The 243,759-nt window shown below is 46.8% G+C and overlaps 2 protein-coding genes and 1 long non-coding RNA gene across 7 annotated transcripts; 1 reads left to right on the top strand and 2 right to left on the bottom strand.

Annotated features, from left to right (window-relative positions):
- The first annotated feature begins 26,611 nt into the window (after positions 1-26,611).
- Positions 26,612-154,911, top strand: PDE1B (phosphodiesterase 1B). Of its 5 annotated transcripts, none has more exons than XM_077923738.1 (16): positions 26,612-26,842; positions 27,529-27,643; positions 130,929-131,042; positions 131,852-132,034; positions 132,993-133,059; positions 133,781-133,897; positions 135,146-135,286; positions 138,298-138,398; positions 139,273-139,398; positions 143,131-143,232; positions 144,321-144,441; positions 145,144-145,225; positions 145,447-145,564; positions 148,665-148,801; positions 150,092-150,210; positions 151,579-154,911. In XM_077923738.1, the coding sequence occupies exons 1-15, from the start codon at positions 26,695-26,697 to the stop codon at positions 150,187-150,189; spliced, it is 1,770 nt and encodes a 589-aa protein (XP_077779864.1). In that variant the 5' UTR covers positions 26,612-26,694; the 3' UTR covers positions 150,190-150,210; positions 151,579-154,911. The 5 variants fall into 5 exon arrangements, with proteins under 5 accessions (XP_077779864.1, XP_077779863.1, XP_077779865.1 ...); XM_077923737.1 differs by having other exon boundaries at positions 27,526-27,643; XM_077923739.1 differs by lacking the exon at positions 26,612-26,842 and adding an exon at positions 26,977-27,325 and having other exon boundaries at positions 27,526-27,643.
- LOC114592690 (uncharacterized) lies at positions 93,641-96,823 on the bottom strand. Its single transcript, XR_013391730.1, has 3 exons — positions 96,186-96,823; positions 95,231-95,492; positions 93,641-94,186 (listed from the first exon to the last, which is right to left on the bottom strand). It is a non-coding gene; the product is annotated as an uncharacterized LOC114592690 (long non-coding RNA).
- Positions 154,912-157,292: 2,381 nt separating the features above from the next.
- PPP1R1A (protein phosphatase 1 regulatory inhibitor subunit 1A) lies at positions 157,293-230,150 on the bottom strand. Its single transcript, XM_077923742.1, has 7 exons — positions 229,962-230,150; positions 182,141-182,201; positions 170,248-170,285; positions 168,768-168,831; positions 166,579-166,782; positions 162,082-162,208; positions 157,293-159,096 (listed from the first exon to the last, which is right to left on the bottom strand). The coding sequence occupies exons 1-7, from the start codon at positions 230,040-230,042 to the stop codon at positions 159,093-159,095; spliced, it is 579 nt and encodes a 192-aa protein (XP_077779868.1). The 5' UTR covers positions 230,043-230,150; the 3' UTR covers positions 157,293-159,092.
- Positions 230,151-243,759: the final 13,609 nt, after the last annotated feature.

The following is a 243,759-nucleotide window of genomic DNA, read 5'->3' as shown; positions in this document are numbered from 1 at the left end:
CTGCTGCCCTTTGCCCTCGCCTTGCTTGCTTTCCGTTGGACGCTGCTGAAGTGAGCGTCAATGCCAGTGGGTGAGGGGAGCGCTTTTCTTTGAGGCCTTCCTGATTTCATTTTCCTCACGTTGCACACTCCAAGATTCCAGGAGGTTGACAGGGCGATGTATATAAATATGCGCACCTCCTCCTCAAAACTCAGCAAATGACTCATTGCCAGAGACCAACCAGGGGCACATGGCAAAATGTTAACTTGCCACTTCAAAGTCAAACTTGCAGCCTCCCTCCCTTATATTTCTCATGGAGCAGAACGAGTTTGATGCCTTCTGCCACACCACAGAACTGCTGTACCACTGTCTTGACAGCACCATCCGACAGTGACCTTTCCACCTGACAACGAGGAGATAAATAAGCATTTTCCTGAATACAGGAGCCTTTATGCAACCCACATCACGCCATTCTTCAGTAGGTTTGCCAGGGCTGGTTCCAGGCTTGAGGGGCTCCTCTTGTGGGCCTCCTCCTCCTCCACCACCACCACCACCGCCACCAGCACCACCAGCAGCAGCAGCAGCAGGAGGGAACAGGGGCAGCAGCAATGCCTGGACCAGGCAGCTCAGTCCAGGTGCCATGTTAATTTCCCACATGCAGCCATGGGGGATGTTAGACTTTTATGTGGTGGTGTTGGAAATACAATGGGACACCTAAGTATGGACCTCCTGTGTAACATGTAGTTTGGCCATCAGTCACTACAACTTGTTTTTGTGGAAGACTAAATTGTTGGTGGCTACAAGTCTTGGCAGCCAGAAGAGGAATATTTTTTTGTGGTGAAATTTACTTAGGAGTACCAAATGCTAGGAACTGGAAACAGGGGTGAACTTTACACCCTTCTGAAGAAAGTGGCTCTGGCCACCATTGGAAGACAGAATACAGAGCTGGATCAACTTTTCATGAAGTCTGATGTCCCAGTTCTTAAAAAGTAATGGATGTGAATGGGAGGTTTTTTGTACTGCAGCAAGAGGAAGATTCCTGAGCAAGTTGCACTGTGGATTTCATAGTTTGGAACCTGTGAACCAGTCACAATGTGTTCAGAAGCCTCCAGGTGACGGTAATAGCACTTGATAAATGATTACAGGCATCTGTGCAGGACCATCTTCAGAAGTAACAGCCCCAAGCACTATATAAGGCAATTTTCTGAGCACCACCATTGCTTGTTCCTTCACCCTCCAATACTACTTACTTTCTTTTCATGGAGAAAAGTTGGCTCAGGTTAATTTTGGGTGTACAAATAAAACAAGCTAAGGCAGGGCTGGAAGTGAGGTTGCTGGATCAGAACACAGACCTATCATTCTCAAACTGTTAAGGTTTAGTCATCACAAACGTATTACCCTCCGACATTACTCTCCAGATTGCAATTTGTTCTTAGATTCTGCACACACACAGAGTCAACATGCCGGGCTGGATCATGGGTGGTCTGAGGTGAAAATCCAGACAAAAAAGTTGTTGAGCTTTCCTGCCCCCCCCCCCAGCTGTTGAACTTTTTTTGCAAAATCATATTTTTTTAATGTTTTTGAGCAAAAATGACACTGACAAAGTGGGTTGCCACATGTCTGGATTTTCAGGGATGTTTTGCTGATTTTCGCCCGGACACTGCTGCCAACTGCAGTATTCCAGATGTGTCTGGGAAATTCTGGATCAGGCTAGATCAGGAAGCTCTTTATGCTTCTTCCAGCCCAGGTGGGTGGAGTCAGTCCAGGGTCAGAGGCTTCTGGAGCCTTGAGGAGGCTGTCGCCCGCAGCTCTGTGGCTCACCACATGGGGCAGCGGCACACAGGGCCCCCCACTCCCTCTCCTGACACCAGATATCCAAAGCCACCTGCTTTGGCAAGGAAAGCATGGCGGTTCTTTCATACCCACACCTTTGCTGAAACGTTCTTTGATGGCCGTGAAAGTATGTCAGCTACAAAGCCAGCCACTTTGTACAATGGCAGAGTTCTGTAAATTCATCGCTCTTGCCGATTGTAGTGAACAGCGTGGGCCAGACAGCCTGATTAAGAGACCTTTTGTTTGGTGACTGTATCTTCTCTATTTGGGTCAATTCTCTCAATGGTTTCTTGCAAATGCTCTTAAGTGGTTACTGTCTCCAACCTCATTCTACAACCCTCTCTTGTTCCCAGGAAGGTTTGTATGGGAATGTGCAAAGGTGAATTTCCAAGTGGCTCTCTTGCATGGTTGGTGCTGGGAATGGCAAGACCAAGGGGGGACATCACAGGAGAAGGCAACACACTCATCTTGCTACAAGCCAGAGCTTTCAAAGATCAGGCACTCTTTTTCGGAGAAAGCTTACAAATGCTGAGCTAAGGTAAGCCAAGAAGAGGAGTTCACTCAGTGCTCATTGTAAATGCCCTGTCTTTAAATAAAATTCTGGGGAGCCCTTATCAGCCCCATGGGATGCATTTCTTTCTGGGCAACTTCCAGGGGCCCCTCCCCAATGATGGGTGGGGGCAGAGGCAAAAGTGGGTGGAGCAACCTTTTAACTAGGCCAAATTTCTACACACCCCTCTCTCTATCCTGCATCCAGACAAGGGAGAGGCAACACCAGAGCTCAAGGATGCATTCTAGCCCAACAAAATATTAAGGGCTAGTGAGGGAGAGTTCTGAGGGCCAGACAGAGAAGCCAGGAGGGCCACATTTGCTCCAGGGTCTGAGGTTTCTCTCCCAGGAACGTCACCCAGTTAATACCTGCAGCATAAAACCTCATCCTTTCAGGCATGTGTTCACTGTACCCTCATGGATAGTTTGGCATTACCTATCCATGTTGTGAGCTGCATGGCATTTCCAGATCCTTCCAGTCCCTCCTCTCCCCGGGTCTATGTTTCCCTCCAAGTTTGCCCATGGACTTATCTCCCAAGAGCTCTCCCTCCCGTGGGGCGCCCTCTTCCTTTCCCATCTCCACCCATCATCCATCCACGCTCATGAACTCTTCCCCCTGCTCTCCTGTCACCCACGCACACCCAGGAATTAGCACCAAGCAGCTCTTTATTATTCCAGATTCGTGCAACGCTCTGTTTTCGAGCTCATCAATCATGGCATTAAGCAATAATAAGCTTCCAGTGCACCCTGCTGCTGGTGCAGCGGCACACGCGTTATCTAGATTAGCTTTGCATGTTTCCTCCTCCCTGGATTTGCTCAACAACAGCGGTAAAAAAGCCACTCAGAACAGACAGTAAACAAAACTGGTGAAGACAGCAGCCGTCTTCCTGCTCACCACTTGGGGAGGATGGGATTGTGTCCAGAATGCAGCTCCTGCCTCTTTACCTGCACACCTGAATGGTCTCTGTGCGTTAGTTAGCCAGTGCTTTTTTCCAGCCGGAGCGTGCCAGAGCGCAGTTCTGGCATCTCTCAGGAGGACACTATTGCAGGCTGGCACTCCCCCCTCCCGCTTCTTGCCTTTACGTGCTTCTGAAAGGCCCTCAAGTGAACATTTCAAGTCAAAAGGGAAGCTGGCCAGTGTGTGTCAGTCTGCACTTGACTGCCCCCAGCTCCTAGCTGTGATTAGTATTTCAATTAGTATTTCCTTTTCTTCAGTCCATCTTCCGTATAGCGGCAGTGGGTTTTAAGCTTTGCAGCCAGGCCTCTACCATTGCACACATGTGCATTTGAGCAAGTTGCTCTGGCCAGCCGCCTGAATATAAGAGGATGGGGGAGGCAGAGGTGCATTTATTTGACCTGCACCAGAACCAGGGGCAACCCCCAAACCAGCTAGGGAGGGGAGACAGCTTGCCATAGTTTTCAGCACCTCCGCAGGTGGTGAACGTGACTTGTCAAACCAGCATCCGTTTTCAGGGCTGCCCCAAGTCGCCCGGCGACTTACTGTAACAACTTAATGATGAGTTCCCACAAGTATTTTACTTGAAAAAAAGCTCTGGTTTTAGCAATCAATGTGCATTTCTCCTCTGGAAGGGAAGCAGCGTTGGAGTGCTCAAGGGCCATCGCTTCAGGACCATAGGAAGTTGAATGAGGCCCTTGTTGACAGTTCCTAAGCTAGGAGGACCAGAAACTGGCAGTGGCTCTTATTACAGTAGATTGTATTTTTCATTATGTAATCTGGTTTGGTGACTAGAAAGTCATTGTCAATATGGTTATTCTTCATTCGAATCAATTTGTTCTGCTATGTGTAGTTATTTATATGCGAGCATTGATTGCAGGACTCAAAAAACAAAGTGTCTGTAGGCAGTTCCACATCTGATCACAGCCGCAGCTCTGGGCAAAGCTTCCCCCTCTCCCCTTTGCCCTGTGCTGAGGGTTGCTGGGTTTGTTTGTTTTTGAAGCCTCCAGTCGCATACTGTACCCTCCAACATCCCCCTGATCAAAATCAGGGTGCTCATTTTTTGATCCTGAGCCCTCACGGGAGCCAGTTGATTCACACCAGAATGCGAGACCAAAAACTGGGCATTTATTAAAGAGTTTTCATTGGCTTTACAACATCCGCATTTCTTAGTTCCTGAGTCAGAGTGCAGATTGGTGAGAAGGCCTGATACCTGAGTGCTGCTTATATTCAGGGGCAATTTATATTTGGGTCAGTACAGCACCTAAAGGACTCTGGCATGACATACATTTGCACAAAATTTACATGGAGTGATATGTATAAATGTATGTATAAATGCCTTTAGGCAAATTAAGGTAGCTGGTTGAATGAGGCCTCATCAATATGACTCCTTGCAGAGCACTCAGTTCTTGTATAAGCCAAGTTTAAAGAATTTTTTCAAAAAGGGCAGATCGAGGCCCCAATCAGCCTCTAACACACCCCTATTTGAGATGAAGCAATTGTTGCTAATTTGAGCTGCTAGACTTGTCCCTTTTTTGAGTTTCAGCTGCCTCCTTGGGGTATCTAGAGGCTAAACTTCGGGGGGGCAAATGCATTTTCACTCCAGCACCCGGGCGTGTAAAAGGCAGGGCACGTGGGCCCAAAGGTGTCGTGCTTCCCTTGCCGCCCACCCTGCCAATAGCAGCTGCTTTAGCTAAGGCTGCCGAACGTGTTTTGATTTGCAGCTGTCCTGCAAACAAGGAGAACCTGATCCGTTGGAAGATGAAACGTTCTTTTGTGGCTCACTTGGCTATGCGCTGTGCTTCAGAAGTCAGGGCAGGAGGCATTGTGGGAGAGCAAATTAATACAGTTTGTATAGCACGCAGGAGAAAGAATTCATTTATAACATACTTTTTTGAGGGGGGGAGTTAATTAATGATCCTTGATGTGAGAATAGGTGTTACTTTTGCCTGAAGTACCTACTGTAATCTGCGGAATGTTGGAAATTAAGGCCTTGCTTATTGTGCCGTGTTTTTAAGCTACCCAAACCTTCTTAAACAATTTTAAAAAGAGAGAGCGCAGCGCACACAAACCAACTGCATGGCAGCCCGGCTCAGGCTATTTCCTTCTGCGTTATCCAGCTTCCTGGATCCTCATGAACAATGAGAGCTATGGACCTGCACTGCCTCTCACTCAGCATCTTCCTCTGGTGTGATCTAAGCAGATCTCTATAGACAACAATGGAACAACCAGGACCAGTGGTTAAGTTTCGCCTGTAAACCTCACGCATTCAGCTATAATTAGTTTCTTCTCTGTCTTCTTTGCTCCTTGCTGCGTTGTGGAAGGCACAGTGCTGACCTCCTGACCCAAACGGCTCAGATCAAAAACGTGCGGGGAAAATGATGGAAAAGTGGCTGTGTGAAGCTGTGGTGTTCTAGCAATCTGTTGTCTTCTGAAAGAGATGTGTTGGTTTTGTTCTGTAGGGATGTAATATTTTCCAATAAGAGACAATTGGCTTAAGTAAGACGCAGCTGGCAGCTGTATGCGGAACAGATTGCTAAATCTCTTAGGGCTACATTCTTTTATAGCCCGATGCTTTAGATTGGCTTTTGTTGCTGTGGTAGCAACTTCCATTCTCCTCCATGGGATTCATTTCAGTAGAGCTTCCACAGGAGAACCTTCTGGTTGATGTTGCTCTCAATCAGCCTCCTTTGTAATATGTGTGTGTGTGTATGTGTGTCTATCTATCATCTATCTATCGTAAAGGTAAAGGGACCCCTGACCATTAGCGAGCCGGTTTACAGCTCATGTGGCCAGCATGACTAAGCCACTTCTGGCGAACCAGAGCAGCGCACAGAAATGCCGTTTACCTTCCCGCTGGAGCGGCTCCTATCTATCTACTTGCACTTTGACGTGCTTTCAGACTGCTAGGTTGGCAGGAGCAGGGACTGAGCAACGGGAGCTCACTCTGTGGCGGGGATTCAAACTGCCAACCTTCTGATTGGCAAGTCCTAGGCTCAGTGGTTTAACCCACAGCGCCACCTGCGTCCCATATCTATCTATCTATCTATCTATCTATCTATCTATCTATCTATCTATCTATCTATCTATCATCTATCTATCTATCTATCATCTATCTATCTATCTATCATCTATCTATCTATCTATCTATATCATCTATCTATCATCTATCATCTATCTATCTATATCTTATGTCACCTTCTAGAGGTCTCTGGAGTCCAGCTCCCATCAGCACTGGCCAGCTTGACTAATGATCAGGATTTTTTTACTTAACAAACTGTTAATACCGCTGACTCTTAGCAGCTTATAAAGGACCATTTATGATATATATTAAAAATACTGGTAAAAGGCAAGCATTAAAAACAAGGTAATGCCACATTTTAAAATAGATCAACAATTATAAATTGTACATAAAACCCATGTGCTGAAAAAGCTGCATTGGTTGTCACTTGCCAGTTTGTTTCTGGGCCCAGTTTAAGGTGCCCACTTAAATGACTCAGGCCCCCCAAATATCTGAAAAGCGGCTTCCTTTCCTATAGACCTCTTGGGTGTTTCGATCAGCAGAGAGGGACCCTCTTGGTAGATCTGCTGCCCTCTGGACTTTAGGGCATTCTTTGCAGCAGCTCTCAGGCTCTGGAACTCCCTCACCCACAGAGGTGCACCTGCTACCTTCATTACACGGTTTCCATCGTCTGCTGAAGAAGCAGCTCTTTACCTGGGCCTTGCACAGCTGAGATCTATGTTTTCAGGAATCTCCTTACTCCTTTGACTGCAATTTGTTTGAGACTGTTTATTATATTAAATTTTAAATTGTTGTAACCTACCCTTATGGTAAAGGGGGGTAAGAAACTGAACTATTATACAACAACAACAACAACAACAACAACAACAACATTGCATGGTAAAATCACAGGCCTGGATAGGCTTGCTGGAACCAAAAAAGGTGAATGCAGCAAAGGTGGCTGTCTGCTGAATGCACTGCCACACTGAAGGATCAATTCCTGGCAAGTGTGGAACAAACAGTGCATGGCATTTTAAAAGTACCAGTTCCATAGACTGAAGCTGTTGAGAGGGCATGTGCGGAGTTCAAGTAAATTGGTCCCAAATTGTTCTTGCACGGATCATGTGACCGCATGGGAGCACAGGCAGAAAGAAGCGCGGCCCAGTTTTGGGACTCAACACCTTGGAGGGTATGCCTTTCACACTAGAGCGAAACAAACGACAATCCATGGAAAACCCAGTTGCTGTTTGTTCCGATTCAATGTCAAAGGACAGATTTTCCAGGGGGGAAGTGGCTGGGCAAGTGGGAGTGTGAATGAGTCCAGGGCAAACCTTGCTGGGGCCCATGCTTTTTGTGTTCAGCTTCTGTCCCCGGGGTTCCAACTGGCAGGTCTGTGTGGGTTCTGCCACGGAGCCTTGGACTCTCCCCCCTCCCCCGGTTGTGGTCAGAGTTTCCTTTTGCATTAGCAATTCCTGTACAGGAGCGAGCACAATTAATCTCTCTGTCACAAGCCCTCATGAGCAACAGATGTAGCCCGTGGTCCTGTTTGTTTTTCCTCTCCTGTTATTTCTGAAGCGGGTGGCATTCAAGCTCACACAATGAGGTTTGTTCTCCCTCCCCCCGCAAACTCTTAGATTTTGCTTATCCCCATGATTTTTTAGTGACAGCTGTCAATCCTGGCTTTGTGGCTGTCCCCACTCTGCCACTCCCTGCTATTATTGCTGTTCCTTTTCTTCCCGCTCACTCCATCTGGCAGTATCAAAATTGGAGCGGAGACAAGTCCCCCCCCCCCCCCAATTCTCCTTTGTGAGCTTTGATGTCGCCGACCTTCGCAGCCTCTCGAGGTTCTGGATGATGAAAGATTTGCAGGATATTCTCCAGAATACCTGACACCTGAATGTATTTTGATTTCAATATTTAATACATGGTACTTGATCTTTGACAGTATCGGATCATATTTTTTATTTATTCAAACATTTGATGCCCTGCTCTTTGAGACAAAGGTTTTAATGTTTTAAAATGACATTGTCTGTTCCCACATCCCCTAAGGCAAAATAAGGGTTGATCTATCAAGAGGAAAGCACCAGTAAACTGGAGAGGCCATCTCTGGCAAATAACTGGAGTGCATGCAAGGACTCCCTGCTGCCCTTTAGGACCTGGTGTTTGATCCAAGATCAGACTCTTCAGAAACATCATTTAAGTTTTATGCCCAGGTTGTGAGTAGCCTGGTGATACTCAGCAGACTGTTTAGCTGCTGCTCACACCTGTTGCCGGTGTTTCATTTGGTGCTTAAAGCCTCGGGCTATTTCTAACTTGGGCTACAAAACCTGCTTTTACCTTCTCTCTTAGATTTTTGTTTAAGCGGCCTTCCCTTTTCCTCTGCTGAGCTGTTATTCTGGCTCTCTCAGTGGAACAGTTTGGGAATTTGCTGTTAATAAATAACAATGGGTACAATAGCTACAGTTTACATAAGGCTGCGATGGTTTGTGTTGTGTGTCTACAAAAGGGGGAGAAAGGGAGAAGAAGAGAGGGATTGCTTTAATTGAGATGGTTATTCCCCCAGAGTGCTGTTATAATAACTAATAATATCCGGGCGAGAGGACCTGCTAATTTCAAGCTCTGTTAGTGAAGGAGTGAGGACCAGGGGTCCACCTGGGTCCACTTTGGAGAGCCAGGCTGGAGCCATTTCATAAGCTGAAAACCATCTTAGAGAGCAAACTAAAGCTAAAAAAGACATTTCTCTCTCCCCTGCTTGCCCCTGCTTGCAAAAACAATATTTTTGCAACACAGCGAGTTTGCAAGAGGATGCGGTCAGGGGATTTTGGAGTTGTTCTGAGAAACTGTTCGTTTGCCCAGGATGTCTAGCCCACCACAAGGTTCTAAGCCGAGCAACCTGTTAAAACCACAAAAGAGGAGGGGGTCAAGGAGCATTTACTGGAACCAGTAAATGGGTCAGAAAGATTTTAAACTCGCAGCGCCACCTAGTGTATAATGCAGTTTGGAACCGACAGCCCAACATCAATTATTTAATTGGTTGCGCTTCAATGAATATGCATAAAGGGGAATGTTTGAGGGCTGGGTCAAGGGTTGAACCATTGTTTTGCCTAAGGGGATAAAAACTGTTTGCCCCTGGTGTTCGGGGGCATTCATTTTCTCTCATATTGGCTGAATGCACTCCTTTTTGCTTTTTGTCTGACGAAAACCAAATTGAATAAAACTTTTGTTTTAAAGAAATATTGCTGCCTGGATTTTTCCATTCTGGTCTGTATTCTGAAGTCTCTAACATTTCTGGTGCCTGCGTGACTCGGATAGGGACCTTAAGTCCTCAAAAAGACCAGAAGGCAGCTCCCTTGTCCTTTTCTAGGCAGGACACAGGGGAAGGGCCAATAGGCCGCTTATCCTGGCGCCACCGAGGCTTTTCTTCGGAGGAGGGCGAAGCCAATTTGACCCTTCTGCTGGATCCTGGAAGAGAAGGCAACGGATTGAAGGACCGAGGTTGACAGGACAGGGCAGAGTCCAGCCGGCTGGTGAGTACATGGAAAAGGGCCCTGGGGACAGAGGAAGACAGAGACCCCCTTGTAATTAAAAAAAGGGGAAGGGGCATCCTGATCACATGCCCAAGCGTGTTTGGTGGCAGTAAGGGAAGGATTGGCCCCTGATACCCACCCACGCTTAAGGATTTAAAGGAAGGCAGAAAGGAAAAAAAGGGGGGAACCGGGAGGCTAGTGTGTGTGGTACAGCGTCCAGTGAAAGAGGCACTTGGTGCGTGTGTGTGTGTAACCCCAGGGTATTCCCCTGGGGTAGAACCAATAAGTACTTCGTTTCCCAGTCGGGTGACCGCACCTGGGCAAGGAAAATTGGGAAGTGGATGTGTGAGTGCTTGGTGTTTGGGGACACTGCACAAGGGCCATACTGAATATGGGGGGGGGGAGGCTCGAAAGGTCCAGTAACTCCCCTACAGTGCATGCTGAACAATTTCAAGAAAGGATTCAGCGGAGACTATGGCGTTGTGATGACGCCAGAACGGTTACACACTCTGTGTGAACTGGACTGGACACAGCATTGAACTGGGAAGAAACATAGGGGCCCTAGTTGGGACAGGGCAACAAGGAGTATCTTTTGAGGCTGAGTAGTTACTTAGAGAAGAGTTTCAGACTCAGATTCAGATTTGGGAGCGATGAAGGGGATCGCTCCAGAGATCCCTTAGGTTATCCAAGTTAGTATACAGAACTAGAGTGTATACAAAGCTTTCAGATCTCTGGACCTCAATGAAGGCAAGAGTTCAGCCAGGCAGAGCTGGAGGGTTCTCTGCTGAGCTGTAAGTTTGATACTAAGACAAGCCTCCTAGTTTCTCCAAAGCCCATCACTGAACTGGGAAACACATGAGCCTTGCAGACCTCCAACAGTTTTGATCCCTATAGTAAGTACAGCTTGACCAGGGAGGACAAGCTAAATCCCAGAACTTAGCTAGGGAAGAGCTGGGTATCTATGTGACCAGCGGCAGTTTGGAACACATCAGGGAAACCACCAGTAGTGCCCTAGCTTCTCTGATGACCAGTGAGAAGTGGTCTATGGCTAGGAAATACGAAATGGTTTTAGACCTATAGCAGTTATAGCTGAGACAGGGAGGGCAATTTAATTGGTGTCCTTAACCAGGCACCAGCTGGATGGGTCAGTGCTCAGGTGTGTCTCAGAGAACACTGCAGCAGACCCCTGGTTTGAGACTCAGGCAGAGAAACCTCAAGAGAAGACCTGCATCTTTGTGGCCACCACAGTTGACAAGTTAGTTGCCACAGAAAAAGGATGAGGGAACAGATGAAAAAAAAACAAAACAAAACAAGCCGGACACCTGAAACTGACCACAGGGTGTGACCAGCCAAGGTCAGGTGTCTGCTGGAAGAACTACTAGAAGTTTAAAAAAACAAAAACAAAAAACAAAAAAAAACTGCATAAAACTAAAAGAGGAAGAAGAACTTTCTCCATTTAACTTGCATGAGTTTGTGAACATGGATGAAGTTCTAGAGGTTCACGTGATAATAGACAACCCCCCACCCCCCTGGCTGAAGAAATATAAGACTGATCAATTCAAAATTAAGGAGCACAGGCAGGAAAACGCCTCAAGAAGCCCATTTACCAGGGATCCGAGGCAAAAGTCCTGGCCCCACCCCCATATGATCCAAGTGCCGTGGTGGCCCCCTTGGGAGGACAGGGACAGCCCCATATCACCAAAGCTCCACCGCCGCCCCGATATGTGGACCCCAGGAGCCGAAGCAGGAAAGGGGGGGCTGCCAGACACCCCAGAAGTAGACGAGGCAGAGCCCAGTGACCAGATCCTGGACAAAATATTCCCCAACCTTAAAGAATTGAGGGAAAGGATGAACAAATACAGAAGTTTGACCACTATGTATCGAGAAGCTGCAGAAGCTTATTGCAATGTTCGAGGCGAAGCATTGGGGGAGCACATAAAGCGATCCAGGTCCACCGCAGAGGCAGGAGAAGCAGAAGTCCTGACCACCCCCCCTTCGTGTAGTTTGGGACAAGCCACTCCCTGCGCCTCCGTTCACCCTTCAATCTGTCCCCTTCACCACACTCGATTTGATGAATTGGAAGACCCACACCCCTGCGTTTGCTGAGAAGCCCCAGGCAGTTGTGGACTTGCTGTCCTCTATATTTGCAGCGCATGAGGCTACCTGGGCAGATTGTCAGCGATTGCTGAGTATTCTCTTTACCTCAGAGGAAAGGAGGAGAATTAATACACAGGCTTTAGAATTTCTTGGAACGCCTGATGGAGGCATACAGAATTTGGACCCCCTTTGACTCTGAACTCCCTGCACATGAGTTAATGGTAAATGCCTCCTTCATAGGACAATGTGCAAAGGACATTAGAACCAAAATCCAAAAACAGCCTGGGTTCCAGGGCATGTCCAGATCTCAGATCATGGCCATCGCCCAGAAGGTGTTTGAACAAAGAGGAGAGGCTGAGAAGAGGGAGAAAAAGCAGTGGAGGAAAGAAAAGGCAGCAGTGTTAGGCACAGCAATGGCTCACAGGCCAGGGACCCGAGGGGTCCGCCGTAGCCATTCAGAGACCCGCGGCCAAGGGGGAGGAAGATGCCTGTTCAGCAACAACAAGGCCATAAGAATTACCCCTGTGAAAGGCTGCATGGAGCCAATTGGGAAGCCTGGTCAAAACGCATGTATTACTGGCTGGCAGAAAAGCAACTATGGGAAAGTACACAGGCTGAAACAGGCTTTGCCCAGCCCATTAAGAAGTTTACAGGCGCAGTGGAGCCTTGTGAAGGAGACGTGTCTGATGCTCTAGAGAAGCCCTGGGTTGCGTGGCAGGGATTGAAGACGGCATGTCAGGCTGCAGTGGAAGCCAGACCAGAGGGGCCTAGAGGATGCCCAGAAAGAGTACCAAGCCCAGAGGGGGCTGAGTACCAAGCCCAGAGGGGGCTGAGGCTGCTTTGGGAAGTTGTTTCTACGGTTCAATGCATCTGTGTGATGGACTGTGTGTTGGAGAAAGGCTGAAAAGGCAGTTGCAAGCTGTTCCTCAGGCAATGGAGCACCCAAAAGTGGGGGTGCAGGCCAGGCAAGCCATTCCAAGAGTTCTGAGGAGGCCAAAGTCTCCAAGAGTTATTTGTCCTCTGAGGTGAAGTCCAACAGCGAAAGGCATTGCCATGCAATTGGCAGCTGGATGCAAGGCTAACATCTATATTGATTCTAAATATGCCTTCTTAACCCTGCATGCGCATGGCGCCCTATGGAAAGAGCGGGGCTTGAGTGGAGCCCACGGGAAAGCTCTGAAATGCGTTCCAGAAGTTGAGACGTTACTAGAAGCTGTATGGGCCCCCAAAGAGATTGCTGTAATGCACTGCAAAGGCCATGATAGAGGTTGGGACATGGTCACTAGAGGCAACCGGAAAGCAGATAATGCAGCTTGTGAGGCAGCTCTGAAACCTCCACCAGTGGTCACCACCGCCCTCAACCCACCTACCCTGTTGCCGGTAGGAGAAGGTGAGGAGCAGACGCATGATTGCATTGAGGTTATGGACACAAGACTGGACCAGGAGAAGTGGCCAGAGGAAATCGATTGGCAGACAGAGTGGCCAAGGAAGCAGCCCGGGAACCGGCCCCGCCTCAGTTATTGGAACAGTGGTCCCAGAAGGGATCTTAAGCACTGCTGACAAACCAGATACTATGTGTCCACCCACATGAGGCCAGATGCCACAACCAAGCAGCTGGAGAAGTATGTCTGTATAGCCAACCTTTATCAACTGGCAGCCCAGATTTCCAGGAAATGCCTGCTATGCCAAAAGAATAATCCCAGAACTCACTCCAGACGATGTGGAACCACGTTACACCCTTGATGAACAGCAGTGGACCAGCCAAGAAGGAGCAACGCTCCAGGAAGGACCAGACAGCCGTGTTTTTGTGCCCCAACATCTGGCCAGCACAATTGTAAAGAATTACCACGAGTCCACCCATTTGGGAGGCCCAGCTGCTAAAGCACACCTTGGGAGAATATTCTATCTCAACTAACTGCTGCTATAACTAACTGCTGCTATATCCCAAAAACTGTGCCCTGTGCGCCAACCAAGAGACTGAAACTATCACCCTTTGAACTTCTATATGGCAGGCCAACCCCTTTCGTCCGAGACATCCCCGCCAGTTTGGGGCAGATGGGAGATCACATCACCCAAGAACAAGTGCAATCCCTGTGTTTGTTGTGTGTGTTTGCTTCCTTTCCAGGTATTCCCTCGAGCGTACACCTGCAGTCCCGCGGCAGTCTCGCTGAGCCGGTTCACCAGTTCCTCTGGGTGACAGCGTCTGGCGACCCCCTCATCTCCAACTGCAGTGAAAGTAGCCGAGGTGATCCCCTGGGTACATCACACGCATCTGAAGAAGGGTGTCTGGACTTGCAAGAGAAATCCTGCTGACCCTCTGAAGTTGATCATCACCTTGTGTCTGACGCTACCAGGGAAAAAGCGTTAGGCCACGGGCAACGAGATCCTGCGACTAATCATCACAAGGACAGTTACAAAGACTTTCTCTTTTCTCTCTTATTTTCTTTATTGACTTGCTCTATGTCTTATTGCCCTGACCCTACCGAGCCATACCGACCCTATTGGCCTGCTGACCTCTGCTATGACTGGTTTGTCTTGCCGGTGGTAAGAGACGGCATACTCGTAGGCTCTTGGGAACGAGGGTTCAATAGGGCAGCCGCAGTACAGCATCCCACTCTCCCACTGTGGCTCTTTATTCACTGCATTGCCCAGCGCACTTGGATGTGGCTCCTCCGGGGAGCTGCAGGATCGGTCAAAATCTATCGAGTTCTAGACCGCTCTTGTGGTTGTGGGAGAATAGCCTGCTGGTTGTAGGGTAGAGCGCTGTACCAACCCCATTTGATAAACCAGGCCCAAATCTTACTCCAGGTGTTGCATGGGAGGGTGTCTGAATCAGGTGCACATTAAAATTACTGAACAGGTGCCTGTAAGTTCTGCAGCCCCACCTATGGTTGTCGTGGTGGCTCAAGCCTCCCAAAATCCCAGAATACTACCTGAACTACTGGGCCTGGTAACTCCACACCTAATACCCTTGAATGTGGCAGGGTATTCTTGTGGCTGCATAAGAGTTGCCACCCAGTAGACAGACAGGGCACCTAGTTCCGGAAGAATTGGATGGGAGGGGTGCCCGCGGGCAGGGTCCCCAACGTAGAAACTTGCTCTCCAGCAAATTTAGAGGCACCACTAGGACTTTTGGTATTGGGACCAGAACCCCTTGATATAGTCACCCCGTGTGTCAGGCCGTTGCAGGGGTGGATATATTCTTGTGGGTGCATGGTGATATATGAAGAGGGGGAAGCCCCTTTTGGGTATAATCTCTTGAGGAGACAACACGAGGGCCCAGTCCACCCACAAGGGATTATAGGGAAATTGCTCCATATAGTGGGTGCCTCAGCAAAAAGGTGGAGAGTCACCCCTGAGGCCCAGCGAATAATTGAATACGAATATCAGTGGGCCCTTCAGCAGTAAAAGAACATTAGGAATGGCCCCCGAGTATTGGTGGGAGGAACTATGGAAATATTGGGGTTGGTGGGTAGGCGTGGTATGTACTGCCCTACTTCTTTGGATGCTCCTGTATTTTTGCTGGCATTGACCAAAGCGGGAAAGAGTTCCCTGGTCTCCCCTGCCAACTTTTCCCGTCTAATGACTGAGGTCCATAACCCCTACACTAGGTGTTTACAAGTGGCTGAAGTGGTAGCCCATTCTGCCAATAAGTCACCCCAACAGATGCCACGAGTGGACTACCACTCCTCCCACTGCCACTTAACCGTTCCGCCATTCACAAACGAGCATTGGTCAATGCAGCTACATGTACGCATGTCCTGGCTCTCTATGATGTGGTACCTATGGGTCCATCAAAATGAAAATGCAGAACCATAATCGGTCGGCATTTTCATGATGGAAAGGGGGGAATGAAGGAGTGAGGACCAGGGGTCCACCTGGGTCCACTTTGGAGAGCCAGGCTGGAGCCATTTCATAAGCTGAAAACCATCTTAGAGAGCAAACTAAAGCTAAAAAAGACATTTCTCTCTCCCCTGCTTGCCCCTGCTTGCAAAAACAATATTTTTGCAACACAGCGAGTTTGCAAGAGGATGCGGTCAGGGGATTTTGGAGTTGTTCTGAGAAACTGTTCGTTTGCCCAGGATGTCTAGCCCACCACAAGGTTCTAAGCCGAGCAACCTGTTAAAACCACAAAAGAGGAGGGGGTCAAGGAGCATTTACTGGAACCAGTAAATGGGTCAGAAAGATTTTAAACTCGCAGCGCCACCTAGTGTATAATGCAGTTTGGAACCGACAGCCCAACATCAATTATTTAATTGGTTGCGCTTCAATGAATATGCATAAAGGGGAATGTTTGAGGGCTGGGTCAAGGGTTGAACCATTGTTTTGCCTAAGGGGATAAAAACTGTTTGCCCCTGGTGTTCGGGGGCATTCATTTTCTCTCATATTGGCTGAATGCACTCCTTTTTGCTTTTTGTCTGACGAAAACCAAATTGAATAAAACTTTTGTTTTAAAGAAATATTGCTGCCTGGATTTTTCCATTCTGGTCTGTATTCTGAAGTCTCTAACATTTCGAAGTAGCACAAATAGCTTTGGGAGGTAATGTGACTGACAAATGGCAAGGCTTCTCTCTCCCTCCCACCTGGGAATATCAGGAAAGCCTGAATTTCAGGCTCCTGAAATTTCCCATAGCCTCATGCCATGGGACTAATTACCCTCATTTAAAAAAAAAATATTATTATTATTATTATTAGCCAGTATATAGAAGCGAATGGAGAGCCGATGAGGTTGTCAACTGACTAAGGAAAGCAGCTTGACCTGCTTGAGTGCCTTTAACAGCAGCTTGATCTGCAGGAATGAGCAGGAAATGCTTTTCACAGCATAGAGATGAACATCATCTCCCTGTCCAATAGAGGCTAATGCTGCTCCCATAACACGAGAGCTCAGGGCTCTCCAATGAAACTGTGGGCTCCTCTACACTTCCACTTGTTCCGTGCCTAGAAAGCAAGGGGCCGGGAGGTTTGTAACACTTGTTGGAGCCAGGAATTAGAAGGGTCTCAGCATTCAACCTACCACAACTCATAATGATATTTTGCATTCATGTGTGTGTGGTGCTTTTAGAATTTTCCTTTGAGAAATAGTCAAAATAATGACCCTTTCAGAATACTGATGATTTTTTTTTTATTACTCCCCCACTTCTTCTCTGTTGCTTAATTCCTCTAACAGCTCTGCAATGGAAACTGCCACTTTGAGGCCACTCTTGCTGCAGCACAATTGTGACATGACGAAGAAACAAGTCACCCACCCACTTGTGTTACATAAACAAGTTACATAAAGCCCAGGTCCAGATACAACCAAAGGCAGAGCTGTGAATCCACCAAAGGGAAATAACTAGTGAGCCTGTTAACAGTTGGTACCCGAAAGCTGGATCGCTGAAAAGCAGCCCCCAAAAGTCTATCAGCAAAAGTCCTCCATGCTGAGAGGCAAGGTGAACATTTATAGAGAACAAAGCACTTGACATTGGAGAGGGGGCTGTTTCAATCAGGGGGTGAGGTTCACACAGCTTGGAAGCTTGCAGTGAAAATGTTTGGTTTGGGACCTAATCCTATTCTCTCTGTCAGCTGGAGAGAGCTGGCGCAGTTATTCTTATTTATTTCAGATCCCTGTATACTGCTTTCCATCATAAATGGTCCCAAAGTGGTATCTGTACAGCAAATGAAACTGTCTCAATATAATAAAATTTGGGGAGACATCAAGGAAAACAACAACAGTCCTGTTCAACAACTGTGCAAAGAAACTGTATGGTGGGAGTGATCAAGCATGGCATCCAGTGTGTCTTTGCCATGCAACAACATCCAATCCGAGTTGTGACCATCTGTGCCTCTACACTCTGGTAATTGACAGGTGGGTGGGACGCTGTCTACCTTTTTAAAGTGACTCATCAGGGGTTGGGTAACCCAGGACCTGGTCCACCAGCTGAATCTAGTTCACTGCCCCATAGAGCCTAAGGGGAGGATGCTCCATAACTGGGGTGCTACCAGAGAGAAGGCCCTGCTGCAGATCTCTGCCCAAGAAGCTCTCCCTGTTGATGGGACCGCAAGCAGTGCCCCTCCCTCGCTGACATTAGGGGGCAGGCTGGCTGGTATGGGGAGAGGCATGCCAACAAACACCAAAGTTTTATCCTGCATCTTCGTATCCACAGTTCTTTTTTTATTATTGTACCCAAAAAAGGAAGAAAAAAACAAGACAAAAATACAAACAAAACAGTGATAGAGATAATATTAATTACAAATCAATAAAGTAAAAAGCAGTCCTTGGAATATAGACCTGATCTCCCGTCCATTCCTTGTTTCATTTATCTATTATTTGTTTCCAATACACATTTTTATCTTAAATTAACTAATTATTGATTTATCTTAGATTTCATATCTTTTTTAAATCTACTACTAAAGTTATTCAAATGCTGCGGCAGTTCAAACTACTGTAATTGTTTATCAAATAAACTTTGAAGACTTCCCATTTTGAGATATATTCCTGTTTTGGTTTGTTCTTTATTTTTTCTGATAAACTATCTAGCTCCACATAATTTGTTAGCTTTTGGATCCATTCATGGGTAGAGGGGATTTCATCACTCTTCCATTTTGTAGCGATAAGAACTCTTGCTGCCACTGTGGCTTATAAAAATATACTCTTCATTTTTTGGCGGGATATCCAAATCTGTGATCCCCAGGAGATAAGCTTCTGGATTTCTCTTAAAGGAAATTTTTATTATTTTTTGTATTTCTAAGTGCAACCCATAACCATAGCTGTCAACCTTTCCCTTTTCTTGCGAGGAATCCTATTCGGAATAAGGGAATTTCCCTGTTAAAAAGGGAAACGTTGACAGCTATGCCCATAACTGCCATCCCCATACCAGTCTCATGAGCAGCAGTTGGAAACTCACCAGCTAGGGTGGTCCGGAGGCAGTTTTAGGTAACATGACCAGTTTGGCCAGACTAGAAGCTGTACTGTGGGGGGGGGGGGGCAAAATATTGCAGAACAGACTGAGAGAGGAGGAGTGGGGAACCAAATTTTAGCGCCACTGAAATATGAAAGTCTGCCACTGGATGGTCATCTATTACAGTAAATGAATCCTTATATCTGTGCCTTCACACATATAAAATACATAATGTTCTATTAAAAAAATAAATTAATACCAACTCTTTTTGCTAACATTGTTGGGTCTGTGGCCATCTCTATAACCATTACACTATCTGTATGCATGTATATTTAAGAATATGCATACATCCATATAGCCAATAATCAATACCACATGGATAAGCTGCTATTCATCATTAACCGTATTATAGCTATTTAATGGGAACTAATGAATGGGTATTAACTTCCTTCTTCTGTCTTCCATTGCATATGTTATCACAAAAGATGTATTTCAATCCATTTGTTATTTTAATGTCTGCATTTCTAAAGGGCACCACAAAATTCAGAGAAGTGCAAGGATAATTACATCCTGATCCATGCACTTTGAAAGGGGCCTTGACAGATTCACGGAGAAGGCACTCAGTGGCTATCAGCCATGATGGCTAAGTCCTACTGTTGGAGGCCATATGATTCTGAATACCTGTTGTTGGGTATCACAAGAGGGGAGAGAGCTGCTCTTGACCACAGCTGGACCAGGTGGGTCTGTGGTCGGATCAGGCAGGGCTCTTTTTATTATTATTTTAATCTGGGAGGTGCAGATCAAGTTAGTTTGTGCTGGAATGAACAGAAATTGAATTCCACAAGCATTGCAGCAAACCTCGAATTGAGGAATCTTACCATGTGAACAGCTGACATGGTGTTTTCCAATTACTGTTGCCACTTTATTTTCCAGCTTTGCTCTTATGCCTCTTAACAAGCAGCCTGACAAACAGGCGTTAAGCAGGTAAAGATTTTTCCACTCCTATCTTCCTGATTGGCTTCATCTGCTTCATTTCTTTGCATGAGGTTCCGTTTAGAGTGGCTAACCTGCTGGCAGAGAGTTGAGCACAACCTTCGGAGTGTGGCTGCTTCTTGGCTAGAAAAAGTAAGAGGCAAAGCCAATTCCGGAACCTCAGGCTTGGGAGGCTCACTGTGGCCCCTTCACCCTTTCTCCCCTACCCCTTTTCTCAACCCTCCATTGCACTGGGGACCCCCCCCCATTTCTATGCCTCGCCCTCTCCCCCTTTCTGCAGCTCACTTTGTGCCCACCCCACACAATTATATACTTTTTTGTATCTAAGATGAAGAAGAACAAGCCCATCAGTTAGCTTGTTCCATTAGACAGCTCATTTGATGGCTATTGTACATATATGTGTATTTGCTTGATAATAAAGTATCTCTTAAATTTCAGGCAACCCCTGATTCGCATGGGGGTTGCATTCCAGGGAATGACCCTGGGACGTCTTTTTTACACACAAAGCATCTGCTCTACCATTGAGCCACAGATAGTAGGCTATTTAAAATTGCTTTGTGGATGAAGAATTGTGAAAGAGTCTCCTAATAGGGGCCAGAATTACCATTTTCTTCTATGGAAAAGAGATTTCCCCACCTTATTATTTATGGAAGTTATATACCACCCTATACCTGGAGGTCTCAGGGTCTCACAGAACAAATTTATGGTGTGTTTTTTTGGTCTGCCCTGTGCTCTAGGAATGCAATACAATGCAAAACACAAATAAATATGTTAGGGAATTGTAAAATTTCCAGTAATATAAGATCCTACTGCCCAGGTTGTACTCTGGTCAGGTACCTCTGTTTACCTCCAGCTCTGCTCATAGGCTTTGAACAAGAGGCTGAGACGCAGTAATGAAGCAGGTGATGGATTTCCCCTCATCTTTTATCTCCCAGCCACACTTGCGAATGTAAGAAGAGCCCTGATGGATCAGACCAATGGCCTGTCCAGTCCAGCCTTCTGCTTCCCACAAGGAGGCCTAAAGGCAAGGAGTGTGGGCACAGCAGCCCTTGCAATGCCTGCATGCCAAGCCCCTGTTAATGGCACAGGGGCAAGAAAGAGCCTGAAGCAGGCTGCTGTCTCAGTTTCATTCCCAGCACAGTTATTTGGGGGGATGGAGGTGGGATGAGGCTACCTTAATTTCTTTTGCTGGCCTCTGGGAGTGAAAACAGATTATAAATCTGTCTCCTATTTTAATCAGAACCACCGACTGATCAAAACCAGCCCCTGGCCTGACCCTATGTCTTTAATGGCCACTTAATCTGCATCAAACGGTGTGTGGAGGATTTCAGAGCAGGGAGAGAAACAGGATCAGTGGCAGATCTACTATGAAACTAATGAAGTGTCAGTTTCAGGCCCCTAATCCTGGAGGGGCCAAAGAAGCAATTTTAGTCCACTTGCTTAAAAACTTTGTGTCTAGTAGACCCAATTTGTATTGCACAACTCAAATTGATTAATTTTTGTTGTTGTATATTTTTCAACAATCCTCAAGCTTTGAGAATCATTAGCACAGATGATGGAGAGGTGGAGTGTCACGGTATAGCGGTTTTAAGCAAAATCTGAAATTTAGTAATTTTTTTAAAAAACCAATTGCAGTGAACTGTTATGGAACAACCGCACTGAAGAAGATAACTGTGGTTACTCATTGTGAAGGGGCCCCAATTCAAGCTTCAGGGCTTCAAACCTGTATGTCCGCCACTGCTGCCAATACTTGTATATCAGGAGTGGAGAAGGCTCAGAAGATGAATGTGGCCCTCCAAACATTTCTCTGGCCCTCCAAATTCTGTCCAGGCCACACTGCTCCCAGGCCCTGCTTTGCACCCCAAGTGTTTTTGCCTGGCTGCAGTGTGTCCTACAACTCTGATTGGAATGGAACTCTGCCTGAATGGAAGATAGAGAAGGGGATGTGTGTGAGTGAATATAGAAACTAGCAGATTACACCAAGATAAAATTTACATTTGTTGCTCCACCCACTTTTTCCACTGGCCTGCAGCCTTCAGAAGGATACCCTCCCCTATAGCAGGCCACTGTGGATCATCCTTCTATTTGAGGACTAAAGAGCTGGTTGCAGAATTAGCGGCTTTTCCCGGCATATAGATTCAACTTTGCAATTTCTAAGCCTCATGGCATCTCCAATAGCAGAGGGGTAACTTCCATCCCCACTTCCTTCTGTGCCATTCAGAGAAAGCGTCACTTGCTTAATGTCTGTGCCTCAGGTAGAGCCAGTTAAAAGGTGGCAATCCTGGTCACCACCAGTGCCCAGTAATGTTTCCTGAATTAGCAATATAACCAGCTTCCAAGTAATGTAAAGGTAAAGGTACCCCTGACTGTTAGGTCCAGTCGCGGATGACTCTGGGGTTGCATGCTCATCCTGCTCTATAGGCCGAGGGAGCTGGCATTTGTCCGCAAACAGCTTCCGGGTCATGTGGCCAGCATGACTAAACCGCTTCTGGTGAACCAGAGCAGCGCCTGGAAACACTGTTTACCTTTCCGCCGGAGAGGTACCTATTTATCTACTTGCACTCTGACATGCTTTCGAACTGCTAGGTTGGCAGGAGCTGGGACAGAGCAACGGCAGCTCACCCCGTCGGGGGGATTTGAACCACTGACCTTCTGATTGGCAAGTCCTAGGCTCTGTGGTTTAGACCACAGCACCACCTGCGTACTGCACCCTTAAGTTCAATATTTTCCTGATTCCATTGGTTAATTTCTAAAGAAGAGGTGAGGCAACCAAAGGTTTCCTGAAATCCCTGGTCCCCAGTTCCAAAGTTTCTCACTAGCAAGATAGAGGCAATCTGCACATGCCCATTAGGTAAAGGTAAAGGGACCCCTGACCATTAGGTCAAGTCGTGGCTGACTCTGGGGTTGCGGCGCTCATCTCACTTTACTGGCCAAGGGAGCAGGTGTACAACTTCTGGGTCATGTGGCCAGCATGACTAAGCCGCTTCTGGCAAATCAGAGCAGTGCACGGAAACGCCGTTTACCTTCCCGCCGCAGCAGTACCTATTAATCTACTTGCACTTTGACGTGCTTTCAAACTGCTAGATGGGCAGGAGCAGGGACCCAGCAACGGGAGCTCACCCCGTTATGGGGATTCGAACCGCTGACCTTCTGATTGGCAAGTCCTAGGCTCTGTGGTTTAACCCACAGCACCACCCACGTCCCACCCGGACATGCCCATTACTTTTACACAAAACATTCCACAGCTGAACCTCTGGCAGTGGCAAGGTTGCAGGGTTCAGCTTTGACTCATCTTGAGCTGTGTTTGCCTGCAAGAGGACTAGAGTCCCCATCCCAACCCCTTTTAGCAGCTTGCATTTATCTGATTTTGCCCAAGTTCCCCACAATTCAGCTCTCACCTTTGGTTCCTTGAAGCTGTCAGCATGGGACAGCAGTCACACTCTGGGAAATGGCTTTGACAGGCTGGCTAAACCAGGTGAGGGGAGCTGATGGGTCTCAAACCCGTGGTGAGTTAGGCACTTCCCCTGCATGGGAAAACAGGCTCTGGAGGATTAAGCGAATAGTGGGTCACATGGTCAAGAAGGCGGCTTCCGCATGTGCTGTAGAGGGAAGTGAGGGGCAGATGGGGCTTGTCAACCTGGAAGGTGGCCCATTTAGGAGAAGGAAAACTGATCTTAAACCTCCACTGTGTTTTAGCTAAACTCATTGTGAGAAAGGCTTTGGCAGTAAACCCCAAGGAAAAATCCATGTCCACTGCCTTGCAGGACATCTTCAGGAGAAGAAAAGGCTAAGGAGTAAATCACACACAAATCACGCTTACTCCTTGTATGCATAGGAGCCAACTCCTAGGGGCCAAGGTTCCTTCCACCCCCCAAAATAAAATATTTAAGGGGGATAGTTCCCCCTCAAAAGTGGATGGACATTGTCATTCAAATGGTGTGTGCGCGCCATGTCTTCTGATTGATTATGCAGGGTGGGGCTGACCTCCTCCCCATGATTTGTTCAAGTTGGCAACCCTGGTTGTACACCTCCTTCCAGCAACACTTGCAGCCCTGCTGGAGCCAAACATCTTGCTCTGCTTTCCTTTGGACCACCTCAGCTTTGGCCGAGAGGGGATCTTGTCATCTGAACAGCCCAAGACCTCCATACACACTGCCCAGGTTTGTGCCCCGGGGAGGTCACTTCTGTGCTGCTAACACAGCAAAAACAATGTGGGAGGCAGCAGCTTTGAGTTACCAGTCTCTGCAGCAGATGCTGTGATGCTCCAGCAGTTTGACTTTACCTCTGGAGGCACACTCCATTGTCTCTTGAGACAGATGGGTGCCAACAACAAAAGTTCTGGGTAAACAGGAATAAGATCTTGCTGGACGAGCACATTGAATTGTAGGCCATAGCTATTGTGAAGGTTTAGGTTATTTACAAGTGGGATCTGAAACAAAAGATTGCAGTGCAGAGTGCTCCCTATTAGGACTGCAACCCACCCCCTGCTTTCCTGTCCCCCACTACAACAGTGATCATTCAGCTCTTGGCTTCTCTCTTAGCCCCACCCCTCCCAAAATGTTCTTATCTTTCTGCAGAAATTGAGCTTACCCAAGGCTGTGTGTGGGATGGTACTATTTTGGCTACACAAGTAACAGCACTCACAGCCTGAGCATCAGAAATAGAGGGAATTATGCACAGCCTTGAAGATGATGAGTGTCTGACAGCAACATATCAGTGAGGGCTCTCCAAACTCTCTTGAAGTCACAGCTATGGACCAGGGTCCTACTCTCAGATGTACAGGTGCAGGCTGTGTAACGACTACCCACCCAGGAGGGCAATGGATTCTTGAAAGGGATATCCTGATGCAGCCATTTTGATGCAGCTATTGTTCTTTTTTTTTAATAAATAATTTTTATTGAGATTTAAGATCACCCACCAACACCAGTAAAACATCAAATCTTATTACATATATCCTACTTTATGCTCCGTAGAGCTGTTGACTTCCGTCTTTCCCTTCCATCAGTTTTCCTATTCTATTCTATAGTTCGCAGTTTCTTTGATGCAGCTATTGTTCAACAATTGAGAGACAGAAATCCATGCCAATCTATTTCAGCTCATCTAGAGATCTACCAGCAGAGGTGTAGTGGTTCAGAATAGCAGGGAGCATAGATGCGGAGCTTTGAACCATGGAAAATATGTCTTCTCACCCTTTGTGCTGATTGGAGCCAACCAGAGGGAAAGAGGAGGTGAGAGAGCCACTGGCTCCCAGGGTCACCCTGGAAAAGAAAACTGAAGAGGAGTTGTTCCATTTGCTCCAAGGCTCAGCATTTAGGAACACTGGAAAGACAAGGTGCTTTGGTTTCAAGAAAAGGATGTGCTGAGAAAGACAGGGTTACTTAAAAGGAAAATGCTGCTCTGAAAGCAAATATTGGAGCAAATCATTTGCCCAACCTTAAAAAGGTAAAGGGACCCCTGACCATTAGGTCCAGTCGTGGCTGACTCTGGGATTGCGGCGCTCGTCTCGCTTTATTGGCCGATGGAGCCATGTGGCCAGCATGGAGCCATGTGGTCAGCATGACTAAGCCACTTCTGGCGAACCAGAGCAGCGCACGGAAACGCCGTTTACCTTCCCACCGGAGCGGTCCCTATTTATCTACTTGCACTTTGACGTGCTTTCAAACTGCTAGGTTGGCAGGAGCTGGGGCCGTGCAACGGGAGCTCACCCGGTCGCAGGGATTCGAACCGCTGACCTTCTGATTGGCAAGTCCTAGGCTCTGTGGTTTAACCCACAGCGCCACCCGCGTCCCTCATTTAGTCCCTCATTGCCCGACCTTAGAAGGTTGTATAATCTTAAAAAGCAGTGTGGCTGTGAGTTGTGTGGCTGTGACCAGGCCTGTGCAGAGCTCGTCTGTGGCCTGGGGTGAGAGTTTTGTTAAAATAAAGTTATAAACTCAAGCAAAAAAAGTAGCTGGTCCCTGGTGGGCCCCCTGGCAAGCTTTGGCCTCTGAGGCCTGGGGCCAGGGTCCCCAGCTGCTCCTCCCCACGGCCCCTCTGCATGGGCCTGGCTACGGCTATCATGAAGAGATCCTGCAGTTTGGAATTTCATAGAATCATAAAATTGTAGGACACAACTCAGTCAGGCCAATACACCCAAGGAGGACTTGAAGCCTGAGCAGGGGGAGAGTTCTGAGAGCTGGACAGAGAGGGGCACTTGGCCCCTGGACCTGAGGTTCCCCATCATGGGCCTAGCCAAAGGGGGGGGGGGAGCTGCCCCCCAATCAATCAAAAGCAGCACAAATCTGAGGTTTAGCGCCCCCCCCACAAAAATCCTGGCTATGGCCATTATCCCCATCCCCGATGTTGAGAATATGGAGCGTGATGGACCAGTGGAGCTGACTTAGTAAAAGGCTGTGCAGCATGCCAGACATTGATAGCACATCTCTTCCCAAAGAATCCTGGGAACCGCAGTTTGTTAAGAGTGCCAATAATTGCAGGTCTGTAAGGGGTAAACTACAGTTTCCAGGAGTCTTGGGGGGCGTGGGATGTATAGTGCGTGTCCTAGTGGCTACAAGTTTCTATGTTCCTAAGCCTACGTTGACACAGGCCGAATGCTGCCTGGTGGCTTCTGCACGTCCTCAGAGGTTCTCTCGTCAGAGCGGAGCGCTGGAGTAGGAAACAGGTGCGCGACTCGGTCCCGCGGATTCTCCGCGCAACGGTGCCCCAGGGTAATTGCTGGCTGGCTGCCTTGCGCCCGGCCCGGCCCGGCCCGCCTTCTTCGCCCAGCCTCTCCCCGCTGCCGCACTGCCGGCGCCGCCGCGCTAGCAACAGGGGCGAGCCGCGCTGCTGCTGGCCGCTTGCAGAAAGTTGCGCGGTGCCAGCGACGCTTCCACCGGAATCCGGATGCGCTCCGAGGAGGCAGCCGCCGCCGCCGCCGCCCCATTATCACCATCCCCAGCAGCTGCGCCCGGGCTGCTCCTCCCCGGGACGTCGCCGCCGCCGCCGCCGCCGTCCAGGGGTCTCCCCGGGCAGAGAGGGCGACTGGAGCCGGGTAATGGTCGCGAAGGCGGCCTTCGCCGAGGATGGAGGCTGCGGGGGTCGCGGGCTTTTGTGGCCCAGCGCGGGGGCCATTTTGGCTTCGCCTCGCCTCCCCTGCAGGCACCTGCCAGGGCGCGCGGGACTCGGCGGCCTTTCCCGGAGAAGCGAGGGAAGGAGGCGCGCGCGGTTCATCTTCCCCGCTGTGGAGCTGCGCGTGGGAGCCGAGAGGGGGAAGGAGAGTGGATCGCGGGAGCCGGGCCGAGGAGGAGGAGGAGGAGGAGGGATCGCACGGGAAGCCACCCTCCCTCCCTCGCTCGCTCGGTTAAGGGAGGCCATTAAGACCGGCGCGGGGGGGATTGGCTGCAGCTCCCCCAACAACGGATGATTCAGGCGGCTCGCTTCGCCCGGGCCCGCCCCCCGCTCCTTGCGCACCAGCCCCGGCCGGCGAGTCCCCCAGGCAGCGCCGAGCGCCCAGCAAGCCACCCGGTTACGTGGGGTAACCAGCTAGCGCGCAAAGGCAGGGAGAGGGTGCGCGCTTGCTTGCTTGCTTGCTTGCTTGCTTGTGGGGGAAGAGCATTGCCTGCCCCCCCCCACGCGCGGGAGTGGGGCTAGAAGATCGGTGGGGAGGGGAATCGAGGCGCTTGCTCTCTCGGGGCTCACCATTTCTTTTCTCTCTTTCTCCCGGTCTGGTGTCAGAAGCAGCGGCGATGGAGGTCCCGCAGCTCGACCTGCTGGAATCCCCCGAGGGCTGCCCCTCTCCTCTGGAGCTCAAGTCCGCCCCCAGTAAGAAGATGTGGGTCAAGCTCCGGGCGCTGTGAGTAACCCGATGCACTTGCTCCCCCCCCCCCGCACCCCTTGGGCCTTTCTGTCTGCCTGTGGCTCCGCCGCCAAACTCTTTCGGATCTTCCCCATCTGGCGTCCCTTGGCACCGCGGAGGCTTCTCCGATCTCCCGGACACCAGTCGCGCGTTGCGCCCGGGCTGGGTGGGGGCGAGGACTATGCCAGGCTTGGAGGGCAGGGTTGCTGCTGCTGCGGTGCCTGGTCGGCGGAGGGGGAGAGGACGCCTGGCCGGGCTTGTAGTAGCGCTGGTCCCGCTCGCCCCTCGCCCCGTGTTTTCTAGACCCTGGACCGGGACGTGTGCATCCTCCTCAGCTCAGGGTTCGCTCAAGCTTTTGTCTGCCCCAACAAGTTTAGGCAGTTGAATTCTCGCTGTGCTCCTGCCGCTGTCATGGGGGAACTGCCAGGCTTTACCGCTGGGGGGCTATTTTTTTTTGCCGCAGCAATTAATAGCATTTGACGAACTGTCTCCAGCTGCTTTGGTGTGGGGAAACCCATGAATCCCCCCACAACCGCCAGCAGCGCTTGTTGATCTTTCCATGTTGTGAGAAGAAGTCATCTTCATGCAATGTGCAACAGTCTTAGTGAGCTTGCGTTGCCTAGGTTGGGGGTTGTTGTTGTTTTAGCTGCATCCATGGGGACTAGAAACTTGCCGTGCGTTCCAGACAGAACTTGTTTGCACCACTTTTTCTGTGACTTAGTGCTTGAATAATGCAAAGTGGGTGATCTAGAGCAGGAAGTAGCACCGAAAAGACCAACAAGAAAACCAGTAGTGCATGGGATGGGACAGAGGAAGCCACCGTGCAGCAAAACAGAGTATATATCCATTTTATCCAGTGTTGTCTACTAGTGACTGGCAGTGCTTATCTGGAAGAAGGTCATTGCATTGCTTGCTTTCTGGTTCCTTGAGAAACAAAAAAACCTGGAGATGACAGGGATTGAACCTGTGACCTTCTACCCATGGGTGTAGCCAAGGGGTGGCAGAAATTCCCCCTAAATCCCCCCATCCATCAAAATCAATATAAAAAAATACAAATCTGCCCCCCTAACAAAAATCCTGGCTGTGCCCCTGCTTCCACCCTAGCAGCTGTTTGGGTATTGCTCAACTGTCCCTGGAGGGTTCCTTGGACTATACCCTACATCCATATCCTCTGGGGAAGGTCCTTAGCTCAGGGATAAGTGCTTTGAATGCTGAAGGTCCTTGGTTCAATTTCCCATCTCCAGTTAGGGCTGTGAATATCTGCAGCTACTAGGCGTAGAAGTCTGAGCCAGAGACCAATGGAGCAATGGCCGAGCCAGTACAAGGTGGCTTCCTATGTTCCTAGGCTGGCCACGTTGGTGTGGCTTGGTAGTTATGAGACCGAGCGACAAATAGGGCAGCCCTGGGTTCAAAGCTTGCCTTTGTGGCGAACTTACCAGGGGGCCTTAGCAAAGCCCAGATTTGCTGAGCCTCACCACCAGCAGCAATGTAGGGATGGTAGCGCTGACCTTGCCTTGCAGAGTTTGTCATAAGAATTGCACTGTGACAACGGTGCATGTGAAGCTCTTCAAGCATTTTTATTGCTAACCATTTCCAGGGATCGGGGCAAGTCCTGCATGGCTTGTAGGTGGCAAGAATAAAATGCTGCATTCTAAGTGCAACTCGCCAGGGAGAAAACCCCGTTGAGGAGTTGTTGGAATTTCTATACTGCCCTTCCTCTGAGGAGCACAGAGCATTTTCACAATATAAAAACACAAAAAATACACAGCATGGTAACAAACAAAAACCATAACCCCTCACCCATTATTATTATTGTTGTGGAATTTACTTCAGAGTAAACATGCTGAGGATTGCACTGCAAATTAGCTGCCTGCCACCAAAGAGATCTGTGGCCCCCAAAGCATCTTTTTATTGTTGCAAACCTGACGTCGAATTCATTGGGCCAAGTGCAGAGGTTCGTGTTGGTTGGAAGAGGCAGGCTGGGATCTGACGCTTCCGTAAATACAAAGTCCCAGTTTCTGGCTACAGAACCCCTTGCATCTTATTCCCTTGCTACCTGAAGGCACAGAGGTCTCCTTCTGAAGCTGCCCTTGCAGGCAGGCTCTGTTCCAAAAGAGTCCTTTCTTTCCTGAGGGAGTGAAGGGATAATCATGAAGTAGCTTAAGATTGTGTTCTTTGTGCAATCTTGCCCCACATTAGATCTCTTTAAGTGCTTGCATATGCTGAATTTTGTTGTTGTTGGAATTATGAAACTGGATGTGACCTGGTCACCTGAAGGAGATGCCGGGCGCAGTTCAGTGGCAGAACACTTGCTTTGCAAGCAGAAGGTCCCAGGTACTGTCCTGGCCATCGCCAGGCAGGGCTGGGAGAGGCTCTTGGGTGAAATCCTGTTGCCAGTCAGTCTAGACAGTACTGAGCTAGATGGACCCCATGGTCTGACTTGCGAATGGCAGCTTCCAAGAAAGTCATCCTTCGCTCCATAGTTCCACCCTCCCAAGCGAACACTCAACAGCCAGCTTGTTGCATTGCAGGGGGCTGGGCTGGATGACCCTCAGAGTCCCTTCCAACTCTACAATCCTATGATTCTGTTTGGAGGCCAGGGTTCAAATCCCCATTCAGCCATGAAACTCACTGGGTGACCTTTGGTCAGCTGTCATCTCTCAGGCTAGCCAACCTTACAGGGTTGTTGTGGCCCCTTATGAACCTTGGAAGAAGAGTAGGATGAAAACAGGAATGAAATAAGGTGCGCTGTGTGGCTGCTGCCCTGTGGCCAGGTAGCTGGCTCACCCACATGCTTTAAGTTTTCTGGGTCTCCTTTTCATTCAGGCTCTCTAGGAATCTGGCTTAAACTCCAGGGGACAATTTGTGAATCAGGCTCCAGGGATTATTCTGGGAGCCATCCCATGGCTGCAACATGTTATGTTTAAAGCTTGCTTTTAGCAGAGCAGAGTGCCAATTCACACCTCTCCTGACACTTGCAAAGGGTAGAAAGGAGGTGAGCATGTTCACCTGTCAGCAGCTCAGCAAGGGTGCGTTTTAATTCATCCATAATGCTTCAAAGAAGGAGGGGAGGAAACCCGCTCTGCGGTCTGGTTAAACTGTGTCTAGCTTGAAGGTGCTGGAAATTGCAAATGTCTTTTTTCCTGCTTGGGCAGTTTTCTTATAATGAAACTGGATGGTGGTGCAATGTAGTAGAGAGATGCAAATGGCAAATGGGTGAGCGTGGGGACAGGGACCATAGCGCAGTGCTAGAAGACCTTCTCAGCAAGTACAGCAGGGATTGTGGCCCCCTAGCTGCGGTTCAGCCCCAGGGATAGTGGAAGTTGGAGTCCAGCAACATCTGGGAAGGCATAGCTTCCCCAAAACTGATATAGAAAGACTCAGGATCAGTCTCTGGCATCTGCATCTAAATGGTCAGGTAGCAGGTAATGGGAGAGACCTTTTCCTGTGTGAGCTTGGAGAGCCACTGCCAGTCAGAGTAGACAGTACTAGATGGTCAAATAGGCTGGCCTGATGTAAGGCACCTTCCTCTGTGTACCTGTAGTGGTTGGTTCAGGTAGTAGGTTTTGGGGAGTACTTCTGCCTGAAACTGCCTGCTAGGCAGCATTGGTTGGGAAACTGACCTTGCTGGACTCCAACTCCCATTAACTCCCAACTCCCATTAACACGCTCAGTGGTTAGGGATGATGGGAGCTGTGGTTCAATATCATTTGGAAGACACCAGGGCTAGATGGACCAACTTGACTCAATTTAAGGTAGCTTCATATGTTAGCCTGACTCACCTTCAATCCGAGTTTCCTGTTAGCCTGACCTACCTCCCTTGCAGTGAAATCAGCTGAGGATACATTTATAGTCTACTCTTGGTCCCTCCCTTGAAACAGGACAGGGAAAAGCCTGATTGAAACACAGGGTCCCTGATCCACACAAAAAGTTGCACAGGTTGCCCTTGTCCCTACTTCATAGCAGCGGAAATGAAATTGGGATTTAGAGATTTGGCTAAAGTCTGCCCAGTTCTTCTCTATGCACTGAGAACCTGAGGTGTGAAGGCGACACTTGTACAGGAGGTGGGATTTGCTGCCGATCCCTGAGCAGTGAACGCTTGGTGGCAAACTCTGATTTCCTGCTGTGCAGTGTGTGAATGGGCTCCGTGTTTCATATGGCAGGCAGGGACCTTATTCCCACTGAGCTGGAAAATGTGTCTGGCCAGTACTGCTGCAGGTGGAAACTCACAGGATTGACTGCTTCCTTACCCACAGGGGGGGCGGGGGGAAGATTCCTGCACATAGAAAATCAGCATGTCAGGGAGAAAGCCAGGCTGGACATGCTAGTTTTCTGTGTGCAAGGAGCTTTTCTTGGCACATAGATGTGCCCACCCACCTGTGGTCTGGGGGCCAAATTAGACAGGATGCAGTAAACATGTGGAGTGATGGTCAGTGGTGTTTGTTTTTCTTTCACAGTGGGCTCTGAATTTTGACTGCCACATTGGTGCCCACAGACCATTTAATTTCCCCCCTTTAGCATCCTCCTTACACCCATCAAGTTGCTTCCCCCCCTCATTCTACAAGCCATTCATTTCACTGAGCATTTGTGGGATCACATCGCATACAAAAGAGAGAAATTGTTTCTCTGCTTCCCTTGCACCAAGCCATGTACATGCAATTATAAACCTTTATCTTGTCTTCTAAACTAAATATCCTCATTTCTATTAGCCTTTTCTCACGAGGAATCTTCTGCTGTCTGTTGATGCCCCTCCTGCCCCCTTTCCAGCCCTGCAATGTCCCATGGATAGACAAGCTTATCCGCAAAGTAAACATCCTTTGATTTTGCGGCCTGATTTCAGTTGTGACGCAAGGCATGGCAAAACACTGATCTGCGCACGTCTCCATCTGTGCATGCGTGCGTTCCCATACAGTGTGTGCTAGCTTGTACACATGAAGAATTCACTTGTGGCCTGCCTGAGTCACAGATTGCTGCCATGCTCAGCATGTCGCCTTGGGGGCCAATACCTGAATGCATGTCATTTAAGATAAGGCAGTGGTTACGCTTGCTGAGGTGAATGTTGTATCGGTGACCTGCATTGCATTCATATTGGAGCTCAGTCTGTCCTAGGTTTTCTCCAAATTCCAGCTCCCTTAAGCCTGCATGTGCCTCTTGGCTGTTTCCTATTGGATGAAAGGTGGGTGCCAGTGTGGTGTAGTGGTTAAGAGCGGTAGTCTCGTAATCTGGGGAACTGGGTTCGCGTCTCCGCTCCTCCACATGCAGCTGCTGGGTGACCTTGGGCTAGTCACATTTCTCTGAAGTCTCTCAGCTCCACTCACCTCACAGAGTTTGTTGTGGGGGAGGAAGGGAAAGGAGAATGTGAGCCGCTTTGAGACTCCTGAAGGGGAGTGAAAGGCGGGTTATCAAATCCAAACTCTTCTTCTGCCAACATTGCCAAGGCTGTGGGAAGTGATGTGTGCCTGTGCCTCAATCCCCTCCCCGACTTTATGGCCTGCTGGCAACAGAAGTTGCCATTGATGTTACTTTTTTGGTGCTTCTCCTTAAGCCTGACATTGCTCAATGACCAGACATGTCTTGGGGGCTTCTAGTTGGTGGTTTAAATGTGTTGCTTGCTAAGTATAGCTCTCAGAGTAAGTCGGGGGGGGGGGGCTTCTGGTAAGTCAGGCTCTAAGATCCCTGGGTGATGAGAAGACGATTCATGAGGATTTCTAACTCCCAATTGTTTCTAACAATGGTAACAACAAATGACTCCCTCTCCTCCCCCAATTTTACTGCTGAAATGAAAGGGTGAGGGAAACAGGAGTTGGTTTTTGTGTGAAAGGGCTATGAGCTCAGTTCAATTCTGTAACTGTGGACAAATTCTTGGGCTAAGTGTGTCTGTGGATAAGTTGCTTTTCATAATCAAGTGAACTGTGCTGGAATGCCAGCATCTCTCAGGCCATAAAACTCAATTATTTTTCATTAGGGTTGAACACCTTATTGTGGTTTGTGAGTGAGTAAAGAAGGGCTGGGGAACCTGTGGCCTTCCATATACTGTTGGACTCCAGCACCCATCAGCCCCAGCCATCACAGCCAACGCTCAGGGGCAATGGGAGTTGTAGTCCAACAACACCTGAAGTGGCACAGGTTCCCCATCCCGGGTCTAAAAGCACCATCCTTTTTTGGCATTTGCTGTGAACACATCTGCATGCTTTTGATGCTCTACGTCATGGCATCATGCCCCATCTTTTCCCCCTTTGAATGACCTCAGCTTCATTTCATTTTCCTACCATTTATTTCTGATGATAAAACCGTTGACTTCACATGATTCTGTTGATGATGTCACAAGGTGATGTCTGGCTGTGTTGTCATGGAGATATTTACTAATATCACTTGGAGTTTTCACACACACACACACACACACACACACACACACACACACACAGATAATCTTTTGGGTTGTGTGAGATGTGCAACTTTCAAAAAGAATATTTAAACCAGATGATACTTAGTGCAGACCCTCTTCCCTTCCTTCCTTCTTCCCTTCCCCTCTTCCCCACTCATACCCTCTCACACAGTGACTTTTTCTTCTGTCATTCATTCAGTCTTTTTGAAAGGCCTCAGCTTGGGAACCTGTAGAATTGCTGATTTATTAATTTCAGTGTATAGCTCACCGTTCCTCCAAGGAGTTCAAGGTGGTGTGTCCACTTCCCCCCTTCCCCAGGGGTTAGTTAGACTGTGACTGGTTCAGAGTTACCCAGAGAGCTTCAAGGCTGAGTTGGGGTCTGATCCCTGGATCTCCCAGATGTTAGTCAAGCACTCTGGACACTGCACCACACTGACTCTTGTGCGCATGTGCCCACCCTCTCTGAGCCTTCCCTGTTTGGCCTCCATGCTTGTGTGTGTGTCATGTAAAGCACATGCAAGGGGCAATATAGGATATACAACCCAAAAGCACAAGGTTGCTGGAAACATTGGTGAGATATGCATTGGTGGGGGAATGTCGGGGGTTCACTGAGGTTGGATCTACACAAGAGGAAGGGAAATGTGCCACTTCCAAGCCTGCATTTCCCTCCTGATGTAAATGTGAGTGTAGGGCCCCCCCCCCTTTTTCAGGGAAGGGGCACTAGAGGAGTTCTTAACCTTTCTCTGGCTTGCTGATTTCTTCCTTGCAAAAGCCCCCCCCCCAATGTAAAACAAAACCCCCAATCTCTTCTGTCCAAAGTGGTCTCCTAAGGTCAGAAGAAACCCAGCTTCAGGGTGAAATGACCAGAGAAGAATGGGTGGGTGGGGCAGGGAGGGTTAAGCAGCCCCTTCCAATGTCTGGCTCTCATTTTCAGAAGCCTTCCAATACTCTCCTTTAGGCATTGTCGGCTTGCGGGTGCATCACTGGAGTTTGTTTATTTGCTTTTGTATCTCACTTTAGTTTCAGCAGGTGATGACTTCATGTGTCTCTACACCACCTGGGACTGCCCCCCCCCCCAATGTGTTAGGGGACACTCAGACAATTGTGAAGGGACAGGTGAGGCTAGGGGCCGTTTAGGAAGGATGGGACTTGTTTGTGTGCTGTGGGAAGCAGACCCTCTCTCAAAGCACATTGAACCCTCTTAAAAAAACTTACCTGTCTGTCCCCTTCCTAGATTTTTTTGAAGTGACATAAGCTGCAAAAGACATAAGCAGGGTTGTGGGAGCTGCATTCTCATCCCATGGGATGATCCAGTGCTTGAGGGAATGCCCAGTCTGTGTGCTTTTCTCCTTCTACTGTTTAGGATGCAGATGTAGTCACTCTTGTTTTGCTTCACCTATGGCGATGCTTTACAATAATTGAGCTTCCGCTGCTTTCTGCTAACTCTACTTGTTTGTGCTTTTGTTTTTATGCTTTGTGATGGGAATAGTTTGCTAATCCTTTCTTTCTTTCTTTCTTTCTTTCTTTCTTTCTTTCTTTCTTTCTTTCTTTCTTTCTTTCTTTCCTTCTTTCCTTCCTTCCTTCTTTCTTTCTTTCTTTCCTTCTTTCTTTCTTTCTTTCTTTCTTTCCTTCCTTCCTTCTTTCTTTCTTTCTTTCTTTCTTTCTTTCTTTCTTTCTTTCTTTCTTTCTTTCTTTCTTTCTTGGTGTGTGTTAACTTTCCAATCTGCCTGGAGCAGCCTTTTTGCAATCTGGTGCTCTCCAGATATAGGAATGATAGTCACCACTGGAATCCAAAGAGTCTGGAGGGCATCAGGTTGGGGAAGCATGGCTCAGAGTAAAATATTTTGTTAGTGTCTTTACTTGCCTGGAGTCTTTTCTGCCTTCTCTCTCTCTGTGTCTCTCTCTCTGTCTCTCTCCTTCCCATTGCCATTGTTTCCTTCTCTCCTAAGCTGAATGGGAAAGACCTGCGCAACTGGTCCTGCCCAGTAATGGGACTCATGACAGTTTCATGCCACTGTCGGCGTATGTTTACAGGGCCTTGGAGGAACTGGGAGCCCTGAAAGGGGAGAGAAGGAAGTGGTATAGGGAGCCAAGGAATGCAGGAAGCTGCTTTATACTGAATCAGACCATTGGTCCATTTAGCTCTGCAGTGTTTATATTGATTGGTGACAGCTCTCCAGGGTTTCAGAGAAGGGCCTCTCCTTACCAGGAAATGCCAGGGATTGAAATCAGGGCCTTCTGCCTGCATGGCTGATGCTCTGCAACCCTTCCTTCCCCATCTTTTCTCAAACATCATCTGGAAATGATGCTGAAATCTCTCCTTCCCTGATTTGACTGCTGATGCTCACATAGGGTCTTTCATGACCCTGCCCTCTTCCATGTTTCCCTTCCTGCATTCTTATGTTTTCTGGAGCAGCATGCAGCATGAGTGGTGCCGCATGTCTCCCACAGCAGAATGATCTGTTTTATTTATTTTTATTTGCAACATTTGTATGGCACCCAAAAGCAGCATTCTCTGGGTGGCTCACAAGGATAAAACTTTAGAAAAAGAAAAAGAAAGAAAAGGAAAAACATAGCAGTCATTCAGCTGTCAATATAAAAAAGCAACAGCATAAATTTCTCTGCAACGGCAAGTCAAAGAGTATAATCAGCTACACTCCATCACCAAAAACAGAATTTGACATCCAGTGGAGGAAAAGTGCACAGATCTAAAAAGCCTGGAGGGGCAGAATAGAATCAGAACAATAAGGTCCAGGAAGGGTGTACAGTGGTACCTCTGGTAACAAACTTAATTCGTTCCGGAGGTCCGTTCTCAACTCAAAACTGTTCTTATCCTGAGGCACGCTTTTGCTAATGGGGCCTCCCACTGTGCGCACAATTTCCACTCGCATCTACTTCCGGGTTAGCAGAGTTCATAACCTGAAGCATTCGCAAGGAGGACGGTTCGTAACCAGAGGTATTACTGTATATATTGAATGGCATTTATATTCAGCTGTTTCTCTAAGGAGCTCAGATTGATGTATGCTGTTTCCCTGCTTATCCTCTCAAGAGCCCTGAGGCTGAGCAGAGAGACAGGGAGAGTGATTGCCCCAAGAACATGGTTCAGTTTTATTTCGTATGCCCTTAGAAAGGAAAACAGATACAAACTGCCTACTTCTCATTGGCATGTATGAAAAAATATTTTTACATACATTCATATACATATGAGTTTATTGTTCTAGCCAAAGGCCATAACAAATTTGTAGCAAAAGTTTTAATAAAATAATGCACAACACACATCTATAATAGCATCCATGATGTAAGTTACCAGTGACACCAACCAACTCAAATCCAGCTGGATTTCAGAAAAGGTGTGTGTGCATTTGTGTGTGTATAAAACGGGGAAAACAATCTGTATCACAAGAAGTATTTGTTTGGCAAGATGTAGCATGTCTGTTCATCCTGAAAACAATAAAATAAGTGTTTTAATGCGTCTCTTTTTTTAAAAAAAGGAAGGGTGAGAGGCATATGTTTCATTCCTAGCTGCAGCATCAGAAGCTTCTAGGTAGGATGATTGGGAAAGGCTTGGCTGAAGCACTGGAGAGGTGTCTTTAAGATTTAGGTCCAGTAAATGTTTGACATCTCTTATGATTTTGACTCAAGGTTGATTCCTACAGTCCCCTCACCACACAGCCAGGTGTGCTTTGACATGATGCTTATTCTAGCAGGCTGGATGGCAGAGCTGTGCATGGCTCATCTGTCGTTTGCTCAGCTTTCCCTTAAGGTGGATGATGAATCTGTGAATTTTCTTCCAGTTGCTTGAATAACGAATCCATCACTGTGCATCTTGGCTACATTCAGAGTCCCATTTAAATCGGCTGTCAGTAGGTCCCTGTGTTCAAATGCACAACTGTGTTTGGCTTTTGAAACTCTTAATGGCGCTTGAGCCTTTCTTTCCCCTGGCTCAGAGGAGGTTGGAGGCAGACAGAATTTGTCTTAATATGACATGAGGTTTGCAGTTGCCATTGACCTCTGCAGTCACTCCTGAGAAATCAGGTTAGTTCACCTAGGTATAATTAACTAGCTAAATTAAGGTTACCAGATTTCTTTCAGTGAATCCAGGGACACTTTTCAACTTCAGTCAGAATGGATGGATTTTGTCAGGGGACTGATTTGTAAATCTGGGGACATCTGGTAACCTTAAGCTAAATGTCTGCTTTTTGCTAAACAGGTGTGTGTGTGGGGGGGGGGGTGCTTGGAGTGCTGGGCCTCTCAGGATGTGATGTGCATTTTGCACCCCAAGAATAATCCACAGAAAATGTATTGACTTCATTTTGGTTGTTTGCCCTGCTGGTGGTCAGATCAGCCAGCATTAAGCATAGTGGGCAGCTTTCAGCATCGTCATAACATTCCCTCCAAGTGCAGTATTTTACTTTTCCCCAAAGGAATGAATGTCGATTGCCACTTATATTTATTTCATTTCATTTATGAATCGGTTCCCATGAAATATCCCAAAGTGATGATAAACAACAAAAGGATAATAAAAACATCAACAATAAAAAACAGATTTAAAATGATTCCAAATTCAATACAGATACAGATGGGATAAAAAAAACCCCTCCTCTTAAATGACTTGTTGAAAACGGTCTTCAGTAGGTGCTGAAAAGACTTTAGACATGCTTCTTGCCTGCTGTGTAGTGGCAGGGAGTTCCAAAGGGCAGGTGCCGCCACACTAAGGCTTGATTCGTACATCGTATGGAATGGACCTCCTGATGCGATGGCGTTTCTTTTGTTTAAACAAGCCTATTCAGGCTTGCAAATTTGACATGTATTTTAATGTGTAAATTTCTTTCTTTCTTTCTTTTTCACCATATCTTTGTCTAGTGATGAGAGTGGTGCTGGTCCTGCTTTTGTGACCCACTTTAGATCAGGCTGTGGTCCAGCTGTGGGGCCTGACCCACCAGCTGAAGACAGGGAGCCCAGTTGGCAGTGTAGCCAATACTAAGGTGGCTGAACCAATGGTCTGATTCGGTATAAGGCGGCTTCCGATGTACTGTGCTGTCTTTGAGCCTCTGATTTATCTTTTGAGTGTTGCTGCTGTCTGGTTAAGATGGTTTTAAAGTCTTTGGAATATGGGTGCAGCTCCATTGTCCAAGCCAGGTCAGCTCTGAAGAATCATGCCACTGCCGGTGAGCTCAGGTCTCTGAAGATACGTAGGGAAAGGGGGGGGGGAGATGCTTCCACAGAACCTGGTTAAATGCCTGCGCTCCTGTGAGTGGGTTTATGCCTCTGCAAATGCCGTATTTATGGGGGGGGGGACTTGGTGTCATCAAGGGGTGGAGTTTGGGTGGGCCTGAGTATTCTACCAAACCCCTGCAGTTAGGATGTGCTAAGCTGGTAGGGCATCATCCAGAGATTTGACCAAACTGTGAGCTTCTCCAACCCAGGATGACAGGCGCTCTCTGCCATCTTTGGATTTTTACCTCAGGTGTGCACTTAGAATCATAGAAACAACTTTTAGTCTTCTTTTAAATGGTTTTTGATGTTTTTAAGTGTCTTATGGGTAAATTGCTTTGAGACGGTGGTTTAGAAGGCAATCAATAAATTAATTGCAGTAATAATAATTTTTGAAGTTTTTCTTCTTCTGGACCAACACTTACTTTATTTATAAGAATATTCATAAACTACCAACTTAATAATAATAATAATAATAATAATAATAATAATAATAATAATAAAGGTAAAGGTACCCCTGCCCGTACGGGCCAGTCGTGTCCGACTCTAGGGTTGTGCGCCCATCTCACTTAAGAGGCTGGGGGCCAGCGCTGTCCGGAGACACTTCCGGGTCACGTGGCCAGCGTGACGAAGCTGCTCTGGCGAGCCAGCACCAGCGCAGCACACGGAAACGCCGTTTACCTTCCCGCTATAAAGCGGTACCTATTTATCTACTTGCACTTAGGGGTGCTTTCGAACTGCTAGGTGGGCAGGCGCTGGGACCGAACAACGGGAGCTCACCCCGCTGCGGGGATTCGAACCGCCGACCATGCAATCGGCAAGTCCTAGGCGCTGAGGTTTTACCCACAGCGCCACCCGTGTCCCCAATAATATATATCACCCTTTATGAAAAAAGATCCTAGGGTAGTGTACAACATTTTTAAAAATACAGGACATCAGTGGTAAAAACATAATAGAAAGCATACTGACAGGCATGCCAGGCAAAAACATTCCTCTTTCACATGTAATGATGGCACCAGGTGAGCCTCTCTGGGGCGAGCATCCCACCCTTGAGGAGCCACCACAGAAAATGCCTGCTCTCTTGTTGCCACCCTCCAAACCTCTCTGGGAGGGGCAACATAGAGAAGGGCCTCAGATGACAAGCACAGGGTCCAGCTCGGTTTGTATGGGGAGAAGCGACCCTTAAGATATCGATTGAGGTCCTGGGCCTGGAATAGTAGTAGTAAAAATAAATAAATAAATAAATAAATAAATAAATAAATAAATAAATAAATGGCAGTTTGCAATAAAAAACATTAAAATATCATAAAAATACAGCACCATAAAACACAGGATGAACAACCAACACGGAATTAAATTAGTTCTTGACAAATGCTTGGTGAAACAAATGCTTGGTGATCTAGTATTGGAATTCTATGTGCTTGTCTGATTTCAACAGTAGCAATGTTCCAGATGACTGATTCTGCTGGTCTTAAGAGCCTTAGTTTGCATGGAAACTGAATGGATGTGGCTACTTTTTTCTCTTTTTTAATAGAGAGCACTGAAGAATCCAGAGAGGTAGTTGGGTTAGTCTGATGCAGCAAGAACAACAAGGAGTGTTGTGGTCCCCTTAAAGCAGACTTCCCCAACCTGGTGCCCGCTGGATGTGGGACCACAATTCCCACCATCCCAGACTATGAATTGTGCTGGCTGGGGCTAATGGGAGTTGCAGTCCACCAACAGCACCAGGAGGACCACAGGCTGGGGGAGGCTGCCATCAAAGACCAGCAGACTTATTTTTGTGACAGAAGCTTTTGTGGAGCAGGGGTCGCTTCCTCAAATGTGAGAAGTGTTCTCCACAGCCAACAAGAGATATGTCTGCATGGGCAGGTGGGAGAGAAGACAATGATGAAACGCTAGGACCAAAAGGCCATGAAATGCAATGGGTTCAGCCTGTGACATTTCTACACTGAGCTCAAATGCCTACAAGATAAGCACAGTTGCCCTTCTGCAGCAGCGGTAATAGGTGATAACAGGATCTTCCAAGGTTATTAAGGAATCTAGTGGTACCTTAAGGAGTAAAAGATATAGTGTGGCAGGAGCTTTCACAGTCCTGTGTGTTTTGGCCTCTTGTCAGCATTCAGCAGAACCAGATTCCGCTAACCTGAATGAATCTGAGCCTTGGCTGTGTGCTTTACGTATGTTGGTCGGCTTAGCTAAGCGGACTCTTGGCAAGACTCCCAGGAGGACTTGGCAGACCTGTGAGATTTATCCTTGAAAAACCAGACAATCGGAACAACTCTGTGCCTTGATATCGATCCTTACTGACTTTGTTTTGCAGACAAAGGTACCATAACTCTTGAATATTCACACTGAAGTCAGGGGGGCTTACGCCAAAGTGAAGTGCCCTCGTGGTGATGGGCTGCAGCCTTCCAAGGGGGGGGGGGGAGAAGACTGCCCCAAGCAGCTTTTAGGCATAGATGAATGCAGGGGTGATGAAACCTGTGGAGCCTTCAGCTCTTTGTTGGACTCCAATTCCCACCAGCTGTAGCAAGCATGGTCAGTGGTCAGGGATGGTGGGAGCAGGAGTGGATTTAGAGTTGTGGCAGTGGTGTGCACTGACTGTGCGCTGAGCTGAGGGAGCGCCATCTCCCACCCTGTGGAATGCCCTCCCATCAGGCGTTAAGGAGATAAGCAAGTATATAACATTTAGGAAACATCTGAAGGCAGCCCGTGTATCGTGAAGCTTTCTAAGGTTTAATGTTTAGTTGTGTTTTTATGTATGCTGGAAGCTGCCCAGAGTGGCTGGGGCAACCTAGTCAGATGGGCAGGGTACAAATAAAGAATGATGATGATGATGATGTTGATGATTATCAAAGCCCGGTAAGGAAGGCACTGGGCTTTGGGAAGGAAATGTGAGGCTCTGACAGGGTCATAGAGTCCTGCTGCCTCCTTCCTAGGGCTTTTTCAGCTTTGGGAAGGAGATGGGAGGGCTCTAGGATCCTGCCACAACCTCACCCCTCCTTCCCAAAGTCAGGGCCTCCTTACCTACCTTTGGGAAGGCAGCGTGAGGACTGGTGGGGGGGGGTGCCAAATTTTGGTCTCGCGGAAGGTGCCATGGTACCCATGTCTGCTGCTGGTGGGAGTCTGGAAGGTCACAGGTTCCTCACCCCAGAATTAAAGAATACAGAACTCCCTTATTGTTAGTGGAGCTTTCTAGGTCTGCCAAAATAATGCCTTGGGGTGGGGCGGAGTGGGTATACACTTAGCATTCATGAAGGGACAGTGTGCTGCAGAAGAACCCAGAAATTGTACCAGAACTCAGCTCATGGCCTCTTCCCCCCAAAACACGCTTTCCCCCCTCCCAATGCATTTCATTTTATCCGTCTAAGTTGGAAAGGGAGGGGAGGGAGGGAAAATAAGCCTTTTTGTTGCTGCTGTTGTTAAACAATTGGGTGACAGAAAATCTTGCTGATCTCCTGCAAAGCAGCCATCTATCCTACCAGTGGGCAATCTCATTCTGCAGCCCACCTGCCCCTGCCTCCAGCGAACAGATAACGTTTAGGCTGGCTCCCATCCCACACTGCTCCAAGTCCACTGGGCTCTGCATCCAGGTACCAGCATGTTGGTGATGACAACTCTAGATTCAAGGCATGGAGGCTTAACCGCTTTTGTACATTTTCGCAATTGCAGCATTCCTAAAGGAACAGGGAATTGTTCCACAAATTAGGAACGTATGGTCAGAGAGAGAGAAACTTGCTCTAGGCAACCTAAAGGCCACGGCTGTTTTATGTCAGGAGAAAATCCCTGCACAGTAGCTGGTTGCTGACTAGAATATTATTGCATGTGACAATTGCCCATGTGGTTGTTAATTGTGGGTTCTGGTGTACGTCTGTTGCTCTTTTTTTTTAATTGAGGGCCTATAGTGATCCAGTCCTTTCTTTTTAAAGATAATAGCATAGCTCTGGCACAGGCTTTACGCTTCATGCACCCGAAAAGTGGGCTTGAGTGTTTGAACAACTATGCCCCGATAGCATTTAGCATTAAACACAACACAGGATTCTCGGTGGTTTCTCCTGTAACAGACTGAGCAGCTAGTCTTTGGGAATGTTGATGGTCACAATACAAGGCTTTGATGTTTGACTGCTCCGACACAGCCATCTACATCAGGGGTGGCAACTCTTTTATGGCCCAAGGGCTGCATTCACTCTTGGCCAATCTTCTGGCAGCCACATAACAGCAATGGATGTGCCCACCCCTCCCCCACTTCTTCATGCAGACTCACACCTAAGCACATAGCCTCCCTTCCTCTTCTGACATGTGCAGATATACAGAGGAGAGCAGTTACCATCCCTCCTGTGCTCATTAAATGACCAATCTCATGACTGAGGAGGGGCACAACTGGCATCCCCATCAGGGCATTGGGCAATAGCTGTCAACTTTCCCCTTTTCTTGCGAGGAATCCTATTCGGAATAAGGGAATCTCCCTTAGAAAAAGGGAAACGTTGACAGCTATTCATTGGGCTCTATTCATTCCACCACCCACTTACATTTCTTCTCCTTTCTGCAGCTGCTACTAAAATTGGTGAGGTCATGGGTGAGGGGACTTGCTTGTGGCGGGGGCAGATCAGGCCTCCAAGCTCAGGATCAACCACCCCTGATTTATGCCTATGCACATGGTTAGTTGCACAGAGCAGCTTTCAGTGTAGGAATTTGTCTAGTCTGAAGTGGCCCTGTGCACCAGAGGGTTTGAACCCCGATCTGCCACCATTCAAGGTGCCAGCTTTGATCTTTATAAAGCCTGAGATACCTGGGAGCCAATAACTTAAGGGACTATCTTCTCTCACATGAACCGCTGCCTGCAGCATAAAGATAAACCATAGTAGACTTCCTTCCTTTGTGCAATAGCCTGTTGTTGTTTCTGGGTGGCTGTTTTTACAATTTTAACATGCTGAGTAAAAAGCAAGATGGTCTCTGCCTGCAGGCTCACAATTAAACGACATGGCCTGAAAGGAAAAAGGGGAGAGTGGGGAGAGCAGAGGAAAGAAAGCAAATCCAGGCACTCATTCTTGAAGATATACAATCCTAGTGGTATCGGCTGCCCTGGCCAGATGAGCCTCCCTGCCTTTAAGTATGCGCTCCCAGTAGCCCTTCATGAGCACAAGGGACAGAGGGTTTGGGTGATGGTGCTATGGCTATGGGATGCCCTTCCTGCAGAGATCTTTTGAGCCCCATCTCTGAATTCTTTTCATCACCTTAAACACTTGGGGTTTATTTGGCCGGCCCTTAAATTTCATTTCTGCCTGGATTCTCGTTGTTTTAGATTTCAATAAAATTAAAGTAAAAGCAGTTTAATTTATTTCTGTTTGTGTGTGTGTGCATTTTTTCATTTGCATTTTCAAAAACAGGAACAGAGAGCATACTTAACCCTCCCCCCTCCCCCCACCCTGCCCCACTTACAACTTTGTACAAAATACAGCATGTATACATATAGCAAATGACTTCCCTTCCACCCTTTTCCTGGTTCCTTTTGCTTTTCTACTACTCCGTGTAATCTACATCTTTTTAATCATCCAATTTGTTAGCTATCAAATACTCTATTTCAATTCTGCTGGATTTACTCAAGACCTGCTGAGCTATGTATTTGTTTATACTGGTCCTTAAAATATTCAATAAACATTGTCAGTTCTTCCTTATATTCCTTATCTTTGTTTTCTCTTATCCTGTTCATCAGACCAGCCAGTTCAGCGTATGCAAACATTTTACACTGCCACTCTTCCTGAGTGGGTGCTATATTTGTTCTCCATCTTTGTGCCAATGAGTTTCTAGCTGCGGCTGTGGCGTATAGTAACTCTCTTATTTTGGGGGGACCTCCGTGGTTACCATCCCCAAGAGGAAAATCTCAGGTGTTTGGGGGGAAGTTTTATAAAATACATTTTAAAATTCATTATATATAGCTTCCCAATATTCCTTATTTACTTTATGGGACCACCACATGTGGAAAAACGTGTGTGCATTTTTAATGTTGTGAAGCTGCTCTGCGCCACCTTTCATCCCAAACTTCTGTGAAGGGTTGATGTGAAGATCAGTGTGAAAGGGAAGGAACAATGTACTCTTCCATCAGCTCCTAGCAAGAAAGGGAGAATATCAAGAATGTAAGGAATGTAAGAAATGTAAGAGAATGTAAGAAAAAATGAAATAATAATTCTGTATCTTCAGCTGTGAAGATTATTTTTGTGTGTTCTTCCAGGCAGGAGAAATTTTTCTTTGTTCTCCACCTGTCAATAGGATGCATAGCCTGTAGGTGGCAGCGTTGGTGAGCCCAGCTGAACCATCCATCCTGGGTTGGAGTCCACTTAGACTCTTAGAGGATTATAGAGAAACTTGCCTTGTAATTGAATGAGGGCCTTTATACTTGTTATGCAGAGGAAAACTATGAAGAGATCATGATTTTTTTCTCCAGTGTACTAGCAGGAAGGAGTAAAGCAGCCCAGTTCATGGTATATAACTACGGTATGTCTACCATGACTGTTGAAGAAGGACACCCTCCAAGGTGTTGTAGCAAGGTGTGGCTGGTATACCTGTAAGGTAATTCCCCTGGTTTGTATAAAATAGTGCTGTGTGTAAACTCTGCTCAGTAGCTTAACTATTGTATGTTTGCTCTCAACAGACCATGATCTGATGTTGTGCTTTGCTGTTGGCTTATGAGCTGTGGTTCATTTTACTATGTGTGAACCCAGCACCCTTCCTTAACCATAATTTGTTTGACTACCCCACCCCAGAAGCTCACCAAAGTAGAAGGGCATGAGGTGAGCAGAAAACAAACCAACTTTGGAGAAACAAGCCAGGGTTTGTCTGTTGTGGAACAGACATTAGTGTGAACCAGAGGAGTTGATGCAAGTTGAACTTTGGGAACATTTTGATGTAGCGAGGCAGTGTGACATGTGTTTTTTATGAATGTCAAGAATGGGGCTTGTGTGCATGATTTTTAAAAAGATTTCAGATGTAACTCTCCCACACCTGCAGCCTGATATGGTCCAGTCACCATAGGACTGTGGCATAAGACTATTTTGAACATGCAGAGTGACTCTGAAAAACAGAATTTTTCCAGTGGTGTTTGTGCACATGGAGCTGGCTGGCTAGTCCATCTAGTAGCACAGATGTAACACTGGCTCTCTGCAGATTCATGGGCGCTAACGTCACAAATAAGCACTTTAGCTCTGCTTCTTCTTTTATCTTTAAAGCAATGCCCTCCCCTCCCTCCCCCTCCAAGCAAACAAGGTTTCCTCCTAACCCTGGTGTGTAAACTCACTCCCAGCCCTAGTTTCAAATCTTGGCTCACCTGAGAACCCTGGTTAGTGTTAGTGATAGTCAGTGCTATTTTTCTAGAAAAAGAGGTGCCAGAACTTATTGTGAACATATCCCTCATTCTCTTAGAATGGCAGTGGCACCCACCAGAAAGGTGCTGGAACCTACCTGAGAGGTGCTGGAAGTGAGTTCTTGCGAGCTCCCCCTGAAAAAACCCCTGGCGACAGGTAGCGTTGGTGCACCTCCATCACAGAACCAAAGTTAACACTGGGGAGGGAAGTGAAGTGAGAAATTGCTCCGGAGAGGGGAGGTTCATTCATTAGGATGGCTCTTTATTTTAAATCACGGGTGGGAAACCTGTGGCCTCTAGATTTTATTGGAATCTAGTTTCCATCGCTCCTCTATGCTTACACATTCATTTGATGGCTGAAATACGCTGTTATGGCAACCTTGAAATTAGTTAGCTGTGATGTACTGAGTTATCTTAAAATAAATTGCCATTATTTGGGGCTTCTTTGGAAGTTTAGTTTTTGCTGCTGCTGCTGCTGTTGTTGTGAATCATCATCATCACCATTTTGATCATTGGCTGGGGGCTGATGGGAATTGGAATCCATAGGTAGGGCTGCTGGTTCCCCATCCCTGTCTTAAACCATGGTCTGTAAGTGTTTTTAATGTCTGCACTAGACCATTGACCAGTCAATTGTTCTGCAAGCTAAATGCGGCCTAAATCACCATTTCATTTTAATTGAGTGCGTCTTTAGACTGGGGCGACCTGGAGCAAATGCAGCCCCTGCTGTCTCTCCATGACCCCCCCATCCTGACCCTTTCTCTCTGCCCTGCCTGCCCCACCTCCCAGCCAACTGTGCTGATGTCCTAGCAGCTCTTGGATCTGTCTGGGAGAGAAGCTCTCATTTATGCTGCCACAGGACGCCTGCTTTTAGGCATAAAATAACATTTGGCATCGGATGGTATACAGGGTTTTTTGTGTTTGTTTTTTAAAAAAAGGAAAAAGGGAGGCATTAAAAGTTAACAGAATCTGTGCACCAGAGGTTGAGAAGCAAATGATTTCCCCTCCTTTAATCTTTGCCTGAATGTATGAGGCTCGTGATGTGCGCCCGTGATGTGCTGTTGCCTTTGAAACGAGAGGAGAATGCCTGATTGTGTTTCAGCATCTTCCGCCTACTAATTCTCTGCTAACGACAAAGGGAAGGGGGTGTGGGGACAAGGCCCTGGCAGCAGCTCCCCCAGCCCCCCCATCACTCCCCACACCACTCCTGGTGCATGATGTATAGATCTATCTGCTGGCTGTCTCAGATGCAGAAGAAATAATTGCTTTGTATTAAAACCGCTTCTGGTGTTTAGGAAAGACGTGATGGCTGTGTTTGCCAGAAGAATGTCTCAGGGCCCAATCCTCATTGGAAGGCGTGCCCTCTTTCCTGACTACCTTGCTTTTTATTGCATGTGTATCCCACTTTTTTCTCCCAAGGAGCTCAAGGTGGTGTATGTGGTTCTCCCCTCTCTGCATGCAATCCCCACAACAGCCCTGTGAGGCGGGTTAGGCTGAGAGGCAGTAACTGGCCCAAGGCCACCCAGTGAGCTTCATGGCTGGGTGTGGATTTGAACTCTGACCTCCAGCACTCTAAGCACACCACCACACTGGCTATCATGGGTTGGGGGTGCAGAATGCACTTGGTACATGCACGGAAAAGTTCTGTTACAACTTTACATGTTCCAGGGTCAAATAACGGGATTCTTTTTCTTGTCTTTTTTATTATTTAAAAAAGCTTCTAAGACTGAACTGGTATCCAATGCACTTGTTCTGTTAGCATAAGGATTTGCACTGGTGCAACAGAACCTATTCCCTCTCTTCCCCAAATCTGCTCCAGAAGGTTGAAGGAACCCCCAAAACAGTTTTATGGGGTGCACAGAGGAAGGAGAGGAGGCAGAAATTTCTTTTCCTTCTCCTGATGGACTGCATTGCTTAGTCCTGTGATGGATAAAACCCTTAACTGGCTCATTTTGAGTCCCATGTTAAAGCAGGCAAGAGAGGTTGTTTTCATAAGCATAAAGGTAAAGGTAAAGGGACCCGTGACCATTAGGTCCGGTCGCGGACGACTCTGGGGTTGCAGCGCTCATCTCGCTTTATTGGCCAAGGGAGCCGGTGTACAGCTTCCGGGTCATGTGGCCAGCAGGACTAAGCTGCTTCTGGTGAACCAGAGCAACGCACAGAAACACCTTTTACCTTCCTGCTGGAGCGGTACCTATTTACCTACTTGCACTTTGACGTGCTTTCGAACTGCTAGGTGGGCAGGAGCAGGGACTGAGCAACAGGAGATCACCCCGTCGTGGGGATTCGTATTGCTGACCTTCCGATTGCCAAGCCCTAGAGGCTCTGTGGTTTAGACCACAGCGCCACCCGCGTCCTGCATAAGCATAACGGTGAGATAAATGCACTCCATGTATCCTTGCGTGCACCACATAGGGAGGACTTTTTAGTGCTCCTTGCACTGTAAATAGCCCTTCGGACTGAGACAGACTTAAGCAGTCTGATTGGGGGTGGGAATGAAGTGTCTGAGGGTTGAGGAAGTCCAGTGGCCAGCTTGTGCCTTGGCCTGCCAGTGCCAGGCTCTTATCCTGGAGTTCCCAGCTTTGAAGAAACTGAACATGCCTTTCCTGAACTGGGTGCATGGGATGGTGGTGGTGGTGGTTTGCTTCCCTTCTCAAGGGGAATGCCTTGCTTGGCACACCAGAGGGAAAGCGCTTCTCATTCCTGCCTTCCCTGCTGTGCTTTCCTGCCCACAGAGTCCATCTGGTGAAGGACTGGAAAGGGGGCAGGCTAGGTGGGCTGGCTGGATCTCAGCAGTCTGCAGCGCCCGGGAAGCCACATCAAAAGCCCATTTTGTGTCTGCAGCATTGCAGTGTTTATCCTTTTCTCTCTCCCTCCAAGCAGATTTCCATAAATCAAAACTGGCTGTGTGAGCTCAGCGTAGCCATGCAGGACCCCGACTTTTCCTTGGCAGTCCTTGCTTAAATGTGCTTCTTCCCACTCCCCAAAGCCCTCAGCTTCTCCCTGTCATTCTCTGATGTTCCCACTGCTCCTGGGCTGCTGGTCTTGACAGCTCCTTGATACCTTTTCTGTGCTTTGCCATTTTCATTTTCCTTTTGTGCTTGAAAGCTTGGTTGTTTTTTAAATCTCCATGGAAGTTTTGGAAAGCAGAGCAGCTGCAGTGCTTTCTCTTGGGTTGTTGTGCCAGGCAGTGGAGGTGGTACCTGGGGCAAGGGTGAGAAAGTGGCACCTTTTGCCACCCCCCTTGGAAGAGGATGGGCCCTCAGCAGCCGCTGCTCAGAGGCCACACCCACAATGTTTCCCCCCACCCCTGTGAAAGATTGATTACCTCAATCTGCTCTGGTTGCACTTTGAAAAAGGTATTTGCAGCTACTTCCTGTTACCAGAATCTCCTTTGTCTTCTGAGATTTCAGGGGGTGCGGCTTATAACTTCCAATCATTCTAGCAGTTCTCTAAATTTAGTTAAAGTTTTTATTGACTCCCTGTTTCTTTATTTTTGTGATGTTCATTGTAAATCACCTTGATAAACTTGAATAAAAGGCAGTATATATGTATGTTAATTCATTAGTATCTTTGAAATGAGTAAAACTAGAAACTTGATTTTTAATTTTTTTAAAAAAATGAAAGCTGAGATTTACAGGAAGCTGAATTCTGCACTCGCTGCCATATTTTACTCTTTCTTTCTCTGTTTCCACCCATCGCTGGCCACAGAATCACAGCTTCAACATACAGTTACAGATAGGTAGCCGTGTTGGTCTGCCATAGTCAAAACAAAAAAAATTCCTTCCAGTAGCACCTTAAAGACCAACTAAGTTAGTTCTTGGTATGAGCTTTCGTGTGCATGCACACTTCTTCAGATACGTGTGTGCATGCACACGAAAGCTCATACCAAGAACTAACTTAGTTGGTCTTTAAGGTGCTACTGGAAGGATTTTTTTTTTTGTTTGGTATCTGAAGAAGTGTGCATGCACACGAAAGCTCATACCAAGAACTAACTTAGTTGGTCTTTAAGGTGCTACTGGAAGGAATTTTTTTAGCTTCAACATAGTCTTTGGTACAATAGCCCTGGATTGGCCAAGTCTGCAATTCAAGCCTGTCCTTTTAGCCCTTGCCTGGTCTGCTGCACTTCATGCTCCACCAGGAATCCTGTCTCCATCTGCACTCCCAGCAGGCACAGGAGACCCTCGCTTGAGGAGGTCCCCACACTGCAGGTCTGAATTCAGGCCTAACTGCCCCTGACCTTATCTTGGACTGCTTATTACAATTCAGGGATGTTAGTCATTAGTCATTTTAGGCACTTTTTATTTATTTTTGCTTTCCTTTCACACTACCCTGTGGAAATCCTCATCTACTCTGGCACACTTTCCAGTTACCTGAAACACCCCAATAAGTACTTGCACTGCTATTTTTCAGCATGAATGCCTCCCTTGCTCTCTTATAATGGCAATGGCGCCCATCTGAGAGGGGCCAGAACTGAGTTCTGATGTGTTCTGGCTGATAAAAAGCCCAGTTTGCCCATCACATTTCTTGACCAGCCCCTGCAAAGGCCATTGCTGCAACCTTTTTTCTTTTTTGCAGTGCAACGGAACGTGTGGTTTTTATCTTTCCTAAGCAGATCATCAAAGCACATTGCAAACCTCTCTTCTCTCATTGCCCATCGGGTATCACATTACTTACTTCATTTGCTTGCTGCTTTGCTTTCCAGGAATATATCTTGCAACAGCGTGACACCCACTCTTGGAATCAAGAAGGATACTGAGAGTGGCTTCTATATTTGTTCCACTCCCCCTGCACCATTTCCCATTCAGCCACGCTTTGTGTGTGTCTGTGGGGGAAGGGATTCCCAAATTTATTTTCCCTTCTGCAACTTAGGAACCTTTATAGGAAGGGGTCTGGCAGACGGATGCAAATAGCCAGCAATGGAAGTGGTGCTGTTGGGAAAACTGGTTCGCACGTGCGTCCTCTTCAGGTGTTGATTTGGACCATTGTGCAAGATAGATATGCCAGACTGGAACATCACCAACACGGCACAGGTTTGTGCCAATGAACTAACCTACTGTACAAAAGTGCAACTGAGATGTGGCAACCAGGAACTTGACCAGAAAGGACAAGTAACCCTCAGGCTTTAATAAAGGGTCAAAATAAGAAAACATCCTCTGTGCATATTCAGAGTTTCCTTCACACTTGGCTGGGCCACCAAAACCTCTGTCACTTATATATAAAGATGGGCTCAACTGCAGTGTTCCTAATTTTGAAACCATGGAATGCGCTGTAGTCTTGAATGACCCCTACTTTACATACAAATTTAATCATCCAAGGTTTCCTGCAAATTTATTTGGGTTTTGTCAACCATGGTTTTGGACAATCCTGGTTAGCACTAACCACAGTTGGCCCAGCGATGTGGACATAATGCTGAAAAATGGCAAGCAGTGGAAAGGTGCAGAGGATGCAAGTGATGAGGGGATGCAGCCCATGGCACATTGGTACTATCCAAACCATGGTTTTGAGATCTGGAATATTATGCCTGAACCAGATGTTTGAAGTTAGGACCATAGTTCCCTGACAGAGCACATGCTTTGCATGCAGAATGTCCTAGGTTCAGTTCCTGGCATCTCCAGTTAAAAGGATCCTAGATTGCCAGTGTTCATAAAGGCCCCTGCCTGAAACTGTGGGGGGCTGCTGGGCTAGATGGACCAATGGTCTGACCTGGTATAAGGCAACATCCTGTGTCATGCTGGCTTATGGTGGTCATCCTATACCTCTCCCTTATGATGGTGCTCCCCTCTCACTCACACCACTGGTCTTCCTGGACCCTTCAGCACTGGCCAGCCTAGACGGGCTGAGCATCATCCAGAAAACACATCTTGCCCAGGGTGGCTTTGCAATGCAGGGAGTGTGCAGAACACATTGTTATCATTTGTGGCTGAAGTGGGTTTTTAATTTGGATGCCGAGGGATCAGAGAGAGACTTGGCAAGGTCATCCTTGCAACCTCTGAGCAGAGTTTAAAAGTGATGGCAGCTGCTTTACCCCCCCCCCCCCGCCCCGCCTCCGCCTCTCTGTTCTTGTTGACTCTCAGGAGCAAAATCCTTTTCATACAAAGAGTTCCAAGTGCTGTGTGAGTGCTTGCAGCATTTCCCAGAAACAGAGCCTCAGAGGATCAGCCGTCACTGAATGCCCTTGTGCCAGCCAGCTGATGCTCCCCCTGCCCATCAAGGCCATCAGAAACTGCAAGGGTATGTGTGTGTCTTCTGGACACTGTTCCCTTTCCCCAGATGGTCAACCCTCCCCTTAGAAATGGAATGACTTTCAAAGCAGTAGTGCACAGGTGCCAGGTGGTCCCCTTCCCGTATTGTGGTTGGGCCAGGAGGAGAGTTCTCTCCATTCTTATCCATGCTGGTGCAATTCTAGAGCCAGCTGAAGTGGAAGGGACAAACATGTTGGTGGCCAACCAGAATGTGTGACTGGAGATGCCCATTGATGACCATCTTCGTTGCACATCCAGGAACTGCTTCATTGTGGGCCCAGCAGTGGTGTGTACTGATAAGAATCTCCTTGCTTATTCAGACTAAAGGCTTCCATTTCTGTCCCTGGAAGCTCACATCCAGTTTTGAAAATCAGATATATGAGCTAGGCACCAAATGACTCCTTAATCTCAATCTCAAACCTTTATTGCATTAGCAAACTGCCATAGCAAAATAAGACAATACAAAAAAGAAAAAAGACAAACTAGAGACAAGCAACCAAGCAAAATTCAGGTGTTTTGGCTGGCGTAGTGACATTTAAGTTACCCGAAGACAATAATGCAAAGATATAGTAGCCAGCGCCCAAAAACTAGTATGCGGGTATATATAAAGCACAAAATGGCCCCAGAACAGACTCAGCATATTGAGTTAAAAGTAATAAAAGAATTAAAACAGGTCCAGGTCTAGGGCACGCTACCCTGTCAGAGTAGCCCTGAGTTTCAGAGCCTGCACTATGAAGATTGCCACCCCATGTGAGATTTGGGGATTTGCGTCCACAAGAAGCGATTTCAAACAGTCTTCCTTAGATGTAATGGTGGACGGGATCAAAAGGAGGAGCTTAGATCTTATTGGCTCATAAATAGGGCAGTAGAAAAAGAAATGTATGAAGTCCTCTACTTCATTCATTGTGCATGGACATAGACGCTGGGTAATAGGGGTCTTAGAGTAAATCCCCTGCAGGAAGGCCGTGGGTATAGAATGGAAGCGGGCCATTGTAAACGCTCTTCTCAAATTGGGCTCCGTCAGGTCTATCAAGTAGTTGGCAAGTGATCTTACCACTTTCACTTTAGGGAGCCACATGGAAAGGCGAGCTGAGGTGGACTGTGCCCGGTCCATGGCCTCGTCTCTTGTAAGAATCCAGGCCCGGATTTTATGTTTGTCCCAAGAGGACAGCGAGTCAAGATTTGGGAGAGAGTAGCGTGCAGTAATAGTCACCATGGCCTTGGACCATTTATTGCTTTGAGAACACGTTAAAAAGGCTTGCCTGGCTAGTAGGGAACCTGGGGCATTGATTAATTTACAATAAAAGCTAATAATTCTAATGTGGGCTCTCGCAACAATAGAGGGGAGGCCCAGTTCTGTTCTTAACTGTGCTGCAACCGAGCCCTTGGGGAGACCCAGTATCTTCCGTGCAAAAGAGTTTTGTAGAATCTCCAGCCGTTGTAGTGTTTTTAAATTCCACCCCCAGATTTCAACCCCATACAGTAACATCGGGAGGACTTTGCTGATAAATGCTTTTCTGATTGGTGGAACCAGCTGGCCGCCTTTTGCATAGTAGAATTTCTCCAAGGCTTTGATGGTTCTGCGGGCAGCCAGGATGGTTGTATTTAGGTGAGCTGACCAGCTAAGCCCATGCTGAAAAATGATACCCAAATACTTGAATGCTGAACAATGTTCAATAGAATGGCCCTCAAAATTCCAGAGTGACTTCCGAGTTTTCGTGCCAAAAGTAAGAATTTTGGTTTTGGCGAAATTAATTTTAAGGGAGTTGGTATCACAATATGTCATGAGCCCTCTGAGCGTGTTGTTTAAGCCCAGCTTGGTTAATGACAGTATCACCATGTCGTCCGCATAGAGTAATATGGGGATCTTGAGCTGTTGTAAGGAGGGGGCAGATTGATTTAGGGCCTTCATAGTTGTGACGATGTCATTGATATAGAAATTGAATAGAAAAGGGGCCAAGAGGCAACCCTGTTTGACCCCTTTATTCAGAGGGAAAGAATCAGAAAGAGCTCCCAGAGGGCCGAATTTTACTCTGGCCGATATGTCATTATGAATTTCCATAAGAAGGAGGAGGAGTCTCTTATCTATGCTGGTATGACTAAGCTTCTGCCATAGCCTATCTCTGGGAATGGAGTCAAAGGCGGAGGTCAGGTCCACAAAAGCCGCGTGTAGTTTGCAGTTGAACCTGTTTAGGTATTTATCAATCAGGGTAAGTAGAACAAGACATTGGCCAGATGTGCTGTGACCTTTGCGGAAGCCAGCCTGTTCCGGATGGAATAGCTTTGTTTCTTCTGCCCACTCAATTAATTTCTCTAGCAAGAATCTAGAGTAAACCTTGTATGATATGTCCAACAGGCTGATAGGTCGGTAGTTACGCGGATCTTGTGGGTCCCCCTTTTTATGTATTGGGATAACTATGCTCTGTTTCCAGTTAGGTGGAATCTTAAGAGTAGCATTAATGGTGGTAAAGAGAGATGCTAAGATAGGGGCCCACCACGACTGGTTCGATAAGAATACCTCAGGTGGTATCATATCCTCCCCCGGGGATTTATCCCCTGATAGCATGCTAATTAGTTGAGTACATCTCTCTGGGGAGACTGGCTCCCAGGTGGGCAAGGCAGATGCTGGAAGGGTGGTGACTACATTTACGTCAGAATCTGAGGTGGAATACAGCTGAGCAAAGTGAGAGTGCCAGCTGGCTGCTGTGATGTTATTAACAATGAATGAGGGGGGTCTTAGACCTGCATTAATTAAATTCCAAAATTTCTTGTCGTCACGGGTTTTAATGGCCACTGACAGAGCCGACCAGCGTTCTTTCGCAAAGAGCAATTTCTTATGTTGGAGCAGCTTCTTATAGTATGAACGAAATTGGGCTAACTCCCTGATTTTGCTCTGAGTGCTGTCTGATTTCATGTCAGACTGAAGAAATCTAAGCCTACTTCTGCACTGTTTGCATTCTTGGTCGAACCAGGTTTGATTCTTCCAGGTTAGAATCGCACGGGAAGGTTTCGTAAGCGAAGGGAGCAAGTAGGCTAGAATTTGCTGGAAAATTGAGAAATGATTCACATTCGTTGTTAACAGCTGAGCTTTCAGGGCTAGGATCTCAGGGGAATTTAGGAGGACTTTTATGTCTTGCTCCAGGTAGATGTCCCACTTCTTGCGTCCGGGGGCCAAGGTCAGTGAATCCTGGGGGTGTGGTGAGCTGGGAGGCCCCAGCTGTGTGTGGTGAAAGGAGATGGCAATTGGAAGGTGGTCACTTTCGGTTCTGTTGAACACATTGAAACAGTATGCCTCATCATTAAATGCTGAGGAGGACCAGATGTAATCTATAACACTTGCCCCTCTAGATCCTAGAAAAGTATAGTATCCCCCGGACCAGTCTTTGGGTGTGCCGTGCAAGCTGTGCAGCCCGCAGTTTATAGTGAACTCCAGCAGTATGATGCCAGCCCTATTAATGGTCTTGTCCTGTGAATTCCACGTAGGAAACCACTCCTCTTCTATGAATAATTGCGACTTATCGGTGAATAAGCTTATATCTGCTCCGATTCTGGCATTGAAGTCCCCCATTATAAGGATCTCTGACTTTGGAAATTCAGCCCCAGATTTATCTAGAATAAATCTTAAATCCTCCCAAAGCTGATTTGAATGAGAAGAGGAGTAGGTAGATGGATTGTACAAGTTTACACATATGAATTCCCCAAGCGAGCTGTTAGTGATGTGCAAAGTTTGAATGTAATTACTCTCTAACCAAAAGATAGGAGAGATATTAAGCTGAAGCTCCTGCGAAACAAATGTTACCAGGCCTCCACTAGGGCGCCCATACAAATGTGTTTTGGTCGCAGGAATCACAAAGGCGTCATAGCCCGGTAGGGATGGGGGGGGGGTGAAGATTCTAAGCACCAGGTCTCTTGTATACCCATAATCTGGAATTTCGCTAAAAACTCTTTCATATCCCCGTCATCCTGTTTGGACGTCCATCCTGCCACATTCCAGGATAGCACATTAAAGCAATTTGAGGAGGGACTATGTGCTAGTCAATTGCTCTGGTTGCTGGTGGGAAGGACATTGCCAGGGGTCTGAGACAGCGCCAGGCGAGGTACTACCGAAGGTATCGAAGGGGTGGTGAGTTGATTGATGTGACCAGCAGGGTCTTCAGTAAAACCTGAGTTGTCTCTTTGCACAGTGGGTTCCTTAACGTTTATATATTGGCTTGAAGAGGTTGCGGATAAATGAGGTTCTACCAAAAGAGGTTGACTGGCAAAGGACGAGGATATAGAGTCATTTGACTGGACCGCACTGATTGAAGACTCCAGGTCAGGCATCGAAGAATAGGACATTGACAGATTACCAGGATGAGGTGTGTTTGGCGCGTTACTCTTTAAGGCGGAGGACGAGGTAGTTGATTGCAGATCTATTAGTAGAGGTGAAGGGGGTCTGCGTTGCGACGGTGTATGAGGAGCTTCCGCCAGGCAGACTGCCAAATCATCCGTTATTGGAGTCCCAGTATTTGGCAGGGGTTTCTGGGGTGTTAGCCCCTTCATAACTGGTTTCCTTTGATTTAATAGGTTGCTATGTCCAGGATTTGAGGAGATTTTCTCTTGAAGTACATGTGTAAGTTGCTGCTTGAGTGTATCAAGCCTGTTTATAACTTCCTGCTGTTCTACTAATGGCAACTCGCCATAGGATGAAATGAGGTCCCTCTCCTCTGAGGCATCCAGATGGCTGGGCCCGCTTTGGTCATGCTTCTTTGTTGCTGGAGTAGATAAACCAGGAAGCTTGGGCTGAGAGGGAGGGTGAGGTTCCCGGGTGGACAACTTGAGTTTCAAGACTGAGTCGCGCCTGTCTGGCGGGCAGCTACCTTTTTGTACGGTGCTGCGGAAGAGAGGTTTAATCCTGGTGTCATTAAAGACTCTTGTTGGGAAGATGCCCCAGGTGGCCAGAAACGCTTTACGCCTAACCAGTATGGAGGGAATTTTTGGAGACTGGAAGGAGAGCAATACTTTTTGGAGCCGATGGTGGTAGTTTAAAAGTTTCACTGTACTGAGGTCTATTAGCGGAGGCCAAATCTGAAGGAGTTGCCTCAGATGATCTTTGACATCTCTCGAATTATTCCACCTTGGGGACCTGGGGTCCCTACTGTGTATAGTTAGACATATTTTGTTTGGTTGTAAAATCAGAGATTGAGAGTCCAATTGAGTTTTTAGGAGGTGACCACCAGTACCACTTTCATGTCTAATAAGGGAGGTATACCTCTGTCCCTTTAAATCCCTCGGAGGCAGAGTGTGGTTGTGCTGGAGCTCTAGCAAATGGGCCTCAAGCTTTTGGTGGAGATTATCCACCTGCATGGAGATCCCATTTATGCTCTTAAAGATGCAGCGCAGGGTCCTGGTTATTAATTGGAAATGATCGAGTCCCATGCCATCGCCGAGGGCCAACTCGGGCTCCCCCTTCGAGGTGACTCTCACCTCTTTGTCATTATCGTTAGCATTATTCGTTGTCTTCGAGTTCACCCCCTCCACTTCTATATCGGCTGCGAGGTCAATTAAAGGATTAAAACGATTGTGAGTTTCAACCATGTAGCTAACTTCCTCGTTATTTCTGTTACAGTTAAGAAAAAAAGTATCAATCTTGGACTGTTTGGGCCTCGGGGGAGGCATTGCCTCATCCAGGTCCCTTGGCCGCTTGCCATGGCCCATAGTGGAGATTAGAAGCAATATCCACAATAATTGGAAGTATCCTAATACACCTTAGAGAGTATTGTAGGAAGCAGGGGAGTGGAGAGCGAAGAAGAAAGAAAAGTAAAGTTCGTTGCTTACTTACAATTCTCAGTCATTTCGGTTCAATGTCTTAAAAGTCAGACTTAGCAAGAGTCAGATCTTTACTTTAATCTTCACCCTGACAGAAGAAGCTTGGGTTTTAAGCACCTCTTCCTACCATTTAGCAGGTCATAAAGCTGTCCACAGTAAATCTCGTCTTGGTTCATTAACTCCGTAGGATGTTGTTTCTCGGCGTTTTTCCTCCCCCTCTTCCTTTTTCTGGGACTTTTAACTTGAGCTTTTAACTCAATCCTTGTGAGTATATTAGTTAAAAAGCAGCTGCCAAATGTTGTAGATGAAATACTGAGGCTGATAAGAGCAGAATAAAAAAAACTGATAAAACTAATAAAACTAATAAAAACCGCACAACTGCTGCGGAGCTCAAATCAGTGCTTCCACCGACGACGCCATCTTGTCTCCTCCTTAAATCAAGGTTGCAGTCGCTAAAATGAAATGTCTAGTTGCCATTTTTGGGCAAGACAGCTCTAAAGTCTTATTTTCCAAATGATGGACTGACTGTGACTGATTATCAGTTAAGCATCTGGCTAGTTCAGAGAATAACCTTGAGCTTGGTTAAGAGCTTTGAGAACTTAAAGAAGAAAAGTTACTTGATCCGGGGACAGTTCACATATATATCAGCCTAGTCCGATCTCTTTTTCCTAATAGTGGCTGCTCCTGCTTCTGCTGCAGAGGAAAAGCAATTCATTCTGATTGTGCAGATAAAATATAACTGATAGAATTCTACAGGATGAGGTATTAGTGTGTGAAAACAGTCCAGACCCAGGGATCTCCAGATGGTGATGTCAGGCGCCACCTTTGCACCTGGCATCTTGACTTGTTTCCAAGTGGTCGAAAGCAGGTGCAAAATGTTCCCCGTGCCTGGCTAATTTTGAAGACTACTCAGAATGAGAGGGGCGAATGTGTTCCCACCCCCTTCATTGTTTGTTGTTTGGCATTCAGATTACTGTCTATCTTATCCCCCCTGCTTTTTAGCATCTATATCTATTTTTTCTAATGTACGTTGCTTTGGGTCACTCTGTGAGATAAGTGACTAACAAAAATTAAACCTAATGGGCATGGGGACAAAATTCTTAAAGGCCAGTTATTTCTGTCTGACCCTTAAGAATCTTCCCAATCCACACCCCTTTCCTATACCATATACCCTTAACTCATCCTGCTCCCTGCCCTCCTCAGATACTTTTGCCTGGCTTGAATATGCCATTGAAGTGTGACGATACCTCTTGCTTGCCTGATGCAAGATGGAGAGGTGTGTGTATGTAGAAAGTTCTTACTTCTGTATGGCTTGAAAGGCAATCCATTGCTCCACTCACTTTTGCCTCTGGCCATGCTCACTACTGGGACATGCCCCCCCCCCCCCCGTCCTAGTTTTTCATGAAAGAATGTGCCCCCTGATTTGTATTAAGCCTCTAGGTGAGGTTGTTTGGGATTTAGGAGTGAGGTGCTGCAGGGGTTTGCTGATGACACTTCTATTTTCTGCATGTCATCTGAGGTCAAGTAAGGTGCTGCTGGATGAGGGCCAATGAAGTGAAATGGAATTCCGACAAGACAGGTATGCCATGGATGGTTCAGGTCTGCAGAACTGGTAACACCTTGTGCAGGGCATGCAGTCCCCTCGAGGGAGCAGTTTAGCAGCTTGGAGAGACACGTAAATCCAGGGTTGTCACTAGAGGACCAGGTGGCCTTGGTGGCACCAAGTGCCTTTCACGAGTTTTAGCTTTTGTTGTTGTGCTTTGTTGTTGGCATCTGTCTGTTTTGAGTTACAATGGAGTGCACCTCTGGGGGTGAAGTAAAAGTGCTGTGTTAGCAACACTGAATTGACCTTCCCAGGGGGCAGTGTGCATGGAAGTCCTGGGCTGACCTGATGACAAGACGGCCTCACTGTTGTGGTCCAAAGGAAAAGCACTCTGGCTGTGTTACTGCATTATACCTGACGGCTGCCTTTGACTATGGTTTCGAAGCTTCCATTAGTACAGAATGCATCTTTCAGAATTCTGACAGGTGCTGCCAGATGAACTGCATTAGCTGCCTCTTCACTTTAAGCTGCTTGTACCTGCCTTTTAAAGCCCTGAAATGCTTGGGACTAAAATACCTGAATCTGCTATACTGAGTCTAGCACAGTGCTGCCTAGGCTGACTGGTAGTGGCCGTCCAGGGCTTTAGGCAGGAGTGATTCCTAGCTGGGGATGCCAAGGCTTGAGCCTGAGACTTTCTGCAGGCAAGGCAGCTTTGTCTCCCATCATAGCAACCTGCCTGAATCTTCCACCGAGGCCTTTTTCTATGTTTCTCATAGAGAGATGTCATTCCCCTACAAAGGAGATGGCTCTATTGGCAGGGGCACCCCAGCTGTGGAACTTATGCCACAAAGAAGTCCACTTGACACCAGTGCTGCAATCCTTTAGCTGCAAAGGGAATTTCAAAAAATAATTACCCAGGCTTCTGAATTTGTGCAAATCTCAGTCAATTCTTATGGATTTCGGTACACTGCGTTTATCACTCTACTGTTTTTCTGCTGGTCTGCTATCTAGAAATCTAAACAGGATGATGGAGCTCAAAGCCATCTCTGGCTGCTGCTTTCTAGGCTTGCTGTTTTTGTTCCTAGATGGATGTCCTGGAGGTGCAGCTTGAAAAATGTGTGTGGTTGGAACAGAGCCAGCTGGCCACGAAATCATAGACAACTACCTCTCTAAACTCCGAGTTTAGCTCATTGCTATCTAATCTTAGGCCATGGAGCACCTCAGCTGTTTAGAACAACTGAGGGTCATCTCTTATCTGAGTCTTAAGTCTTATTGTAACAGAAAGCATGGACTTGTAGTTGAATACTTGTTGGTGATGCCCAGGATTGAACCTGTTTGCATGCAAAGCAGGTGCTCTGCCGCTGAACTATGGCTCCTCCCTAGGAAGAACACAGAACCTTTAATGGCATTTTTTTTTTAATTGCTTGACTTCACCTCTTCTTTCCCCTGCCCCATCTCTGCTAGAGCTGCGTTGGACTACAAGAGGAGAAAATGCACTTTCAGAGAGATTGGGGCAGCTGTTTGGGAAGAGTTTGAATCTAGCCTCTTGAAGGCAACATCCCCGTCACATGATGAATTGGTAGTGAAACTTTTCTTGGGGGTGTGGCTTTGGTGGCAATAGATGGGTGTCAATCTTGCATTTCAAAGTTGACTGGGTTGGAACTGTGGAGCAAAGGAAGAGCAGGCTGAAATTGTCTGTTGAGCCTGAGATTTCCATAATGGGCTGTGCTGGGGGTGGTCAGGCGCAGCAGGGCCGTGAGAGGAGAAATTGAAATTATCTATTCAGCTGTGGCTTGGCTTCATCCAGAAGCTACTTCCAGTTCTCTCACTGGGAAAGAGGTGTGTGTGTGTGTGTGTGTGTGTGTGTGTGTGAGAGAGAGAGAGAGAGAGAGAGAGAGAACATGTATGTATGTATGTATGTATGTATGTATGTATGTATGTATGTGAATGGTGAATGTTATGCTGCTGTTCTGTGATTCTCCAGCACCTAGTGGCAGTCTCCCCACCCACTTCTTGGTCCTCAGCCAACATTTGCACTTGTTCATTTCTTTCTTGGCCCGTGACTGGAATGGTTCAGGGTTCCTACTTATCTCCCCACGCCACCCACACCTTTGCCTCCTTCACAATGCTCTCCCTGGCTAGATGGCAAGCTGCTGGGGGTGGGGGTAGGATGGAGGAGGCTGCTTCAAGAAGAGCTTGAGAGGGAAGCGGCGGAAAACAGCCTTCCAAGGGTTTATTTAAGCTGAAGAAATCCCATGCGAAAGAACAATTATGCACCACAAAAGCACGCCTTGCCACAGTGTGCGAAGGAGAGATAACAACTTCCGCCAGGCATTACAATTGGCACTGGGCAATGCTACCCAAGATAAAACACTGAATCCCCTTCAGTCTACACAGCCCCTTCTCCCCAGCACAGACTGTCTAGATATATCCTCAAAAGGCCAGTGTTCTTTCTGGCTGTAGAGCCAGGCTTTCAGCTTGCCCATTAGGGATTTTCTTTTTAATTAAGCCGATTAACTGTCTGGCTTATAAATGATGGATCTGTTTTATTAACTGGGTGCAACTAAACATCTTGGTATCTTGGAACAGCTGTTCTGCCGAGGTTACTTAATGACGGGAATGCCGCTTTGGCGCAGGATTGCATGGGCTGCTCGCTTGATGCTCGTTCTCTGCTCAGTGGCACATTGTGGCTGGGCTGCCCAACATGGCATCCTTGGGCACCATATCATCCTTAATGCCCACCAAGGCTTCTGGACCCTTCTAATTTTATTTTTATTTATAAAAAAACAGTGGGCTTTTTAAAGAGGGAAATCTTTTAAGGATTGTCTGGTGGTGGGAAGTTTCTCTGCTTTTTTCTTTGTGTCATTTGTTTATTTGGTGTGGGGTGGGTGTAGGTGTTTTGTCTGGATTCTGAGCATCACCAGTTTTCCGCATGTGAAGTGAGTCTTTTGTGGTGCCCACAGCAGATTTCCAAGTATGCTCCTGGGCTCAAAAAGGTTGGAGCCCCCTGCACTGTGGCCTGGAATGTACACTTAATCGGGATGTGGCGTGTAGAAAAGTGACATGGAGGCAACCCTAGAAAATGAAATGAAAGCTTTGGTTGCTGTTCTGTTGCTAAAAGAGGAGGATGAATGGTTGTGAGTCGTGCCTGGATGGGAAGCGGTTTGCAAAGGGAACATCATGCCAAAGCCAATTCAGTGTGCACACATCCAAACTAATGCATGCTCTCGTCTCTACAACATGAGTTTCCCTAAAGCAAGTTGCATCCACAAAGCTCTCTGCAAAGAGAGCAGCCCATATGACACATGCACTGCTTTATTTTCAATCACAATAAAGAGTTTTGCATTCCCTGTGTTAAGTCCAACCCATAGATGCAGCAAGCCTTGAGCACTGTGTGTCATGGAGCATGTAGAACAAACCTGTGCCTCACATGGGCTTCAGAGCTGCCAGAGTATTGCACTTTGTGGATGCTGGCAGGACTTGCCCCATGACAACAGGCTCACAAGTAACTTCCCACTCACCCCAAGCCCCACTCTGTCTGATTCAGCCTATGTGCCCTTGACCAGAGATGTTGAGAATCTGCCTGGCACACAAAACACCAAATTAAGCTTCCAGCCATAGCTTTTTAAAAGCCATTTCCTTGCTTCTGACCCTTTTGCTGTGAATTGGGTAAGACCTGCCCTGTGCCTGGCTCCTTTCCACCTGTCCTGGGAGGGTGGGGCCCCTGGCTGGCTGCAACACTGAAGGCTGTTCCAGCTATTGAAGATAACTATAATGTTTCCTATCCACCCAGGGAAATGTTAACGTTTCCGTTAGCTTGCTAATGTGGATATAAATGTATTTACGAAATGAGTTTATTGCATTTATGGTTATGTTTTAGTTGTGCCTTGATGGTGATGTAGTCTTGATTATTTGTCTGCTGTTCTCATTTTCTGGGCAGAATTTGAAAAAGCAGCACATCATAAACTTGAAAAGGAACATAGCCTGCATTGTTCAGATAAGGACTGGTGTTCGGTGGTTCTTGGTAGTTGCCAGTCATGGCCACTGTGTTCTGCCTGCCTTGCTGGAGGTGCTCTCCTTCTGATGGGGATCACAAGCAGGAAGGGTGTTGCTGTAGTCATGTCCTGCTTGTAGGCTCCTTCTAGGCATCTGGTTGGCCATGGTGGGAGCAGGATGCTGGTCTGGATGGGCCTTGGGTCAGATCCAGCGGGGCTCCTCTACTCTCATGTGTTTGATGGGACAAAGTAAAATGGGTGCAGTCAGGGAAAGTGCTTTTGTCACAATGTGTACCCAGAACCTATAGTGATGATTTCCTTTCCAGGGGTCCCTGATATGTATATACACCCTGATATTTATCCTTCTGTATTGATCACTCTGTGTGTATTTTCTCTCACTACTTAGTGGTTCTTTATGGGCATTTCACTATTAAATCAATATTTATGTAGGGGCCAGGTGCTCAGTGATAGATGAGAGATTTATTAGTGTTTCTGTTCCCTGAGCCAAATGAGGCTCCAAGGGTGGCAGTAGTAGGAGAAGAACATAAGGAAACCCTTGCTGGACCAGGACAAAGGCTCATCTAGTGATCTGTTCTCACATTGGCCTATGGGAAGCCCCAAAGCAGGGCTTGAGTGCAACACCCTCTCCCCTCTTGTGATTCTCAGCAATAATAATAATAATAATAATAATAATAATAATAATAATAATAATTATACCCTGCCCATCTGGTTGGGTTTCCCCAGCCACTCTGGGTGGCTTCCAACAAAATATTAAAAATACAATAAAAGATCAAACATGAAAAACTTCCCTAAGTCGTACTCAGATGCATGCTGCCTCTGTCACAGGAAGTAATGTCCAGCCGTTATGGCCAGTAGCTGTTGATGGCTTTATCCTCCATGGATTTATCTAACCCCCTTTTAAAACCATCCATATTGGTGGCCATCGCTCCATCTTGTGGGAGTGAATTCCGGATAACTGCTCCATGTGAGGAAGTGCTTTTCTTTTGTCTGTCCTGAATCATTGAATATTCAGCTTCATTGACCAGCCCCAAGTATTATGAGAGAGGGAGAAAATATAATCTTCTGCACACCATGCATAATCTTATACACCTCTATTATGTCCTGCTGCCACTTACTTGATAGTGGCAGAGATGGGCATGTTGATTTGTGCATCCACCTGCTTTACATTTGGAGAATTTTCACACTGCAGCGCCTTGGCCAGCACCTGCTTCCCACTGTGTCTCGGGGACAACCCCCACGTTTGCCTGCAGGCACAGGGCATGGGACCCAAAGTGGCAGGGCAACTAGGTGGACATGGAGGAAGCAGTTCACCAAGCAGAAGCAGTGCACAAAGGGTGTGTGTGTGCTTAAGGTGCACCCATTGCTGCTTTCTCTCTGCAGTGCCCCCAGCTGCTTCCTGCTACTTGATGGAGGGAGAATTATTCCACCTGCCTCAAGAACAGCTAGCACAGAAGTTGGGAGCCTGTTGCCCTTCAAGATGTGTTGAACCCCAACCCCCATCAGTTCCAGTCAGCATGGCTAGTGGTCAGGGATGATGGGTGTTGTAGTCTGGACAGCCAGGGCCATAGTGTGGGGAGTTAGGGGGCCCCTGTGGCTCCAGGCTCACAAACCAGGTGGCGCCTGCAGAGATCCCCATTGTGCACTGCCTGGCTCTGGCAGCAAGGGCTAGTTGAGTGTGGAAGGTGAAGAGCACACTCGCCCCTTGGCTGTGAGGGTTGGGTGAGTGTGGAGGATGCTGTTCACCCTCTGCGCCCCCTGCCTGATGAGTATGTGCATGCACCCACCCCAGGCGCCAGCAAACAGCACTACACCCTTGTTGAGAGCTGCAGCTCCCCCCTTTCAGCTAAGTGGGATCTTCTTTTCTGCTTTAGGCAATTTCAGAAGGCTTGACCCTGCCTGTTGAAGGCTCCCATAGAGCGACATGAAATGATGCGAGTTGCTACCTGTGGCTCCAACCTTTCTTTGCTCTTAACTCCTCTATCTCCGCTGTGCTGGATCCCAGCCAGCTTTTAAGCTAATGTTATCCAGCTGATTATAAAAGGGAAAACAGACCTAATGGGACTCGGAGAATGAGTGCAGTGCCTCCCACATACCTGCCAGCTGAGGATATTTTGAGGGAAGAGACAGAATATTATAAGTGAGGCTTCTAAACTCATTTAGCTCATTTTGGAATTGGGGGGGGGGGGCAGAAAGAGAGAGAACCATTTCGTTTCCCTCACCATCTTTCCAAAGCAGAAGGCAAAGCTGGAAGAGAAGGAGCAGAGGGAATGACAACTGGAACACATTTTGTAACAACATTGTTCCTTTTGCATTTTTTAAAAAAGAAGACGCCACTCTGGCATTTGTAAATATTGATGCTGATAATTTGAGACAATATTTAATTATCCAATTAACTTTAAATATGTACCCTGCCTATCCAGAGTAACAAGAAGAAGAGAGAGAGGGGAAGGTAACATTTTAAAAATTAAGTTTATTCCGGCTTCTGTTGTGTTCTTCCCCAGGGATGAGAGCTGGTTATACAGAAACTCGCCAATTTTGCAATTAAAAGCTGCGACAGGGGAGGGGGGGGTGAATCTGTCTTGACAGACTTCATTATTTATGTCACAGCTGGGTACCTTGTGGGGAAAAGTGGGAAAGAGAGTAGCAGAAAGAGCAAGAGAGAAGAAAGAGGGTGTCCTTGCCTCAGCCTTGGCTCCAACTCTGCCCACTGCTGGGTGCCCAGCTCCTCACCGGGCAAATAAAAAAAGGTTGTCTATCCCTGATAATCTGTAATAAGGGAAGGCGAGAGACTTTGGTTGTTGCAGTCCTGATGCCAGCCACCATCTCACCTTGACCTTCCCTCAGAAAAATAAAAAAACATTAAAAGCAATAATAAAAATACAATACAACGTATTTACAAGCACCAGTTAAAATATGATTTGCCCTGACAGCAGCCCAGTGATCAGTATTGTCTGCACATTAATTTCCAAAGACCTGTCATCAGATGCATGATGTGTTAGCCTCAGTTGGCAGGTTTTCTGTATATCTACATATCTGTGTAATGCATATTCTTTATTTTATTATATTCATATCCAACCTTTCTTCTATCATGGAACTCAATACTGTACATACATGTGAGTTTGACTGAGAATGAATATATATGTAGACAGATATACCCACAAGCAATTTACAGTTATTTTTTCTGTATTTTGCTATCTATATATCATCTATCAACTGTGGATAACATTTCATGCATATGATGTCGTGGGCTCCAGTCCATAAGAGCTTCTGCTACAATAAATCTGTTCATCTTTTAGGTGCTGCAATAATTTTTGTGGGTGTGCATTCAGTGCAAAAACTAATGCAGCCACCCCCTGAAATTTTCTGGCACAGAACATGGGAGCAATGTGCTCCCTGTGGCTAGCCCCACATGCCAAAGACTCCCTGCAAACATGTGCAAAGTGCATTTTTTAAAAATGATATTTATTAGAGATTTAATAATTACCCAAAAAAAGAAAAAAGGGACAATAAAAAGTTAAATAAAACAAAACAATACCTTATAGTACATCAGAAGTAAAAACAAACAACAACAAAAAAACACAATACAACAGAACAACAAGAAAAACAAAAACATTTAAAAACACATCCAATATTTCCGTATCTTTACCTTTCATTTACTTGTTCCATCGACCTCCTCACACCTCCCTTTTTTGTATTCTAATTCAATTAGCTATTTCAGCAAATCCTTTCCATCTTTCTCAATTTTTGTTCTATAATTTATTTTAACACAATCTAACCTTAAATTTTCCACTTTGGCCCATTAACAATCTATTTTTACTTTGGTGGACATGCCCAAGGATTAAGACATTCTGGGAGATGATCTATAATGAAATGAAAAAGCCAGAGGCCTTTCTCCTGGGCATGGTCAGCCAATTGTTGTCAAAGAAGGATAGAACTTTTTTTATGTATGCTACAACAGCAGCAAGAATACTCATTGCAAAGCACTGGAAGACACAAGATTTACCCACCCGGGAAAAATGGCAGATGAAGTTGATGGACTATATGGAGTTGGCAGAAATGACTGGCAGAATCCGAGACCAGGGAGAAGAGTCGGTGGAAGAAGATTGGAAAAAATTTAAAGTATATCTACAGAAACATTGTAAAATTTATGAATGTTAGAAGGATGCTGGAATGGAGTTATATGGTTTTAGCAGATATGTTATAAAGAATTAAGTGCAAAGTGCATTTTACACACCAATGAATAACTGCAGCCTGCCCAAGCATTGGACCAGGATTAAGAGCAGGATGGAAGTCTGAACTCTTAAGCATTCCTGCCACATTTCTTCCTGGACATTAACCACTTCACCCAGGGCAAAGAAAGAAACATTAACTCAATGCTCTGAAAACAGGCCAGTGGCTTAAAGGGGGTCATACACACAAACTGAGTAATACCTGAGTAATACAATGGATTTGTATCCAGTACTGTCAATCCAGGTCCACAATGGACTTGTGCAATGGAACTTCCCCTCCTCCAGCCCCCGACAGACATTCAAAATCTGGGAGAGCGGAGAGGAAGGGGAAGGAGGAGCCCCATTTGCACAGCACTGGATACAACATGGCATCTTCTATATACAGTGGTACCTCGGGTTAAGTACTTAATTCGTTCTGGAGGTCCATTCTTAACCTGAAACTGTTCTTAACCTGAAGCACCACTTTAGCTAATGGGGCCTCCCGCTGCTGCCACCGCGCCGCCGGAGCACGATTTCTATTCTCATCCTGAAGCAAAGTTCTTAACCCAAGGTACTATTTCTTGGATAGCGGAGTCTGTAACCTGAAGCGTCTGTAACCCGAGGTACCACTGTATTTTGTAATTGAAATTTTTGAATGTTGCAAGCTGCTTTGAATCCCAGTTTGGGAGAAAGGGGGGGTACAAGTATAATAAAGAAATAAGGAAATAAATAAATAAGTAGACTTTATTCCATGAACACTTATGCCACAATAAATCTCCTAGCCTTCAAATGCTGCCCCCTCCACCCCATATCTCTTCCTGCTCTCACATAGCTGCAAATTGAGGCCGGGCTCCTTGTGAAGTCAAGGTGGAGATGCAGGTGCTACTTGATGGTGGCACCTTGAGTGGGGTTTGTTAGGGTGAATTTATATTCTGTTTTTGATATGATTGCTTTGTTTTGCCATTGGAAAGTGTTCTCTCTCTCTCTCTCTCTCTCTGATAGTGTTTCATTAGTCCTACAGCTACATTGGCATTTTTAGTTAAGAAATATATGTTAGAAACGGTGTGAATTAAAACATCAGTCTTGCAGATAAGTTCAGTGTTATGGAACACTGATGGCCCCAAAGGAAGGAAAACCCAGCTCCTTTTCCTGTTTACAAAAGTGTCTTTTTTCATCACCTGGAGAAGGCTTTTTACTCAGAACAAGTGATCAAGTGCGTAGCTATTTATAAGCCTAGAATAAATGTCATATAACCTTCATGCAGCACTATGTGTTTTTGATATGATTGCTTTGTTTTGCCATTGGAAAGCATTCTCTCTCTCTCTCTTGAACTATGATAGTGTTTCATTGGTCCTACAGCTACATTGGCATTTTTAGTTAAGAAATGTAGGTTAGAAATGGAGTGAATGAAAACATCAGGCAGAGCTATGGACACAGATTGCAGAAATCTGTAGCATTATGATCACTAACAGTTAATGTTAATTAACAGTTAATGCTTGGTACGGAAGAACATCAGAAGAGCCCGGCTGGATCAGGCCAATGTCCCCCCCTTGTCCTGTATCCTGTCCTCCCAGATGCCCATGGGGAGCCTGCAAGAAGCATCTAAGTGCAATGGCATTCTCTCCTCTTGTGATTTCCCAGCAACTGGTATTTGGAGCCATACTGCCTCCAGCAGTGGAGTTACAGCATAGCCATTGTGGCTGGTACCCATGGATAACTTGATCTGCCATGAATTTGTCTGGTTCTCTTTTGAAGCCATCCAAGTGGGTGGCCACCACTACATCTTGTGGGGTTGTGCTTCAGAGTTTAACTATGCGCTGTGTATATTGGATGTTCCCAGGTTCACGTACTGTATCTTGAGAGAGGGAGAAAAATGTTTCCCAAGCCACTTTTTCACACAGTGCATAATCTTGTACCCTTCTGCCATGTTTCCAGTTACAGTGGTACCTTGGGTTACAGACGCTTCAGGTTACAGACTCTGCTAACCCAGAAATGGTACCTCGGGTTAAGAACTTTGCTTCAGGATGAGAACAGAAATCGCACGGCGGCAGCGGGAGGCCCCATTAGCTAAAGTGGTGTTTCAGGTTAAGAACAGTTTCAGGTTAAGAACAGACCTCCGGAATGAATTAAGTACTTAACCCGAGGTACCACTGTACTCGCTTTCATCATTATGACTTTTATTAGAATGAACTGGAAAATTCTCATTCTCCTCCCGCTTCTCAGTCCACACTGTTGGAGAGCAGCCATGAGCCAGAAACTCCATACTGAGTAACATTTGTGTAATTTTGATCAGCTCACAATGCGTAGGAATGCTGGCATCTCGGAGAGACGCAAAAGTCCCTTCAGTGAGCTCTCAGTGCTGACCCATCCTAGAGATAACAGCGGCGATGTGGGAAGTTGGCGCTTCTCTCACTAGGCTGCCTCTTTCGTTCTGTTTTATGGGTGTTCTGTTCTCTCTTCCACCACTCTGGAAGAATAGAAACCATGGCAGCATGACCCGAAGGGGATTGGGGCCAGCTGGTTTGTGGAAGGCAGAAAACCGCCTGCTGGCACCATCACAAATACTCTGTGAGCAAAGCTGTGTGCAGACGCTCAGGGAAATATTTTGGGGCCCATTTTATATGTAGGCTGTCCCTTTTATATGTGCTGCAGATGGAGGAACATGTCCAAGTACGGGGACGGTGCCTTAAGTAGTCGCTGGAGGATCTGGGCCGGATAGAGCCAGCTAGGGGAAGTTCAGATTAACTGCTGCAGGCGGTGTGTAGCCTGGGTCAGCAGTGAGCAGTGGAGAATCAGCAGCAACGGCTGAGTGCAATTTTAGCTGAGAAACAGCACGACAGGAGAGGGATCCTGGGCCCTTCACCTTCTTGCTGCCTTTCCTCTGCCAATACTTCTGCAGATTGCTTTTCACTCACAATGCTGGGGAAACCGATCAGAGGAAAAGATTGCCGTGTTGAGTTTCTCTTTCTTGATTCTATTGCTTTGAACAATGTTCCTGCTAATTTAGTTTTTAGAAGTCCCACCCCTCAAAAAAGGAGTGTTCTTTTTAAAATTATTTTTCATGTTTTTGCTACCTTGGAGAATTTTAGTCATAAGGTGAATTACAAATATTGTAATGAAAATAAATTAGAAAGTGAGGAGTGGGGGTTTAAGCTTTAAATCATGTGCTGTAAATCACGGCTTCCCCACTTCTGCTTCCTAATGGTTTGGGAGATGTCCTGGGTGTCCAGACTTGGTCTCCTCCTAAATGCGTCTCTTGCCCCCTTGCCAATTACAATTTGGGCTGTGTTTATACATGACACTTAAGAAAGGAGAATGTGGCACTCAGGAAACACAAACGGCTAGAAAAGCTGTATTCTGTGACTTGTAAGAGGCAAAATTTCTCTCTCCTCCCCCCCATGGGGCATGTAAAATATGTGCAAGTGTGCGTGCCTTTGCATACTATCTATCCCAGAAGCACAAAAAGCAGAAGCACAACTTATTTGCTTTTCTTTGTAATGTGAAAAGCAGCCTTTGGGATTTCCACAGACATTTCCCACCTGGTTCTTCCAAACTTAATGGGAGAGCGAGAGCAAGAGAGAGCGAACTAGCTAATGTCATCTGAATACTGAATTCAATGCCAAGGATGAATTTCTGTGCTTGTGTGCTGTGAGCATGAAAACACAGAATAAACACATTCCTGCCTATGTGCAGTCTAGTCTTAACAAGGCTCCATGTTTTCCTCCAAGTAGGTCCTGAAGCCTATAGTTCTGCCTCAGATCCTTGCTGGTTCCTCGGCTTCTGTGCAGGCCCAGTGCCTTGGATTTGTACACCTGGAGGCTCTGGGGCTCTGTGTGAATGCAGAATAGGGTAGCAACTAGAGCTAGGAGAGAACATGTGGCTTAATGATAAGCAGCAGGTTTCAGTAAGACTGAGAAAGTAGCGTTCCATCACTCTGTGTGCACATGCCGTGCGGGAGTGCATGTGCCCTGTGGTCCTCAAGGAATGAGAGCCTAGATTGGCAGGGAAAGCAGGTTCTTAGGCTCTCTCCCTGCTTCCCTCAGCCAGGCAAAAGCTGTTATGAGACATGACGCTGGATTAGCAGAGATCTGCCCATTGAGGCTTTTACAAGGGGCCAAGTGAAAAATAAGCTACTGCATATTCCCTGTTAGAAACAAAAGAGGCTGCTGTCTACTGAGTACTGAGTTGGTCCATCTAGCTCAGTACTGTCTGCACGGACTCGCAGCAGCTTTGCCGGATTTCGGGCAGGGTTCTTTCCCAGCTGTGGTTTGAACCTGGGCTCTTCTGCATGCAGCGGAGATTTATTGGGAGTTCTAACCCCACATTCCATTCGGGGGAGCATAGCTGAACTCGAAATGGTTAAAAAAATAGGGGAAATTCCTTCATGTTGCCTTTAATAAAGTAGCTGGTTTTGTTCTGTGCTTTTAATCACCCTTCATAGTATTTTTTGTTTAATTTCGGTAGTAACACAGTTATTGACGTCAGTTAATGTGAATTGGGGGAAATTACATATTGGACAAGGAAGGAGTTGGAGATCTAAATGACTCCAATACGGTGAAAACACTAATTCAACAACATACTCTAATGGCTCTTTTATGTTCACACAGCAGCTAACTAATGAGGGGCTGACCATTCAGTATCTTTATCAGAACTGGGGTTGTGATCCCCCTGTACAAACACCCTTGGCAGATGCAAACACACAATGCTGCTGCCTTGTCCTCCCACATTCTGATTTCCCTGCATCTGGCTTCCAGCGCAGAACAACCATCAGACTGTGCTTTCTGGCTGATTTTCCGGGCTTTTCATGTAGTGGAGCACTGGGAGCTGTCCAAGGTCCTGGAGGGAGCTGGTCTGTTCCCTTCACTGTCTTGTTCCGCAGCAGATAGAAAGCCTATGACAGTTCCGGCTTCCTTCTTTGCTGTCTTCAACCAACCAAATTATTCTTTCTCCATTTATTTTACCTGTTTTAGATCTTTGTGTTTATCTGTTATTTCGAATGTGCAAAGCAGATTAGAATTTGAAAACAAAATCTCAAGTGGATTGAGCAGAAACTCACTGCTTCCACCATGGTTTCGCTGTTTGTTTAGTAGATAACTTTGGGGGGGGGGGTCACCTTGCAAACTATCTAATATTAATCTTTCTTCCCATGCCACACTTCCTCTTTATATTCCCTTGCTTCTGTGAGAGATAACTTTATCCAAAGCCCCAGCTTCCACTGTCTCCTGATAACCCACCTGGTCTCTCCCTATTTATTTATTTATTTATTTATTTATTTATTTATTTATTTATTTATTTTGTTTCATAAAAATTATATACCACTTGATTGTAGAAAAGTTTAAAGTGCTTTACAAAAGGATTCTATCTCCTTTGGCCACTTATCTGCTTGCTTAAGGAGTGTTTTCTATATGCAACTGCCTTATGTTGTGTCCTACGGTTGGCCTGTGATGCTCAGGGAAGAGGATCTGTGGCCTTCCAGGTGTTGTTGGACCACAACTTCCATCATGCTTCAACACAGGTCAAGCTGGCAGGGGTGGTGAGAGCTGGAGGGCCGCAACTTCCCTACCCCTGATCTAGCTTGTTATGGTCTAGCAGCAGCTCTGCCTTATCTTTTCTAGATAAGATGCCAAGGACTGAGCCTTGGATCTTCTGCAGGCAAAGTGTATTCTCTACCACTTGACTCAGGGGACATACCTTGATCCCTGCCCCCCAGCCACTCTACTTTATCTCCAACTAGGTAAAGCCACCTACACCAAGCCTGTAGCAACCACTCTTGCAGTGAAACATAATTATACAGCATCACAGCACTCCTGCTTGTTTTGTAACCTATTGAAGAAAAAGCACCCCATTATCCTCTTGGTTCCAAAGCAGTATTATTTGTTCACATACCCAGAAATCCCTAAATAATGCACAACTAGCCAGTGCTCTGTGCAGCAACCCCCTTTTTTGAATTAGGAATTGAAGCAGTGATGCTGTTCCGTTTCAAGTGTATAGGCCCTTGGCACACTGTGTGCAGCCCTTAGAAGATGACACCCTTGCCCACGTGAACTGTTTTCTGTGAGACTGGATGTTTCAGTTGCATTGTATTGGTTAATGATCGAATGGCTTTCCTTTTAAGTCCTCTCATGTCTTGTGCAGCTTGACATGTACACATTCAAGAGCCAATGTGGTAGTCTTCAAAAAGGGGTTGGCAATGTGTCCATGGGCGCACATGTGCCTACAGAGGACTTTCTGGACACCCACAGGGTCCCTGTCTCCCTACTTCTCCCCCTCCCCAAACTAGGCTTGAAAGAAACACACTATTGTAGCCAACAGACCAGCCTGTAGGGTGTGCTTGGTTGTGGTGAGTCACAACATCTTCTCCCAGGATGCAGATGTGCCCGTGGGCCCCAAAAGGTTGGTGACCCTTGTGCTAGGATTTCATACTTGGATCTGGGAGTTATGAATCCCATTTGCTCATAGTCCGTGACTCTGGGATGATCACCATCTCTTTGATTTAGCCTACTTTGCTGGCTTGTTGTGAGAATAAGTGTCTACTGCTTTGAGGGTCTTGGAAGAAAGGCAGGATAAAAAGTAATAACATAATAATCCCAGGAGGTGGAAGCAGAAAATTGTGATGGAGCTGGGCTCTTACTTCAGTAATCTTGGTAAACACTCATACTTGTGCAGGAAAAATGAAGGTGGAACCATCCGCAAGGTAATTACTATGGTTTTTCTTTTAAAGATGCAAAATGCATTTTGCAAGCCAGTGCTGTTTGCCCGAGGACAAAGTGGAGAGGGTGTCTCCTCCCCTCCCCCTCCCCGCCACAGTAAAAGGAGCTCAGTATCCCTTGCCCAGATTCCTCTTTTAAAAAGAGGAAGTCAATCCTGCTTTTGACATTAAATGATTATCTTTCCAAGCTTGCTAATTGCCTAATAAATCTTTTTAAAAGGGCTAATTTCTACCGAATGCATTAAAGCCTCGAAAGAAATATTTTGCCCAATAAAGGATGGTGCAGAGAATTAAAAAAGCAAAGATGAATGGTCCTGGCTTGTCAATGAGTAACAAGCCATTTCAGGCTGTGCTGAGCACATTTTTTTACAGTAAAAGGTCACATCTGCTGGGGGGTGGTAATTGGGGCCATGGGGTTAAATGCATTGAGTGGCCATTAGTAGCAATCTATCATGATGAGTTACTGCTCAAAAGTAAATTGGAGAATTTGGATTGGATCCAGCTGGGATCGGAAGTGCCTGGTCCTTTCTAGGGGAGTCTGTGGTGTCTTATTTTGGACTCCTTAAGCCTACAGCCCAGTACTGCCATGAGACATGTTGATTCTCCAAATGAAATTCTTAAATAGAAACCCCAAAGACAGGTTTTGAAACTTGTTGGTTTGGTGGCCCCTTTCTTTTCCACTTCACCTGACCTTGCTGCTCACTTGGTCAGAACTGCAGGGCTGTTTTTGAGCCAGGGGCCACCATATCACAGATGCAGAGCTCATTTTCTTTAAACAGGGCTTTGCCCATAAATATGTGATGCAACACTGCAGAACAGAGTGGATTTGAGCCTGTGCAGAGTGATTTTTCACCATTGGTGCCTAAATATTTGCTGTTTCATCTCTGCAGTTATAAGGGCTTAAACCTGGGTGTTTAAACCTGAGTGGGGAAGCCTGGTTTTTGTTTTTTTTTACTCCTGATTATATTATTTCATACTTTTAAAAGGAATCTGAAGAGACCAAGAAATTCCTCCCTCAGTGGCAAAGTGAGTCACAACTGGTTACACTCTGTGGGAAGGTCAGGCTATTTGTCATTTGGTCCTATGAGACAATCAGGCATAAAGGGATATTTGTTTCTCTTGTTTTGAGTTGGGGCATGTGAGAGAAAGAATCAGGTGCTACGCAGAGGTGATCAGAGTGGTTCAGTCACCAGTCTCATTCTCTTCTGCTGTTTCCCCTGTGTGGTGTTCTTGGCATTCTTAGGGGCCTTCTTCTTCTTCTTTATGGGGGGGGGGGGCTTGTGGCTTGCTGAGCTCTGTAGGAGTGCCTTCAGTTCTGCATCTTGCACTTCAAATTCTGATTTGTAGAGTTCAGGCTCAAAGGGTCTGCTAGTTATCCTCATGGGACCATTGGGCATTAGAATCATAGAATCATAGAGTTGGAATAGACCACAAGGGCCATCGAGTCCAACCGCCTGCCAAGCAGGAAACACCATCAGAGCACTCCTGACATATGGTTGTCAAGCCTCTGCTTAAAGACCTCCAAAGAAGGAGACTCCACCACACTCCTTGGCAGCAAATTCCACTGTCGAACAGCTCTTACTGTCAGGAAGTTCTTCCTAATGTTTAGGTGGAATCTTCTTTCTTGTAGTTTGGCTCCATTAAAAGCACCATGAACTTAAACTGGGCAACAAACTTTGCTTCTTTCTCATAGAGGACATGAAAAGGCTGTAGCAGCTCATGTTTAGCATATTCTGCTATCCCCATCCTTGCCTTTTCATCCTCAGATGCCCTGAGAGTGAATGGCATAGTATCAAAGCCTCTTTCCACCTCACTGAAAAAGGCACGGGAAGTTTTCATTTTCAAACCACAATGCTTGGAAGGGTCCCTTTTGTAAATTGTAGTTCTCTACCCAGCAGCCTTTGCCTTTCCTTCTCCATTGCTGATGAGAACATCAATAATGTAAACTTCATGGACCTCAAATTCTGCTTTTTCATGGTCCTTTCTTTGCTAGTCTGAGGGGTTCAGAATGATAATCTTCTCCCCATCTATCAAATGCTGCTTCAGCTGGTGTGATAGCATCCCTAGTAGGCTAGTTTCTGCACACACTTGCACATGCCTCTGTGTCCTCCAACCAGAGATCAAGGATGGGGCAAAGCAGAGCCAGTGTGTGGGGCTGGGGAGCGTCCTGAGAGCTAGACAGAGAGGCCTAGGGGCTGCATCTGGTCCCTGGGCTTGAGGTTCCCTACCCCTGAAGGTCTAACTGAAGATGTTGCAGAGCTGATGCCTGTCGGCTGAGCATTCTCTCTTTCACTGCCTGGGGGAAAGTGGTCCATCCACTTGCAGCTCTTTTTTATTTCCCTAGTAGGTCTTTTGCACATCTGATTGGCTTTCTTTGCCCCCCTGCCGACCTGCCCACCCCCCTCTGGCAGCTGAACTGTTGAGTTCTCCCCTCCTCCCCCTGCCACTCTCTCAAGCCTAATTTCCTCTCATGAAAGCAGCTCTTCATGCCTCTAATTTAATACATGCTGAGCATGCACCTGCTGGGTGCCTGAGAAAAGTGCTGGGGAAATAAGCTGGACCCTATTAAAGACATCCATTCTGTGCTCAGACTTGCCAAACTGCTACCTGGAAGAATGCTGGAAGAATAGCAATGGCTGCAGCGAAGGACAGGCCGCATGTTGCATGTTGCATTTTCACATTAGCAAATTGATTGGACATTCCAGAAAGCAGCATGGGAAGTACTTATGTGGGGCAGGTGGAGATTCTTCTCCATGGGTGATGGGAATCCTCCTGGGGAGATCCTCTGTCACTTGTTCCACTGAGCTGTCTGGATGGCAGTAGCCCTGTGATATGGAACCTTAGGCTCCAGTAAGTTGAATTCAGCCTACAGGGTTTCCAAAAGGATCACTGTGAACTGTTCTCTGCACATTGATTCTGCTGTCCATTCCCTCCTCCACAGTCTCTGTTTCAAGGATTACATTTTTTGTTCAGTGGAACAAGAATGCCACCCTTCATTTCACTAACTTCCACTCTTCTCTTTCAGTTGACTCATATGCCAGATGTCCCCAACCTGCAGCCCCCCAGGTGTTGCCGGACCCCAGATCCCATCATCCCTGACCATTGACTGTGTTGTCTGGGATTGATGGGAGTCCAACAACATTTGGATGGAGCCAGGTTGCTGATGGCTGCCGTATGCTTTCAGATCTTGAGCTCTGACCTGGATGAGCTTTATAGACAAGCTGACTAAGGGGAAGCATCATGGATGATAAACACTTCTTCTTCATCTGCTACTACTGGGGATGATGATGAGTAATATTAATAATAAATAATTTCAACTATAGGGCTGAGACCAGAACTAGATGTTAATGGCTGACATGAGGCTGTTGGCAGAAACAGATACCATGCATTGCCACTTACTTCTCCTCCTTTCTGCCACCAATGGAAGACACAGGATGTCATAATCATCTTGCATCTTTCTGCACCCCTCAAGGGACAACCAGGGAACATCACAGCAGAGAGTGAGAGAAGCGAGTGGACTCAGGGCTGCTGCTGCTGCTGCTGCTTGTAGTTCTAGCCTGAGGGTGGGACTCAGCCTTGCGACAAGTTGGGTGTTCCCATGGAGAACGAGGTGCACCTGTACAACAGGAAATTCCCCTCTCTCCTCACCTTCCCACCACAAAAAGAACCTGTTCTGGGTTTCTCTTTCCTGTTTCCAGGTTAAGGGGATTGTGAGAGGAAAAGTTCCATATATCTGTGTGAGTGCTGGGTGGGAGCATGATTTTGCATTTGGTTCCTTTTGCGACCTTGTCCTTGAGTGAAGAGGTTTGAGTTATTTCAGCCTTTGCCAACTTGGTGTCCTCCAGTTGTTGAAGGACAACTCTGATCAGTTCCAGCTAGCATGGTCAGGAATGTGGGGTGTTGTAGTCCAAACACATCTGGAGGGCACCAGGTTGGGGAAGACTGGTCTTTATCAAAACGGGGGGGGGGGGATTGTTGGGTTGTTTTTATTATGTATTTTGTGTTTTTCTATTGTGAACCACCCTGAGACCAGTGGGTATACAAAATGAATTAATCATCCTCATCCTCAGCTTTCCTTCTCAGTTTTGTGGGAGCCAAGACATGCAGACTCAAACTCTGGCTTTCTTTTAATACTTTCAGTGGAAAAGGCCAAGGTTTCTGTCTGTCTATAATTATGATTATATTTATATCCCAGTTCTCCTCCAATGAACACAAGGTGGTGTACATTGTCTTCCCATTCCCATTTCATCCTAACAACAACCCTGTGAGGTAGATTAGGTTGAGAGACAGTGACTGGCCCAAGGTCACTCGGTGAGTTTCATGGCTGAGCGAGGATTTGACCTCTGGCCTCCCAGCTGCCAGTCCAACACTCTAAGCACTACACCATTCTGACTCTCCTTCTGTTAGTCTAACTCTTGAACCAATTTTCCTGATGAGATCAGCAAAACACATTGGGAATTATATGTTAATTGACTTGCCTGAGTTTTGTTGGCTACAGTCTTTTCTTTTGCCATAGCTATGGCCATAAAAAAGTATGAAAGGGAGATGCATGTCTCTGTGTAGTCACAGTCCTGTGCCAAGGAGCTGGAATTGCTCTTAGCTTCTTGGCACATATCTAGGGCACGTTTAAAGATTTTACTCTTGCTTTTACACTTTCTTGTTTACTGCAGCAAATAAACACTGTTGTGACACTGATGTACCAGCCAGTCCCATTTTTCTAGAAAAAGAGGTGGTGGAACTCACCATGAACACCTCCCTTATTCTCTTAGAATGGCAATGGCACCCATCTGAAAAAAAGCCCAGGTACAAGTGTCCAACACAGTCACAGTTGCTGCGTGAACAGTGAGGCCCTCTGCATGGTGGCTTTCAGCAAGCAAGAGAGCCCATGGTTTGCATTCAGAGCATCCCAGGTTCCAGCCCTGAGCTGAAACTCTGAAGAGCTACTGCCAGCCAGTGTAGAGAATGTTTAGCTGAATGAGTCATTGCTTCCTGACTCTTACATACCTGTGTGCACCTAATCTGCTTTCCTCTGTCTGACCCTACCTCACAAAGCTGTATTGCAAATAAATGGGATGAACATTTAAAAAGTGCATACTGGTTTATGAGCCAGTAACTGCAAGATCCTGGAACAACCTGAGTCTACCCCGAAAGTACTGTAACTACTGGATCTGGCTTTTTGTGATATGTGTTGGAAGGCACCAGGATGGTGAAGGCTGGGTGAGATCCTGTGTTGCATCTGTGTGTGTGTCTTCCCATTCACATTATCACTGGTGGGTGCAGCTTTAAAAGCATGTCTATTCACTTGGGTGTTGCTGGATTCTTAATGCCAGTTTTTAGCACTCTCATTACTGTAACTGATACTAATATTTTACAGCCACATGTTATTATTTATTGTCTTTTGTTGTTTGGCTGCAAACTGCCTTGGTACTCTGAAGGGAAAGGCGGTATAGAAATATTTTTTATAACTAAGTAAAAAAATTAAATCATGCAACTTCTTGCAATCAAAGGGATGGGGTAGGGAGGAGATTGGAAGCTTGATTTAAATCTACAACTCGTTGCTTTCCTTTTTAATACTGTTTTGACCACTGACCATTCAAGATTAAATGGAGGCCAAGTAATCAATCAGCAACTAGGAAAAGTTGGGGCTTTAAAAAGTGTGTGTGTGTGTGTGTGTGTGCAAGAGGCAGACTATATAAAAAAGAAGCAGAACGGCTCAGATGCCTTTCAAGCAGGACCTTCATCAGGGATGGGAAACCTGTGACTCTGCATATGTTAGACTCCGCCTCCCATCGTTCCTGACCATTTGCCATACTGGTTGGGTCTGACAGGAATTGTAGTCTAGCAACATGTGGAGGGCCCAGAGTTTCCTTATCCTTGTAGTAGACATTAAATCCTGAGCTCTGTGTCCCTTGGGTGGAATGGAAAATAAAAGTAAATTGCACCTGATATAATCCCAGAAACTCATCTTTCACAAATGGGTCCTGCCTGGTTCTTTCTCAGCATGCTGTAGGCACCTGGGACCTCCCCTTGGGAAGTGAGTAGGATGCGCCAAAGGATTTCGTCCCAAGACCTCTTTCCCAGCAAGGAGCAGAGGCGACCCTTCTCTTCCACGCACGTGGAGCTGCGCTGTAGCCCTCACTCCTTAGTAGGCAGGAGCCCTGCCTTTCGTCAAGGAGGTGATGAAATGGCTTTGCTGTTGAGCTCCTTATCGTGCATCAACTTAACAGGCAGCCCCTGGCTGCTTCAGCCACAGCAGCGGAAACAAAACTTTAATCGCTCGGCTCAGCCAAGTAATTAAAAGGGAGCGTGCCCAGTGGAAGGGCTCCCTTGGGTGCTGGGAGGCTCTCAGCTCTCAGCACTTCCTTGCCTTGGCTCATGTCCTGGCAGCTGCTTTGCCAGCTAGTGTTGCTGTCAAGTCTGGCAGAGGTGGAAGATAAAGGACCCAGCAAGATCTGGGCTGGTTAATGGAGGCAAGGCCAAATGGAACTTCTGGCAGAATTAATGACCTGTGAATTCTGAAAAGGTCTGGTTCAGATGAGGGCATCTTCTCTCCCCCCCAGCCCAGCAGCACAAACATCTTGTTTCACACCTTCTTCCTCCCACCACTACAATGTGCACATTTGGGATTGTTAATTGTCCAGCACACACTTATCCAAATTGGCAGCACCCATTTTTTTTAAATTAATGTTTAATCAATCAATGCACATAGCTCTCTCTCTCTCTCTCTCTCTCTCTCTCTCTCTCTCTCTCTGTGTGTGTGTGTGTGTCTCTGTGTGTATTGTGATTCCAAATGAATGCAGATGGAAACTGCAGGTTATCACAATAATCCTGTCCTTATCTGTTTACAATTTATGTGTAAATAGGCAATAAACCATTTCCATTCTTTTATAAAAAGTTTGTTATCTTGATTTCTTATTCTTCTGGTAAGTTTCGCCATTTCTGCATATTCAATAAGTTTTGGTATCCATTCTTCCTTTGCTGGGACTTCTACTTCTTTCCATTTTGGGACAAGTAACATTCTTCCCACTGTAGTAGCATACATTAATAAGTTTCTATACAGTTTAGGTAGTTCTGTCCTTATAATTCCCCAAAGGAAAGCTTCTGGGTTTTTGTTTTTATTACAAACGTTACCGGTATTTTAAACATCCTTTTCATTTCATTATATATCAGTTCCCAGTAAGCTTTAATGTTACTACAAGACCACCACATATGATAAAAAGAACCTTCTTTTTCTTTACATTTCCAACACTTACCGTATTTGATTTGGATTTATACATTTTTGCCAATTTACTCAGTGTTAGATACCATTGATATATCATTTTCATATATTTTTCTCTTAGACCATAACATGTTGTAAATTTTATATCCATATTCCACAATCATTCCCATGCTTCCATGTCTATATTATGATCAATATTTTTTTTAAAAAAGATTTTTATTAAGGTTTTCAAAAAGTTACAAAAAGAAAAAAGAAAAAGAAAAAATACAAAGTAAAAAACAGTTAAAAACAATTCAATCTTTCCATATCTTATCTTTCATTTGCTTGTTCCCCAGACCTCCTCGCGCCTCCCTTTTTTGTATCCAGTTCAACTAGTTGGTTCAGCAAATCCTTTCCCTCTTTATTTTTATCCTAATCTTTAATTAGGATAATTTAAGTTATATATTATAACTTTAGATTATCACCTGTTAACAAACCATTTTTGCACATCTTTATAACATTACTGCTGAAAACCACTTAACTTAAATCCAACATCATTCTAACATTCATTAATTTTACAATATTTCTGTAAATAGTCTTTAAATTTCTTCCAATCTTCTTCCACCAACTCTTCTCCCTGGTCTCGGATATATTATGATCAATATCTGTTGCCCAATGTATCACTGAGGATTTTACTTGCTCATCCTTTGTCTCCCATTCCAATAATATTTTATATATTTTAGACACCACTTTTATATTACATTCTAGCAGGTCTCTCTCCAGTTGTGATATTTGTTCCCAAAACCCTTGTATCCTATCTTTCTTAAATGCTTCATTCAAATGATGATATTGTATCCGTGCTGTTAATTTTCCTGATAATTCCTTAATTTTTTTAAAATTTATACACTCCTCCCTCTTGTTTTAATAAATCTGTATAAGTTGTCCACCCTTCTATCATATTCGTTTCCTTTACCATTATAACTTCCAATGGTGAGAGCCAAAGTGTTGTTTTTACCTCTAATAAATCCTTCTATTTATCCCATACTCTATACAATTTTTTCCTAATTATATGATTTGTAAATCCTTTATGCACATTTATCTTTTCATACCATAAATAAGCATGCCAACCAAAAATAGTGTCATGACCTTCTAAGTCTAGAACATGTGAATGGGCACCACAGTTCAAGAAGGACAGTGACAAACTCGAACGTGTCCAGAGGAGGGCAACCAAAATGGTCAAAGGCCTGGAAACGATGCCTTATGAGGAACGGCTAAGGGAGCTGGGCATGTTTAGCCTGGAGAAGAGGAGGTTAAGGGGGGATATGATAGCCATGTACAAATATATAAAAGGATGTCACATAGAGGAGGGAGAAAGGCTGTTTTCTGCTGCTCCAGAGAAGCGGACACGGAGCAATGGATCCAAACTACAAGAAAGAAGATTCCACCTAAACATTAGGAAGAACTTCCTGACAGTAAGAGCTGTTCGACAGTGGAATTTGCTGCCAAGGAGTGTGGTGGAGTCTCCTTCTTTGGAGGTCTTTAAGCAGAGGCTTGACAACCATATGTCAGGAGTGCTCTGATGGTGTTTCCTGCTTGGCAGGGGGTTGGACTCGATGGCCCTTGTGGTCTCTTCCAACTCTATGATTCTATGATTCTATGATTCTATGAATTCTCTAATATCATCCATTCCTTCAACCAACAAAGACAGGATGCCTCATAGTATAGTCTCATATCCGGCAGGGGAAAATCTCCTCTTTCTTTTGCATCTATCAATATTTTATATTTTATTTTCGGTTTTCCCCCTTGCCAAATATATTTAGAAATATATTTTTGCCATGTGTTGAAACAATCTGCTTGCTTGTTTCTAAGCAGCAAGTTTCTAGTTCTCATGGCTGCAAAATTAAGTTTTAAAATGGGTGCCTGTGGTGGTTGTGGAAGCCATAGGAACAAGTGATTAAGGTTTTCAGTGGAAGTGATGAGGAGGACGTGCTCTTCCCATGACTTGTAATGTTGTATACCACCCTGAACTCTTGGGAGGAAGAGTAGAATGCAGTGCAGTACATGTGTTTGCAAAACCCAGAAACAGGCATCAGCTTTGTGTTTCCATGTTCTAGGTGTGGAGGTGCTAAGCAGGTAGAGAACCAGATTCATTTAACCTGCTCATAATCTAGAGCAGCCTTTGCCAGCTTGGTGCCCTCCAGATGTTGTTGGACTACAACTGCAATCAAACCCAGTGATGGGATCAGTAGTCCACTAGCATCTGGAGGGTACCAGGTTGGGGAAGGGTTATCTGGACTGAGTTACGTGCTACAGATGCTTTTGGGAGAAAAGTTTTTGTGGCCAAAGAGAGGGAGCCCAAACTTGGGATATTGCACGGGTCTCAAATCAGGCTAGTTTGGTGGCTCAGGGGCAAAAAGAGAGGACATGTTGTTCAGCAGCAGAGTGCATGGGTTTCTGGCAGAAAATCCAAGATGTAATCCTTGGTATGAAGGGTGGGAGAGGAGCATAGCCAGGAGAAGGCATCAGGAAACTATTGCCTCCAAATAGTCCTCTTGTCTTCTCCAAGCTGCCTGCAGTGTAGCAGCCCATGTTCTGCTGTGGTTCCCTTTGTGGCCCACACATTAGACATGCAGCACTCATCCTCCTTGCAAGCTCATGGTTGATTGCAGCCCTAATCACTTTATAATATCACAGACATCAGGGAAAGTGATCCAATTAACAGAGAAAATAAGCATGGTTTTTTGTTTTGTTTTTAACACACACAAACGTGCACACACATACACAAGCTTTTGGGACCCTTTGATTTCCTCCTCTCCTTGCTTTTCTGCCTCCCCTGTTTCCTATCTCTATTGCCCTCATTTCCAAACAGACAAGGCTTTTGGGGAAGAGAGAAACAACACCGTCAATAAATTGTTAGCTGCGTGTGTGTGACGTAGCCCTTTGAGCACCCGAAGTCCAAGAGAAGCCTCGGCCTGATCCCTGCAGCAGCACAAATGAGCTTCCACTTGCGCTCTTCTTTGGCTGTGGCCGGGCCCTTTCGCTCAGCTAGCGCCGGTGTCAGCTGGCTGCTGGGCTCAGTCACCTGGCAACAATATTCTGGCGATGACGGGCGTCGATTAAAGAGCGGCTGAATTCAGCTGGCGGATGTTCAGAAGCAGCAATTGATCAAACAAGTGCAGAGCCACTTGGCACAGGGGCAGCAGCAGTTGGGAGGGGAATGAGAAGGGTTTAGCATTGTTGCTCTCACGACAAGGAGCAACTGGCCTGCACACTCCAAGCTCACCCTCTCCCCCCACTTGTGCACTGGCATTGGCGCTGTGATCCCGGTTTAGTTTAAACCAGACCTTATTAATTAGGATCTTGAACAAGGGTGAAGCCATGGTTTGAAATCCTGGTTGTTAAGTCAACATTAAACCAGTGTTCCCCATCATGTCCACAGTTTCTGTGCATAACAGCCCAGGATTGAGGTGCTGAAGCCAAGATGTGAAGAGTAGAGGGAAGGGAGGAAGAGGGATCTTTAGCTGTGATTGCCGCACGGCAGGGGGGTTGGATTAGATGACCCACTGGGACCCTTCCAACTCTGATTCTATGATCTCATGGACCCAATGAATTTTCCCAGGGTGGTTCCAGGGGAGAGTGCTGCCATTGCATCTGTGTCCTGATTGTGGCCTTCACATAGGTACCTTTCTGGCCATTGCGAGAACAGGGTGCTGGACCAAATGGACCTTTGGTCAGATCCCACAGCCCTCCTTACATTCTTATGATCTCTATATTTGTATTCATTGTTGTTGTTATTTCAAAAACAATTTCCTGCCTATTGCCTCAGGAATGAGACCTCCAGCTGGGGTAGCTAGCAATAATCTTTAAAGCCAATCATGACAAAACACTGCACAACCAATTAAGCAAACAAACATAAGCAGCACTGCAGAAAATTTAGCAGCAACAGACTCATTTTGGGAAGACCAAACTCTTAAGCAGCATTTCAGGCAGATGCCAATTCAAGAATCAGCACTATCACTTTCCTGCAGGAGGCACAGAGACCTTTTCCTGACTTGGAGCTGGTAGGCAGTGGTGGTGATGATGGCACCACGAAGAACCCTCACCTCTGGGGGGTGTGGGGTGTGGGACACAGAGCCTCTCCGGAATAATCACAGCACGTGGGGAGGCCCAGATGGAAGGAGATGTGCTTTCATCACTTTAAACCATACTTGCTTTGCATAAAATTAGAGTACCGTATTTAGTGTAACCTTAATTTATATCAGTCAGTTAATGGCCTGCTGCTTTTTCTCCCAGGAGCTCAGGATGCTGTACACAAAGTTCCCGGGTGTCCTCTCGTTCAAGCACAGATCAGCCCCTGATTCGCTTAGCTCTAGCATTAGAACCGCATTATATATCTAGCCAGTTATTGTTTTTGTTGTTGTTCTTGAGGCAAACTGGCAGCTTTTGAGTGCAAAGGAACTGAAATTGACAGAGTCTTCCACATCCTAGGTGTGGACCTAGGATGTGGAAGAATCTGCTAATTTCAGTTTCTGCTTTTTCCACTTTACTTTCCCACATTGCCATGTCAGTTCACATATTTCTAAAAATTCATCAGCATTGTAGTGTGACTTTCTCCTAATATTCACATTTGCGTATGTAATTTTGCCTAATGTACACAATTTTGCAAAGCCATTTCCCCATATGTTATGCATTTTTGTATGCTATTTTCACCAATATATGCATCTCCGTGCACACTTTCCCCTAGTGTGTGCATCTTGGGAGACATGGCTGGGCCTTGTGGATTGTTTTGGAAAGCATGAATTAGGTAGAATGAGCTGAACCAAGTTTCCTCCCACCCCCAGCCTCTCCATGCCACCTTTTGCTTCCCAAGCTGGGTTTGGACCAAGAGGCCCATCATCCTCTCTTCATCACCCTCTCCCTCTGTTAATCAGCCGCTCCTGCAAACAGAGAAACTTTTACCCATGCCAGAAGTGGAATAAATGGTTATTATTGATTCTAAGTGCCTATACACCCCCTGCCTCCATCCCCCGATTTGATGTTTGTTGCTCAGTTGAGCTGTTTAAGTGACTCAATCAGCCGTCTCTCTCATTATTTATTTATTTTCCGAGTGATTGGGTTTCATTGCAAATTGCTGTTTGCAGATGATGCTGGTCTCGGCGGTAGGCTTGGTGTGGCACAGACTGTGGAAGCGGGACGGATGGTGCTGAGCTTGGGAAACGCGAGGAGAAAACGCCACGTAGCTCAAGCTTCAAGCTTCCACTTGAAACTTCTGCTGTTGGGATGCAATCCAAACCCCAGCTGTTGGATTGAGGGGGCTCCTACTCACCCCTCACCCCAGGGCTAACAAAAATCTGGGCAGGATCCGGATCCAGATGGTGTTAGGAGGATGAGGGAGGGTTGGGAGGGAGGGATAAGAGCATAAGGGAGAGCCCTACAGGATTAGTTTGAAGATCCATCATCATTAGGGATCTGCTTTCCATGCAGGGTGTCCTAGGTTCAGTCTCTGGCAACTCCAGGTAGGACTAGGAATGTCTGAAACCTTGGAGAGTTGCTGCCAGTCAGTGTAGACAATATTGAGCTAGATGGACCAATGGCTTGACTCTGTATAAAGTAGCTTCTTATGCTCCTATTATCAATTTTCTGACTCAGTTGGCTTCCTATGATTCAAGGCTTGGCACTGATGACAGCAGTGGGCCACTGGAGGCATCTTGCCTCCGGGCTCCTGAAACACGATACTGCACAGTCTGCAGCGTGATTGCGACTGTGCAATGGCTAATGAATTTTAGCCTGACTTGAGCCTAGGGATAGGGAAGGCCGTGCATCTGAATGGTTTTTCTCTTTAAAAGGTAGGACACCTACTCACTCCCTTTGCTGCTGTTGGGTTTTTATTTTTACCAAGAAAGGAAATCTGTATTAAGTGGCTTTACAATGAGTGTGCCGGGCACAGAACATCAGATAATTACATGTCCAGTTTCATCAGCTTTCTCAGCAGCCCAAACTGCTGTTGCAAAATCTATTGCAATTACCCATCGTAGGGAGCTTTTGATGGCATGTTGGAGAGAGAGATCAACAAAGAGCTCGATGGCAGAAATCTCGGGTGGCTGCTTTTCAAGGTCACATTTTCTCTCTCTGCACAGTGTACAGATCCTGTCCTAGCTGGCAGGATGTGGGTGCAGAGGGCACTGTTGTAAACACATCAACCCCTTTCCAAGTGCTCTTATTGAGAACCTGGTTGTGCCTTTAATGCTGCCCCCTCCCTTCCTGACATGTCTAAGCAGTGTGAAGCTACACTGCCACCCCTTGCCCTGCCCTGGTCTTGCAGAAGATCCCACTGAGCAAGGAGAGATCCCTGCTCAGACAGAGGTTGGATGTGAACTGGCTTCTTTTGAGCCTCTGCTCCCAGCCCACCTCTCTTAGGCTCCATCTCCTTGTGGGGAACTAGAGTCTCTTAAATGGTCTGTACTCAGATTTGACAGTACATTGTGTGGTGGTCTGGGTTGGTAAGAAACAAGGCTTTTAAAATCTGGTGGTTGAAAAGCCCCACTTAGGGTAAGTTTTAATCCATTTTGGTGCATGAGGGGTAAAATCCAAAATGACACCATTCTCCTAGGTAACAGAGGGGATCATCTTCTACAGGGTCGGGGAAGCTGTGGACCTCCAGATGCTGTTGGACTACTTTTACCATCTTTGACAGTTGATCATTGTGGCTGGAGCTTGATGGGAGATGGAGTCCAACAACATCTGGAAGGCTACAGGCTTCTCCCTGTTAAGCTGATCTATTGGGGTGCAGAACCTTTTTGGCCTGGTGGGCCAGATCTTTTATCTCCTCCCACACCACAGGGCAGTTTTGATAGATAGGTAGGGGCACCCACATGTCACTTATTTGATGACATAATGATGTCAGGTGATCAACAGGTGGGTGGTTGTGCCTAGCTATCAAAGTTGGCCCACAGGGTTGTGGGGGTAGTGACTGAGCAGGATTGATATCATGTCATGTTCCGATGCTGGAACTCTCAGGGAAAGTGGCAAGGCTGGAGGACCATGGACAGCTCCCAGTAAACAACTTGTTCCAACAAAGGTTGGGAGAAGACTTTGCCCTTTCATGCCTGTCTCCAGACTGCCTCTTCCAGGCTCCACTCTCTTGAGAAAACATCAAAACATTAATGGCCAGCCCTCTGGTCTGAAGACAGGCCCCACTCCTCTGTTCCATAGCCCCCTCCTGGTGCACTCCCAGTGCTTCTAGATTGGTGTGTACAGTGGGTGGTTCCTGGTTTTTCAGGCTCAGGGAAAGGTGTCTGTGAGGTACGAAGTCCTGGCCCTATAGGCCCTGGTGGAATGGGAAGTTCCTCTGGGACTCCCTGCCCAACCAGCTCAGCCACAACGCTCTCCCTATTCTCTGTAGCTGGCTGTGAGCCCAGACCCATCTCCCCACTTGGTGCTCCTGTGGCATCCGACCCTGTGTCCAGATCACTGCTGGATACAGGGGTCATGGCAACTGAACTCCCTGTGCCTCAGCCAATGCGCGGGTGTGTGTGTGTCAATTCTGCTTTCTGCAGGGTTGGGGTAGGCCAGTGAGTTCCCCTTAATAGTCCTTAAGCTAAGGCAATGGTTTGGAAGTGTGTGGCCGATGTCTGGTCAAAAACTCCACAAACGGAATGGGTAAAGATGCTGGAGAGGGTGTTCCAGGGGCTGGCTGGGTTTTTGGCAGAAGCAAAAAAATTTTTGCAAAGCAATCGAGCACATGCAAATGCATGTGCTTTAAATATACGTATATGATGTGGAATGCAGCTTTCCTAAGCAAAGAATTAGAATTTGGATGGCAGAATAAAAATCATGTCTGTACTGAGTTTTGCAATTAAATGTCCTGGCACCCTGAAAAAAATAACCAACACCCACGGAAAGTGAATGTGCCCAAGTGAATCACACATCTGGCTCTGGCGCTGCTCAGGGGCTCTGCTGCGTGATGCTATTAGCTCCCAGTTGGGTCTGAGATGCAGTTAACTAAATAGCATTGCAAGTTTATTGCATGCGACTGACAGTTCTGATTAGTGCTAATAGGGAGGGAGCGGTGGCAGGGAGCTGCAGACCGGAGAAGCTGGCAGGAAGCTGCTTCTGGAAAAAATGCTCTTTATTTTCTAATAATCTCTTCATTAGGTTTGAAATCTCCCTATGTAATGACCCTGTTGATGAGCAACAGGATCTGCCTGCTGGAGGGTCTGGAATGAAAAGACAAAAAGCACTTCTGAATGACTTCCTTCCCAATGAAATTGTTGTGGCAACTGCCCCCAAAGCAGGAAGGTTTGATCTCCTTGTCCACCTCTCCTGTGACCCACTAGGGACAAGTTTAAGAGCTAGGCTCTGTATCTTCAAAAACACCACATGGTACAGCAATCTGAAGAATGCTCCCTCTTTAAGGGTGGACTAAGCAGCTGAAACACATCCCATTTCAGATTTTCTGGTGCTCAATCAGAGGTCCGTTCCATCCTGTTTTATCTAGATTCTTTTTTGAAAGAATACTGTAAAAGTTCCCTTTTAAATAGTACACATTTTGCATAGTTTTGGTTTTTGTAAAATACACATTTTCCAATTCTTTCCAGTACATTTCCTCATATAATGTGCATTTGAAAAAAAGAAACCTATTTTTATGTGCACCCCCCTTCTCTCCTGCAACCTCCATTTACTATTGAAAGTGACTCCCTACCTCCTACACTTAATAGGAAGAGTGAGGAACCTAAGACCTGGATCCAACTGTGTCCCTCTCTATCAGGACTCTCCACAGGTTACATCACCTCCTCAGCCACACCCACTTCCTGCTCTACTTTGCATCCTCCTTAAGTATATCTTACTTGTCCTTGAACTCTGATAACACCACTTGCTTGCATGGAGGGAAGATAGCTAGAAGTGTCTGAGTGTTTGCAGAACTAGCCCAGGGTTGGCTGTTGTTGGCATCCGTCTGTCTTGAGAGACAATGGAGTGCACCTTGGCGGGCGGGGGGGGGTGTGTGTGTTAGTAGCACTGGAGTGACCTCCTCGGGGCGAAAGCCTGGGCAGCATATATGGAGGACCTGGGCTTCTCAGAAGACAAGACCTCCCTATCAGCCTTGCTGGTGTGGTCCAAAGGAAAGCAGAACAAGCCGTTTGTCACCAGCTGGGCTGCAGGAGTTGCTGGAAGGAGACGTATAAGGTACCACCCAACCATCATAGGGACTCCACTCTGGATTTGTGTAGGGTTTACTCCTTAGCCTTTTCTTCTCCCAAATATATCATACAAGACAATGGAGGTTTAGGATCAGAGTTTCTTTCTCCTAGATGGGCTACCTTCCTAGGTGGATGAGCTCCATCTGCCCCCCCTTCCCTCTACAGCACATGCAGAAGCTACCTTCTTGACTGTTAGACCCTCTGTTGGTCTCGTCCGCTCAATCTGTCAGAGCCTGTCTTTGCATGCAGGGGAAGTCTCTAACTCACCAAGGGTTTGAGACCCATTGGCTCCCCTCACCTGGTTTAGCCAGTCTGTCAAAGCTGTTTCCCAGAATGTGACTGCTGTTGCATGTTGTCAGTGTCTAGGAGTCGCAGGTGAGAGCTGAGTGCAGGGTGTGGACAAAAGGTGGAGAAACTGCCCCAGAAGGAGCACAATGTGTTCCCTAACACCCCATACACTGCAGTGTACAATTCCTGCAATGCAGGAATCTCAGCTAAAGCTTTATAGGCAATCCGGCATGCACATGTTGGATCAACTTGCTTGTGCTGCCTCTGGTTTGGCCTGTTGCATCGAGGGAAAGCTTTGTGTTTAACCACCAAAGTACCGATTCTGCCCAGATTGAAAGGGAACTGGAGGAGCAAGTTCATGAAATGGTCATGTGAATCAACCGTTAGTGATTGTGGCAACCCTGGCACATTTGTGAGAGGAGATGCTTTTCCTGCTGCTGCTATGAATCAGCCATCAGTGAGAGTCTCCCTCCTCCCATTTCCTTTTCCACACCCTTGTCCAACAATCTGGCTCCTTTCCTTGGATGTTGAGGTCAGCAGAGTCCGTGAGAACTCCCTGAGTAGGAAGTGGCTGCCCCTCAGTCTCCTCTGCACAGCTGCTATGATGCAGAGTCATCAGCAGCTGGTGGTCAAGTCTGAGCAATGAAATGTCCTAAGGGAGGATTGGGGGGGAACCTTGAGCCTATTTCTGGCAGCTGGAATCTGTCCCCAGCGGGAGAAAAAGGCTTGATCTCATTTGGCTGGCCTGCGTCCCTGGAAAGGAACAGCAAAAGAAGCTATTGACTTCACTAGCCCTTGCTCTCTCTTCTCCTGGAGGAAAACAAATCAAGCACTGGTTGCTTGCCTGTTGGCCTGCAACTCTGAGTAAAGTATCACCTGCCTTAAACCAGCAGCATTTTTGCTTAACATCCTGCCTGAGGAAGAGCTCTGTGAAACTCCCAGACTAGCTTCCAATTTAGTGAGTTTTCAGTGCTGAAGTAGACATGGCCATGGTATATGTTAAACACCGTCCACATATAAAGCAGGGTTTGGGTTCAGGTCTCCACATGCCTCACGAAAAAGGAAAAGGAGACAACTGATTCACATGAGCTAGTTTAAATGTATAGGATGCAAATTTGTAAATAATTATTAATGCAATACAGCTCACCATAGAGAGAGATGGTGACCTCTGTGCCTGCTCAGTCTGCTGTCCAGATGTTCCCTGCTGACTGGCAACTTTAACCTCCTACCCCATATCAGGCTTTCTCTTTTTATGAGTCAAACTGGACTTGGACAAATAGAGGACTCCTACAAATCTCTGCCAAAGGACAACCCCCTAAGAGACTGCTATTCATGATGGCTATATTTAACTCCAGCAGCAGGGCATCATGCCTCTGAACACCATTAATTCGGAACAACCATGGAGGAGGGCTCTTGCCTCGCTGGCCTGCTTGTGGGCTTCCCTGGGGTAGCCTTTGTGGTCCCATGTTCCCATGACAGCCCTGCCAGCAGAGGACTGTCCTCTGCAAAGTAAGGAACATGGACCGCTCTAGCCTTTTAATTTTTTGTGCATGAGAGAGGGGAGCAAAACCTCTTGTTCTCCACCCCCCACATTTTTCCTTTCTGTGCTGCTATTAAGTAGGTTTTCCAAAGTGAGCCAGGCGAGGAGAAAATATCTCGGGTGGGCGAGGGGGGGGGGGGAGACACTCTCTCTCTTTAAAGCAACAGTGTAACTCAATTAAGAAGAATATATTTATCACTCCAAGCCATCATACAGGTGGTTGCATCATATGTCAAGTCAATCCTCTCAGATGGCTGTGCGAAACCTATTAGTCCTTTTTTTTGGGGGGGGGGTGTGTGTGAGATGCCTCCCCTCCCTTTGGCAATGGATGCAAATGGTCGCCCTATCTGCTTCTTCTTCAAGGATGTAGTACTTGCTTTCTGCGCCTTGTACTGGACACCAGGTGGGGGAGATCCCCTCTAGTCCGTGAGCTCCTCTCTTCCTTGTGAGTAAGACTCCCAGGACTTGCTTTTATTCCCTGTTGAAGATTTACAGAGAGCTGTGAATGAGGGTGAAAAGATGAGTTGAAAGGTTTTCCTGAGCTGGTGTAATGAAAGGCTGGAAGCAGGCAATCCTTTCGCTTCTGTTTTTAATGGAGCTGAGAGTGGTGCAATAGAGGCATCATTTGTCCTGTGGACACAGCTGGTCAAACAGTTTTTACTTCTTGGATTGGATGCAGGGAGGGTACTTCCAGAATGGCACTGCTGCGTTGAAAACCTCTAAGCCTGTGGTATAGATACTCTCAGATAGTTTCCACAGCGAAGGATGGTCCTCCCTCTTCCTCTTCTTCACGTGTGCATCCCCCATTCACATTCCCAGAGGGGAAAAAGATACACTGGATACCAATGGAGGCAAAATAATTGTGGTTTCCTCAACCCCACCCACCCCATTTTCATTCACAGAAGGGCTGCAGCACTGCATCAGCTCAAAACCTTTTGATTGATTGACTGAAATGTTACTAGCCTGGCAGCGTATGCAGAGAACGGCTCTTGTCTCTCTGAGATGATTCCATGCTGGGCCTTCCTGCCCCCCCCCCTCCTCTCCTCCTCTCCAGATCCAACGTCCCTACTCCCAGCTCACCCACTTCCTTTCCATACCAGCTGCAGTGGGGATTGAGTGACTGACAAACCACAATTAAGTCACCCTTTAGTGTGTGCCACTCCCCCCCCCCTGGAGGCATTAGGAAACTGATGTGTTTAAATTTCAGCAGTACAGTTCATGTACAAAATGTGCCCTTGTTTTGCTGGTCATGGCCATGAAATGTTTTGGCAGCAGAACACCTAGAAACCCAACTTCCCGAGAGAGTTGTGGTGGCAATATTCTGACGGCTGGGGAAGGGTAACTCTAGATGCCCCTCTTGCTCTTTTTAAAACTCAAGTGTTACACAGCACTTTGCATAGCAACATGAGCAAGAGTCTGGGTTGACGAAGGAGCAAGAGCCAATAGTTATTAAGAGGAAGTGCAGTCCTATGATTGAAGGCATGTGTGTGAAGGACTGTCTGGTCCAGGTCTGGTTTTAAATAAAGAACCTTAACAAAGTTGGCCTTCAAGAGCTAACAGCATCCACACAGCCAGGCTGAACAGGTACCCTGCTTGCAGACTTCCATTGTGAGATATACTGTATTTCAATTTAAATTGCAGTGATTCTTTGCAAATTTGCAGCCGTAAACATGCATTAGCCCAGTGTTTCCCAAAGTGAGTGATACCATCACCTGGGGGGCACTGGAATGATCCAGGGGGTGGTAGTAGCCTCAGGTGCAGTTGGGGGGCATTGAATAAAAATAAGAGGGTGGTGGATGCATAAAGAAAGAAGAGAAGAGAATAAAATTTTGATAAAAACAGTTTGTACATATTTCATCTGCTGTGTAATGACACTTACCGTTAGGTTGGGCACCGTTGTGGGATGGTGACAATGCCTCCCCTGTATCTGGCGGTCGTGCTGGAGGTGAGAGGTTTTCCTGGGGTCGGGTGATCCCTTTTTGGCTTTACCCAGGCCTGGGAAGTGGATCACAGCTTGCTTGCCAGTGGCAGGCGGGCTGCGGCACTGGCACTGCCCCCGGGGCGGATCAGACTGAAGTGGCAGTTTTCACTCCTCTCTGCTTCATGGGTTTTTATTCCCGGGGCCTAGTCCACCTCCTCATCTAGTTTTGGAAAAGTGTTCATACATATTTCATCTGTTGTGTAACGATGCTTACCAATATAACATGGTGTTTTAGTGATTACTTTATTTTCCAAATAAACACAAAATGTAGCAACATAAATACATAAAGGTAAAGGAACCCCTGACCATTAGGTCCAGTCGTGACTGACTCTGGGGTTGCGGCGCTCATCTTGCTTTATTGGCCGAGGGAGCTGGTGTACAGCTTCCAGGTCATGTGGCCAGCATGACTAAGCCGTTTTTGGTGAATCAGAACAGTGCACAGAAAACTGTTTACCTTCCCGCCAGAGCGGTACCTATTTATCTACTTGCACTTTGACGTGCTTTCGAACTGCTAGGTTGGCAGGAGCAGGGACCGAGCAACAGGAGCTCACCCCGTCATGGGGATTCGAACCGCCGACCTTCTGATTGGCAAGTCCTAGACTCTGTGGTTTAACCCACAGCACCACCCCCGTCCCTAACATAGATACATAAAAGAACACAAATTTATCACGGCATCTTTCTATTTGTTTGCTTAAAGAAGACAGATTTCCAGAGAGGCGCTGAGTTGTTTTTTCTGAAAAGGGGGTGGTAGGCCAAATACGGCAAGTTTGGGAACCTCTGCCTTAGCCTGTGCAATTTCATGCTGCCTGTGCTCTCCTTGGATGATGCACCTCCTTTTTTAATGCATACTTACCCACCCTAAAGGGCACTGAACCTTTCATCTGCCTCCTGGCCTCCCCTGCAACTCTTCTGTTGGCTGTTCACATAGATACCTTGCCCAGATTCTAGAGCTGTGTTTGTGATGCAATGAGAGCCTAGAACCTGGGTAGAAAGAAAAGCAGCTGATTGTGGGGTGCAGAGTTGTGATGGAGAAACGAGCAGGCTGGGAAGGGGTCAAGTGCCCTCCCTTACCCCCCTCCACCCAGCACTTCTCTGCTGGAAATCGCACCCTCGTGGCCAACAAATTCATGTTGGATCAGGATATCAATGGCTGCTAACCATACTGGCTATCTTCTTCCTCCGCTGCCATCTTCTGGCTATCTTCTTCCTCCGTGTGCTTCGGAACAGCAGCTGCTGGGAATGCCATGTGGGTGGGAGTGCTGTTGCACTGTGGTCCTCCTTGTAAGTGTCTCACAGGCATCTGGTTGGCCACTATGGGAACAGGGCGCTGGACAAGATGGGCCTTTGGCCTGATCCAGCATGGTTCTTCTTCTGTTCTTGTTTCCACAAGAGAAGCTTGTAGTTGTACTTTAAATAGATCAGGCTGCACGTGGATCTCTCTGCTTGAGAATCTACATTTGGAGATGATGGGTTGAGGAATAGATGTGGAGTTAACCAAAGGCTAAGCACTGAGGTTTACTTTGGGGGTTATGCCTTAGCTCAGATGAAATCCTGGTGTGATAGATTCCTGCTGGATAAGTATACAAATTGGTTTCTTCAAAAGCCTGGAACCCTAAGAAATGCCTGTTCTCTCTTTTAAAACTGAGTGTTGGAGAATGTGGTCTAAAGGGGGGAAGCAGGTATTTTTCATTAAAGGTTTTGCGGAAGTGGAATGGCTCTCAAGGTATCCACCTGCTCTTTGCTCTCTAGCTTAGCAGCTTTTACAGATAGTCTGGTCTGGGACGGGGGCGGCGGGGCAGAAGGAGTTGCTTGCATCAAAATGCAGCCTATGTTAAGATGCTCCTTAAGGTATGGAATTTAAACAGTCTTCTGCTGCAGTCTCAGTATTCATAGCATATACACAGCACATTTTAAAGACAAGCTTAAAACATCCAACACAAATGCAGAGTGACAGAGATTGATTTCAGCCGGATTGCAGTGGTGGAATTTAAACCTGGACCACGATGCAGAGCAACAATTGATTAAAAGAAGAATTTTTTGAGCATGTGCAGAGTGCAGTTCCCTCACTCAATATGGCATATTGCTACACCAATAAGGATTGTTTCATATCTGATGTTGCAACTGCCAAACACATGTGAGACTTGGCACTGCTCTTTCTAGTAATTTAACGACCATTGTAGCCAGGGAGGCTGATTAACTGCGGCTCAAAAACTAGTGCTTCTCAACCAATGAAGTCAAACATTGATGGAAGAATACTTATGCAACAATTTCTGAGATCACATGTAACAACTAACCCAGTGCAATAGCAAAGCCTATTCAGTTATGTAACTTTAAGTAAGTTCACATTTTTCCCATGTATTGCTCCACTCCCATATTGGCCAGAGTCTCAACAGGCACCACCAGAGCTTTTTCACACAGTACGTGTTTCACTTATGGAATTCAGTGCCACTTACTGTGGTGACAGCTAGTAGCTTAGATGGGTTTAAAGTGGATTAGACAAATTCAGTGAAGATGTCTGTCAGTGACTACTAGACATGATGGCAGTTTATTACCACCAGTATTGGACGCAGCATATACAGTTGACTCTCAATTTAAGTAAAGGTAAAGGTACCCCTGCCCATACGGGCCAGTCTTGACAGACTCTAGGGTTGTGCGCCCATCTCACTCAAGAGGCCGAGAGCCAGCGCTGTCCGCAGACACTTCCGGGTCACGTGGCCAGCGTGACAAAGCTGCTTTGGCGAACCGGCACCAGAGCAGCGCACGGAAATGCCAATTTAATGGCGTTTAATGCCAATTTAATGGCATTTAATGAAACGTCAATTTATGTGGAGGTTAATTCCTGGGATAGTGCATAAAGCCAAAATCACATATAGTCAAAATGTACATTCTCTGCATCTCCAAATGCTTTCCCAAGCTATGTGCAATGGCAGGTGGGATTACAAAAGTTTCCCTGCCAGATGCTTTCCCCCCCTTTTAATTTATTTTCCTCCAAGAGTATAAAACTGAATTCACACAAGTTAATTCAGAACCTCCAGGCTGGATTATTGCAATGTGCTCTGTGTGGGGCTGCCCTTGAAGATGACTCAGAAGCCTCAACTAATCCAACTTGTAGAAGTCAGATTACGGGCTGAGGTTTCATTGTAACTCATGTAACTCCTGTTTTAACGCCTTCCCTACAGACCCTCTCAGGTGTTAAAATGGGCAGAGGGCATTTTAGAGTTGGAAGGACCCTGAAGGTCATCTGCTTCAACCCCCTGCAATGCAGGAATCTCAACTAAATAGAATCATAGAATTTTAGAGTTGGGACCCTGAGAGTCATTGTGGGGCTTGCATGACATCACTACCCCTATCCTGGTGTGATTTTGCCCCTCTCCTTGACCTTTCACAAGTTGAGCATGAAGATCTGAAGGGACATTCTAGCCACATTGACTTGAATGTGGCGAGAATTCTCCCCATGACTGAGAACTGTACACGTATCACAGACTTCCGGGTTAGCGCCATCGACCAATGGCGGATTCCCTCCGAGCTCCGGGGGGAATGGGCTCTATAGGAGACGGGTCCAGCCGCGGCGGTGACGCGGGGACCCTCAGAAACCACAGGCGCTGAAGCCTGTGGACCTGGTGACTCAGCGGGCACCATTTGCGCCCCCCCGACCCGCGAAGGAGACTTTTTAAAGGCTTAGGAACGGGGGACGGGGAGCGGCGCGGTGCTGAGAGTCGACTGCTTCTCCTACGGAGTGAATCCGCATGTCATGGTCGGAGAGCGCTGACTTCTTCCTTTGAACATTTGGACTAAAAGTAACAACCCGTGAGTAATATGGAAATCGGATTTATAAAAGGAAAATTTTTTGTTTGGATTAGGCACGATCGGGGAAGGCGCAAAGAGGAAGTCCGTCTCCCCGCCTTGTAAACAACTTAAAGCAAGGACTAGATAACTAAGGTCGAGAGAACATCTTCTTCTTTAGTGGATAAAAGTTATTAATTTCACGTTTTGGCAGTACAAGCAATCTTGCTGGAGGATAAGAGTTAATTTTGAGAGCTGAAGTGCTACCCCCCCGAGACCCGGGAGTGATCCGTGAGAGAGCCTGTTGAGGAGATATAGAAGATTTTGACAGCTGTCAAACTAGCTGTCAAAGCTGGGGGGAAAAGAGAACTTTGTTTCTGTTGTCTTTGCTGGTTATATTTGTTACAATTTGGTTATAAACTGTTGAAAACAAAGAAGAACTGAAACAAGTTAACTTGACTTTTGGGTTGGAAGTGGAAGGAATACTAAGTAACCAGAATCCCTCTAGAGGGGGTTCAGGGACATTACAAGAATGGCTGCAGGTGGAAAAATACAGGCTGAACTGGACAGGGTCTTTTTTCTCTTGGGAAAGTTACAAGGTCAAAGTGATGTTTTGGCTACAAGTGTTACAACCCTGAAGGCAACAGTAAATAAACTCAATGAAGCTGGAAAGGATTTGATTCAAAAAGCCCATGCAGCTGAACAAGAAAAGAAATCTGAGAAATTTGAGAAAGTCGAGAAAGAGATACATGCTGATCTGGAGGGAAAGGAAGGAGGAGCTGCAATGCTGCAGATGACAAAGGAGAGCCAGAGGCCTGTCAAGAGGGATATAAAGGAAAATAAGAACTGGATGATGAAAATCTGGTTTGAATTGGAGAATGAAGAATGGAGAGATCTCCTTATGTGGAGATCTGAAGACCTATGGATTACAAATTTGATCAAGGTGGAAGTTGGAGCTTTTGGGACATTTGGACTTAAAAGGATTAAGAAACAAGATTTGAGCTCCACTTTTAAATATGGAGGTCTGGCTGGAAGAAAAATGGACATTATTGGGACAGAGGTTCTCCGAGATTTCGTGTTTGATATAAAGGACTATAAAAAAAAAACCGGCAGAGAGGAAGTGAGAGAGAATTAAGAGCCTCGGACGTGAGGTCTCCAGGCTGATAGCAGATAGACTGATGGGCATTCGTTGGGGATCGAAACCGGGAAAGGGGGGTAGGGTTTGGGAATCCAAAGGGTGTATAACTATATTCTGATTCTTTTTCTTTTGTTTTGTTAGGAGTATAAAAATGGGGAATTCGTGGAAGGGAATTGGGGTCGATTTTAAGAATGGGTACTGATGTATAAAAACTGATGTTTTTAAGTTAAAATTGGTTATATAAAATGAACTAAATATAATAATGAACTAAATATAATAAGGTCAAAAATTGGGGACAAGAACTTGTTGAACTAATAATGGGAATTGGAATACAAGAAGGGGAGGTGTGGGGAAGTCATGGAAATATGTTATTGAAAATAAGGATTGTAAACTGTGAATGTTTTTAATTTTTTTGTTTTTTGTTTTTTTGTTTTTTCTGGATTTTTTTTGAAAATTTCAATAAATTTTTTTTTAAAAAAAGAGAGAACTGTACACGTATCAGTTCCAAATTGAAATGGGGATTTTTACTGCATCCAGCTGAATCCGGTTAAAATCTCCCTGTAGACCTTCATGCTCATAGTGCAAAAGGTTGAGAGGGGATTCTTGGAGGAGGGACCAGCATGCATGAGACCCCTGCCAAGGTTGATCCATCTCTTGAATGCAGGAAGAGGGCTGCTTTGAGGAGACTGGGTGGAGGAGAGGGGTGCTTTGAGCAGGTGGAGGCAGAGAGGATAGATGATTCTGGTGATATCAAAGGACTTCTTCACTCATGTAACCTCAGAAGAGCACAGAGGCAACGTGGGGTGAAAGGAGTATGTTTCTGGTGAAATCTCTCAAACTAGACCGCAGTGGTATGGGTTTTACGCAAAACTTCAAATCGGAAAATGTTTCTGTGCACACATTTGCATTGATTCCCCCCCCCCCCTCCAGTTTGCACCAGAAAATTTCCTGAATGCATATAAATTGATTTAATTTGGCTATCATTTATTTTAATTGTATTTGGTAAACAAAGCTAAGGGAAGTATTCAGCTAACATTCTGCAGAAGCACAAGAGGGTTCCCCCGTCTCTGCCCTGCCCTGTTCCCAAATCCGTTCCAGAATGTTGGGAGAAACCCCAGAACAGATTTAGGGAGGGCACAGTAGGAGGAGACATTCTGTCACACAAGGAGAAATTCTTGCCCTGGCAGAACATCCAGCTTTCCACTACACTGAATATAACCCCATAAACTTGAAACTGCCAAACTTAATACGGTTGCATTTGCAATTAGCACCCATTCATTGCTGCTAATGAACTCATGTTCCAAACTGTGGTTTGACTCGGAGGTCATCTGCTCTAGGGGAAATGCGGTGACAGCTCGAAGAAGGACCCATCCACCTCAGGGACCATTTTGACTCATCATGAGAAAGAGGAAGTGAAAAATGGTTAGGTATTTCCTCTTTAAAATGCAGCTGGGGATGGGGAAGGATATCTCCCTCTGCTTTTCAGAATTCATGTGCAACTTTCCCCTTAAACACCCACCCACAGCCCAACCTTGTAGCACATGGTAGTGGTGATTGGGTAACAGGCAAGCTGGAACATGTGCAGAGGAGGGCAACCAAGATGATCAAGGAAACCAAGACTCATGAAGGCTGGGTATGGCTAGCTGGAAAAGAGGAGAGGAGATATGAGAGCCATCTTCAAATACCTCAAGGGCTGTCACATGGAAGATGAAGTAAACTTGTTTTCTCCTGCTCTAGAAGCAATGGCTTCAAGTTACAAGAAAGGAGACTCCTACAAAACATCAGGAAGAACTTCCTACAGTAAGAGCTGTTCAACAGTGGAATTATCTCCCTCAGGAGGTGGTGGACTCTCCTTCCTTGAAGGTTTTAAAGCAGAGGTTGGATGGCCACCTGTCACGGATGCTTTAGCTGAGATCCCTGCATTGCAGAGGGTTGGACTAGATGATGCTTGGGGTCATCTTCCAATTCTACAATTCTATGAGTCTATCATTAGACAGAGGAGGCAATCACTTCAACCACCAGATGCTGGGGGGCAGGGAGCGGTGAAGAGGAGCTATTTGTGCCATTTGAATTGTGGTGCACCAACTAAGAAGTTGCCTCAAGTGTCTGGGCCAGTGCCTGGGTGGGTGAGGGATAGTGAGATTTAAAATGCACTTTAGATTCGTGTCTCCTGAGGCAAAATGGGAAGCTGCCTCCCCCCCCCCCCCCACTGAAGCCTTGTCTACTAGGGTTGCACAGCAGCAGCGACTTTCAGAAAGATCTCATGAGATCTCGTGGAACTCTTACAAGAGTTTTGAAAGCTGTTGTGAGACGTCGCGGGAAGCCGCTGTCATGACCTTGCTTCACTCCACCTCATTGGTGGGGCTGGACCTGCTTCTGGGGCTCTGCTTGTTGTCATCCCCCCCCCCCCTCCAGTGGAATGCTGCAAGGGAAGTTCCCTTGAGAGTGGATGGAAAGAAAAGGAAGTTTCTAGAATTGACACTCAGGGATTTCACAGTACAACCAGTACCTCTGATTTAGACTGCAGCCTTGCAAGGCCTATTGCTGCTCAACACTGGAGGCCAATGTGCCACCACACATGTGCCCCTAGAGGTGTTTTCTGGTGTCCGCAGGGTCATGTCCCCTCCTTGCCCCTCCTTTCACTGAAATCAGGCTTGAAAGAAACCTTCTGTTGTAGCCAGTAGACGCCTCATTGCACCCTGGAGGGCATTTTTGGCAGTGTGTATGAGGGGTCACAGCTGGGTAAGAGAGGGTTACCCAGACAGGGCGTTGGAAGGCTGGGGTTCAAATCCCTGCTCTGCCACAAAGCTTAGGGGATGAATGTGGGCCAGTCAGTGTCCCTCAGTCTAACCTACCTCACAGGCTTGTTGTGAGAGTAAAATGTGGGAGGAGAAGCGTGTTTGTCACTCTGAGCAACTTGGAGGGGGGGGGCATAGGTAAGCAAACAGCTGGATTGGCAAAGTGTTTTCAGAAGGAGTTGGATGCTGAATGTGCGAGATAAGTTGATATGTGAACATGTGGAAAAGCAAATTCTGTGAGCTCTTGTTTTCCACATTCTTGTTTTCAAAAATTATTTCACTGTCTCTGGTCCTTTGGGAGAAATAGGGTATTGTCCGCCCCCAAGCACACAAAAAATGAGCTTAGTGCAAAGTGCTTCTGACCATGTGCAGACTGTTCTGTTCCCTTTTAAAAAAAGTAACAATGGAATCACTGAACACACCTGTTTCATATTTTGTGTTCCAGCAACTGAATGCAAAGATGAAATTCTGACTAGTTTTGCAACCTGCAAACCTGCTGCATTTCAGTGTCCTAAAAGAGCGGAGGTTGCTTCTTGGGCTGCTAGTCATTTTAGGCAAGGCTTCATTTACTTATTTGAACCTCCTCCCCCCACTTCCAAAACAAACAGGCCGTTTCCACGCATTCCCTGCTCGCCCCCATCACCCCTGGGGAGCAGCCTACCCAACCCCCTTGGCCTCTGCTGGCTGCCAATAGATGTTCCTGTGATATAAATGATAAATGGCTTTTCACAGGCAAAAATAGTCAGTGGTGGTGTCCGATAGTCTGCCAAGCCAGCAGCTGAAGCCAGCCTGCATCTATCGAAGCGCATATTCCCCCCTCTCTCTGGTTGCCTTAAATGGCTTTTGTGCGTTTCCTTTTTTGCCTTTGCTAGCGGTTGCGAACCTTTTCTACCTTGTGCCCCCTCCCAACCGCAACTCACAAGCTCCTGCGGACAGAAGGCCTGACAACCCTACCGCAGGTTGTATCCTGTGCAGCAACCCAGCATTTAAGCAAGGGGGGGGACAACCCCTTTGCTGTGGTGAAGAAAGAAGAAATATTGGGATGTTTTTAGAAAATAAACAGTGGACTAGGCCCTGGCTGGTGGTGCTGAAGCCCTCCTGGACTGACAGGGTGGAGCCTGAAGGCTCTTGTGGACAGTGAAGGTCCTTAGTGCCTCTCTGCTCATGGCAGAGGTTCTTCAAGTCCAGCGGGCCCATATGCACAGCCCCATCCTCAGGTAAGGACAGGGAGTGGTCATTTTCCTGGGCTGAGGCTGCAATCCTGCACAGACTTGCCGTGCAGTCCTAAGTGTGGTGGCGTTCAACTCGGTTTTTAAGTTGAGCAGATCCATTGCAATGAATGGAGCTAACTTAGCCATGTCCATTAATTTCAGGGGGTTTGATCAGAGTAAAGACTTAGCTGAATACCAGTACCTCTGTCTACTCAGAAGCAAGTTCTAATTAATTCATTGGAGTTTGCACACAGGTAAGTGGGGTTAGGATTACCTAGGAGTTTGTCCACTGAGCTCAGTGGGGTTTACTTCTGAGCAGACAGGCTTGTGCTATAGAAGTTCTGAGTTGTTGTGAAGCTGGACTAGAAAGAGCTCCTGTCCATGGGGGTTTGTTGGGCTGCTTCTAGCTTTCAGCCAGGCTGCCTTTTCAAGATGGAAAACCCACTAATGGTGTGCTCAAAGTTATGTTATACGGTTTATGTTTCTCCTCCTCCTTCCTCTTCTTTTGAAAAGTGCCTTAGTGATGGTTAATAAATTCTATAGTACTTGAGGGGAAAATAAAGAAGACTGTGATACCTTAAAGACCAGCAGTTTCATTGTTTGTAAGCCAAGCAGACCCATTGTCTGTGCCAGATTTTAGGGGCTCTTGGGGGAGATGTATTCAGTGGGGGGCTCTTCCTGAATGAGTCCACCTCCATGGCACTGTTGCCACTGCCTAGCCACTTACTTAATTAACAATTGTAGAGTTAGTCCAACACTCTGGAATGCATGAATCTCAGTCCCCAGACCCCCACTCAGACCAGACCCTGCTCACCTTTGCAAATGTGCTAGCAATTTTATTGCTGCACCACTGTTTTATATTCCACCTTTCCTCCAAGGAGCTCAGTGCTCCCCCCCCCCAGCTCTATTTATCCTAACAACAACCCTGTGGGTTAGGTTAGATTAGGCTAATCCACAGTGACTGGTCCAAAGTCACCCAGTGTGCATCACATCTGGTGTGATGGCTGAGACCCTACCTGCCTGTACACTGTCTCACCAGTGGTGCATGCTCTGGTTTTCTCCTGCTTGGACTACTGCAATGTGCTCTACTTGGGGCTACCTTTGAAGGCAACTGCACATAATCCAGAATGCAGCAGCTAGACTGGTGACCAGGACCATATAACACCAGTCCTAAGTACACTGGCTCCCAGTATGTTTCTGAGCACAATTCAAAGTGTTGGTGCTGACCTTGAAAGCCCTAAATGGCCTCGGTCCAGTATACCTGAAGGAGCATCTCCACCCCCATTGTCCAGCCTGGACACTGAGATCCAGCTCCGAGGGCCTTCTGGCAGTTCCCTCACAGCAAGAAGTGAGGTTACAAGAAGAGGGCCTTCTTGGCAGCGGCACCCTCCTTGTGGAATGCCCTCCCATCAGATGTCAAATAAAGAAACAACTACAGTGGTACCTCGGGTTACATACGCTTCAGGTTACAGACTCTGCTAACTCAGAAATATTACCTCGGGTTAAGAACTTTGCTTCAGGATGAGAACAGAAATTGTGCAGCGGCGGCACGGCGGCAGCGGGAGGCCCCATTAGCTAAAGTGGTGCTTCATGTTAAGAACAGTTTCAGGTTAAGAACAGACCTCCAGAACGAATTAAGTTCTTAACCAGAGGTACCACTCTTTCTGACTTTTAGAAGATATCTGAAGGCAGTCCTGTGCAAGGAAGTTTTTAATGTTTGAAGTTTTATTGTCTTTTTAATATTTTGTTGGGAGCTGCCCAGAGTGTCTGGGGAAACCCTGTCAGATGGGCAGCATATAAAGAATAATAACATTATTTATTATTACTATTATTGGGGATTCAAGCCCTGTTCTGCCACAGCTTAGTCAAATACAGATGGTAGCTCACCTCGGGGTGGTGGGTTCAAGCCCCACGTTGGGCAAAAGGTTCCTGCAAGGGGTGGGCTAGAATGCCCTCCTGGTCCCTTTCCAGCTAGGATTGTAAGATTCCAGCCACTGCACTACTCTGGGATACTGGAACAGAATACAAGGAAAGCAAATTGGGAGCATTTCTATTTTATATTCTGTTAAGGTTGATACTCCACATTTCCTCCAAGTTGCCTCAGTGAGATGCATGGCTGAGCACCCTCTGTGCTCTCCCTCCGCACCACTGCGGAGGCTGCTGTCCCTTCTCCGCCTTGCTCTTGTCCCTGCTTGTGTGCTTCCAGAGCGCAGTAATCAGGCAAAGATGGGGAGGAAGAACAATAGAATCGTAGGGAGATCACAACCAGGGGACTTGGGGCAGGGCAGGCAGTAAGCAAAGGTTCCCTGCTAGGGAGTAGGCCTTGGCGGATGCCCAACAATGCTGACCCCTTCTCTTGGCCCAGCTTGGCATCCAGCTGGCCATTCTGGCTGGGACTGGTGTGAGCTGGAGTCCAACATCATCTGGAGGGCCACAGGTTCTCCTCTGGGATAGATGGAGTGGGGAATCAATGGAATAAGGTTGCCCTGGAATACCAGATATTTGTGGGGGCACTTTCAGTGCAAAAGTGGTGTTTTGGGGCCCACTGCTTGCTTTGTTTATTCCTTCTTTGTGCCCTGATTGAGTTCTGCTTCAGCAGCATTAATCCGCCCCCCCCCCCAACTATTTCTTCTTCTTCCTGGAAATATTGACATCACTATTCCCATCAGTGACAATGTCACTGAGGGCAGATGCATCTAATTTAGAATGAGGCCCTTCTTTCCAGAACTACATCGCCTTCACTTTGCCTGAATGGGTGACCAAGAGGGGAACAGGTCCCTCCCCTTGAATCTTTTTCTTTCCTGAATATTTAACTCTTTAAAGTAGATTTAATTTAAAAAACAACAACAACTTTGAACAATGTGCCTCTTAAATCAGGGACAGCAAGGCAACCTTCTGTTTTCCTTAAGTGTGATCAAGTTTGCAGAGTTTTTTTCTTGACTGGGCCAGATCAGTTCTGGCCACGTTTGAAAAAAAGCTTTTGCTTGTACCAAATAAATCAAGACAGTAACTATGCCATAGTGTGGTAAGGTCATTGTAGCCACTGGACTTAGTGTGTCATTTGATGGGTGTGTGCCTTTATACTTCAGAATATGGGGAGTAGGGATGTGAAAAACTGTCAGTTTTGGTTTCTCGGAGTTTTGCATTTTTCAAATGTTGCTTTCACTCTCCACATTGCCGCAAAAGTTTGCAGTTTATTTTAACAAAATCCAACATAAAATCATCAGCATTATGGTGTGAATTTCTCCTTATATATACATGTTTTTGCATCAACAGAAGTCTAGCGTCCCAATCAAGTGACTTGTTAGTCTTGCTCTATACTGCTTTGGTCAGACCCCACCAGCAGTGGCGTAGCGTGGGTTGTCAGCACCTGGGGCAAGGCAAGTAATTTGCGCCCCCTAACCCGTGGATTTGCGCCCCCTAACCCGTGGATTTGCGCCCCCTAACCTGTGGATTTGCCCTAACCCCAGATGTTGCGCCCGGTGCGGCCGGCCCCCCCTGCACCCCCCACGCTACGCCACTGCCCACCAGGACTACTGTGTCCAGTTCTGGGCACCACAGTTTAAGAATATTGACAAGCTGGAACATGTACAGAGGAGGGTGGCCAAGATGATCTGGAAACCAAGCCTTATGAGGAATGATTGAGGGAACTGGGTATGTTAAACCTGGAAAAGAGGCGACTGGGAGGAGATATGATAGCCATCTTCCAATATCTCAAGAGCTGTCACATGGAGGAGGGATGGTGCTTGTTTTCTCCTGCTCTGGATAGGAGGACCCAAACCAATGGCTTCAAGTTACAAGAAAGGAGATTCTGACTAAAGATTAGGAAAAACTTTCTGACAGTAAGAGCTGTTCAGCAGTGGAAGGGCCTCCCTTGGGAGGTTTTTAAACTGAGGCTGGATGGCCATCTGTGATGTATGATCTAGCTGAGATTCCTGCATTGCAGGGGTTGGACTAGATGACCCTCGGGGTCCTTTCCAACCCTATGAGTCTATGATTTTATGCCATTTCCCCCATTATAGACATTTTTGCAATTTCCCCTAATGCACCTTCATGTAATATGCCTTTGATGTCTATTTTACCCTAGTGTGTGTATTTTTATACACATTCTGCTAAGAAGTGAAAAAATTTGCGGAAGCGCTTGCTTCTACATGTGAAAGTTGAAGGATAGCTGTGTTCTGGTTCGCACATTGTTTCGGAAACTGCAGCTTAGGTGAGTGTGCCTTTGAACGCGAACTGAGCTCCTCCCCCATCACTAGTGGTGACCCAACCCTGCGCTGCCCCCCTGCCCTTTCACCCACCCAGCCCGGCTCAGTCTGCTGAGCATTGCTACACACTTCTTCCCCAAAGTCCTGCCCTTGTGGCTGCATCTTCCAGGCCTTGGCGCTCTTGCAGGGAGTTTCTTCAAGCAGAACTCCTGGTGTGGAAGGATATGGGTGCGAATTCTTGTCTGGAAACTTCCTTCCCTTCCTAAGGAAAGCTGAATGGCATATCAGTGCTGAGCAGAGTTAAAGCAGCTTGCAAGACGGTTGCGAGGCAGCAGCTTGTGAAGTCCCGTCCCCCCAGCTAACATGCTGTTTAGCGTTCTACTCGCACAATGTGGCTGATCACGATCAGGACTGGTGCCCACACAAGGTGCCTGCCACCAGAGTGTGACAAGTGTAGGGACCCTGGTGGGTGTGGGGCGGAACGAACAGCTCATTACAAACACAAAGGAGACTCTCTGCCATCGCTCACATGCTTGTTGCGCTAAAATGCTGCAAGTCAACTTTCTGCAGTTACCTAGTAACGCTACTGGGAGGGAAAGTAAGTTGCACGGCGATGTTTCCAACTTGAGACCTTGCAGTGGGTTTGAGGGTCACCTTTGCCTCTCTTCTCCATAACTGGGGTCCCTAGAAATGAGAGGCTCCTTGGAGAGGTGGGGGACAAATCTGGGTCCAAAGGGGAGGTACACTGGGGAGAATGTGGCTTCGCTTTCAACTGCAGCTTGCACAATTTCTCCAGCCTTCATGGCTTGTGCCTGTGTGCTGCCATCTGCTACTGATATTCCTCAGCAGCAGGAGGGAAGTGTGCAATCACACACACACACACACACACACACACACACACACACACACACACTGATCCAGTTACAGATAGGTAGCCGTGTTGGTCTGCCATAGTCAAAACAAAAAAAAATTCCTTCCAGTAGTACCTTAAAGACCAACTAAGTTAGTTCTTGGTATGAGCTTTCGTGTGCATGCACACTTCTTCAGATACACACTGATCCAGTTTTTATGGTTTGGGGGAGAAGCAGGATGTTTCTTAGAGCCTCACATTTTTTTCTACTCTGTCCTCTGCTGCATTTAGGGACCCAGGGTGATAATATAGGAAGTGGAGAATTCCCCACCCCTGCGAGTGCATTTGGCACCTTTATCTTTTAGAGCAGGCATAGGCAAACTCGGCCCTTCAACTCCCATGATCCCTAGCTAACAGGACCAGTGGTCAGGGATGATAGGAATTGTAGTCCCAAAACATCTGGAGGGCCGAGTTTGCCTATGCCTGTTTTAGAGGATGCACCTCTTAATGCTGGTCATCAACACCTGAGATATATATGTTAGGACCCATTCTATCCTTGTAACTGTAATCTGTTTTAATTTGTTTTAGACATTGCATTTTCAAATAGCTGTAACGTACCCTTGCCCCTTATGGTGAAGGGTGGGCAAGAAATCACCATCATCAACATCAAGTAATAATAAAACAATTATTGCAACTTGCCTTATAGGGATCTTGAAGAATATCCTCACAGCAGCCTTAGAAAGCCAGGCTTATCCATCAGATACGCTGCCAGCCTGTTTGCTGCGCTCACCACACTTCCCTTCCCTCCCTCTCAGACCCTTCAACCCTTACCCGCTCAATCTCCTTTAGCCCCCTCCCCTCCAATCCCCAAAGCTACCCCTCCCCCAACAGTTCACAGAGGAGAGAGGATTTCTTTCCTTCTCCCTCCGGTGCTGCCCAAATGAAGTGCACATTTTGAAATGCAGACTCCCTTCTGCCAGCAGCACACTAAGGGGAGATAGACTTCAACCTGTGGTGAGCTGACAGTGGTGGGGAGCGCATGAAGGCTTGCCTGTGCTGCCCTCCCAGCTGCCCACTTGCTCATGCCATTGGGCCACCCTCTCTCACTCAGCCAGGCCGCCTGTTTGCTTGGAGCCCAGGCTTACCTCGCCTTGTTATGCACACATGTGAGCAAATAAGCCAGTGGGCTGGTGTGTGGCAGTGTTACCGGAAAAATCTGAGGGCTCCCTTGGACAAAAAGTAAAGACACCAACCAGAGTAAATTGAAGCAAATCAGGAGCCTGTAGGCTTGGTCTTTATTGAAGAAAGACTGTCGCGACAGAGTGCTCCCCTCACTTGCAGGTGAGAGGAAAGACCCAGAAAAATAGTGTGCCAGGTCTTATAAAAACTTTTGAAATTCCCCTCCTCTAGGTCAAGCCCACCCCCAGAAACATCATGCATACATTACAGAAAGGAGGGGTTGAGGGAGGAGTTGGTGGTAACCTGAGTGTCTTGTCACCTGGCTGGTTCCTCCTTTCCCCCCTCCCCATGAGTCACTTCCAGGAGACAAAGGGGAGTTTGCAGTTTCCTGCCCCCAGAGGGGAGATCTGATCATTGTCCTTTGTTTCAGTCCATGCTGAATCCACTCCCATATGCAAGTTCTTTGTGATCTTGATTGTCTTCTGTCTGGGATCATCTGGGCAGGGCTCCTGCAGATGTGCTGAGATGGTGAAGGGATTATGGCTGACCAGGACTAAGCCACCCCCCTTTGTTAGTTCTTGTCATATGGAGTAAAATAAAAATGGAACAGTGCAAATCCGATGTATGGTTGATTTTCTATGAATTTATAACAGAAATGTGGCGTATGTAGTGTGTGTGTGTGTGTGTGTGTGTGTGTGTGTGTGTGTGCGTGTGTGTGAAGTTTGTACAAACAGAATGATTGGGGTGGGGGGGTTCCTGCTACAGTTGCCACAACGACTATGGGGAACATGGGAAGGCCTGGTGGCCATTTCAAACCTGCTCGCTCTGCTCGCCTGCTTGCTTCTACTGCTGCCCTTCCTGCTCCACTCAGTTGTTGTGTCCAATGTTGTCATGCTGCAGTTTGTGTGGCCACCTAGTGGTGGCCACGCAAACAGCAGCATGACAATTCTTTTTTTGTAAAAATATTATATAGTAAGATATGGCTATGTATGTATATAATAGCAATGGCCGAGTTGACCACCTTATTGTTTGCTTGCTAATGATTAGTGATGATCACTTGATGTTTCACTAGGGTTGTTCATCTGCTTACTAGAATGTACGGTCTCTGGAAGTTGAGTCTCCATGTGGGGCAGGCATGCGCTCATCACTTGCTGCTTCACATGCTGCAGCTGCCCATGTTAATTTGAAAAGTGGTGGACTCATAATCTGGTGAACTGGGTTTGATTCCCTGCTCCTCCACCTGCAGCTGCTGGGTGACCTTGGGCCAGTCACACTTCTCTGAAGTCTCTCAGCCCCACTCACCTCACAGAGTGTTAGTTGTGGGGGAGGAAGGGAAAGGAGATTGTTAGCTGCTTTGAGACTCCTTAAGGGGAGTGAAAGGAGGGAAATGAAGTCCAAATTCTTCTTCTTCTTCTTCTTCTTCTTCTTCTTCTTCTTCTTCTTCTTCTTCTTCTTCAATGCATGATACAGCACGCACTTTCCTCCCTAGGGGTATATGATTTATCAAAATAACAAATGTGTGTGCTCTTTGCTGCTTCTGATATGTGGCTGAGTTTTTCTTAATTGGTTGTCTCCCCACCCTCTACTAATCCGTATCTGGACAGTAAATGTCATCTGATCTGGGCAGATGGGCCTCCTTGTCTTTAGTAACTTAGCACTAGAACTGGTGGACATCCAGTGAAGCTGAACGTTGGAAGATTCAGGGCAGATAAAAGGAAACCCTTCTTCAAATAGCACATAGTTAAACGATTGAATTTGTTCATGCAAGAGGCAGTGATGGCCAGCTGGCTTTGAAAGAAGATTAGACAAACTCATGGAGGGTAAGGCTATGAATGGCTACTAGTCAGGATGGCTTTGTTCTGCCTCCCCTGTCAGAGGCAGTTGCTGGAACTTGCAGGAGGGGAGAGGCTTCGTGCATCCCGGTCTTGCTTGTGGTCTTCCCATGGGTGTCTGGTTGGTCTGAGAGAACAGGATGCTGGACTAGATGGGCTACTGGCCTGATCCAGCAAAGCTCCCACTGTGTGGAAGGGGCTTGAGAATAGCCTTTATTTTTTTATGTTTGCTGCCTTTCAAAAAAAAAAAATGCTCAAAGCAGTGCACAGCAATATTTAAAGCCATTGTAATAAACCAAGTAATAAATTCACTGAGCAATATATAAACAATATGGAGACAGCCATAAAAACAGCCTTGGCTCAGCTGATAGAAAGCCATGCTTTGCTATAAATTCTCATAGACAAACAGTAGAACTATGTTTTTTGTACTCTGGAATACAGTGATAAGAACACGAGGAGAATTGCCATATTGGATCATTCAAAGATCTGCCACGTAACCCTAAAATGATTTCCAGAAGATAAAAAGGATGATAACTGTTATGTACTAAGCTTGGATCCTAGAACAATAGGCAGGTAGGATCCTAGAATGCAACAACTGATTGGCCTGCAGGAGCAGCCCAGTCAGACCCCAGGAGGGAAGCAGAATCAGCCAATCAGACGGGACTCATTGTGTAAATAATGTATATAAAGCCTGAGGTTTGGGGGGAAACTTAACTTCTGTTCTACGAGCTGCAATAAAGAGCATGAAATTACTGTGCGACTCCAAGTATATTTCAATAACCCACCTTTACTTGTTCCACAACTGCCTTGAAATACAGAGATTCCAAACAAGCATGGATTGGCAGTGACTATTTCAGGGTTTTTGACAGCCCCACCTGGAGATTCTGGGGATTGAACCTGGGATCTTCAGCAAGCAGAGCTGGCACTCTGCCACTGAGCTACAGTCCTTTCCTAATTGCTTGGAGCAACTTATGCTAGCCTTTAGGTCTCTCCCAACTCAGTGCTTATGTCCTTTATGACATCAAAGTATGACACTTAAGAATCATAGAGGCTGCAATCCTATACACTTGAACTGTGAGCCAGCCCCATTGAGCCCCTTTGTGGGGTTTACCTAGGGCTGGCCCCACCGATGAGGCAAGGTGAGGCGACAGCCTCGAGTGGCAGGATCCATAGGGGCAGCAGATCCGGCCTCCAATGAATGCTGCCATGATGGCAGTGACAGCTGCAGCGCTCTCCTTAGAGGCCAGATCTGCCATTTCCTTGGCAGCCAACCCAATACTACCTCTATAGTGACTTCTTGGCAAATAGGATGTGCTGCTGGTCTCCTCTCACCACTAGGGAGGAAATGACAGAGGTGCCCACTGTGGTCCTCTGGGCTCTGCACTCACCTGGTATGATTTTCCTCCCATGATGGCCTTTGATTCCCACTTCAATGTTCATGTAAGGTTGATTGATTCTCCGCCCCCTGTTTCCAGTGTAGACCTTCACTCACTCCTTCTTTCCTGGAGAAGGGTGCCATTTTGTGGTTAGCCTCGTGGGCTGGCCCTGAACTTACCTCTGAGTAAACATGCATTGGGATGCATTGTGTATTTGCTTTATTCTTTTTAATTGGTTTTGGACAGTGGGTGTTCCAGGTGTTGTTACCAACCCAAAGCCTTTGGGGAGGAAGCATATTAGAAATTGGGCTGACTAAATGTTTCTTGCACCTTGTGGAAGTTGCTGATCTTTTGCTATGTGAAAGAATTGTGCAGTCAAGGGAAATAGCACTTTAATTTGTGCAATTAACTCTATTCTCTTTTGGGAGGTGTGGAAAAGCTGCAAGACAACGGTGTTATGCTGGGGCTTCCAATTCCTTTAGGGTGGCCAGATTCAAAAAGAGGGTGGGGGTGCACCTCCTGCACAGAAGAGCAGATTTCAGAAAGCGGAGGCTGTCTTGCCAGCTGCACCTTCTGAAGATCCCCTGTGTGCCCCTCCTCTCTAGTCCTGGTGTGCGTGGAGTCATTGGTTCTGGAAATGCACTCTGTGCATTCTCTGTTGCTGCCTCTTACTCACACACCCTCACACCCTCAAGAGAGGAGTGATGGCGAAGAGTCAGAGTAACCCCCCAGCTCTAATTAAGCTCCCTCTGATGCCCGCAGCTCTCCTACAGAATGCCTATTCTCTTGCCCTTGAAATCCCTCCTGAAAATCCTTTTTATCCTTCAAAGCTATTAATCCTCACCTGTTACAGAAATCAACCCTTAGTACAGGTAACTGTGTTTACACTGCTCTTTGCCCATTATACTTGACTCCGTCGACTACCCTCCCTCACTTGAAATTTTAGATGGTAAGCTTTGGGGGGCAAGGATATGCCTTTTCTTTTTTAAATGATACCTATAAAGCATAGTTGCTTTATATGATAATTTAGTATGATTATAGGGCCATTAAGGTGATGGCTTTAAGTACCACTTTAAGGTCACTAGAATCCTGTTTGTATAAGATTGTGTTTCTAAGCAGAATGAAGGACTGATACTTCATATACAAAATTTATATATAATTAATTAATGCTCAGAAGCTTGCAGCGAAGGGTCGGACTCAAGCCCAGGAAAGGATTTTATTCTGTTTATTCCCAATAAACAAAATAAGGTGAATGATTGAATTCTTCTGTGGCTCCAAAACACTCACCATGGAAGAGGCTGCCCCACTGTTAAGAGGAGCTGGATTCTGTAAGACGTGTTTTGTTTGTGCAAGCCCATCACATTTGCGTACTTTTGCATAACACTTTTGCATAACTGATTCTACATGGACACATGGAAGGAGTCTGGCCCTGACCACAAAAAAGCTAATGCCAGCAATCTCAGTAAGAGATATGGAGCAGTGCCTTCGAGTAAGCTACAAAAGTTGGAGTCCCTGATTTGCATCTCAGCTCTGCCATGAGCTTATGAGGGGGCCAAGGGGGCCAAAGGCAAGTTATGCTCTCTCTCGATTTCAACTTCCAGAGTTCGATGGGACTTACTCCTGAGTAAGCAGGTGTAGGATTGCAGCCTACCTCACTCTCTGCCTTCTGAGAGTTTGCTGACAGTGCAATCCTATGCATATCTGCCCACATGTAACCCCCATTGAGTCAGATGGGGTCACATTTACTCCAGGGAAATGTGTGCAGAATTGCAGCCCACAACAGACTTCTTTGTTGCTTTCTGAAATGCCAGAATGAGGAACCTATGGACCTCCAGAGATACTCTGGGACTCCAGCTCCCATCAGCCCCAGCCAACATGACCAGTAGTCAGGGATGATGGGAGCTGAAGTTTTGCCAACATCTGAAGTGCCACAGGTTCCCTACCTCTGGCCTAATTTCATAGTGGTAGAAAGAAGGAAAAAATGGGAGACAGAGAGGAGAGGGGGTGGGGGGTGATGTACCCCCTTTGGGCTCTGCCTTCACCCACTGTCAACATGTGCTCCCTGCCACAGATCATGCTCAAACAGAATCCCCTGCCCACTCCTGATCCCATGGGATGAAATGGGAGGGAACCGGGTGGCTGTGCTTTGGGAGAGCAGCACATCTCAGACTAATGTCTCCTTGACTTTGCCCTTGCTGTTGGCTCCGAAGCACTTTAAACACCCATTCTGTTTCTTGTCCCCCCACCCCATCCTTCAGTGGCATCGCAGCTTGCCTTCCACCTTTCCTGGCTAATTGAAAAGATAGTGGGCCCAGATTACAGCCTTGCTGTGCAAATTGCTCAGGATGGGAGGCTGGCTTGACAGCCGGCGAGGGAGATGCTCTGGCCAATGAATCAATCATGAGGCAGTGGAACCGGAAAGTCTGCTCTGGGCGACGTCGCCCGATCCCCCTCACCGGCCCAGCCAAGGTGATGATTATTCACATAAAATGCAGGCTGATAGAATGTGTGATGCCATAATCCAAGTTGTCATGAGCTTTGCTGTGCCTGGGATATAGAACTGGTGCTGGACCACACATTATAATGAGTATTATTACTTATTGTTCTTACTGTGAAGCACCGGCTGCTGTGTTAGATGAAGTGCAAGTTGAAACCAGGGGCTCCTCCGAGCGACCTGTTTTTGAGCATTCCTCCTGATTTGCTTGCATGTAGCTTACATGGAGGTAGACTGTGTCTGGTCTTCATTGAGCATTTGTTCTGATTTGCTTAAGGGGCAACTATACCACGATGAGGGATGCGGGTGGCACTATGGGTTAAACCACAGAGCCTAGGATTTGCCGATCAGAAGGTCGGCGGTTCGAATCCCCGCGACGGGGTGAGCTTCCGTTGCTCGGTCCCTGCTCCTGCCCACCTAGCAGTTCGAAAGCACATGAAGTGCAAGTAGATAAATAGGTACCGCTCCGGTGGGAAGGTAAACGGCGTTTCCGTGTGCTGCTCTGGTTCGCCAGTCATGCTGGCCACATGACCCAGAAGCTGTACGCCATCTCCTTTGGCCAATAAAGCAAGATGAACACCGCAACCCCAGAGTCGTCCATGACTGGACCTAATGGTCAGGGGTCACTTTACCTTTATACCATGATGAGCATTTATCCTGATTTGCTTGTGGGGTGTTATTCAGTTGTTCCTCCTACACTTTTCAGTGCACTTCCCTGTTGCTTTTTGTTGCACAAGAGCCCTTTAAACATAAGGGTATATGAATAACCTCTTGGATCCGACCAGTGGCCCATCTAGTCCAGCATTCTGTTCTCACAGTGGCCAGCCAGATACCTGTGGGAAACCTGCAAGCAGGACATCTAGTTGAATACATCTAGTTTAGATGTATTCAAGTCTCCAGGGCCAGACGAACTGCATCCAAGAGTATTAAAAGAACTGGCAGATGTGATCTCAGAACCACTGGCAGTCATCTTTGAGAATTCCTGGAGAACAGGCGAAGTCCCGGCAGACTGGAGGAGGGCAAATGTTGTCCCTATTTTCAAAAAGGGGAAAAGAGAGGACCCAAATAATTACCGCCCAGTCAGTCTGACATCAATACCAGGGAAGATTCTGGAGCAGATCATTAAGCAAACAGTCTGTGAGCACCTAGAAAGGAATGCTGTGATCACCAATAGTCAGCATGGATTTCTGAAAAATAAGTCATGTCAGACTAACCTGATCTCGTTTTTTGACAGAATTACAAGCCTGGTAGATGAAGGGAACGCAGTGGATGTAGCCTACCTTGATTTCAGCAAGGCATTTGACAAGGTGCCCCATGATATTCTTGTAAAGAAGCTGGTAAAATGCGGTCTTGACTATGCTACCACTCAGTGGATTTGTAACTGGCTGACTGACCGAACCCAAAGGGTGCTCATCAATGGTTCCTCTTCATCCTGGAGAAGAGTGACTAGTGGGGTGCCACAGGGTTCTGTCTTGGGCCCGGTCTTACTCAACATCTTTATCAACGACTTGGATGATGGACTCAAGGGCATCCTGATCAAATTTGCAGATGACACAAAACTGGGAGGGGTGGCTAACACCCCAGAGGACAGGATCACACTTCAAAATGACCTTGACAGATTAGAGAACTGGGCCAAACAAACAAGATGAACTTTAACAGGGAGAAATGTAAAGTATTGCACTTGGGCAAAAAAAATGAGAGGCACAAATACAAGATGGGTGACACCTGGCTTAAGAGCAGTACATGTGAAAAGAATCTAGGAGTCTTGGTTGACCACAAACTTGACATGAGCCAACAGTGTGATGCGGCAGCTAAAAAAGCCAATGCAATTCTGGGCTGCATCAATAGGAGTATAGCATCTAGATCAAGGGAAGTAATAGTGTCACTGTATTCTGCTCTGGTCAGACCTCACCTGGAGTACTGTGTCCAGTTCTGGGCACCACAGTTCAAGAAGGACACTGACAAACTGGAACGTGTCCAGAGGAGGGCAACCAAAATGGTCAAAGGCCTGGAAACGATGCCTTATGAGGAACGGCTAAGGGAGCTGGGCATGTTTAGCCTGGAGAAGAGGAGGTTAAGGGGTGATATGATAGTCATGTTCAAATATATAAAAGGATGTCATATAGAGGAGGGAGAAAGGTTGTTTTCTGCTGCTCCAGAGAAGCGGACACGGAGCAATGGATCCAAACTACAAGAAAGAAGATTCCACCTGAACATTAGGAAGAACTTCCTGACAGTAAGAGCTGTTCGACAGTGGAATTTGCTGTCAAGGAGTGTGGTGGAGTCTCCGTCTTTGGAGGTCTTTAAGCAGAGGCTTGACAACCATATGTCAGGAGTGCTCTGATGGTGTTTCCTGCTTGGCAGGGGGTTGGACTCGATGGCCCTTGTGGTCTCTTCCAACTCTATGATTCTATTCTATTCTATTCTATTCTATTCTATTCTATTCTATTCTATTCTATTCTATTCTATGACATGAGTGCAAGAGCAGCCTTCTCCCCTCCTGTAGTTTCCAGCAGCTGGGATTTGGAAGCATTGCTGCTTCTGACTTGGGGGGCAGAGCCATTGAGGCCAGTAGCCGCGGGGGGCTCATCCACACTTACCTTTTGCCCCACACTTTATAGGCACAGATGCATGCTTTCCCCTGTCTGTGTCCAAGCCTTGTTTTGCTTTTTGCCTTTTGCCCCACCACTTTCCCAAGGAAAACCTACTCTTTACAGTAATGCTGAATTGGGGTTTTCTGTAAATTGCCATTGGCTCTGGTTCAGCAGTAAAGGGAGGGTTTTCTTGAGGTAAGCGCTGGTTGGGGCGGGTGGTGGAGGAAGCACTCGGACACAGAGCTTTAAAGTGTAGACTTGGTCTTAGAAACATGACACGGAAGGAGGTCTGGATGAGCCCTGATAGCCTTATCAATTGACAGCCTTATTTAATCCACTTTAAATACGCAAACCTCAAGCTTGGATATATACTTCAATCCCTTCCACAAAATACTGAACGTCTGGAGGCCCCTTAAAACATGTACAGCAGCTAGCACCATGGCTTACAAGAGGGATGGGAAACTTTTGGCCCTCCTGATGTTGCCAGATGCCAGCTCCCATATGCAGCCCTCCCCCTACATATAGCAGAAAGTGGTAACTCCAGGAACCCCCACCTCTACCCCTGGTTTGTTATATAAAATTGGCAATTACCTGTTGTTGGATGGTTGCTGTTAATCCTGCGTGGCAGCCTCCCTCTTTTGCCTGCTTTTGTGTTAGGAAAGACTCTCCAGCAAATACATGGGCCATCTCCCCCTTTCTCCAGTGCAGTCTTTATTTTCTAATGTTTTATCAGCTTGCTTAATTAAAACCCTGTTCATTATACAGAGCTCAGGGCTGCCCTTTGTTCTCACAGAGCAAAACATTTGCTGCTGTATTATTCCCCACGTGGCTGGAGACTTGTCAAAACAGATCTCTTTGAGATCCCATACTATTTGGGCATGGCTTCAGCCCAGAGGCACTTATGTATGCCTATATTATCACCATCTCCATCCTGCTCTTTTAGCTAGAGAACTCAGGCCAGCATACGTTGTTCTCCCTTCCACCTGACTTATCTTTACAACAACCCTGTGAGGGAGATTGGGCTGAAAGAGGCCCTTGGCCCAAGGCTACTCATTAGGCTGGAGCAGCCAATGTTCTGCTGTCCAGGCGGTGTTTGACCTCAACCCTCATCATCGCTGACCATTGGCCATGCTCCCTCGTCATTATAATTCTTGCACTGCTTCACTCCCAGTGGGTGATGCTACATGCGCAGTGGTATCACTGGTTTCCCAGCCCTTCGCGTTCTTCCGCATGACTTGCTTCCAGGATTCGTGTGACTCGACCGGAGGCAGCAGTAATTGCTCAAATGCATGAGCCTGGGCTCTGTAATTGAATTTGCAGTCCCTAATCCGATTGCCAGGTGCTGGTTAACACGCTCAAGGCCCTGCAATGGCATTAGGGGGCTCCTCAGTCATTTCTCAGCCTTGTAGCTGGCCAGGAAAATGCATCCCCCCCCACTTCAACGCTGCCCTGACACAGAGCCATCTGGATCTGCAAAGTGGAAAGAAAGTCTTTGAAATGCTGCAGTGTGACACTGATGTATGCATGAACGTCTTCGAAGCTCCTACACAAAGGAGCATATGGAACTGTTTTATAATGACTTGGATTGTTAGTCTATCCAGTTCAGAATTGCCTTTTTCTGATCAGCAGGGCCTCTCCAGGGCTTCAGGCAGGAGTCTTTCCCAGCACTACTTTAGTGATGATGAGGACTGAACCCTGGGACCTTTTGCACATACAGCATTTTCTCAACACAATTCAGAAATCCTAACCAGCTCTTCCAAATCCACCAGAATCCCAGGTAACTGAGTGATTCCTAAACCAGACAGGGTTAACATCTTCAGCCTCAGTCTCTTCCAGGCGTGTGTGTGAGACTTGGAAGTCGTATTCCAGGCAATGTGACCAATAAGAATGTGCATTCTAAGAATGTAAAAAGAGCCCTGCTAGATCAGGCCAAAGGAGTCCCATCTACTCTGTTGTTACAATGACCAACCAGATGCCTGTGAGAAGCTGGCAAGTAAGAAGGAACCTGAGCTCAACAGCACTTGCCATTCCCAGCAACTGGTACTCAGAGGCATACTGCCTCCAACAGTGGAGGTGAAATATAGCCACCTTACAAACATTAAGTGCTGACATTCATACTATCTCATTTCCTATTAAAATATGGATTTTTAGATTCTTTTTTAATATAAAAACCCTCCCCTTCCTCCCACTGTACCCCCTCTGCCTACTTTATCTTGACAACAACCCTGTGAGGTAGGATAGGCTGTGAGGTTACTCAGGGTCACCTGGTGAGAATCACAGCTGAGTGAGGATCCCAGTCCCAGTCTGACATTCTGACTACTGTGCTACACTGGCTTTCCTTGCCACAAAGAGCCAAGGCTGTGAACTGCACTGGACCAAAAGTGGATTGTAATGGTAGTGAAGCCTGTGCAGAAGACCTATCCATTGGGCATTCATCCTTGCAGCTGTTGTCAGGTGATGGCAGTTGCTTATTGAACAGTCATTCTGATTTCTTCGTTGGGAAGGTAAATGCTGCTGCTGCTGCGCCCAAGAAGTGCAATCCCACACTTCTCAGTGCATTCCCCTTAATGTATAAAGTCTGATCTTTAGGGGAAGTGGGCTTCTTGTGCAAGACCCCCCCCACCCGACCAACTATAACTGTGCAAGCTGAATTTGCCACAAGGCAGCTGAATCCAACCCCAAAGCAGTGACAGTCTGGAAGCGCCCTTGCTCAGACACCCTTCCCTCACCCCTTCTGTAGCGGCACGGGGCTGTAGGGAGGCTTGATGTAGAGAACAAGCACTTCCAGGATTGACTGTGCAGAAAGATCACCTGCTAGGTAATGGGTAATCTCCTGGCCCGGTGGCTTTTAGGAGCCTTGGGCATTTTCGAAAGACTGCATCACACACAGAGATACCTCCTCCCTACATGTGTCCATCTCTGCTCAGTAACTTGAGTCTCTCAGGCCGTTGCCATGGTAATAGAACACCGCAGCAAAGCCCATAAGAGCAAACAGATTCCTAGTGTAGGAACTCAGCCGGCTGGAGTGAAAACCCACTGAAACCATTCCCCTTTGTTTGTGCTTGAAGAGACTGCTGGGGAGGCTCAGATAGTTGAGAGGACCTAGGCAAACTCCCCTCCACATGCCCAGGAGCACCTGAATCCTACTCCCCACCTCCCATGCACAGTGCATTGCGCTGGTGGTGCTGAGCAGCGCCACTGAACATATCTGAGCATCTTTGCCATTGGAAACCCTTCCCTAGGCATCTGTGGGTCATGTAAATCCTTTCCTGTGGGAGAACAGCCAGCAATGGCATTTTTATTTTAAGGAGGCAAGGCCTGTGCAAAGCAAAATAATCCCTCCTCTGGGATGCATTTTGTTAAGGAGGAGAGCGCTGACTCCTTAGCCTCCGCAAGGAATGACGAGACCACTGAGAAGCAAGAAGAAAGCAGATGGCTTTGTCTTCTCCTTCTCTTTTGACTCTTACTTGTTGTCCCAGCCTAGCCTGCAGCACAGATCTCTCTGCTTTGGAGTGCCAGCCTGGGAATTGGCTAAGTGGCTCTTTATGCGCAATTGCTATTCCCTTGGCCAGCCGGGGCACCAACCTGCCCTTTCAAGAAAGCAATAAAAGGCCAGCTGGTCCCCTGTTTGTGAAATGCAAGCCAGGTCTTTGCTGCAGAGGAAGTGGGAGAGAGTTGGCATACAAGACACGCAAAGAAAGACTTCAGCTTGAAGGAGCCTGAAGCAATTCTGCATCTGCGTGGGAGATGATTTAAACAGGTGTGCAGGTGTTGTGTGATGCTTTAAGAGGGGGAAGAGCATACATCCACTGCAGAAGGCAAAAGGCAGCTTGGATACAAATGGCAAGTCTAGCTCAATACTGGAGAGGCAGAAATTAGACTACCTTTTTCTTTGCCATGCTATGCTAACCTGTGGTTTGCAGTCATGGCATTGAAGGAGAAGAGTGGCTCAAGAGAGTCAGTATGGTGCAATGGTTAGTGTTGAACTGTGACCTGGGAGATCAAGGTTCAAATCCCCACTCAGCCATGAGGCTCACTGGGTATGACCTTGAACTGGTCACCATTTCTCAGCCTAACCCACCTCACAGGGTTGTTGGGAGGAGGAAGTGGGGAGGAGGACCATGTACACCACCTTCAGCTCCTTAGATTCTTTAATAAACAACAGTAACAAACAAACATAGTACCACACAGACCAAGATCTGTTTCTTACCTGCATTGCAGGGGGTTGGACCAGATGACCCCTGGGGTCTCTTCCAACTTCCAACTAATTCTATGATTCTACCTAGGCTGCAATCCTAACCATGCCTACTCAGAAGCAAGTCCTGTTGAATTCAGTAGGACTTGCTCTCAGTGAAATGGGGTTAGGATTACCATCTTAGAATCAGGAAGACCAAGTATTTTAAAAAGACTGGAATAACTTTCTAACATATTTGAGAGATCACTGTAAACAGCTGAAATCATTGGCAGGAATGCATTCACACTTGTAATGTAACATGGATTTGGGATACTATTTTTATATAACAGATAGATTACAGAAAATATGCAGGAATAAAATTTAGAATTGGAACCCATGGAGGGAAGGAAGGAGGTCTCAAGGTTCGAAAGAACCTTTTTAAAAAAAGTGTTATACTGTTATGTTTATGGTGTATAACTTTTACGTAATAGATAGATAGATAGATAGATAGATAGATAGCCATCTTAGGTGGTAAACCTGTTTCTCAGCCATGTGAGCACTCACCTTTGATTCAACACAATTCAGCACAGATCCTAATTCACCAACTCAGTGAAAACTAAGCCGATAAAACAAGGCTGTTTTATATTAAAATGATAAAATACACACATAAAGCCCAAAGCATATGAAGACTAGCAAATGATGCATGTATAACCTTAACCTGCAAATCAAACTGATCCATTATGCTTTCCTATACCTTTAATTGTTCACTAACTTGGCCCAATTGATTATTCTTGTTTTGAGTCCACCTATTCCAGTTACTGAAAATAAAATAAAAAAGTAGGTCACCACCAACAGTGAAAGAATGTTTAGCAAAAACAATTGGAAGGAAGAAATGATGTATAAATTTACAGAATTCATTAGACTGAGACAAGATTCACAAGAGAAATTTTTAAAAACAAGTGGAATCCTCTAATTGAATTTATGAAGAATAAATATAACATAAATGACAATGACTAGAATAGCTTCTCTATGTGGTGTGTGTATATGTATGTATATATATATATATAATCACAGTGTGTATGCATTTAATTATTTGTTGTAATGACTGCATATTCTTGAGATTTAATAAAGTATAATGATTTTTTTTAGTGGTCAGTACAGTTCCCCATTCTTATACATTGCCTTTTACCTTCTCTGAGTGACATAACTTAGAACCTCTGACCGTACTGTTTTGTTTTTAAACTGTTTTAATATCCATGCTATTTCTTGTTCTTCTTTTTTTCCAAGAGGAAATTATAAAGCAAGATGCTTATACAAATTCCAAATATATTGGTGAGAATGTTGGCAATTTGCAAAGTGACCATGTATAGTTTACCCAATCTGTCCTGCAGAAAAACAGCAAAACCAAGCCATGGCTTAGTGCAGGGATGCTAATTTGCGGCTTCTTTCCTTGTATATTTTAATTAAGGGTGTCTTGATGCTCTGATGCTCTAGTGCTGTGATGGAATTGTTTTTGTGTATTGTAACGATGTATGGATTTTATAGTTGATGTCATAGTTGTACTTGTAATCAGCTCAAAAAGCACTCTGACTTAACAGATAAATGAAGTAACACAACATAAAATGTTTAAGACATTTTTGCATCAAGGAATGCTTAATTTCCCATAGGGGTGGATCTACCATGAAACTAATGAAGCTTCAGGGACCCTCATCCCGGAGGGGCCCCAGAAGTGACTTTAGTCCACGTTGCTTAAAATTTTGGCTCTCATAGACTCAATTTGTGGAGGAAGTGGTGTGTGAGCTGACTCAGCTCCCTTGTGGCAACTTTTGTGGGCCTTTTGAGCCACCACACCTCAGCAACAGGAAGTGGTGGATTTATCTGTGAGATCACAAAGCAGCTGCTTTTGTGCCATCAGCTGTGGAGGTTGCCTCCTTCTGCCCTTTCAAGCCACTGCACTTGTGCATATCAGTAGGAGGAAGGTTTGCGTTGATCTTCGGGACTGCAAAGAAACCTCTGGCATTTCCCATGCCTTCTGGTAGGCAGGTGGCTGGGTCACCCCACCCCACTTTTAAAGCAAAGCATAGCATCATAATGTTCAGCTGGACTGTGTGAGCCATGCACAGGAACTGGAGAACCAGGGTGTTGGGCTCAGGCCCAGTGGACTCCTTCTCCTGCTTCTGGGTGTGAAGCTGGAGGGAGCTTTGGTTTACTTGGCCAGAGCTGCTGTCCCTTCTTGGGCTTTGTTGAGCCAAGTGATGCAAAGTGTGGGGTGGTGGATAAACATGACAACTTGGCATTGGTAGCTGTAAGGTTGCTTTTCACAGAACCTTCAGCCTTCACCCAGCTGACACAGGGCTCAGCAGATGGATTGCTGAGCAGAGCAAGATGGTCTGAGCATAAAAAAAGGTAAAGGTAAAGAACCCCTGACAGTTAAGTCCAGTCGTGAATGACTCTGGGGTTGCAGCACTCATCTTGCTTTACTGACTGAGGAAGCCGATGTTTGTCTGCAGACAGTTTTTCCGGGTCATGTGACCAGCATGACTAAGCCGCTTCTGGCGAAACCAGAGCAGCACACGGAAATGCCATTTACCTTCCCGCGGGAGTGGTACCTACAGTGGTGCCTCGTAAGACGAAATTAATTCATTCCGCGAGTTTTGTCGTCTTGCGATTTTTTTCGTCTTGCGAAGCACGGTGTCGGAAAAGTTTTGGAAAAGCTTCAAAAATCACCAAAGTCTTCAAAAACCTCAAAAAAGGCTACCACACCGCGTGCTATGAGTTGCTCCTCGAAGTCAAGTCGCAACTGTATTAACGGTGTTAAGAAAAAGGAAACAAACTTGCAAGACGTTTCCGTCTTGCGAAGCAAGCCCATAGCGAAAATCGTCTTGCGAAGCAGCTCAAAAAACAAAAAACCCTTTCGTCTTGCGAGTTTTCCGTCTTGCGAGGCATTCGTCTTGCGAGGTACCACTGTATTTATCTACTTGCACTTTGACGTGCTTTCAGACTGCTAGGTTGGCAGGAGTTGGGACCGAGCAATGGGAGCTCACATTGTCACAGGGATTCAAACCGCTGACCTTCCGATTGGCAAGCCCAAGGCTCTGTGGTTTAGACCACAGCACCACCGCGTCCCTTTTGGTCTGAGCGTATAACCACCCAATAGAGTATGAGACTCTTAATCTCAGGGTCATGGGTTTGAGCTGCACATTAGGCAAAAGTGTCCTTGTGGTCCCTTCCAATTCTATATATATGTGGCATTTCTGCCCAGGCTACCAGTTTGTTTCTGGGCTCAATTCAAAGGGCTGACTTTGAGCTATAAAGTCTTACGTGGCTCAGGACCCCAGTACCTTAGGGACTGGTTTTCTCTGCATGAACTAGCCCAGACCATATGTTCATCATCTGAGGCCCTGTTCTGTATGTCCTCCTCCAAGGGAGGTGTAGAATGTGGACCGTCCTTTTCAGTGATGGTCCCTGCTTGTAGAATGTTCTCCCCAGGAGGTATGCCTGGTGCCATCATTGCCTGTTTTAAGCACCAGGCAAATGCCTTTTTTTTTTTTTTACCCAGGCCTTTGACTCTTAATTTGGAGTATGATTAATTAGGTCTGTGGCCTCCTTTTAAAATGTTCATTCCTTTTGTAAGGTAAAAGGTAATGGTAAAGGACCCCTGGAAGGCTAAGTCAGGTCAAAGGCGACTATGGGGTTGCGGCGCTCATCTCGCTTTCAGGCCGAGGGAGCCGGCGTTTGTCCACAGACAGCTTTCCGGGTCATGTGGCCAGCAGGACTAACCGCTACTGGTGCACAGAGGACTGTGACGAGTGCCAGAATGCACAGAAACACCGTTTACTTTCCTGCCACAGCGGTACCTGTTTATCTACTTGAACTAGTGTGCTTTCGAACTGCTAAGTTGGCAGGAGCTGGGACTGAGCAACAGGAGCTCCCCCCATCATGGGGATTCGAACTGCCGACCTTCTGATTGGAAACCCAAGAGGCTCAGTGGTTTAGACCACAGCACCTTTAGTGTGGTGGATACATCTGTATATAAGGATGAGCATTTTAAGTTCTGGCTTTATTCTTTTTAAATTTGGTTTCATTGTTTCTTGTTATTCCTGTTCTTACATTAAAAGTCACTTTGAGACACCTCTTCATAAAAGGTGGCAAATATGTCAGTAATGAATGATGATAATTCCCGCAATTGTATCTGTTGGCACTAGCCGCTCGAAACCTAGCCCTCTCTACCAAATTTCTCTCAGTATGGTAAGAAGGAATTCAAGAATGACAGTAAATGAGCACAGATCTTCACAACCGAATTGGTGCCTGAATAGTTAGAAGTGAAGTCAATATGGAATCAACACATATAGTCTCCAGTGTTATGCATTCTTACATGGGTGAAAATCGCCAGCGACTTCAGTAGGGCTTCCTCCTGAGTAGATGTGCATAGGATTGTACTATTTTCAAAGAGAGGCTCAATAACAGCTGTTAAAAGAGACTTATCTACAAACAAAACAGAAAAGCAGCTGTACGAGGTCACTTGTGAAGTCCAAGGCCATGTGGTGGGGGGAGCCCCTGCTGCAGCTCCTCCCCATGGTCCCTTCACCACGTCTTTCCAATATTGGCTTTATTTTTTTATTGATGCACTGATGATGGTGATGTACAAGCAGAACATGTTAAGTGGAGGCAAACAGGCATTCTACATCAAGCTGCAGACCCCTAGAGAGTAACTTGTGAATCCTGGTCTCCAGGGGTTGTTGCCAACTAAGTTCCACTCAGAGTAGACCCATTGAAATTAACAGGTCTATGTTTAGTCATTTCCATCAATTCCAGTGGACAGGGCCAGCCCAATGCATTTTGGCATCTGAGGTTGACTACAGAATGGCGCCTACCTCCCCACCAGGGAAGATCTATACTAAGAACAAGGGGGGAAGAAAGAGCTACATCGGGATCTGCTGCCCCTGTGGATCCTGCCACCTGAGACAGTCACCTCACATTGCCTCATGGGTGGGCCGGCCCTGGCAGGGGGTCAACGCTGAGCAGGACTAACATTTGATATAACCCCATATTCATTTATGACTGCTATATGCCGCCCTATAGCATAGTTTTCTGGGTGGCTTGTAAGAAATAGGTTAAAAAACAATTTAAATACAAAATAAAACATAAAACCATAAAAGAAAAGGGGATAGAATCCCTACATCAATAGAACTAAACTGAAACCCACTGTGTTCCTAAAGTTAAAGCACAGATTATTATTTTTTTAAATGGAGACCTGGAGTACCTATTTTTAAAGCCACCCCCATTTGCTCCCACAATTTCAGTCGGAAACACTCCACTCTCTTCTTTGTGCTTGTTTGTTTTCCTGCCCCACTTACGGTACTTCCATGCTCCAAGCTCCTGATAGGTGACTCCCCAAACACTCCAGAGAGATTCTTAGCTATCAGAAGACCTATCTCCTCTCATTATCTCCCATTGTTGGAACATTAACCTCCAGCAATCAGTCAAACAAAGAAGAGGTTAGCCAGTTGCCTTATATCACCTCTGAAAACATAGCAATAAAAGAAACACAGAAAAAGGGAAACAATTTCTCATTCGGCATTTGTGGCAAAGAGTTGTTCTTTGAGGGCAGAAAGGCATGTTTGGAGAAACCTAGGACTGGCATCAAATATGGCAGGCCTTGTTGAGATCCCTTTCTTGTTCTAACTCATCACGCTACAAGTTGCTTCAATTTTCCCCACATCACATCCTTGGCTTCCATGGGTAGAGAAGTGCAGGGTGGCAGAGGCAGCCAATGTGGGAGTCTTCTAGGTGTTGGGGGACCACAGAACTGTGTCTTATGGAAGGAGAGAATTCAATTCTAGGTTGCATCAACAGAAGTCTAGGGTCCAGATCAAGGGAAGTAATAAAGGTAAAGGTACCCCTGCCCGTACGGGCCAGTCTTGACAGACTCTGGGGTTGTGCGCCCATCTCACTCTATAGGCCGGGGGCCAGCGCTGTCCGCAGACACTTCCGGGTCACGTGGCCAGCGTGACAAAGCTGCATCTGGCGAGCCAGCGCAGCACACGGAAACGCCGTTTACCTTCCCGCTAGTAAGCGGTCCCTATTTATCTACTTGCACCCGGGGGTGCTTTCGAACTGCTAGGTTGGCAGGCGCTGGGACCGAGCAGCAGGAGCGCACCCCGCCGCGGGGATTCGAACCGCCGACCTTTCGATCGGCAAGCCCTAGGCGCTGAGGCTTTTACCCACAGCGCCACCCAAGTAATAGTACCATCCTATTCTGCCTTGGTCAGTCCACACCTGACCACCCACAACTGTGTCCAGGGTGCCACAATTTAAGAAGGATATTGACAAGCTGGAATGTGTGCAGAGGAGGGAAACCAAGATAATCAAGTGTATGGAAACCAAGACTTATGAGGAGTGGTTGCAGGAGGTGGGTATGTTTATCCTGGAAAAGAGGAGATTGGGAGAAGATAAAATAGCCACCTTAAAATATCTCAAGGGTTGTCACATGGAAGATGGAGTAAACTTGAATAGGATGCGAACCAATGGCTTCAAGTTACAAGAAGGGAGATTCCGACTAAACACCAGGAAGAACTTTCTGGCACTAAGAGCTGTTTGACAGTGGAACCATCTCCCTCAGGAAGTTGTAGGCTCTCCTTCCTTGGAGGTTTTTAAGCAGAGGTTGTATGGCCACCTGTCATGGATGCTTTAGCTGAGATTCCTGCATGTCAGGGACATCCGGCTCCCAAGAGGCTGTGGAAAAAAAACTAGCAGTGATCTACCCATTTGGGGGGGGCGGGGAACCCAAAGTTGAGCTTTTTTAGGGGGGGGCCAGAAGCTGTTGAGCTAACCAGGGACTAAATACGCTAACCGGGTACTAAACACAGCAGCGGTTACTTCCTCTTCTGTCTTTGTGCTCGTGCGCGAATGAAGGGCAGAGCAAGGGGACAGGGCCAGATGCTCTTTTTCCCCTACAGAGGAAAATGAGCTCGCGACTGATCACTAGCATAAGGGGGTCGATCTGTTGATCACGGCCAGCGAGTTTGACATCCCTGCATTAGTTGATCCTTGGGGATCCTTCCAACTCTATAATTCTATGATTCAGCATGGAACTTCGAGTTTTGGTGGCAGGCCTGTGTTTTTCTTAACAGGTAGCTTTGCTCCACAGGAAACAACATGGTGTGTGTGTGTGTGTGTGTGTGTGTGTGTGTGTGGTTTTTACCATTTCATTAAAAGGATAATCATGCTGTAATGATCTCTACTCATTTGGTTCTCCTGAAGTGTTCAATGTTTTTACATTAATGTCCTTCAAGCGGAACAATAGGGCTGATTAACCGGAAATGAAACATTATGGACCACACACCCAGCTGAGCTTGATGGCTTGTTATTAACTAGTGATGTGCCCCATCAAGGGAGCAGATGGCCCAAGGTGCATTGCTCAACATGCCATTTTCAGCTGCATAGTCAGGCTCTCAACATTGGAGAGCCATCTTGCATCAGGGTGAAGCACAACCAACAGAGAGAAGCCAGGAAACTGGCTTTTGCGTATATGAGTGAGGCACTGCAACAGAGTGGTCCAGTGTGGCGTTATTCTGTCCAGGGTTCCAGTCACTCCATTCCATCCCTTCTCCTGCTAGAGTTCTTCTCCCCACCCGCTTAATAGCCATTCAGCATTCCATGCCTACTGAGCATGCTCAGTCCTCATTGGGCTGTTTTTGATCCATAATTCATTTTTCAGTTTCTTTTTTGTGGAATGGGGTTTGGACACATATCTGCCCAATTCAGCTACCACATTATCACAGCAACTGAGTGATTTCACTGGTGTGAATTTCATTGGCTCCATTTCTCCCTAGCAGTCCCTCACAAGGTAATGATGGGAGTGGGCTGCCCTTTGATGGATGACCCAGAGAGCCCTGCAAGGTTCTGCTTCCCCCTTACTCATTTCCCCCTTCCCTGTGTTTCCATTTCCCCCTCCAGGCTGCGGTACATGGTGAAACAGTTGGAGACGGGAGAAGTGAATCTGGTGGAGCTGAAGAAGAACTTGGAATATACTGCTTCATTGCTGGAAGCTGTCTACATTGATGAGACCAGGTGAGGCTGTGGGGCTCGTGTGTCTTGCCTGACCCCTTTTCCAGAGAGGACCCAGAAATAAGCACTGAGCTAGCCACTGGTTAAAGTGCAGAGCCTGCAAGTCTAGGGAGACTGTTTCAGAAGCTCAGGTGGGTGTTTTCAAGATGGTGTCAGGGCTAGTGTTTTGCATACTGAAACAGTTCAGTAGTGTTGGGACCTGATCCTGAGTCAGATGAGATCTCATGAGGAGAGGCAGTTCCCTTTAGACCCCAGTACAGACTTCCCTCTAGTACTGACTCTGGGATTGCCACTGTAAAGAGCACACTATCCTTGGGCCCCACTCCTTTATAAACCCTTTCCCTGTGCCTATGCGCCTATGTACCTCACCTATGCCACAGGACTCACCGTCTCCCCCAAGCTAATCTCCTGGGCTGCACGAAGCATCTCTAATTTGCAGGGTGCCTCTGGAGGCTCAGGAGAATTTGATCTTACCCTCTTCCCTACCTCAGTTTGTTTCTGCATAAGGAATAGCAGACCTTTACAGCTTTTGGAAGCTGTTCAGTTTAGAGAACTTAGGAGGAAATAAGTGCAGCCTGTTGAACTGGCCAGCGAAGCATCCCTGAAACTGAATCTTGTAATCACAGCTTTTTACAAAAGTCAGAATTTTATATGCCAGAATTTGGCCAATTTCCAGATTATTTCTCTTCCTCTTCCCTTTCTCCTTCTTCCTCATCCTCCCTCTCAGTTTTAACTGCAGTTCTGCTTCTCTTTGCAGTGCCTTTCTCACTAAAACGCTCACTGCTCCTCACCGCTCATTTTCCCTGTTCCAGGCAGATCTTGGACACGGAAGATGAACTCCAGGAGATCAAGTCTGATGCAGTTCCCTCTGAGGTGCGGGACTGGCTGGCCTCCACCTTCACGCAGCAGACCCGCGCCAAGGGACGTCGATCCGAGGAGAAGCCCAAGTTCCGCAGCATTGTGCATGCTGTTCAAGCTGGCATCTTTGTTGAGAGGTCTGGACGGAGTGCCGTGTGTGTGTGTGTGTGTGTGTGTGTGTGTGTTGGAACAGGGCTGCTCCAGATGGGGATGGTCCTCCATCTGCTTCATGCATTGGCCTAGTACATTGGCCCAATGAGTGGGCCCTGCCCCACAACTGCGCCTTGTTGGTGACTATATCAGGGTGCCCTGGCTATCATTTGGAAAGGGAAGAAGTACCAGGGACTCAGCTATACAGCTGTAAATAAAATAAAGTGTGTTGTATCATGCAATATACAAATGTGACACTAGATGGCAATGGTGAGTTATGACAAATTAAGTATAGTTTTCAAAACGTTTTTTAAAAAGGCATTTTCACAGTGTTTTTTATATGTGTGTAGATTCCACCTGGGTTGAGCAAGCAGCAGGAGGAGGTGGAAGGCAGCAGAGCCAGATAGATATAGTAAGGGCAAAGATAACATATAACCAGGGTGGGGAACATGAGGCCTCGTGGACCAAATGCATCCCTCCAGTCTTCTCTGTGCGGCTATTGGAACTCTCCACAGGCAACGCCAGTTCTCCTTTGACCACACTCTTCACCAGCCCTGCTTCACACCCCCTTCAATTGTTTTGCCTGGCTGGAGCCTGTCCTTGAGCTGTGAGAACGCCTCTTCTTTCCCTGCAAAGAGGACAGAGAAAGGCAACACGTACAGCCATTGACCCACCCACTTTTAGCCCTGGCCCCCAGGCTGAAAAAAGGGCTCCCCAATCTGATCTATAAGGTGCAAAGACTGAAAGTCAAGTCCCATTTGAATTTCCTGGGTTTGGAAGGATTGAGGTCTGCTGGCCTGGTATGTAAGGAGAGAGGGTCTTGGATGCAGCATTTTATCCAGCACTCAGACATCTGGATACTCAGTGGGGTTTGGGAGGTGTCTCTATGGGGATGCAGTCCAGATGTTCCATGGAGAGCCTGACCTGCTGTTATCTGCTCTGCAGGATGTTCCGTCGGACTTACACGGCGGTGGGGCCGAACTATTCTCCCTCTGTCATCAACTGCCTGAAGGTAATGCAGCTCTATTAGGGGGATGCTGGACTTACTGCCCCATCCTGCCCATGTCTACTCAGAAGTAAGCCCACTGAGTTTAAGAGGGCTCACTCCCAGGTAGGTGTGTGTAGGATTGCAGCCTTAACTTCGTTTGCTTCCTTCCTTGACGTGATGCTTCTGCACCTGCCCCAACCTCTCAAGCTGGGAGTTATTCACTGTGCTTTCTGGGGGGCAAAAAATTAGAAGGCTGGTGTTCACGCTGTGGGTCCCAGCACAAAATGGCTGCCATGAACAGCAAAAAGAAGGAGTCCTGATGGTACTCTGTTCCAATGGATACTGTCCCAAAAAAGGCACTGGTTGTTTATACCCTGACCCATTTTCTGTGATCAAGTTGCATGAGTCAAGGAAACTTTCCTCCTTTGTTTTGCCATAACTTTTTAAAAGAGAGACACTGGAGCTGAAAGAGGTGGTTTTTTATCAGGAATTAATGGCCTATAATTTTGTTGGATGTGTAGGGGACCAGCTACAGCTCATCACTGCAAAAGCAGAATGCTCTTTGCACAGGCTTAAAGGAACTCTTTGTGGCAATACTTTTTGTTCAACATGCTCCAAAGTTGAGAGATGGAAGGTTTCCTTTCTTCTGATGCTCATTCTTTCTCCATCCTGTACCAGTTAAGTGCACTGTGCTCAGGACATAGTCCTCCTTTTTTACGTTTCTTTTTTGGCTTTTCTTGTGTAGACTCTTGACCTTTGGTTTTTTGACGTCTTTGCGCTGAATAAGGTGAGCGAGGACCACGCCTTGCGCACGATTGTCTTTGAACTGCTCACCCGCCACAACCTCAACAGCCGCTTCAAGGTAAGAAATGGCATGTGTATAATCACAGTGTTGTTATGATGATGATTTATTAAAGGGCTATTCCATACCCCTCCTACAAAATAAAGACTCCAGGGCACCAAACAAGCAGCTACCCTGAGCTCCAGAGCCCGAAAAGGAAAGCTTCTTCCAAGCCTGGGATGTTCTGTATTTGAAGGAAGTGGTCTTTTTGTTAAGGGGGCACCTTTTTAAGAACAGGTCATTCCGCATTCTGGAACGCCCCAGCCCCTTAGGACAGAGCAGATGCCCTTGAAGTTCATGCTGCCATAGGGCATAAGGGTCATTGCTTATTTCAGACACATTCTGTTTTTCAAGAGGTTAGTGATGGGATAGTGCAGGTGGAGGACTCACATGCATTCTGGACAAGGAATATGACCGCCCTGCGATCTTCCACTTTTAAACTGTCTCTTTGCCAGTGTGTGCGTGTGTGTGTGTGCGCGCGCTGGAATCTTAAGTGAAGACTGGAGGGTTCTGCATCAGAGCATAGATGTCAGCCTGTGACTTTTTTTGTAAGGGTGGGTCCCACACTGCATACAAAAGATCCCAGGTTCAATCCCTGGCACATCTAGGTACTGGGAAAGAGCCGTGCCAGAGACCCTGTGGGAGCTAGGCAGTCAGTGGGAGTGGGTGGTGCTGTCATCTAAACCACTGAGCCTCTTTGGCTTGCCAGTCGGTGAGCTCCTGTTGCTCGGTCCCAGCTCCTGCCAGCCTAGCAGTTCGAAAGCACACTAGTGCAAGTAGATAAATAGCTACCACTATTAGCGGGAAGGTAAACAGTGTTTCCGTGCGCTCTGGCACTCGTCACGGCGTCTTGTCGCACCAGAAGTGGTTTAGTCCTGCTGGCCACATGACCCGGAAAGCTGTCTGTGGACAAACGCCAGCTCCCTTGGCCTGAAAGCGAGATGAGCATCGTAACCCCATAGTCGCCTTTGACTGGACTTAACCATCCAGGGGTCCTTTACCTTTTACCATACGGAGTTAGATGGACTACCTAGGTATGAGACAGCATCCTATATCCTTGACTACTTCCAGTGCTCCCCCCCCCCAGGGGGTATGCATATCCCTAAACATTTTGTGAATCTATGTTTGGCCTCATTGAGGGGCAGTATTTCAATATGAGTAGGAAAATGAGAGTACTCCTAAACAATTTTTCTAGAAAAAAAGCACTGACTACTCCTATCCCCAAAGCTTTCCTGGAGCTACATTGTTAACCTTTTCCTTTATCTCTAGATCCCCACAGTGTACCTCATGACCTTCCTTGATGCGCTGGAGGCTGGTTACGGGAAGTACAAGAACCCGTATCACAACCAGATACACGCTGCTGACGTCACCCAGACTGTGCACTGCTTCCTGCTTCGCACGGGCATGGTGGTGAGGGCACCATGGGGATATTCTGCCTGCTGGTTCTCTAGCTGAGAAGTGTCTATGGTGCCATCTTGGAAAGCTCTTCTAGGTGTAGGCAAACTGGGAGTCATGGGTTATTAATGCTCTTAGAAAGTGTGTTTCTCTTTTTAAAAGATATTTATTCAGGTTTTACAAAAAGAAAACATAGGTTTACAGAATAGAGAAAATTATAACAAAGATTAACAAACTAAAAAACACACATAGAAAAAAAGAATAAAAAAGATACAAAATACAAAAAGCAAATAGCTGAAAAGAAGAAATTTAAAAAGAAAATATATCCATTTTTCAATATCTTTGGGCTCATTTACTTGTTTCCTTGACCTCCTCACACCTCCCCTTTTTGTATTCCCATTTACAAAAACATTTCAGCAAATCCTTACCCTCTTTCATTTATCTTTACTCTATATCTTAGCTTATTATAACTGTATATTTTCATCCAGTATCCATCCATATTTGCATGTTCTTATTAAACTTGTAGCCAATACCACTTATTTTCAATCCAACATCATTTTAACATTCATTAATTTTACAGTATTTCTGCAAGTAGTCTTTAAATTTCTTCCAATCTTCTTCCACCGACTCTTCTCCCTGGTCTCGGATTCTGCCAGTCATTTCTGCCAAATCCATATAGTCTATCACCTTCGTCTGCCATTCTTCCAGTGTGGGTAAATCTTGTGTCTTCCAATACTTTGCAATCAGTATTCTTGCTGCTGCTGTTGCATACATAAAGAAAGTTCTATCCTTCTTTGGCACCAATTGGCCGACTATGCCCAAGAGGAAGGCCTCTGGTTTCTTCAGGAAGGTATATTTAAATACCTTTTTCATCTCATTATAGATCGTCTCCCAGAAAGCCTTAATCCTTGGGCACGTCCACCAAAGGTGAAAGAATGTACCTTCAGTTTCTTTACATTTCCAACATTTATTATCGGGCAAATGATAGATTTTTGCAAGCTTGACTGGTGTCATGTACCACCTGTAAATCATTTTCATAATATTCTCTCTTAAGGCATTACATGCCGTAAATTTCATACCTGTGGTCCACAACTGTTCCCAGTCAGCAAACATAATATTATGCCCAACATCTTGTGCCCATTTAATCATAGCAGATTTCACCGTTTCATCCTGAGTGTTCCATTTTAACAGCAAGTTATACATTCTTGAAAGTATCTTAGTTTTGGGATCTAACAGTTCTGTTTCCAATTTTGATTTTTCCACCTGGAAGCCAATTTTTTTATCCAGATTATAAGCCTCTCTTATTTGATAATAATGAAGCCAGTCTCGCACTTTGTCTTTTAATTTCTCAAAACTCTGCAGTTTCAATTTGTCTCCTTCTTGCTCCAAAATTTCCCAATATTTCGGCCACTTGGCCTCCATCTAGAAAGTGTGTTTCTCATCTTGGCCAAGTCCACCCCAGTAATGCAGTCGCAGAAATGAAGGGTTCACCACATGATTAATGGCCCTAAGTCCTCTTTTACAGTCCATCTCTAGAAAATCTATATATGAAGCATTGACAGGGCTTTTATTTCAGTGGGAACTCACCAGAACTCAGTTCCAGCACCTCTCAGGTGGGTGCCATGATAAGAGAACAAGGGAGACATTCCTGCACCCCTTTTTCTAGGAAAATAGCAATGAGCATTGACATCAATAACATAGCGCCTCCTAGTGGCCTCTTTTGGTTTAACATAATGGCAGGAGCTGGAAAAGAGGTTTCTTTCTGAAGGCAACGGTTCACTAAGCCAGACCCTTCTCTCCTCACCATCTCTTTCCTTGTTTGTTGCTGTGTTTTATTTCTAATAGAGACTCTATCCCTTTAATAGCCATGCAACAGGCAGAAATCCAACCCGTAAAACTTGCAGTTATTGCAATGGTGATTTTTCTGCTTTATCTTCAGGTGCTGAAAGCACCTCTGTCAGTCGAAAAGAAGCCATAGTTCCTACTCTTCTTCCCTTTTCTCCACCTTGTGCTGTGTGTTCAGACTGCTTCTGCCTCTTATTGCATCAGCACTGCAATAGATTCCAGAGGGGTAGCTGGTTGGTTTCTTGGCAATGAAACAACAATAGAGTCTAGTGGCATCATAATAAGGAACAAATGTATTGTGATCTCATGGATCAGAGCCCACGTCATCAGGTGAATGAAGAACCTGTGACACCCCAGATCCAATTGGACTCCAAGTCCCATCAGCCCCAATCAGCGTGGTCCGTGGTTCGTCCAAGTATGATCGGGGTTGTAGTGCAGCAGTGCCTGGCCATAGCTGGGTGGTACAGCAGGTGGCAGTCCCAGGTTCCGTCCCCAGCACCTCCAGGTAAGGTTGGAAGAGATTCCCCATCGGAAATCCTAGAGAGCCGCTGCCAGTCAGGATAGACAGTACTGAGCTAGAGGGACCAATGGGATGCCTGGATGTGAAGCAATTTACTATTTCTCTATGGAGGTCACATGCTCCCCATCAGATGGCTTCATGCATCTGATGAAATGGGCTCTGGTCCACAGAAGTTTGTAATACAGCAAATCAGTAATTTAGCAAGGGTGGGAAACCGGAGACCTAGGAAACCTGAGGAAACTATATGCAACCTGAAGGATGCCCAAAGGGGTGTGTGCAGAAATTAACTACTGTACAACAATGAAAGTTATGTTTGTTGCTGCTCCTACTTTTGCCTCTGGCTCTGCCCATCACTGACATAAGGCTACAGGAAGGCTGCCCATAAGGAAACATGGCCATTGGGATGGAAAGGGGTCCCTGACCCTGGCCATTAGGAAGCCACCAAAGCACTATACTATTCTGAGGGTGATCCATGACTATGGACTTGTTCACCCACACAGGAGACTATCCAACCAGGCAAAGAGATACGAGGCTAGAGGGGATCCATCCTGGTGAATACTCTGGTGCAAATAGTATTTTTCCTCCTTTGTCTCTGCTGCTGGGCAAGGGAGGGCTCCTCACAGGTTCCGATGGCATCTCCTGTTTCTGTCCCCCTTTGCAGCACTGCCTGACAGAGATTGAGGTCCTGGCCATTGTCTTTGCGGCAGCAATCCATGACTATGAGCACACAGGGACCACTAACAGCTTCCACATCCAAACCAAGTGAGCAATATGGATCTGTTTCGTGTGTGTGTGTGTGTGTGTGTGTGTGAGAGAGAGAGAGAGAGAGAGAGAGAGAGAGAGAGAGAGAGAGCGCTTATTGGTACAATGGGCAGCTATTATAAAAAAGTGAAAGAGAGTCTTTTGATGGCAGAGTGGTAGAGCATGTTCCAGTCCCTGACCTGGCATGGTAACAAGCAAAAACAACCCCCCTCTGCAGTTTAAAAGGCCACGATGGTTTAATTAGCCAAAGGCCTGAGAGAGGAGGAATGTTTTTGACTGGCACCTGAAGATATGTAGCAAAGGCACCAGGTGAGCCTCCCTGGGGAGAGCATTCCACAAATGGAGGGTCACTGCAGAAAAGGCCCATTCTTGTGTTGCCACCCTCTGGACCTGTCTTGGAGGAGGCACATGAAGAAGGGCCTCGGTGTATGATCATATGGGGAGAGGCAGTCCTTGAGATATTTTGGTCCTGAGGCATTTAGGGCTTTGTAGATTGAAACCAGCAATTGGACTGGGCCCAGAAGCTAATTGGCAGCCAGTTGCCATTATTGAACTCAGTAGGGTTCAAACGAGATGGGGGCAAACTTGAATATGGTGGCTCTGCCTGTCATTGGTTCTGGCTTCACTTACCATTGGGCGTCCACCTTACCAGCTTCAATGGGCTCCAACCACCACTGCAGCCAAGTCTGTGCAGGTCAAACTATACCCCCTGTTCAATGCTTATAGTGTTGGACTATGGCACCTGATATGCACGTGGGTGCATGGGTGAAAATCAGAAGAGTTCGAATGTCTACCCCAATCCCTGTGAAACAAGATTGGAATTGGCATTGCTAAAGCTGCCTCTGAACTGTACTGTTGTTCTTCCCTTCCCCAGGTCAGACACGGCCATTTTGTACAATGACCGCTCGGTGCTTGAGAACCACCACATCAGTGCTGTCTTCCGCATGATGCAGGAGGATGAGATGAACATCCTTGTCAACCTGACCAAGGACGAATTCGTGTGAGACCTCGTCCTCCTCCTGCCTGCTGGATAGGACTCACTCTTGCTGAGGAAGATGTTGTCTTTGAATGGGGGGAATGGGGGGGGGACTCTCCTGGAGGGGGCAGACATTGTGGGAGAGTCAAGCCAATGGTTTGCAACCACTGCTGTCAGCTAAAGTGGATAGGATTGTGGACACAGTGCCCTCTCATTGTGCAATGTTTACTTACTCAAAAAATGTCCCACTAAGTTGGGTGGGTTTAGGATTCCAGTTTTAAATACTTTGTTTTATTTAAGCTCATACGTGTTTCTGTTGAGCTCCTGATGGTCTCATTTCGGGTCCACACATCCAGTAGGCTTTGAATACACCACAGCAGGTATGGATAACCTTTGGCCTTCCAAATGTTGCTGAACTACATCTCTGTCATCTCTGGCCATTGGCCATGTTTGCTGAGGCTGATGGGAGTTGTGGTTGAACAACACCAGGAGGGCCAAGGTTCCCCACACCTGTGCTCTATATCACCAGATGCTCCCAGTTCATTCACTGGACCCACTTTTGGTCTCCATGTCTCTTTTACCTATTGATCATGGACAGAAAACTTGTGACCCTTTAGATGTTGGAGTCAAACTCTGATTGGCTGCAGCCAGCATTGATTGCCAGTGGACAGGGATGATGGGAGTTGTAGCTTGGCAGCATCTGGAGGGGCATAGGTTCCTCACCCCGGCGGTTGAGGGTGATGACAGCAATACTGTAAGGACCAGGAAAACAGGAACTCATGACTTGTGCATCAATACATGAAGCAAGGGTCAGAATATTAGGCTTAATTCACAGAAGCAGCAAGTGAAGTGGTGAATTTGTTTCTGGACTTTACCACTGGATTGAAAACAATGGCATTTCCAGGAAATCCATATGCTATAAATAGTATGTAAATGGATTTGTTGCATGGGTTGATGAAGGCTGTGGCTCTCCCCTGCCTTCACCTGGAAATATACCCAGACTGCCAACTCACCACATAAAAAGAAAGCACTTGCAATGTAGGAAAAACCAGCTACTCTGGAGTCAAAGTGCAGAGAACCTCATTTGTTCATTTCATGCACACACAGGCTCAGAGGCTTGGAATTTATGATGAGACTTTTAGCTGGAGTCAGCTGGTGCAGGTGAGAAGGGCCTGAGCTTCTCCAGATCCCTTCTTCCAAATGTCTTTTCTTGCTTGCCCTCCTTGTCTCCTTGATTTCAACCCACATCACCTTCCTTCTTGTTGTTTAGTCATTTAGTCGTGTCTAACTCTTGGTGACCCCGTGGACCATAGCAGGCCAGAGCATCACCTTGCTAGGCAGCACCCTGGGTTTGGAACCCTTTCCTGGCCCCTTTCATTACCCATATCCAGACCTGCTCCCTGACCAGACTCAAAAGCAACCCATGGGTTATTTCTGTAGGTCAACTTGACAGGGTCTATAGGCAGCTCACGTTTCATGATACATCACTTGGTTTTCCTGCAGGCCAGTCCTCACCCCTTTCACTTTCTGTGAGAATTCCCTATTTGCAGATTGTGCAGTTGCTTTATACTTGCATGGATCACAAAAAAGAGGGATATAGGAAAGACCCAGGTACACAGCTGCCCCCCTTCCATACACTTCTGATGGGGACCCATCATGATTGGCTTCCTCCTGGAACTTACACGACACCCTTATGCATGCTGGGTAGCCAGATGCTTTGTAACGATGGTCTGGGTGTGCCTATACATGGAAGAAGTGTGATTATATCTTTTGTTCAGTCCTAAGAAATAGTGGGAGTAAGCTTTTGAGTTTTACAGAATTCTCCTTCAAACGCAGCTGCACAGGACTAAACAATTGCGATGATGATTACCTATTGAATCTGTTCATCTTCAGAAAAAGAATGAAATTGGATAGAGTTTGACAGACTCTGACAAATGTGTTATAGTTACTAAGGCCTTGCTGGGAGGCTGGGAAGCTTAACATTGCAAAGGCTTCCAGGAGGCAAGAGTAAATGAGAAGATGTGTTATATTTGGGAACATATCCGCCAGAAGACAGGCATTTATGTGACTCAATGCCATTTGAGCTTCTCATGACTCCTGGGATGCAGGGCAAAAGACATAACCACCAATATTAGAGGTCATTTAGAAAGCACATCGCAGCAGTGTTATTACCTGACACACATCTTGGAACAGAATCAAAGATCATCTGCTCAAATCTGGCCATTCAAGATGACCAAATGGATAGGTCCTTCCTTTTCTCACCAAATGTCAGGGCTCCACTGGGTGTAAGGACCTGTGATGAGCATGCTGGATCAGACCAGGAGCCCATCCAGTCCAGCATCCTGTTCTCACTGTGGCCGCCCATGTGCCCGTGGGAAGCCTGCAAGCTGAGCATGAGCACAACAGCACTCGGCACACCTTTCACAGCAACTGGTATTCAGAGATATACTGTCTCTGGCAGTGGAGGTAGAATATAGCCCCGTTGATAGTCTCCTGGTATGCCCCACAGAGGAACTTACGGTCTTCAAATAAAAACATCTTGAAGGTCCCAGGCCACAGAGAGGTTAGGCTGGCCTCAACTAGAGCCAGAGCTTTTTCGACTGCGGCTCCAACCTGGTGGAATGCCCTGTCGCAAGAGACAAGGGCCCTGCAGGACTTGACATCTTTTTGCAGGGCCTGTAAGACAGAGCTGTTCCACCAGGCCTTTGGTCAGGGCGCAGCCTGACTCCCTCCTTTGGCAATCTCTACAAAGCTTTAGTCTATGGTTGCCATCAATTTGTATTTTAATTAATTTTTAGAATGTATTTATAATGTTGTACTGTTTTAGTGTTGTTAGCCGCCCTGAGCCCGGCTTCGGCTGGGGAGGGCGGGATATAAATAAAATTTATTATTATTATTATTATTGTACCTCAGGAATGTGTCTAATCCTCTTTTAAAGCCATCCAGGTTGGTGGCCATCGTGGCCTCCTGTGAGGGCAAGTTCCATAGTTAAACTAAAGAAGAAGAGGAGATAATGGTACAGGTGGTAGAGCTGTCACACAGAAAATACATGTGCCCTTCTGCCCCAAGGGCAGAGCTAGATCCAATGGGTTCAAGTTACAGGAGGGTAGATTTTTGCTCGTGCACCATGAGAAACCTCTTGATGGTAAGAGCAGTTCAATAATGGAACCAGTGTGGTGTAGTGGTTAAGAGCGGTAGTCACGTAATCTGGGTAACCGGGTTCGCGTCTCCGCTCCTCCACATGCAGCTGCTGGGTGACCTTGGGCCAGTCACACTTCTTTGAAGTCTCTCAGCCCCACTCACCTCACAGAGTGTTTGTTGTGGGGGAGGAAGGGAAAAGAGATTGTTAGCCGCGTTGAGACTCCTGAAGGGGAGTGAAAGGCGGGATATCAAATCCAAACTCTTCTTCTTCTTCTTCAATTACCCAGAGAGTGGTGGGCTTGAAGCAGAGGATTTGGACAGCCTTCTGTTGGGGATGCTCTTGCTCTGGATTTCCTGCATTGTGCAGGGCATTGGACTAGACCAGTGTTCTTGCATTCTTCAACCTTGAGTCCCAATATGTTTTTACGACTACAACTCCCATCATCCACAGCTGATTTAGCTGTCTGTGGATGAGAGGAGTTGTAGTCCAACATCTGGGGAGACAAGAATAATGAACTATACGGCCTACAAGGCCCCTTCCAACTCTATGATTTTATGAAACACACAGGAAACGTCTGTGTGAATATCTCTTTCCTTCTGTTTTGTGTGGTGCAGGGAACTCCGGTCACTTGTGATTGAAATGGTTCTGGCTACGGACATGTCCTGTCACTTCCAGCAAGTAAAGTCCATGAAAACCTCCCTGCAGCAGCTTGAGCGGTAAGTGGCAGAAGAAGGGGACTGCGGGGGAGGCAGGGGCACTGACCATATGGCATGGATGGAGGTGCCCAAGGGAGGGGTGATAGGGGCAGTGGGACCTGAGTCCTAATTTTTTCCAGCCTTGCAGAGTAACAGTGACTTGGTAAGGCCGGGGATGTCCAGCTAGCAGTGTTCCAGTGAATGTGATGACATCACAAATCTGGCTAGACAACCAGAGCTGGCCATGTGCTGATGTAACAATTCAGAGCAAGGGCAATGCTTTGAAGCAAGGTCTGAAGCCCAAAGGGAGAGGGGCTTATTTTAGCCTAGCTCTAGTTATGCTGGGGAACCTGTCCTCTATGAATGACATTTCACTAAAGGAGTTATGGAAAGAAAAAGGAGTCTTGGGGCTTTTCAAAAGGAGCAGGTTTTGTGGGAATGGTACCAGCAGAAGGACTCTGTTTTTCTAAGAATAGACCAAAGAAAGACAGAAGAGCAGCAGCACAGAACCAGTGTGAGAGAGGTGGAGGAGAAGCAATTTATTTAGCCCATTATGTTTTGAGTCATGGACTCGTAGAATTGAGGTTCCAACCTCCAGTACTGCAGGAATATTTTGCCCAATATGGGGCTCGAACCCATGACTGAGATTAAGAGTCTCATTCTCTACTAATTGAGCCACCAACTTATCTATAATGTCATGACTTATTTTCAGGAGTTCTGGTTGCACTGAAGCACAGAGGCCCATAAATATAGACTTGGCTTACCAGTCAGCCATTATGTTTGGTTGCCATTTCTGACATGCACAGAGGGCTTGAGAAAAGGGCAGGAGAAAAATGAGAAACAGCAGAACTTTCCCCCAAGTTCCCCAGTGGCTTGGAAGGGACTCTCCCTTTTTCTTGCCTGCTTGAAAACTGCAGTGGAAATGAGATTTTCACAATAGGGATCTGTGTGGTGCTATGTGACCTGCTTGGCCAGAGGGCTAAGATCACTAGTCTGTGGTGAGTTGGCAAGTGGGTTTGTGGCTGCCTTACCCTGTAGGGTGAAGGTGGGGTATGCCAGAGGTGAGATCCTACTCTGTCCTCATTATTTCCATGATAATACTTTTCCAGAATTGACAAGTCAAAGGCACTCTCCTTGTTGCTGCATGCAGCCGACATCAGCCACCCCACCAAACAGTGGACGGTGCACTCCCGATGGACCAAGGCCCTCATGGAAGAATTCTTCCGACAGGTATATCCTGTGGCCTCTGTGACCCAGAGGCCTGTTTCTTCTGGGATTATTATGTTTGCGTACAGGTGACTCCACTACAAAACAGACACACAAGACATAGCGTAGTAAGGGGTGCATGCATGTAATTTTACATTCTTGCCTTCAAATTATTTGCAAGCAAGAAAGTAATCTCCCCCACCTTCCTTCCACGGTGAGTATGCTGAAAGGCAAATCCATGAAAATATGCTTGTGCGTTCCTTTCAGTATTGAGTGCAGTTCTGAAACTGGGATCTAGTTTTGAATTGGAAATGTGAAATATTTTGTAGGAGGCATCCCTTAGAGAAAGTTGCTGAAATATACAGAGGTAGAAGGGCTAGGATTCCTGAGCAGAGACTAAGAGCTGTGTTGAAGGAAGAACCATAACCCCCCTGACTGTTGCAAGATCACCAGGCAATGTATCTTATCAGGTGGCCTGTTTGTTTTCATTTCTTCTCCCTATGCTGCCAGTCTGTAGCCATGGGAACATGTGTGTTTGGTTTTAAACGCACCAAACCAAACCAAAGATTCTCAGGATTTCACAGCAATTGCAGCATTTTCCCTGAAGAGTGATAGTCTGTGCTTCACAGCACAATAGTAGCCATTCTTGCTACCCCAGGATCAGTCTGCTTGGCTCAGATGTCTTGCTCTTAGGGTTGGTTCTGATGCTGCTTTTGCTTTCTCTAGGGTGACAAAGAGGCTGAGCTTGGTTTGCCTTTCTCCCCTTTGTGTGACCGTACATCCACGCTGGTGGCTCAGTCCCAGATTGGTGAGTTGCACAATGCCAGGCTGTATTCTTTGGTGAGGCCCTCATGACCAGCATCTCCTTCCCTAGTGGGGCTCACCACCAGTCCTGCTCCATCTGCCACCTTATTTCATCCTGCTGTCATTCTTGCCCACTAGATATCATCCCTCTCTGTGGTGCACCACGGTGCCTGGGGAAGCGGAGGAGTCCACAGCCCTGTTGTTAAGGCCTCTTCCTTTCCACAGGCTTCATTGATTTCATCGTGGAGCCCACTTTCCAAGTTCTGACGGACGTGGCTGAGAAGATGGTCATCCCCCTGGTGGAGGAGGGCTCCAAGAACAAATCCTCCAGCCAGCAGAGCAGGTTTGTACACAGGGAGGGCTGGGGTGGAGAGGAGCACGGGCATGGAGAAGCAGCCAGAACCAGTTCCAAAGGGAGAGAGACCGGCTTCTTCAGTGTCATGCGCTGTGCCACAAGTTCCCAACATTCTGTCACATGCTAATGTGACCAATAAAAAATAACCCAGGGTGATGATAGGGCAATGGTAGGTGGCTTGATTCTCAATGGCTGAGCTCACCAGGGACAAGAGAGCTGGGTTGGTCCTTACTCCATTGGTGTACTTGAGTGAAGCCCATTCATGTTACCTAATGGTACTCTCCATACCATGGACTACATCACCCCTACTTGGGATAGTACCCCGAGCAGCATACCTGCAGTCCTTCAATCATAATGACAAGCCAGTTTCCTGATGCAGTGGAACCTCGGTTTTCAAACGTAATCCACTCCGGAAGATTGTTCAACTTCCGAAATGTTAGAAAACTGAAGATCAAAGGGCGGTCAGCAAAATCCATTGACAAAGTGGAGAAACGCGCCTCGGAAGCCATTCGACTTCCAAGGTGCATTTGAAAATGGAAGCAATTACTTCCAGATTTTTGACATTCAGGTTCCGAATTGTTCGTCAACAGAGACATTCGAGAACCGAGGTTCCACTGTACAGTGGTACCTTGGGTTAAATACTTAATTTGTTCCGGAGGTCCGTTCTTAACCTGAAACTGTTCTTAACCTGAAGCACCACTTTAGCTAATGGGGCCTCCTGCTGCTGCTGCGCCGCCGGAGCACAATTTCTGTTCTCATCCTGAAGCAAAGTTCTTAACCTGAAGCACTATTTCTGGGTTAGTGGAATCTGTAACCTGAAGCGTATGTAACCTGAAGTGTATGTAACCCGAGGTACCACTGTATTCTGTTATGCTGTTAGTTCAGCCTTCTGCAAGCTGATGCCCTCCAGATATTTTAGAATTAAGTCCCATCAGGCTCAGCCATTATGGGCAATGGTCAGGGACGATGATCTAATAACATCAGGAGCAGGAGCGGTCAATGTGGTGCCCAATAACACTGTTGGACTACAACTCCCATCAGCCCCTGCCAACACAGCCAGTGTTCAGGGATGATCAGCACTGCAGTTCAACCAGCCCTGGTCTGGAGGGTACCCATGTGGGGGGAGTCTGCACAGAGTTTAGGGGCAATGCAGATATGAGCAGGCCTGTTTCTCATTGAGGAAAGGAGGGCGTGGAGTTTAATACCCCGCTCCACCAATAGTGCTCCTGGATGTACCCTTTTATTTTTCCAGTAAATGCATGGTTTTCATTCACCCCTGTGCAGGAAAAGAATACAATAGGAACAGAACAAGATGCTTTATGCTAGGTTACATCAAGCCCACAATTTTTCCTCTTGGCTGCTGTGGCCAAGTGCTGTGGGCACTTCCTATCTTTGACAGACTAATTCTCCTTTAACTGGAGCTGCCAGCCATTGAACTTGGTACCTGAGCTCTAGACCCTCCCAGGATGCTGGTTGGCCCAGCCATTGTGGATGTGGATGGGGAGGCAGGGACAATGCATCTTGCCAGGGACCAGTTTCCCACATTGAGCCTGCATGTCCCAGTGCTGGGGATTTGGGGGAAACAGGGCTGGTCCAAGTCCGAGGTGAAGGCCAAGATGGTGCTCCCCTGCCCCCTTCCATGTATAAGGAATAGCAGCTGAGTCTTACTTCAACACTGTCAATAGGACAGTGACCTCCCCAGCACCTGGGGGCTATAGCCGGAGAGGGCATGTGGCACACACAGCATGCCTAACCCCTCAGCAACTGCCACCTGAGGCGGCTGCCTCATTGCCTTATGGGAGGGCCGGCCCTGGAGGGGAAGTTCACCTCTTGAAGAAAAAGAAGAGTTTGGATTTGATATCCCACTTTATCACTACCGGAAGGAGTCTCAAAGCGGCTAACATTCTCCTTTCCCTTCCTCCCCGACAACAATCACTCTGTGAGGTGAGTGGGGCTGAGAGACTTCAGAGAAGTGTGACTGGCCCAAGGTCACCCAGCAGCTGCATGTGGAGGAGCGGGGAATCGAACCCAGTTCACCAGATTACGAGTCTACCACTCTTAACCACTATACCACACTGGCTCTCTGAAGCATGTTTGCTGTGGGAGAGTCAGCCAACCTTCTTTCTTTTGAAGAATAATAGGGGCTTTTTTCATTTCCCATTCCTCCTTGTGAGTTTTGGGGGGCTGTGGAGTGCTTCCCCTCTTGACTGCCTCTCGCCTGCTTGTCAGGGGAAGGCAGCGAGGACCAAAGGGAGCCTGTGTCAGCCTGTGAGATCAATTGGAACCTTTCAAGGTGCCAGCTCTGACAGAGCTTGTGCGTCCCCAAACTCCCGTGAGGCAAGCACCAAGCAGCACAGCCAGCGGCAATGTCGGGCTTCACATAAACGGGCCCCTTTGTAGCTGGAAATTGCCTTGGCCTGGCTCACCATGCAGGCTGTTCTTTGTGCACCTGGCTTGGGGGTGCCCAAGGGAGAAACATGGATCCTTCCACCCATCCCCCCCACCCCCACCCCCGCTCCTGTTCCTGTCTTGGTTGTCACTCCCAAAGCTGGGCAAGTTCACAGGAGAGTCTTTAATTTGATTTGATTTTTATTTGTGGGGATTACTATTTTTTATTTTATTTTTTAAAAAAGAATACCGTACCTCCTCCACTCCAGTTTGAAAATGGAACAGGGGTGGGGAACGTGTGGTCCTCCAGCTCCCATCCATCCCAGCCAGCCTGGCAAGTAGCCAGAGGTGATGGGTGGTCTGGTCCAGCAACATCTGAAGCACCCCAGGTTTCCCCATCCCTGACTTAAAATGTACAATACAAAATAGGAGTTGGGGGCAGGGAGACTAAGAGAAGTTGATTTGCTACGCAGAGAAACGCAGTGATCAAGGCTAAGTGAGGGAGTATAAAGTGGAAGCATGGCCAAAACCAAGCAAGTGCTTCTAGGGCCCCCGAGTTTGTCCCTAGAGGGACACCAGGCAGCAGTCCAGCCAGCGTGACTGTCTCTGGCTGGGCGCTGCATGGCAGGAACAGCCCTTTATGGCCCTTGACTCTGGGGATTTGCAAGGTTCCTCTGATGGTGTCTCTCACTTCTTGCAGTTCCCACTGGCGCCAGCCCTCTGTCGATGAGCATGCTGAACTGGGAGAAATCAATGCTGACATCAACAGCTTCCGTTCCACCTGGACGAAGTACATCCAAGAGAACAAACAGAAGTGGAAGGAGCGAGCTGCCAGTGGTACGGGCTGACGGTGGGGCAGAGGGATGTCTTTCTTTGTGAGTAGGGGACAGATTTAGTTGTGTTGGGTCAATTTTCCTGGTCAAGTTTGTAAGGGAGCTGTGGTCAATACTGCCCCTTCACCAAACTGTTAAGAAAAAAGAAAAATTTGTGGGCTCCATGACATGCATGCACGTGTAATATGTAAATTCACTCCAAACATCCACTTCCTGACCTTGTAACAAAAAACCCGTTAAGAACCAGCCCTTGAACACAATCTGATTGCCATTGATGTAATCATTCTTTCTCTTAATTTCCATTTGCATCTTCCCTAATGCCTCTCTAGCTGCTTTACCCTTCTTTAGATTTCTCCTTTTCTTGTATTTTCTCCCTTCTGACTTTGCTCTTTTTTAGATCAAGTAGTTGTTTTATCTCAGTATATTATAAAAAGATATTTTCTACTGGGTATGTTTTTCTGTATATCTTTGAATAAGTATTAATAAATAAAATTTAAATAAAATAAAAAGAGGGAGCCACCACATAAAAGGCCCTGCTCTTGCCATGCCCCTCCTAATGCTATTGCCGTGTTGTATTCATGTCCCGCTCTTCTACGGTAAGGACACTAAGAGCAGCTTATAAGCAAGAATAAGTAGAAAAGTTAATATGTAAATCCATCAACATGACCGATAGATTATTTTGTTTAAAAAAAGTAAACAAACCTAACACTAGCATTTCCTAATCTCAGTTTATCCAGTTCTTGAGCAATGTATGCTTGTTCTGGTATTCACACATCAATTGGTACTGGACTCATCTCTCTGCATGGTACATTTAAAGCACTTTTCTACCACTTTAATAGTCATAGCTCTGTGAATTATAGCTCTGTGTGGGGTCTGTGTAACAACTCTCAACATTCTTAACACGCTACATTTCCCAGGATTCTTTGGGGAAAGCCAAGACTGTTAAAGTGGTAGAATAGTGCTTTAAATGCACGGAGCGGATGCGACCCAAGTTCTTTATGGCATTTCCCTCCCTTCTTTTGGACAGGGAACCTTTGGCTCTCTGGATATACAGTAGGTACTCATCCCTGAGTACTGGCAATGCCGGCTGGGGCTGGAGGGATTTGGAGTCCAAAGTCTGTAGGGGGTTCACAGGTTTCCTGTTCCCTCTCCTTTTTCAGGGCCTACATCTTCCTAAGCCCCCCTCGTCTCACCTTGCCTGCCCCCTCACTCCTCCTGACCTTCTGCTGGGTCTCTTGATCTTGGCACCTGTACCCACAACCCCCCTGATGCTGATGCCTTTCCCCCTCCTTAGGAATTACAAACCAGACATCCATTGACGAGCTCTCACCCTGCGAGGAGGAGGCGCGCACGCCTGGAAACCAGCACAACCAGAACGGCAACGTGGAATAGCACAGCCCGTGAGGGAGCAAGGTGGGTGCTTGCTTGACTGCTGATCAGGGGTGCTGCTAGGAATTCTAAGAGAGCTGGGAGACCAAGCTTGTGACGCAAATCCCCATCATATTTGTATTTCCTGATTTATATGCACAGATGCAAATGTAGGTCTCTAAACAATTTAAGATTGAGGGGGTTGGAATCTCACTGGTGCTTTGCATCACACTCAGCAGGCCTGTAAGCCAAGTTTGTATTTTTTAAATAATAAAAAGGCTAAGATTAAAAAGTGGGGAGGGGAGTCTAGGGCCCAGCACAAAAGAACTGGGGTCTGGGGCCCCTGGGCTACCTCCTAACAACACCCCTGCATTGGTGACTTGCTTGTCCCAGAACAGGGGTGGAGTTAATGAACCTTAAGCATCAGGGCCCCTAATCCCAGAGGGACCCCAAAAGTGATTAGTCCACATTGCCTAATTTTTTTGGTTGGGGGGGGGGTCTAGCAGAACCAACTGGAGTTGCACAGCTTAAATTGATTAATTTTTTGTTGCATGCATTTCAGCCATCCCAAAGTTTGAGAGTCAGTAGCACAGGTGTTGTAAAGGTGTGGTGATCTGCCATGGAACAACCCCAGTGAAGAAGAGAACAGTAGTTAGGGGGCCCCATGACAGTCCCCAAAATGCAGGTTTGCCACTGTCCCAGAATTTCAATAATCCAAGCCAGAGGGGCAGGGAAGAAGAAACAGACCTACATCAAGGAAGCTGTTGCCTTCTTCTTGACATAGTAGTTTTCTGTGCAGAGGGTGTTTGTTTGTTCTTAGTAGCAAAACATTCAGGTGTGTGAAATAACACCCCACCTAGCTAGTTTTTAATAAGCAATAATTGTGCTCCAGATTTTTGCAGTTTAGTGGCGTAGTCCAGATGCAGGCTTATTACCTGAGAGCAAGGCTGGAGAATGTGTGGCCCTTCATACATTTGTTGGACTCCAACTCCCATCAGCCCTGGCCAGCATGGCCAATAGTCCTAGATGATGCAAATTGTAATCCTGCAACATGGGGGGGGGGGGCAGTTTCCTCAGCCCCACTCTAATGCAGGGTTCTTCAACTTTGGGCCCCCCAGATACTATGGGACTACAACTCCCATCATCTCCAGCCACCTTTAACCAATGATCTGGAATGATGGGAGTTGTAGTCCAACAAAATATGAGGATCTGCCCTGCTCTATTCAAACTCCAAGTATTGCTGTTGCTTTCTTGCTCTTATTTTCAAAGGTTATTGTTAATTTTGTTATTTCCCAATCAGAATTGTTTTCATGATTTAACTCTGGTGGAAGGTATGAATGGCTTCCTTCCTATCCAGTCCATGGACACGCTCCTGACTCTGACTCTTGAGGCTGTTTCTGTTTTTCCTGGCAGGTCTCCAACGCAATTTACTCCAAAGTCTTCAATACCATCGACAAAGCACCATTCGCACAGGGAGGGAGCCTCCCCAGGCTCGAGAAGGGTGTGACATGAATGTGACCATCAATACTACTAGTAATAATATTAATAATGATAAATGCAACTGTTAATGAGTCAACAATGTCGACATCACACAGCACCCACTGCCTGCCCCATCCCTGAGTTGCAGAGAATGAGAGAGACACATACCCCCCCATGTAACTGTTAGAATTCCTGCTCCATGATTGCAGTCATGGGATTTTTGTCTATCCCATCCCCCAAGCACCAATGAATGAGCAAATGGCCTCGGCAACACCGAGGGCTTACACTCACAGCCACCCTCCCCCTCCCTGCTGTGCCAAACGGGCCGGGTAAGACTTCTCACTGCCAATCCAGCGAAGTGACTGCCGAGACCGCTGCCACATTTTTTTACTGTATTGGCTGAAATTGCACTTTGGAGGAGAGTGTCAAGGCAATGGAGAGAGAATTGCACCCCTGCATGATCAGTATGGCTCCTAGCTGGCCTCGGGGGTGGACTAAATTAATGGCATCCCAAGAGTCCTCCCCTCCCCACGTATGAGGTTCCACCTGCAGTTCTCCTCCTGGGGCAGTTTGCTGACGTCTCTCACAAGCCTCGTCCCTTGTATCAAAATGTGTATGCCCTATACTCAGCCTCCCATTTTTATGAAGCCAGATCAGCCAGCCTCTCTCAACTCATTAAAGCATTAGATTGGCTCAGATCTGCTGTGTATCAAATCTCACATCTCTGGAGCAATAGTTATATTGCACAGTGGAATAGCCCCACCCAACCCAACCCCTAAGTGGATGCCACCTTTATCCATGGCCCACTGCCGGCAACTGCGGTTCCACTTGTGAGATGACATTTAGGCATCTGTTGGAGTTGCAGGCACCCATTTTTCTGGCAGCCATTTGGTCATATGGGTTGGGGGGGGGGTAAGAGGAAGAGTTGAATTGCAGTTCCTCATCCTATCCATAGACTGAATCCATTCTGTCTGCCTATAGGGGATATGCAGTATGGAAGTTGGATGGACCTTATGGCTGCTGGTTATTCTGCAGCTACTGGGTTCTGGGCATAGATAGCTCACAGGATGTCCTAGTGGTGCATCTTCTATGGACTGATGCATTGATCTGTGCATTCATGGGATCTCAAAAGCCAGTTCGTGGGCTTGGATGGTCTTTAGTTAAGGACCCTGTTTCCCTTTTTGATTGATGTAATCATATCGCTGTGTGCGATGGAGATCTGAGGCAGGTTCATCTCGTATGAATGTGAAGAGAGGAGAGCAAAGGGTTTTGCAGATCAGGACCAGGGTTTAACATGAGCCAGAATCCAATTTTAATGCTAGGGCTTTGCTGAGTTCTGGCTACAGACACTCCCACATATCTGAAGTCTTGAAGGTATGTCTTCCAGGTAAGCTTTCTAGGTGAGCTTGAACCTCAGCATTCATCCTCTCTCTCTCTTTCAAGAGGTGAGCCATAAGAGAACCAGGGCTTTGGATCCTCATTGGATTGTAGCTTGAGGCTGAGACGCATCGCAGAACATGTACATGGCGCATCTCTTGTGAGTTCTCATGAGATTTGGGGTCATCTGTTGAGTTAAAGGGTTGAACTGGCCAGTTCCCAGCCTGGAGAAGTCTTCCTTCATGGAATGTCAACCCAAATGCTGCCCCTAGAAGCTGATATAACACAATAGTACCCTTATGTACCCTTCCTGCCAACCTAGCAGTCTGAAAGCACGTCAGAGTGCAAGTAGATAAATAGGTACCGCTCCAGCGGGAAGGTAAACGGCGTTTCTGTGTGCTGCTCTGGTTCGCCAGAAGCAGCTCAGTCATGCTGGCCACATGACCTGGAAGCTGTACACTGGCTCCCTCGGCCAGTAAAGTGAGATGAGCGCCGCAACCCCAGAGTCATCCGTGACTGGACCTAATGGTCAGGGGTCCCTTTACCTTTATCCTTATGTTACTGTGCATATGCTTATGTACAGCAGATATAGGGGACCTGTGGCCCTCCAGATGTTGCTGAACCACACCTCCCATCAACCTTGGCAAGCGTAGCCAAGGGCCAGGGAAATGGGAGCTGATGTTCAGCAAGACTGGCAGGCCAGAGGTTCCTCACACTCTGATCTATAGCATAAGGAAGTATAGTATTGGAAATAGAGGTTGCCAGCAAGAAGTTGAATGACATGGTGAAAATGGGTTGAGAGACAAATTGAGTGCATGGTGAAGCTTCAGCACTTGCCAAACTATGCATGGATCTTGACAATCCATGTTCTCAACATGACCATGCGACTTGACACTAAATTATGGCAGCAAGTGACTTTGAGAAATTCTGCCTTAGGCCAATCTTTACATTCATATAGTAAAGCATATGGTTCAGTCTCATGAGGGCTGTAGAATGCCCGCTGAAGGAATTGGTACAGGGGCTCCAAGAACAAAGGAAAAGGCGGACTGTTCTGATTTATTTTAAGAATACCCCAGTGCATTCTGGGGCAATGTGGCTAGGCATATTGACATGGACAAGCTTTCAGGCAGAAGGAGAGAGAGGGTTGCATTCAGTGCCAGCCCCCCTCAGAGTAGACTAACTTGGGTTCATCAATTTCAGTGGCTCTGTTCTGAATAGGGCTAGCACTGGATACAATCTCCAGAGACTGCAGTCAGGTGAGTTGGGGGTCTCTGGCCAAGAAGCCATTTTGAAGCTGCTGAAGGTGTGCAAGAAGTGAAAAATCTCCCATTTTTGTGGCAGGACAGGATGCCCCCTCCATTCCTTCGCAACCAATGTCTGTCCTAGCCTGAAATCTCTCATCATATGACTTGGGTGATTTGGGACTCACTTCCTCCCTAGCTGTAAGCACTTGGAATGGGGACCTGGTTGAGAATTTGCTCTTTGGAGCTTCTTCAGCTATGACTTCCTGTCCAGTGCTTTGAATGCTTCCCCTGAGACTTAATGAGGCTGAATAAGGAATGTCAAGGGCTGGAGCTACCTTCACCCCAACTCTGAAGTTTCTTCCAGAGTGTCCAAACTGGAAGAAACTTGCAGCTCCCGTCTCCAGCCTCTTTGTCCTCCAACTCCCAGCCCCAGAACTTTGTAAATATCTTCTTTGTCAACACATTTGGTCCGTGGAACTCTGTATGTGTCTGTACCTCGGACATAATTTTTCTACCATGCAGTAACTCTTCTTTCTTTTTGGTTTTGTTTCTTGAACTCAGATTCTTATATTATAACAGCTCCATACAATGCAGAATTCCAAATTATGCGCATGTAAAAGAAACTTAATAAAAGAATAAAAGGAAAGTGATGATCAAAAACAGCAAATAAAAGGGAAGGGGAAGAGACACAAATGGCTGGTTCTCCTGGTTTCTGTCCATCAGAAATACCACAATAAGCACCTTGCAAGCAGGGATGGATGCCACAGCTTCTTTCTGACTTCCTTTTCTCATGTGATCACCGATCGTCCATTGAACCCCATTTCCCCATAAATCTGCTTTCTTTATTTAAAAATGCCCCCAGATTTGCATTTCAGTAAGCAGTTTTAGGAGCCTTGGAAGCTGCCTTGTCTATACTGAATGACCGTTTCTCTCCAGGGCTTGAGGCTCTCTCTCCCCCAGGGGATTGCTCTACCACTAAGTGCCATTCCCTAAAGTATTTCTCAAAATACGCGTTTCCAAATGCATTTAATCTCAAGACGGGTTTTAAAGCCAATCTCGATGCTTTTTCTGAGCCAAGAAGAGCAGCACCACAATTGCATTCCAATCTGAATTTTTGTCCAGGAGCTGTAGATCAAGTGAGCCTGTATCAGAATGTGAAAAGATCAAATTCCTCAAGCATCCCAGCTGGCAAAAGGCAGTGCTTGTCAAGGGTTGATAAAGAGGGGATGATGATTGGCGGTGGGGAGATCCTTGCAAAACAGCCCCTGTAGAATGAAACGGTTATGTGGGGGGGGGGGTGTGTGGGGTGTGGCAGTGATGGGAAACAGCTGCTGAAACAAGCGCCCCCCCCCCCCCGGTAGCCAGTGACAATTGTCAGGGTCACTGTGTTCTATGTATGCAGCGAGAGTCAGCAGGAGGTGTGATGGTGGTTATGGGGAATGACCCAGAGACTTGATAAGCTTATTAATGGGGCCCCAGAGCCATTGCATGCAAACTGAGTCAGTTGGTGGAAATTCCCAGTCCTGAAAGGAGGTTCAGCCTCCTTCTGGATCCTTCCTGCTCAGCTCCTTGGCCAATACAGACTCTCAACCCACCTTCGCTGCTTTCCATTTGGAGTGGGGATGTGGCTGCCACTTTTATTGATCCGCAGGGTCAGTGAGGTCAGCCCATTAGCAATTTCTCTCATGGACTATCCCTACCATGTTTTAAGCAAATCTGTGTATGCAATTACCTGTCACACAGGTAAGAAAATGAGTTGCATTCTGGTGTAAATGGAAAGCTATGGTTGGCCGTGAGTCTCTGAGCTAGTTTACATGTAGTGCTAAACCAAACCACAGTTTAGCACAAATGCATGCACACATTAGTGTTTCTGGAAATTTCAATAGTTGCCCTCCAGTTCCGGTCCCCCTGCTGCCGTCATGAGCAGCATGGCTTGGTTTAGCATTGCATCCAAACATGGGCTCATGGTGTGTCTGGAGCAGAGGCAGAGTCAGGGGGTGCAGTGGGGGTGGGTCGCCCCGGGTATCACCACTGAAGGGGGTGACAAAACGCTGGGCGGCACTCACTGCGGGGCCTGCAATGCGCCCAAGCCATGCGGCACTCCTGGGAGAGATGCAGTGGTTTGGGCGTGCACAGGCTCTGCACTGCCTAAATGGTCCGCCTGCTGCCCCCCCCCCCCCAGCTGTAGGACAGCTGAGAGGGGGGAGACAGGCAGAATCCTCGGAGGCCCCGCAGAGCATCCTGCCCCGGCTCATCCCGCTCCATGGGCGGCTGGCCCTGCCCCTGGGCTCAGGGCACACACGCCTCCCCAGGACCCAATTGGCTTGCTCCGCCACTGGTCTGGAGTGAGGCAAACCGTGAGTTTGGGTTCAGAAAACACTCCTAGCTAAACCGTGGCTTAGCTCACAGCAGCAGGAGTACCAGGAGAGGAGCACAGTTGCTGTGAACTTCTCTCTAGCAACCTGCACACTAAGCCATAGTTTGCCTTCATATTGTGAATCATTGTGTGACTCAGCTCTCCATGGGTGCAAATTCAGGCATACCTTTAGCTCTGCATCTTTATGCTGCTCACAAAGTTAAATCAGAACTGGCAAGTAGGATAGCATCTGCATTTCATTTAGTCACCAAAGTGTCAGCCGGGACTGCACTGGGACTCCCGGGTGTCAGTTGTCCTCTTCCTTCTTATTTTCTTATTTTGATGGGTTTGTCCCCAGACACTGTCAGGCAGAATCTCTTCCTCTCAAGCACACCACTAAAAGAGAGGGGAGCCCGTGGCCCTCCTGGTGTTGCTTTCATAAATCCACCAGCTTCATGGTTGTGTCTTCTAATAAGGAAGACAGGCTCTGACTCTTGCCTTTGGTGTCAGACGAAGATGGTACGTAATGCTGGCCGAGAGGCATTTTTGCAAACCAAGGAAAATGACACATCCTTGACAGCACTGCTGAGGGTGAAAGACGGAGCCCTGCCATGTTGTCATAGCACCACACAAGCCACTTAGGGCAAACGAGTGATTTTGGAACTCAAAAACCAAGCAAAGATGACCCGTTTAATAAAGAAATAGAATTCACATGTGTGATGGGGGAAGAGAGCCCAGAATGATGGTCCGGATATGTAAAACTCTGCCAATGATTCAGGGATACACAATGTACGACCGATGAGAAACTCAAGTGGGATCTCTGATATCTCGGACCTATGTATCTAGCCTGCAGCCTCCCCTTTTGCGGGTGGAGCAATGAGTGTGTTAATAAAGGCATGCAGCACCTTTCCCCAACCTTGTGCCCTCCAAATGTTGCTAGAACTACAATCCACCATCTCTGCCCCATTGCCTATTCTGGCTGAGGCAGATGGGAATTGGACTGCAACAAAATCCGAAGGGCACTGACTAAGGGAAGGCTGGCAGAATAAAGGCCCGTGTCATATTGAGGCTTTGGCTTAAAACACCAGTGTAAGAGCCACGGATCTGTCCTCCACTCCTTCGTCTAGGCTGCATCCAGCTGGTTTCTTTATGACAGGGAAGCCTTGACTGCATTTTCTATTACATAAGAGCAAAATTCAAAATACTGGTAGTATGTCTAGCATAAAGAGAAAAAATAGCTATTTCAAGCGCTCACGACTGTGTTACTCTAACGTCCCAGGAAATAAGCAGACCTTTTTTTTTGTTTAATGTGTGACAAATACTGGAGGTTATGCACACACGACTGAGGCCTGTAGGTTGTTTCAAGGGAGGAAAACCTGCTACTCTCTCCCAGAAGGCACTGTTGTATCTTGTCACTCCCAAAGAAAGGACAGCTCAGCTGGAGAAGGAATAAAGAGGAGGTTGTCATTTGTTCAGATTCCCCCCACAATGATAGGCAGGAACCTTTTAGATGGCCGTCCAGATATTTTGGACTATAGTTCTCATTATCCCTGACTGCCTGAGGCTAATGGGACATGGAGTCCCAACCACTTTTGGAGGGCTCCAGGTTCCCCCATTCCTGCTCTACGTACTGTTCCCATCCTAGTTTCCTTCCAAAGCATGATAGGAGGAGCTGCAGATTTTCCCAGCCTGCACCTATCTATGGCTACAGTAGAAAGCAATAAAAAATTGTAGAAATCAGTATTGGACGGCTAGGAAAACACCATTGTAGAGTATAGAAAAATGAGGTCTAAGGGAATAAAATCATCTAGCTGGTGGCCTAGATCTCTCCCACAGCAGATGAAATAATGGTAAACCTATTTTTGAGCTGTACTACATAAGTGAGACTGCAGGTGGAAGCTTACATGACTGAATGCTCTTCTACCCAACAACGACTACTACTACAACAAAATATTTGTATATAAAAAATGGCACATCAGAGAAAGAGCTAAGTTAGAATTCTCTGCACTTCTTGGCATAAAGAAATCTATTGTGTCTGCTGGGAGTGCACAAGCATGTGCCTCACTCCCCACCCCCAGCTCTTAAAGTGGTTCAGCTCCAGGCATAAGACTTTACAAACTCATCTGCTGTTCTGGAGAACTGGGCCAGTGATAAATGTACAATATGGAGATTTCTCCAGCTCTGCTAACTAACAAACATACTCTCTAGTGCTGATTCACCTTTTTCTACTTCAACACCTAAAACATGAGCCCAAGCCCAAAACTGAATAGATATCCTCCCCTAGGCCATTGGACATTTCATTTAAAAAAAAAAGAAAAAGGGGGGGGGGACATTACAAACATCTGAACAGCCATTGAAATCTTTTTTTTAAAAAAAAAAATTCTTTAAAGAAAACTGCTGTGTGATATTCCCGTATGCAGGCATGAGCTCCGCCTGTGTTCAGACGTAACCTCCATTCCTGAAGCAGTGCATCACCTATGGAACAAACAAACAAAGTTTGTAGAACAGGCTCTTCAAAATGGCTGCTGAAGACCAAGGTTAGTTTTAAAGTGAAGCTGGGATATGCACAAGAGTTTAATTATTACAAATGCGGCAAAGGTGGTTGCTATCTTGTCCGATACCTATTTCAATCATTACTTCTGATCACCTCATCTGAAATAGGGAGATCTAGGAGCTGGAAAAGATATAGAAACAGACAATCACAAAAACCAAGGGTTTGGATCGTTTTCCTTACAAAAGGCAGGGATAGCTCACCTGTGGCCGTTCAGATGTTACTGGACTACAACTCCCATCATCTCTGGCCATTGGCTGTGCTGACTGGGCCAGATGGGGATTGTAGACCAACAACAGCTGGAGGGTCAAATGTTCTTCTCCTCTGCTGTAAGAAAAGGCTAAAGAGTGTGGGACTATTTTGGGTGGGTGGGTGAGGACAGAGTATATGAAATTACGCATGGCATGGAGAGTTCAGAGATGCATTTTTCTTCATGGCTCATAATACTAGGACTTAGGGTCACCTAAGGGAATTGACTGGCAAGGAATGTTCTTTCTTGCATGCAAGATGCAACGGAATTTAAAGCCATGGGGTTAGATAGCTTTAAGAAGGAATTAGACCCCTTATAGCTCAGTTGGTAGAACATGAGACTCGTAATCTCAGGGACTGAACTAGATGATCCTCATGGATCTCTTCCAGCTCTACAATTATTGATTGTGATTCTGTGATCTCACTGGAGGATACGCCTACTAACAGCTATGAACTATGTAAGCTCAACAGACCCTCTTAAAACAGACTTTGCCAACCTGGTACCCTCCACATTTTTGGATCAGAACTCCTCTCAGCCCCAGCTGAGCAGAGGCAATATTCCTCTGAACATCCAACCATGAGGGGAAAAGAACAATGTGGGGAGGGTTGTTGGCCCAGCAACAGATCTTTGGTATGATCCAGTAGGATCTCTAAAATTGTCCCTTGACTAAATATAGAGACCAAGCTAATCACAGCCCTTGGTAAAGTTAACAAAACAGTCAAACTGTCCAATGATAATAAGAGGGTTGCCATCTCTTTTAGTGGTGCCTGAATGCATCAAAGAACCTTGAAATCTCTGCTTCTGTTTGGCTTGTGCTTTGTGTTAAGACAACACATTGCTGGGTACAGGTAGGCACTCAGGTGTGTGGGAGCCAGAGAGTGAAGACTTGTGCCAAGTCTGCTGCATGTGTCTGCATCTCCCCTGGGGGCCCACATTGTATCTTCATTCTCAGTATACTAAAGTACAAAGAACGTCCCTTTCAGTTTTCATTAAGCCTGGGCTTGAGTGAAGCAACCAAACCTTTCCCTTGACCAATTTGATCTGAAATGAACTAATCTAAGATGAAAGGAGAACTAATTGAAGTCACAGTGAGACTTCATAATCCAGGCATCCACAAAGGGAATTTGATACCCGCAGAGCTAACATGCTCTCGCTCTCTCCCTACTCTCACACCATCCAATGATTTTTATCACTGCGGGACTTGCAGCTGCATGTGTCTGCATTGTGCCAGAGGTCATGCAGATGGCCTGGCACCTGTGGCCTTTTGATCTGCAATACAGCTTGCTTGCACATGCACAGCAAAAGATAAATATTTTATCATGATTATTTTGTACCCCAGAGCATCCTCTGCCCCCCCTCAGGTTCACCTGGACACGCTGCCTTTATTTAAGCATAGCTCTCAAACCCATTTTCCTGTTCAGTTGCTCAGTGCTGAAATGCATGAACTGAAGAATCACAAAGGTGGTTTACGCGGCAATATCTGAATGAGCATTTTCAAATATTGCCCTGAGTGCCATTCCTATGTATAAAAGGCTCATGTTTGACACGTTTTTAAGTTTAGAAAACAGGAAAAAGGGGGGTTGGGGTTGACCTCCACCAGGTTGTGTAGACATATTTACCTTAATAGACCTGGTAGTCTTATCCATTCATTTTAATGGGTCTACTCCAAGTAGGACTAACATTGGCCACAACCCATTATTTTGGTATTGATACTCATCCATCCCTATGTTCAGATGTACATACCCCTTGCAGAATAAAGTATCCACATTGCATCAATGTTCTGCTCAGTGCCATGCATGTGTGCCAACATATGGAATTTCTGCTTTGATGTGCATACAGCAGGTCATATTAGGGTTACTATGCACCAAGGCAGAACTGTGGGTTTATTCTTCTTTACTATGTGCAGAGAGATCTTGATGCGCTTCTGGGATATACAGTGTCCCTATTCATCTGGGCAAACATTTGCTTTGCATTTCAGAAAATGCTGAAATTCCAAGTGAATGGGTGGTATTTGCTATCACATTTTAACCTGTTCTCCTGGGGTGGGGGGGACGGGACACTAGAAATAACTGATTGAAAGAAACGATTGAAAATGTGAAACAACTGTTTGCACACACACAAAATCCAGCAGCTATGAACCATCCACCTCTTCCTGGATTTTGGTACAGTATTTTACAGGTGATCTTTTTTTTTTAAATGTGGCAAAAAGTGTTCACCCATTCCAAGGAAAGGCAGTGCTGCTCCAGGAAGCACTGCCTCACTCTAAATCAGCTTCACTCTAAATCAACTTCATTTTGCTAAGCCATCACTGACCTGGATTACAAGAAGGAAGTGGGGGAGGAAAGCCCTAAGCCTAGGGAAAGCAAGCTGAAGCAGCAACAGATTGGGGAAACAATAGCTATGAAGGAGCAAGAGAAAGGTGAATCGCAAATTACTTTCACTTTCCAAACCCCAAAGAGGTAAACATTCAGCAAAGTCAAAGGCTTTTTCCTGCAATACTTTCCCTGGCTCATAAAGTAAGACTATATATCACTAATGAAGGCAATTTCAGAATTGGTATAATACACCCCTGGGTGTCCATTCTATTCAGAGCAGAGTTGGCTCCTTTATCTCCCTTTTCCTGCCCCCTCCCCAAATTTAGAGGCACAGCTATACATACTCCTTGGCCAGCTTCTGCTTCTCCACAGAGCTCTCCGGTGGTATATGAACTCCTTGCTTCTCTGAGGACAGGTCTGGCTTCACATTACTGGGTCTCTCTGCGCAGCAAGCTCCCGTGATGCTTCCTTCTGCACAAAACAATTGTCAAAAAGTCCATGAGGAAATGGAGGGATTTTTTAATTGATTCACAAAACAATCAAGCCGCGGAGCGGAATAGGGAGAACAGCAACATTGGCAGATGATACTGGCGTATAGAGAACAATAACAACAACAAAACCAAAGAACGTCTGTCAAAACAGCTCCAGAGAAATCTCTCTAAACTGGGTCACTGAGTGAAGGCATACCAGATGAGATTCACTGTTAATAAGCAGACACAGTTATACTTACTTCTCACTACATACATGCATGGATAGATTCTCAATTGGTTGGAACCGCTCAGGGAAGATTTGGGAAGGTATAAATAACGAATAATGGGAAGCTCACAGGGAATGTTAAACTCAGTGTGTCATGACAATAAATTCCAGTCATAGCCAGCCCCCTCTCCCCAAATCCATATGGCCACATGGGCATTCTGAACTCCAGCATGGCTGCTTTCTCCCATCTATAACCCTGCCAGAGAAAACTTTATGCACACCTCTTGGCACTTGAGAAGCTGTTACCTCTGTTAAAGTGAGCAGACAACTCTTTGGAAGCCCCACACCTGCAAAGGATTGTGAGGGTGTGCAATAGTAATAGGAATAATAATTGATTCTATAATCCTTTATTATTTATACCCTGCCCATCTGGCTGGGTTTCCCCAGCAAAGGGATCAAAAAAGTAAAAGAAGAGAAAAGTATCTTAATGCTGCTAATTAAGCCTAGGCTGCATCAAGTATATTCCTTAAGAAAATCTTCAGTTGGGGCGTTTTGTCTATGGGAAAAGAACAGGGAGCACGACGGTGATTTCTTTAATAGAGGGTAACAGAGAAAGTTATCATGTACATTTTTTTAAAGTAACCATTTGATCAATATTCTATAACAGTGTACATTTTTACCTTTGCAACTTGTGTGCCTTCCATAACCATTGACTGAATAGCTGCAACAGGGCTGCTCAGAAGAGCCTCCTCTGTGTGCAAATCACGTGTGCACATGAAAACAGGAAAATGCCCACCACCTCAGTTTCAGTGTTCATGTGTTGAGAAAATGTTGATGGGAGTGGGTTGCTATGTGCATATAGCTGCCTATATGCACAGAGAAGTTTTGTGGACAAATGGCCAATATGGAATGTTCATAAACATTCTGGCTTTGGAAGAGGAAGGATCAGCCACAGGCGCTGAGTAGAGATGGGTGCAGTCATCTGAAAAGGTGGGGGGACGAAGGGATAATAGGCCTAGAAATCGGGTTGAGTGAAGAAGTGAGGCAAGAAGGTTCGAAGCAGGAGCTGAGGGTGATAAGAAGCCCCATGCAAAGCCTAAAGGAAGGTAGGCAGGCTGTGTATGCTGCTTTGGAGAATGGGTAAAGGCGGGTTTCTCAAGAGTGACAAATGTGTCTGTAGGGTTGCTGTGGGGAACCTGTGGCTCTCTAGACGTTGCTGGAATAGAACTTCCACCCTCCTGACCTTTAGCTGTGCTGGCTGGGGTTGATGGGAGTTTTAATTCAACAATATCTGGAAGGCCATAGATTCCCCAACCCTGTTATGGGGGTGGGGTGCATGGACCATCACTGACAAAGGTCAATATCCAGAGAGAATCGTGTAGTGAGGTCTTCATTTCCAAAATCAGTTCTCTGTGCCATCACACAAACTGTAGCCTCCTGACAATGCAAGAGGCACTGTGATTTGACAAAAGCAGGGGTGGGGGAAGTGTGCACAGGAAACCCCGTGTGTAGGTACATAGAATCACCTGCATGATGCATGCACCTCTATCCCATAATTTACTTATGCAGCTCTATGTATGAAGTGCCATAGGGTGGAGTTATTAAGAGAGCCAGGCTAACTGACTGGGCACTGCGGCTTATTCCATCTCTTAAGGATGGCAGTTTCATGCCACTGAGTCCAACTCTAAACCTCTCTTGAATCACGCTCTTACAAAACATCAAAAAGGAACTAGAACTACCATTCCTTTAACCAAAATTCAAGACATCCAAGAGTTTTTAGGTTCTTGCAAGGAGAATGAATGTGATAATGCTGGTCCCTGTGATGGGTTTTGTTTTGGGTGTATTGTCTTTTGCTGCTTCGTGATACTGGGCCAGTTTGTATTAAAAATACGGCTAGCTCAAAAGATTCTTGTTGATGCTGCCTTAGGCAAGTCAAAATGTTGAACTCTTCACCACTGTGTCCTATTACAAAACAAGCCACCTAACATTTCCAAGAGTTGACTGGATTTACATCTTCTCAGTTTCATTTTAAATCCTTGTAATTTAAATCACATGCTATTGTGCTGGACATTCCTTAATCTGGACTGAATCTCACCCTCAGATTCCTGGACATCTATCAGTTACATAGATTAGAAACCTCTGTCTATGGAAGCGCTGAAAAGTGTAAGATGCTACCTCTTTTACCAGTCCTTTACTATTGTGATTGTACAATTCATTCAGTCAACAGCAGCTCTCCCTCTCTCTCTCTCACACCCCCCCACACCCCCACCCCACCTTTCTAACACAACACTGTTTCTCTATAATGCACCCTCTGGAATTAGGAAAAAAAAGGTGAGTTCAGGAGGGACACAATAGATGTATATAAAATTGTACACAGCAAGGAGAAAGTTCAGAGGCAGATGTTTTTCTCCATTTTTCATAATGCTAGAACTTGGGGACATCCAAAGAAGCTGAATGTTGGAAGATTTAGGTCAGGCAAAATTAAACACTTCTTCCCACAGTGCATAGCTACTGTGCAAATCGTTCCCACAAGATACAGGAATGACCACCCACTTGGATGGCTTCAAAAAGGGCTGGATAAATTCACGGAGGGAGGAGCAGGCTGTCAATGGCATCTGCTTGGCCCTCTCAGAACAGAAACCTGGACCAGATGGGCCATTAGCTTGATCCAGCCGAGCTCCTATGTTCTCACTTGGGGCAAGCAAAAGAAGAACTGTTCTTGTTGAGTCTCCCATATAACAGACACACATTTTCGCATAAAATAGCCCAAACACCTTGGACCTGTTTTGCCTTTTTATTATGCCCCCAAAGCCAAGTTCACGAGGAGAAACATGGTCAAATGCCTGCCACTTTTTTTACTCCCTCCAGCTTACAATTGTGCCTGTGCCCCAGGGTAGCTGGGAGAGATCAAGGTGGCTCTTGGTTGAATCCCCAGGAAATGACAAGGGCAATTTCAGCCCAGCAGCTAAGCCTCTGCCAAGGGTGCCCTTCCTCCAGAGGTGCAGGCAATGGTCTCCAAGAGAAAGCTGAGGAAGGCCCCTAGCCTGACTCTACGGTTAGGCTGGCCCTGGCTGAAGTTCCAGTTGTTATACCTTGAATGACAGCTTCCCATAGCATGCTCCTCAAAAGCTGTGAGTTCTCAACCAAGGGAAATAATAAAACATACATTACTTGAGCTTAGTGTTGGGGGAGAACCCCACTCACAACCCTTGGTGGGACATGACACAAGTCTCTAGGGAAGCAGTTTGCTCTTTTTGTCTGTTCCCTGCTGCACTCTGAAGTCCTGTTTATAATGGAAAACAAGAGCAGCCATCTTCCCTCTTCTGTGAAATGTCAAAGGGGAGACCACAGCTGTTTTGAGCCCATCATCCAGCCGCAGCACTTTGCAGGACACGCTCACACTATGAATATTTGACAAGGGGCTTGGGCAGAGCTTGTTAGAGAGAACATCCCTGATAAATCATTTATCAAGACAGGGAGTGGATCAAAACGCTTCCCTCCAGGAAGGCCTCCCCCCCCCCCCCCAGGACTCAAGCAAAGCTCGGCTATCATTTTGAACTACAGCCACTAGAGGCCACTGTTTGATCTCCTTATTAGACAAAGGATTTTTTGGCATGACTTTGCCTTCAGGCTGCCTGCTGCAGTGTGGGGGAGAAGAGTGTCCTGCCACACACACAGGCTATTAGCATGATCTGCAGCAGCACCGTGTTAATGCACAGCTTGCTTTCACATAGGCTGTCATGGACCAATCATATTACATGGACCATTAAAAACAACAACAACAGATTCCAGAGTGGTGCTATGCAGATAAAGGGCTGCACAAATCAGAATAGACCTCTATGCCCCCACTGAGTTCTATGGGATAAAATGAAGGGTTGCCATATGTCCTCTTTTTCCAGGACATGTTCTCTTTTTCATGGGTACATAAAATGAGGTCATCATAGTTATCCATTGTTAAAAGTAGAAGTTGGCAAATGTGTCCTCTTCTTTGCTCTTCTAAATATGATAACCCTAAAATAAAGCATAAAATGTAGGCTAACTTTCATAAACCTGGTGCCCTCCAGATGTTTTGGACGACAACTCCCTTCACCCATGCTAGCTAGGAAAAGTGGGTTAATGCCTCTAGTTGACTGAAACATACTCACGTTCCTCCAGGCCAATGGGCTCCCCCTGCTGAATGCCCAGCTGAGCATGAGCTTGGGCCAAAGGGCAACTCCCAGGACTGTGGCCAGGTTCTGAGTTGGCATGAGGGCAGCAGCTTGGACTGTGTGGCTCCTGGCTCCCAGTGCTGACATCCTCCTCATCCGCCTGCTGCTTGCAGAGATGGTGCTCAACCATCAGCTGGAGCTCTGAAAGGGGGAGGAGGGGAGGAAGAAAACCTCATGAAAAATATGAAATTTAAAGAGTCTGGGACAATTTCCTGTGCACACATTTAATTTTTTTAAGCCCAGTTGTAAAAAAGGAGAGTTGTTCATTGAGAAACATTCAGCTACCAGTAGGCAGTGGCTTTTGATGACTTGGGAACTGAAGGAAGGTGTTGTTGTAGCCCAACACACAGGGTTGTGGCCAACGAAATAGTCCCTTTGGTGCAAGGATTTCTGCCTGTGTACCAGGACTTTCTCTCCCTCTCCTCTCCTGCCCCCTGTGCAATTTGTTCCAGAGGGTTGGGGTAAACCACAGAATGGATTTAGATGTGGGGGAGGCAAAGTCCCATTGTGGAGATGTGCCAACAGAAAGACTTTGTTAGTTACAATCCCCCAAGGTTGAAGAACAGTGTTCTAAACCACTTCCTGTACTCCACGCTTCCTACCCCTGGGCTCCTTTATATACTTTACCTGGGAGTAAGTTCCACTAAACTCAGGAGGACTCACTTCTGTGCAGATATGCATAGGAGCACATTGTCAGTGCCATTATCACCCTTTTTGACCCAATGCCTAATGACCTTTCTTCTTTCCAACTAGTATATGAATATTTGACCTTGAATCCTGGTTGTCAGAACTTGAACCTGTTTTCTGGAAAACAGAATTTCTCCATCACCCACAAGTCATAATGACCTCTAGTTATGGAACCTGTTCCTCTTTCAACCCTGATCTATCTGTGCTCCAAAATGGATCCTGTGACTCTGTCACAGCCTGAGAATTGTGCTCTGCAAGGCTTAAAAAATAGCAGGGTGGGCAAATTGGAGGGAATGTAGAGCAATGCAAAAGATAAAGTGGTTCAATGTAAAATTTATGAGGAAAGATTGCAGGAGGAGGAGGGGGGACCAGACACATTTAGTCAGAAAGAAAGAAGAAAATTGTAGATGGGAAAACACAAAGACAACTTAGAACCCATCCACAAGTACAGAAGAATCACACAGGACATCTTTGTGGGCACTTCAGAATGTTCAACTGCAAATGGGAGTCGGTAGGTTTGCATGAGTGAAAAATAACTAAAACCCTCACTACAAGCGGATATCAGGTTGGCAACTGTTCTACATGCAGGGATCCATCTTAAATTGGTACAGACCCACTGGGGGGGAGGTGTGGGTCTTCCATGGGTATAGATCACGTCTTTAAGAGTTGGACATTCTGGAGCAATGCCATGAATGAGCATTTGTAAAAATAGGTTGGGAGAAGCATCTGCCTAGGGCTGTTTACGTGCAAATGGGCTTAAGACCAGTTGGGGGAAACAGAATGGATTGGATGACCTTTGAAGGTACCTTCCAGTCCTATAATTAGAGGATGCTTGTTTAAAAATAAATCCTAATCTCTCTTAAACAACCATGTCATTAATTACAGGATGGCATTCCTGGGATACTGCCAAGCAAGGGACATAGCAGTGTGTCTGTGTGTGCGCATGCGCATGCACACCTTTGAAAAAACAGCCATTCCATCTGTGGGCCTTCAGTGCTTTTAGCAAGCAAGTCAATAGACAGCCAGACAAAAACTTGTGCTGGCTACTGACCCTGCCATTACCTCACAAAGAGAAGGGGGAAATACTACGGGGGTGAAACATGCTGCCATTTGAAGGAGCTGTGGCTGTAAGCCCCAAAGCTCTCCCCCATCTCCAAGTGGGGAAGACACAGGGGTTTAGCCTATCCTGCACAGAACCTCACTGACAGAACTCTTGATCTTCTCTAGAGTGCAGAGAAAGACATTGTGCCAAGCCTTTCAGAGCGGGAGAAAGCAGCGAGAGAGCTTGTTGCTTTCAAAGCACTGCCAATATCCGTACGAAGTTAAGAAAAACCTCAATTCCTTCCCAGAGTGAAGCAACATGCTCATGCTGGGTAGTGGCAAGAACCATTAAGGGTCCTTCACTAGTCAACTAGTCCCTAAACTGCAGCCACTGTTACCTTTCATGGTGGGGGTGGTGCGAGAAACCTTCTTCCTCTGCCTTGGAGACATCGACATTCCTGGCTGTAAAGAAAGGTGGGGGTGGGGGGAGAGGTGAAAATACCTAAGGAGCCCCTAGGTGGAAACTCTGGAGCAAAACTTTAGCTATGTCCTGAATCTGGAACCTGCCAGTTCAGGAATGAAAGAGAAGATGCTCAGTGAGAACAAGGCCTCTCAAAATGCAGCCTCTCTTCTCCGATGGGCCCGGTCCATCTGGAGAGAAAGTGCCACTGCCTGATGGGCAGGTGCCTTTAGTCTACATAGCAACAACCTGCCAGAAGAAGTCCCTCCCCACCTGCAGCCCCTCCCTTCAAGATTCAAACCAAAAAGTGTGCCTGATTTGTCCACTCCCATGGAGGCATGATGTGGCAAGTGCTCCCATTCACTGCAGTCTCATGGCAGGAAAACCAGCAGCTCTTGACTTTCTACTCACTATGGGGCTCTTAAAGCAGGGGTGAGCAGCCTGTGGGCACATGGGCCAAATTGCCAGACCTCCCCATTAGACTTGTGAGACTGTTCTGTGGAAGCCCATCTTACACCTGACATGGCATCAGGTGTGAGGTGGTTATGGGTGAGGCTTCAAAGGAACATTTGGGAACTTAAGGTGCATTCTGGATTACTCCTTTGATGGTACAAGGTGAGCCCCCACATGCCCATCAGCTGACAGTAGGAGGTGGAAGATGCTGGTGAACCGCTCTACATTTGGAGAAGAATTTTAGCAGCTCCTAAAACTTGCCACATTAGGAAATATTTCAAGGCCAGGAATTTTTCCCTGGCTAGATTAAAATCCAAATGAGGTAAGAAGTGTTAGCTCCCCCCCCCCCCACCCATCCACACCAGATCTTGCCGCCAGCACCATCACGACACCCTCCTTCAAGCCACTGCTTAAGTCAAAGAAGAGGAGCAGCAGTGGCAAATGCTCCCTCTGTCCTCCTACCATGAGATCAGTAGCTCTTCTGAAGACTTATATGATTACCAACTGAAATGAAAGGATGTGCATTAGGTGGTGGAGCTGGTGGTGATGGCAAGACTTTTGGTGAGGATCAGAAGGCACCCTTCCGAGCACTTGGATTGGCTTAGAAAGATAATATTCTTTCTTTCTCACTCCCCAAATTAATGTTAAATAAATACCACTTTACTATACAATCAAGCAATGAAGCCTTTTCCTGGACTAGGTGCATGGTGGGAGAAGGTTGCCTGTGTCAATGCTTGCCAACAAACAACCCCCCATCCTCTTCACATAGAAAGCTAGCACACCAGGGAGAACCTTTTCACTGGCATTTCATTTTTCTATGTGCATGGAGAATTTTCACTGGGAGTGCCTTAAAACTGTATCAGCAGCTTGAAATGCCTCTATCCAGGACATACTTTAGCACCCAATTTTGCTGGATAAATGAAACTGGACTTCAGTTCCTCACCCCTTGGAGAAGTTGTACATACCTTCAAAAGAGGGTTGGGGAGCCGGTCTTCATCAATTTCTGGGAGAGAAAGATTTGTATGTGTGGAGAGGAGACACAAGGGAGGGGAAAAAGAGCAATACGTTAATAAAGAAGCAGACAGAATCATGCCATGATGAAGGGGGCATAATTTTGGCAAGCCAGGGGGAGTCACCAAATCAGTCAGGAGATAAACCTGGTTCACTTGTTTCAGAACAGGTGCAAGTAACGCCCTTAGCTGCCCCCCAGAAAATCATGCACAAAAGGACGCTGCTTATCCTCAAAAATCCTGGGAACTATAGTGTAGTGGTGCTGGGAACTACAGCTCTGTGAGGGGCAAACTACAATTCCCAGGATTATTTGGGGGAAGGATAGCATGAATGAGAAAACTCCCGTGGATTCTCAGAGTGTATTGAGTGGAGTTCTTCCATAATGTTGTTATAATGTGGTGGTGGCTCATTAAACTTTTGGAATGTTTCATTTTATGGATTAAATTGCTTCTCATCAAATTCATTTCAATTTATTGTGTTTCTATGGTTCTCCTTGTTGTAGTACTTTTTGGGTCTGAGAATGCCTAGTCAGAGAAATGTAAAAGAATGACTGATGGATGTGCAAACAAGCAATTAGGACTGACTGAGCATTGCTTTTGACTTTTAACCAAAAAATAAAAAACAATATAAAATCAATACAGAAAATATTTCCCTCATTGGGCCCAAAGAGGTATTTCCTGCCAACTCATCCGCTAATCAGTTTTACCCAGGACAGGAGGTAAGTGGAAAAAGACATCTGAATACTAGATGTGAACATCACTAATCCGAACATCAGACCTGACCCAGGATTGGAGCTGCAGCCAGGCACACACGTAGCCCAGTTGAGGAGAGAGGCAGCACTGCGGCTGACTCTCCTGCACTCCACCCCCAGGCTTGACCCGGGAGTGGAGCTACTGCAGCCGGGAGCAAGGAAACTGGCTCGGCAGCTCCCTCGCCCACCAGAGCCAGGCTCCAATGGGGGAGCCTATCATGGGGGTGCCTAGTTGCGTCCGGGCCAAAATGCGTCCGGGCCACACACCCCTCAGCCCCCCACTCTAAGCCACTGTGGGTGACAAATGGGTGGGGTCCCTCCTCCAGCAATGAGATAGTGATAAGAACAAAACCCAGAGTTCAGAGTTTAGTTTTGTGTGATGTGAGGGAGAGGAAAAAGTAGCAAGCAGAGGGTCAGAGAGACATGGCTGATTTCTGCTTGAATCCATGGTTGCAGCTATCAAAGAAACAATACCCCTTTGGGGTGTTGATGCTGGGAACCCCTCCATTGTAGGCGCAGGTTGTATATATGCGTAAAGAAGCCTTATATCACAGACACCACAGTCTCTGCCATGCCTCATTCCCAAAAGGAAACACGAACCCCGGGTAAACGGCTGTAACCCCTGGAATCTTGCACTGCTTGGAGATAGTGTTGGTGCACAACAATGTGTTAGGAATAAGGGCAGTACTTCCTGAGGGCTGCTTCATTTACCCTCCATGACTTCAACATTATAGGTGTGTTCAGGATGCATCTTCCCCTTCAAAAGCACGACTTTTGCTAAATAGAAAGCTAGCAGGCAAACATTTGACACAGCCTCTAATATTTCACACACCACACAGGGTACCTAATTTGGAGCGGCTCTGTCACCCAGGAAACGTAAGAGGGTGTTGTCATGGGAACTAGAACACTGCTGGACTACCAGGCCCCCCTTCTGTAACTCCAGCAGACCAGAAACCATTCCGGCAGGATCCCAGAAACTCACAGCTCCAACATGCTACTAGACACCAAGCAGGATTAAACAGATTGTAAGGGAATGGGACTTAACCGAAACAGAGTCTGCCAGAGGGCATGGCCCATTCAGCAATGATCTGAACTGTGCCGCTTTTTCTTTTATAAAGTCAGCTACAAATACACCTTTTGTGAGATATACAGGCTTAGGAATAATCATGGAGAAAAATGTGTTTCACAAAAACTGTCTCTTTGGTTTTGAGCCACGAGAACCCCTACAACGTCTGAAGACGCTGCACAACTGCAGTGTTAAGCAAACCTGCCCAGAAGCAATATAGAGAATTTGATAGAGAAAAGGGTCCGAATGGACACTTAAAAGAATAAAAGAATTGTGAGTGCATTAATTGTACCTTCCCCCACTTTTCTGAGGCAGGGTGGGGGTGGAGATTAGGCTCAGAATCATGAGGGAGCATGAGGGAGGGTTAACCCTTTCTCCTGTACTGCAACTGCAGTGAAAAACAGCCCACTCCCAGGGAGCGAAGGCAGTGGCGGATTTATGGGCAACCTAAGCAAACAACAGGTTAGGGCCTCAGACTATGAATGACCTCTAAATATGAGGGTTTGCATTCAGCTAAATTTTACTCATAGTAGACCTTTTGAAACGAATAACCCTAACTTAAGTCATATGTTCATTAATTTCAGTGGGTCTATGCTGAGTAAAAGGGACACGGGTGGCGCTGTGGGTAAAAGCCTCAGCGCCTAGAGCTTGCCGATCGAAAGGTCGGCGGTTCGAATCCCCGCGGCGGGGTGCGCTCCCGTTGTTCGGTCCCAGCGCCTGCCAACCTAGCAGTTCGAAAGCACCCCCAGGTGCAAGTAGATAAATAGGGACCGCTTACTGGCGGGAAGGTAAATGGCGTTTCCGTGTGCTGCGCTGGCTCGCCAGATGCAGCTTGTCATGCTGGCCACGTGACCTGGAAGTGTCTCCGGACAGCGCTGGCCCCCGGCCTCTTGAGTGAGATGGGCGCACAACCCTAGAGTCTGTCAAGACTGGCCCGTACAGGCAGGGGTACCTTTACCTTTTATGCTGAGTAAAACTTACACTAAGTTGACATTTTTACTGAATTTCAAGTCTTACATAATTGGCTTTTTAAAAAATTAAAGGAAACTGGGGAAAGATACTCTAAAATAGACACAATTGTTCTGATAGGACCAAAAATATACACCAAAAATAGCATTGATTTTAGCACCACTACGGACCTCTTAAACTCCACATGGCCTGGGGCCTCACTGTATCTTAATCCAGTGCTGACAACAGGGAAGGACTTGGGTCTTTCACATTTCAGTGGCACCTTCTGCAAGGCCAAAATTCAGAGCCTCCCCCCCCCCACCTCTCACCTTCCATTCTACTCAATTCACTATGTCTTGGTTGCAATGCCCTGCAGCGCCCCCTAGGTGTGGGGCCCTAAATCCGCCTCTGCTGCAAGGAGGGATGCTCTCCCTGCCCCTGGCCATGCAGAAGGCCAGCTTCCATTGGCATCAGAAGAGTATGGGCTGGTGGTGTGGGGCAGGAAGGGGAAAGGGACCAGTCTTGGCTATCTGGACCGTCCATGTCTTTCCTCCACCCCACCCCCACCTGTTCACTCAGGCTGAAGACAGATGTGGCATTTAAAGGGGAAATCTACTGAGGAATCCACCTAATAACTTGCTGCTTCCTGGTGAAGAATAAGCATGCATTTATACTGGCCAGGAACTTCCAAAGCATCTCTACTGCCTTACAAATGCTACATTCCATCTTCAGCCAAAAAGACCCAACCCTGGAAACCAGAGATCCGGAGTTTAGCCTTCAGAATTGCTCCTTCAGAAACAGAACCTGTTTATACATATCCTCCATCTGAGATCTGACTTCATATTATGCTACCAGAGGGGGCTCAGCACAGCATTCAATATTGATGTGCACTGTAGCAGCGACTCCATACAGTGGCATACTCTCTCTCTCTCTCTCCCCCCCCCCCCATTTAACAAACACATTTTCTTCTTTTCTGCTGCTGTGGCTGTTGGGTCTCAGAGGAAGGGATGGTTTTGGAATTCGCAAAGAGGAGCGTGTAATTTCTTGGCTTTCAGATTATCTCTGCTCCATTTGAAGATCAAACACAGGTGCCTCCTGGCAGAAGGGGGGGGGTGCTGGTTTATGTCAGGAGAGGGAGTTGAAGAAACACTGTGTGGAAACCGTAATCAGAGCATGATACAGGCGCATGTGTTGTGTGCTTGCAAGACTGCAGCATTTTCTCTCTCTCTCTCAGCCAATCTGCTTTGTGTGGTAGGAAGAAGACTTGCACTTTAGATGTGCTAGATAATAACACAGAGCAAGTTGAATCTAGTTTGCATTTGCAACTCCCATAAAAAGGCAGAGAAAGCCTTTTTGGGGGCCTCATTCAACCCCAGCATTTTTTGTTCTCAAATGAGCATTCCTGGCAGGGAGGAAAATTCAGTCTAGCCCAGGATGATTGGCACTCACAGTCATATGATAATCTTGCAATCAAGGGTGTTTTTAGAAGAAGGCACTGCCAGACAAGTTCTACAGCAGGGATGAAGGACCTGGTGCCCTCCAGATGTGTCGGGACTACAAATCCCATCACCCATGTCCATGTTGGCTGGGACGGATGGGAGTTGGAGGGCCACAAGTTCCCTATTCCTTCTCTACAGGAAGATTGCCTAAGCTAGCTTTTCCTTGCATTCCTGCGAACATAAGACCATTGAGACATCTGACATGCAGCTTGTTCAAGCAAGCATAAGCAAATCACCTTTCTCTTAACTTTGAAAATGAACTTGGTAGGCTGGCTCCAGGTAGAACTTCCCACAAAGCAGGGCTGGTTCCAGGTAGTAGGAGAAATTGGCTCGTTATGGTGAACAAGTCCAATATTTTCTGAACACCTTATATTACAGGGGTGGGAGAGCTGCAGCCCTCCCACTCCCATCAGCCCCAGTCAGCATGGCCAATGGTCAGAGATGATGGGTGTCATAGTCCAGTAATGTCTGGAGATCCATGGATGTCCCTCGCCCTGTATAGAAAGATAGGCACATCAGTGGCACAAATCACCTCGTTCCAGGGTGCTGGAAGGGCTGGGGAAAGGCCAGTTAGCCTGAATGTATGACTGAAGGCATAGCCATCTAAATCAGGGGTGGCCAGAAGGTTGTTCTGGATCTACTGGCTGATATCTTTGTGATCTGAAGTAGACAGGCATGGCTTTCTGAAGGCCAGTTGTTTAACAATGGCAGCAGCAAAATGTATTGTGGTGCTGAAATGGAAAAAGTTAGGGTGGGGAGTTATCCAGGACTGGTGGGGTGGGGGGCCAGCATAGCAGAGGTAGTCCACCCACCCTAACCTTTGAATTCATTCTTGCCACTTTCCATCTCTCCGAGGAGGATATTTTCTCCTGGCTGATGAAGCATGACTCACAACTGCTGAGGCTGACCCCTTTCATGCTAAGAGATGGAGCACAGAACCTTCCTTACTGAGTGATATATTCAAACCCCTTCTTCCCTCCATTGTGTTTCTAAAGGAGTATCATAGATGCAAAGCAGTGAGTGAAGGAGACTGAGCAATTACCAGCAGAATAAAGTGGGTTCACCTATCAGCTCCAGGGAGCTGCTTAGCCTTGAGATAAAAGAGCTTTAATTTATGCAGCTAGAGGAATTTAACTGCTTTTTGTTGCTAAATCATCCACACACACACACACACACACACACAGACAGACACGTGTGTGTGTGTGTGTGTGTGTGTGTGTGTGTGTGTGTAACCCTTCTTGGTGCAATAGCATGCAAATGTTCATAACATCCTACCCCCACCTACTCCAGTAGAGTGGGAAGGCAGCTAAGGTCATGCCTACCCAGGCTGTGTTGATTACTTTCCTGATTTGTGATGCAAATGAATATTGTATTATCAGCTACCCCATTTCCTAAGACAGGAGTGGGGAACCTTTTTCAGCCAGAGGGCACCCAGTGTGCTTTTATCTTTGCACAGTGGGCTAGTTTCTATACACATGGTGGTATTCAACAAACATTTGCAATAGGCAGCTCTACTTAGCCCTAAAGCATGCAGGTGCTCCCATGAGGGTCTCGGTCGGAACACACAAAATCCATCTCCCTGGTCCTCTAATAGGAAGACCACAGAAGTCATTCTGATGCAGGGGTCCTCAAACTTTTTGAACAGGGGGCCAGTTCACTGTCCCTCAGACACTGTTGGGGGCCAGATTATATTTTGAAAAAAATATGATGAATTTTGTTGAATTTCTACCTGTCATGTAGCTGCAAAATGCCTGTAACAATCATAAATGTGAACTATTTTTCCTAGGAGTGTTCCTGTGCATTTAGCTGCATGGCAGGCAGAAATCAAAGAGATCCCCCCCCCCCCAGGTATGAATGAAGAATACATTTAGCAGGCTTCTGCCTGTCATGCACTGTTAAATATACAGGAGCTCAACCCAACTAGGAAAAGCAATAATGCATCTCAAACAATTAAAGGTAAAAGGTAAAGGACCCCTGGATGGTTAAGTCCAGTCAAAGGCGACTATGGAGTTGCGGCACTCATCTCGCTTTCAGGTCAAGGGAGCCGGTGTTTGTCCACAGACAGCTTTCTGGGTCATGTGGCCAGCATGACTAAGCTGCTTCTGGCGCAACAGAACACCATGACGAAAACCAGAGCGCATGGAAACACTGTTTATCTTCCTGCTGCAGTGGTACCTATTTATCTACTTGCATTGGTGTGCTTTCAACTGCTAGGTTGGCAGGAACTGGGACAGAGCAACATTGCAGGGAGACTCAGTGGTTTAGACCACAGCACCACCAGCATCCCGTATCTCAAATAATACTGCAGAAACAATCCAACAAGTAGTGGGGAGGCAGGAATGGGGGGGGGAGGAGGGAGGGAGGGAGGGAGGGAGAGAGAGAGAGAGAGAGAGAGAATAAGCCCTAGCACAGCTAATAATAATAATAATAATAATAATAATAATAATAATAATAATAATTTTATTATTTATACCCCGCCCACCTGGCTGGGCCTCCCCAGCCACTCTGGGCGGCTTCCAAAAAAATATTAAAATACTGTAATACATCAAACATTAAAAACTTCCCTGAACAGGGCTGCCTTAAGATGTCTTCTGAATGTCATGTAGTTGTTTATCGCTTTGACATCTGATGGGAGGGCGTTCCACAGGGCGGGCGCCACTACCGAGAAGGCCCTCTGCCTGGTTCCCTGTAGCTTTGCTTCTCACAATGAGGGAACCGCAAGAAGGCCCTCGGCGCTGGACCTCAGCGTCCGGGTAGAACAATGTGCATTTTAACACCAGTATGTGAGACAGAAATCTGATGGCTGGACTTTGTTTAATCAGGGGTGGTAGAAATCACCACCAGTTGCATTTTATCCATGTTGTGCAGCTGTGTAATACAATATTGTATAAGCAGAGTTCCTGTGCATCCCAAGCTTCCTCCCTCTTGGGGAGGATGGAAGGTTGGACCTCTGGCTGCTATACGTCTGCTCAATACAATACATGCACTTACATTCACTTATTCATTAATTGCCCTGTAACATGGCTCTCTGGGCAATGTAACAAGAAATGTTTAAACACAACTTGAAAAATGTTAAAAAGACAAGAAGAAAAAGAAGAAAAAACCCCCACCCCGATTACGGTCCAAACATACCACAGCTAAAAAGATCCAAAACATCACAGACTATTCCATATACTGTATTTTTCATGTATAAGGCTAGGTTGTTTCCCTAAAAAATAATGTCCAAAATTTGGGGATATCTTATACACAGATAGATCTTTCCCCCCCATTTTCTTAAATCGGAGTCCCTCAAAATAGGGGGCGTCTTATACATGGGGGCGTCTTATATACTGAAAAATTCGGTATATACTGTATATAAATCTACCCTGAGCTCCTTGGGGAGGAAAGACAGGATATAAATCCAAATAAACACACACACACAGCAATTCATCTAGTCCTCCAGAAAGCCAAAATAATCTCATAAGCACTAAGAACATAAGAATTGTGTCTAGTCACGGCTGCCCACAGGCAGAAATCCAGCAGGCGAGGAGATGCGTCTCCCCTCATCACAGAGAGGAGCAAATTTGAGCCCGCTCTGTCAGTCCTCACACAGCGTGGCGTTTTGGCTGGCAGGCCGGATTGACGAGCCTGGTGGGCCGAATCTGGCCTGCGGGCCTTAGTTTGAGGACCCCTGTTCTGAAGCCTTGAAGCTCCACTATCCTCAGGTTCCTCTTTCTCAGACAAGTGCTCCTGTCCCTAGAGCAGGAGTGGGGAACCTGTGGTTTCCAGATGTTGCTGGATTGTGACTCTCATAGACCTTTGAACATTGATCTAGGGCTGATGGGAGCCCAGCAACATCTGGAGGTCCACAGGTATCCGCTCCTTCTGTATGCGAGGGGTTTTAAGCTCAGCCAAGCTGACACCTTTCACTTCCCTCATGGAACCTGAACTACAGACATTCTTTCTCCCTGAGCAATTGCTATGTTTATGGTCTTGCCATGCCATGATGTCAGCTCAGCCAGCTGGCATCAGAGGCTGCACCAGCACCTAAGCAATACAGTGCAATGTTTTTTGCTTTGGACCTCTTGGAAATAACCATGTTGCCATGCATCCTTATTCTGTGATGGATATCTTTCACAGACTGCTCAGACAGAGCTCCCTCTAGGCCAAAACATATTTCCCTCCAGTAAAAAGTATAGCAAGGCTGTTCCTGGAACAGTGCTGCCCATTTCCCACTCTGGGGCACCACAATCTTGAGGATTTTAGGAATATGCTATGTCCTTAGGAGTCCTGGAGGGACTCGGTCATATTTGATCATCTAAGAGAGGTTGCTTTTACCAAGTCTGCCATGCTCAGCAGAATGTCGCTGACATTTGTCAGCTTGCTAGAGGGAGCCAGTGTCCTTAATGGGATAGCAACACTTTCCTTTACAGAATGGATTGGTCCAAGAGGTCTTCTAAGGGTGAGCATGAGCATCTTGGCTGTTCCATCCATGGAGGGGTCTCCAGGTGCGGAGTCAAACGTAGTCATCTCTTAGGGTGTGTTGTTTTAGAGGTAAAACTGAATTTTTATAAATTTATTCAGTGAGTGGTCTTAAAAATATGTTTTTGGATGTGAGTAATTAAAATTTGCTATTATTTTTATGATTGGACAACAGTTAACTTCATAAGTCTATGTTTGATGAAGAAACACATAAACTGCTTTCAGACAACCAAAGAAATTTAATTTTACCTTCTGAAAATGTCAGATAATGCTAATTAATTAATTAATAATATAACTGCAAGTACTTGGCAATCATTGTTAATGATTTCTATGCAATTTTACACACATTTTAATTATCAAGCAAGAATAATTAATTTAAGCAAAATATATTTTGATTTCCCCAACTTTTTAGCACCCCTCATTCTTGGAATTTGAAAGTCTAAAAATTCAACACGCCTTAGTAATCCATGCTAACCCCATGAAGGTGACGATAGGCCCCCACATTGGGGCAGGGGGGCAGGTGTTGCATTCAAATAAGTACAAAATTCCCCTGGATCAGTCCTGTCATTGTGATCCAGTGACTGGTGTGAGAAGGTCCACTCCCAGTTCTGACCCCAATATAATCCTAGTGGACCAGAGGCAGCTGCCTTACACCAAATCAGACATCAAGCCTGGTGACTGGCAGCGGTTCTCCAGGGCTTCAGACAGGCTCCCTTTCCCAGCCCTGCCTGGAGATGCCAGGAGATTCCTGCACGTAAAAGAGGTGCTCTGCCACTGAGCTCCATTGAGGTGTCATCTACACAGGCTGCCCTTACAGACTCATAGAAGTTGGAAGGGACCCTGAGGATCATCTGGTACAACCTGAATACGCAGCTGTCCCGTCCAGGGATTAAAGCTGCTACCTTGGCATTATCAGCATCACGCTCTAACCAACTGAGCCAGCATTAAGATGAGTCCCATTAAAATCCCAGTGTTGTCCAGCTTTGAACTCCAGATTCCTCCTAGCTCCCAATCTAAGAAAATAATGCCCCCTTTGGCACCCGAGGCTTCTCCAGTCACCCTCCCTTCCCCCACCCACAAAAAGATGTCGTGGCTTGCTGAATATTGCTTGCTCTCAGCGTTATTTGCCAAATCAACAATCCACCATGACAACTTCCTAAATATTCAGACAGACAAGGAAGCAGAGAGAAACACAGGTCAGACAGGCGGTCAATTATCCAGCAGGCAAGAACAGCCAGAGAATGCAACCAGGGACTGAGACTGTCAAGTCTTGTGCAGGCCGGCTGCGGCTGTGGGAGACTGACAGGAAAGGGAAAGGAAGGAGAGGCCTGCACAGACAACAAGTGAGGTCTTTTCCCAGAGATGTTGCTCCCTGCTAAGAAAGAAGATGCTTTCCTGTTTGTCCAGTTCAGCTGGATTTTCCCGCTCTTGTCTTTGGGACAGCAACCCACAAGGGATATCCAGAGACCCACTCTGGTGTAGTGGTTAGAGGACTGGACTAGGACCTTGGAGACCAGGGTTCAAATCCCCACTCAGCCATAAAAGTCACTCTCTGGAGGTTCTCTCCTAAATTTATCAAAAGCATCTTGGGGCTCCAATGTGCAAGAATGATGGGGGAGGGCAAACATTCTGGACCTGGAGAGGGGGGCATGTGGAAATCTAAGAAAAAACTGTTGAGAGCATCACAAAATGCCCATTTCACAGAAAGAAAAGTTGGTGATGCTCAGAACCCACATCTCTTCCCCCACAAGGAACCAGTCAAAAAATACTGAACACACATTGCAAAATTAAAAACCAAAAATGCACAAAAAAGCAGGCCATACCTCCACAAAACATGTAACCCTCCCACAAGAAAAACAGGCCAAAAACTCAATTGAAAGAAATCAAGAGGGGCAAGACACTGCCCCAGGGAGGGTGTTTCATAGCACTGTGGTAGAAAGAAGCTGCATGTATCCCTCGGGAGGGAGCTCCACAGGTGCAGAGCCAACACTGAGAAGACCCTGTCTCTAGTCACTGCCAGTTTAATAGATCTTGATGAAAGGAAACGTGAGCAAGACCTCTGAGACCAATTTTAAAGTCCAGGTAGCTGCATATGGGTACAGGAAGTCCTTCAAAGAGCCTGGTCCTAAACTATTGAGGGCAGGGTGAGGTAACAGATTTCAGCTGAAGGCCCTATGCAGCTCTAGGGCTGTAGGTTGTCCACCTTCCTGCACTAGGTCCATCTTACTCAGCTACGAGTGATTGCCAAAAAAGAAGAAGACCTCTCAAAAAACCAGCAGGGAGACACAGGCCAACAACAAACACCTTGCAACATTTTATTTATTTATGAAATCTGCATACCACCTTCCATTTGTAGATCTCAGGGTGACTTGTAACATAAAAATACAATACCCCCCAATACATAATAAAATATAAGAACCAATAATAATAATCCCCCTACAACACATTTAAAAGGGTGTCAGTCAGCCAAAGGCCTGGTTGAAGAGGTATGTTTTCACCTGGCGCCTAAAGGTGTATAATGAAGGCACCAGGTAAGGCTCCCTGGGGAAAGAATTCCACAGACGGGGAGCCACTGCAGAGAAGGCCCATTCTTGTGCTGCCACCCTCCGGACCTGCCTTGGAGGAGGCACACAGAGAAGGGCCTCAGGTGATGACTGCAGGGTCTGGGCTGGTCTATATGGGGAGAGGCAGCCCTTCAGGTATTGCAGTCGTCAGCTGGTCAAGGCTTTATAGGTCAAAACCAACACTTTGAATCAGACCCAGAAACTAATTGGCAGCTAGTGCAGTTGGGCCAAGATTGATATAAAATGCTTAAACCGTCTAGCCCCATGGAGCAACATAGCCGCTGAATTCTGCACCAGCTGAAGTTTCCAAACCATCTTCAGAGGCAGCCCTACATATAACATGCCCTTCAGGGGAACAATTGGCCAAGAAAACAGTTCTCATTGCCCATGATAGAGCAAGGTATATGTTAGGGATCCATAAGGGCATCTTCTGGGCCAATAAAATGGCTCAACAGTGCAACAGCCCCTGTGACAAAGGTCTCCTTGTTTATTTCTGAAGCTGCTCCCACAAACTAGTGAGACACCCCAAAATATGGATGAGTATGTTTTGGCTCTCACCAGGAGATGACTGGTCACTGCTCAAGACCAAGGTAGCTGGAGTTGGGCGACGTCTTCGGATCTATAAGAAAAAAGAGTGGGAGAGGGGTGGGGGCGTTAGGCACTCAGAACCACTTTTGTCCAAACACTTAAATATAGCAAAATGGGTAGAGCAATAAATGGACAGCAACTACAAAGCCACAGGATGTGACTTTTCTTTATTTTGTTCTGTTCATACTATGCCTTTTCACCAAGGTACTCAATGATGGCTTTCACAGTTCTCCTCCGTATATCCCTGAGACAACCCTGTGAGGTCGGTTGGGCTGAGAGATGGTGTTAAGTCAAAGATGACCCAGTGAGCTAAGCCCATGGTTGAAGGGGGGCTTGAGACCAGGGGACCACCAGGCTGGCTCTGCCTGCCAACTACCAGTTGGAAGCTGGTGTCAAATAATCGAGGCAGCACCACCATTACCAGTGAGGGCCAAATACCCTTGCCAATATAAGGAAATACAACCCCTGAGGAACCATAATTCTCTTTTCAAAGGGTATCTACTTAGATCTAAATAGCTGTGAATTGCTCTGATAAATTCCCTTTGAGCAGCAGATGAAAATGTTTATTTACACTAAGGCATTTTAAATCAGCGCCTGTGTTTTTAATGTTGCCACAGTGTGAGATTAAAATATTTTTTAGTCTAATATTGTAACCATCTGGCCTGCTTTATCTGCTGCTGGTTCTGGGTTGTTTTTAAACTCAGAGATCTTGGTTTCTTGTTTGGGTGCAGTTTATTCATCATCTATCTGCAAACCGCCTTGAACTAATGCAACATGTGCATAGGAGCAGACTGACAATGGTCCTGCTCAGCAGCCGTCCCTCCTCTCTGCACCTCGAAACTGGTGCAGTAGAAGCCTTTTTATGGTGTGCCCCAGGTTCAGTGCCCAGACTGACAGCTCTCTTTGCAAAGAGACATCCCAAAGAAGACCTGTTTAGGATGGACCTCAGTAGGAGACAAGGGTGGCATTCATAAACAGACAGCTCCTGGAGCACAGCATGATCCTTCTGGACATCTATGGCCCTCCAGATGTTGCTGAAATACATCTCCCTTCAACCCTGACAATTGGCCATGCTGGTAGGGGCTGGCAGAATTTGTGAGTCCAACAACATCATGAGGGCAACAGGTTCTGCATCCCTGGTTTGTGCTCTTTCATGATATTGCCAGTGCCAATCTTACTGCAAGTGTAGGGGGAGGGTGGGCAAAAGGAGCATAAGACAGTTCCCTTTCCTCCAGTGCCTCCCACATTTTAAAATCAATCTTCTGAGGACACCTTGAACCCACCCAAACCCCAGAGCAGAGGAAGTCAAGATGGTGCCACCCAGATACCACAGACAACAACTTCACTTATCCCTGACCACTGATCATACTAGTGGGGGCTTATGGGAATTGTAGCACATGTTATAGAGGGCACTGGGTTGGCATTTCCTGCCTTAGAGCTACAATTGGTTAGGAGGCCTCTAGCTGGCACTTGTTTCATAGACAGATCCCCACCTCCCAGGTTCCCTGGAGAGACAAATCAGCCATTAAGCCAATTTGTAGGATAGAGGAAGTCAGCATAGATACAGACTGAGAAACATGTGGGGTATCTTCCAACTGCCACTCAAAGACTGAGCTGCATAACGCCATACGCAAAAGTGACTTCTTCACCTGGTCTTCGAAAGAGGAGCACAGCCCAGAGTCAAACAAAGATCAAGCTGGTGGCAGCTGAAAGATCAGATCCACCTTTCCTTCCCCTCCACACCTATAGTAACATTGCAGAAAGTTTAACGTGTTCCCTGCTGTCTGCAGAAGGCACCCATGTGGTGCACGAAAGGCAACTGCTGGGGGAAATGGCAGCCAACACACTGGCCACTGACCGAATAACTGCAGCTTTCTCATTGCATGAGCTTCTGAGGTCACTGGGAGGTGCAAATTACAGTCCATGCTGCAAACATGTGCATTTTGGTGGTACACAGCCTCTCTAAATTCAGTCTCAGCCATTTGATGCTGCCAAATCCATCTTAACGGCAGCTATCCTACCTTTTCCAGGATATTTTCCCATCACTTTCCTTAGTGTAGAAAGCCCAATCTTTGGGAAAAGTAGGTTCCTTGCACAAGGCCTATGAATCAACTATAATTGTACAAGCTGAACCTAAGTTATAGGATTGCAGCCATGTAGTGTGTGTGGTGCACTTTAAAGCCTTTCTCCATAACTGTATGACAGCTCAGTATTACCACCATTAATGCTAGCTTGCATCACAAACAGCAAGAGAAGAAGGAAGCTTGAGCAAGGGGATTTTCCTGACCCCTCCAGCCCCTCATAAAGCCTCTGCAGAAGATCAGGGGGCCATTCTGAACAGTGAGGTGTAGGGACCATGAGGATGTGGGGGGTGGAAGAGGAAGAATGTAACACACACACCACCAAAACAGGCAGAGGCACCTTGCTTTAGATTTGCTTCACTTCTGCTACTTAAGATCTGGGTCAGTTTTTTCAAGTTTTTTCACTATTTTCTGCAAGAGAAGAAGGATGAATTACAGGCAAAATATGCACTAACAATCAAGGACTCCTGAAGACAGATCATCATCCTTTGCTCTTCTTCTCTGCCAGCACTCCACACATTGACACACACATTGACACACAGACACACAAGACACACACTCACTAGTGTTCTCTGAAGTGCGCACATGTTCTCTGAGCATGCTTGAGTGAGAATGACACCCTCCTCCAATTTGTCACTTTCCATGTCCACACGCAGACGACTAAGAGGACAGATGAGAGACCGCATAATCAGAAGGCTCTATTTCCCTCCCTTAGGGCTGTCAACTTATTTATTGATAAGCCAATTACCGGTAAGTTGAAATAAAATTTACATATCACCAAAAACAAGAGCAACAACCCACACCAGTGCCTATTTAAGGCCTAACTGAGATACCGTAGGAAGTGTAAGGTAATTTATACAGCAAATGCCGTTCCTCATGATTAGGAAAGATGGCAGCCAGGTGGGCGGGGTATAAATAATAAAATTATTATTACTGTTATTATAGCTCCAGAGATTTAGGAAGGATGCCCCATCTGGGTCCAGAGATTTAGAATTCAGGGCAAACACTCTGGGGCAAGAGCAGGAGTAGGAAACTGCCAGGCTGAGAGCCAGATGTGACCCATGGCACCACTCCTTCTTTTAAATCAAGATTCTATCCCTCCTGGTTATGAAAATATGCTCAAAAGTGTGTGGGCAATATCAGCTAACATCCCAGGGGAGCAGCTGAACTAAATTTCAGTGGCTGAACAACTCCTGGAGGATGCAGACCATTAGGATCCCTTCCAATCAGGATTCAGGCCTTATCATGGGACTGAAAAAGCCTTGGTTGCACTGGTCAATGATCTCCGGTGGGCTAGGGATAGAGGGGAAAGCTGTTTCCTGGTTCTGCTGCATCTCTCAGTGGCCTTTGACACCATTGACCATGGGTAGGCAAACTAAGGCCTGGGGGCCGGATCCGGCCCAATCGCCTTCTAAATCTGGCCCACGGACGGTCCAGGAATCAGCATGTTTTTACATGAGTAGAATGCGTGCTTTTATTTAAAATGCATCTCTGGGTTATTTGTGGGGCATAGGAATTCGTTCATTATTATTTTTTTCAAATTACAGTCTGGCCCCCCACAAGGTCTGAGGGACAGTGAACCGGCCCCCAGCTGAAAAGTTCGCTGACCCTTGCCATTGACCATGACTTCCTTCTGGATTGTCTAGAGGAGCTGGGGGCAATGCTAAGCAGTGGTTCCGCTCCTTCCTCCTGGGCCGTGTTCAGAGAGTGGTGGTGGGGGATGAGTGTTCAGACCCCTGGGCTCTCTCTTGTGGGGTGCCTCAGGGTTCTGTCCTCTCCCCCATGCTTTTTAACATCTTTATGAAGCCGCTGGGAGAGATCATCGGGGGGGGGGGGGTTGGGCTGGGTGTTCATCAGTATGTGGATGACCTCTCTTTTTAAATCAGAACCAGTGAAGGCAGTGATTGTCCTGTGTGAGTGTCTGGAAATGGTTGGAGAATGGATGGCGGCTAACAGATTAAGGTTGAATCCCGACAAGACAGAAGTACTGTTTTGGGGGGGACAGAAGGCAGGCGGGTGTGGGGGACTCCCTGGTCCTGAATGGGGTAACTGTGCCCCTGAAGGACCAGGTACGCAGCCTGGGAGTCATTCTGGACTCACAGCTGTCCATGGAGGCGCAGGTTAATTCTGTGTCCAGGGCAGCTGTCTACCAGTTCCATCTGGTACGCAGGCTGAGAACCTACCTGCCTGCAGACTGTCTCGCAAGAGTGGTGCATGCTCTGTTTATCTCCCGCTTGGACTACTGCAATGTGCTCTACTTAGGGCTAGCTTTGAAGGTGATTCAGAAACTACAACTAATCCAGAATTCCATCTGAGACTCAGAAAACACTGTGACAGGAAATGAGGCTGCCATTGGGGGTAGAATCATAGAATCATAGAGTTGGAATAGATCACAAGGGCCATCGAGTCCGACCCCCTGCCAAGCAGGAAACACCATCAGAGCACTCCTGACATATGGTTGTCAAGCCTCTGCTTAAAGACCTCCAAAGAAGGAGACTCCACCACACTCCTTGGCAGCAAATTCCACTGTCGAACAGCTCTTACTGTCAGGAAGTTCTTCCTAATGTTTAGGTGGAATCTTCTTTCTTGTAGTTTGGATCCATTGCTCCGTGTCCGCTTCTCTGGAGCAGCAGAAAACAACCTTTCTCCCTCCTCTATATGACATCCTTTTATATATTTGAACATGGCTATCATATCACCCCTTAACCTCCTCTTCTCCAGGCTAAACATGCCCAGCTCCCTTAGCCGTTCCTCATAAGGCATCGTTTCCAGGCCTTTGACCATTTTGGTTGCCCTCCTCTGGACATGTTCCAGTTTGTCAGTGTCCTTCTTGAACTGTGGTGCCCAGAACTGGACACAGTACTCCAGGTGAGGTCTGACCAGAGCAGAATACAGTGGCACTATTACTTCTCTTGATCTAGATGCTATACTCCTATTGATGCAGCCCAGAACTGCATTGGCTTTTTTGGCTGCCGCGTCACACTGTTGGCTCATGTCAAGTTTGTGGTCAACCAAGACTCCAAGATCCTTTTCACATGTACTGCTCTCAAGCCAGGTGTCCCCCATCTTGTATTTGTGCCTCTCATTTTTTTTGCCCAAGTGCAATACTTTACATTTCTCCCTGTTAAAGTTTATCTTGTTTGTTTTGGCCCAGTTCTCTAATCTGTCAAGGTCGTTTTGAAGGGTGATCCTGTCCTCTGGGGTGTTAGCCACCCCTCCCAGTTTGGTGTCATCTGCAAATTTGATCAGGATGCCCTTGAGTCCATCATCCAAGTCGTTCATAAAGATGTTGAATAAGACCGGGCCCAAGACAGAACCCTGTGGCACCCCACTAGTCACTCTTCTCCAGGATGAAGAGGAACCATTGATGAGCACCCTTTGGGTTCGGTCAGTCAGCCAGTTACAAATCCACTGAGTGGTAGCATAGTCAAGACCGCATTTTACCAGCTTCTTTACAAGAATATCATGGGGCACCTTGTCGAATGCCTTGCTGAAATCAAGGTAGGCTACATCCACTGCATTCCCTTCATCTACCAGGCTTGTAATTCTGTCAAAAAACGAGATCAGGTTAGTCTGACATGACTTATTTTTCAGAAATCCATGCTGACTATTGGTGATCACAGCATTCCTTTCTAGGTGCTCACAGACTGTTTGCTTAATGATCTGCTCCAGAATCTTCCCTGGTATTGATGTCAGACTGACTGGGCGATAATTATTTGGGTCCTCTCTTTCCCCCTTTTTGAAAATAGGGACAACATTTGCCCTCCTCCAGTCTGCCGGGACTTCGCCTGTTCTCCAGGAATTCTCAAAGATGACTGCCAGTGGTTCTGAGATCACATCTGCCAGTTCTTTTAATACTCTTGGATGCAGTTCATCTGGCCCTGGAGACTTGAATACATCTAAACTAGCCAAGTATTCTTGTACTATCTCCTTAGTTATTCTGGGCTGTGTTTCCTCTGCTGAATCATTTGCTCCAAATTCTTCAGGTCGGGCATTGTTTTCTTTATCGGAGAAGACTGAGGCAAAGAAGGCATTGAGGAGTTCAGCCCTTTCTGTGTCCCCTGTTTGCATTTCACCATCTTCTCCTCTGAGTGACCCCACTGTTTCTTTGTTCTTCCTTTTGCTACAGACATACCCATAAAAGCCTTTTTTGTTGCTTTTAACCTCTCTAGCAAGCCTGAGTTCATTCTGTGCTTTAGCTTTTCTGACTTTGTGTCTACATGTGCTGGCTATTTGTTTGAATTCCTCTTTGGTGGTTTCCCCCCTTTTCCATTTTTTGTACACATCCTTTTTTAATCTTAACTCAGTTAAAAGTTCTTTAGATAGCCACCCTGGCTTCTTTAGGCACCTTCCATGTTTCTGTCTCATTGGTATTGCCTGAAGTTGTGCTTTTACTATCTCCCTCTTAACAAACTCCCAGCCATCATGAACTCCCTTTCCTTTTAGTATTACTGTCCATGGGATCTCACCCAGCACTTCCCTAAGTTTTATGAAGTCGGCTTTCTTAAAGTCAAGAAATTGAGTCCTAGTATGCTTGGCTGCTCCTTTCCGCTGTATAGTAAACTTCAGAAGAGCATGATCACTCGCGCCTAATGATCCTTCCATTTCTACCCCACTAACCAGGTCATCAACATTGGTTAGGACAAGATCTAAAATGGCTGTTCCTCTTGTTGCTTCTCCCACTTTCTGGACATTGAAGTTGTCTGCAAGGGCAGTGAGGAAACTGTTTGACCTTATGCTCTTGGCTGAGTTTGACATCCAACAAATATCCGGGTAATTGAAGTCCCCCATTACTACTATCTCCCTTCCTTTTGCATGCTTGGCCGTCTGTTCCAGGAAGGCATCTTCTATGTCCTCCGTTTGGCTTGGGGATCTATAGTAAACTCCCACAATGAGGTCTCTGTTATTCTTCTCTTCCTTGATTTTGACCCAAATGCTCTCACTTTGGCTTTGAGGTTCTAAATCTTGGATCTTTTCGCAGGTATACACATCCCTGACATATAACGCCACTCCTCCTCCTTTCTTGTCTGGTCTGTTTCTCTGAAATAGATTGTATCCCTCCATTATTACATTCCAATCGTGGGACTTATCCCACCAGGTTTCAGTGATGCCTATTATGTCATATTTAGTTTGCTGTACCAAGAGCTCAAGCTCATCTTGTTTATTTCCCATACTTTGCGCATTAGTGTACAGACATTGAAGTCCATTAATCATTCCCCCGTGTCTCTTATTTAAGGATTTTTTCCTCCCACCACTAGGTCTGTGTGCTGTTTGCTCCATTTGGTCTATGACATTTGGATGATCATCTTCATTAATTGATAGACTCCTACCTTCAGGAGCACTGTCTCCCTCCCCCACATTAGTCAGTTTAAAACCCTCCTGATGAGGTTTCTGAGATTTTTGGCAAAAACATTCCTCCCAACAGTTGTGAGGTGCTGCCCATCGCTTGCCAGAAGTCCATCTTCAAGAAACTGCAGTCCGTGATCTAAGAATCCAAACCGTTCCTGTTTACACCATTTGTGAAGCCAGCTGTTCACTTCCACTATTTTCCCCTCTCTCCCTGGGCCACGTCGTTCAACTGGGAGGACAGATGAGATGACAATTTGTGCATTTAATTGCTTCAATTTCCTGCCCAGAGCCTCGTAGTCTCTTTTGATCTTCTGGAGGCTATTGCTTGCAGTGTCATTGGTTCCCACATGAACCAAGAGGAAGGGGTATTTGTCAGTGGGTTTTATGATTCCTTGCAGTCGTTCAGTTACATCTTGGATCTTAGCCCCGGGGAGACAGCACACCTCCCGAGACATCTTGTCAGGCCCACAGATCACTGCTTCTGTTCCCCTCAGTAGGGAATCCCCTATCACCACTACACGCCTCCTCTTAGGTTTGGTTGGGGTTCTTCCGTGAGCTGTCCGTTCCAAGGTCACCTGCACATTCCCTGAGGACTGACTTTGCTGCTCATCTTCATATACCTGATCGACTGTAATGAGGGAGAGATCCTCAAATGGAGTCTGTTCTTCGTCTTCCATGCTAGGGGAGAGGACTTCAAAGCGATTGTGTATTTCTAAACAATCAGAGCGAACCCTGGGCCTCCTACTTCTTTGAGTCACGTTTCTCCATATATCTGGCACCTGTGTTGGTGAACTAGCCTCCTTCTCAGGGGTGTCCCCTGTCTCCTCCTTGGTGGAGATGGTGTTCTCTGTTGCTTCCAAGAAGAGCTCCAGCTCTCTAATTCTTTGGAGCGTAGCTACACGTTCCTCCAGTTGCTGGACTTTGTCTTCTAAGAGGGCAATCAACATACAGTTGCTGCAGGTACAGCTGCCTGCAACCTTTGGCAAGATGGCAAACATTGCGCAGCTGTTCCCTCACCCTCCATCTTGAAAACGTGTCCTGTGAAACGTGTCCTGTAGGAACGGAACTGACGATTATCGTGCTAGAGAAGAAACTAACAATTTAATTTTTTTAAGTTTCTTCTCCCATTAGATTCATAAAATGTTTAGGGGTATGAGTACCCCTGCATCCCCCCCCCCAGAAGAAAGCACTGAATCTAACAACCACCACCACCACCACCACAACAACCACCTCTCCGTTGACTTATAAAAACGCCAGTATATATAATGCAAAATATGCATATTAGTTTTCACAAATGTTAATCTGACAGCAGTTGCACGCTAGCTATTCAAAGTGGCTATTGTCTGTTGTACTTGTTTTACAAGATTGTAAACCTTGGGGGGGGGGACCCTATAGAACTTTAAAAGGAGCCTTCAGACCATCTTGTGTGGCAGGATTGCTTCTCAAGCTATCCAACGTGCTAGACTGGCAATTTCTGCCCCTCATGTTCCACATCTGGTCCCTAAGCATCCCACCCAACCTGGACTGTGGTGGAGTCATTGGGAACCAGCAGCTGATGACTCACAGACTAGAACCAGTCCACAAATCACCACTTACGGCAGCACCGTTGTATAGTACAGTATGTAACGTATTTGTATACAAAATGTAATGTATTTTTTAAGAAGAAAATAATGGAAACATAAATGGGGCAAAGCAGAACATATGTGAAAAGAACATGGGCGGGAAATTTTCTGGGATTATGCATGATTTGTGGGGTGGGGGCAGATGCACTCTGGAGTGAATGTCAGAAGGGAAAGTGGGGTCCAAGAGAGGTCTGTGTGCCCCCACCAGGCAAGCTGCAACCTTTACGCCTGAATATATTTGTTTTCTTTTTTAAAAGCACACACATAAAAGGACCACACAGATCTAGCCAATTATTTGTAGCAGGATGCAGGACACAGGCATAACCCAGGCGCCCAGGGAGCTGAGTCTTTCCAGCCCTCTCCTTAGCTGGCACCGGGCCACGCTCCGCACAATCTCGGAGAGAGTTAAGTACGCCAAAGGGCTTAACGTCTATGCTGCACTTTGTGTGCCTGTGCGCTTGTGGAGAGCTGCGTGCAGTTTAAGTGCTGCTAAGCATTAAATGATTAATTAATTATACTCTCTATTTCTCTCTCGCTCTCTAAAGTGCTTTGGAGATGAAGTGTGCTATGTTAGAGCTATTAATAAGGCTCCTGCATTCACAGAAGCTGGGAAAGCGGGGTAAGGCACACAGACAATCCAGTCCCGAGATTGTAAATAAATGCAGGCCTCCCCAGAATGTCTAGACTTGTGGCAAGCAATTATCCCATGTATCTTGTTAGGTGTCAGTATTTTACCTTTAAAAAAGAGATTTTTATTTTTTATTTTTTTAAGTTTGAGTGTGGAGCTGCGTTGCATTGATGGGAGAGGGCATTACAGATGAGAGCAAACATGAGCCTTTCCTCCCCCACCTGCACTGGTCAGTGGAAGGTTATTTTATAGAATTGTAGAGTTGGAAGGGACCATGAGGATCATCTAGTCCCAACCCCCTGCAATGCAGGAATATGCAGCTGCCCCACACAACTGCAACCTTGGCATTACCAGCATCATGCTCTGCCCAACTGAGCTATCCAGGCACATTTGATTGGTTTTGATCAAATATGGTTTTTGTCAGCCCAGTCCCTTTGGTTCAAAGCAGATCAGGCCTTTGGAGGTCCCACTTAAACCAGGTAGCAAATGCCTGAAGGGTAAGTAATCTGAAAGTGGGGGGCTGCAGGGATGAATTCACTACCTCCACCCCTGTTCTTGTTGTTCTGGGTCACCCTCCAGGAGTTCAAGGGTAACTATATGAAGCAAGGGGTCTGCTCCTCCTCATGTGGTTTAGAGCAGTGTTTCCCAACCTTGTGCCTCCAGCTGTTTTTGGCCTACAATTCCCATCATCCCTTGCCACTGGTCTTGCTAGTCAGGGATGATGGGAGTTGTAGGCCAAAAACATCTGGAGGCACAAGGTTGGGAAACACTGGTTTAGAGAATCCTGATTTTCCAGGGTTCTGAAATGTGTGCAGAGTTCCATGCTGGGGAGGGCAATCAGAATAGCACTGGGGGGAATCTGATCCCCACTCCCCTCATCTTTTTTTTTTTTATAATAATATTTTATTAAGTTTAACAGTAGAAAAGGAAACAACCAAACAAAGAACAATAAAAACACAAGGGAAATATAAAACACAACAATACAAAATTTCACAATACGTGAAATACAAACATTTAACCTAACAAGGGAAAAAGAAAAATCAATCAACACACAAAAATGAAATAAGAAAAAACACAAATCACTCTTTTCTAGTTGTTCATCTTTGATTAACTTATTTTCCTGACTTCCTCACGCCTCCCTTTTTTGTATCCCTTTTTAACTGTTAGTTCAGCAAATTCATATCCTACTACTTTGTCCTTAGATATTTTACCTCCCAAATTTATAGTTCCAAATTTTTAACTCTTGTTGCTAGAACCCCTTCATTTTATTTCAATGTCATCAGCATTCATACATTTTACAATACTTCTGTAAATAAATTTTAAATTTCCTCCAATCTTCTTCCACCAACTCTTCTCCCTGATCTCGGATTCTGCCAGTCATCCCGCTCCCCTCATCACGTGCCTCCTTAACTCAGGCAGTGGATGCCTGAAGAGAGCCAGTAGCCCAGCTAATGCGCTGGCTCCTGGGGGGGGGGGGACTCATAGAGAAGCAGGCACCCTTCCTGGTTTCATGGAGCCCAGATGTGGGAGCAGCTGCCTGCCCAAACCCTTCTCTCTTCAGACCTCCATGCTCAACAAGGTAACGGCAAAGCCGGGCAGCAACGGGGCCACAGCCTGGCATACATTATAGCCCCACCCCTGCTTCTACACAGAAGAGCTAGTGTGGTGCTATTGTTAGATTGTCGGATTAGGACCTGGGAGACCAGGGTTTGAGTCGCCACTCGGCCATGAAAGCTCACTGGGTGATCTTGGGCCAGCCACTGCCTCTCAGCCAAACCTACCTCGCAGGATTCTTATGAGGATAAAATGTGTGTGGGGGGGGGAAGAATATTGCACACTCCTTTGAGGCTCCTTTGAGGCTCTCTCAGCATCAATGCCTCACCTAGAACAATTGCCCAGGGGTGTCTGACCCACAGCTCAGTGCTGGTGTGCCAAGGTTTTAATTCTTATTGCACATACAGAAATTCCCTTCAGTCAATAACTCTTTCCATCCATTCCCGTCATGGGATGATAAGTCATGTGGAGGGTGGGAGGGAACAGGGCCATGCCCGCTGGCATTCTGGGACCTGTAGTTTCCTAAGGGTGCCAAGAGTGGATAGGAGACTCCTGTTCCCTTCACAGAGCTACAATCTTCAGAGTGGTTTAACCATTAATCGCTCTTCCCCGGGAACTTCGTAGAAGGGAATAGGGGTCTCCTAACAACTCTTGGCACCCTTAAAGAAACTACACTTCCCAGAATGCTTTGGGGGAAGCCATGGCTGTTTGAAATGGTACTGCGTCAAGTGCTCAGTGCAGATGGGGCCTAACTTCCCCTGAATCAGAGCCAACATGAGAATAACTCCTCAAAGCAGCACGGCAAGTGCTGGAACCCAAGGTTCACTTTCAGGTCCCTCGGGGCAGCACTCCCTTGAACCCCACATGAAACAGTCGTGTGCACCAGAACCCTGGGATTATTTTGTTGTGAAACTGTAAAATGGTAATTTCACAATGCAAGGTCACAGGCACCCGGCGTGTGACATCATTCAACACTGTGTACACATTACTAATGATATGGTTGGGATCAGCCCAAAAGTGTAAACATAATGGAGAAAAACCAATATTTATGAATAATTGAGTAACCTCTGAGTTGCAGAATCCAGCAAAGGGCACATGAACAGATAGCAGTGGGTTGTTACCTACAAAACCAAGCTAAGGTGCTAGCCAGGACCTCCAGCCAAGCAGCAGACCAATTGCTACAAACAGAAACAAAGCCATAAATAGGCTATATCAGTGGTTTTCAACCAGTCTGCTGTGCCTGGGGTGCCTTGAATGATAGTCACGGGCGTCACGGGCAATGCTGGCCTCTGTCCCTCTTTCCTTCCCTCTCTTCCCTGATGCCCTCTTACATCTTTGCCTCCCAAAAGCTTGCACAGCTGTTTTTTGCAGCAGCCCTGGCTATAAGCTCCGCAGGCTGATGGTGCCTCTGGGAGGCACTTCTCTTTGGGGTGAGACCAGGGGCAACTGCCCAGAAGACTCTGAAGGAGAGGGGAGAGGAGAGGAGGCTGAGGGAACACTCCACAAGGAAGGGTGTTTGAGAAAGGGTGAGAATCTGCCAGCTTTGCAGGCAAAGGGTGACATAACTGGGCTCCTGAGCCCCACAGGGGTGCCACAGAGAGAATGTAGATTGTCAAGGGAGCCATGGACTCAAAAAGGTTGAAAACCTCTGGGCTATATACAGTGGTACCTCTGGTTATGTACTTAATTTGTTCCAGAGGTCCGTTCTTAACCTGAAGCACCGCTTTAGCTAATGGGGCCTTCCGCTGCCGCCGCACAATTTCTGTTCTCATCCTGAAGCAAAGTTCTTGACCCGAGGTACTATTTCTGGGTTAGCAGAGTCTGTAACCTGAAGCGTATGTAACCCGAGGTACCACTGTATATACTCAAACATGAAGGTATCTACTCAAAACTGAAGTTGTCCTGCAAGAACCCAATATCCTGCATTAGACATCTCAAGTTCAGACCAATTAACATGGGATTTAAAAACAGGCAACAATAGAGACAATTGCGTTTCCTGTGGATTGTCGTTTTCTCCAATTCAGCAGTAAATAACGGGCTTCCCCAGGGAAAGTGCCAGGGCAGAAAAAATTCTGCTCAGACATGTAGCTTTAAAACATGAACCTGTGCCTGGAAAGTGTGGCACAAAAGGAAGTCTGAACGAACACTCAAATAAAAGACACCTTCAAAACAGAGAACCATCCACCGCAGAATAGGGCACATGATGTCCCTAGCTATTGCCTAGCCTTCTCCATGCCATGCTAATTGCCTATGTATCAGCAATTAAGGTGATTATATGCGGTGGAGGGGAAGAAGAAGAAGAAGAAGAGTTTGGATTTGATATCCCGCCTTTCACTCCCTTTAAGGAGTCTCAAAGTGGCTCACATTCTCCTTTCCCTTCCTCCCCCACAACAAACACTCTGTGAGGTGAGTGGGGCTGAGAGACTTCAAAGAAGTGTGACTGGCCCAAGGTCACCCAGCAGCTGCATGTGGAGGAGCGGAGACACAAACCCGGTTCCCCAGATTACGTGACTACCGCTCTTAACCACTACACCACAGATTGGGAAAGCTTCCAATCTTATTATTTCCACACCACCGCTTGTAATCTGACACAGTAGGTGCAGCCTAGAAGCAGTGTTATCTGGTGATGATAAGCCTATTTCCCCCGACTGGGTATCACTAAGGGTAAAGTCCTGCCCCATCTGCCAGATTCATGTTCCTTGTGGGGCATGTCAAATGCTACTGTGTTCCATATTCCACACAAGCATCCCTCCACTGCTAGGATTATTTGGGACTTTCACCCTCCCCAGTGCAGGAGATCTTGCCAGTCCAGGAGTCGGGGGTACATGTGTGCACTGTGTTTGGTCATGTGAGTTCCAGGAGGCACCAATGAGATGCTAATGATGTTTCCAGGAGGGACTTACCATGCAGCATTCTGAGGTGCCTCTCTCCCCTGCCTCACCTCCTTACTAAAACTAGTTGCTATGGAAACCCACATTTGGAATTCCAAATAGAGGATTCAGCTCTTACCTGCTCCCCACCCAAAAGGGAAGATAGTTGTTATTTGTTTTCCAGCAGAGAATATACAGAGAGCAGGGAATCATGAGACATTATTTAGATATTATGACCACTGAGCTTTCCCTTTTCGTTGCTGATTGGATCCCTAAGCCCCAGCAGTAACTAGGTCCCCTACCCAGGAGCCATGAACCACCTCCTGTGATCCCAAGCTCCTCTCCATCTCCTGGCTCTCTTCAAATGAACTGCAGTTTCTGCCCAGTGACTTCTCTCTCTCCTCTCTCTCTCTCTCTCTCTCTCTCTCTCTCTCTCTCTCTTGCACACAGGAACCAGAAAGACTATAGTCACTGCACAAGCAAGCAGACAGCAACTTCCAGGTACCCTAAAGTGAGGACATGGCACCCACATTCTCCTGCATCCCTTGCAGATCCCATCAGTACATGCAGGTTGCTCTCTCAGCACCATTGCCTTACCTAGAACAATTGCCCAGGGGTGGCTGACCCACAGCTCAGTGCTGGTGTGCCAAGGTTTTAATTCTTATTGCACATACAGTAATTTCCTTCAGTCAATAACTCTTTCCATCCATTCCCTTCATGGGATGATAAGTCATATGGAGGGTGGGAGGGAACAGGGCCATGCCCACTGGCATTCTGGGACCTGTAGTTTCTTAAGGGTGCCAAGAGTGGATAGGAGACTCCTGTTCCCTTCACAGAGCTACAATCTTCAGAGTGGTTTAACCGTTAAGTGCTCTTCCCCGGGAACTTCGTAGAAGGGAATAGGGGTCTCCTAACAACTCTTGGCAGGGGACGCGGGTGGCGCTGTGGGTAAAAGCCTCAGCGCCTAGGACTTGCCGATTGAAAGGTCGGTAGTTCGAATCCCCACGGCGGGGTGCGCTCCCATCGCTCGGTCCCAGCGCCTGCCAACCTAGCAGTTCGAAAGCACCCCCAGGTGCAAGTAGATAAATAGGGACCGCTTACTAGCGGGAAGATAAACGGCGTTCTGTGTGCTGTGCTGGCTCGCCAGATGCAGCTTGTCACGCTGGCCACATGACCCGGAAGTGTCTGCGGACAGTGCTGGCTCCCAGCCTCTAGAGTGAGATGAGCGCACAACCCTAGAGCAGTGTTTCCCAACCTTGGGCCTCCAGCTGTTTTTGGACTACAACTCCCATCATCCCTAGCTAGCAAGACCAGTGGTCAGGGATGATGGGAATTGTAGTTCAAAAACAGCTGGAGGCCCAAGGTTGGGAAACACTGCCCTAGAGTCTGTCAAGACTGGCCCGTACGGGCAGGGGTACCTTTACCTTTAACAACTCTTGGCACCCTTAAAGAAACTACACTTCCCAGAATGCTTTGGGGGAAGCCATGGCTGTTTGAAATGGTACTGCGTCAAGTGCTCAGTGCAGATGGGGCCTAACTTCCCCTGAATCAGAGCCAACATGAGAATAACTCCTCAAAGCAGCACGGCAAGTGCTGGAACCCAAGGTTCACTTTCAGGTCCCTCGGGGCAGCACTCCCTTGAACCTGGGCCAGCTGGATCATTTTCTGACAAGAAAATACATTTTGGAACAAGGAGGACAGGAAGGATGTCAGAGGAGATGGGGCGGAAAGAAGCTTTGCAGCAACAAAATAGGCATCAAGGCTTCATGCAAGGCTAACTCCTGTCAACAGCCAGCCATCTTACACCTCGCTTGACGCCTTGATGAGCGATCGAAGGCAACAGGAAAGCAGGAACAAAATAGGGAACAGACAGGCACTGAGAAGCAGGCAAGGGTGCTTTGTGAGTGCCCTGTGCCTCTCCAATTCCTCCCAAGTCTGGGAACGTTTATATAATTTAGCAGAGTTTAAACGATCCCCTGCTTGAGTTTATGCAGCAACAAGCAGGTTGCTAACTCGTTTGAGCCCTATCAATAATTATACCTTCCTGGTTGATAATCCCTTCTGCCCCTCTTAAAGAAAACACACATGAATCAGAATCATATTAACATAAACTACTTCACTATCAGATTCATTCAGGTTTACAGAGTTGTTCCTGAAGGCAGGCTTAGGTTATAAACTATATACTAGATAGTAGTGAGTCAGGAGAAGACTGCATCCGAGCAGCTGCCAGTTAACACTCCTTGCAGCAACCGACCAACTGACAGAACTGCCTGCCACACAGAGGGAGTTAGTCCTCTCAGAATGTTGGACTTGACTGACAGCTTTATATCCCACCCCAAGCAGTGGAGCATTCTTGGGGGTCCTTATCCTGGAGACTGGATGTACCATAGAATCATAGAATCATAGAGTTGGAAGAGACCACAAGGGCCACCGAGTCCAACCCCCTGCCAAGCAGGAAACACCACCAGAGCACTCCTGACATATGGTTGTCAAGCCTCTGCTTAAAGACCTCCAAAGAAGGAGACTCCACCACACTCCTTGGCAGCAAATTCCACTGTCAAACAGCTCCTACTGTCAGGAAGTTCTGCCTAATGTTTAGGTGGAATCTTCTTTCTTGTAGTTTGGATCCATTGCTCTGTGTCCGCTTCTCTGGAGCAGCAGAAAACAACCTTTCTCCCTCCTCTATATGGCATCCTTTTATATATTTGAACATGGCTATCATATCACCCCTTAACCTCCTCTTCTCCAGGCTAAACATGCCCAGCTCCCTTAGCCGTTCCTCATAAGGCATCGTTTCCAGGCCTTTGACCATTTTGGTTGCCCTCCTCTGGACACGTTTCAGTTTGTCAGTGTCCTTCTTGAACTGTGGTGCCCAGAACTGGACACAGTACTCCAGGTGAGGTCTGACCAGAGCAGAATACAGTGGCACTATTACTTCCCTTGATCTAGATGCTATACTCCTATTGATGCAGCCCAGAATTGCATTGGCTTTTTTAGCTGCCGCGTCACACTGTTGGCTCATGTCAAGTTTGTGGTCAACCAAGACTCCTAGATCCTTTTCACATGTACTGCTCTCAAGCCAGGTGTCCCCCATCTTGTATTTGTGCCTCTTGTTTTTTTTGCCCAAGTGCAATACTTTACATTTCTCCCTGTTAAAGTTCATCTTGTTTGTTTTGGCCCAGTTCTCTAATCTGTCAAGGTCGTTTTGAAGTGTGATCCTGTCCTCTGGGGTGTTAGCCACCCCTCCCAGTTTGGTGTCATCTGCAAATTTGATCAGGATGCCCTTGAGTCCATCATCCAAGTCGTTGATAAAGATGTTGAATAAGACCAGCATTGCTGGACTTTGGGAAGCAGCTGTCCCAACCAGTTTGAAGTTCATATCATGATATTGGTTTCATCATTTTTGACCTGGCAATATACTGCGAATCATGATGTGTGTGTGTGTGTGTGTGTGTGTGTGTGTGTGTGTGTTATGCAAAAACCACAATGTAGGAAAATCTGTGAGGCCAGCTAATGCCTCTACATATCTCCATCCTTATTTCAGACATGGTGATATATCAGTATATCATTATGTTTAGCTGGTGATATATCACAATGTTGAAAACCAGGTCTCACCCAGCCCTACTCCTGGGTGTCTACTGACCCTCCACATGTCCTTTTTATTGTGCATTCATGTTGGTATTGGGGCAGTTATACAACATCCCACTTTCAATACTGTTTGGTGCCTGAAAACGTTTTGGGGGAGGCACACTGCTTTGTTTCCAATCTGCATATGTCCTGTCTAAACCCTGTAACTTGTCATATGGCAAATGCCTGCTCTTGTTATTTTGGTCCCACTTTTGTTGTGCTATGGGGCAAAAGTAACTGCTAGACAGCAATCAGGAAAGCATCGCAGAACAACTTACAAAGCAGGAAAAGTTCAGATGGTCCACTACAAATCAGTGCCGGATTTAGGGCAGTGTGGGTGGTTCCCCTGCAGAGGGCGCTGAGCCAAGCGGATGCATAATAATATTGAGAAGATCCATTAAAAAGGTAACTGTACCAAAAGGATTTATTGTGAAATAAGAAAGAGGTGCATGTGCCAAATTTTGTCCTTGCTCAGGGCACCATATTACCAAAGTCCGGCATGATGCATAAAACACTTGCATCAAAACACCATGTCCTGAGAGGCCCATGGGACTCACCAGAAAAGAACCATGCCATTAGACTAAATCCAGTGGGACAAGCCAAACTCTGTGGGAAGATGGTAAGAAAATCACAGAATGAGAGAACTGTAGGGACTGTGCCAGGATTGCAGGAATTTTTCACCCAAAGCGGGGCTCAAACCCTCAACCCTGAGATTAAGAGTCTCATGCTCTACCAACTGAGCTATCCCACATACATATAATACAGGGAGGAGCACACAAGATGAAGATTGCATTGAATAAAAGATTTGACTTTTTGGAAACACCCACTTCAAAACTCCAGGTACAGCGAGACACAGAAGCTGGAGACAGAGTCTCCTTGTCCTACACAGTACAGGATGTTCCTGATCCTCTGCCTACTGTTCTTGGAAACAGCCGGCGGCGGCAGGCATGGTCTGTGTCACATATGCCGCACCTTTCAGCAACCGGACAGGCCTGTCACTTCTTCCCAGGCTGAGCTGCTCCTCAGCCAAGGCCAGTTATCCCCCCATCCCCAAACAGGAAGGACTAATTGCAGGCACAGGGCCATGGGCCTGCGTTTTCAATACACGTTGTGTACCCTACTCTCCTTTCACATACTGGCTTGATGTCCAGTGGCACAAGGAGTTCCTCCAAGTCTCTTTCCATTGCAAGCAGAATGGCCACATATCCAGCTTTGCAAAGAACAGTTCTCTCTCTCTTTAAAGGGCTCTTGGAGGACGGCCTGCCCTAAGTCTGATTTAAGCATAAGGAAGCATAAGAAAGGAGAGCAGCAGGAGCCTTGAAGATGCTCTTTGACAGCGTTGCAGCACCCGGACAGCACACTGAGCAGCAACACCAGTCACTGGTACCTTCCCCACTGTGGGAAGAGGTATTTCCCTTAAATTCATAGTAATTGTTTCTAAATTTGGATCTATGCATATAAATTACCATACACAAATTTCATGCACATGTTGGTGTCCCAAACTCAGAGCTAATTCAGATAGCAAAATGTGCCAATAGCACTTCCACACTATTCATGAGTCAGGACTCATTTCCACAATGAAGGGGATGGGGTGTGGCTCCAGCGAGAGGGGAAATGGCATCACCCTACCGCCAAGGCAGAGTGAGGCAATCATTTCAGGGGGCAAAAGCTTGGAAGCAGTGACAGCCTCCCACCCCCCCAATTCCTCCTGAGCTATTCTCCACTGTTGGAGATCAGATCTGCGTGCCTCACAGGCCTGTCACACAGTCCTAAACTAACCTGCCCCCTTGAGGTACACTGGAGTACACCATTCCCCTCAGCAGGAAGCTCTGAATGTCACGGTCATGGGTTGAAGTCCCATGTTGGGCAAAAATCCCAGCATTGCAAGGGGTTGGACTAGATGACCCCCAGGGTCCCTCCCAACTCCAGTATTCTATGATTCTATGATTGCTGGCATTGCAGTAAAAGCTAGTCAGTTTATGTAATTATATGCAATCTGGTAGCTGCAAAGTAAGTGTAGTTACTATTAATGGGTGGAATTCAAAGTAATACTAAGGTGATTGTTCCATCCGCACAAGCATTTATGCATACATCCTGTTCTGGGGGTTCTCCTGATCCTCCCAATCAGATTTTTGTGAGGTGGGGTGAGGGAGAAACCCCTTGTATCAATGGGACTCATTGCATTGGCTTCCGCTAGTGCAACAACATAGGTGAATCGGGCCCATTGTTACTAGTTGGCAGTAGTGCTAATACAGTGGTACCTCGGGTTAAGAACTTAATTCATTCTGGAGGTCCGTTCTTAACCTGAAACTGTTCTTAACTTGAGGTATCACTTTAGCTAATGGGGCCTCCTGCTGCCGCCGCACCACTGCCGCATGATTTCTGTTCTCATCCTGAAGCAAAGTTCTTAACCTGAGGTACTATTTCTGGGTTAGCGGAGTCTGTAACCTGAAGCGTATGTAACCTGGGGTACCACTGTATTGTAGAGCTATATAAGATGTACGAAACCAAGTGGTTTTTTTGGTACTCTGCTATCTCAGAGTATGTGAATGTGTCTTCTTACACAGCACCTACAACAGAGCATCAGCCATGGAATAAATGGGTGGGTACAGGGGGGAGGAGACCATCTTGTCCTCTGCCTTTGGGATGGGCCACAGCTCAGTGGCAGAGAATGTGCTTTGCATGCATAAGGTCCCAGGTCCAAACTCTGACATCTCCAGGTAGGTCTGGGAAAGACTCCCTGCCTGAAACTCCAGAGAGCTGCTGCCAGTCAGTGTAGGCAATTCTCAGCTAGAAGGAGCAATAGTCTGATTAAGTATAAGGCAGCTTATTTTGTTTTTCAGGCAGCCCAAAGTCTTGGGTTGCCCCTGCATGGCATGCAAAAAAATCCATGTTCTATCCCTGGCACCTCTACTTAAAAAGCATCAAAAGTCTGCAAGCCTGGGGGGAAAGACCCCTCCCCTGGCAACTTGGGGAAATGGCTGCCCAGTCAGGTTGAACTGTGCCAGGGTAGACAGGCCAACAAACTGACTTGGTGCTAAGATAGGTTCACAGGGCCCTGAAGAATCCCCTCCACAAGTAGTAGCCTCTACGCATGAAAAAAGAGCCAAGCCTTGCCCTTGGGATTTCCTGCCACAGTCTTGTCCAGAGCAGAAATCAGGACCAGACAACTTGCCCTGTTCCAAATGGTTGCCAGGAAAGAGGCTATGAATAACCCTCCAACCGCCCTCTCTCTCCGCAAGGAGGGGCCCTGACACTCCCACCCCCACCCCTAGCCAGGGGAGCTTTGGCCCATCAGCTGAGATCGTTTTACGGCTCCCTCAGTAATGCAAGGTCAAGCGAAGGGATGAGAGATTAGATTTCATCCTGGCCTGAAGCAGAAGTCAGGGGAGGGGGAGTCTGCAGCCGAGGGGGGTTGACACACACCACCAGCTTTCCTTGCTCAAGCAACCTTTTTTAAAATCCATATTGATGAAACACCTTTGTTTCCCTTAGAAAAGGAATAAGTTAAAGGGAATGCCAGCCACAGTTTGTCCCATTTATTTTGGCCGTGGGGAAGAAACAGTGTCCTACTTGTCTGCCTGCCTGCTTGCGCAAGGAGCTTTCTCTCTTGCTTTCATTCTGTCTTGCTTCAAACGGGAATTGATGCCCTGTGAGTAACAAGGCCTGGAAAAGCCTCAAAGTTCACACTTACAGAGCGTTCACACCTACATGGAGTGCCACATAAAAAGAGAAGAAACCCCCATGTGTGACAGGTGTATCTTGCTCTTTCCTCCATGTATCTTGCTCCCTCTCAGAGGAGGATGCAGGGAGTGCCATTTTATCCACCCAACAACCCTGTAAGGTAGACTATTAGGCAGAGAAGCAATGACTTTCCACCAGGGCTACCCAGTAAACTTCCTGGGTTAGCAGATATTCCAGACTGAAGCCTACCATGACCAAAGTCGGGCATTCCAGCCAGTCTGCCAGGCAGACTTTGCAGGCCAAAGGCCACATACCACCTCAAATTCACCGCTTCCCAAATGGAGGCCAGCAGTTTGCATGTCCACTTTCCTCACTTGTGATTCCAAGCGACTGGTATTCTGGGGCATACCAACCGTGTTGCGGCATTTGCCAGTGTCCAGGGTGCATGTGCATGGAAGTGTACAGAGGGTGAAGAGAGCCCGCTGTGCCAGGTGCACACACACCAAGTGAGGGCGGCATGCAGAGCCCACTGCGCCAGCCCAGCCCTCGCCACTGGAGCCAAGCGCCCTTGGTGGGCAAACGCCCCCTGGCATTGGCTGGGTGGCCATTCAGCGAGGGAGCTGGGGGCACAGTGGCAGGCCAGGCTGCCCAGCTTCCAGGGCCCAGAGACCCTCAGTGGCAGTCAGGACAGGACGGGGATCCCTGGGGGAGGGGCACCTAGTTCATGCCCCCTCGAAATTGTGCACTTGGGCTACGGCTCTTCTGGCCCCTGGGGCATACCGCCTCTGATAGTGGAGTTTATTATGCTATTCCTTCTTGTGGTGGTGCTCAGGACTTTGTAATATTACAAGAGCAGGAAGGGGAGGGGTCTATAGATGGCATCGTTCACTTCAAAATGTTGATAATCCAGCCTTGCTGCACTGGCTGGCTCTTTTTGCTCATCCTGCTTAGGGTGGCCCTGGACATCTGCAAGTCCTGCTCTGAGCATCTCCCTGAGCTACCACTGGCCAAGAGAGAGAGAGAGAGAGAGAGGAACCCCTCCCTCCACATTGCCCTCCCTCTGCCAGACAAACACTTCACTTTTCCGTAAAGTGCTCAGAATCTAAGGATGCGCCTAGTCTTTCCAAGCTCCAATTTTCAGAAGCCTATTTTTGGCAGACGGAGCCAACCTCTGCTACCCAAGCATAAAGAAGTAGAACTGATAGCTGCTGCTCTGTTGCTTTAACAGAACTATGTTATTATTATAGCCAGTCCCAAACACATTGAAATTCAGGACCAAGGTAACCCAGATTCCTTCTGGAGACAGCACAAGCTGCAGAAAATTAAAGACACTTGAATGAGTTTCCTAATTCAGTGCAAGGGATCCTTGACACATGGAACATCTGTGCACATTCAAGCAGTTACACGCTAAGTGTCTCTTTTTGAATGATTGCACTCAATGCATAGGGTGCCAGACTAGAGGCGCGCTTGACGTTGTTATCCAACACACACAAGATATTTGTGGATAACACTCAATTAGGTGTATAGTTTATATTATCCTTCCAAGGGCCAGGTTTTTTGAAAGAAATAGACCTTTGCAACAAAGGGCCGCAAGAATTGTTACATGAGCTGAAAATAAGCCAGAAACCAGAGGTTTGGGTCTGCTAGTGCACTAAGAGGTTTAGACGAAGAAGGGCCTTGCACCTAGATAAAGATAAAGTAGAGGTGGAGAGATTGAGGAGCCAAACACATGCTCCATATACACAACATATTTAAAGCACATTATATTCCCCGAAGCATCTTGGGAACTGTAGTTTATCCCTCACAAAGCTACAATTTCCAGCACCTTTAACAAACCTTTCAAAATGCATTGAAGTTTTCAAAACTGCACTCATCTGAACACCTCTTAAGATAAAGTAACTTATGCTCCCTCTGGAGGAATCCTGCTCAGAGGAGCACCTGGTGCTGGATACAAAAAAAACCCTGTTTTGTTTCATTGTGTCGGGGTAAAAGTTGATGACATGTTTCTTACATCCCACAAGGCGTTGGGGACTTTCCTATCTGTCAAACTGAATTCTGTGGGAAATAATTCATTCTCTCCCCCGCTCCTCCCCCTCACCAATCAAACAGGCCCCTTTTAAAATGCAGGCGTCCCTCCCCATTTCTGAATCAATTAACCTTACAGGGTCAGGGATCTGATGCAGAGACTTAAGAAGTGGCCTTTGACTCCCACACTCATCAGCATGGGTAGGTCAGAGACAGAGGTAATTGGGAACATATGCGCAAAAACATTTTCCACATATCTCAGAGGGAGGGAGAAGAAAGCATAGCCAGAGACTCTCAAGGCCTTCCTATACCACAAAAGCCCCTGCCATTTTGAAACCTTACAGTCTTTAAAGATGCCACAAGGACACATTTGCTGTTTCTGCTGCAACTGTCCATTTCTGGTCCCAAGGTGGAACCCACAGGACATGACAGCATCATCTTTGCAGCACCAAGGAGAGCTCCTAGTGAGCAGCTTCTCTTGAGTGACTCCAGTGCACCTCTTCTAGGCTCTCTCCTGCCCCCCCCCCAATTGTCAGAGTACTAGAGACTCTTTTAAGCAGGAGTGGGAAACCTCAAGCCAAAGGGCCAAATATGGTCCCTCCAGGAACCCTCCCCAGGCCATACCCCCCACTGACCATGCATCACACCCTGAGTGTTTTTGCCCTGGCTGGAATGTGTCCTTGAAGGACTCTTGGATGGATGGTAGAGAGGGGGGTGCGAGTGTGCATGGAAACTAGCCTACTGGACAAAGGTAAAATTATCATTTGTTGCCTTGCCCATCATCCAGGTTGGTGGGCCATCATTGGCTCCTGTGGGAGTGAGTTCCATAGTTTAACTCTGCCCCATGTGAAAAAGTGCTTCCTGCTGTCTGTCCTGAATCTTCCAACATTCAACTTCATCTGATTTCCCTGAATTCTAGTGTTATTAAAAGAGGGTGGGGAAAAGTTGCTCTTTGTCTTTGGGACACTGGCTAATTGTAGAACTGCCTTTTTAAAGGCCATATAATCAAAGGGTTTTTAGGGATGGGCACAAGTGAGAGAAATACATGCACTGTCCCCATAAAAGCCATCCAGAGATTTTCATGTATATGGACATGAGTGCTGAATCAGACTGGTTGGCCTGTCCCATCTCACCCAGTACTGTCAACCCTGATTAGCAGACTCTCTTCCCAGGTTCCGAAATTGGACATCCTTTAACTCGAAATGCCAGGGATCCAGTCTTGGAGTGGGAGCTGGCGGGGGATATGGAATGTGCTCTTCCACAATCTCATCACCCTTCTCCTAGGTCTGCAGAGTCTATAGGCAATTCAATACAGAGCCTTCTGTGTTGAACAGACATTCCATTCCTAGATTATGTCCAGGAACGTGTAAACTCTGTGCAAAGAAGGAGGAGGAGGAAGAGGAGGCAAACGTCTGCAGAATGAAAAAGTGACCTGTGTAAGTTATCCAGAGATATTGAATAAATATGTTGTGTATGGAATACAGGAAGCAGCTTTATACCAAGCCAGATCCTTGGCCTGTCTTGCTCAGTATTGTCTACACTGACTGGAAGAAGCTCCGCAGGGTTTTAGAAAGGGGTCTCACCCAGCTCTCCCTAGAGATCCCAGAGATTGAACCTGGGACCTTCTGCATGCAAAGCAGATCCTCTACCACTGAGCTATGGCCCTTCCCCGTGTGTGTGTGTGTGTGTGTGCGCGCACACACACACACACACACACACAGGCACAGATCTGATGCTTGCATGAAATATGTTCATATCAACACAAAGGGAGAAGCAAAGAGCCTAATATTTTTATTAAAAATAATAATTTCTTTATACCCCGCCCATCTGGTTGGGTTTTCCCAGCCACTCTGGGTGGCTCCCAACAAAATATTAAAAATAAAATAAAACACCAGACATTAAAAGCTTCCTTAAATAGGGCTGCCTTTAGATGTCTTCTAAAAGTCAGATAGTTATTTATTCCCTCTAAAGGAGGGGTCCTCAAAATTTTTAAACAGGGGGCTGGTTCACTGTCCCTCAGACACTGTTGGGGGCCGGACTATAGTTTGAAAAAACTATGAATGGTCAGCACTCAAACATATATATACTGCAACATTATTAAAAATCCACAATAATAAATAGACTTTAGGTTTAGATGCTGGACTGTCACCCTGGTTCTGCCCCACTCCACCCTTTTAAAATTTACTAAGAATTTAATTCAAAGAACTTCTCCCTAAATGAGCTTAGGGAAGAAGTGTGAAGTTAACGCAGAGACTGGGAACTCTGCAGCCCATTCCTTCTGGGTTGAATTTACTTCCAAAGGCACACAGCTAAGGACCCAATTCTAAAGCTCTGAGCATGCCCTCTTGCACTCCAGAGACAGGAGCCGTTTTCTCAGGAGTAAAGGTAAAGGGACCCCTGACCGTTAAGTTCAGTCATGAATGACTCTGGGGTTGTGGCACTCATCTCGCTTTATTGGCTGAGGGAGCCGGCGTACAGCTTCCAGGTCATGTGGCCAGCATGACTAAGCCACTTCTGGCTAACCAGAACAGCACACGGTAACACCGTTTCTCAGGAGTAACCCTATTCAAAAGAGAAGGAGCAGCTGGAGAGGCTGGGGAGTTGTGGATTGTAACTTAGACCTGTTTGTACTACTGCAGTTCCCTAACCAATACAGTGGTGCAACACAAGACGAAATTAATCCGTTCCGCGAGTCTCTTCGTCTTGCGGTTTTTTCGTCTTGCGAAGCACGGCTATTAGCGGCTTAGCGGCTATTAACGGTTTAGCGGCTTAGCGGCTATTGGTGGCTTAGTGGCTATTAACGGCTTAGCGGATTAGCGGCTATTAACGGCTTAGCGGCTATTAACGGCTTAGTGGCTATTAACGGCTTAGCGGCTATTAACGGCTTAGCGGCTTAGCAGCTTTAAGAAAAAGGAAACAAACTCGCAAGAACTCGCAAGACGTTTCGTCTTGCGAAGCAAGCCCATAGGAAAATTCGTCTTGCAGAACGACTCAAAAAACGGAAAACCCTTTCGTCTAGCGAGTTTTTCGTCTTGCGAGGCATTCGTCTTGCGGGGCACCACTGTACATATAAATTACCCTATGCAAGTCTGTTGCAAATTTAAGTCCTTTTCGGGTGTGGGAGGGGATGCATAACCTGGTCTGCCAACAGGATGGCTGGCTAACAAAGCCAAATATCCATTCTTGGACTGGCTGCTTGTGAAACTGTGGAATAAAACATGCTTCCCCTGGCTGTGCTACTCTCTCCTTCCAGAGCTGGGTTCTAAGAGCCCTGCCTAATGGTGTGTGTGTGTGTGTGTGTGTGTGTGTCCTCAAGGCTGTGCTGGTTAGCTTGCCTCCCCCCCCCCCCAAGCCCTACTCCCTGGCTGCATCTCCATTTTGGCACAGCAAAGAGCCCCATTTGGGAACTGGAACTGGAACGGCTGCTGCTCCCGTTGCTATTTTTAGACCAATTTCCGACATTGATTGTCAATTACCACTGAGGCCAATCATCACAACGGGGAACGCCAAGAGTAGCCTGCCAGAGTTCACTTCCCTATGTGTGTGCACGCATGCGCATGTGCCCATGCCTGCATGCACAGGCCCATGTAAGGCAGGCAGACTCCCAGCCCTGACCCCCTCCTATGCTGCACAACAGGGGCAAAACCAGGCTTCATTTCAAAGACTCAGTTTGGCAACTCCCACATGTGCATTTGTGTAGACACACACAGAGGCTGGGAGCCTCAAGGGTGCCCCTCTGGAGGCTTCACCCAGGGCAAAAAACCTGGCTAGCTCCCCCCACCCCATAGCTATGGCTCTGCTGCACAGTCAGGCTGGAATGGGCCCAATGACTGCTTCACTCAGTGCGACATCAGAACTTGCACTGTTACATCAATGCTGGAAGGCAGCTGCAGAACCAGACCCTCCCCCTTGAGAAATAAAAGCTGCTACCCAAAACTGGAGGCAATCACTGCAAAAGAGGCTGAGTTAATTATTTAAACAAATTCAGTCTAATCACTGCTCTTTAGCATAGTAATAATAATAATAATAATAATCCATATACAGAAACAAACAAATTAAATTGTCGGCTGCCTCCTCCCCACACGCCAGGCAGGCAAGCTGCTGCTGCTTTCTTTCTCCCCAGGTGAGGTGCAGAAGAGAAGGGCTGGAAGAGTTCTCCGCTTACACACCCCTCGCCCACTCGCTGCCTTTGTCCAGCGCAGGGGCCAGTCGCTGTCCTGAGAGATCAAGAACCGCCTAGAGTTCATCCACATGGCTCTCAGGTCTGAGAACTGGCTTTAAAAAGAAAAGGAAAAACCAACCTCCGCTCTGCTAGTTTCAGATTTGGGGAGACCTTAACCAGAGCAGGAGAGAGTGCTCTTTTGCTCAGGTCCTGCCTGTGTGCATCCCACAGGGATCTGGTTGGACTAGATGAGCCATTGGCCTGATCCAGAAGAGCTCTCTTCTCAAATTCTGAGGTCACGGTGCCCTCACTTGGTGAGGGGGGTGTTCCTTCCACCTTTCCTTCCTCCTCTCCAAGGCACCACTACTTTTCCCTGAAAAGGTAAAGGACCCCTGACAGTTAAGTCCAGTCGCAGACGACTCTGGGGTTGTGGTGCTCATCTCGCTTTACAGTCCAAGGGAGCCAGCGTTTGTCCGCAGACAGTTTTTCTGGGTCATGTGGCCAGCATGACTAAACTGCTTCTGGTAAAACAAGAGCAGCGCACGGAAACACCGTTTACCTTCCCGCCAGACTGGTACCTATTTATCTACTTGCACTTTGACATGCTTTTGAACTGCTAGGTTGGCAGGAGCAGGGACGGAGCAACAGGAGCTCACCCTGTGTGGGGATTCAAACCACCGACCTTCTGATCGGCAAGCCCAAGAGGCTCAGTGGTTTAGACCACAGCACCACCTGCGTCCCTTACCTTTTCCCTACTCCAATCTATATTAGGGATCAGGAACCTTGGGCCCTCCAGATGTTGTCACCATCCTTGACCATTGGCCATGCTGGTTGGGGCAGATGTGAGTGGGAGCCTAGCACCACCTAGAGAGCCACAGTTACCCTATCGCTGTTCTGAATAACTGCCCAGAGGGAGAGTGCAAGGCAGGGAGGGGGCACTGCTGCATCTCATCACTCTTGCATAGCTGGAGGTGGCAGGTGAACCCCGGCAGTGGACAGCTAAGAGGCTGAGAAGCAGGAGTCTCAAATTGGGGGGGGGGGTAATACCCCTTTGCAAGGACGTAAGCCTTGGCAGGTGCCCAGTGATTCTGACCTCTGAAGTCAGCTGTGGTCCTCCAACCTCCAATGTCCAGGCGTGCTTTAGACAAACTATTTTGCCACTTCTCCACATGGCCAGCAGTGACCAATGGGTGTGGAATCCAAGTCCAAGTTCAAATCTTTACTGAGCCATGAAAGCTCACTGGGTGATCTTGGGCCACTCACCACTTTTCAGCCTAGCCTTCCTCACAAGGTTGTTGTGAGGCTAAAAATGGGGGCGGGCAATTACACTGCCATGAACTCTTTGCAAGAAAGGGAGGATCTAAATGTAAAAATAAAATAGAAGTAGAAATATTGATTTCAGGGCATACAAAGCAGCCCTTCAAGTCCAAACCAGCATCTCAATGAAGTCAGCAGCCACAAGCCACACCCCTTGAAGCCTCCCTCCCACCCCTTTAAAAAGCACCCTGTGCACTTCATGGACAGTTCCATTTCCTTTGCATAAGAATCAACTGGGATCCTGCAAACGTAACAGCCTGGTGGTCCCTGTCCTCCTTACTTAAGGGAGAATCCACCCCCCCCACCCGCCTGACCAACTGCCACCTTGAAAGCTGCAGAGCTTGGCGGGAGAGGCAGCAACAATAGAAACAGCTGGACCTCAGGCCCATCTAGCCTGGCTGCAGCCACACATAAATTAGAGCAGGAAAGAGAGGGAGGCAACACAGCCAAGCACTTTTCCCTCACTCACCAGTGAAGGTTTTCCTCCTGACACTCACGTCCAAACCAAACTGCTTGTAGGCAGCGATGGACAGCACTGATTTCAGAAGAGGGCTGAAAGTGGTCTGTGATGGAAGCATTGTTGCTCCTGCAGCGTACTTGCACCTCTGTGTCATCTCAGATAAATAGGGGTTTTTGCACCTCCTCAAGAACAAAGCTGTTTGACCAGAAGTGAGAATGGGATAGAAGAAATAAGCCTATGTGCCACATATGCGCCACAGGCAACCCTTCCTCTGTGGCACCATTTCCCACCTCTCTGAAATAACTCTGCTGTTCCCAGCCTGTAACTGTTAGGAGGTGTCATGCAGGCACTTACAAAGGAGCAATCTATACAGCTGTTGGCTGCTGGAGATAGTTTGAGAGCAAGGAAAGGATGGGGCCTGGGCAAGGTGGCTTATGAAGGGAAATAAAAGACATTTAAAAGGCTGCAAGTGGAGGCTACCCTTTTAAGGCAAGTAGGGTACCAAATTCAGGGTAGGTTCACATGAGTGGCATGAACTGCAGTGAGGTCATTCACACACAGCCTGCATTTCAAGGTGTGCCGTTCACATCAGAGGTGTCTTCTCCTGGCATGCAAAGTCTTTTTGATTTCCCTGCCCCTGCCACCCCCAACCCACACTCTCCCATTCATGAAGATGTTGACTGCTCATGTGCACTCATCTGCTCATGCATTGGGACTCTACAGTTATCTTCCCATTACACACCTCCCAGTTTTCTAGCAAGAATGAAATTATAGGGCAGAATCATGACAAATAGCAGTATTTGCAGACAAACTACAGGACTGACATGGATTGTGGCTAATGTTGTGTGAATGTAGCTTCAGAAGTGAATGGGGTGTGTGTGCTTGAGATGTGGAGCAAGCAATAATGTAAGCATGCCCTCAGTCCCCGCCCCCACCTGCCTGCCTTCTTATTTACAACCAGCGCAGGGGATGGCCTTGGCTGTCAACATTCTCCCTGCTTAGCCTCAGTGTTGCCCTTACAGAAAACTAGGAGGGAGGGGGAGGGAAATTAGAATTAGCTGGCTGTCATTGGCTGTGGCTCTGCCTCCCATTGGTCTTCCTGCCTTCCACCCTACTAGTCCCAATGGACACCTGCCACCATTGGAGGCTGCCCTGCAACCCTCCTGGTCCCCAATGGCGCAATGGGTCAGTGTGCCTGGCTGTTAACCAGAAGGTTGGTGCTAACCCAGGGATGGTTGTGGGCAGGATTCCTGCATCGCAGGAGGTTGGACTAGATAACTCTTGGAGTCCCTTCCAACTGTACAATTCTACAATTCTGTGGTCCCACACTATCAGCAGGGCACACCCTTTGCATGCAGGAGCTCCCGGGTCAGTCAGACTAATGGTACAAAAAGCAGCGGCTCCAGCTTCTCATGAGAACCCCTGCCTAACAGAAGAGCTACAGCACTTTTCTATCAAGAGTTGCCTGCTGGTAGTGGGTGGAGCCACAGTGAGTGGCAGGCAGGATGCTCCTCCCCTCCCCGCATTCTCTTTTTGCCACTCCATCCTCCATTTCCCCCCTCCTGGCCCCCCATGTGAAATCCAGCCACAGGTTGCTCACTCTTGTGCTAGGAGGTCCCTTCTGCTTTGAGATGCCAGGGACTGAACCTGGGGCATCCTGCAGATAGAGCACATATTCTGGAACCCCACTATGGCCTCTGCCCGGTAGGAATTGAGGAGAGTGTTTATATGCGTGTGGCTGCATATTTATGTCAGTAGATCTGAGTAGGAGAGAAAAATATAGTGGCAAAGGAGGTTATCAGTTCCGTTAATTAAAAGGATGTCATATCTGTCAAAAGCCGCTGCCCTAGGGTAGTGCCAGTCTCCTCCAATGTGGTACCCTCCTGCTGATGGACTATTGCAGCTCCCATCAGCCCTATCATCAGAGATGGTGGGAGGAGGTGTTGGACTGTGTCTGGAGGACCACAGGGTCAAGGAAGGCCACTTTAACATCAAGCCCAGTGATGTTTGCTCTGGCTGGCAGCAGCTCTCCAAGGTCTCCACAGAGAGGCCTTCTCTCAGCCCTTTTGCCCCAAACTCTTTTAAGTTGGAGATGCCAAGGATCGAACCTGGACCTTTCCGCATGCATTGCAAAAGCAAACCATCTACTACTACTGAGCGGATGGGAGTGGAAGGGTTAGAAAGTGTGCAAGGAAATCTGAACTACTGAAATCACCAGGCATAGCGCAGCATACCAATTCACACAAACAAAAAGCAGGCAGGGGAAATCAATCACTTAATTCCCAGACAAAAAGCTGTGAAAGAACTCCCAAGTGTGCTCTGATATGAAGTAACAAAAGGCTCCTGTGAGCTCAGTGTTTCTCCTGCCCGCCCACCAAATAACAGAGGCTGCCTGCTGCTTCTCTGCATGATGCAGGCCTCTGGCAATGTCTCCATCCAATCAGCTTCCGCTGGGAAGGGAAGTTCTATTGTGCCTCTTTCCAATGGCAGTGGCTGCATCCTTTCAATACTCCTGATAATAGACGCACAGCAGCATTCGCCCCTCCCCATCCACACAGGCTAGGCTACCTCTGCATCTCTGCGCAAGGCAGCTGTTCTAGACTAGCCTCCTTACAGTCAAGAATCACATGCAGAACAGAAACAAAGGACAGGGCAGGCTCCTCTGACAGCAGGGAAATGATTGCTACAGACTTGAAAATAATAATAACAATAGCAACACTTTCCTGGTGTAAATGAAATGTGCCTATCATTTTTAAAATTTGGGGTGGGGGAGGAGTGTTGCCTCAGCTGCCAGACGTTTGGGAAGTAAACAGACTTTTTTGCCCAAACTGGCACATTACTTTAATTGTGTAAGAAGCCACTGCAGCTATGGGGTTTTTTGTTCTTTGTTTAATTACAGGCCTGGGATAGGCAGCATAGACCAGGACTCCATCATGGCAGAAAGGATGTTCCATCCTTTTCTCTCCATGTGGGATCATAATTGCGATCGCATACACAGTGGATGGATGCTTCCATACAACTCTGATGGAGTCACATGGGAGAATCCTGTAGGAAAATTAAAAGAGGAAGGCATATCTTAAAGACATTAATATTTACAGAAAGCTGGTGAGACTGGGAGGTGCAGGGGGTGTTATGGATATATTTAGATGTCTACTTCTAGAAATCCAATCAATATTATTTACACACAAAAAATTGAACACACGCAGCTATGGCTTAGAAAATAACTTGTGGGTCCGCCATGAAGATTCATGTGAAGAGGGAAACATTTTACTGTGATTGCAGCTGGAGATGGAAGGGTTAAACCTCTTCTCCCCATGTGCAGCAGTCCTGATGTGTAAAATAAGAGTAAGTCATCCCAGTAAAGGGTAAAGGGACCCCTGGCTGTTAGGTCCAGTCGCGGACGACTCTGGGGTTGCGGCGCTCATCTCGCTTTACTGGCCGAGGGAGCCAGCGCACAGCTTCCGGGTCATGCGGCCAGCATGACTAAGCCGCTTCTGGCGAACCAGAGCAGCGCACGGAAATGCCATTTACCTTCCCGCCGGAGTGGTACCTATTTATCTACTTGCACTTTGACGTGCTTTCGAACTGCTAGGTTGGCAGGAGCAGGGACCGAGCAATGGGAGGTCATCCCACTGCGGAGATTCGAACTGCCAACCTTCTGATCGGCAAGCCCTAGGCTCAGTGGTTTAGACCACAGCGCCACCTGTGCCCACAATTAAATAAAGATTGAAGGGGTGGGGGAGAAATTGATGCGTGGCACACTGTACTATTAAATTAATACCTAGCTTGGCCAAAAGCAGGCTTTCCCAAATAATTCTAATTCTGAGGCTAGTGGGAATTTCTCCATTCCTGGTGCCTAGAATCCTATTAAAAACCTTTTTAAAGACATGTGCATTGCCAGACCTGTGAGGACAAGGTGTAAAGGGGATAGTGCAAGCCTCCATAATGGAAGGGAAATGGGGGAGGGGAGGGGATTGTGGCCCAGGTGCCAGGATTTAATTTATTCCCTGGGGAGGGCATGAAAGGTGCCAGGTCCAAACTTCTGAAGGTGGCCAGTTCTTATTAAGTGTAAGAAGTCCTGCTGAATCAGGCCAGTGGCCCATTTAGACCAACATCCTGCCCTCCAACCAAATGCCTCTCTGGAGGCAGCAAGCAGAGCACAAAAGCCCCTCTCCCCCTCTTGGCATTTCCAGCAATGGCTATTCAGAAAAGCGCACTGCCTCCAACAGCGCCAAAAACCAGACTTTGAGATCACTCAGTCTCAGATTGGAGGGTGGACTCTCCTTATGGCAAAGGACTCTGCACATGTTCAGGCACACCCTTCCTCTTCCAGCCCTTTGTCCTTTGCCAGAAGAATAGATTGATCTGAAAACGGGTTCTGGGACTGGTCTTTCTCCATTGTTCTTTACTCTTTCAGAAGAAAAATAAATAATACCCCCCCCCCCCGCAAAGCAAACTGCTCATGGCATCATGTAACAAAACAACAACCAAAAAGAAGCCACCAGCAGAAGTCTCCTGAGTGCAGCAGGAGAAGGATGAGCTCAGCTGTTTTGCAGCACATTCCTCGGGAGACATTCAGATGCCCTTCCGCACACAGCAAGACGCAGAGCAAACAACAAGGCACCAGGCAAGGCGGAGGAGCCTGCCAGGTGGCTGGGACTCTCTCCCCCGGCTCCTGCTGGTGAGGGCAACCCCACCACACCCGGCTGTGTGTGTGTGTTTATGCACACGCATTAAAGCAGATGCGATGTTGCTCCCCACAGTGTTATTGAGAGCACTCTGCACACATGCGGTCATAACCACGTTGGGAACCGAAGCTGGGCCCAGTGGGATTGCGCCCTGTCCTCAACTTCACTGCTTTCTCTTCCTCCCTCCCTGCTCCCCCACCCTGCCTCTCAACAGCTCTGCCATTTTAAAAGACAAGTGGGCATGTGGCACAAAGAGCATTTCATTTGCTATCTGAATAGGACAGCAGCTGGGTTAGTTGCTTTTGAGGCTGGACTAGGTACAGGGAACATGCAATTCTCCAGTAGGGATGTCAGAGAATTCTGATGAAAAATGGAAAAAGGGAGCGGAAATTGCTGCAGTTTGTGGTTACAAAAGCAGTCAAGTGCATATGATTGGTATTCATAGGACACAGAGTTTAAAGGGACCCAAATTGCCATCTAGTCTAGCCATCTAGTCCATTCATTCACTTGCTCTGTTCAAGTCTGTAAATTCTATATCAATTCATTTTCACATTGTTTTGATATTTATGTTTAAAATTATATACCACTTTTCTTCCATGGAGCTCAAGGTGGTGTACATGGTTTTTTTCCCAATTTCATCCTTACAACAACCCTGTGAGGTAACTTAGGTTGAGAGATGGTGACTGGCCCAAGGTCAACCAGTGAGTTTCATGGCCAAGTGGGGATTCGAACTCTGGTCTCCCAGGTCCTAGCCCCACACTCCAACCATTGCACCACACACACCATCCCAAGTTGGTAGCCATCATTGCAGCTGGTCCTTGCTAATTCCATCAGCTTAATTTTGTGCTGATGATCTACATATGGCAGGTGTCTTACTTTGGCTTTGAAACATAGACAGCTGCCTTACTGGAAAAGCTCATGCCACCATTCTGCAATTTTACACAAATAGGAAACATCATAGGCTGCTGCTTTTGGGTGGGAGAATCAGACCCAAGAAACTGTTTCTTGGCTAGGGGTCCAGACAATCACAGAATTAAGGCTTCAGGGCAGCAAAACTCTAGAACTGACAAATGGGCAGTGTTTCTAACCATTGTTCTGATTTCTTCCAGCAGCCAAAAGGGGCAGTTGTAGGCCTTCGCGTGAGTGAATGTGTGTATTGGACTGTGTGTGGCTAATATTGAAGAGGCCTTCAGAAGTGAATGTAAAAATGAGGAAACACTCCAACACATAACCAAGGTACAGCTGGTCCTCAGGACCAAGTCCTACTGAAAGCAGCAGCAGGACTTCAAATCAGTTGCAACCAAGGAGCAGATCTGCAGTTCAGTGGCAGAGCACATGCTTGGCATGCAGAAGGCCTCCATTTCAATTCCTGGCCTACACAGGAAAGACTTGAATAGAACTCTGTCCGAAACCCCAGAGAGTCACCGTCAGCCAACATAGACAATGCTAAGCTTGGTAGACCAACTAGTTTGACTCAGTATAAGGCAGCTTCTGTGTTTCTAAGGGTTCATGATGCCCAGATGCGTAGGAAGGGGGGGGAGAGTGGACCACTCCGGGTGTCATTGCTGAAGGGGGTGACATTCTGTGCACCACCCGCCCACAACTTCCAAGACTACCCAGAGCCATCGGGGGAAGGGGAGAGCTGCGCCACTTTGCCTTCATTTTGACAGCTTGTGGGAGGCTTGGGAGTCACAGGTGGGCGGCGTGCCCGGGGTGACATTGATGTGGGGGGATGACAAAAACTTTATCGCACTGGGTATCACCTGACCTTGCTGCGCCTCTGATGACGCCATAAGAAGTTGCATGGAGAAATGCTTTTTGGATGTTACACCTACAAGATTTAGTACTGTGGGGAGAGAAAACAGATAAGCCAACCAGTCAGGAAATTAGCAACAGAACATATGACCTGTGTGCATTTATATATAAGCACCAGTTTCTGGGCTCCATCTCTCTAGTGCAGGCATGGCCAAACTTGGCGCTCCAACTGTTTTGGGACTACAACTCCCATCATCGCTAGCTAACAGGACCAGTGGTCAGGGATGATGGGAATTATAGTCCCAAAACAGCTGGAGGGCCAAGTTTGGCCATGCCTGTTCTGGCACAAGGGTTGGAAACCCATGGTCCTCCAGTGGTTGTACTACTCTAGCTCCCATCTTGTCTTTCCATTGAGAGATTTGTGGATATGTGGAATTGCACCTGCACCAGTAATGGTTGCTTTGATTAGGGAATCCAGTTCTTCACCACCTCTTATTGCAAGCTGTAAGTGACAGGGAGTGATTCATTTCACCTTCAAGTCTTTGGATGCATTGCCTGCTAGTCCAAGAACCTCATCTGTGCAGTACCCCAAGATAGCAGCACTAAACACAGCAGCTATAGCTCCCACACATCCATGACTGGTAGTCTTAGTCTTGCTGGAGTCTTTCCCAGGTTTGCTGCCAGCCATTTCAAATGAGGCCAGCTTCTCCTCCTGGAAGGTGCTGCACAAACATTAAAGAATGCTCGATGGATGCCTTTCCCCCAATTATTTTGCGGTGGCTCCAATTCAAAATCATGGGAACAGCATCCAGAAAGTGACAGGTTAGTCACCTATGGCATAGACCACATGGAGCTACAGACATTGAGGGTTTGACTCAGTGTAAGCAGAGGCAGATTTAGGGCAGCGTGACCGGATCTGCCGCATTGGGTGCTGAGCCAAAGGGATGCCACAGGGTGTCGCTATGATGACATAGTGAATTGAGCAGAACGGAAGGCAGAGGTGGGTGGGTGGGTGTGCTGAATTTTGGCCTTGCGCAGGGCGCTGCTAAAATTTGTAATGGTGTAAGGCAGCATTCAGTGGTCCTTATGCCATTTTCAACAGTGTGTCTTAGCTGGCATCTTGTAAACAAACTGCAGAAAAGAGGACAATTTAGGGAAGCAGGAGTTGAGCTTGTCAGGTAGATGAGGAGGTTGAAAGGCTGGGGGAACAATGCAATCTGTTCAAGCCATACTGAACATCCTACTTTATAATTTTTTTCTATACTTATCTGTGGTTGAATAAACAGCTTTAAAAAAATTAAGAACAAAGGTAACAAGATTTATTTAAAAACCAAGTGGCTGTCATTCATTCCAGCTTTTTTGCATTCAGTTTCCAGAGCAAGGAGGGGAGGTGCAGAGGCAGATTTACTTCTTACTAACCAATTGGGTATAATGCTGTCTTCACTTGCCAAAAAAACAACAACAAAAAGTTTCATAAAAACTAGAAAGTTGCTTGGCATAAAAGAAAAGCAGTGATGGCTGAACATTCAGGGAACAGACTCAAAAAGTCCCAGGGAGGGTAGGAGCTCCCCCCTCCTTGCTGCAGCCCTAGATCTGAGGTTCAGCACATACTGAAGATCCCAGAAACAGATAAGGTGTATCTTTTCTTCTGACTAGCTTCATATGCAGCCAAAGAAAGATGAAGATAAGCAGCTTCCGCCATCCTATGTCAGTGTTCTCATCATGTTTGTCTTGTCGTGTTAGCTTTTCTTCAATTTGTGCCTTGCTACATTGACTAATGCTGCCACCTCCATTGTTAGTTCTGGGCACTTACGTGCTTCATTGTAAGTAAGCACATTCTCTTTGACAGGGACACACAGGCCGTTGGTTCAAACGGCCTGGGGAAGAGGTGCATTTCTAACTCTCCTCACCCCTTCCCCAGATTGGTCAATATGTTTACAACGCTTTCCACTGCATCCCTGTGCCCTTTTTCATTCTCAGGATATTGCACAGCCCTGAAATATGATCTCTCCTGCTATTCCGGACCCAAGGAAAGAGTTGCCAGCAATTTTGCAACAGTTGGCTTTCTGCGTCTTGGAAGCTCAATCGCTCCCTTTCTCCACTAGTGTACTTGCCCAAAGTGCATCTGGTTTCCTAGAGGGCATAAACAATGTATTCTATTTTAAGGGGTGTGTGCATGTTTTAGATAAAATTAGCAAAAATTATTGAATGAATAAAGCTTATTTAACAGGGAAGGGCATTTCCCCACAGAAAACCTATTCAACTGCCCTCTTCAGCTGAAGAAGCATCATAACTATCAGCCAATTGTTAATTTCCCTTTTTGAGCAAGAGGTTTGAGTGGTCATGCAACTCTAGACAACACTAGAGATCCATTTCAATCTTATTTTTGTCCTGGAAAGGGCCTTGTGCACCCGAATAGATGGCCTATTTTGGGGAAAGGACATGGAGTGTCTGGCCCTACCAGTTCTCCAGGATCTCTCAGAAGCATCCACCAAGGCGTCCACCTTGGCTTGCTGTCTAGGGATCAGGCACACCATGTGCCATTGGTTTTGTTCCTGCCTGGGTGTCCGGAACGTGGTGCCAGGAGACTACATTCTGCCCCATAGACCTTGTGGAATGATGTTTGGCAGAGTTTTCTTTTGTTTCCCAGGCTGTTCAACATCAACATAATATCTGAGTGAGGAGGTCAGGTGGGAGCTTAGGAATGAGGTATCAGTGAGCAAACACTCAGATCTCTTTTGTCACTTCATCCAATTCAGGTGAGACAGAACATGTGTCATGTCAGCACCTGGGATCAGTAATTAACTGGACAAGGCTTGACAATCTGAAGCTGAATCCAGACAAGGTGGAGGAAGTCTGAAAAGTGGTGTTTAGTCTGTCTTAGATGGCACTGCACTCCCCATAAAGCAGGGTTGGGGAACCTGTGGCCTCCCAGATGTTGTTGGACACCCTGTGCATTGACCATCCTATCATGAATGACCATATGTGGACACCATGTGAAGAGTCACAGGCTACTTGACAGCAAGGATTAGGAACCTGTGACCTTTCAGGTTGTTATTGGACTCTAACTCCTTTCATGCCCTGTGGTTGTGGATGATGGGAGCTATAGTTAAACAACACCTGGAGAGTCCTTTACCATCACACCAGATTTGGAAACGATACCTTATGAGGAACGGCTAAGGGAGCTGGGCATGTTTAGCCTGGAGAAGAGGAGGTTAAGGGGTGATATGATAGCCATGTTCAAATATATAAAAGGATGTCACATAGAGGAGGGAGAAAGGTTGTTTTCTGCTGCTCCAGAGAAGCGGACACGGAGCAATGGATCCAAACTACAAGAAAGAAGATTCCACCTAAACATTAGGAAGAACTTCCTGACAGTAAGAGCTGTTCGACAGTGGAATTTGCTGCCAAGGAGTGTGGTGGAGTCTCCGTCTTTGGAGGTCTTTAAGCAGAGGCTTGACAATCATATGTCAGGAGTGCTCTGATGGTGTTTCCTGCTTGGCAGGGGGTTGGACTCGATGGCCCTTGTGGTCTATTCCAACTCTATGATTCTATGAGATTTGGAGTGGACACTCCTTAAAAGAGAGGACCATCCTCTGTAAAGCAGGGCACATGGTAGCCGTGCTATTTTGGATGCCAGGCAATGAACATTTTTTATTTACGGCACCTAAACCTATGAATCATCTTCTGCTTTTAGGGTTTAATTGCTGCTGATCTCTTCCCTCTGCTTCTAGTTTTGTATTGATGTTTTGTATTGTTTTATTCTATAATTGTAAGCCTCCCTCAGTATCCAAAGGGAACTGAATAATGAGTTTTTAAAAAAATAAACAGGTGCCAACTATGAGTCAATTCACGCATTATATTTAGGCCATTTGAAGCCAGCATTATACATTTCTGCATGCGCATGTGGGGCAGGAGGTGTTCATCTGCTTGATCAAACCAACGTACCGCATGACGGTAGTTAATAGGTCTGAACTGCAGCTGCTTATGCAAATCACAATATTATCACAGTTGGTATAGCTATGTGAGCTACCAGCTCGCATGTTTGGTTGCCAGTGTGAATGGGTGGGTCTCATGAATAGAAAAGAGGGTGTAAGAACTTGTGGTGTGTTCTGTGACTCAGATTTTGATGAACAGTGAGGGGATAGAATGAGGATGATTTGAAAACCCCAGTATTTGAGGAATGGACTTCAGCAATTATTGGGAGCCTATGGGGCTCTAGATGCTGTTGGGACTACAAATCCCATCATCCTTGACTGTTGGCCATGCTGGCTGGGGTCAGTAGGAACTGGAGTCCAATAACATCAGGAGTGGGGGAAATGGATCAGATGTAGAGTGACTTTGGTTCCCTAAAAAAATTGAGGATCAGACCTATAGTGCCAGGATTCATCTTCTACCCAAGTATAGATTGAATATAAGTTCTTAAACAGGCAGAATGAGGTAGAACAGGAGGGACTCCAGATCAGTGGTAGAGCACATGTTTTGCATACATAAAGTCCCAGTTTGAATCCCTGGAATCTCCAGCTAAATTTATCATGTTGCATGTGATGTGAAAGGTTTCACTGCCTGAGACGCTGGACAGTCACTGGCAGATTAGATATAGTGAGCTAGACAGACACAGGGTTGTCACCAGCACTAGTCCTACTCAGAGTAGACCCATTTAAACTAATGGACCTATACTAGTCATGCCTATTAATTTCAGTGGGTCTACTCTGAATAGGACTAGCACTGAATACAACCCAAATATTCTATGACGCTTCCTGTTGGGGAACTGCTGGGGAACATTTCCCCTCAAGGCCTTAAAGTGACAGATTTGGCCAAATTTGAGCACTGTCTCGTCAGAGGTTCTGCTTGCTTATGGCTCCAATACTGTCATAAAGCTACAACCTCCCTGGCTGTGGCTGTTAGACTTGCTTGGTGATAAATTTATGACGCTCAAAGCATGGTCTTCTGTTGGTGGGACTAGTCAGTTGATTCCTGCCCGGACACCTTCTACTCTGGTGCCTGAAATCAAGACAATACATGGTTCTCCATTAAAAAGAAAAGAAAGATGAAAAAGCAATGACGAAAAACAGCTCAATTCCAGGAAAAAGACAGCAAACACTTGTGGTATGCAGACACCAGATCAATAAATCAACGGACAAGCAGCAGACACAAAGTGAGGGTTGACCGTCATTTGTGGGATCTGGATAACCAGTGCTTGAATTAAGGAAGAAAGTAGGAGCTTAATTAAATCTACAAATCTGGCCTACAGACTCCGTCTGATTTTAGCACAATCACGTCTCCCCCTAAAAAACTGTTAAGGGGTCGTACCAGGAAAGGTAAAGTGTCCATGCTTCCTTCCCTTGAAACGCAAGTACTGTGAAGAACTACGGCCCACACAGCCCCTCTCTTCATCTGCAGTTTCCTTTAAACAGGAGAGAGCCATCTCTTTTTTCTATCGAAGGCCACATACTCTCAGGGGTAATTTCCTGAATGCAGTGTGCTAACTGTGGCAGAGCCACAGTCAATGGATCTGGATTAACTACTGTGGATCAGAGACCCTCCTCTAACTACTCTGGAATAAGGGGCCACTCTGCTTCAGTTTTTCACTACGGCTATCTCCCCAAGACTTACAATGAAGAAATGAGTATGTTTTTATTAGTTAGTTAGTTATTAAATTTGTATGTTGCCCTTCATCCGTAGATTTCAGGGCAGTTCACAACATAAAATTACAATATAAAAACCAAAATGCATAATAAAAATAAGGACAAAAAGCAAGCAATAATCTCTGCTCCCCCAGCTGACTTGCAGTGATACCTATAAGCATACATACTTACATGTATATAAAACAAAACACTGTCCCTTCCAGTTGTTCTGAAACTAGAAAGAAGGCAATTGAGGGGAGAGGCACTTCAAAACCCCGGGGGGGGGGGAGGGAATAAGGAGGAAACTAAAAGGCAGGAAGGAACTCTTTAGGGAATGGAATGATGGTGAAGCTTCAAGAAGCACTAGAGGTCACCTACAAGGAGAATGGGAGGCTGCAGGTGACCCACCTGCACCTTTGAGAGGTCTGCCTCTTCCTTATTACAGCCAGCATTTGGGCAGATCTCTCTGCTACCCACTTTGGGGCTCCAAAAGCAGTTTGAAAATTTCACCATAACTACTTCATCCTATTTTCTGATTTCCCTGCATCTATAAATTGTTTTGTTTTTAAATAATTTCATAATCCTTTCTACTTGAACTGAAAGGAAATCAGGTGGATAAAAATCTATGGTTTTTAAAAAATATATATTAAAAGATTGATTGGATTTTTAAAATAAAATGCTTTTGGAGAAAAATTCTTTCTAAAGATAGTTTTCTATTTAAGTTACATTATAGTCCAAAGGCTATTCATCAGGAAATAAGATTTGTTTTAAGTTTTTCATGTGTGCTAAAACTCAGTCTAAGGGTGTTATGTACTGAGTTGAATAGGATCCAAAATGCAGCAGTCTGATTGGTCCTAGAACAATAGGATCCAGAATGCAGCAGTCTGATTGGTCCACAGGAGCCACCCAATCCAGCTCCAGGTGGAAGTGAATCCACAACCTGATTGGCCGACAGGTGAATCCCGGAATTAGCCAATCACGTGGGGCCCATTGTGTAAATAATGTATTTAAAGCAGACATTCTGGGGGAAATTCCATTCCTCCTCACCACTATGAGCTGAATAAACAGCATGAAATCCACTCTCGACTCCGAGTATATTTCAAAGGGGTTAAAAAAAAAATCATTTAACCACATCCGTTAACAAACATAGATACATATGCTATAATGTTATCGTTTTATTTAAATAAATTGTTTAAATTGTTATAAAGGAAATTATTATTTTTCTCCTTCCAATAAAGTACAGTGGAAAAGTAGTTCAAATATAAACAGTTAACTTATTAAACCTCACAATAATTCCATAATTATCTGTCAATGTATTTCTAATAGTATAACCAAATCAGTAATTTTTTATATAACTGTAAAAACTACTCTGAAAATTTATTATTCCAAAAATTAAACCTTCATCTTGTTGTAAATATTAAGATTATACCAGCAAGAATGAGTCTTTCTGTAAAAAAAATTATTTAAATCAAGTCTTACTGACTAGTGATTTAAATTGTGATTTAAATCTATTTGATTTAAATCAAATCTACTCTGAAGGAAATTGGTTTAGATGAAAAGTTGTCTGCTGCCCATTGGAGAGAAGGCAAGCTTTACTGGGGGTGAGGGAGAATGTCCATGTTTTTTGGTAGCATTTATAATAAAGCACCTGTGAATTCAACTAAGCCAGCTGGAACTGTCCCTGTGACTCTCTGGTCCATTAAATCTCTGTGGGCTGATTCAGACATTCACACCTGCTATCACTTGATGACTGCAGAATTGCATGCAGATGAGGCAGATCAGCCACCTCAAGCCTTTCCAATGAGAGTCCATTCACAGACCCACTTGTGAGTCACCAAGAGATGGGAAAGCAAGTGATGTACATAGATAACGTGAACCAGACCATACATTTCCAGCAAATGCTCCCAGAACATCATCAAAAGCTTAAAAAGCAGGCTGGCAGCAAAGTCCTTGTCAGAAAAGAATGTCTCCTTACATTTCCATTGTAATCTACGATTAGGTAACTGCAGGTTATGGGAGGTGAACAGTCACAGTGACCTGGCAGGTCAGGGACTGGGGCTAGCTGTCATGCCAAATGGGGCAGAGCAGAAGCCATCAAAGCACCAACAATCAGGCTTTCCACAAGGCAAGGAAGGTGGGGAGGAAAGGGAGCCCAGGATGGGAAGCACTGAGTGTACAGCAGCAAGGTCACATGAAGCTGCCTTTGACCAAGCCAGGACCTTCAAGCTGCTCAGTAGTGTCTACTCTGTTGGATAGTGGAACTCCACAATCTCTTCCCCATCCTGGCTTCCATCATCCATGTACTGAGATACCAGAGGCTGAACCTAGGAGAGTGGTAGGAAACCTGAAGTTCTCCAGATGCTGCTAGACTACTGCTTCCATAATCCCCCAACCACTGGCCACACTGTCTGGGACTGATGGGAGTTGGAGTCCTAGAGCATCTGAAGGGCACCTAGGACCTTGGGTATTCCCTCCAAGTGTTCCAATTTTCCAGGGACAGTCCCAGAATTACAAAAGCCACCCCGGCTTCTGATTTGATGCCAAAATGTCCCTATTTCGCTGCCAGTGCTGAGCTTGGGGAGGAGAATAAGCTGTCGCTTTTCCCGAGTGACAGCAGTGGTGGCTGTGAGGGAGCATCCCTTGGACTCTCCATGGCCACTGCTGCCGGCCTTCTCTCTGGGGCAGCTTGTAGCAGCTGCTGGAGAGCAGGCGAGAAGGAGAGGCCGCCGCCGCCAAGACCCAGCCCCACAAGAAGCACCAGCTGAGGGGAAGGCAGAGGGCAGGACCCTCCAAGATGTGTGCATCCACATCTAATCTTACCCCTTTCTAAAAATTTATTTTTGGGGGTGTTTTTCTTTCTGTAACTATCAAAGAATAAAATTAATTCAGGATGAAGGGGTTTTCTCAGGGCGGTGGAGGGCGTGTGTGCTGTGTTCCATTGCTGCAGTGGTGGGGGCACTCGCCCTTCTTCTGATAGGAAATGCTGGCGGGGGGGGCGAAAATAGGGGGCTGAGGAGGGGGAGTTCAGTGTGTGTGAGAAATGTCCCTATTTTCATCTGAGAAATGTTGGAGGGTATGCTTCTACATGCAAAGAAAGCTCTGTCAGTGGGTGCTGGGCCTTTTTCATTGAGTAGAATCTACCTGGGTATTGCTCTAAGGAGAATGTACTTAAGCGCTCATGATAGATCAGGCTCTAGTTCTAGCAGCACTGACTTCCTGAAGACAAAAAAAGGGATCCAGGGCATTTGCTCTTTCTTTGTGTTAAAGGTGCAGGATCAACTGCTCAGCAGCTTCTTCTGAGAACCCTCCTTAAATGGCATCTTTTCCTACGGAGGCAAAACTAACAAGATCTCTACTTTTCCAAAACTGACAAAGCATTGCAAGGAAGCTGATGGGGGGGGGGGAGTGGGATAACTGGTGTGTTGTCTTCATTTTGGAAGTGGCTGGGGAAACCCAGCCAGATGGGCAGGGTACAAATAATAAATTATTATTATTATTAAATTATTATTATCACAACATAAGCCTAGGCAGTTCAGGTAGGCTGTACCCCCAGTCATATTCTGTGTGCTCCCCTTCTCGTTGTATGCTAAAGATGGGCAATCTGTGGCCCTGCAAATGTTGTTGGACTCCACTTGCCACCAACCAGCATGGCCAAGGATAGGAACTAGAGTCCAACAACATCTGGAAGGCCACAGCTTCCCCACTTCTCCATTACATAGTACAGGGATGGCCCAAACCTTGTTTGCACAATCATGGGGATGAACAAGTGTCTCCCTCAAGAGCTTGTTTTGCTTGATCTCTTTTGCTTGATCCATGCATGTGAACAGAACCCACTTATGGCTTACCACTTCTTTCCAGCCTTAAAATGACTGCTCTTCTTCAGCTTCTTTCCCCCTCCCCTTCCCTTCTCTTGTGTGTCTTTGGAAGCCTGAGGGCAGTGCCACCACCCTCTTTTTTTAATTGATACAAGCCACTTTGTGAGAGAGTATATCTCTGAAAAGCTACATAAAACATAGTAAATTGTACATATAGACTTCTAGTACTGGGAAGCAGGTTCCATACAAGAGAATTAACAGCAGCAGGGAAATTTTGTTCAACCCAAGGGATGACTTCCTTTAGGGGCAACCCATGGCAATGGTGGGTGTGGCCAGAGGCAAAATGAAGGCAGAGCAATGGATTTGACTTTTAACAAGAAGATAGATTACATCCATGCAAAAGTCAGAGGTTTATACACACCCACTTCTTTCCTCCTTCTATCCAGCCAAGGACATCACCACAGTTCAATGATGTGCTTTAGCCAGACAAAAGTACTAGAAGAGAGCATGAAACAGGCCTGTTAGGCGTGCTCCAAGGGCTTTATAGAAAGACAGAGGCCTGGAGGGTGGCATTTCCCCCCAGGGCCAGGGTTCCTCAACCCTTTATGTATGAAGCATATTGTATTTGACTAACTTGACCTCATCCCCTCTCAGGCCATTTCCCCTTAAAGGCAGGAGACTAGGTGTGGGTGGGGAAATAAGATTGTGCTCCACCTAGCACAGGGAGGAATTGGAACCTGCGGCCCTCCAGATGTTGATGTGCTACAACTCCCATTAGGCCCATCAAATGTGGCCAACAGTCAGGGATTATGGGAGCTGTAGTCCAACAACCTCTTAGAGAACCACAGAATTCAGATCCCTGATCTATTCTAGAGGATCTTCCAATGGTGGAGAAGGTTGCCAACTGATTGGGAAAAGGCCACTGTGGCCTGCCTCTGGCTTTTTAACAGCCACTTCAGAAATCAGCAGAAATCAGCAGCTGGTGATTTTAACAGCATGGAGAGGAACATCAACACCTGATATGTCTTCATAGCAAGCGGCTCAAAAAAGTGCATTAGCAGAGGGTCAGTTAATATATATGTGTGTGTGAAAACCCTAGGCCAGGCACAAGAGAGCACCAGGTTCCCAAGCACTTTTAATAGTAGTGGTCACATCCACACCATACATTTAGATCACTCTTATTCCACTTTAACCATCAACTCTTATAGTCAGAGGTGCCCTGCCATCCTTTGCGCTGTTTTAAAATCTCCCCATTTATTTCCCATTACACAATACCTCCCAGAGCAAGAGTGTCCAGATCCCAAACCTCCACTGCAATCTCTCATAATTTAATTCAAACAGCGAGCCCTGCTTTTCATCACCCTCCCAATAAAATGGCACAGCAGCCACCCACGGACAATCCTTTCAGCCTGCAACCTCACCGCCACAGGAGAGCCAACCTATAACTAACTAGCCTCCAGCTACACAGCAGATGTGATCACAGTTCAAGAGTGCCCATTGACAAAGCATCCCTGATATCTAAGAGAAATCAGAAGAAATATTAAAAGCGAAGGGAGTTATTTGGCGGACATAATAAACCTGGAAAGATGGTATTGTTACAGATGTAAGTTAGCACCCAATAAGCATGTGCTACACAACTCCCTATAACCCCTGGCATTTCAGTGCAAACCTGAGAACAGGACAACCCAAGTGCTTCCACTTTCACCCCAAACCACCCCCCAGAACCAAGCACTCCACATTGGGGGCAGCACCTTGCAACACCCCAGATTTCCCTGCCACAGCCCCAATTCCTTAAAGTGACCTACATATGACTGAAAGCCCAGTGACGAAACTGACAAACACCACACCCACAAGCTACAATCCCGCCCCTTCCCCAGTGCTCAACCACGACCCACCCCACTCCAGAGCTTGGAGAAGTCCCACAGAGCTCACCACCCAGATCCCAGAACACGTCCCATTGCGATGCCACAAGATATGCCACCTTTACATCTGTGGAGTTGGGTTACTCGGAGGAGGAAGAGGACGCTCAACCCTCACAGTAAACCCAATTCATGAGCTCCAGGAGAGGCTCCTCTTGAGAGAAGAAGGGTTTGGGGTGGGGGCACATACAGGAGAAACCTGCCCCGACTGCGTGCCCGTTCCTGAGCACATGCGGTGCCAAGCAAAACACCACCGGGACATCGCAGTTTCCCACACGAGATCTGCCAGGGCTGAAAACCCGACAGAGGACACAGGCTCAAAACAGAGGGGAGCCCCGATGGAGAGAGGAAAGCATTCTGCATATGCTCAGAGACGCTCCAAACGCCACTTCAGTACATCCTACTGGATGGGGAGGAACGGCAATCGGGAGCCACACGGTGACTTCAAAAGGGCGCTTAAGAATGGGAATCCCACATAACCCAGACAAAGAGGTCCCGGGGCGAAGCTGTAACTCCAGATCTCGGCGAGGGAGGGCGAGAAAAGAAATCCCCTTTACGCCGCGCACAGCTAAGCCAGCTGCCCGCCTGGCAAGGTCCTGGCCACCCACCTGCTCCGCCGCCTCCGGGTCGAGATGCGGCTCCAGCAGCGGGACCGTGAACTGGATCTTGCGGGGACTGTTGGGCTCCATGCCGGCTTCTCCTCCGGGTCCCGCGGTCCCCTCTGCCAGCCGCGCTGCCGCCGCCGCCGCCGCCACCTCCTCTCTCGCTCCGTCCCGGCTGCGCGCTCTCGTGCCCACCCAGGGCGCGCTCCTCGCGCCGCGATTGGCTGCTCGGGCCGAGGGGCCTCCCCCGACACACACAGGCAGCGCGGGGGAGAGCCGCACACGCACACGAAAGCTGCCCGGAGAGATGCTCGCCCGGAGACGCAGACGCGCCTCTAAGCAGCCCTTGCCTTCGGGACGGGATCGAGCAGGTATCTTGCCGAAGAAAGCAGGAATTTCGGGACGAGATTTCCCGCCCCCGCGTCCCACTTGCATTGATCTGCCTGGCTCCACCCTCTAATCAGGCCCGAGCGACCTAGCTGCATCCCTGACTAGGATCTCTTTGGGGCAAGCCCCCCCCCCCCGCCTACTTCTCCGTCCCAACCCAAAATCGAGGATCATCCCCTTGACCTGGCAAAAACGCGCCCGGCTGGAGCTTGGCCTTGGCTCCGCCCACGGTCCGGTGGTTGTTTTGAAAGTGGACCTGGGACATGATTGGGAGCAGGGGTGCCAAGTTGAATAAAATATGGGGGGGCAGGTAAGCTCTGCCCCACACACCCTTTTCAAATGACAATGCTCATAAACTGTGGGGGGGGGGAGACCCCTAGGAGTTGGCTCCTATGATTAGGAATACTGTAACTGCCAGGAGCTGCAGAAATAGACAACATGCATATAGCCTGAAGCGCCCCGAGCCCCCATGAGGGTGTGCACAATTCAAAGAGATTATGAAAGAGCTACAGGCACTAAAAGACTATAGAGAGTGAATTTATTTATTTATCAGATTTTTAGCCAGCCCCAAAGTGGGTTACAATCCAATACAGTTAGAACATAAAACAATTTCAGTAACATTAAAATGCAACCAATTTCAGTGGAATTTATAGCAGGGGAAAACATGGGGCGTCACTCGACATTTGAGACATAAAACTCCCATGGAGCCACTCATAGCTTCTCATTGCAGTAGCAGACTAACATCCCATGGAAACTAGTATCCCACAGACAGGTGGGCCTTTATCTTGAGTTGCAGTCCAGAAACATTAGACGGACATGTTCCCTTGTAAATCCCATTGTGTTAAGTAGGTCTTCCAAGTATGGATGCTTAGGAGTACAAGCTCCAATTGCCCGAAGCTAACAAGAACTATGGGATAATGCTAATTTACCACTTTTATTCCACCCTCCCTTTTACAAACTTGGCTGCGTGTTTGTTCGAGCACAGAAAAAGGAGTGCGTGGTCTCCAAATACTTAAAAACAGAAAACAAATCCAAAGTTGCAATTTATTGAACTGAGTGGGATTTGCTTTCCAGCTGTATAGCAGGAATGAAGAACCAAGGCCCTCTGGATGTCGGTGGACTGCATAGGAGCTAACTCCTGGAGGCTGAGGTCCCCTCACCCCCCCCATAAAATATTTGAGGAGACCTGACCCCCCCCCCCAGTTGATGGGCATTGCCATTCAAACGGTATGCATGCACCATAACATGTGATTGATTATGTGGGGCAGGGCATACATGCCCCCCAATATTTCATTCAAGTTGGCACCCCTGCTGCACTGGAAGTCCCACCAGCCACAGATAGCATGACTAGATAGCAGTTTCGCTGTCTGAAACGTTAACGCCACAGAGATGCAAAGGTAATGTGAGACAGTGGAACAGTGCACAGCCCAGGGGCTTTATTTGGATACTTCTGGCAATATCCACCTCTTCTACACCTCCCACCCCACAGCTATTTGAAAGGACTCTTAACTGAAAGCCTCTTTTAAATGTGTTGAAGTGTGACGTTTTAAAGTGCTAAAGAAACCCAGTGCAAATGCACTCTGACCCGGTAGTGCGATGCCCGTCTCCACCCCCAGCCCCCGCGAGAGATAACGTGATTGCTCAGTAGGGCTCATGCAGGCCAGCCTGTCTGCGTCTGAATCAGCTATGATGCACATAAGTGTCCCCTGAGTCCCAGCCCACAGCTATTACTAATGCTGCCTCCCTCACATGCCTCCCCTTTCACTGTTTTGTTATGTAGCGTCTTCCTGAGGCTGCAGACATATGGTCTGGTGTTGTGCCAGAGTCTCTCTGGCAAAAAGTTTCTTTTCCTCCCCCCCCCCCCCGACCCCCATTGACTGTTACATGACAATATATTGTTGTTGTTGGCACCCGTCTGTCTCAAGAGACAATGAAATGCCCCTCCAGGGGTGAAGTAAAAATGCTGCGTTAGCAGCACGGAAGTGACCTCCCCAGGATGCAATCTTGGGCACTGTGTATGGAGGTCATGGGCTGCCTAGACGACAAGACTCCCTTCTTGGCCGCACTGATGGGGTCCAAAGGAAAGCAGAGCAAACATTTGGCAACAGCTTGACTGCAGGAGTTGCCATGGAGGGGCCTTAGGGACTCCACCCCGCAGGTGTGTAGGGTTAACTCTTTAGTTTTTTCTTTTCCTGAAGAAAGGCAGTGGAGGTTTAGGATCAGAGTTTTCCTTCTCCTTCCCAGGTGGACAAGCCCTATCCACCCCTCTACAGCATGTGCAGAAATTGCCTTCTTGACCACTGAACTTACTCTTGGTCTTGTCTGCTCAATCTGCCAGAGCCCGTCTTCACATTCAGGGGAAGTCCCTAACCCACCAAGGATCTGAGACCCATTGACCCACTTACCTGGTTTAGCCAACCAGTTGGAGCTGTTCCTGGGGTGTGGCTGCTGTCACATCCTGACAGCTTCTAGGAGCCACAGGTGAGCGTGGAGTGCAGGGTGGGGACCAAAGGTGGGCAAGCTACCCCAGAAGGAGCATGACCTGTCCCTCACCAGAGATGCTATCTCCCCAACCCCTGACAAGAAATACTTGCTGAAATTTTCCCTACTGCACAACTATTAAAGATTCAAGGACTCCCTGTGCTCTTTTGCATCTTGCCATTCAAGGATGACCATCACAGGCTCCCTGTCTGCAAATCCAATAGGTCATGAGCAACCCCTGGGGTCCAAAGGCCCCAGTCTTGGTTCTAGCCCACTGCCCCTGATCTAACTGATACATCAGGAATAAGTCATGAGGGCTGCTCCTCTCATTGGGAGACCTTGCCCAAGATGGTGCCCTCCAGATGTTGATGGACTACAATTCCCATCAACCCTCACCACTGGACATTCTCGCTGGAGCTGATGAGAAGGGACGTCCCATATTTCAAGTGCACAAGCTTTGGGAAGGCTGTGGTGCAGAGGATGGAGATTCAGCCTACATGCCTATGGTGGGTGTAGACCTAAAAATGTACTTGAGTTATTTGCTATTTATTTAATAAGAGTGCTTTTAGCACACCATTCCCAAGCCTGGATTGAATACAATTAAAATAGTTTAAGAAAACAAAAAAAACAACAACCTACAATGAAAAGAGTGGGTAAAAAACCAACACATCCTTAAAATTACAGTCCCTAGCAGAGAAAGAGCATGTCAGATCATGAGTGACACACAGGCAAAAAAATGCAGGAAGCAGCTTGTCAATCCACCTTCCTTAGCACCAACAATCAATTTAAAAACCTGATATAATAACCTTTTCAATTTCTTTTCTATCTTCCACACCTGCACTCCAACAAGGAGAGGGAGGCTCAAAAACACTTAAGTAGCACATGTGAAATTGGTCTGAAGCCAGCTGCTATTTATACTGGCTTTCTCAATTTGTCCTTCCAGCCTCTCCCTCCAGCTTGACGGCGCTTCTTCAATTGCTTTCCCCTCCCCCGATACCCACTGTGCAAGACTCTGCAGTATCTATTACCAATGTGTGCATACTTTTAAGACCTTTCTCCCCTCTGTCTCTATATATTTTGGTTATAGTTGTGGTGGCTTGTGCCGCTGGAACTGGTAGGGAAGAAGGCAGGGAAGCCAAGAGCAGGTGGTGCCAGAGCCAATGACAGGCAGAGAGCCATCTCTTCCCAGTTTTGTCTCTGTCTGCTGAGTTCTCCAAGGGCAAGCACTGAGGCGGTGGCAGAGGAAGCTGACCGGCTGTGAGTAAGAGGGTAGGTAGGTGGGGGCTGGCTAAGGGCAGAATGAGGTTGGTGGGAGGTGCACCCGAGTGGATCTCCCTTCAGTAGACTATAGCAATAGAGATGCTGGGATTGTTCTTTGCCAGCACCCACTCTCAGGCACAGGGCCAAACAAGATGTGCCCTGGGAGATCCATAGCCAGCTCTCTCTCTGTCCTTTTCACAGTTAAAAGTAGCGCTGCACCAACAATTTCTTCTTGCATCCCAACTCTCTATCAGTGGATGAGAACAGAAATTACATTATCTGAGGGGAGAGAAAAATTCAGTGAAATTCTCTTGGGTGAAGCACCAGGTTTTCCTTGCTCTTAACTTACTTTTGCACAGCTGATGGGTTTTGAGAGTGTCCTTCCTTTGATTCCACATCCATGTCCAATGAATGAGCATTAACATCCAGCACTGTGCTTTTTCCATTTCCCTTTTCAGTTGCTCAGTTCTTGGGAGCAATGCATAGGAACAATGAATGCTCAAGGAGGAAAAGAAAGGAAAGACTCCAGCTCTTATTATGCTGGATCTCTCAGTGCTCACCAGCACCCTATCCCACAATGGGGCCCCAGGGAAGGGCTGTAGCTTCATGGCAGAGCACATGCTTTGCATGCAAAAGGTACCAGGATCAGTCTCCACATTGCCAGGTATGCATGCCACTTACATAGCACCTGATTAGCTGTGTCCTCTAGGGGGTTCACAAATGAAAAGCAAACCAATACAAATACAATCATTTAACCATTAAAACTGTCAGCACAATGTTTACTAGCACAAAACCATACGATACAGCATCAAATCAATAAAAACCAATAGCAATTAATAAAAACAACCACATCATTGCAGGGGGTGGAGTACAGGACCCTTGGGGTCACTTGCAACTCTACAGTTCTGTGCTTCTATGATTCTGTGAACAAGACACAACAAGCGGGGAGATGTGAAGGGTATGGCTGGGGGAGACTTCTGCCTGAAATGCTGGAGAGCTGCTGCTGGCCCAGGAAGACAAATTCAACTCAGAAAGACCAATGGTTTGACTCAGCAGCTTCTGTCTTTCTGAGATCCATGCAGGCATAAGAAGCTGTACAGAGAGTTTTTTAAAAATATTACACCTAGAGTGTTTAGTTCTGTTGGGAGAGGGGAAACTGCTAAGTCAATCAGCCATGAAATTAGCCAAAAAACACACTACATGTATTGTGTAAATGTATATGTATGTGTTTTATATGTTAATTGGAAAAAAGAAAAAAGAAAAAAAAATTAGCCAAAGAACATATAGATTGTGTGCATTTATACATAAACATATGAGCCAACTCCTAGGGGTCGAGGTCCCTTCAGCCCCCCAATAAATTATTTGAAGGGCCTGGACTTCCCCAAAGTTAATCAGCATTGCCATTCAAATGGTGTGTGTGCACCACATCATATGATTGATTATGTGGGATGGAGCTTACCTCCAATATTTTATTCTGTTTGGCACCTCTGTACATAAGCATCAGCTTCCAAGATTCTGTCCTGCTCTAGCACAGGGGTGGGAAATCTGCAGTTCTTCAGGTGCTGTTGGACTCCAACTCCCATTGACCTCAGCCAGCATGAAGAGTGGTAAGGGATGATGAGCAGTGTAGTTCAGCAATGCTTGGAGGACCGCAGGTACCTCATCCTTGTACTAGCAGAACTAAGGAACAAAACCCAGAATACAGATGAAAGGACAGACCATGCAAGAAGATCAGGTCTGGTTCTCCATGACTCCCATTAAGTTATATGGAGGAAAGAAAACATGCAGCAGCCCTGTTCATGGTTGAGAGGGAGTGTGCCTACAACTTGCCCCAAACCCTGGTCTCACAGGGGGCAGGTTTAGGCTTTACCCCTGGGTCAGCCAACATGGTGGTTAGCCCAGGCAGCATTACCAATGGTCAGGGACGGTGTCTACCTCCACTGTGTCCTTCAGTGCCCCCCTTAACTTTCTGCATATTAGTGAACAGCCGCCATAATGTCTTGCCTAGCTTGGGTACATTTGTGGGGAAAGAACCATGCTGTGCTCAAGATTCTTCTCTCTTTTTACAATGTTTGTTCAGTGCTGCTGATTAGACCTTCATTTCCTCAAAAATGCAATGGGAATCTGCTCATCTCTTTGTCCATAGTGCAAGCTAAGGTGTATGCAAGGAAAGTAGGAGCTCAGCACCCATCCTGATTAGGCAGCAATAAATAAATTGCGAGATGCCTGAAAAAGACAGAGATCAGCTAGATACTAGCCAGCTGGAATTCATTAATGTCTACAGTGTTGCAAGATGCTTGCATGACAAGAAGGCATGTAGAATGATTAAAAATGGCCCTCGGTATTTTCAAAACTCAGCAACAATAATATTCATAAATATATCTCTACCTGACATGCTAAGGCTGGAAGTTTCCCTAAATTCTGGCTCAATAGAATGTTAAATACTACAGAGCTGGGAGGCAGAGCTTGAAAGCTCAGTTAAGGCTGCAGTTTCTCAGCTGAGATGATCCTCCAAGCCATGACTTTGATGAGGATGAACAATCCATCCCTCCATTTCCCTAAAAAAAAATATAATAAAAAAAATCAGACAAAACATTAAAACAAACAATTGATATAAAATAATCAAATCATCCCAACATAAGGAAGAGCCAACACAATATATTAATAACAACAAACTCTAAGCAATACTTCAACTCTGTTAAGGTAAGTAACTGCAAAGATCTGGACTTATCCCATGTGTCATTAGGTCTTCTAACTGTTAGAAAGTGAGAGGTTTCCTTCTGTGGAACAAATCCTGAATAGAGCTAAATCCTTTTCCTCCCATCCCTTATATTGACTGTATTTAGACAGGTCAAGAAACCTTGGGTGGTCTAAGAATGGGAGTAAAGGAGGACTATCGGGAACATGGGCATAGCTGGGATTTTTGTTAGGGAGAGCAGGACTTTCATTGGGAGAACCGACAGGATTGGTCAGTTAGTTAAGTTAGTTAAGTATTTCTATTGTTTTACTTGATTTGGGGGGGGGGGGGCATCTGCCCCCCGTCCCCTGGCTACACCCATGATTTGGAATTAGTTCCCAAGCCCAGAATTCCCAGAATTTTTGGTATGAGTGAAGAAAATTATTGTATAATTCAAGGATATCCCCCCCCCCCGGTAGACAGATGTGGAAAAGTCTTGATAGTTGGATGGTGTTTACATAACTATGCCCCCATTCAGGGAATCTCTGGTTCATACTTAATGAGCTTAAACAATTGTTAATTTAGCATAAACTACAGCAGTAACTAACCTCTGATTTATAGTAATTAGTATACAGTGGTACCTCGGTTTACGAACTTAATCTGTTCCGGAAGTCCGTTCTTAAACCGAAACTGTTCTTAAACCGAGGCACATTTTCCCTAATGAGGCCTCCCGCCACCGGTGCCCTTCCACCATTCAGATTCCGTTCTTAGACCGAGTTAAAGTTCACAAACCAGGATATTACTTCCGGTTTTGTGGAGCTTGTAAACCAAATCATTCGTAAACAGGACTGTTCTTAAACCGAGGTACCATAGGCGATTCAGCTACATTCGTAAAGATAAAGCACTTTATATGTGTCATAATACTATGACACCAGATGGTGCTGTGGAGTCCCATCTTTCGCCAATGGGATTTCCCTGTATGAAGTTTACAACACATTTAACTGAATTGCTTTTCTGATGTGTCTAGATCCAGCCAGGGTTGTACTTGAATATACTTCATATAAGTGCATAAGAGGTGCAGTTGGTTGCTGACTCTGCTCTCTAAGCTACTGTTTTGTACTCTGCTCTGCCCCTGGACCCTCAGTTTTGCACTTAGCTCTAGTAGGAGGAATCTCAGGCCTATCTTGTTCTGGTTCCGCAGAATGTTCCATGGACTAGGTTAGGTGCAATAGCACCATGGAGTGCTCTAAGCAAGCAACTTGATCTAACAAGGGCTGGAAACTTGGAAGTGAGCTGAGACCCTTTTGAGTCTCTGTCTCTCCTAGACTCCACCTTTTCAGAATTGGAGTCCTTAAAGGGCCAACACTCAGCCTCAGGATGCACACTTCTGAATTGGGAGAGTTGGTTGTAGTGTTAGACAGGTCCTAGGAGGTGGTGATGGGTTGGATGTGAGCCAATAAACTGAGGCTGAACCCTTGAAAAGACAAAGTCACTATGTTTCCTAACGTCTGAGAGAAGGGGAGATGAGGCTGCATTCCCTTGGAAATAACAGGTCTGCAGCTTGTGGGTGCTCCTGAATTCAACACTGTAACTGGAGACTCAGGTGGCCTCAGTGGGTAGAACTGCTTTTATCCAACTCCGTCTGGCTCACCATATGTGGCCCCTTTTGCACAGATACGACTTGGCCACTGTACTCCATGTGTTGCAAGAAATGCCCCCCCCCCAATCATTCAGTTGGTACAAATACGACACACACACACTCACACACAACATACGTGACACTTCATTTAATGAAACTTCCCTGAGCGTACCAACACATCCTCATTGAGCCCTACCCAGTTGGGATGCCAACCTTGATAGTCCTAGACAGAAGATCATTACACTCACAAAGGACCTGCATATGGAAGTGGATTCAGTATGGACTGAAACAAAGGACAGTGATCAGCTCTTCCCTCTGGGGACAGGAAACTGCAAACTCCCCTTTGTCCTCTGGAAAGTACTCATGGGGAGGGGGGGGGAGAACCGGCCAGGTGACAAGACACTCAGGTTACCACCACAACTCCTCCCTCAACCCCTCCTTTTTGTGATGTGTAAATGATGTACCGTATTTTTCGCTCTATAGGACACACTTTTTTCCCTCCAAAAATTAAGGGGAAATGTGTGTGCGTCCTATGGAGCGAATGCAGGCTCCATGGCTTCAGCGATAGCAACATGAAGCCTCTGAAGCACAGAGGGAGAGCTCCCCCCACACTCCGGAGACTTCGCGTTGCTTTCGCTGAAGCCCCTGGAGCGCAGCAGGAACTCCCGCTGCGCTCTGGGGGCTTCAGGCAGCTATCCGCAAGCCTTCGGAGTGCAGCAGGAGTTCCTGCTGCGCCCCAAAGGCTTGCGGATAGCCGCTTGAAGCCTGGAGAGCGAGAGGGGTCGATGCACACCGATCCCTCTCGCTCTCCAGGCTTCGCTTCGCTGGAGAGGCGCTGCACAGTTTTCCCTCTCTGCACAGCGCCCCTTCAGCGAAGCGGGAGGAGAAATGGAAGAGGCTCTGTTTCTCCTGCCGCTTCGCTGAAGGGGCGCTGCGCAGAGAGGGGGAGAATTTTTTCCCCTGTTCTCCCCCTCCTATGGTCCGGTGCGTCCTATAGAGTGAAAAATACGGTAGTCGTGATGTAGTTATGATGTAGTCTTAGGGGTGTAGCATGGGGGATTAGTGGCTAATAAAAGTTGGGGTCTTCTTTTGTTCAGGGCTTCCATCTTGTTTCACCTGGTGGCAGGTGGGAGTCCTGTCATGACAGTCTTCAGTAAAGACCAAGCCTACTGGCTGCTGTTTTGCTCTGGTATTCCTGGCTGGTGTCCTTGTTTTTTTGTCCAAGGGAGCTGTCAGATTTCTCTGTTAACACATGCTCTGGTAAATCTCAGATTTTTAATTTTTTTATGGGTAAATCTCAGATTTGATTATTGAAATATGCTTCCCCCTCCCTCTTATTTCTGTGTATTGCTATTCTTCATGCTGCTGAAATACCTGATGAAATTATATCATTGAAGCATTAAACCAACTTTAGACTGATGGCTTGCTAAAGAGGCCTCCCCAATTGCACCTGCATAGTTCTTGTGGATTTGTAAATAGATAAAGAACATCAGACAAGCCCTGCTGGGTCAGGCCAATAGCCCATCTAGTCCAGCATCTGTATTCTCTGAGTGGCCTATGGGAAGTCCACAAGCAGGACATGAGTGCAGCATCACTCTCCTCCCTTTTGATTCCAAGCAATGGGCATTTAGAGATGTTCTCCCTCCAACAGTAGAGGCAGAAAATAGCCGTTGTGGCCAGTAGCCACAGATAGCCTTATCCCTCACAGTGCATATAAATCAGCATATTCTGCCTGATCCTGGAGGAGGAAATATAGCCATCATGACTTGTAGCATTGGACATGTAAGGCCCACCTTGAACCATAGCTGTCAACTTACAGATTTGAAAATAAGGGACCAGCAGCCTTGAAAATAAGGGACCAGCCAGTGGCGTAGCGTGGGGGGTGCAGGGGGGGCCGGCCACACCGGCCGCAACATCTGGGGTTAGGGCAAATCCATAGGTTAGGGGGCGCAAATCCACGGGTTAGGGGGCGCAAATTACTTGCCTTGCCCCGGGTGCTGACAACCCACGCTACGCCACTGGGACCAGCAGCCAAAATAAGGGACCTGCAGCCTCACCTGTTCCAGGCACTCCAGTCTTCCTGTCCTCCTGCAGTCTGGTCAAACTCATGCTGGTAGCTTTGAGAACACTGTCCAACCAACTTTGTAACCAGAGGTTCAACTGAATAGAATCTGAATCACATGCACCACAAGGCCTATGCAGCCTCAACTTAAGATGGCTCCCCGGCCTGGCTTTGTACTGCAAAGTTTGCAGCAGCACGTGCAACAAAATGGCATCCAGCATTCAAAAACCCCCTCAGCTTGCATTAACTAGCCACACACAAGGCATGCAAGCTCCACCCCCCAGTCGTTCTTAGACTTCTTATTGGGTGAGCAACACAGCCAAGCAACACAGTTGGAGCCTCCCTCCTCCCTGGCCGGGAGGGAGGGAGGGAGAGGAGCTGCTTCCTTTGAAATTTAAGGGACATCATTTAAGGGACATCCATCAATAAGGGACAGCAGCGGGACATGGCGCTGGAATAAGGGACTGTCTCTTCAAATAAGGGACACTTGACAGCTATGCCTTGAACATCTCACAACTTGGGGGATGAGAGCACAATAATACCCATAGGAAGCAGCCAGACCACTGATCCACCTGTCAACATTGATGGGCAGCAGCCCCCAAGGGCTTCAGACAGGAGTGCTTCCCCAGTCCTATTAGGAGATGCCAGGGATTGAAGTGAGGACTTTCTGCATGCAAGGCAGATGCTCTACCACTGACCTATGGCCCCTCACCCCCAGTGAGTCTGGCATTTCTGGTCCCTAAGCCTAAAAATATCCAGCTTCTTCTTCTGACACTTCAGTGGAGAAGTTGTTAGCAAGACCATTTTGGGCCTGGTGCAAAGGCAACACTCTCACCTCCTCCCAGCAGCACCTACTTGCTGTCACACTTTCCAGAGCAGACAGCCCACACACTGCCGCCCACTTCTCCTCCCTTTGCAAACACTGCAGAGATGGCCAGGAGAGGAGAGGAGACATCACACAGATCTTGCATTACAAAACAGCCTCTCTCCGAGGCTCATCACTGCAGATCCAGATTTGTGAAATCAGCGACAAGAGAAGGGGAAGGCTAGTTTGCCTCATTCCCTCCACTTGCCTCACTTGCCTGGCATGGACTGTGAAGGGGAAAGCCTCTGGCTGGGATTCTGCAGGCTGTCACAAACCTACCTCCCCACCCAAGTTTCCCTTGCCAGACATCAAGCTCACCCAAAGGGCGGGGATGGGGGGGTGGGACACACAAGCTTCTCAGTGGAACACAACTTTTTTTCATGCCACCGCTCCTGCCTCCCCTGCAGAAAGAATTTCTCGCTTGAAAGGTTTAGAATGAGCTGCTCACTGTCAGTCTCAACTAGGCTGACCAGATGCAAAAGAGGACCTTTAACAGTTGTGTAGATTTCAACAGGAGTGGTTTGCACGTCAAGCTATACCTGTTGAAATCCCCACTTCCTGATAACTATTGCAGGAGGAGGAGACCCCTGTCCACTTTTGCCTCAGGTCAGTGTCCTCTCAGTCTGGATTTGGATCACGGTGGTGCTGGATAGGAGGGTTAACTCTTTTCCTCTGCCCTGATGAAAAGCACCTCCCTAAAGATATTATTTTTGCACTGGGCAGAAAATGGATAATTGCACTGAAAGCAGCTTCCCTTAAGGCAGAGCTGGGGACCCTCAAGCCAGGGGGTCAAATGCCTTCCTGCCCTCCCTCATTCACCCTGCTTCACCCCCAGTGTTTTTGATTGATGGGAATGTGTCCTTGAATCCTGATCATGCCTTTTGCTTGCCTGGATGGGGGAAAGGGGTGTGTTTGTAGATATAGAAACCAAAATACTGTACAAAGGAAAAATTGCTTTGCCCAGCTGCTCAGAAAGAATGTGGACCTATGGCTGTTTTTTTTGGGGGGGGGGGAGGATCTTTGGGAGCAATTTTTGTCAGGATCTTGGCATGGGGAAATGTTTATTGTTATTATTCGGTTTATATACTGCCCTTTATCAAAAGATCCCAGAGCAGTGCATAACATTAAGAATGCATTTTATGGAGCATCAATAATAAAAACATAACAAAAGGCATAATAATAGACAGTATGATAATTAAAAAATCATAATCACAGCCCCCCCCCCCGTGCTTTAGAAGGCCATTGATTATTTAGTGGCCACAGGCCTTGATAGAGAGGAATGTTTTCGCCTGGTGCCTAAAGACATGCCATGATGGCACCAGGGGAGCCTCTCTGGGGAGAGCATTCCACAGTCAGGGAGCCACCACAGAAAAGGTCTGTTCTTGTGTTGCCACCCTCCAAACTTCTCAGGGAGTGGGGACATAGAGAAGGGCCTCAAGGTTTGGGTCGATTTGTATAGGGAGGGGTGGTCCTTAAGGTATCGAGGTCCCCCTTGAGCCATGGAATTTGAACTAGGCCTAGAAACTACGGTAATCGGCAGCCATGACTGTAGTGGTCCTTGTTAGGATCTCCTTCTATTTCTTGATACAACTGCAAAGCACACATTGAATGGAACCTGTTGGCTTGTGATATGTGCTCAGCTTCTCCCCAGGCTTGGAGTATCCACCTTCTTCAAGTGTTTTCTTCCAGCATGGGTAGTGTTGAGGGATGTTCAGTTCAAAGATGGTGGCCTGTGTGTCTGCTCTCCCCCACAAACAATAAGGGAGGACTGGGGTTGTATTGCCCTGATTATGGGTTTCCCAAAAGCATTTATGGCTCCACACTGCTAGAAACAGGGTTGTTTATTTCAAAAACTTAGTCACCACTTTTCTGTCTTGCACAGCAGTTTGACATCACTAAAATACCAACAATAAGCAATCAAGTAGAACAGTAAAATCCCATTAGAATCAGAGAGGTAAACCAAGGGCTCCCCCGGGCATTTTGTTTATGGAGCTTCCACACATAAGCTCTGCCTAAGCAGAGGGGACCTTCTGTGTCCTTCCTTTGCACTCCCTAGACCAGGGATGGAGAACCTGTGTCCCTCCAGATATTTTTGAACTCCAACTCTCATCCGCCCCAGCCAGCATGGACAAAGGCCAGGGAGTCCATCAACATCTGGAAGGCTACAGGTTCCTAATCCCTGCCATGGTAGCCAATGTGGCCTCCTACAGATGTTGTGGACTGCAACTCCCATCACTCAGCTGTCATGCCCCGTGGTCAGGGACAATGGGAGATACAGCCCAACAACAGGTTAGTTACCTCTGCCCTAGAGTAAAAGGCTCCACAGACCAACCATTTTATGTAAGTTATTGGGGAGGGGGCAAGATTTGAAAATCTGCAACCCTCATAAACGTTTAATGTCAGCTACCAAATAGATCCGTCTCTTTCCCTATT

The sequence above is a fragment of the Podarcis muralis genome, chromosome 2 (assembly GCF_964188315.1).
Source record: "Podarcis muralis chromosome 2, rPodMur119.hap1.1, whole genome shotgun sequence".
In the NCBI taxonomy this organism is placed as follows: Eukaryota; Metazoa; Chordata; class Lepidosauria; order Squamata; family Lacertidae; genus Podarcis; species Podarcis muralis.
The sequence above is the reverse complement of the archived record's forward strand: the minus strand, read 5'-3'. Positions and strand labels throughout refer to the sequence as shown.

Excerpts from the sequence above, each read along its gene's own strand:
- PDE1B (XM_077923737.1), top strand. The coding sequence starts at position 26,695 with ATGCGCTCCGAGGAGGCAGCCGCCGCCGCCGCCGCCCCATTATCACCA. Across the intron at positions 133,898-135,145 it reads ACCTCAACAGCCGCTTCAAG|ATCCCCACAGTGTACCTCAT; the intron begins GTAAGAAATGGC and ends CTTTATCTCTAG. Across the intron at positions 139,399-143,130 it reads CTGACCAAGGACGAATTCGT|GGAACTCCGGTCACTTGTGA; the intron begins GTGAGACCTCGT and ends TGTGTGGTGCAG.
- PPP1R1A (XM_077923742.1), bottom strand. The coding sequence starts at position 230,042 with ATGGAGCCCAACAGTCCCCGCAAGATCCAGTTCACGGTCCCGCTGCTG. Across the intron at positions 170,286-182,140 it reads CAGTGACCAGTCATCTCCTG|AAATTGATGAAGACCGGCTC; the intron begins GTGAGAGCCAAA and ends TTTCTCTCCCAG. Across the intron at positions 166,783-168,767 it reads CACCACCCCCACCATGAAAG|AGCTCCAGCTGATGGTTGAG; the intron begins GTAACAGTGGCT and ends TCCCCCTTTCAG.